The sequence below is a fragment of the Nematostella vectensis genome, chromosome 10 (assembly GCF_932526225.1).
Source record: "Nematostella vectensis chromosome 10, jaNemVect1.1, whole genome shotgun sequence".
Classification (NCBI taxonomy): Eukaryota; Metazoa; Cnidaria; class Anthozoa; order Actiniaria; family Edwardsiidae; genus Nematostella; species Nematostella vectensis.
Window position 1 is genome coordinate 8,837,720 of NC_064043.1, and position 254,289 is coordinate 9,092,008.

General features: G+C 41.1%; 26 protein-coding genes, 3 long non-coding RNA genes and 1 other non-coding gene across 53 annotated transcripts; 14 read left to right on the forward strand and 16 right to left on the reverse strand.

Annotated features, from left to right (window-relative positions):
• Positions 1-5,092: 5,092 nt before the first annotated feature.
• Positions 5,093-6,967, forward strand: LOC125573014. Its single transcript, XM_048733297.1, has 2 exons — positions 5,093-5,376; positions 6,342-6,967. The coding sequence occupies exons 1-2, from the start codon at positions 5,371-5,373 to the stop codon at positions 6,837-6,839; spliced, it is 504 nt and encodes a 167-aa protein (XP_048589254.1). The 5' UTR covers positions 5,093-5,370; the 3' UTR covers positions 6,840-6,967.
• Positions 6,968-8,808: 1,841 nt separating this feature from the next.
• Positions 8,809-19,192, reverse strand: LOC116618908 (protein Spindly). Its single transcript, XM_032383107.2, has 9 exons — positions 18,845-19,192; positions 18,171-18,686; positions 17,301-17,405; positions 16,961-17,071; positions 16,271-16,411; positions 15,389-15,495; positions 14,281-14,465; positions 12,053-12,624; positions 8,809-9,906 (listed from the first exon to the last, which is right to left on the reverse strand). Exons 1-9 carry the CDS (start codon positions 19,043-19,045, stop codon positions 9,805-9,807), a joined length of 2,040 nt encoding a protein of 679 aa, XP_032238998.1. The 5' UTR covers positions 19,046-19,192; the 3' UTR covers positions 8,809-9,804.
• A 298-nt stretch (positions 19,193-19,490) lies between these two features.
• LOC5513538 (neuronal acetylcholine receptor subunit alpha-7) lies at positions 19,491-33,379 on the reverse strand. The gene is made up of 10 exons (XM_048733301.1): positions 33,189-33,379; positions 31,594-31,652; positions 26,479-26,565; positions 25,351-25,395; positions 25,088-25,197; positions 24,390-24,614; positions 21,933-22,206; positions 21,503-21,658; positions 20,384-20,477; positions 19,491-20,256 (listed from the first exon to the last, which is right to left on the reverse strand). Exons 1-10 carry the CDS (start codon positions 33,253-33,255, stop codon positions 20,066-20,068), a joined length of 1,308 nt encoding a protein of 435 aa, XP_048589258.1. The 5' UTR covers positions 33,256-33,379; the 3' UTR covers positions 19,491-20,065.
• LOC125573017 lies at positions 20,468-24,961 on the forward strand. Its single transcript, XR_007313917.1, has 3 exons — positions 20,468-20,615; positions 22,001-22,160; positions 24,398-24,961. It is a non-coding gene; the product is annotated as an uncharacterized LOC125573017 (long non-coding RNA).
• On the forward strand, positions 26,572-31,420 carry LOC125573016. 3 transcript variants are annotated; one of them, XM_048733298.1, is made up of 13 exons: positions 26,574-27,689; positions 27,768-27,908; positions 28,028-28,244; positions 28,348-28,459; positions 28,542-28,657; positions 28,786-28,952; positions 29,035-29,098; positions 29,190-29,261; positions 29,373-29,581; positions 29,674-29,865; positions 29,989-30,010; positions 30,088-30,239; positions 31,078-31,270. In XM_048733298.1, the coding sequence occupies exons 1-13, from the start codon at positions 27,609-27,611 to the stop codon at positions 31,222-31,224; spliced, it is 1,692 nt and encodes a 563-aa protein (XP_048589255.1). In that variant the 5' UTR covers positions 26,574-27,608; the 3' UTR covers positions 31,225-31,270. The 3 variants fall into 3 exon arrangements, with proteins under 3 accessions (XP_048589257.1, XP_048589255.1, XP_048589256.1); XM_048733299.1 differs by lacking the exon at positions 31,078-31,270 and adding an exon at positions 30,315-30,532 and having other exon boundaries at positions 26,578-27,689; XM_048733300.1 differs by lacking the exon at positions 27,768-27,908 and having other exon boundaries at positions 26,572-27,689; positions 31,078-31,420.
• Positions 33,380-34,284: 905 nt separating the features above from the next.
• On the forward strand, positions 34,285-67,686 carry LOC5513578 (potassium voltage-gated channel subfamily H member 6). Of its 12 annotated transcripts, none has more exons than XM_032383045.2 (10): positions 34,285-34,418; positions 36,763-36,898; positions 59,490-59,703; positions 61,986-62,248; positions 62,903-63,296; positions 64,065-64,264; positions 64,499-64,751; positions 65,118-65,320; positions 65,999-66,043; positions 66,479-67,686. In XM_032383045.2, exons 2-10 carry the CDS (start codon positions 36,848-36,850, stop codon positions 67,085-67,087), a joined length of 2,232 nt encoding a protein of 743 aa, XP_032238936.1. In that variant the 5' UTR covers positions 34,285-34,418; positions 36,763-36,847; the 3' UTR covers positions 67,088-67,686. The 12 variants fall into 12 exon arrangements, with proteins under 12 accessions (XP_032238936.1, XP_032238934.1, XP_048589451.1 ...); XM_048733494.1 differs by lacking the exon at positions 34,285-34,418 and adding an exon at positions 43,759-44,181 and having other exon boundaries at positions 36,676-36,898; XM_048733492.1 differs by lacking the exons at positions 34,285-34,418; positions 36,763-36,898 and adding exons at positions 48,649-48,793; positions 48,857-48,929.
• Positions 41,387-43,764, reverse strand: LOC125573141. Its single transcript, XR_007313973.1, has 2 exons — positions 42,477-43,764; positions 41,387-41,903 (listed from the first exon to the last, which is right to left on the reverse strand). It is a non-coding gene; the product is annotated as an uncharacterized LOC125573141 (long non-coding RNA).
• Positions 50,764-51,278, reverse strand: LOC125573142. The gene is made up of 2 exons (XR_007313974.1): positions 51,174-51,278; positions 50,764-51,035 (listed from the first exon to the last, which is right to left on the reverse strand). It is a non-coding gene; the product is annotated as an uncharacterized LOC125573142 (long non-coding RNA).
• Positions 67,687-68,317: 631 nt separating the features above from the next.
• Positions 68,318-75,853, reverse strand: LOC5513539 (histidine--tRNA ligase, cytoplasmic). 2 transcript variants are annotated; one of them, XM_032383050.2, is made up of 15 exons: positions 75,697-75,832; positions 75,272-75,387; positions 75,077-75,166; positions 74,742-74,861; positions 73,977-74,072; positions 73,561-73,686; positions 72,274-72,381; positions 72,037-72,135; positions 71,706-71,927; positions 71,150-71,255; positions 70,286-70,368; positions 69,335-69,400; positions 69,138-69,254; positions 68,689-68,835; positions 68,318-68,557 (listed from the first exon to the last, which is right to left on the reverse strand). In XM_032383050.2, the coding sequence occupies exons 2-15, from the start codon at positions 75,383-75,385 to the stop codon at positions 68,498-68,500; spliced, it is 1,554 nt and encodes a 517-aa protein (XP_032238941.2). In that variant the 5' UTR covers positions 75,386-75,387; positions 75,697-75,832; the 3' UTR covers positions 68,318-68,497. The 2 variants fall into 2 exon arrangements, with proteins under 2 accessions (XP_032238941.2, XP_001633827.2); XM_001633777.3 differs by lacking the exon at positions 75,272-75,387 and having other exon boundaries at positions 75,697-75,853.
• A 125-nt stretch (positions 75,854-75,978) lies between these two features.
• Positions 75,979-86,294, forward strand: LOC5513579 (anoctamin-7). The gene is made up of 18 exons (XM_032383038.2): positions 75,979-77,459; positions 77,607-77,679; positions 77,770-77,870; positions 78,010-78,079; positions 78,204-78,449; positions 78,525-78,597; positions 80,270-80,391; positions 80,539-80,660; positions 81,150-81,239; positions 81,645-81,797; positions 81,870-81,906; positions 82,265-82,526; positions 82,998-83,155; positions 84,001-84,023; positions 84,115-84,244; positions 84,694-84,905; positions 85,211-85,291; positions 85,703-86,294. The coding sequence occupies exons 1-18, from the start codon at positions 76,722-76,724 to the stop codon at positions 85,985-85,987; spliced, it is 2,976 nt and encodes a 991-aa protein (XP_032238929.2). The 5' UTR covers positions 75,979-76,721; the 3' UTR covers positions 85,988-86,294.
• Positions 86,295-86,833: 539 nt separating this feature from the next.
• LOC5513580 (protease Do-like 10, mitochondrial) lies at positions 86,834-94,016 on the reverse strand. The gene is made up of 9 exons (XM_001633778.3): positions 93,823-94,016; positions 92,575-92,733; positions 92,155-92,235; positions 90,559-90,753; positions 89,799-89,915; positions 89,046-89,291; positions 88,362-88,534; positions 87,668-87,830; positions 86,834-87,490 (listed from the first exon to the last, which is right to left on the reverse strand). The coding sequence occupies exons 1-9, from the start codon at positions 93,886-93,888 to the stop codon at positions 86,861-86,863; spliced, it is 1,830 nt and encodes a 609-aa protein (XP_001633828.3). The 5' UTR covers positions 93,889-94,016; the 3' UTR covers positions 86,834-86,860.
• An 816-nt stretch (positions 94,017-94,832) lies between these two features.
• Positions 94,833-97,375, reverse strand: LOC5513581 (tubulin alpha-1A chain). Its single transcript, XM_001633779.3, has 5 exons — positions 97,290-97,375; positions 96,840-97,062; positions 96,489-96,604; positions 95,440-96,153; positions 94,833-95,205 (listed from the first exon to the last, which is right to left on the reverse strand). The coding sequence occupies exons 1-5, from the start codon at positions 97,290-97,292 to the stop codon at positions 94,903-94,905; spliced, it is 1,359 nt and encodes a 452-aa protein (XP_001633829.1). The 5' UTR covers positions 97,293-97,375; the 3' UTR covers positions 94,833-94,902.
• Positions 97,376-98,538: 1,163 nt separating this feature from the next.
• Positions 98,539-130,347, reverse strand: LOC5513582 (fat-like cadherin-related tumor suppressor homolog). 4 transcript variants are annotated; one of them, XM_048733490.1, is made up of 17 exons: positions 130,209-130,347; positions 129,815-129,972; positions 116,500-121,057; positions 115,669-116,195; positions 115,253-115,456; positions 111,753-112,082; positions 110,836-111,677; positions 109,688-110,034; positions 108,126-109,174; positions 106,497-107,934; positions 104,404-106,262; positions 103,891-104,143; positions 103,228-103,377; positions 102,867-103,027; positions 102,230-102,497; positions 101,523-101,835; positions 98,539-101,263 (listed from the first exon to the last, which is right to left on the reverse strand). In XM_048733490.1, exons 3-17 carry the CDS (start codon positions 121,037-121,039, stop codon positions 99,646-99,648), a joined length of 13,899 nt encoding a protein of 4,632 aa, XP_048589447.1. In that variant the 5' UTR covers positions 121,040-121,057; positions 129,815-129,972; positions 130,209-130,347; the 3' UTR covers positions 98,539-99,645. The 4 variants fall into 4 exon arrangements, with proteins under 4 accessions (XP_048589447.1, XP_032238927.2, XP_048589448.1 ...); XM_032383036.2 differs by lacking the exon at positions 130,209-130,347 and having other exon boundaries at positions 129,815-130,124; XM_048733491.1 differs by lacking the exons at positions 129,815-129,972; positions 130,209-130,347 and adding an exon at positions 126,970-127,266.
• A 5,651-nt stretch (positions 130,348-135,998) lies between these two features.
• On the forward strand, positions 135,999-138,452 carry LOC5513583. Its single transcript, XM_001633733.3, has 4 exons — positions 135,999-136,181; positions 136,707-136,776; positions 137,582-137,627; positions 137,701-138,452. The coding sequence occupies exons 1-4, from the start codon at positions 136,034-136,036 to the stop codon at positions 137,971-137,973; spliced, it is 537 nt and encodes a 178-aa protein (XP_001633783.2). The 5' UTR covers positions 135,999-136,033; the 3' UTR covers positions 137,974-138,452.
• Positions 138,306-147,677, reverse strand: LOC5513540. 2 transcript variants are annotated; one of them, XM_032383086.2, is made up of 9 exons: positions 147,466-147,677; positions 146,828-146,975; positions 146,583-146,742; positions 146,325-146,475; positions 145,818-145,956; positions 143,622-143,801; positions 142,986-143,074; positions 142,598-142,670; positions 138,306-138,572 (listed from the first exon to the last, which is right to left on the reverse strand). In XM_032383086.2, the coding sequence occupies exons 1-9, from the start codon at positions 147,535-147,537 to the stop codon at positions 138,472-138,474; spliced, it is 1,113 nt and encodes a 370-aa protein (XP_032238977.2). In that variant the 5' UTR covers positions 147,538-147,677; the 3' UTR covers positions 138,306-138,471. The 2 variants fall into 2 exon arrangements, with proteins under 2 accessions (XP_032238977.2, XP_032238976.2); XM_032383085.2 differs by lacking the exon at positions 147,466-147,677 and adding an exon at positions 147,064-147,206.
• On the reverse strand, positions 146,075-146,156 carry Trnas-uga. The gene has a single exon. It is a non-coding gene; the product is annotated as a tRNA-Ser (tRNA).
• A 131-nt stretch (positions 147,678-147,808) lies between the features above and the next one.
• Positions 147,809-152,342, reverse strand: LOC116618902. Its single transcript, XM_032383084.2, has one exon. It carries the CDS (start codon positions 152,274-152,276, stop codon positions 148,530-148,532), a length of 3,747 nt encoding a protein of 1,248 aa, XP_032238975.2. The 5' UTR covers positions 152,277-152,342; the 3' UTR covers positions 147,809-148,529.
• Positions 152,343-157,359: 5,017 nt separating this feature from the next.
• On the reverse strand, positions 157,360-163,306 carry LOC5513541 (beta-sarcoglycan). Of its 2 annotated transcripts, XM_032383110.2 has the most exons (8): positions 163,169-163,306; positions 162,396-162,445; positions 161,734-161,949; positions 160,855-161,037; positions 159,629-159,668; positions 159,259-159,428; positions 158,967-159,104; positions 157,360-158,722 (listed from the first exon to the last, which is right to left on the reverse strand). In XM_032383110.2, exons 2-8 carry the CDS (start codon positions 162,420-162,422, stop codon positions 158,546-158,548), a joined length of 951 nt encoding a protein of 316 aa, XP_032239001.2. In that variant the 5' UTR covers positions 162,423-162,445; positions 163,169-163,306; the 3' UTR covers positions 157,360-158,545. The 2 variants fall into 2 exon arrangements, with proteins under 2 accessions (XP_032239001.2, XP_001633832.3); XM_001633782.3 differs by lacking the exon at positions 162,396-162,445.
• Positions 163,307-163,694: 388 nt separating this feature from the next.
• On the forward strand, positions 163,695-173,885 carry LOC5513542 (cyclin-dependent kinase-like 5). Of its 2 annotated transcripts, none has more exons than XM_032383096.2 (22): positions 163,695-164,077; positions 164,252-164,286; positions 165,003-165,048; positions 165,814-165,895; positions 166,243-166,297; positions 166,633-166,688; positions 166,759-166,823; positions 167,122-167,181; positions 167,876-167,966; positions 168,149-168,218; positions 168,303-168,353; positions 168,580-168,648; positions 168,716-168,796; positions 168,967-169,671; positions 169,923-170,060; positions 170,136-170,226; positions 170,536-170,728; positions 171,248-171,341; positions 171,675-171,736; positions 171,829-171,874; positions 172,257-172,328; positions 173,076-173,885. In XM_032383096.2, the coding sequence occupies exons 1-22, from the start codon at positions 164,041-164,043 to the stop codon at positions 173,478-173,480; spliced, it is 2,604 nt and encodes an 867-aa protein (XP_032238987.2). In that variant the 5' UTR covers positions 163,695-164,040; the 3' UTR covers positions 173,481-173,885. The 2 variants fall into 2 exon arrangements, with proteins under 2 accessions (XP_032238987.2, XP_032238988.2); XM_032383097.2 differs by having other exon boundaries at positions 170,139-170,226.
• Positions 173,886-174,751: 866 nt separating this feature from the next.
• Positions 174,752-179,269, forward strand: LOC5513584 (carboxypeptidase D). Its single transcript, XM_001633735.3, has 4 exons — positions 174,752-175,669; positions 176,151-176,354; positions 176,949-177,095; positions 177,603-179,269. The coding sequence occupies exons 1-4, from the start codon at positions 174,881-174,883 to the stop codon at positions 178,365-178,367; spliced, it is 1,905 nt and encodes a 634-aa protein (XP_001633785.2). The 5' UTR covers positions 174,752-174,880; the 3' UTR covers positions 178,368-179,269.
• Positions 179,270-184,791: 5,522 nt separating this feature from the next.
• Positions 184,792-191,835, forward strand: LOC5513585 (G-protein coupled receptor 157). The gene is made up of 5 exons (XM_048733635.1): positions 184,792-185,323; positions 188,821-189,008; positions 189,592-189,777; positions 191,274-191,536; positions 191,659-191,835. Exons 1-4 carry the CDS (start codon positions 184,891-184,893, stop codon positions 191,529-191,531), a joined length of 1,065 nt encoding a protein of 354 aa, XP_048589592.1. The 5' UTR covers positions 184,792-184,890; the 3' UTR covers positions 191,532-191,536; positions 191,659-191,835.
• LOC5513544 lies at positions 191,537-197,181 on the forward strand. 3 transcript variants are annotated; one of them, XM_032383100.2, is made up of 5 exons: positions 191,537-191,732; positions 191,867-191,898; positions 192,020-195,431; positions 196,508-196,900; positions 197,071-197,181. In XM_032383100.2, exons 3-4 carry the CDS (start codon positions 192,133-192,135, stop codon positions 196,893-196,895), a joined length of 3,687 nt encoding a protein of 1,228 aa, XP_032238991.2. In that variant the 5' UTR covers positions 191,537-191,732; positions 191,867-191,898; positions 192,020-192,132; the 3' UTR covers positions 196,896-196,900; positions 197,071-197,181. The 3 variants fall into 3 exon arrangements, with proteins under 3 accessions (XP_032238991.2, XP_032238990.2, XP_001633787.2); XM_032383099.2 differs by having other exon boundaries at positions 192,055-195,431; XM_001633737.3 differs by having other exon boundaries at positions 192,060-195,431.
• On the reverse strand, positions 197,014-201,334 carry LOC5513545 (short-chain dehydrogenase/reductase family 9C member 7). Its single transcript, XM_001633783.3, has 5 exons — positions 201,210-201,334; positions 198,899-199,256; positions 197,952-198,134; positions 197,644-197,883; positions 197,014-197,574 (listed from the first exon to the last, which is right to left on the reverse strand). Exons 1-5 carry the CDS (start codon positions 201,267-201,269, stop codon positions 197,321-197,323), a joined length of 1,095 nt encoding a protein of 364 aa, XP_001633833.2. The 5' UTR covers positions 201,270-201,334; the 3' UTR covers positions 197,014-197,320.
• Positions 201,335-202,680: 1,346 nt separating this feature from the next.
• On the forward strand, positions 202,681-208,068 carry LOC5513546 (inner nuclear membrane protein Man1). 2 transcript variants are annotated; one of them, XM_048733702.1, is made up of 15 exons: positions 202,681-203,455; positions 203,777-203,814; positions 203,948-204,026; positions 204,101-204,189; positions 204,299-204,369; positions 204,562-204,701; positions 204,848-204,949; positions 205,156-205,258; positions 205,439-205,601; positions 206,246-206,279; positions 206,552-206,639; positions 207,048-207,156; positions 207,314-207,392; positions 207,520-207,695; positions 207,814-208,068. In XM_048733702.1, the coding sequence occupies exons 1-14, from the start codon at positions 202,726-202,728 to the stop codon at positions 207,693-207,695; spliced, it is 2,001 nt and encodes a 666-aa protein (XP_048589659.1). In that variant the 5' UTR covers positions 202,681-202,725; the 3' UTR covers positions 207,814-208,068. The 2 variants fall into 2 exon arrangements, with proteins under 2 accessions (XP_048589659.1, XP_048589660.1); XM_048733703.1 differs by having other exon boundaries at positions 203,777-203,802.
• Positions 208,069-213,441: 5,373 nt separating this feature from the next.
• LOC5513547 lies at positions 213,442-215,208 on the reverse strand. The gene is made up of 2 exons (XM_001633784.3): positions 214,951-215,208; positions 213,442-213,813 (listed from the first exon to the last, which is right to left on the reverse strand). Exons 1-2 carry the CDS (start codon positions 215,126-215,128, stop codon positions 213,710-213,712), a joined length of 282 nt encoding a protein of 93 aa, XP_001633834.3. The 5' UTR covers positions 215,129-215,208; the 3' UTR covers positions 213,442-213,709.
• Positions 215,209-215,241: 33 nt separating this feature from the next.
• Positions 215,242-219,011, forward strand: LOC116610903 (zinc finger MYM-type protein 1-like). The gene is made up of 4 exons (XM_048733745.1): positions 215,242-215,589; positions 215,811-215,876; positions 216,227-216,366; positions 216,562-219,011. Exons 1-4 carry the CDS (start codon positions 215,580-215,582, stop codon positions 218,809-218,811), a joined length of 2,466 nt encoding a protein of 821 aa, XP_048589702.1. The 5' UTR covers positions 215,242-215,579; the 3' UTR covers positions 218,812-219,011.
• A 3,880-nt stretch (positions 219,012-222,891) lies between these two features.
• Positions 222,892-224,447, reverse strand: LOC125573172. Its single transcript, XM_048733538.1, has 3 exons — positions 224,272-224,447; positions 223,904-224,112; positions 222,892-223,737 (listed from the first exon to the last, which is right to left on the reverse strand). The coding sequence occupies exons 1-3, from the start codon at positions 224,381-224,383 to the stop codon at positions 222,892-222,894; spliced, it is 1,167 nt and encodes a 388-aa protein (XP_048589495.1). The 5' UTR covers positions 224,384-224,447.
• Positions 224,448-226,296: 1,849 nt separating this feature from the next.
• Positions 226,297-227,797, forward strand: LOC116612529 (homeobox protein ceh-62-like). Its single transcript, XM_048733551.1, has 3 exons — positions 226,297-226,503; positions 226,754-226,953; positions 227,173-227,797. The coding sequence occupies exons 1-3, from the start codon at positions 226,413-226,415 to the stop codon at positions 227,683-227,685; spliced, it is 804 nt and encodes a 267-aa protein (XP_048589508.1). The 5' UTR covers positions 226,297-226,412; the 3' UTR covers positions 227,686-227,797.
• Positions 227,798-233,399: 5,602 nt separating this feature from the next.
• Positions 233,400-234,324, forward strand: LOC5513587 (resistin). Its single transcript, XM_048733405.1, has 2 exons — positions 233,400-233,652; positions 233,920-234,324. Exons 1-2 carry the CDS (start codon positions 233,484-233,486, stop codon positions 234,117-234,119), a joined length of 369 nt encoding a protein of 122 aa, XP_048589362.1. The 5' UTR covers positions 233,400-233,483; the 3' UTR covers positions 234,120-234,324.
• A 7,303-nt stretch (positions 234,325-241,627) lies between these two features.
• Positions 241,628-246,618, reverse strand: LOC5513549 (phytanoyl-CoA dioxygenase, peroxisomal). The gene is made up of 5 exons (XM_001633785.3): positions 245,946-246,618; positions 243,465-243,579; positions 242,937-243,086; positions 242,117-242,251; positions 241,628-242,019 (listed from the first exon to the last, which is right to left on the reverse strand). The coding sequence occupies exons 1-5, from the start codon at positions 246,500-246,502 to the stop codon at positions 241,966-241,968; spliced, it is 1,011 nt and encodes a 336-aa protein (XP_001633835.2). The 5' UTR covers positions 246,503-246,618; the 3' UTR covers positions 241,628-241,965.
• Positions 246,619-254,289: the final 7,671 nt, after the last annotated feature.

Consider the following 254,289-nt stretch of genomic DNA (forward strand, 5'->3'; position numbering starts at 1 on the left):
TGTATGAACATTCTCACAAAAATTAGGCTTGGTCCTAAATCTGGTGACATCCGCCTAATGCGTGAGTTGACAGCCTTGTAGGTTGATTGTTTGGTTTTGTGTTTGCTCGCTTTACGACAAAACCCAAATACAGGCTGTATTTCTCTATGTAAGTATTACCATTTCTATAAAAAATAAATAAATAACAACTCAAACGTACAAAAAAACACTTGAGTATATAAATATGAAAAAAACAATGTGTATTGTGGTAATATCAACCAAACAAAAGACAAAAGACCGCTTGATACAATGCATCGATCGAAAGAGGAATTAATGCAACAGCTACATACAGCGATAAAATTGTTGACTGGGGATTATAGGGAAATTCATTATGAGAATCACCAATCAAAATTATTGAGTAACTTAACTTAGTAAGAATTAAGTTTTACAGCTTACGTCGGTTTAGCACTTATACCATCGTTTTGATAGAGACAAAAGATTTTCTCCTTCCTTAGTTCCAATTTCGTCATTAGACATTGTCTTGCCAAGATTCTGGTCTCTTTTTTTGGGAGTTTGTGACAGCAATTTGTTAAGTAAAGGTTTCAATGCATACCTGTCAACCTCCGAAAATCTCAAGGCTTGAAAATGTTTGGGGAGGGGTGGGGGTATATTCATTTTTTTGGGGGGAGGGGTCAAAAAGTCAAATTATTTTAGGTTTTACTGTATTTGTCAGGGTTTTATTAACAAATTCAACATTCACAGATAGTGCAAAAGTGTATTGTGTTTTTATTCTACCAAGGAGACATAAATATTGTAAAATTATCGCAAAGTGTGCGGGCAGGCGGGGGCGACCACACATGGTACCCGCGCGATGACCAAAAAAACTAAGTCGCATAGTTAATTCCATTTCTCTATACCTATGGAGCTCCTGTCTCCGCTATAACTACCAGAATTACCACTATAACTACCAGCATTACCACTATAACTACCAGCATTACCATTATAACTACCAGCATTACCACTATAACTACCAGCATAACCACTATAACTACCAGCATTACCACTATAACTACCAGCATTACCACTATAACTACAAGCATTACCACTATAACTACCAGCATTACCACTATAACTACCAGCATTACCACTATAACTACCAGCATTACCACTATAACTACCAGCATTACCACTATAACTACCAGCATTACCACTATAACTACCAGCATAACCACTATAACTACCATTATTACCACTATAACTACCAGCATTACCACTATAACTACCAGCAAACCCACTATAACTACCAGCATTACCACCATAACTACCAGCATTACCACTATAACTACCATCATTACCACTATAACTACCAGCATTACCACTATAACTACCATCATTACCATTATAACTACCAGCATTACCACTATAACTACCAGCATTACCACTATAACTACCAGCATTACCACTATAACTACAAGCATTACCACTATAACTACCAGCATTACCACTATAACTACCAGAATTACCACTATAACTACCAGCATTACCACTATAACTACCAGCATTACCACTATAACTACCATCATTACCACTATAACTACCAGCATTACCACTATAACTACCAGCATTACCACTATAACTACCAGCATTATCACTATAACTACCAGCATTACCACTATAACTACCAGCATTACCACTATAACTACCATCATTACCACTATAACTACCAGCATTACCACTATAACTACCATCATTACCACCATAACTACCAGCACTACCACTATAACTACCAGCATTTAGGCTCTTACCGAAAGTGCTAGCACTTTTTTGGCATTATTTGGCTTCGCGAGCACTTTTTTTTACATTTTTTCCCAAAAAAGCACTGCTAGCATTTTTTCTTATTATCGACTGATTATTTATATAATTTCGCGTTAATCAGCACACTCTGACTTCACATATGTCGTCCAAAGCCGCAATTTGCATTCATTTTCGTCAAAGGAGACGAGGAGGCTGGGGAATATGTTTGATAGGTCAGCGGTTGCCTTCTAGAACCCGGTCCTTCTCGTCAGTCCTACTCGTGGCTCGTTCCAAGATGGCGTCATTCACTAGCAATACTGGAAGTCAGCCAAGCAAGGCAGAGATAGCTCGAGAGCGTACTCTGCCATCAATCAGTGGAAAAAACAAAACTAGGGGGAACTGTGATGTAAAGAACATAAGCATACATGATCGGATTCAGCATTATCCAGGAGAGGAACTAACAATCAAAGACGGGAAGTTGTTTTGTCTGGCATGCCGCGAAATAGTGTCTTCAAAGAAGAGTATTCTAACTACACACTTGGCTTCAAAGAAACATGGAAATGGTAAAGAGAAACTGAAGAAGTCTAAGTTGAAGGATCAGACTATTATGGAGGCTTTTAGAGCGGCGGACATGACGCAGAAAGACAGCACTCTACCAATATCTGAACGGGCCTACCGACTCGAAGTGGTCGAAGAGTTTCTGAAGGCTGGCATCCCACTTGGGAAAATCGATAAGCTACGCTCCCTCTTAGAAAAGAATGGCCAACGTCTCACAGCAAGTGCTCATCTTGGTCAGTACATTTCAATTGTTCTCAAGCAGGAAGTCGAAAGGATAAAAAATGAACTGACTTTGCCTGGCCAGACTGGCATGACAAGAGATGTTTCGGTGATCTTTGACGGAAGTACACGACAAGGAGAAGCAATTGCTGTCATCCTGCGTTTCCTTGACGAGAATTGGTCGATTATTCAACGTCTCGTCAAAATTGATATATGTTCCAAGTCAGTGAATGCGGATGATCTTGCACAAGTTCTTAATCAGTGCCTATCAGTTGATAATGGTGTCAAGGTCAATTCGTTACTCGCAGCCATGAGAGATGGGGCAAGTGTGAACCAGGCAGCGTTGGATAGGATTGCATTTATCTTTCCTAAGCTGCTCAACGTTGTGTGTTTCTCACACACGCTTGACAATGTTGGGAATCATCTTGTCATTCCAACTCTTCTAGAGTTCGGTAGCGTGTGGCTTCGCCTGTTCCGCCATAGTTACAAGGCAAAGCTGTTGTGGAAAGATCTGACTGGGCAAAGACCGAGATCATACAGTGAGACCAGATGGTGGTCAAAGTGGGAAGTCTACAAACAAATGTTACTGCAGTTTGGAGATATTGAGGGATTCATGATAGAAGCAGAAGCCGCTAATATTGGTCCACAGTTACTCCCTCAACTCCAGGCAATACTTTCCGATCCTGAGCGAGTGATCAACCTGAAGCTCGAGCTCGCCATCACCATCGATGTTGGGGAGCACTTTGTAAAAGCGACCTATTTCTTGGAAGGTTATGGCCCTCACGTGTTCTCGTGTTATGAGAAACTCCATGCTGTTGCCCAAGCCTGCCAAGCCCCTTACTTTCCAAACGTGCGTGCAGTCGCAGCAGCAATCGCTGAAGAAAATCCTGCCCAAAACGTAGCAGCCCTCGAACAGCAGGCAAAGGCATGTGCTCAACCAGCCATAGATTGGTTTCTTAGAAAGTTCAATGTCCAACTATACAACACAGTGTTAGCGTTCAAGGCTGCGAGGTATATGTGTCCGGTCAGCGTCCAGTGACTGAAGCCAACTCAGCACTCAGTAGAGGCCTTGCGAATCTTCCCTTTTCTCAATGATGATTGCATTATCAACGGCCTAAAAGCTGAACTACCTGCTTACTTAGCTGCCACTGCAGATGTGGTAATCAACACAGAAGAGCGAAAGGTAAAATGGTGGCACGACCACAAGGAACAGCTCCCTCACTGGGCTTCTGCAGTGAAGAAAGTGCTGTTGGTGCAGCCATCCTCGGCTGCAGCAGAAAGGGTATTCTCTGTTCTCAATTCCGCATTCAACGACCAACAGGAGCATGCCTTAGTTGACTATCTGCAAGCAAGTGTGATGACCCAGTACAACAAGCGATGACTAACTTCTAAAATGGGTAATGATGACCCAATGACAAGCGTGTGTTGGACTTAAATGGAAAAAAAAATTGATCGTTAAATTTTGATGTTAAAACATGTGAGCGAAAATCTGAAATTGTAATGTTCTATATGATTAAAAAAAGTCTGAAAAAATGAGCATTTTTTTTAATCCACAAGCATTTAAAAAAAAAAGCATTATTTTAGCACTTTTTTGGCAAAAAAACAAGCACTGCTTTTAGCATTTAATGCTTTTTTAACGAGCACTTTTGGTAAGAGCCTACCAGCATTACCATTATAATTACAAGAACTACCACTATAAGTACCAGCATCACCACTACAACTAATACTAGCAATACCACTATAACTACCAGCGTTACCACATCCATCGCCATAATCACCACCAGAATTATTACTACCTCCACCATCACTGCTACCACCATCATCATCACTAACAACATCACCTGAAACAATGCTTTATCCCTAACGCGCTTCAAGACGTTTGTCCATTAGCCTTTTTTTAGCTTTATAATCATATTATTTCCTTACGGGCTCGAGGCGTAAGACCTTTAAGCATGTTTTTCGATTCTGCGACACAGTGCATAGTTCAACTCAGGTATTGGTCCGTGCATTCTTAGTTAGACTTTCAGACGCAACAGTCTATTTTTAGAAAAAGAATGAGAAAGCCTTTCATATCTTAAAAAATGTTTATAAATTAGGGTGGTTCTGAAAGGAAATACAGCCTCTGGCATTTCCCGTTTTGAAAGACCATGTGAAGGTCGGATAACTAATGGTTGCAAAATTATTATGTATAGATATCTGTGAAGAACATAATAAAGTAATTGGTTTGCCAACGTTTTTATTACAATTATGAAAAAAATGGATATATTCAGCCTACTCGGTCCTCTGGCCTCAATTGACACAAACCTAGATCGATGTCTCGATGGTTTAGTGTGATGACGTCTATAAATGATGTCAAGCGTGAATGTGGGCAATAATAATAGGCCTATCTTTAAGGGGGCTAAAACCGGATATGATACGCGCGAATAATACACCGGTTACACCTCATCCTGCTGGTAAAACTAGCAAAACTTGAAAAATATCGCAGTTTGATTCACGTTTATCTTGATTTGTTATCTGGGATCAACTTCATTCACACGTACACAACATTTTTTATTTGTCTGTAGTTGTTATGGCGATAGCCAATACAAGTCATATTGATATGTTGGATTTTCAAATCAAATTTAATCAGAGGGAATCCCCGAAAACACCTTACAAGCAAGTGCTAACAGCACGCCTGAAATAGAACTTTCAGATAACAGAATTTGAGTGTATAAAAGAGGGTATGCGAGATGGTCCAGTCAAACCCAGCTTGTTCAACAGCGGAAAAACAAGTCCAGCTGCACACAAGACACGAGTCAATCGATTCATCATTCTCCAGCCATGAAGGTAAGGCCTGACACCCTTTCCGTCGCTATGGAAACGCTGACAAGTAGGCCATGTATAGGATAGGATAGAGGCCTTTACGTCGCTATGGAAACGCTGACAAAGTAGGCCATGTATAGGAAAGGATAGAGACCTTTCCGTCCCTATGGACACGCTGCCAAAGTAGGTCATGTATAGGATAGGATAGAGACCTTTCCGTCCCTATGGACACGCTGACAAGTAGTTCATGTATATGATAGAGGCCTTTCCGTCGCTATGGACACGCTGACAAAGTAGGCCATGTATAGGATGTAATAGAGGCCGTTCCGTCCCTATGGACACGCTGACAAAGTAGGTCGTGTATAGCTTAGGATAGAGGCCTTTCCGTCGGTCGCTATGGACACGCTGACAAAGTAGGTCATGTATAGGATAGGATAGAGGCCTTTCCGTCCCTATGGATACGCTGACAAAGTAGGCCATGTATAGGATAGGATAGAAGCCTTTACGTCCAAGAGATTGCAACATATCTACCTTCAAATGTGACATGGGTTGGGCCGAATCTGGGATCTGTGGTATGCTATAGCCCCGTTAGGGTTCACCATTCAACTCTCATTTTATCCACCCTATTATTTTTTTTACCTTTCTTTATTTCTCTTCTCACAAAGAAAGGTGTTCTTAGAATGTACATCGTAAAACCTCATTTAAAAAAATGTCTTAAATTATTATAATCATAAAACAATAATTCATTAACCCATAACTCCCTTTAACTTAAATGGAAATACATACTCAAAAGGAACCCAACGTATCAAGAGGATGTACGGGATAGATCTATTGTCTGGCGTAAGGGTGCCAATTAAGGGTTCTCACGGGATTCGTATGCCAGGAACACAAACTCTAAAATAGGGTGATCCCTCCTTAAGCTCAAGCGCTATCTTCCCCCTTTGAATAAATGTTTTGGCTTGAACATATCCATGTTTTCCACCTTTTAGCAGATCTCTTTGTCGTTGAGCGTCCTGTTGCTGTTCCTAGTGGTTCTGTGGAGCCCGCAAACAGAGTCCTGTGGTCTGAGGCCCCTCACATGCAAAGTACTGCGTCATCTATCAGACGATTACGTGCCAATTTTACTACGCAAGAAACCTAACCTTGCAAATGACCTCGGGACCTTCTCAAACACAAGAATAAACATTGGCGCATCACAAAGCCCAAAAGATGTCCCTAATGCGCCTGGGCGCACTAGCAGAGCCGCTGACCATGTCCATAGGAGAGTGGGCACGACGTGCCCATGGAGTTGGGAGACTGACGAGGATAGCGATAGGTTCCCCAAGTTCATCATGAGGGCAGTTTGCACTGACCGCGCTCGATGTGGCGTGTGCAGGAAAGTGTTTTACGAGCACACGGTGCTAAGAAGGCGATGTGATGCGTCCCTAGGGCTGGTGTGGGAGAGGGGTACCCATACTGTGCCTATTGCTTTCGTCCGCGACGTGTGACACGAGAAGACTTGGGAAAAGAATGGAAATGACATATGGGAAATGACACAGAGATCAGAGAGACAATTTTTTAACTAGTTAAGCTAAAAGACAAAAATATGCACAAATAAATTTATTTGTATTGCTTATTTGAGTATTGATTTGAAATTCATTTTTACAGTTTATTGACTAGTATGTTTTACACGGCTCTGATTGACATTGTCAGCAGGTATCCCCTTCCCAAGTATCCGAGAAGAGAGAGTAGGTAGAGAGTCTAACGATTATCTTCAATCGCTTTTAATGAACTCGTGTCTACATCTAGTTGCCATTAACCGCTTTTAAAGGTAGTGATCAATTGCATTGTTGGTTATTATTAGCTAAATATAGGACGAAGCTAAACCTAGGACGGAGCTAAATATATGACGGAGATAAATATAGGACGGAGGTAAACATACGACGGAGATAAATATAGGACGAAGCTAAACCTAGGACGGAGGTAAACATAGGACGGAGATAAATATAGGACGAAGCTAAACATAGGACGAAGGTAAATATAGGACGGAGCTAAACATAGGACGGAGGAAAATATAGGACGGAGGTAAATATAGGACGGAGCTAAGATTGGACGGAGGAAAATATAGGACGGAGGTAAATATAGAACGGAGCTAAACAAAGGACGGAGGTAAATATAGGAAACGTAGTTATTGGTGACGCTTACTCTTTGTTGTTTCGCATCAATGTCGCGAGTGTCCTTCTCCAGTTGAACTACATTTCGAAACACCGTTAGGACACGCAAATGTGTTTTCACTGACGAGATATCCTTCCATAGCGGCTTAAAATTAACTGATGTTTGGAGCCTCCTTTCTACGCCAGCATGGCTGACAGAGCAAAAAAAATGGCATGAAATTTTCAAATTCTCAATATATATGCGCAAGATTCCGCATACCAGTAGTTCCTCTGACCAAAAGCTTAATTCCAAATTTCAAAGAAATTAAGAAGATATGAAATTTAGATATTAGCGAGCAAAGTTGGCTTAATTTCTGATCAGAGCCCGACTAAAAACGAGGAGAATTCATACTTTGAACATTTGAAGTGCACTTCAAGCCTCATATCTCGAAGACGGATCCATTAGAAAAAAAAAAACACTTTCTGAAATGTCGGTTTACATAATATAACGAACCTCTATGCAAAAATTCAAGCTTACCGAAGTTAAGACCTTATTTTGGGAAAAACTTGCCATTTTTGAGTCTAGGTGCTTTGAGCATCCTAGACTCTGTCAGCGTAAGCGTTCTGCCAGCCTCTGCCTGTGTGAGCTTTTTGTGGTCTTTCTGTGCTTTTCGCAACACAGTGACATTGAATAATCTTTAAACTTCCGGTGTGGTAACTTCCGGTTAAAGCTTTAGGAAGTATAAACCGCTTTATGTCGTCCTGTGACCTCTATGCTTAATGTAATGCCGAGAAATATTTATAAGCAGGTTTCTGCAAGAAAGTCTTCAATGTGGGTTGTGCGTGCGCATCGTCTGAGTGTCTGTTACCTGTCAACATACTCTTTGTAAGACAAAGAAAACCGCGTTAATTATTTGTGCTTGTTTTGAAAAGAGATGTCTGATTTTGAAGCAGTTTGTGCATTTTTAAGAGATCGCGACTGCGTTTGAACATTCTCTTGGTTTGAAGCAATTGGTGCTTGTTCTAGAGAGCCCTATACTAACTTTGAAGCAATTTGTATTTTTTTAAGAAATGCTAGACTGAATTTGTGCAGTTTTGAAGTATTGCATGACTGCGTTTGAATCAATTGGTGCATGTTTTGAAGATAGAGAAGGTAGCGACTGAGTCCGCGGAGCAGCGCGTGTATTTTTGAAGAGAGCGCGACTGCGTTTGTAGTAACTAGTGCTTGTTTTGAAGAGCGTGTGACCGAGTTTGAAGCAGTTTGTGTCCTCTGCGGTTCAATTAAGTTGTTAGTTTGTCAACAAAAAATTACAATGCTAGGAGAGCTTTTTTAGTCCTTTACTTCCCGATTCAAATCTCGACGTTCTATAGTTTGTATTTGAGATGAGAAGGTCCAAACACATTGCCCCCACCAATTGATCGAATTACGTTTTTGCACTTTTCTAAATTATTTACATTCACAACACACATCTATAACGGTAGTACAATTGATTGTGCTGGGTATTTTAGTTTTGTGTACGAAAAGAAAAGGTGGAAATTGAAATGTTCAAAGTTTCGAACGATAATACGACACAAGTAGTATATAAGTAGTATGACTCTAATTATAGTCCCTTCACCTTTAAGCAAAGCTACGACAGTCTAGTGGTCCGATCGTCTGTCTATCAATGCGAAATCTTTGCGAAGCGCAGGTTCAAGGCTTCCCTGCTAGCAGAGGCCCCTTTTCTCTGTATTTCGCTGTGCTTGCGTTCGCGAGGACTCCTGGAGTTCCTCGCGAACTCCAGCCCAGCGAAATACAGAGAAAAGAGGCCTCTGCTAGCAGGGAAGTTTAAGACCAACCTTGATTACATTTTTTTTCCACGTCATTTTTTCTTTCCCTTTTCACTTTAAAATTACTAAACGTATTTTCTTATGATAAAATTCATAAGAGACACAGTCAGAACAATGCTTCTTATGAACGATTCTCGGACAGACTTGAAACTCGACATAATCACCAGCTATGCAGGCTGGTTGGCACCTAGACTCATGTACCCTTTGGGTCCCTATTTTTTTGCTCTGTCAGTATGGCTATAGTTCGTTAGCTGAGCTTGTAGTCTTGTCCAGCGGTTTCATGTCTGGTAGTTGTTCACGGTCCGGGCGCCATGACAGCCCCGCGTGCATTCTGGTGAACTCAAACCGGCTCCAATGCTCTTCTTCTTGTTATGGCGCTAGTATTTAATAATCGGATGTCCTCAAAGCGTCCCGTTGTGTCCACATTGTTTATTGACACGAGTCAAAACCCCGCTAAAGAAATATCATTTTTATCATTTGGCATGCACACAATTCACTGCTGGTGACACTCATTCTTGGGGGTCTTGGAACTGACATGGACTACAACAGGGTCGTTAGGGGAATTATGTGACCTTTTTAGGGTCTTCTCCTGAACCTATACAATAAAAAAAAATATATATACAAAGCTTTTAGAATCATCATCATCATCATCGTCATCGTCGTCGTTGTCATCATCATCACTATGCTAGTTGATAAATCGACCATGAGAATTGAGAGCATGTAGGTCTGGGAACAGGACGGCACATAACACATCTATTACATCCATCCATCCATCCATCCATCCATCCATCCATCCATCCATCCATCCATCCATCCATCCATCCATCCATCCATCCATCCATCCATCCATCCATCCATCCATCCATCCATCCATCCATCCATCCATACATTAAAATTATCTTTATCTTAAAATTATCACCCTCTTGTAAGCCCGGGCGAGGCCGGAGGGGTTGTCCCGCACCACATTAGTTACACATCAATGACGTTAAACCCTACACACTTTTCACAATTCATGGAGCCCCGTGTTCCTTTCTGTTGGTTGTTTTTAATTATTTTACAGAACAAGAGTAATAGAAATATTAGTAATAAGAAATTAACATATATAACCAAAAATAGTTTTCTATTGCGGAAAAGGCTCAAAAGAAACCATGGGACTTCTGCTTACACCTAACAGGAAAGGTAAATCTATACACACGGCCTAAACTCCGGGTTCCACCGAAGTTGTAGCCCTCTGTTTAACCCTAACTCCCCTTGGCTACGTTTTCAGGTCATTCATTGTAGAGCCCCTGCAACTTTGAGTAGGTTTGTGTAGTTTCTAACTCAATGAAGCGGAGAAAATTACGTATGGTTCTATACTAAAGACTAGATTTACTTTGCAAAGAAAAGTAGATAGTAGATGTGTTACCCGCTTTCGTTTCCAACTGAGACGCGTGAACAAGCACATTAGGTTTCAAGCTCTATGCATTCCCACTAACTATAAAAGTAAAAATAGGCTGTTTAACATTCTATTCAACCAACACACACACATATATATTTGATTTGTATATCATTATATATAATGTATCTTTCTCGAGTTGCAACATGTTATGATTGCTAAATTTGTCGGAAAGGTGCCGTGCAGCGATAGAAGAATTCCCTATGATGGTCTTTCGTAGGCCGAAGAACCTGCTTAAAGACTTTTAGCTGCGTGCTTATTCCAGACGACGAATTGACATTTGCGCGGACGGTGGCAGCTTTATAGTAAACACAGTTTTGTTGTTGCTTTTAGAATGTATCCGTGCTGGGAGCTCAAAAGATCGTAGAAAAAATGCCGGGAAAGATCCTTCCTTCATATAGATGTATTTATTGTGTACTGAGGCGTTGGAATTACGCCTTCTCTGATTTGGGTGTATAGTCTGAAAATAATGTTTTGATAAACATTGCAGCTCTTTTAAATCTTTAGTTCCTGCTGTTCTGTGCCCCGCGATATGGAAATTATTTTCTAAAATTTAATAAGAAATTATCGTCAACGAATTGCCGGAAGATCTTTATTTAAACTTTTAATGCCCTACATGCTGTAATTAGATCGAAAGAAATCGGTTTTTCAGCTACAACCTATGACATGATCGACCTCCCCTGCTTTAGCGAATGAAACGAGGTGTTGGCGGGTAGCGCTGGGTAATAGACGTAATTTGACTTTTCATTAAAATTATATTTTTTGTACAAAAAAGCAGCTTTCAGAGATCAAGAATGTCTGGGTTTTTTTTCAAGTTTGTATTGGTTAATACACTTTGTGTAACCAATAATCATTCATCGAATGTTTATCATTGGTCTAAAGTCTTGTGGTCAGCATATAAATGCTTATTGTATTGATTTCTTATTTCAGGAAGATTTAGTATCGGTTCCACGTGAAGTTCTCACTACTCGATAATCAGGTCGAATTATCAACAATTCAGTTATCAACAGTCGAAGTCGAATTATCAACTGTTCAAGTCGAATTATCAACGGCCTAGTCGAATTATAAACAGTTAAGTCGAATTATCAACAAGTCGATTTATCAACATCGAAGTCGAATTATCAACATCGAGGTCGAATGATCAACATTAGCATAGTCATCATCATCATCATCATCATCATCATCATCATCATCATCATCATCATCATCATCATCATCATCATCATCATCATCATCATCATCATCATCATCATCATCATCATCATCATCATCATCACCATCACCGCTATTTATAGCTTGCATTTACCTGAGGATCACAGTTTTCCTTGATAACTGTTACATTGCATTCCTTGTCCTCGTGACCTTTACTTCCGTCTTTTGTGTCATCTGAAAAGCGCACTCTGGAAGCGCCATCATCAGAAGCGAATTCTTTAGGCTCGTTGAATCTCGTGGAGGAAGGTGTCTCGCTCGGTGGAGATAACTCTACAGCAATCTCTGCTAAGTCAACACCCACTGTTGAAGAGCAAGTCCTACTAGACGACAATTCCATAGAATCCTGATCTTGCATGAACTCCTGAATGGCCTTAGACAACCTGTCAGGCATGACAACGGAGGCTGCACGTTTGATGCCGGGCTTGGAAACAGATTTCTGAGCAGGTTTTTTTGATGAGGTTTCTTCCTGAGCCGCGTTAGGGGGCGTCTCCTCCTTGTCGGGTGTGGCGGACGAATGAGACTGGGATGGTTGTTTGTGGTGGGAAGACGTGTCTAGTATACCCCGTTGTTTCTGTGACCTGAGGCAGATGGCTGACCTCGTCTTGCTCATGCGCACAGATTGAGATAAAGACACATCCTTGTCAGGGTTCTTGTTATTTTTCAGTGCTGTGGGAAAAAGGCCAGATAACAGGTGTTCTAAAAGTCAATCTTCATTGATGGCACAGCTTTAAATGCTAATATTGACGATATGATTAGTAACAAACTATTTATGATAAGCTCAGCAGAGTGCTTCGGCTAGTTTCCGTGTAAAGCCAACAGCGCCGGTTATGCTAATCAAACTCCCATCACTACTGTCACAGCACAGCTGGCGCTGTTGGCAAACCATCTCGAAAAGCGATGTGAAGTAGTTTACCTATATTGTTTTTTTTCAACCATTCCTATTTTAGTCCAATCAGTTTTACGGTTTAAGATCGGACTAATTGCAAGACAAGGTTTTTCGACGTTTTTGTATTAATTAAGTATCCCTCTATAACATACTAAAAGTCTAAAAAAATCGGAGCACGCAAACACCCCGAAAAATCGCATCGAATTTCTCCATACAAGGCTTGTATGAAAAACCACAGGAATCCCAAATCATGAAAATCACGGAAAATACACATACTATAAAAAAATCAAGTAAAAACCACTATAAATGATAAGAAATATATATTTCTACACGATCTGGATAAAAATCAACGTTATCTGATATAGCTAATCTATTTTGGACAAAACCGACAGGTTTCTATCTTTACGGGTCTTTAGAAGGAGAATCAAGCACATCATGTAATTATTATCATTAGTTTGACTTTGTTTGATTTAATGGCGTTGATCTCAAGTTTATTGTTATCTCTCCGCAACCCTGCTTTCAGTTATAATTATTAAGTGTGATTTTAAATGCAGGACCCCAGTGATATCAGACACAGCCTGAAGGGGCTTATCATGTCAATACATTGGTAAAAAAATATAAATTTTGTCACCATCACGATACTTGTAGACATTCAACCCCTTTAGACAGTTCTGAAAGTTCTTGCGGAAAGATCGCCCTTTTTTGCAAGACCCTGCACTGAAAAACACCTGCACGGGTGTTCAAGCCGACAGCGCAGTTATTGTTGATACCGCTAAAGCGACCGGAGAAGAGATCTTGTTAGCAGTTAGCACAACCTCGCAATCGGCAGTTAATGACGTCGTACATGCTACAGCTGTACTCCAGGACTACAGCACGTTTAGTGCTTCTGCCGCATGAACAATCTAGCGTGTTCGCCTTACGGCCTTACTTTCTTGTTATATACTAAATCAATGACATTATTGTAAGAGCCACTAAGCACTATTTGTATGAGAACCTGTTTCCAGCACGTATAGTCATTTATGGTAACGAAATGTCTACAAGATCAAAGTGGTGGTGACAAGGATAGCTAAAAAATCTGTGCATTTTACCCAAAATAACTGAACTACTTCAAATAACGTTAATTTTTTATCCTAATTGTGTAGAAATGTATATCTCTAGTAATCTATAGCGGTATAAATTCCTTTTTATCTAAAGTATGTATTTTTTTTTCGTTATTTTCATGATTTGGGATTCCTGTGGTTTTTCATATAAGCCTTGTATCGGGAAATTCGATCCTGTTTTTCGGGGTGTCTGCGTGCTCCGATTTTTTTAACTTTTAGTATGTTATAGAGGGATACTTTCTGTGCAAGAAACCGTTAAAAAACCTTGTGTTGCAATTAGTTCGATGTTGGCCCCTTTTTTGACGTAGATTGACTGGACTATTTCTTGCTGATTACCGTTTTGTAATTTGCTCTTGAGATCCTCCACCCTGAGTTTAAGTTTCATGTTCTCGGACTTTGCCCGTTCCAGGTCGCTCTCGGCATTGTGCAGCTGGCCCTCTGTCCTGCGAAGTCTATCACTTTCAGCCAACTGATTGAATACTTTTGTCTGCAGCTCTTTATTCAGTTCAGTAATTTTCTTCCTAAAAAGGGAGAATATCACAAATAACCACAGCTCCACTATAACAACAGTGTAACAGAATTAGCGCGAAGCACTTGTACTTTAATACCAACATGGTTGCCTTACATGGGATGAGGGGTGTACTTTGTAGCCCTGAGGCATATGACAATCCTGTGACAATAAAGGGGGAGCATCCTGTGCAATAAAGGGGGGCATCCTGTGCAATAAGGGGGGGCGTCCTGTGCAATAAAGGGGGGGCATCCTGTGCAATAAAGGGGGGCATCCTGTGCAATAAAGGGGAGCATCCTGTGCAATAAAGGGGGAGCATCCTGTGCAATGAGGGGGGCAACCTGTGCAATAAGGGGGGGTCATCCTGTGCAATAAGGGGGGCATCCTGTGCAATAAGGGGGGCATCCTGTGCAATAAGGGGGGGCATCCTGTGCAATAAAGGGGAGCATCCTGTGCAATAAAGGGGGAGCATCCTGTGCAATGAGGGGGGGCATCCTGTGCAATAAAGGGGGTATCCTGTGCAATAAAGGGGAGCATCCTTTGCAATGAGGGGGGGGGGGGGGGGGGGGCAACCTGTGCAATAAAGGGGGGTACTACTAAAAATAATATACTCTTAGTATTGACACATAAATAATAAAACTCACTGCGATGTTTTTGTTGGGTTATTTTCGCCTTTCATGATGGGGGAAATATCATTCGGATTGAGCATGGGAGAAGAAAAGAAAGACACACCATCTCAGCTCCCGAAACAGAGAAGAACATCCAGAATCTTTTATTAGCATAATCAAACATGACCTAACACAGGGTACCCATGATGAGATCATACTCTAACAGTTTTAATACTGCAAGTGAAACTTTTTCTACCCCTAAGTTTTATCTTATATGAAATATGTTCAGTAAAGCTTGACGTAATCGCCTGTGAAAAAGGAGTCTTACTTGTTCTCATCAATAAGCTTCTCCAGGAAGTTGACATAGTCTTTTTTGTCGCTGAAGTCTGAAGAAAATGCTTCAAAATACTTCCTGACGTCGCGATCAGGACCATTCTGTTGACAATAAGAGCATGAAATACTTGTATGATCCTTGTAGTATACCTTAACACTTGTATGGAAAAATGGGCAACCCCTTTTGTGAATATTATGCCAACTACACAAAACTTTCTTGATGAAAAATGTGTGACTTTAAAAGGACAAAGATTGAGATCGAGACAGAGATAATATTCTTGATAAGAATGAGAATGTGTTTTTTCAGAAGAGAATCATACCACGGATAGCCCCTTCCAACGCGGCCAAAATTCCTGATTTTTGAAATAGATATTCATTAAAAAAAAAGAAGGCAGTAATTTAAATCCTTAGTGATTGGCTTTCTCTACCGACTGATTTCTAGATTTCATCATACCATGAGGTTATTAATCTTTTATTGAATCACACTTTTGCAAAAAAAAAAATCAATAATAAAGTAATGGGAGAACAGGGGAGATTAATAGGGGACTTGTGCTAACAGATCACGTGACCTTTCTGGGTGGCAAATTCAAAACAAAAAAAATCAGAAATGACTGCACACGTCACACTAGAGAGTAACAAAAAAAATCTTTAAATGAAACTAAACCCTTTCTGAAAAAAGAACTTGGCTTTTTTCATAAGCACTGAATAAGTTTTTTTTGTTGCTGTTATTTTGCCGCTAAAAGCCTGAGCACATGATAGTTTGCCACCAAAACAGTCAGGTGATCTCTTAGCACAAGTCCACTATTGAGCCTGTGGTACACCTTCATTTGTGAATGGCAGGAATAATCAGTGATTCGATGAATGCTGGTATCATCACCTGCTGTTTTTCAAGTTGAACAATCTTCTCTGTAAGCATTCTGACTTCTCCCTCCTTCTGTGCCAGAGCCTCAGTCAGACGATGCATTTGAGAAGTGTCAGCTTGGTTTCCCTTGACCTGTAGGAGGGCAGCTACCTGGTTCTATGAAAAGAAAAACACACCCTATGAGGCTCTAATACAGAGGAGGTCTTATTACAAATCTACTTCATCTTTAGATTAAAAAATGCAATGTGCAAGGACTCAAAATCCTCCCATAACCAAAGTAAAACAAGCTTACAATATTAAAATGTTATGGAAAGTATATACACAAGGGAGGTGCTTATTAGGCAGGCACGATACCAGCCATTTCTGATGGCAGTGCCCACTGTCACCCAGAATTAATGCAAAGAAAGATGCTCAACCTTTTCATTTTATAGCTAATTTTATAAGCCATCACTGCCAAAAAGAAGACACCTACAAATAGCTCTGTCTAGAAAGCATCCTCACCACCCATCAAAACTTTTAATCCCTATCATCATGCTTTATAAGAAGTTGCCTAAAGTTTTTCAGGGGGTTTACCATAGTACAGAAAAATCCCTGTTTAAGGTGGCTCCATTAAATGTTATTCAAATTCACAGTTTGCATTTTGGTTGTTATGTAGTTTTACTTCTACCCCACAGGAACATATCTAAAAAATAGGGCAATAGGTACCTTTAATTTGTGCAGGTGTTGCTTTGTAATATTGTGAGTCTTTACGAGACACTCATGCTGGGTTTTCATACTGGTGTATTTCATTTCCATCTCGAGTCGTCTGTCCTCAACCTGCCAGACAAACACGCCATTCATATTATAACCACCATGTTCCTCTACTACCTGCTTTCTTGTTGTAACAACCACAAAATATACACAACATCAAAACAACCTCATCCATAACTCCAAATCCAAAAAGCAAATTGGGATAAAAGTGTCTGTAAGTAGAATAAAACACTTAACAAATAGGAGAGATGATGTGGAAAATACTTAAAAATTTGTAAGAAGTAAAAAATTGTACCTCTCCAAAGAGGGAGTTTCCCTTCTCTCTTCTTACTCTCAGTTGCTCATCAGCTTTTAGGGTATCCAGCTCTGCCTTGTATTCTCCTGCCTCTCCCCGAGCTTCCTTGAGTCAGACATTGAGCACTTACATATCAGTAACAATTTCCATTATCAAGTGAAAAAGTTAATAGCAGTCATGTTATGCTTGCCATTTAATTATCCATTGTGTATCCATGGTAATGTATACAACTATTTCAAAAAACATTGTCAGTGCAAATGGTGATGGATTGAACATGGTAATTCTAAGACTGTCTGCTGCTTATGGTATGAATGATTTGTAAGGATAAAGATGATTATCAAATGAATGGCATAATTTATCAACATTTTCATGTATTCTGAATAAAATGGGGCCAAATGTATTCTTTTGTCACTAGAACTGGTATTTATTTGTAGTTGGTTATTAAAACCATATTGTTGCCTTTGGGGAGTTTGTTAATATAGCTATCATGAATTTATGCAAACAAAAATTTGAGGATTATCTTATGATCCTTGTTAAACCTATTTCATATTCATCCAAATTATAAAACTTCTTCCATACAATAAGAGCAAGAGGACAACATTCCTGCATCAGAACAATGCTTAAATCTAAAGATATAATAACCATCCTTGTATCATGGAGAATTTAGGTTCCCTTGTTGCTTTTATTGTGTGCATTGAAATAATAGTGGCATGTCCAGTCCTCTCTGTCGCAAGGATAGAACTTGATTCTATTCCAGATAATCATGTCACATCCATTGCTTATGACACATAAAATGTGTGAATGTTTCAATTTAATTATCAACAGGACAACAGAGTCGACAGGAAGAATTAAATGGAAACCAGACTTTACCTGTAAATGGTTATACCATGTCTGAGCCTGTCTAGACTTTTCCTGTAATTCTTCTTGTAGGCTCTCAAGTTGCTGGGCAAGTGTTTTGTTCTGATGCTCTTGTCTTTCAATGACATTTTTCATGTCATTAACCTCCATTATCAACTCGTCACGATCCATCTGGAGTTTAGTGCAAGCCCTCCTCTGCTCATCTACTTCATTTTCCAAAACTTCTGCAAGCTGCAACTTTTTTGTGTATTCCCTGGTTCTCTCAAGCATCCCTTCCTGTTGTTCGACTTTTTCCTTTAACTGACTTTCCACCATTATATATTTTTCAAGCTCAGTATTTAAGGATTTTATATCCTTATGAAGTTCTTTGATTGTTTTTTCGGAATCCAATTGTAAAACTTTCTTTTCACCATCGAATTTTTTCTGAAGTTGTCTTTTGGCGTTTTCCATTTCTTGTAATTGGAAGTCCTTAGTTCGTATATCAGCTTCCCGTCTCGAACGAAGACTATAGTTTTCTTGCTTTAATTCCTGGAGTGATCGATTCAAATAGTCATTAAACTTATCATAAATCAAACGATTATTAATAGCCGAATCCGTTCATGTTCAAATCAACATGGTCATTCTAATCGATCCACGCAGAATCACTCATTTATTAAGCATACATAACAAAAATCTTGACTTCTTACCTCTACCGATGTTTTTGCGATGACATATTCTTCGCTCATTTCTTGATATTTTTTCTCCCATTCTTTGTTTTGCTCGAGTAAAGTCTTTCCTAGCTCCCCTGCTAACTGACAATCGTTTTGCAACGCTTTATTCTCTCTCCGAAGCGAGGTAGCCTCTTCTTTCAACGCTAAGAGCTTCTTCATAACGTCCTCTTGCTCCATGTTTGTATCTTATTCTCGTCCCGCCTCAAAACACCAATTAAAATATGGAATATCTAAATATTTTGTTAGAATTAGAAGTGATCGTAATGTAGAACTTCGAGTTTGCCGCCGAGTTCAAGGGTAGCCCACTTCCGATTGGTGGAAATTGTTTGAATGAACCAATCACAATATTTACAAGTCTGTAGCGCCCGTAATAAATGCACAGCGGCTACATTGAATTGCACGCAATCTAAGCAGGCCCGTAGCCCAGGAAAGGGGGGGGGGGGGGGGGGGGGCAGGGGTTCGGAAGAACCATCCCACTCGACTGGAAGGTCCGCTCTGATAAAGAATTTTAGTTTCTAGAGTTCATATGTTTCTTAGCTCAAGCATCGAGTGTGCAAATTACACTTACTAGCCCCGGCCCTGCCAGGTTGAAAAAATTATATGGATGTGAGATGAGTCTACCTTTGAACCGACTATAACAAATTTATTCAATTTTTAAAAAGAATATCTAGTAGGTTGAACCGTCATCTACTTATCATCGGTTTAATTATAGAACCTAGGGTTACAAATCATTCTAACGGTATTTAAGCTTTTAAAGTGTATCGATCGTGATTTCATGTCTTCTTTTCTTTATTCTTTTTTATCTTACTTAGAGACTTTATGTCGTTCTGAATGTTTTCGCCTTTTAAGTTCACCTTCCTTTTCGCAATCCGTTTTCTATGTTCGTATTTGTGTATTATTTTTACAGTGTTTTATAATATTATAAGCTTTGGCTTTGTAGCATGTTTGTTTTGCAAAACTATGGATGAAGGAAATTGATTTTTTTTTTCAGTACGCGCGCGTTCCCACTTTCGCGCCATTTTATTTTCGACCAATCAGAGACGCGAGGGGCAAGGATAAACGGAAAACAATGAACCAACAACGCAACCACGGGAACTTTATCGTATAGCCTACCACATTTAACTATGGGGCTCCGCTAAAAATGTACTATGGTAGTGATAACATCTTTTACCGTGAATATCATGTTTATGGCGCGATTCAAAATAAGAATATCACTGTAATTGTAATGGTTATAGAAATGACGTAGAGCAGCGTAAACACCCTGTTGATAACGCTGGCCGCTAGTCTCCACTCTTCCCTCTTGGCCTCTGCGCTCTCAGTCTTCGTGATATGGTTCGTTAGAACTTTCATGTTATCACCAGCTGTATGGTGGCTCTCGCGCAGTTTCTCTGAAATATACATTCAATGATATTTTTTAGATGTCTCATTTGTGTATTGCATTGGTTCGAATACAGAGCATAAACGGGTAAATGCCGCTTCTAGAAGAACCTTCTCGAAGATACCAAAACCAGTTACCTTGGTGAAAACCTTGAATCACAAGCGCCTGCTGGACACGTTCAGCGGTCTTTTTCAAGCCAACAATGCGTGCGCAGTAGTTGAGAACACACTCCTGCAAACAGGAGTACACGCTCAGATAAAGTATATTTTGTTATCTGAATTGCTTTCTGAAAGAAGAAATTACACAAGAGGAACCCGCCAGGGACAGGCTCGTTCCCAGGATTGGCCGAGGGGAGGTTCGCAGTCATAGGTATCATATGGAAAAAGCATAGTATATGAAGATTTCTTATTAATAGGCCTTTTCAGATTGTGCTCGGCACTATTTTATCGCAATTTGGGTTTTGGAGCACTATTTTGATCAGAGAGCACTTTTGTTTTGTTGATTTGTTGTCTTATATAGACATTTCTAGTTCCCTTAACTACAAATAATATTATCTAACTAGGCTAACACTGTAAGACTGGTGATTTCGAAATTTTTATGGGTAGCCTGTGCTTTGATAACCACAAACATTGGGTAGCCTGTGGAGTTCATTACAATAATAGAATGCTTATCTAGAAGATCTGTTTCCCATGTTTTCCTGTTTTACATCTATTGTAATTATTTCTCGTTAGGATATTGTTATAAGGTCTGTTATCAGGTTTGACATTGTTTTTTAGTAGTATCCAAATAACAATGGTAAACAAACACAAAAGAGAACAAAGTCATTTATAATACAGTTAGTTGTTATACACTAAATTGTGATTTACCCGTTCATGGACAACAATATAAGATACTCTAATGCATGTATTTAATAAAAGCAATATTCTTTCTTTTATTCAAATTTTAATTAAAACACAACTTATCTCTAAATTGTTTTAAAAATATACGGTAATTTTCTTTTCGCCAATGAGCACTATTTGAGCACTATTTTGATTTTGGAGCACTTTTTAAGCACTTTTTGGGTGTTTTTGGGAGCACTTTTCTGGCTTTTTGGGAGCACTATCTGGAAACGCCTACTTATTAATAAGAAATGACCCTTTTTTGGCCGCAAGGAGGTGGGGGGGGGGGGGGGGGGGAACGCGCATCCTGCGTACCCCTGTGTTCGCACCTGAGGGGTGCGTTACCGTACACCATCAGAAGAGGATGTGGGTGTTTACCTTGACCCATCCGGGGAGGGGTGCGTTTGATTGCTCCGGATAGTAGAACCTTAGCATCAGACAGGCCATAAACATGCCGGCAGACACCTCCAGCATAATGCTCCAGTAAAACACCGCAATTCGGGGGGTCACCTTAGACGAGACGGGTAACTTCGCCTGATAAGTGCAAGTAAGATTGTTATCATTAGAACATGGGTTCTACTTTTTATAATCGGTAGCTTGAATTTGCATGAGGGTTTAGTAGAGGCATCGGAGAAGCGAATGGGGATATAAACAAAAGGGGTTTGTATAGGTTTTCGTATGAGCAAGAGCGTTTATATTTTGCCTATTTGACTGCGCAAGGGGTCTGAATCGGTATCAAAACGCACAAACATTTAGTGATCCCAAGATTTAGTGATCATCATAACAAACACCAGCTGCGCCTGCGCACCTGTAACATGAGGATGAGTATGGTGAACGACAGCAACACAGTGACCCCAAACGACATCCTCTCCCCAGACTCCGGCGGTAGCAGAAAGACGAGGAGAGCTAGAACGGCGATGAGTACGCAAGGCAGAATGAAGTTCATCGTGTAGAACAATGTGCGCCTGTGCAACTCAAGAACGTACGTCACTTCCGGAAACTCGCTCTCACAACAGCCGTATTTCTTCAACTTCCGGTATGATGTGGTGCTTTCCAGTATCCATTCACCATTTTCAACGAAACTAACAAGAATAGGTTAGCATTAACAAAGACCGGGGGGGGGGGGGGCTTTTGAGGCCCCAGCATCTTTGACCTGTAATAATTTTTGAACTAGTAGGGCAAGAACATTGAAATTTGATGACTTTTCCTAATTTTTTTTCCAGGATCAGTTTGGTGTAAACAAAATTTTGATATGTGTACCCTGGTAACCATAGCAACCAAGTTTTGAGACATAGGTTTAATGAAAATTAGGCAAAACGCTTTAAGTAGTTAAGATCAACTATTAATTCGACGTTCTCAACGTAAATCCATGTCATATAAACATTTTATACCAAGTTTCGAAAAACACAATAAAAATGTACATCTCTATTTCAGGGAGGGAAAGGGTTGTGTTTTTTTTGTTTGTCAATTTTTGACCTTCTATCGTGAAAAGTGCTTGTAGAAATATAAAAAAAAAACATTCATATCCAACTGAAATCATTAATAAAACTCGAAGATTGTCAAAAAGCTTCAGGTTTTTGCCACCCAGTTTTTATTGATTAAAATTAATAGCTTTCATTAAATCCAAGATGGCGGATTCAAGATGGCGGATCCAAGATGGCGGATGCTGATGTCACATAATTAGCTTCTGTTTTTTTTAACTAACATCTAAATTTGGCAAAATCCTTTTGATATTCCTCTAATTTAAATAAAAAATAGAAAAAAAATCATTTTTGGGAAAGATAATTAAATTATTACTTTAATTAAAAGTCCTGCAAGATAATTGGATTATTGAACAAAGACATACAGAATTTTTAAAAAAATCTCAAAAAACCCAGAAATATTGCCCGTTTCTGCTCACTTAAGTGACGCCATCGTGACGTCACAAAGACAATTTTTTTAAGAATATCGGTCGCTTTTTTGCATACGAATTGATTATGATAACTTATTTGGAATTTGGTTGTTCTATGCAAAGGTTTCGAAAGATAAACTATTTATAGCCATAATTTATGTCCTTAAATGACGTCATTCTATGGCAACACAATATATCATTTTATTCCTCTTTGTCAGATAATGATTCTTTGAAAATTTGGTCATAATAGCTCCAATGGTTCAAAAGTTACGGATGAGGGGCCGAAAGATCCCCTCCCCGTCAGAGGAAGCCCCAAAAAGCCCGGTCTGAATAGTGTTTACAAAGATAGTTAGCGTTAAGAAAGATAGTTAGCGTCAACAAAGATGGTAAGCGTCAACAATGATAGTTAACGTCAACAAAGATAGTTAGCGTAAGCAAAGATAGTTAGCGTTGACAAAGATAGTTAGCGTTGACAAAGATAGTTAGCCTCAACGATAGTTAGCGTAAACAAAGATAGTTAGCGTTGACAAAGATAGTTAGCGTTTACAAAGATATATAGCGTTTACAAGGATAGTTAGCGTTGACGAAGATAGTTAGCGTTTACAAAGATATATAGCGTTTACAAAGATAGTTAGCGATCTGGCGTGCATTGTAAGGTTGGACTTAAAAGTTCTATTCCCCCCCCCCCCCTTCAACACACACACCCATAGGCCACTGAAAAGCGTTATTTTTATAAACGCAGGGGCTATATATATATAATAAATATAATATTGAAGTTTCAACAAAATTTGCCATTTTATGGTGTATACAAGCAAGGAAAAGCATCCAATTCAGACAACAAAGCTCAATATTCAGAATCTTTTGCCCTTTCTAAACAAATATAGGATAACTTGAACTCACTAGGTCGACAATTTACCTTGATATTTTCGTAAATTGAGAACTACCGACATTTAGCAGCATGCTGTAAAAAAATGCCACTAAAATTACGTTTTTTTTGGTGTACTATAGACGACGGAAAACATTTAACAACAAAGCTCAATTCAGATTTGCTTGACCTTTCTTAACAAATGTTAGAATACTTTGAATTTACTAGGTCGACATTGTACTGGGTTAATTGAATAAATTGAAAACTGTCGGGCATTCAGTCCATTGAGGACCTTTTCCGACTGTCGGTCATATAGCGACTACGTTTTCTATAACCAATAACCAGATCTTACACCTTTTGATATTCTATATAAGCTGGCACTTCTCCAACAACCTCCCCGCAAAATTTGTATTAAATGAGAACAGTTGTGGAAGACACAGGTACCGACGGCGTTTTGCCCCCCCCCCCCCCCCCCCCTCTTCCCCCCTAGAGACACACTATGTACTTACTATTGCAGATTAGCAGTGTCTTCGAACGGGTGGACATCCATGTAGCGTAGGGAGGTGGACCAGGAGCCAAACCTTAACTCACATGCCTGGTTGTCGAATGGGAAGTGCGCAATGTCCATACCACAAGAAGTGTGGAGTATTAGGGGATTCATCCATAACACCTCGCCCGCGCTGTTGATGAAGAGTCGAATGTTTTTCTCTCTCAGATCCATATCCTTGTTTGCGCTGAAAAGCAGATTAACGGATTATTAAATGTACGCAATTTATTCAACATGCGAAGTGGTAGGCGAGGTTCTTTTATTAAGCCAATACATCTTCAAATCATAAGTTTCCTTTTGTTTTGTTCTGCTCCCATTTTTCTTCACTCTCCGCCTACATCCTCGCCTTATTTTTCCATTAACCCACGGTATAACCAAACTAAAAAACTTTGTCCATGTCCGAATCTTCTTGCGTGATTTTATTTTTGACGACTGGTGAATATTTCGTGCTAACTTGATTCCATTAGAACTGGTGACAGTACATAGAACAGCAAAAAAGGGGCTTTGAAAGCCTGAAAAGAAAAATTTTAAAAATGAAAAAGAAAAAAATAAAGCAACCAAGAAAGAAAGAAAAAGTCTGTTCTTTAAACTTTTTTCTCTACTGAATTGGGGTACCCCCTCTAACTTCGGCCTTCCCCGATATCCTTGTCCATGTCCCACCTGTTGAGCACACTGATATCTGGCGTCCATATTAACTTTGAGCGAAGTGTCATCTGCTTGATTCCTCCGTACTCAGTCTCGTTCCAGGCTAGGCGAGTATCATTCCACATCTGAATGTGAGGTTTTGTTAAATATTTGAAACACTGTCTGTCTTTTCACCTAGCTGTCCTTCCGTCTGTCTGTCTGTCTCTTCGCCTATCTGTCCGCTCGTTTGTCTGTCTGTTAACCCGTCTGTCCGTTTATATTTCTAACTGTTGGTATACCTGTTCCAGAATCAGAAATGTTTGGATGACTTCGTTCTTCTCGTCCTGTGTGTGAAAATCATACAACGTCAGGGGCTCATAAGTAGGGGCAATCATCTGCATTATATAAGTGTCACGGCGTTTCCTAGGATCAGGCTATTTTTAGACGCGCGCGCACAAACGGGCCAATCAGCTACGTTCACGTTAGTCGCGCGCGCGAGTGACGTGAGGCTGCACGCGCAAATTGCAGTTAGGAAGAATATTTCTTTATCCATCATCCGTCGGTTTGGTTTGTTCAACAAAAGAGTTGCAAGCCAGAATTTAAATTCGTAGATAAAGTTGGATTCATCATTGAAGAAGAGAGCAACAAAAGTCAAAATACCGAAGATAAAACATAGCTTTTTGTCTGAGACTGCGCGTGCAGTTGAGCTCAGCCAAAACGTAAGCACTAAGGTCGCATCTGATTGGCTAATCCGCGCGTCTAAAAATAGCCTGATTCTAGGGAAACGCCGTGACACCTATATAATATAAGAATGTGAGGAAGTTGATTGCCCCTACTTATGAGTCCCTGACAACGTGTTATTACAGTGGATACAGTTTCAACATTAATTCTTTGCTCATTTCGTTGAACAGGGGCCGCGCATATGGAGGGAGGGGGGGAGGTGGGGGGGGGGTTACCCCCCTTCTACTTGACAGATCCCACTTAATCCTGATACATTTTCACTTATAACACCCATCTTCAAAAATTCGCTGCGCGGCCCCTGTTGAAGAATCACTCGTCACCTCTTTTTCCGTGTCATATTATGAATATGTGACACACCTAGCGAGTAATCATTTCCCGGCAGGTTTTCCGTGAAAAGCTCAGTAGGTTGGCAAATTAAAAAAAAACTCTATTTGGGAGGGGGGGGGGGGGGGAAATTTTCCACCAGGTCAAAAAAAAATTGTATCAGGAAGCGAAAACCTGAAAACCCCTGGTACCGGGAGAGAAAAAAAATCTACCCGGTAGGGTAATACTCCCCACCAGGTCGAGCTTCACCAGGCCAGTGTAAGGGAGAAGAGGGGTTGGGGGAAGGGGGGTGTTTTGACTTTGATGACCTACATCAAGCCTCACATATTTGTTATCGATACTAGTACCCAGTCTTCCCTCACCACGTCCATAATCTGCTGCAGCCTAATGGTAAGTTTCAATCCCACCGTATGGTTGTCATTGGTAACGGGTCGAGCCCTGGGATTATACATATCAAACTTTTGGTGTTATTCAAACTCGCTCGGCCGCTTTTTTAGAGACTGAGACTAGGAGCTGTGTAACCTGGCAAATTACAAATGGGTTTTCTCTGAGCTATCCAAGATGGCGGACGAAGAGCGATTATTTTTGGAAAACAGGGCTATTTAACCTGAGATTTCTGCTTATAGAAGCGAAAAATACCTATTTTTCTCATCAAATACCCCTGTAGGGGCTAGATCTTTCTTCTGCCAGCCTAACTTGTGGAAAAAAGCCCTCGTAGGTATTTTAATCGACTACGTCCTTGTGTGATCCTGATGCTGAAGAGTACAGAAACACCCGAAGGACGAGAAGCTAAGTATTCCTTTCTAATATTTCCGTTTTTTGTTTGTATAATTTTGGCGCAATTCTTATCTAGATAATCTTCACGGGTTGTTTTTTGGGGATCATCTTGCAGAATCTCGGTAAACTTAGGCGGGAAGAGGTTCAAAAGTTTAGTCGTCTCGTTTGCTTGTTCATGATAGATATCTACTAAAATGATGGTGCAAGGGTATTTGACAAATTTTTCACAAGGTCCTCCATTGAAAAAACAAAGATTGGCTTACATGCTACCTCAAGTCCGTGAAATCGGGCTGTGTGATTCTCGGGACTCGAGAATCGGAGAGCTCGAGAATCAGCTGTCAGAGCTAAAACATCGACTCGCTGATGTTGTCAAAGAGAGAGATGGCATGAGAAAGGAGCTAGGCAAGGAAAAAAAGCCCTTTCTTCAGCCGAGAAAGCCTTTTTGTGACCTTGAGCCAAAAGCTCAATTTCACAAAAAGTCAGAGATTAAAAAATGGCTTGAGAAGCAATTTGAGAAGCTTCCAACAGATTGGAAAGTTGTTGAGGTTTGTTTAGAATTTTTGTACACATGGAAACAACCTAAATTTACCAATTCTGTTATAATGGCATTTGTTTATCATAAAATGTTTCCTTATCTCTAGGTTCAACTTGAAGTTGGTCAGTTTTGCCCTACATTTCAATGTTTCCTTATCTCTAGGTTCAACTTGAAGTTGGTATGGTCAGTTTTGCCCTACATTTCAATGAGAGGGTTGAGCCTGAGGAGATTGACCATAAAAAGATCCAAAGAGCTCTCAAGGTAGGTATTATAGAAGTACATGTACAGTACTGTAGGTTTCTTATTTTTTCTATATTTAGATTATTTTTATAATCTCAGGCCAAAGATGATGGTGATGTTTCTGACTCAGCATACCATGAGCTAAAGATGGTAGCTGGGTCCAGCTTGCCATCACTGTATGGGATACAGAAAGAGAGAAAAGCTCAAAATGCAATCATTCCTATTACAGAATTTGAAGGGGTTAGTCTGTTGATAGTCTTAATTCTGATTTGCTTTGTGCACAGCACATTTTGCATCCTTTAAAACAAGCAAATACTGTACAAACCCAATAATTCATTAAACAAAGTTTCTCCTTTCAGAATGCAAAAGGATGTTCAAGATCCATCAAGGACATTCTAAGTTATAGTTCAGATGTCATTGGAAATGCAGGGGGCAATGTTATAACCCTTCGGTTTTCTGGTGATGGTAGAAAAACCACCAAAAAACTCGGGAGTGTTATGACAACCTTCTGCTTTCCAGCAGAAAACTCTGTTAAAAGAAGCCCAGAAAGGGAATACTGTATATCTATATATGATGGTGAGTTGGTTGCAGCTAATTTATTGCAGCTGTAAGCGAGAACAAATCTTCCTAATGATATAGTCAACTAAAGCCATATATCTGTGAACACTTTTTATTATAGGCAAGGAGTCATATGACATCCTAAAGGCGACCTTGAGAGGGGTTTTTGATGAGATGAAGGCCCTAGGGAGAACTGGCATTCTTGTTAATGGCCTTGAATACACTATTGATTGGTAGGTTTCATTTTTTTTGCAACCAATAATCTTATGATCTGGCATTAAACAGGACATATGTAACTTTTATCCCTTTTTTAAGGGTGATGTGTGCTGACTGGAAGTTCATGGCGTGTATTCTCGGAATTAATAGTCCCTGTGCCTTGTACTTCTGCATTTGGTGCGAATGCAGCAAAAGGATGATCAGAGACTTTTCTAGTAAGTTTTTTAATTTTGTTACTTATATAATGAATGTTATGTAATGAATTAAATGATTTTTGTTTTTATGAATTATTCCATTGTCAGCTATATTATAAATAACTAGATAAATTTGATAAAAATTTCAGTCCCACAATGGCCCATAACCAGAACCTTAAACCAGTGCCGTGCACGTGTTGGGTGTCCAAATGCCAAGGGAGTTCAATGTTTACCTCTCGTGGACATTGAATTTACCAAGGTCATACCCGACACCCTGCACCTCAAATTGAGGATCATGGGAAAACTTCTCAACCAGGTAAAATTATGCTTATTTAACAAATTCAAATCTCCATTGAGCCATTTTTTAAAAAAGTTCCTGGTATATATTAAACTTCTAGGTTGCTTGCTGGGCTATAGAGCAGAATGTTAAAAAAGCCATGGAAGAAGCAATAGAAGCTTTGGGTAAATAAAAATTTCATGTATAGGGTAAATGGGTATAGGGGATGTCTTATGGTGATTATCATTTTGTTTTCTTGCCATATTGTATTTGCAGGTGTGAGGTTTTGTTTCTATGATGTCCAGGATGACAGTGGCAAAACCACAACCAAGTGGAGCTCTTTGGATTGTAAGTAAATAACTGACTAATAGAAAAGACTGTTATAATAACTGAAACTAATATGAAATTACTATAAAGTTTCGTTATTTATTTTCTTTGAATCCTCTTTTCCTTATAAAGGTGATGATTTGGAAACTATCATTAGGGGGCTTGATATCCATGCCTTCCTAGGAGACATGGAGAACAAGTCCATCACCAGCCTTGACTGTCTGACCAAAGCCCAGCTAGTGGAGGAATGTAGGAAGTTCCATCTGAGGTCGACAGGCACCAAGGACTTCCTACGTGCCACACTCAAGGATCATCTTGACCGCAACAACATAGTGTTTGAGGTATGATTTTTATTTTCATTATAAAAAAGACCAGCACACCCAGGATACTACTGTGTATAAAGCTAATTTAACAATTGCTTTGTGTTTTGTAGCCATCGTCCACTCCCACTTGTGAGAAAACAGTTCTTAGCATATCAGAGCTGACACAAGTGTGGAAAAGTTTGATGGTCCTCACTGATGCTCTTGGGGCAAATCCTGGAGATGAAGCATATCTTCGAGCAGATGCTTTTCAAGAAAAGGCCCGCCAATGGGGAACCAAATTTAGAAAAGCCACGTTTGATGAGGTAATTCTACATCCCTGTGGTTAGTTGAACTGGCAGGACACAAGCCTCATTTGATCATATGTCACTGAAAAAATAACAAGTAGATATATTATTTTAATTGTGCTTTCTTTTATCTCTCCACAGGATGTAATTCCATATATACATGGTAAGATTAAAATGAGATTCCTTAATTGACTTGGGATCTCCGAGACCAAGTAATTTTATGCATTTTTTTCTCTACAGTTCTTGTTTATCATGTCCCCCAATTTTTGGAGATTCATGGCACGATCCACCAGTTCAATTGCCAGACAGTGGAAAAGAAAAACCACATGCAGAACAAGACATTCCACAGGGGTAGCCAGAAAGGGGGGAAAAATAGCAACTACACTGTACAGGTAATTCCAAGTGAAAAAAACGTCATGTTATCTAGACTAATCGCTTGCTACAACTGTGTATTTTTATCTCTATAGATCATGGAGAGGGAAAACAGAAAACTGTTCAGTAGGGAAAATAATTTGGAAAGGGTCAAGAGAAAATATCAAAAGCAGTGAAGACAAAGAAAAAATGTATTTATTTATTTATTATATTTTTGGTGCTATTTATTACTGTTGTAAATATCACTATTTATAACTTGTATAACTATTTGTACCCACATTATTATATAAAGGCATTAAAACCATCAAAACAATCTGTATCATTCCCTGGATCTAAATTCCCCCTCTTTATTTTCGACTGGAAATACAGTGAAATCGGTTGAAACAGATGTCAACAATTAGTTTATATAGAGAGATTTTAACTTACCGAGCCATAGTTGTGAAGCATATTCCGTCTACGCCGTACGAAGCTGATCTCCAAAAAGCTCAGCGGGGGATACTTGCGCTCTAGCGGTCGACACATACTAGGCCTTTCTTCCTCTGACCCATATTCAGAGATGTAAGTACAACGGGGGCACGAACTATGATCATAATTAATCCTTAGCTCGTATCCTCATGATATCCACATCTTCGAAGATGAGTCAACTTCACATATTGTACTCGAATCTGGCAGTTGCCGAGCCATAAACTCCGTACCAATAACGGTGCCAAACTCGACAGCAGTGCACGGGAACCGAATATTACGGGTCCCTGAAAAATCCAGCTTTCGTGAGGTAGCAAAAGAAAATGTCCCTTTACCAAACAAAGCGGAAAAACCCCCCTTTGAAAGTGGGACTTTCACTTGTACTCTCCGAATGAGTCCCGTGTCATTCTCGGGTGTACGAAATTGGAGCTCATCGAACAGTGCATGTCGAATCAGCCACAATTCCTTATCCTCGGAGCAAAGAATGGGAAGCTTTTCTCTTGCTACCTCACTACTGTCGGGGTTCCCAGCATTCACGGCTAAATAGCATGACAACTGCGGATTCAATGAAAGAGAAACCGTAGAATTATATCTATCGCTGTAGCCTTTCCATTTCACAAAGGCATAGTCTCCCTCAACGTTTAAAACTCTCTCTATCTCCCAGACTTTTTCTTCTTCCTCTTTCTCTTCTTTCACGTACGTATCAACTGAGGAATGGTCTAAATATTTGACCAAGCGATCCGGTTTCTTTATAATTCTTCCACTACGAGTCTTTAGGGAATCAGTGTTTGCCGCCATGTTTGTTGGAGAAGCGCGAAAGGGGAAACTCCAGTACTTCTAAATATGGGCATATATGACCATATAAGGCACAGCGAACGAAGGACACTATCCGTGGGGAATATGTTTGATATGCGTATCCAAAAGGTCATGGATAAGTCTCTTCTGCCGATTACCGCTGTCACAAGAGATCACTGGCGAATACAAAGCAAAATTACGACTAACAGGCAACTGAGCAACTGACCTACACCCCAGCACCCCTACTGCCACCCTACCCCACCCCACTCCTACTGCCACCCTACCCCACCCCACTCCTACTGCCACCCTACCCCCACCCCACCCCTACTGCAACCCTACCCCACCCCACCCCTACTGCCACCCTACCCCACCCCACCGCTACTGCCACCCTACCCCACCCCACCCCTACTGCCACCCTACCCCACCCCACTCCTACTGCCACCCTACCCCCACCCCACCCCTACTGCCACCCTACCCCACCCCACCCCTACTGCCACCCTACCCCACCCCACCGCTACTGCCACCCTACCCAACCCCACCCCTGCTGCCACCATACCCCACCCCTACTGCCACCCTACCCCTACTGCAACCCTACCCCCACCCCACCCCTACTGCCACCCTACCCCCACCCCATCCCTACTGCCACCCTACCCCAACCCACTCCTACTGCCACCCTACCCCAACCCACCCCTACTGCCACCCTACCCCACCCCACCCCTACTGCCACCCTACCCCACCCCTACTGCCACCCTACCCCAAACCACTCCTACTGCCACCCTACCCCAACCCACCCCTACTGCCACCCTACCCCACCCCACCCCTACTGCCACCCTACCCCACCCCACCCCTACTGCCACCCTACCCCACCCCTACTGCCACCCTACCCCACCCCACTCCTACTGCCACCCTACCCCCACCCCACCACTACTGCCACCCTACCCCACCCCACTCCTACTGCCACCCTACCCCCACCCCACCCCTACTGCCACCATACCCCACCCCACTCCTACTGCCACCCTACCCCCACCCCACCCCTACTGCCACCCTACCACCACCCCACCCCTACTGCCACCCCACCCCTACTGCCACCCTACCCCCACCCTACCCCAACCCACCCCTACTGCCACCCTACCCCACCCCACCCCTACTGCCACCCTACTCCCACCCTACCCCTACTGCCACCATACCGCCACCCCTACTGCCACCCTACCTTCACCCCTACTGCCACCCTACCCCCACCCCTACTGCCACCCCACCCCCTCATCCCCACCACCACCCATATGCCAACTCATCATACCTGTACCATGCATAGCTAAAAATTGTCTGAGCGTGATTGGAAGGGGGGAACTGAGTCATTTCAAGCGCTTGTGGGGAACACTATTTTCTCTTTTTGAAATTCCTAACCAACCTCCCCCCCCCCCCCCCCTGGACACGTCACTCATGTCTAGTTCATTCTTACTTCAAGCCAAAGAATGTTTAGACAACCAAAGAAATTGATATCGTTCGTATTTCTTTGCGTCAAGATTATAGCTGCTTTCGTATTTTAAACTCTGTGAATAATTTTTTGCATTGAAAATGAATTTTAATCAACGCTTTGCTAGTGCCTTGAGGTAATTTATTGGAAAGGGAAAATATGAAACAAAAACAATATCATACTGCAGCGGCTCATAAAGACACTCGGAATTATGTATCCACTAATTCCATACACCCACCTTTAAGCTGTCCCAAAATAGACACACCGTAAAGTCCAAATACAAATAGACTTATGCTTTTTCCCATAATTTTCTCACATAATTTCTCCCCTATCTGCTATCACCTAGAAATTTTCTAACCCTTTTTATTGATTGATAAAGTCGTTGAGAGTTTACAATGCTAGTAGACAGGTGCAAGAATTAGCCAATCAGCTATCAGAATTGGGTTTGCTTCTATCCAATCAGCTACTTTAATGTGAGGATTTTTCTTAGATCTCAATTCACTCACCTGCACTGGATGACTTTATTTGCTACAGAAACGGCGGGAAATTAACTTCGGTATTCGCTTAATTAAAATACGTGTTAATATTCATACTGAAGGCAATGCTGAAATAAATTGACATCAAAAAGATTTTGACGGTTTCTAATATTTACCCCCCTTGTAAGTCTGAGATTTGATTTGACTATCCAAAGACCGCTACACTAAAAAAAAAACAACAACAAATAAAGCATCGAGGAAGTTAACACATAAAAATGAAAAACCAACAGATTTTTCTAGACCTTAATTATGCAAAACTCGTTACATGAATAAATTAATATGCATTCATATTAGAATATATTCTTCGTTTACTATAATTTATAGAAAAAGCCGCTCAGCTGTTAAACGTCGTCTATGGTGCTTTATATTTTTAGCAAAGCAATGCGGCTTTCTATTTCCGGTTTTTCGGATCTAATTTTGCACCCCATTTGCACCCATTAAAAATGAAACCGTGCAAAAAGAGTGAAAAAAGTAGGCGGAAAAATTACTCCATGCAAAAGTATGAATTGTAAGTGCTAATTGTTCTAATGAGATCACTTACAAAATCCACGTCATAGGTGTTTTGACTTTTGATAAGCCTCATCCCCTCCCTCCCCCCCCCCCCACAGCACGTTTTATGTCTCAATCGAATAACAAGGACCGAAATTGTCACATTCATAATATAATAGCCTTTGAGTTCTTTTAAAAATAGTGTCGTACGCGACCATCTCTCCTCCCCTCAGGCCCTTACACGGCAACTATTCGTCATACCACCTGTTAACATATTAATCTTGAGATATTAACAAGATCGCAACATGCAACTCCTCAAAACACTTCATAATTGCTTGAATTGGGAAGCGCTTTCGCTAATAAGTTGCTGTTTAATTCTGGTCAAAGCGTGACGGCACGCGAAGAGAGGAACGGTTTTCACATACTACGCCATCCATTTCAAGGTACTTTGAGGTCTTTATATGAATGTTGGTCGGCTAAAGATAATCTCAGTATGTTTGCGTCACTGTCAATACTCAGTCAATTCTCACAATAACTTAACATAGATATTTATTGGCGAAAAAGCAGTTTGGAATTCTTCGAGATAACATTCTAAAACATACATCATGACCATGACTGAGGTCAACACGAGAGCTCCCATTTGTGAATTTTGAGACATTTATCGCAGCTTTCAAATTGTTATTTTCATTTACGTGTCTTTTGTTATTTTCTTATTTTATAAAGTCAATAATGTTAAAGAGTGCGTTTTTTGTTTTCGCGCCCACAAAATAATAACTCTGAGTGCCTTCGTACAAGGCCTAAAAAGACAGTGATAGACCACTATGACTTTGTCCTAAGCTTTATTAGCAGCATAAGGTTTTTTATGTCTTTCCCTTTTCGGCTCCTTTATTTTTTTGCAAACCTACTATGATATCTCATGCCTTGCGATCAGCTAGGTATTTAAACAAGTAAGGAATTTGCCCCTTTAGTATTACAAAAAGGCTTTTAAAACATCCTTTAAAAAGTTGCAACTGTGAAGACAGTTTTGATAAGGATTTTACCAGTATTAAAGAACTCGTTTAAAACAATAACTCAAGTGTGCATTCTTTTAGAGTTGATTCTGAGCTGGCCGCCAGAATTCCAGTAAAACCTAAAAAGTTCATTGTATAAATTAACATACCCGCAATATTTTCTCGGTACTAGTCCTCCATAAGATTTTGGCGGGAAAATTGCATCATGTGCCGCGAGAGCATGATTTTAGAAGTGACAAATATCTCTCTAGCAGACGTTTTCATAGGATCGTGCAGGATTTTTTTGTACACGGCCCATACTACCTTATACACAAAATTCCAAAGTGCGGTATTTACTTTAGAATTTCCAAATCACACACTTTTTATTTCATAAAGATATCTGCGCCTGGTGGATTTGTGGAAGAAAATAACAATTGCAACGACAGGTGGATTGTTACTTTGTATTGGACAAGTGGGATTGTTGAGCATCTGGCAAAGACATATATATTTTATAGCCAAATTCGTCGTTGCGCGGCCTCACAGAATCGAAATTTCGTTTCTTTGTTTGGGAATAGCGCGTAGTCAATCAAACCAAACAATCAAAACCAGACAAACCGCCCCCAAAGCTTGTGTCTGACTACGTGCTGTTCCCAAACTAGCCTGCGTAACGGCTCAGGGAAAGGGGGACTTTTGGATTCGCCGAGGTCGCGCAACAACGAATTTGGCTGTAACAACAAAGAGAAAGTTGAAATCACTTTTGAGGGTACTAAACTGACCAAAGTCAATGATAAATGATGGTGATTTGTGACTCCACGCGCCTAGACATTCCGATACATCTCGGATTTTGCGGTTTTCATCCTTTGGAAAGTTTAAATGTTTTTTCTTCTTCTATTTTTGCGACAATATATACCTCGAGGATGACCGCTAGTAGCGCGCTTCATGCGAGCGAGGCTGTGGCCTCTTTAGAATATTATTTCGTCTGTTGGAAGGAGAAACAATAGTCCAGTTTCGAGTTCCACTGTGCCTGCTGGTCATAGGCACTGAGGACGCATAAATACAGTGCAAGCCTCGGTTTCAATTGAATCGATTGCAAATACCAGCGAGATCATGTAGTATTCAAAGGTTTTTGTATTGCAAGTTCCAGAGGATTCTCGCTGGTATGCGCATGAAATTTGCCTCAAGTCGAGGCTTACACTGTATTTATGCGTCCTTAGTCTGTAAGTCCAGCGGTCATAGTAGAACTAGAAATTGGGCTATTTTACTTATTTTGTAAGCCGTCTTTTCTCTGTCCTTTGGTAGAGGGAGGTCAGCTAAATCCCAACTTGAAGAAATCAATATAGTTCGGAGCTAGTTCGAGTCATTCGCAATATCTCGTTGAATTATATCGAATAGTAAAAAGTTAAAAAAGTGCGAGTTTTTCATAATATTTCTGCTATGGCAACAGTTCCGGCATTTTGGGGGAAGGGGAGGGGGTGAAGGTCTTGCGGGTTTAAAACGAAAGAAAAATGAAAGTGAGGCTCGAGACATTCTCATTATAAAATATTTTAAATGATTAGATCGAAAATATTTGTCAAAAGTATAATACAAGATGTCTTTACTGATGCATATAAGGACCACTTGACATCGCTTATCAACAGGATTTCTTACCTGTACATGTCTCTCTTTTATCCCCAACGTGTTGATAACAGCTCTCCCCCTCCCCCACAGGGGAATCACAAACCTGAACTAAACACAACTGAGAATTCCAACGGTACTCACTGAATCCATAAACGGGTTTTTAAAAGTCATCTTTTTTCAGATAGGTTCTCGCTTCTAGTGGCTGTTTATTGAGATTTTGTGGATGAAGACCGGTTAAAAGGACTTGTGTACCAGAGGAATTAGACATGACAAGTTTGAAGGATAAAGTCTTGACGTTTCTCTTGGAGGAAAATATGGTAAGTTTCTTTTATATCCCGTATAATACACAAGAATACGTACATTATTTATGAACAGGTTTATATTTGCAAATTACTCCAGGAAATTGATTTATAAGTAATAGCTGAAACGAATGCTTTAGGGCTGTCTAGATACTGCCTTTGTTTATCGAAGTTAATCAATGACATTCCTTTACGTATAATATTCTTGCAGCTCTTTACCAAATAACCGAATTGATCGGTAAACATCTCATACTAATAATAGGCAAGTAAAGCCTATATATGTCTTCAATCGCACGGATTCGTTAAACTTTGAACTGTAAACTCTAGATTGATTTTAGATGAAGCCGGGAAATTAATTGTTGGTTTCTCATGCGTGACCAGTAGTTGTAAGCGAGTAAAGAATTTAGTTGTAATTGCTTTCCTCTCCAAATCAAGCCCGTACTTGAATATTTCATTATTGCTACTAATCATTAATGGCCAAATGAACTGTTGAGACCGGTGTTGAGCGGTGGTGTAAGTTACATCAGATAAACCTTAGCAGGAGTTGAATGTTTCATTTTCTACTGCTGAAACTGCTCAATTCATGGTTGTTGTTTCGATGGAAATTTTTATGAATATATTTATTACTCGTCATTTATTATTTTGCCATTTTACCGCCAAGGTATATAATAAGGGTAGAAGAAGCCAGGGGAGGCGCGCGACAAAAAAAAAAATCGAAATTACCTATTTTCTGCATAGAATTGGAAAGTACGGCTGGAAATATGTAAGCGGATTAAGGCTAAATTTATATTTCAGTTATCACTAGCGTGAAAAATTCAAAAGGCGATCCTACACATGCACATAGTATAATACAACCGAGTTCTGGGTTGAACACTGGGTAATATCTTAAGTAAATGGGGTTTCTGTGTCGAGAATCACCACAGCAAACCCATCTATCAACCCTCGCCTTTTGAAACACCCACTATACTTTACCAGCTCAGAATATTTCCTTTTTTGGAAACACTTTTTTGTTTTGACATCGAGGCATCAAAACATTGAAACAACCAATCACAGATCAAATTGTATAATGACGTCATAACACTCGCTGGACCTAAGTAAAAAAAATACATGGCGGCCATAGAGAGACGAGAATAAGAGCATAAAACACAGGGTTCGTACAAGTCCTTGAAAACCTTGAAAGTGCATAAATTTTAAAATTTGAAATTCAAGGTTTGGAAAGTGCTTGAATTCTTATTATCAGTCCTTGAAAGTCCTTGAGAAATATCTGATTTTAAAGAAACAAAAGTAAAGCTTATGGAATGTGGATTAATCGCAAATTGTAGCCAAATATATCGTTTGCGAGCTATTGCTTTATATAATTTTGGCCGCAGTTCTGTAATTTAGGCTACCTGTATTTTTTTACGGGAGAACCAATGGTAGCAGGTGTTTGGCCTTGTTAATGATGTCAAGTCTTGGTGAGAGCAGAAATATACTGAGGTGAAATGTAGACTTTGCATAAAGACATTCAATATCCAGAGCATGGGCATTTCGGCATAGAAGATACAGATGTACAAGATAAAGTATGTATAATCCATGCCCAAAAACAAGATCAGCATAGATCATTAGCAGATTGTACAGTGAAAGGAAGTATGCTTCGCCAAGTTCAAGCTCTTTGCTGATGGTAATGGTGGGCTTACAAGAAAGATGAGAGATTGTGATCTCCTGGTGTTCCCGTACACAGAATTTGTGGAGATAGCTGAGCAAGCCCAGAAGACGATCTTCTTGGATTTTAACTACAAGAGAGGTGGCGAATAATGGTCCCTAGATATATTGATTTTCTCTCCAAATTTCAAGGCATCTCGATTTCTCGGATTTTAGAGATTTGACTTCTCGTTCTGGTTCTCGAGAAATGCAAGATCTCGTTTTCTCTGATTTAAAAAAAAAAAGCCTACTTGTCATCTCGGAACTATTTCTCAGATTGACCATTCGCCACAAGCTAAACAGGCTGGGTGCGTCCTTCTTACAGCATCTAGCCTGGAAGAGTTGTGCTCTGGAAGTTTAAGATGCTGTTGAAACTTTTTTATGGCCAGGCAAGAGTCGAAAGAGACTTCTCTGTAAATTTCAGTTGAAAACGTGCGCTTGCTAACTGCTAGGTGCGGCAAGTCAAGGGAGGAAACATTACACCCAATGTCATGAAGACTAGGGGAGGGCCAAGGAGGAGATTGTTTGAAGCCGTAAGCGAAAATGACAAGAAGAGCTAGAGTACAAGTGGAGGTGAAACTGTATTCCAAAATTAACGTCACCACTAGGGACGATAATTTCAGTTAATGGAGCCGGAGCCAGGCTCAAACGTCACTCATAAATCATATCGTACGGGTACGCGTATCATGCTACAATAGCAAAGGTATGACTCAATATGTTTCACGTTAGATACCTCACTATAAACGCTCCTAATTCTTATTGGTCGCTATCTACCTATATAAAGTGCCACACCTAAAGTAAAGTCATTCGCTCTTTCGCTTAATTAGCTAGGAGTACTGTAAAAAACATTTGAAAATCGGTTAAATATGCCTAAACGTTTGCGTTTGTCTGGAGGAGACGAGTTCTCTCTACCGATGTGCTTGGTCTTCGACTACAAGCCCTCAACCTCCCATCCGGTGGAATGCGGCAGCAACAAATAGATCGCCTCAGGCAAGCCACTCAAGGCGGTGAGGAGGCTTCACCCTCAGCCCTGAGGTGTGCTTGTGCGTTGGTGGACCAGCCAATACTCTTGTCCGATCCTTCACGCGGAGTGTAGGGTAGATGAGTGAGGCCTTAAGGTCATATGCTTACACTACAGTTGCTAAGGAGAAGCAAAAGGCTTTGAAAGAAGAAAGTTTTGAACGTTTGAGAATCTCACAAAAAGTTGAAATCTGTAGGCGAACGTTTGCTTGAAATCACCGTTTAATAACATGATTAATGATGCTTGTGTATGTTTCAAAGAGTCCAATCGTAGTCTATTTTTGCATTGAAAATAGACCATGTACAATTGATAAAAGCTCTGGTAAAACTTGGAAAAGTACTTTGCCCTATATTGAATTTTCTTTGAATTTCGACAAAAAGTCCTTGAAAAAGTCCTTGAATTTGATTGGTGGAAAATTGTACGAACCCTGAAACAGAACCTTTCTGCTTTTTGGTAGGGTTTTAGACGTATAACAACTTGAACGATTTGTAGAAAAGCCTTTGGGCGCAAAGATGTGGTAAAAATTTATATTTCGAATGGCTATGTTCGGTGGGAAAGTCCGATTCGCTATAGTCAATAGATGACGGCGAGGATGATGGTCATCACGATTGAATTACAGCTTGGAAGCGTAATTATACTGGAATTCGAAGGAACACTTAACGGTGGACAAGCAGGCATGGATTCTTGACCCTGGAGTTGACTACTCAGTACTGCAAATGGTATTCGTTTTGTCCTCCGAAGCTCATAATGCATGCATAAATAATACATGCCTTACGGTGTGTTGTGTTTAGTTTCGATAAGTTATTACTTATATGCAGCCCGTCCGAGTTTGTCGGTCGATCATGAACATTCAGTATTCAAATTGCCTTGTGCAGGCGCTGTTAAAAATTGAATGGGGGGTCTAGAATTTTTCAAAGGTGGTTCAATTTATTACAATAGCTTTGTGCTTAAAAAGGATTGAACCATTGGACCACAGAACCACACCTGGATCAGCCACTGCAGAAAATGACTTGACAAAACAGTATTTCATATTTGTTTTAATGACTTAATAGTGGTATAAGCTTATATTATCTCATCTCCTACACACAAAAAGCATGTGGTACGCAGAATATCAGATAAAACAAATAGAAGACAGCTTTTTTTTTTTGCTTGGCTTGTACCAACCAGCCCATCTTTTGTATAACTCTTAAATTTAAATATTTGACAATGTCCCTAGAGCATGAATGGGCTATGACTTAATAGCCGAAAGGCTGAATGGGCTTAGGATTTATATGCCTTGAAGGTTAGAGGGATAATTGCCCAGGGGTGGGTTGGAACGGGGGGGGGCAGTATTCAGTTTTAAACGTGATGGAATGGTCCAACAGAGCTCAAAATTTCATACACCCAAAAAGGATGGAAACTTGCAACCCCCAAAATACACAAGCCTGTTGGTAAAATGTTCAATCCCAAAGAAATGCAGTGGACACATGTTATGTTGTTAATGTTTTTACAGCATATGTATAATGCAATATGTCTTTAAAAAATCATTTTCATGAGCTTATCATTCTTCTTCTAAACAATTTTACTCCAACAGAATTCTAATGATTTGAATTCTTTCTGGTAGAAAATTTTCAGTCAGAGTAAATGGGAGAAAAGTGGAAACAATTTGTCCAATCATACAATTTTTACAATCAAGCACCATGCATAAAAGTGATGTGAAATAATCATAGATCCCCTTCTCATTTCAAAAGCCCATTGCACCGTTTGAATGCACAATATGCTGTGTCTTATATTATGTTTTAGTGCGAAAACCCAGAAGTATAATACTGTGTTAGCTCTGGGGATTTAATACATAGAAACTTTTTAACCAACCTTCATCCATGCTCTTGGTTTATACTCGGATCAAACAAAAAGTAGAAAAATCCTTCCCTCGCTAGAAAACATGTTATTACTAGAAAACCTATTTTCAACAAGGGGTCCATGGAGCAGGGGCAGGGCCGTAACAGAGGCTGGGATGCAAATCTCCATTAACGTTGAAAGTCATATAATCTCATACCATTTTTACACCAAGCAGCGTTCTTTAAGCATTGTCTTTGTAAATACGAAGGGGGTCCCCCCTATTTTCTTGACAGTGCTACAGAACTGGGGGGTCAGTTTGTAACCATACTTTCAAAAAGTGTAATAGTCAATAACACATAGCTTGAACAAATAAAACAAATATTCCAAAAAAGAATAGTATAAGTTTTTATCACTAAGAGTGGAATACAAAGGAGAAAATTCAATGATCTCTCTGTCCATCCTTATATATTTACTTATCTTCATCTTCTTTGCCATGGTCAATATCTGAAATATATTGTAACAATTATATTAAAAAAAGAGGAGGTGTTTCTTTTCAATTTATTTTCAATTTATAGAGTACAATAGCATATTATTTATGATGGCCTTATAGCAGAGGAGCTAACTGAAACTACAGCCTCACACACTAATTTTATTTTATTTTTACTCAATTTAGCTATTTAATATTAAACTTTGGCAGCGCTGTATAAGATTTCTGGTTTTAAAATCAGCCAGAAAAATAAAAAAAAATGATAGCAATAAATACGGCTAGGCTAGCTATCAAACGAAGCAGTCCACTTGACAGTGTAAGGAGGGCTCTTGTTTCCTATATTTATGTCGGTGATGTGCAGAGCTCAACACGATATTGTTTAAAGAAACCAAACGTCACAGCAACTGGCGTCGCGTCCCATATAGAGACATACCGATTTCGAAAGCTACATAACCCCTTATTCTCAGAATAATTATTTCTAAGCCCAGAAAAATTATTGTAGAGAGATCTTGGCAAATTTCTACATTTGTTTGGGTTCGAAGTCAGTCAAACATGGCGCTGCAGAGCTCCAATTCCCTTCGAATACTCACCATCTTCCATATTTTTACTCCATCGCTTCGAAGCCTTGCAGGAGATATCTTGGAAAGATGACCTAACACACTGGATGCTCTAAAATTGCAAAAAATAGAAGGGAAAAAGCTTTTAAGGCGAAAAATATATCTTCCCGGCGGTAAAAGGCGAGGGGCTTGAATGATGACGTCATAATCCATATAGGCCGCCATATTTGTGTTTCCAGAAAAGGAAATATTCTGAAGTGTTTACTGATATATCGTTATTATGGACTGAAAGAAGGGCAAAAAAATAATTTGTTGGACTAAAGTCTGACAATAAAACCACGACGTCCCTCCTCAATTGACCAAAATGTGCCTTGTATGGGACGCCCCTACGTGTTCACTTAGGAAATCCGGTCAAGTAACATCCTCGGGGACCCAGGGCGTACTGAGCGGAAACGAGCGCTCGTTACGTTCAGCGCTCGTTTTTAAACCTTTTAAAAAAGGTTTTCTCGTCTTAAAGGTTTCTTCTGCTGTTATAAGACTTTAAGTCCCAGCCTTGCTTGTGTTGTGTACTGCCTAATGCAGCAGACCCAACCAATGAGAGAGCGCCAGAAAGCTCCAGGCGCCGAAAAAGTAGACAAGAGATACAAACGCGCGCACGCACTAAAAATAATCAACAACGCAAAGCTAAAAAAACAACCGTAGAGGTGGGCTCTCTGTGCTACTGTTGTGTGCCACGTGACCCTTTTGGCAGAGCCGTGCTGGAGTTTGACGGTGTTGTGTACAAGGATTCAGGCTGCCTGTGTTGTGTGCTGTTTTTGCTGATGTTGAATGTTAACCACGTGATATTGTTGTCTAGAGTCCCTTTAAGGTGATGTTACACACGTAGTTTGCAACCTCGTTTTTTCGCGCAACAAAATGACGCCACCATTTTCGGCGTACATATCACACGGCCTTGCCCCGATCGTTTTTGCAACAAAATTCTAGAGTCCAGGCTCCGCGCGCCCACATTTTGTTGACACGACTTCGTTTGCATGGCTAAAACAAGATTTGTTTGTGTTTGGATTGTGGGATTCATTTTTTGTTGAATGATTTTAATCCTGCTTCAAAATCCTGCAACCTGTTGCAAAACAAAATGTTGCGTAAAAAAGAGGCGGAATACCAAACGACGAGTGTAACATCACCTTTATCTAACGTTATCTTTGCGTGATAAACTAGCCTTGCTATGTTTCGTTCGCTCGTGTCCTCCAATGCCCGCCATTCCGTCTGTTGCTTGTCGCAATGCTTGATGTAAACACGAGTGTTTGGTTTTGTGTAGTATGCTGAACCTCGACTCCCAGGCGTCACCAATCAGCCGCTAACTACCCAGAGCATTGAATAACTTAAAGCAAGCAAGAATCCTTCTAAACTTAATTTGTTAGCCCTATATCTGACGGAATCTGTGACAAGTGTGGATTACAGGGAGAGAAAAGCAAATTTCCAATTGGCTGTATCTAGTTCTATTCGCGATTTGTTAATATCACCTTGAATGCTCAAAAGCCTATCAGAGGCGGATGTTTTATTGAATTTTACTTTACGCTCCTCTCGGCGATTAGCGGGATTACATTCACTGTGTTATTTAGTAAGTGAGATCTAACCCTGGCTGCATATAGATCTAAATACTAAGAAAGGCTAATCCTTTTTGAGGAATAACTGTGAAAATCGCCCGAAGGTCATGTCAATTCTGCGACGCGTAATGGGGGTATGTATCATTTGCTTCCATTTTCCCTCCCTTCTCTTGTTATTTTTGCAAATAATTCGGATAATTAGTTGACATTGTTGTCAAATTTATTTCTGATATTTTTTATAATTTTGTTTATATTTCCCAGATAATCTTTTTAGAGTATGGATAACATACAGCTGTAAAGTATTTTTTTAAGTCTACATGTTCCCGTATCACTTCGTAGATAATATTTAAACAAGTAGGAAGGCAGTACTTCAAAATCAAGCTTGACATCAGCATGATATGGCATTACTTTTCCACATAATCACATAACAGTTTGTTCTTATCACGAGCATTCAATCCTCTTGGAAGCAAGCTAATTCCTAAAAGCGGTTTATCTCTTTAAGGCGATAGCGTTTTTAATTATGCATCGCCCTGACATGAAAATGTTTGATATTCGTGTTAAAAGTGGAACACCTTACCTCGCCTCACACCTCATACCGAGCAAACATATTGCTTAGTGTGACCAAAGAAACAACGCATCTCCTCTCACACCTCATACCAATCGAGCATAATGCTCAACGTTACAACGCAGGGCCGCAGCAGGGGGTGGGGCACTGGGGGCATGTGCCCCCCCATATTTTCTTAATGTTTCTGTATTGTGCCCCCCCCCCCCCCCCCTCAATCTTACGTGGCCTGCTCCGGCCCTGCAAAGAAACACCGCACCTCCTCTCACACCTACCGAGCAAACATAGTTTAACTGATTTAGCTGATTTAAGTTTGATGTTTATTCATCACATGCAGAATATGGGTCGTTTTTCAGGGCCAAACCGGATAAATCCTTATCTAGCGGGTTTTGTGCAACCGGCCCCAGGTGTGCAATTAGAGCACGTAAGCGAGGATATCAGATCTAGCTGATATGAGTGTCCTACTCATAGTGTGCTCGTATAATGTACACTCATTTCTGACTTCCGCCCTTTCTATACTCCTTGTTTGTAGTCAGTACACCACACATTCTTTGCATCTAGTTGCAAGGGACGATGCAATCTTGTTTGAGGGGTCGCTAGGGACGGCTTATTACGTGGCTAATGATAGGTAATACGTGTCTGGTGACAGGTATCATGTGATCCATGGCAGTTGTCACGTGGCCGATGACAGGTATCACGTGATTCATGACAGCTTTAACGTAGCCGATGACAGGTATCACGTGATCCTTGAGATATTTCGCGTGGCCGATGACATGTATCACGTGATCCATGACAGCTAACAATGTGTGTTATATGTGTCAATGTTTTATAGAAGCACCTGTTATCAGGGGTTGATCTAATTTCTTGAAGGACGAGGCATCATCCCTAAGGCGAGGTCAGAACTTTTAAAACATATGGAGGAATAAAAATCTTCCTAATTTAACTCCAATTTTTTTCAAAAATTTCTTCCATAATGTCCGAAAAGGGGTTGGGTAGGCGCCCTGGACCCCCCTGCATTTGCCATTTTAATTGAGATTGTCGCCGTAAAAAACGCGACACTTTGCAGAGTGATGTGACCGCTGACTCACGCCTGGAGTGGATAATCAACTCCAGATGACTTATTAACAAAGAACTCTCTGGCTCGCTTTAAACAGAGCCCTTTTAAATCAGTGTCTAAGTGTATTGTCTAGCGTGTTGGTGCTAAACGCATTTCACAAAAGCAAATCCTAGAGCTTTTGCCTTGGGGCATTTTTTTTTTGCAATATGCGTCAATTTAGCAAGTACCTGCTATCGGGAACAGCTGCTCGTTCTCTTCCAATGTGTTTCTTTTTAACTGCTGAGAGGAAATGCTAGTGATTTCCACGAGATTTTGCGATATTTAGCTTAAGCCAGGTGTTATTAGGGAGCTCTGTTCAGTAAGCTAAAGGTGCTGAATAAGAATCACACGTATTCAGCGTTAGTCGAGCATCACGCAGATTCTCCTTAGCATGGAGATGTTTCATGCACCACCGCCTGAGCACCAAGTACAGGTGAGAGTTCCCACGGGTACCACACCACAAGAGGTGCCTATCAAATATCATCACCAGATCCTACCCACTTTACTACTACTACCTGGCGCAATATTGTCCCTGAAAATCCCTTAAAATACACAAACGTACAATGAGAAGTCTGCTATGGTTTTCCTTTTTTCATATTTATGTATTTTTAATGCTCGGAAGTTTTCGTTGCCGACTTCAATTGACATTTTTTTTTGGCCAGTTCGTTTTTGGGGAATCAGTAGATTCGAATGACGGGCCCAAGGGAGTTGGGTTTTAAGCTGTCCATTTTGCTATTCATCTCCTTTATCTCCATTTGCACATCCCATTTCTGACACTTGTACCTGGTTGAATACAGGGATTTCTCTGGGCAAACAGCGTGCTGACTTTTTAGTTTGTCGAGTCAAGCCGTCGACTTGAGAACTCTATGATCGTATGAATACCGCGTAAAATTAAGCTTTCCTGTGTAATATGTTAAACGTGTTTACTAATATCAGCTAAGTAGTTGATGTCGGCTTGTACCTGAAAATGTTCCATCTATACAAACATTGTCCTTTGGCTGACTCTCCCGTAATACCATAAACTTACTTCTCGCCCCAAGATCCCACTTAAATTAGCTCTTTTCATAACGGATAATATGGCTTTAGCTTATGCGCTAGAAGTATATATTAAAAGTTGTGTTCGACTTTTTAAAAACGCGTGTGATAAGGATGTACTTAAATGAAAAGACCACCCAAAAGTTATGTAAACAAATGATTCTCCAGTATTTTCGCGTTTGAAACGCGCGCGTGAACCGGAAAATAGCTATGGGACAGAAACAAAGAGCATGGAAGTTGAATTAAATAATAAGACTTCAGGACAGTAAGCTTATTATATTTTCTTCCGTATCCCGTGTCCTCTACATTGACCACTAGATTATGAGCTGTGTTTCGTGCACTGCAAAATTTGAGGTAAGATTAAAGCGATAACTTCCTTCCACGTGTGTTGTTTGCTTAGCGTTTTGCGAGGGCTTGGTTCAGCGCATGCTCAAAATGACCCCCACCCTTTTAATAACAATCTTTAAAGAATGTCAATCACCCACTCCTTTGTTATTGTTTATCATTAAAATTACAGCGGTTTATTCGCAAGAAAGCTTCATAACTTACGAATATAGCCTGACATGTTATTGACGATATTTGATTGAAAATATCTTTTATTAGCCGATGAAAATGGATGCTTTGTGTGTCTCGCCATTGAACATAAAATGGCGGCACGTGATAGGCCTTCTTTAAGTTATTTTGGGGGAGAAATCGGTGCACCTCTGGAAAACTTCAGTTACGTTCGTGCTTCGACTATGTTTATCCTGTTTATTGGGGATGGGAGCAACTGCAGAATACCCGTCCACAAAGAGTTAACAATGAGACTTCACACCTCGATTTCTATAGAACGAGGCAGTAAATACAAGGAACATGCAAATAAGTGGACGGGTATTCTGCAGTTTAGCCTGGGGATGAAATGCGAATTATTAATTTTAAGTTTGTTATTGCCAAATGACTGCCTTCCTTCTTGCTTAACTATGTCTCTCGATGCGATTAGTCTCTTTTGAAAAGCGTTGCATTATGCAGGTCTCACTCTGGAGACAACAATACATCCCTTTAGATCTAATGTGGTCCTTTAAAATAACCCCTAATAGATATGGTTCCTTAAAAAACGCGAAAGTGTTTCGCAGAGTAGTTCGTATTTTGTTTTCAACGTTTTTATTGTCTGCTTTGTTTTGTTAGTACATGAATACCTAAGTTGCCGGAAGACCTCTTGCTAAATATGATTGACTCGTCAAATATGCGTTCTCTAACGATAAAAAAGGTTTGCGGAAGATTTGAAGCAAAGCTGTGACCAGCATTCTCTACACTAAAAGCATCACAGTTTTTCTTAATACGCCCTGCCCTAAAAAGTGGAAGCCAATCAGAATGCTGAATTCGTTACTTTGTTATCCAGGGAAAATATTTTGTATTCAAAAGGTTCAAGTCTGTATTCTTTTGCGAATAAAAATCGAGGGCAGTGATATTGTTGCAAAATATTATATCATTATTTTTTCTTGCGAATTAGGGTTGATTTAGGAATGATTCAAATTGTGTTTACGATGATGAGTGAAGCCGATTAGAGCCGGCTAGTTGTGTCTATAGCGAAACTTCCTGCTGCTATTGAATCTCCTAGGATATGAGCTAACTGTTTATAGCATCACCGAGTTTGGGTATAAATATTTATAAATATTGCGCTTGCTAACAGAGCTTGCTCTTGACTCTGCGTGCGATCTTATTTGTGTTTTTGATATCTTCTCAATCTTGTGTAGTCCTCCCAGTTGGAATACCGCATCGTGCTTCATATTCAAGCCCAAGCATAGCTCAGCAAACATAAGTTATATACAGCTAAGGAAAAGCAAACATGGTTTCATTTGTGGTATTGTAATTTATGATATTTTATTGATGAGGTGAGTGCTTTGAAACAAACACATATAAACCCAAAGGTGATACGAGTGAAAGTTTTTAATGATTTAAAAAGCTTGAAGATTTTCTTAAGAAATGATTAAGAGTCAATTACAACAGGTGACAGGGTGCCTGTAGTTGTTCAGTGTACAAGACTTCAATCGAGTGAAGAGATCGCCTAAGCCATGTAAGCTATGCGAAACGAACTTTAAATTCTGTTAGACAAACAATTAATCCACGCCGTTTACAGCAGTATCCTAGAAGCAAGAATGGGTCTGGTGTCACTGACCCAAAGACTGGGACTACACGAGAGAAATACCGCGGTAGCTACCACTTCCTTATATTGAATGTTTACAACGCGTTTTCATTGCTTATTGATTTGAAGATATACTAGCATAAGAGCGCTCCATAAACTATATGGCAATATATCATAACTATTGGGGTAGAAGTTGGTTAGCGGGTGGACTCCTATTCTGAATCAAAAGGAGGCATTTAAGGAATGAATTGGACTCGAAAAGGACTGTATTCTTGTTTAAGTACATTGAAAATAATCTTTTGGAGAACCCACAGAATCATAATAATAGTCAAATCAGGCCTTTTTACAAATTCTATCATTGATTGCGACTGAAAGTGTGATTTCCCATCTAAATGTTTTTATTTTTGCAATTCGCTATCTAGATGGTTTTCCCTGCATGCGGGCTTTACACCCGACCAATGACCCCACCATCGCATCGAAAATCGCATCTAAAGATGTTATCAAATACACCTATTTGCGTGCCTTAGCGATTAAGCCTGAACAGATTTTTTCTACCCTTTTTTTCTTGTCGGCTGCACAATGATTTTTTAAAGGTTAGTTGTTCAGATCGACTAGTTCTTTTTATAAAAGATAAGCTCTTCCTAGAAGAGATTTCCATTAGCCTCATTACATGGCTGCCCGTTATCCTAACCTGACCATGATTGACCATCTAACTCGTTTAATACCTGGGTAATACTACCGACAGGTGACAACAAGAGAAATCGCTTCGCGTCGCTATTTAAGCTACATAGACTTTCCTAATAAAAAAGTTAAAATGAAGACGTTCTTTGAAAGTTAGTAATGTCCTTATTGTACTATCTCCCGTTTTATTTATTTTTAGAGGTCGCAAATGAAAAAAAAAAAAACAACAACAGAATTTGACGCACGAGTTTCTAACTACACTAGATTAAAACATCAAAGTTACCGTCGTGTTCTAAGGACCTGACTTAATAAAAAAAAAGCTTATAAAGCGATTTGGACATTTGTGTATCTCTATTAAAATATCATGTCTATGTTTGATAACAAAAATACATAGAATCATACCAAGAAAATCAATACAAATAATAAGATAGAATCAATACCGAATAGGAAAAAAGATCGCTCACGTTTTTGAACATAAGGGCCGATGTTTCAGCTGCGAATGCTTATAAGCCCACAGTGACCGGAAAACTTTGATATAAGAGCAATAACTTGAAACAGATACTCATAAAAAAGCCTTTAAAATGTTGCTAAAAAGGCATAACCAGAAGGGGTCGTCTTTTTATGCAAACATTCAACGCGCATTTACCAAAACGTTTAATAACATCAGTGCAGAATTCCGTGTTGGATTACGTCCAACGACTGAAGAAGGTGATATTTAGGACAATTCATCATCGGAAATTTAATGTCTTATGAGCTTCCTGTCACGTACGCACATAGGCTTTATTTGTTTGTCGAAAGTGTAGGAACAAAAGGACGGGAAGCCTGTGGGAAGGGATCACGACCTCAGGCGTCTTTTTTATGACGTCATTAACCGACAATCCGCTCAGCCAATAGAAGGCAGGGGACGAGGCTAGGACAACGGGGTTAATCAACCATGTAAAAAAAAACTTACATAATGTAAATACGTATTGTTTGAATATAGTTTATATGGTTTACCACAAAAGGGTGATCAGAGAAACCTCTTTTGGAAGATAAGCAGGCGGCGTCCATATTACTTTGAATCATTATCTTATTTTGCTACAATTCCATCTTAAAAGCTGAAAAAAAGGCTAATCGACTAATGATTGCTTGATTCGCATTATTTTTCATATTCTATTTCATTAGTTTTGATATGGAAATTTTCTTAGTGACGAATGGTATTCAAAAGCTCTTTGCACAAATGAGAAAAGGATAATTCATTTCTTTATAGTGAACACCAGGTACATACGAATACCGCGTATTTTCGTATATTCTGAGAAAAAAAAAAGGAAAATTATTTGAACTAGAGCGAAAAGTGTAAAAGGAAAACAAACATCAAGTTTTAATTCCACCTTGCGCGATTGGAAGTCTGGGAGTTAGCGTAACGTGTGTTCCGAGCACTCGGTCATTGAAGCGTGACGATACGATGGCCTCCAATCGAAGTTCCCTGCTCCGCTTTCTGGAACTCCAGGGTCTATTAGAAGGGGATAACAGTCAACAAGACCCTTTTGTAGTAAGTGTCTATGATCTGTGTGCTAATAGGGTCAAATACCATGGCAGATTTGGGGAAAGTATTGTTACGGTTTATGGCTAAGGCCTTCGTGTAACATACCATGTTTGCTGTATTGAAAACTCTGTTTCACGCTGTGAAATCTCAAGTCAAATTCCCGTTTTATCGTTACCCGTGCTGGATCCAGTTTTAGCTCGCAAACGTAGGGTTCTCTCCAATATTTTGTTAGCTTTATAATTTTAAGTTTAAAAACAACGCAGTTATAATTCATGTAATCTGGCTGGCTTTTTCATGGAACGTCGGCGTCAAATCTTCCGTGTTTCGTCCCCATATATAATGTGGGTAAGTACAAATCTCATATGTACATTCTATTCCTTGCAGGAGTATTATTTTACCTAGCTGACACGCGAATGCAATATTAATCCATTTTTTGTTGATAGTCGCAAAACGGGAAAACGCGACTTCCTAATCACTTTACAATGATGCTATCACATGTCACCGATATTTTTTTCAGCACCCATATTAATGCTGGGACAAATGCACTTTGACACTCAGAAAATGTACTATAAGTTTGCGCATTGAATTTATACTCTATTCTGTGTGAAATTCTGTGCTTCTCTTTATTGCCTTCAATCACATTAATTAATTTCCTTACCAAAAAGAGGCATGTTTCGTTCTTACGTTCGTGACTACGAGGTACAAGTACTATAAGTCCCCCAATCTAATAGTTATCGTAAACAATTCACTTGACAAATATTTGCTGTTATCTTGTAGTCAAAGGAAAGCCCTCCCTGCGAGATGGTATCTCTTCATTTCCATACTCCCACAACATTATCGTACAAATTTACATAATCAACTTAAGGAAAATTGTCAGACGATCGGAGTAATTTTATACGCTTTGTAAATAGCATGTCAGAGTTTACGTAAGGCTGCTTTAAGAAAACCTATCGCTTTTAATTGATTGGGTAGAAAATATTTTTACTTACTTTAATTCCTCTTGACAAAAATGTTGAATTCTAGTGCCAAGCCGTTGACGCGATGTTTTTTTATTTTATTTTTTTCTTACTTAAACAACATTTTACATAATTCCAGTAGACTGCATTTTCCTCGCCGTGCATCTGTGCTTGGAAAAAAATAAAAATGCTGCCATTACGTAGTTTTCATTGATAGCCAGCAGCTGCACCCTTCAGTGTGTTTTGCCGGTTTATGTGGAAACTGGACTCAGCTTGACTTCTTTGGAGCTTCCTCAGCGGTCGATACTTAATGGAAAAACAGGAAGACTTTAAAAAGACGTAAAATAGCGGTGTTAGTGTTGATTGGCCATTTTGCTAACAGCGTTTCCAGCGTCCATCATTCGGTGCACAGTCAGAAACTGCGAAGCGGAAATGCAAGTTTAATTCACCGTAAAATGATGTAGATTCGACTTGGTCCTTGAGCGTTATCTTTCTTTTCAAATTAATGAATTGATAAATGACAGCATCCTGCCAATCGTTTTAAATCATTTTAGAGTCGTTTCACATTTTAATGACACAAGGACTACTGGAAAAGTGTCTTTCAAATTCGTCGTAAAAAGGGCGTGCTATGTCTAATCGGGCATTTTGCTCTTTTTTGTGATTCAATTCAGTCAGCGGCGTAGCCAGGATTTTTAACAGAAGGGGGCCCCTGTGTTTTAGATAATCTCTCATAGATTTACTGTATTTTTGGCTGCTAGAAGGATGGGGGGGGGGGGGGGGGGGGGAGCCTTGGTCACTCCCTGGCTACGCCCCTGTCAGTAATTTGAATCTCGTTTCCCCCTCGAATTTTTAATGTATATTTTGTTTTTCGCCGATGGCACTCCCAAATACTGCATGATTCATTCGGCAATATTCTTTGCTTGGTTTCTCATTTTTCCATTTACCACCAAACAGGTTTTTCGTTCTTCTATTTGGTGTCTGTTTTTTAGCAATGCCGAATAACAATTTCCCTCTCAAGGTCAAGCTAGGAAATGTGTTATTTTTCAAATGTTGTTTTCAACTCGCTTTTTCTATAGTTTTTTTTTTTGCCCACTGTACGTGAGATTTGATTGTTGATTTGCATAATCGCTTCTCTGAAGAATGATCTCTTGATCTTGATGTAAATCCCATTTCCCATGCACTTATGCAAGGCACTTATAGGGTTATTTCATTATTGTTTAGCGATTAGCGGTCGTCATGTACTAGCTTGTTTGAAAAGTTTTCTAAAAAGTTTTTATAAATTTTCTTATATGTGCAATCGTTATTACCTTTACTTGGAAAATAAGTATTAATTACACTTTTCGAAACGTCTACACAGGGGGATGATAATCTTTCAAATGGTTTAGAAAAACCAACTATAAACTGGTCTACAAGATTTGCTTATTATTCAGGGCTTCCAAAAACTATTATACAAATGTTAACGTTGCTACACACAAAGTTGACAATATCTGTCAGTCTGTTAAAATATACTTTTTCGCCAACTTGTACTATATAAGATGTTTTTTTTACTGAGATAAGTGTATGCAATCTTATGCTCTCAGCGCCTCTTCGTGATTGTTTTCCATGCTTGTTTACAATTTTGCTAAAAGCATCGATTGGAGCGCGCGAGAGATTGTTTGAAGTGGAGATTTGGGAGACAAACATGTTTTACTGTTGGCTGGCTGTTTTACTATTGGCTATTTCAATCTGTTTTACTATTAGCTATTTCCAGTACTATGTTTTATGTTAATTTCCGATGTGTGCATCACAGCAAAAGTCATAGACGGTAGAAGCGCTGGGTTGCACTTAGTCTAGGGGGCGGATGGGGGGGGGGGGGGGGTACCCCATCTGTATATAGGCAAACCGGTCGAGTATGTCTGTTTTCTTTTTAAACCAGTAAAACAACTGCTCCGCCGTCCATGGAAGCGTCTAACTTCGTCTAACTTTGTGTCTGCGAAAACTTAATTATTTTGAATTTAACAATTGCCCTGTTCCTAAAGATGAGATATGTTTTTGAGGTAAGACAAGACCGTATTTTAGCGCTTTTCCAAAAAGCGTAAAACACATCTGATGTCTTATGTATATCTACTCCGATAACGGTAGATATTGATAATGCCGGTATCGATAAAGTCGGACCAATTCTTTGGTTTGACCGACTTTAAGAACAATTCGTCATTCTCAAGTTTTGAAATGAATCATAGACTGATGGCGTATAGATAGGCGAACATTTTGAAAAATATGTTTTTATGCGCCACAAAAGATACGAATGATAATAATATACGCACACACCCTTACAAGACTTGGGTGCCAGAGTTTGAATGACAGCTTATCCATCCGAAATCTAATTTTTTACAATCTCATAGCGAACATATTGCTCCAATAATGTAGAACGGCTAACACGTCGCGCCACCTAAGTGTTCTAAATTCGGACGACTAAAACTTTGCTATTTCAACATTCTTCCATTCAAGGACTGAACTAGTCATGAAAACATGTCATTAAATTCAACATGATGAATCAAGAGTTCGTTCAATGTTTACACCCAAAAATAATTACAAAAATGCAGACTCAATTCATTTCGCGTAATTGTTGTCACTTAATTTCGCATATAATATATAATAACCAACAAAGACAAATGAGGAAGTTTCTTTTACCAATAAATGAATAATGATTTACAAGAATTTCCAAGTTATGGTGATTTGCATTTGTATACAAACACATTGGTTTGAGCGTTGTATTCCTTTTGTTATGTACTTCTTATATTCATCAGTGTATGTATTTGGATCTAAGTAGGTTTCCAAAACAAATATGAAATCTGTAAAACCACAAAAATATTACAGCATTAGCTCAAGTATCTTAAACAAAAAAAATTGCTTTCTCTGGTAACAAAAAAAAAATCATCAGTTGAAATTAGGGAAAAGGATGAGTATCTTTTCCTCTAGTTTTACCGGGGAAGAGGGGAAATTTCGCTCTTAGATCTCGAGCTTGATATGTGCACAATAGTGGCGGATCCAGGACTCCCCCCCTTTCTGACAGAAATTTAAGAAGGATTTCATGGGCTCTAAAATCCAGAAGGTTATTTACTGTGGTATGCCTTCCCCAACCTTCGAGAAATCCTCGTTCTGTTTCGTTCTAACAAGAAATGCTATATAAGCCCAAACAGATGGTAACGAGTTTGTGAGGGCTATTTTCTGGCACAGCGGCCAAGTTTCCAATAAGTTTCATTATCACAGGGGATATCTGTCTCTACGGCTTGCCACAGTAAACAAAGAGCTTTTCGCTATTTGTGTTGTTCAAATGAGATTTGTCCTAACCGCTAATGCTTAAATGGGCAGAGCAACTTCGCCTCCTTGTACAGCAAACCAATTAGCAATGTCTTTGTGTCTCACAGAATCCGTAGATTACCGAGTTATCAGTGATCCTAATTGAACAAATTGGCGACAAATGTATACCACTTTAAAACATAAATTAATATATTTAGACCCATGAATAAGGCTAGTGCGCGAGCCCTCTTTAAGTTTCTATGGAGGAAGATTTCCCGCCATTAGTCATGCGTGTAAAAAATAACGCCTGGTGTTGAATGGTAGAGAAAAAGCAAAACATACTATAGAATAATGGAAGTTAATGCTTCATCCTACTAATTAAACCGCTAAAGCGTCTAGCGTGTTGGTGGTAGTTTTATGTGTGGGGGGCGAATAAAGTTTACACAGACGCATCCAGTCGCTGTTATGGTGCAGAAGGATATTCCGATGCACAGCTTAGAATTAGATATGGAAACAAAGTAAAATAGCTGAAGAAGCTAACGACTATGTGCAGAGAAACAGGAACTGATGTAGGTGCAAGTGCTAAAGACACAGTTGAATCGGAGTTGTCGCTAAAATCAAAGGTTAGCCCGACTTCGCACAGGTTCTCTACCCCCCCCCCCCCCCTAGCTTATATATATGCCGATAGAAGGTGCTTGAAAATCATAGAAATAACTTAAGATAGCGGGCTTTTATGTGGTAAACTGATAAGGATGACCATAGCGTGCTGGTTCGTGATGATAGCGGGAGAATAAAGCCTTTGTAGAGAGCTCCTAAAGTGCTGTTCTATTGGTAGAGACCATAGTGTTTATATGCAACCACATAAGGTGAACTGTTCCAAATAACCAGTGAGCTTCATCCTCCTACACGGAATGACGAAGAAGTATTTTTCCATTGCTTACGGGCATTTCCACACGGTTGCCTTGAATCCGGTAAGAGAAAAAAATAATTCGAAAAGGTTAAAGACATGAAAGAGGTATTCGACCGGGTACTTATGGCTGAAATGGATTTCTGGCTCCATATTAGGCATTAGAAATTTAAGTCCAGAACTATTTAAAAGCACGCAAATTCCAATTATGATATTTTGACTTTAACGCGGACGGAGAGAATCCATTCGTCTCTTGCATAAGGACCATAAGAACTCGAATCAGATGGTTATTCATGAAGTATTACGTCACTTGTAGGTCTCTGATGAGGGGTCGATGCTTTGATAACATATTCCGTTTAACATGTTCCATATGCTGTAAAACGTCTTTCAGAAAGTTTATAGAAAAAAAACTTTCGTGCTTGACTGTTTTCACGTAGTAATTGTACAACTTGGACGAATCTTTGATCAGTTAAATCACCGGGTTGTATTGAAATTTCCAGTTTCAGCTGAAGGATTACCTAAAAAACACTCAAACTACTTCACTACTCTAATGCATTTATTTTGAATTATTGTACCGATAAGGGGGCTTTTATAAACAAAACTGGCAGCGTTATTTTATTGGTCATACTGCGCAAGTTTAAGTCTCTTTAACTGATAGTCAAGCCCATAAGAAGTTCCGTATGAAAAGAGTCACTATACACCTGTTTCAAAAGATGTATCTCATCCCGCAGTGCCTTATGGTTATCATAACCAAATACAGTCGTAGCCCTCGTAACAGACCACCCTTGAGAAACTGAAAATTATGGTCGCTCACGAAGCTTCGACAGTAAGCTTCATTTATAAAACAATCCAGGCTTCAAAAACTGTAGAATTCTTGTTTATGTAGCTCCACACATTTATGTGGCGTGGCTTTAAAATAGCAGGTTTCAGCCATTTATACGTTGCCCTAGCCTACGTGTAGCCGCTGACTCGCGAGATCCTCTCGTATAGAGGATTTCGCGAGTCAGCGGCTACACGTAGGCTAACGTTGCCGTGTCCAGCGTAGGTCACGTGGTCACGTTTAATGCATCCAGTGCATCCTTATTTGAAATAGTTGTGACAGGTGACTGAGAAGTCTGATGACATAAGTTAACGTTAGTGCTAGGGCTTCTAGATAAAAAGCGAGAATCTAGTATAAAAGCAATATTTTTTTATCACAAGTAGAGAGCTTTTATTTAAGAGGAGAGCTCCATTCCACACTTGGTGGTATCCTCGCACATTCTTTGAGGAAGCAATGGAGTATGTTTTATGCCCAGGGCCGTAGCAGGGGGTGGGGCACTGAGGGCACGTGCCCCTTCCCCCCCCCCCCAATATTGTAAAAAAATACAGAAATGACCCGATGGGGCGTGGCTGTCCCCCCCAATATTTTCTTAATGTTTCTGTATTGTGCTCCCCCCCAATAAGTCGACATTAAGGTCGTCCCCAGTTTCTGAGGTCAAAGCATTATTCTTTTTCACTAAAGCATGGGTTATTCAACTAACGGAGGCTTTGTTATGGAAGAAATGATGTTCTTCATGTGAGAAAGTGTTTTGTAGGAAAAAAGGCGTCCGACTAGTGAGAGTCAGTGCATTGATAGATTGGCGATTGAGTATTTCCCGTTAGATAATTATTACTTTAAAACTTGTAGGTGCTACATTAAATGCAAGGGTTACACAATTCTGTGCGAAATTAAGTTACTTAATTACTACCAAGAGCAATAATTCCTCTTGCAAGTGGTGTAAGAGAGACCGAGACGATTCAAATACTTGTTCCATTCCACTGTAGAAAACACGTTATCATGTTTGATTTAATTTTGAATCACTCGGTCCTGGTTACACGCACTGTGTTTTTGAAAAAGCAAAGGTTTTGTTTATCAACAAGGGGTTTAAAAGAATCTGATGCCTGCACAAACCGTTGGACCATTTGCATAAGGGGTTTAAGTGAACCTGGTGCTTGGTTACGCTCGCCGTCCGTTTGCATAACCAAAAATCTTTATTCGACAAGGTGGTTTATGTATCTGGGATACTTCTTGTTATCATAGCTATTTCGTTAACAAATCACACACCAAGTAAACAAAACTTTTATCGGGAGGAAATCTAACTATTCTGTTGCCCAAGTATTTAAAAAACCGCGTGAATGAATTGTTCGCCAAGTGACCACTATCTACAATAACACACACCAGTCTTCATAGGAAAAGATGGAAAGTTCTTAATGGGTTCTCTCTACGCTGACAAACAACCTTTACCGGCTTGTGATCTACCTGTAACTGCAATTGTGGGATTCCTTGTTTGTATGTATGTACGTTAATATGGCTATTTTCTTGCTATTTGCGATTATTAAGGTTAGCGAGGTTTCCCAAATTGCTAATCACCCTCTTCTTCAAGAATATCAAGAAAGTTATTTATTTTTTCATTAGGAAACATGCACGATGTGGTAGATTGATGACATGTCTGCTCCTGTCAAATAGGCAAATATTTTTTTTTTTGTTCTGGAGGACTCTAATGCGGGAGATCTAAAAAATACTGGTAACCAGACCAGAAGTAATACTCCTATTGACTCGCCTCAGATGAGTCGTGTTAAAGTCATCAAAGCACTTTCAATTTGGCAGATAAGATTAATGTTGCGTGGCCGAGACATTTGATTGGTGCTTTTACTTATAGATCTGTAATTACACTGTGCTTATGAATATCTTACTACATTTATCGGTAGTTTCCCATCTTTCTTCTTTTTACACCAATTTGTTTATTAAAATTGGTTGTCAGACTGATCAAAGGATCACTGGCTTTTTCCTGAAATTGTGACTCATTTCGTTTAAAAGTAATCCTCTGACCGCAGACATTCGCCTACATTTGGCTATTTCTAAGCTGGCATAATTAATTGAATTCGTTTGGCGTTATTAATACGGTTCCGGGGGAGCGTACAAAAGGACTTCGATCGCTGAGCGTCGGTCAACAGTCAAACTGGTGAAACTACAGGAACAGCCAAATAATATCTCGCAAGTTCAAGATCTTCCCGAATGTCTGAGTTTAACCTTCTTGTAAGAATATTGCTTCTCTTCCATACAGATGGCGTGGCATTTTCTTTTCAAAGCGAGTTTTCTTTAACGCAAAAGGCGTCATGCAAGCGCTGACTGGTCAAGCTATTTATTTTCCGTGCTCGCTCTGCGCAAATAGCTATTAGTTGGCGATAACCCATCGGGTTCGTGGCAAGCAAAAGTCAGCAAACATTCACCAACGGTGAATTTTGTCGTTATTTTTCCAGGTGATGGCGGCCTTCAAGAGATGGCGGGCACGATACAAGAGATATAAGCTGCAAATCCCCCCTCAAATGCGGAATCGCATAATTCTCCACTACGGATTATTCAAGATAACATGGGACTGGTTGATAATGGTTTTAGTGCTTTACACAGCCGTCGAAGTACCCTTTGTGTCAGCCTTTATCATGTCTCAGGCTGACTTAAATAAAAGACTGAAACGTAAGTATGACTGCTCTATTATCGTGCTGTCTACGTTAATCTATCCCTACATCTGGCGTAAGCCTTACATAGATCTTTAGAATTTGTAAAAGTGGGTAAACAAACACGACCGCAGTCTTCTTCGATTGACTCACAGGCGAAAGAAGAAACTTTCGAAAGACAAAATCATGCTGCCTATCTAAGAGTTTTGATCTATTAGAAATTCAAAGATTCATCGCAAATTGCTCTTGTTACATTATAAACTTGATATTATGTCTAACGACGCAGAGGAAATTTTTTTTTCTCTGAATGTCTTTTTAAATCTATAAAAGTCTCTTGTTTTTCTGCTGTTGTAATCTCCGCCTTCGTTCGTTTTCATGAAATGCTAACCCGCCTATGCTAGCATATCCATTAACTCGATAACACCGTGTGCTTTTGCAGAGTATTTTCCATTTATCGCCATAAGCGTGCTTGTGCTTATTATGTAAACGCACCCATAAGCGATATGCAAATCCCCATTTTAATCCGTCATTTAACAGGGTAATTTTTTTATTCGGCTGCAAATTAGTTTTGGGTAAACATGCGAGAGTTTTGTTTGGCGACCATAAAAGGTTTTTTATTCGCAAGTCATTTTTTTGCTTTTCATGTAGAAAGCGAAAAACACTTTAAAAACCTGGAGGTCATTTGCTATTTTATCTTTTCTCCATCGACGTCCCTCATGTGGTATCTATTAATTGGTTTTCTTGATCAGTAGTAATACAGGCAATAGAATTCATTGAAAAGCTCCGCGACTATAGATTTAATTAAAATTTACTTAGACAGAATGTCAGTTTCGTGAGAGAATCATCATGCTTTGGGCATCGGCTTTTGTAAAAATTGAGAAGATACCATTAATATATAATGAGTTTAATTATAATGATGCTTTTTAGTATGACTCCTACATACAGACATTCGTCTCTGCAAAATGCCAAGTTATTTTCTCGGGATTTCAAATATAGGCTGCAGGAACCCTGTCGTCTTTATTAAAGAGATCCATTGAATACATTGAATAACTTTCTGCGAATATCTTGATGAAAAGGAAATAAAAATTAAGCAAATACTGAATTAGTAGAAAATTGCAAAGAAGAAATATTTATGTTTCAGATAATTTTGCATTCTTGAAGTCTGTCCTAAGTTTTATCGGCGTTTCACTGAGTTACATTTTTTCCTAAGCTGTTTTTCTTGTTATGGTGCTTCAGTGTCTTTCTCAAGTCCTTTTAGATAGCTATATTTAATTTAAGCTAGACTGAGAGAATCATGTCTTTATCGAGAGGGACAGTTTTTTTTTAGTTTGGTACTCTATATGTTAATGAGCGAAAGGAACATCAAAGCCCTAGCCTTCTTAACGGGTTCCCTGTCCTTGGATATAATCCGGGGGTCTGGGACAAGCAAGGCTTTGAAATGGCGGCGTATGCGCCAAATTCCTTTTATTTTAATCCAGAAAACAAACTTCAACAAAGTTCTTGACGACTCGAGCCAAGGCAGGTGCAACTTGGGAATACCTTTCGCGGAAGCGCGGCTTCTGTAGATTACACTGCACATGGCCTTATTTGGAAAAAAAATGAGCAGAATTCCCGTAAACAATGATCAAAACTTTTATAGGCAATTACAGTACAAAAAGCTAAGAACGCAATGCACGACTACAGATCCTAAAGGTGCCTGACAGCGGTAGACCGGGTTGACTAGTTTGACATATTCTGATAAGATCTGTGACCATTTCTTGTTTCGTCAGCTATCTTAAAGCCGCATTGTCACCAGTTTACTTCCGATAGATTTTTAACGAAAACGCGGAAATATCAAACTTGTAAAAGCAGTGTATCTATTGGAATCTTATTCGAGGATGTGACTGACAATTTAGAGCGGATGGCCTGTTTTGTTGCGCGGATTCTAATAGATTCTTTTTTTGTTTAGGTTTCCGTCGGACCTTACGAAGTAAACTGGTGACAATGCGGCTTTAATAAGACCTGTGATTAATTTCTTGTTTCGTCAGATCCAATGTGATCTGTGACCGGTCCCCTGTCTCATCAGACCCTATTTGATCTGTGACTTACTTTAAGAATTGTATTGGTGGCCACAGGAGCGCGCGGCGCACCCTATAACTTTATTGGTGGCCACGGTAGCGCGCGTCGCATGGTTAACTTTGTATTGGTGGCCACGGTAGCGCGCGTTGCCTTACAACATACTGTTGACTTGGCTTTGTTTCACCGGTTTCTTATTTGACCAACTCAGAGTGGTCAACAGTTTGATCCTATTCTTTTTGACAGATCCTAATGTGACCGGGAACACATTCGAGCGAATGAAGAAGTTGTACCCGGACGCCTACCCCCTACTGCTGGTTGACACGTGTATAGACGTGATCTTCATGCTCGATATCGTGCTGAACTTTCGCACGACGTACGTAAAGGAGGGCGAGGTGTTGATTACCAACCCTTGCAAGATAGGCATCCATTATCTGCGGTCGTACTTTATCGTCGACTTCGTGGCGGCAATACCATGGGAACTGTTGCTGGACCTCAATGCGGACGAGGTAAATATCACTAGATAATTTATGGCAGGGGGGTGATGCCATTGAACTATTAGACAGTGAATATCCCTACTTAGTATATAAAACTCGGAAAACTTGCAAGAACAAGCGATTTGATTGGTTGAGAAACTCTGGATAAAATTCAATATACACCTCCTAGGAAGTGGATATTTTTCTGCGCCCCGAAATCAAGCAAAATGGCGGGTGTAACAGCCGATTTGCAAGTGCTTCCGAAAAGAAAATTGCTCTAAAGCTCGTTATATATACTAAAAAAGTTATACCATTTCCATTTCGGGGATAGAGGCTTTAAAAATGTCTACCTCAATGGAAATGGTATAATTGTTAAATAATTTATGGTATTCAAAGTTTAAAAGGTAATACCATTGAAAATTCAATTTTAAATTGAACATCACTAGATAATCCATGGAAGTTTTAAGGGAGGTGATACCATATAATGGGACTATTATGGGGTGGGTGTCACTACGTTAATCTATGGTAGTATAAAGGAGAAGGGTACTATAATCTTTGGCAATAATACTCTACAACTATTCCTTTAATGACAAATCAGCTGTTTTATCAGCTTTATCCAGGTATGAGTCAGTTAACGGGACTGAGCTGCTGCTACGTAAAAAACACTCTTTTTTGATTATTCAACAGAATACTACTCTTTTCAGTCTTCTCAAGACGGCAAGGTTACTACGGCTGTTTCGGGCAGCGCGAAAACTGGATCGAAACTACGAATACATGACGTCATTACTATTTTTGATGTTGATGTTTTTCATGCTGGTCGCTCATTGGATGGCTTGTATCTGGTACATGATTGGTTTCTCAGAGCAGAAGCATAAACAGACGTCCTGGCTCAGTATCCTAGCGACCGAGAGCAATAAACACTTCCACCCAACTGACCCCTGGAGCGGCCCCTACCTACCGTCACGATACCTAACGTCATTATATTACGTTATGACCTTATGCACTACTGTCGGGTTCGGAAATGTTTCGGCAAATACCGACGGCGAGAGGATATTCACGATATGTGGCATGCTACTCGGAGGTAAGTCGGCAAGTGATCGTCACAGACGGCGATAGGGTACCTACCGGATAGCGTGACAGTAGGCTCTATGAGAATTGATGTCGAACAAGACACAAAACAGCCACAAGACAGACCATAACCGTGGTGATGCGTGACCGTGACACGGCCATGTGCGTGACACGACCTTGACCGTGATCGTTACAAGACTTAAAACCTGAGACGCGACCGAGTAACATTACCATGACGCTAGGTCTTGATCGTGACACAGCCATATATGTGACACGGCTTTGACCGTGACACGACCGTGAAACTATCGCGACTGTGACACGACATTAGGACCTTAAGCAACGACGACGGCAACGTGGACGACGTAGGCAATAGCAGCACGTGAAAATACGTTTTGTCTGATATATTTCTGCCGTTTTCCACCAAACCACGACGTGAAAAGTCCCAATTTCACGGTCAGTTAAGGACGCGGACGTTTGCACTGTAAACTCCACTAACTACGTTCGCTACTGTAGAAATAATGTCTTTAGTTTATTTTTATCTGTTTCTGACTATAATGGTTTTTTTTATACCATTGCAAATAAATCATTATTTATGATCGCCACACGCGAAAACATCTTTTTCGATCGCGTTGTCCTAGCCGTCGTCGTCGTCCTTGCTTAAGGTCCCTGCAATGTAACCTAGTGTGTGACTGACCTTATATGATATGGGGCCCGATATGGGACGTTTTTCACGCCCTTCCACCGTGTGCCAGAACTCACCCTCCCCTCTCCCCCCGTGTAGCGGTGATGTACGCCGGCATCTTTGGTAACGTGACTGCCATCATTCACGGCCAGTACTCTAGCAACTTCCGGTACCGCAAGGAATCCATGGCCATCAACGAGTTCGTTCGCTTCTACAAGATCCGCAACCCTCTGGCCAGGCGGCTCAGAGAGTACTCTCGGCACACGTGGTCACAAACCAAGGGCACTGATATGAACAGGGTATGTTCCTCACTGTATCACGTGCCTCACTGACTCGAGTCACGTGCCTTACTATGTCACATGATCAAGTGCACGGATATGATCAAGTGACCTAGCCCACAGTTCATGACATTCCTTGCTATCTCACATGGCGTGTCCCATTATCTGCTAACTTTGCCTCTTTTCTCTCTTTTCTCTAGGTGCTTAAGAAGATCCATTGTCACATAATAATTACTCCTGCTTCTCGTTCTGTAGGTGTTGAAGAAGTTTCCCGAAGGCCTTCAGTACGAGATCCGTCTCCACATGCACCTGACGGTGCTCTCCAACTCCTTTCTCTTCATGGACTCCGAGAGCAGCTGTTTGCGCGGCATATCCATGCGCATGCGCAGACAGTACCACTTGCCGGGCCACTTCATCATGTACGAGGGGGACGAGGTCGACACTCTGCATCTCATTAAGAGGGGCAAGATTGAAATAATCGTGAACGGCGTGTGCAGGGGGAGACTAGGTAAGAGTTACGGTCACCCTGTGGTGCGGGCGTTGCGTTGTGAAAAACAACTAGCACACGCTCTTGGCTTTGAGAAAGAAGTAATTTAGGTTAAATTTATTTCAAAAGATTTCGTAAAGCACGTGACGTGGTAATGTAGAATTAGAAAAGGGGAGGAGGGAAGTCAGTGTCCCCCACCCCACCCCCTCCCTGCACAATGGTTACACGGGGATCTGCCCCCTTTCCCTCTTCCTGCGCTCACCAAATCGCCGTACTTCCGGAAAGGGTCCGATTTGGCGAGCGATTTGTCTGCAAACGTTTTGGGGCTACAACTGCATTTCCATGTCTTTATGCTTAAAGCTATGCTCAACATGTTTATCCTTGCAGTTGATGGGGACGCGTACGGCACGAGCCTGAGGCAGGCCGGGAGAAGACCAAAGTCGGTAGCGAGTCTGCGCGCTGCCACGTGTGTCGATTGCCACGTGATCAAGATCGAGGAGTTGGATGACGTCATGCAGTCGTACCCAAGTTCCCGTGCGCGCTTGCTGACGGCCATGGATGATGCGGATACATATGCGTTCTGTGAAGAGGTAATATTGGCTTCTTATATTGCTTATCCCACATCTAAGTGCAGTAGAAATATTCAAGTCTTTTTGCGCAATTTAAGCATTTAAATATCATGACATTTAAGGAGATAAGCCATAAGATACTCTAAAACTTGCTATTTGGATAACATTGATTTAACTTAGCTAATCACCTAAATGCGCGTCCACTTTGGTAATTAGTCAGAGTGCCGCATTCGTTAATACGCGTTTAAGGCATAAACTAAAAGCTTTAAAAATAGACCTCTCATGTGGAGTGTATTGTGACTAAGTAGTTAAGAAAAAAACAAACACTCTTTTCCCTCAGGTAACTTAAGAAATGTGATTTGCCCTACAAAGATATTCTAAAAATGCATTCCTACCTTATAAACTGCCTCTTCTTTATATGCCCGCCTTTATTTCCAACTCCTTGCAGTCTTTTAAAAAACGCCTTAAAATATTTGTCCAGGCGTGTCTTATGCACAAAAAGGCAGTTATTTTTTCCTCGATCGAGGAGAGGCGTCTCGATCAAGTTTACGCAAAATATCACTGATAAATGTCCATGAAAATGGCCGCTCTTTCCAGAGTAATTGCGTACCGTCATAGTAATGGTATAACCATGGGAATCTTTACGGTAATCTAAGCTGAACCGAAGCCTTGTCTAACGCTAATACGTTCGTGTTATAGGAGGACTTATTACAGGGCGGTCAACTTAGTCCAGCAGGCACACTTGTAAGTTTAAACGGATAGTCGTTAAGCGTAAACATGTAAACGTGTAAATCATAAACTATTATAACATCGAAAAAAAGTACTGTCTGAATCTAACGTGTGGATCTACTTTGGATCCAACCATATTTCTAAATGTAACAGATTCAACGCCGTAAACAGCAAAATGAATTAGCAGATTATTAAAGAAGGCCAATTACGCCGCCATTTTATGCTCCCGCTCAATGACGAGCACAAAAAAACATCCATTTCCATAGGCTAATTTAAGCGAGTAACCAATATATTTTCAATTAAATATCGTGAATAACGTATCAGACTTCATTCGCAAATTGTTATTTTGAAGTTTCCTTGCTAAATAACCGTTGTATTTTCAATTAAAAACAATAACAAAGGAGTGCTTGATCGACATTCTTTAATAACAATATTATTATTTTTTTGCAGAAAGGTAACCATAATGGCGAAGTCCATCACATGATTTTAGAAGAGAACAGCAAAGAAAAGAACCATTTCAGCAAAACGAATCGACGAAAGCTCTTGGCTCGGGTGCTTAATTTCCGCCCAGTACTCGGATGCCGAAGGAGTGACGCGACGACGAGCGAAAACACCCGATTGTCTACCGAGCACGAACTTGCGCTAAATCCGCAACCTCGGAACATCAGTATGAACCAAGACAACGAAAGTCATGGTAGATTTGTCAACATCACCGACCTCAGCGCTATACGGACGGATACCGAAATAACTCCGGAGATTATCGACGAGTTTCCGGAAAACCAAGCCGAGTCCGACCTCGAGGAGGAGACCTTTGAGGAGGCCCCCGAGCCTTTGCTGTCCGATATCAATGAGAATTTCGTAGAGTGTTCCCAAGAGGCACACGAGAGAACTGTAGAGATGGGCGAGAAGTACAGGGAGATGTCACGTGACATCAAGCGACTCGAGAATAAAGTCGATACATTGATCGCTCTGCTGAGCCAGCAGCAAAAGGCTGCTTCTACGCATGCGTCAATAAGTGAGCCGGACTCACCCAATCAAATGCACGTGACTTCAGTTTAACAATTATATTAATAGATGATCTTTTCATTCTGATCACGTGGGAAAATTTATCGACGGCTAACTTGACAGTGCCGTGATGATTGACAGATTCTTTCATAAGGCCACACCCTCAATGGGAGTGATAATAACTGCCGTTCATTGCCAGATTCCACTCCTTATTTCACCTGTCGGCCATATTAGATTCGGTTTATCATGTAGTGTCGGTCTACCTGTGGAGATGGGCCAGCCTCTGCCAGGGTCTTCGTTAGCTGATGGTCGACATTCTTGATCGTGAAGGAATTTATACTCAAAACATGTAAATAGGAAGAATTCATATATAAATGTTGATGACGACTGACAAGTTTCCTAGGCATTTTCAAGAGATGCTTTATTATATTTATACATGCATCACCTTCCGTTCGCTTTGTAATATAAAATTGTTTGCTTGTGTAACACATTTTCCAAATATTGCATATTTAATGACTTCATTTCAACTGCTTCTTGAAATGTGAACTGTATATTTATATTTTTCTTTATAGGATTCCCTATCAGAAAATGCATCATAGCTTTGTCACATTGGAATTATTTGTAACTGTTGTCAAAGAAATTTCTATCACCGCGTTGTGTCCCTTTTTTTCTGGCTCCTTTACTTGGGACAAAGGGCTTGAAAGTTTCCATGACGGGTATCATGGACGAGTCACGTGCGCTTGCCGTGTTGGATACACCCGAAGCCTGGTGTTTTATGTTAAAGATTGAATTCGCAGTGTCAAAAAGTAACAAGGCCTAGAAGATGTTAGCCAGCCACCCTCCCTTATTGAGGGAACCATCAGACCAATCTGGGGTTACTAGTTCTGGTGCGTAAGAAAGACTACTTTTTCTGAAAAAGTGCATTAATGGAAGCAGTTCTAGGAACTGACACGCTATTTGAAACTGACCGACCCAATCATTCACCAGCTCCGATTGCTGCATCAATGAATCCCCTTTTACGGCAGGCGGTTTTCTCTGTAGGCCAGGGTTTTTTTGTGTGTGAACCAAAAAATTGACTTCAAATATCAAGAAATATGGCTCGAACTTGACAAGGTAGAATGAACAAATTCCAGAGTAGTAATGCACTGACCATGGATCAATTCGGCAATTAGGTTAAATCGGCACATCTAGCATATATCCAGGAACGTTTTCATCCAAATACACACATAAAAATGACCCTTTTTATAACTACCATCCCGTTTCCTACATAATTTGGTACACAGGTACATAAATCGTTTTCTTAAAAGATGCACAAGCCCATGACATATTTCATAAGGAAGATTCCGTTTTACGCCACATGAATGACACGAAACCCACGATTAAGTGGTAAAGGCGTAAAATGCACTTTTACTGAGCTTTTACAACTAAATATATATGAATTAGTATTCTTTTGTCGGGGGTTCCTTACGCAGACTGTAATCTCTTCTTGATGATGTCACAAACATCTGCTCTTTTGACGCTGACCTGCAAACACACACAAGCATACAATCAAATCACACAATCATTCAACCGTATTGTAACGGCCCTCTCGTAATTCAGAATTCCATTTATCCCTGGTAGAGGCCAGTTGAGGGGTGAATCGGTTAAACACCAACCTCCTCTCTGCTTTCCATGTCCCTCAGAGTAACGATCCCCTCCTCTAACTCCTTCTCGCCGATCACCAAGCACAGTGGGACTCCACCCTCTTCGCAAAACTGGAACTGGTTCAACATCTTGGGGTTCTTTTTGTACAGAACTTCAGCCTAGGGTAGGAAACAGCTAATCAAATAAACACAGGTTTCAAGTGGTATATTGTAGATCTCTGAGTATCTGCGCTAGCGCTTCGAAACCACGCCTTTGTCGGTGCAAAAGAAAGGCTTTACATTTATCTCAAGGAGAAAAGGGTTGACGCTAATTTGTCCTTGTTATTCTTTGGTAACTGTTACAATATGTTGGTTACCTGTGGTTAATATAATAAAGCCAGGGTGTACCATCCACCATTTCGGTATACGGTTACGTTGTGCTGTCTTCGGCTTGCCAGACCCTCTCATCTTGCAACACTCACCTTAACACCCGCCTCCCATAGCTCACTGGCAAGTTTCAGTCTGTGCTGCAACATGTTCTTCTGTCCTGATGCTACGAGCACTTGCGTCTTGTTTGTTCTCATCTTCTTGTCTGATGCCTGCAGGAAGAAAGACACCAGGATTGCTCATGGAGCGCAATCAAGTGGACACTCGGCAAACGTGTTGCGTTATCGCTTACCTCTGACTTCGCCTCAAGGATAGAGAATATGCGCTCTATTCCTATACTGACGCCAACACATGGAACCTAAAATTGCAATTTTCTTTAATAAATTCTTATATCCAATATATAAATATTTATATTACGTGTATATTGTATATAATGTCTAATTGCAACAGTTTTTTAAATGCACTATATACTGTTTATAATTTTTACGTGGCGATTTTCATTAGAGGCATCGAGTTGTTGCCGCATTCGGTTTTGTACTGGTTAAACAAGAGCTGTGGAGGACGCGAGGGTTGAAATGAAACACCCAATCGTCTCTCTTCTAGTTCAAGTGTCAAAATGAATCAAGTGGAGTTTCTTACACTAAAATCAACGAGTTAACGCCTGTGAGCAGTCCGTGTGTTGTGTCCTGAGTAAGAAAACGCCTGAGAGCAGTCAATGTTTTATGTCCTGAGTAAGAAAACGCCTGAGAGCATGTGTTATATCCTGAGTAAGAAAACGCCTGAAAAAAACGCCTGAGAGCAGTCTCTGTGTTATGTCCTGAGTAAGAAAACGCCTGAAAAAACGCCTGAGAGCAGTCAATGTGTTATGTCCTGAGTAAGAAAACGCCTGAGAGCAGTCAATGTGTTATGTCCTGAGTAAGAAAACGCCTGAGAGCAGTCTCTGTGTTATGTCCTGAGTAAGAAAACGCCTGAGAGCAGTCTATGTTTTCTGAGTAAGAAAACGCCTGAGAGCAGTCTCTGTGTTATGTCCTGAGTAAGAAAACGCCTGAGAGCAGTCTATGTTTTCTGAGTAAGAAAACGCCTGAGAGCAGTCTATGTTTTCTGAGTAAGAAAACGCCTGAGAGCAGTTCATGTGTTATGTCCAGAGTAAGATAACGCCTGAGTAAACGCCTAAGAGTAGTCTATGGGTTATGTCATGAGTAATACTGTCCTGAGTAAAATTCCAGACAGCACAAGGATCTACCTTCCTTCCTTTTGGGTCAAACATCCCAACAAGGTTATCATATCGGCCACCACCTGCTACTGAGCCGACACCCACTGGTTCACCTGGAAAGCCAATGGAAGTGTTAACTAGGGTGCATACGGGAAGCATGGGGACAGAGCATAACTCTGTAATACCTGTGCTTCTCAACACTGGATTCTGGGTTAGATACCCGGTTTCATTCAAAGTTAACTAAGTTTGTTGGTTCTTACCTTTGTTCTGAGGGTTTTTCAAGGACATTCGGTTTTCATCCCTCTACGAAAACTATTGAAATTCTAGATATCTGACACAAGTCCATGTCAGCCTGCTGGGATGCCCTCTATGCCATCCAATTCACCATGTTCAGGCGTGTACCCAGGGGGTGCACACCCCACTTGGTGGCCAAAAAGTGGTTCATATTTTATTAAGGAATCTTTACAGCGCAGCCAGTAAAACCGTGAACACCTTAAATATGTGTGGAATGTTTATTGTCTTCTGACGAATCAGACGCGAGAATTCAGACACTGAGACATGTTTCTAGTTGACTGTTTGAATATCTAGCGAGTGATTGGTCGGAATAAACATTCCATACATATTTCCGGTGTTCACGGTTATCTTGGTCACGCAGTAAATACTGTGTTTTTTCCATATGGAACCCATGACTGCGCACCCCCCTCAGCCAATCCTGGGTATGCACCTGATGTTGTATCTGTGCTCTCATCATTAAGCATTGCAGTTGCAGGAGGGTGGATTAACCTCCAAAATTCACTCTTTCATCAGCTTGACCTGATTCCTGATTAGTCATATTGGCAAGTTCTATATATGGTCAGTTCCGTAAGGCCCAAATATGATCAGGAGCATACCTACCCTTTTCTGCCTTTCCAAGGTCAGGTAGCTTTCCTGTCAGAATGGCTTCATAGATGACTCCTGTGTAATAGTCGAGCCCTCTAGCTAGACTAAGGTCAAACAATACCTGAAGGGGAAAATACCAAACATAAATAAATTCCTTATACAAAACCAAAGAAAAAAAAGTTCCGTTAGGATTTGGTTAGGGAGGATGTTTGAATAATGAATGCCACTTTCACTCAATAGTCATACACTCATACAGACAGAAGATGATAAAAAAATGCAAAAGGTCCTATTTTTGGTTTATTTTACAGTTCATATACAGATCTTCTTGAAAAGGTTGGTTGAAATGTCATGTGACTTGTTGTATTCACTTTACGCAGATGTAGAATATGACGTGTTTGACAGAGTGAATGTGAATACTTGTGATGCATGTTGAATTCAAATATGCAGCAATTTTTTCCAAGAAAATAAAAACAAATATTATCACGTAGAGTCATGTAACGTCTCTAACAATGGAGATGGTGGACCGCCCTTACAAGATCAGGCAAAGGCTGGCTTTTAACACGGTTATTACCTTGTCTGTAACATTAAAAAGTTCACAGTACTGCAGTAGAAGCTTCATGTCCTCAAGAGCCTCTTTGGCGTTCTTATTCTTCATGAGTTCACCATCTTGTGCAAGTCTCTCGACCAGATCCATACCACCTGAAAGCTTCACATACTCTCCAATACGATCAGCAGCAGAGCCTTCCAAACCCTTCTCATCAACCATCTCTTTCCTAACTTCTTCCCAAGTCGCCTGGAAGATTGAATACCATTACCAGGTACTAGATCCTGTAGATACTACACTTTTCAGTCAAAGTGTTGTTATGAAAAGATGAGTAAAATAAGATAAATATGATACATACTTTATCCAGCTTATCAACAGCAGAACATATGGTCCTGAACTTGCCCTCTGGAACGCCACACACAGCAAACATCCCATCCAGCAGCCTTCTATGGTTAACCTGTCATACGCAATGAAAAGAATGTTAAACTAGTGATACATTTTTTTATACTATAGACCTATTTTACAGTGCTCCAGCTGAAAAAGTTCTGCAAAAGATTTCTAAAATAACTCAAGTTTTATATTGGGCATCACTCACTTTTATTTTAAAATCTCCTAACTCTAAATCTGCCAAAATCTCTGCAACAATTTTTACACACTCAGCATCTGGGATCATGGCATCATATTGACCAGCAATATCAATATCCTGAAAGACATCAAGTCAATTCTGTATAAGCACATAATATTCACATCATTGTCAGATCATAAGATTATATTTATACCATAATTCCTTGGCTTCACCACCACTTGAATGTTTCTTAAATTTTAATCTTTCAATTTTTTTATATACAGTAAAACCCTGCTTCCTGAAACTCAGCAGTGTTCAAAGCAGGGGTTGTCAGAAGTTGAGTTTGCAGGCTTCTATTGTATATACATTATTTATTGTTCTTTATAGATGTACCTATGTATGTTCCCCATCTGGTACATAGGCTGTCGGTATAAGCCATGTGCACGGTGTTTTAGAGAACACATGATCATTCTCAGCCTGCTGCCATCCTCAAGACGAGACATGACAACAGTGAGTGCCGATCACTGGCTGTACCACAAGTGTAACACAGTGTTGGTGAAGTGAAACACCAGCACGCTGACTTACTCGTGGAGCAAAAAATCATCACCATGACATCATCAACACAATAATTACAATATCACTACCACCACTAGTAATGGCTACAATAACTATTAATATGTTAACATCACTACCATCATCATTTAATCATTATCACCACTACTAAAGTACATCAAGATTATTACCAACACCCCATTAGCATACCTGTCAACCCCAGAAAATCTCAAGGCTTGAGATTTTTTGGGTGGAGTATGTTTATTTTTTGTGGAGGGGTGGGTATACCCTCGCAGGCGTTTGCTGTATAGAAAGCTCTCACGCTCAAATCCAGATCTCACAAGGGTATTAGATTAATTGCGCTATGCAAGGGGATTATTGTTTTAGTTTTTTAAAAGGAAAATAGGCAAAATGTCGATTTTCTACAAAAAATTATTGAAAAAGTAAAGGTCGCTAAAAAGCGAGAGATCTGGTGCTCAACGCGAGAGAAGGGGTAAAAAATCTTGAGACCGTCTAATGCGGGAGAGTTGACGTTAGAGTTGCATTAGCTAACTAGCAACATCAACACCACTACCACGGTTATCACCAATGCTATACAATCATCACCACCATAACTATCATCCGCATTGTCACCATCACTAATTTTATCATTACCATTATCATCATCATCACATCATATCAAAATAACCATCATAATCATTGCGATAGCCATGATCATATTTTTAATGCTTCTATGGAAGGTGTTCAAAAGGACAAGAGACTTACACATTGGTAGAATTCCCTGTATCTCCCACGGGTCATGGCCGGATTGTCTCTCCGGTAAACTTTAGCAATATGGTATCTCTTTATTTTATCAATTTTATTCATTGCTACATATCTAGCAAAAGGTACCTGAAGACGCAGTGTCAAGGAAATACTAACAAGGGATTTCGATTTAGCAATTAATGACCATAAAATAACAGAATAAACCAATTCTGCAGGTCCATTCAGCTGTGAACAATAAGATATTTTGAAAATTTTGTACATTTGATAATAAGACAAAGGTAAAATGTACTGGTATTGCACAAATACTGTAGCACAAGAATGCAAACAGTATCAGCTATGTATACAACTAAAGGAGTTGTAATTAATCAGTTCAGTAACCTTGTTTCTACTTGTGCTGGCACAAAACATCAGGATACAGTTAAGTCATATCTGAGGGAGAGCATTTCCCCTCCCTGGTCAGCTAGGTCATAGATCAGCTTGGAATCTTCTCCATACTTCCCTGTGAGTGTTTCCTACAATTGATATAGACATTAAAATCAACCCACAAAAGATCCTAAAAACGATTCTCCATAGAATGCTTGCAAAATCAAAGCTGTCTTGGATAAGGAGAATATCAATGAATGATAAAGTAGTAATGTAGAAGACCTGAAACCTAGCCAGCAAAATGCTCTCTAGCTAGGTGAAGGGGGCTCCGCCTGACGGGGTCAGGTTGATCTTGGGTCCAGCATTCAGAGGATAGCCACATATGGGGTGTTGAGGAACAACAGTCCACTGTACGCAATGGGGCACAGTGTCTCACTTCGAGTGTGAGGAGCCCATGACCACCCATAAGTTAAATGCCAGACCCGTGACATATATAAATCCTAGCTTCACTGTATTCTACTTCCATAAACTGTATCCAACTCTCAATATAATAATGTTACTATTCTTTGGTCGATTCTTCAGCTTACAGAGTATTCCTGCCTAATTTCCTTACTTTAAATCTATTGCCTGTCTTTTTCTGCACGTCTGTCTGCTTGCCTGTCTATCATCTATCTTTCTATCAGTCTGTCTGCCTTCTTACCCTTGTGTGTATCTGTCATCTATTCTTCTCTATGCATGCCTGTCTGCTGGACTGCATCTTTGACTGGCAGTCATATACATTAATAAAGCATTGTTGGATAGATATCTTTCAAACTAACCTTTAACTCAAAGACTGGGGTATCAATTTGAACAGCACCATGTCTCTCAAAAGCCCCTACAATCACTTCAAACGCTCTTTGCCGCACAGCCATCTGCTTTGGCATGTAGTCCCTAGTCCCCTGATAAACAAACAGAAATATTCACATTAAAAAAATCAAAAGCAGTGTTGTCCTGCACACTCATAGCCATCATGTGTTACTCAAATTTCAGGTATCCTCACTCTCATAGAATGATAATTATAATGAAACCATGAATTGAGAAACGAAAAATACTGTAAATGATGGGTACAGTATGTAATGCTTTTATGTTATGTTTTATGTTTATGAAGGCCCACCTTAGGTGTTTTAAGAACAAACTTTTGAGTTTTCCCTCCATCTCCAAGCTCCTTTTTTAGTTCCACCAGCTTAGATGTCTCTTCTTTTATCTGTGAAATAACCACACACAAAAAGTTGATAATAATCTGATAAAAAAAATTGATTTTATGAGCAGAGGGATCAAATAATCAATGAGACACGTGTTGATGACTGACCTTGCTATCTATACAGAATCTACAAGTAAGAATAGCGACTTGGGAGTCACGATGGAACAAAGGGGTAACCCTGAAGCCTTTAACGACTTGGCTAACGACTCTTAATGACTTCATGTCTGAAAGACGAAATTTTTATTTTGCATGAGAATTTGTTTTCCAATTTGGTTATTCATATTCCATATTCACAGTATCTATGATCAAATCTCACTTGTGCTTCTATCATAATGAAAGCTCACTATTCCTTTTAAAGTCAATTTGTGTGTCGTCTACTGAAGTTAATCATTTTACATTCAATTACATTCAATCAAGCTACCACGTGCGTTTTAGAAAAAAGGCTTGTCGAAATCTTACGGATTGCATCAGAAATCAACTCACGTGAAAATCCATAACCCTGGGAGAACCTAAACCCCGGTTTTCATACAAACCTTGTTTTTAACTTCATCTGTCTGTTCTTGTAGTTTTAATTGGCGTATACGCTCTCCAGTATTTTTTATTTCTTCTTGAATTAGGGCTCTCTGTTCTCCTTTCGCCGGTTTGGAGGCCATGTTGGATTGACCGAGTCTGCAATATTATCTGGTCATCGGACTTTCGATAAAGCAGCGCTCGGCACTTCCGAATACTCTCCGAATATCATTACCGATGATCCTACGAATAGATTTGTTCACTCGATAATAACTCGCTTCAACCCTTCAAAATGCAAATAGCGAGAATGTTAGAATTTCTCTTTGTAAATACTTTGATTCTAAAAACTATCAGTCTATATAATGACCGAAAGTGATAACCTCAGTGCATTTGTTTACATATGACAAGCTGGAATATTCTTATCAAACCATGATCTGATAATTATTCCCTGCTCTGGCTTTTGTTATGCAAATGTCCCTGTGTTTACGTGGTTGTCGAGGCAGCGACTCCTAGGAGGGAAAGCAAATTTAAGCAGACTGAATCCTCCGTACTCGATCTACAAACCAATTCAAATATTGATGTGATTAGAGTAGTAAAACTGCAGTGGAATGCAGTGAAATTTCAGATGAGATTGGAATCCTCACGAGGGAAGGCTTCATTCATTCTCCGAACGAAGAACGAACATAGAAACAACTAGCACGCTACTTGAGACCGCAAGCCGTGGATTACTAAAAAAAGATTTATTGTCGCTTCATTCTACGCTTTCTTGCAGTACTAGATATATTGGATATCATCACTGCTAGGGGAACTGGGATCAAAAGTACCTATGAACTCGAGTTCGTTTCATCCACAAAGTGTGTGTGAACTGCAGATGTATTTGTCTCATCAATTCTTCAACTAATAGCCACTTCATTCTCGTCATCTCTTTGTTTTGATCGCCCACTCGCATGTTACATTGTACAGATAATCAAAGACCTGGTTTTATATTTTTATCTTAGTGGTTGGCAAATTATTTAGTTATTTACAGCGACAAAGGATGAAATAGATAATGGAACTTGAGGAAAGAGAAACAAAGGAAAGGGCCATTACTATTGAGGATGAAGAAAGTGAAAGGCCAAGCTCAGTACACGTCGATCATCTAAACCAAAGCTCCCAAAGCTATACGTTTAGAGGAAGTCAAGAACATCACCTGCCAAGCATACGCAATATTGGCACAAATAAAGAAGTTCTTCCTATTATCGACCACGCAATTCCCACTAGAGAACTAAGTTCTCTACCAAAAACTACAGAGGAACAACCTGACAAAGTGAAAAAGAAAAAGAAGAAAAGAAAACATGTTAGAATGAAGGAAGACGAAGGTGAAGAGGAGAATTTCGGGTACAATTATGAAAATCTTAAAGAACTTAATGATGAGGTAATTTCATCTGGTAGAAGTAGTGGACAAAAGTTGATAAGAATTGATGAGGACATTCATGAACGAGAACCAAGCCCTGAGGAAGGTAAAAAAGATATCAGGAGGGAAGCCATAGAGCTGGCACTGAAGGGAAAAGATAATGGCGTTAGAGAGAAAGCATGGCATTATGATTATGTTCTTGTGCACAAAACAGGTGATAATAATAATTCACATGAACGGCTGAGAGCCATCTTTGAAAAGAAGCTATCAAAAGAAGCGTTCAAGATTGAAAAGAAGTACACCATAGAGTACACGTTTACTGTGTTCCACTGTCCATTTGAGAGGTTGTGCGTTGAGGCAGAGAATGTTGTTCTGGAGATGCCACTTGCTGGGGTAAGCCATTAGTACATCTCCATGGCAACACTTATATTACTTATTATATCAGCTCTGTATGTCATTTATAATTGAAGTCAGATTATATATACATAATGGTCTTAACACGCCCCTTACTGATCCCATATAAAAACATTGTTTTTACAGTATGAAGTCCCTGAAGCACCAAGCCGTGGCTTTCTACGTCGCCTGTTAGACAAATTTAAGACTGATACTGAAGGTATATAAATTATGTGGTTTACTTAACAGAACTGTGAAATATGGAGTGCACAATTACATTTGTATAATACGTCTTAAACTCTCATTTCAGTTGACTTTGTCAGTGCACCTTTTTGTGTGTCTAAAAAGAGTATCTATGAAGGCATTGATAATCCTGATACTTTCTTCAGACCTGCATTACGATCCTTGCTTGTAAGTAAATTTAAAACTTTTTTGTGGTGTAATTATGTAGTAGTTCTTTAAAGATTAAGATGATTGACAGGAAAACATATTTTAGTCATGTCATGATTATTATCTACCTGATCTTAGCTGTGCTCTTCTTTGATAATAGGTGGATCACATTCTAAAAAGTATTGATATCAGAGATAAAGAGACCAGGGTTCTTGGACAAAATCGCCAGGGTATGTACAAATAGAGTAAGCCCAATTTATGTAATGAGACAAGCTAAGTCTTTAATATATGTATGACTGTGAGTTCATTCTTTGATCAGAACTGAAATATTCCTTCTTGGTTCTTTGTTACCAGGTCTTCGATATCTGCTTCTTGAAGGAGCATATAAGGATGCCTTCATTCTTCATGAGAAATCTAGTCTGGATCCAAAGTTTCCACTTCCTGATTTGGGGGATGATGGAACATATTTGTGGGGACAAGATATTTCAGACCCAAGAAAATTTCTTGACAATACATGGCTGAAGGTTTTCAAGTTCCAGCCTTTGTGGAAGGTTAAGAACTACTTTGGGGAGCAGATTGCATTGTATTTCGCCTGGTTAGGTAAATGCATCAACTCAATGTGTAGACGATGTTTGCCAGTGACTCAGACTGAATCTGATTTTGTTCTTAATCCAGGTTCGCTGACATTTTCCCTGATCATTCCGATGCTTCTTGGACTTGCAATCTTTTTGTGGGGGCTTATTGTAGCGTGAGTATTTTACAAGCTCAAATCAACATGTTAAACAGCATGAAATCAAATGCAAGGTCCACAGTTTTGCATGCCTTATGTATACATACCATAATCTATTAAATTCTTAAAAGTTCTGTCTTCTTTGCTTTTTCCTTCTTTTGTCACCTCTTCGAAATTAAGTTGTAACCTACATGTGCAGCTTTGTACCTTTCTTTCACAAAGTAATATTCTCACTCTTTAGCACTTTCCATCTTCTGTCACCCTTTGGCATCAGAAGACACCACACATCTTGGTTGGCACTTTTGAGTCCTGCAATATGCCCTTTCCAAACACATGCAGATTGTCTCACTATCTTTCTGTTTTCCAATTTTATCTTTGGAAGGTTTTAGTCTTGTTATAACTTGCTGTATTGGAGATTATTTAGAAATTGTGCATGTGTGCCTTCCCACTGTATGGTATTTGAGGCAGATGTTTCCCATTGCTCTTGTTTTCAAAGTGAACCTCTTAAAGGCTTTAGTCTTTTTGTCACTTCCTGCATTACAGATCCATTGAGAAAATGAGCATGCATGTCTTCTAATCGCATGGAATTCTAAATTACATGATCTTCTCCTGGCCCTTTGCCCATCAACATTTCAATCCAGCACAGGTTTTTCTCGTGTGTGTGTGTTTTTTGTCTACCATCTTGAAAATACCTTCTTTGCACTCTTGCATGAGCAGCATTTGTATCTCCTCTAGACCAGATTGCATGCTCTCTTTGTCTCTGACCTGTATTCTTCATAACCTTCCACATTCCCTCACATTCTTCAGTACCCTTCAATGGTTTGGTGGTCCATTGGCTGGAAGGTGAGTCATTCCTGGACACATTTCATTTCATTCACTTTATAATCTGTTAACATTTACCTTTCTACACCCTTCTACCAAATCACTCCTTTCATCATTACTTTACCACATTGCTATACAAAATCTGCTTTACTTGGGCTCTATTGTTATTCACATCTCCTAACCTTTGTGAAAATACCATTCATGAAAGTAGATTCAGCTAATTACATTGTGGTCTGGCTCTAAGATTTGAAAAATGGACAAGGCTAATTTTGTAATTCCCACATCTTCATTTACTCAACATTAGTAAGGCTAATGCCATACTTAAATCTTTTTCTTTCTTCCGCCAAGTTCCTGCAAGGACTGACGTGTCCATGGGACATTCTTATAATAAAAGCTCTTTTCTAATTTATATTATTTGAAAAGTTGTTGGTAAGCAAGACCTTGTGGTGGTGGTGGGGGGGGGGGGGGGGGTGGAGGGGGTGGGGTTCTCCATAAAAATTGACATGGTTGATTGCTCTATCTTTTAGGTTAAAAATTCTACCAGCAATTGCGGCCCCCTTGGGGATGTTCAACAATTCTACCGACTCTGCTATCCTTTAATGGTCTTTATGCTAATGGTACCCCAAAATGCCCAAAATATTTTTACTGTAAACCACAAGACAACAGAGCACCTGATACTTCCAGCTTTTTTTGTCAGCAATTGACAGTTGTGCTATCTCTTAGTGTTAAATAAAGAATTGACCATGCCAAGTCTGCTATCTCTTAGAGGAATGGAAGTCCCCCTGGCAGGCAAGGCCATTAAGCGAACTGTATTAACCATCTAGTACAGTAACCACAAACTAAAAGTCATTCATCATTTTCCTTTTAGTGTGAATGAGAGCCCTCTAAGAACCCCTAATGCAACTGCCAGCACCATCATCAACAAGTGGGCGAAGAAGGCATTTGATAACAATGCCACACCCTACTTTGCACTCATCATATGTTTGTGGGGTGAGAGAATTTGTCAAGTCTTTCTTTGCGTAGCAAGTTGTGTTATGCGAATATGACTTTGTCACTGAATGTAAAAAGCGTATGTCAGCCAGGCTATAGGGTGCCTAAGTCTCTTAACCGGCCTCACTTTTGTCTCCCGTTGTGTAGGGACGATATTTCTAGAGTTGTGGAAGCGTACAACAGCTCGGCTAGCATACCAGTGGGATGTGGACATGTATGAAGAGCAGGAACCAAATAGACCTCAGTTCTATGGCACCAAAATCAAACCGGTAAAACAACAGACCTCGGTTTTATGACACTAAAATGACACCGGTATTACAACAGACCTCATTTCTATGGCCGCCGTTTTGTCATCTTAGCGAAAACTCAGTGCAAAGAAAGCATCTATTTACATCGGCCGATTTGAGACGCCATAAATTGAATGTTTGATTTTTTTTTAAATGAAATATTTGACGCATTTCTTCATAAGCTATTCGTGTCTGGTGCTGGTGAATCAATATTTTTCAGAATATATTTCCGTTTCTTGGTCTTGTGTGTATTTTTGTATCAGTTGTGAGCTTACTCTGCATTTCATTGCTCCTGGTCTTATGAGTATTTTTCTATATACTTTGTGAGCTTACTCTGCACTTCATTGCTCCTGGTCTTATGAGTATTTTTCTATATACTTTGTGAGATAACTCTGCACTTCATTGCTCCTGGTCTTATGAGTATTTTTCTATATACTTTGTGAGATAACTCTGCACTTTATTGCTTTTCAGGACCCTGTTACTGGAGAGGAAGAGCCTTTTTACCCATTTGCTCGCAGAGTGTGGAAAATGAGTGGTTCATTTGGCATTTTACTTCTGATGGTGAGTTTTTTCTAAATTGCTGCTCCTTTAGACAGTGAATACTTTTCACGCCCTTTTAGCTTATTTGCGGTGCCCTGTCAGACATGCCAAGTCTTCCACGTATTCCTCTTTGGGTTTGTATGTGGGCATACCCTAGTCCCAGACGTTCGTACCCGGGTATCTGACCGGGTTTCCTGTGGTTGGTATAAAAGTGTTGTGACTGTGAGCTTATCCTAGTCCCCACACCACCTCACGATTCATCTCCGAGCACAGGCAACCCACTAAGAACACCTTCCACTAGACTTTGGGTCTGGGTATAGATATTAAGGTTTTATGTCATGTAAATAATGGGTATTCGCGTCCTTGTGGGCCCTTTGCAGAGCGGCTGTCTTAGTGCAATCAAGTTATCAATAATCTTTTTTTTAGGTATGTCTGGTACTTGCTAGTCTGGTCGGAGTTATCATTTACCGGATCATCGCTAGGGTAGACTTTTTCGCCAAGGAAGGGCTTCTGGGGCCAACATTAGCAAGTTTGACGTCTACATTTCTAAACACGTGCTCAATCATGTTCATGGGCAAGGTAGTGTAATGTTTTAATATTATTTTCTGTCTTACTTGTTTTTCTTACGTATGTTTCACGACTGTTTCACAGGTTTATCAAGTTCTTGCCAACAAACTTACGGATTGGGGTAAGTCTGGTTTTGGGTTTCCATTTTAGCAAGAGAACCGTGTTATCCACCAATTTTAGATTTTTGCGTTATCACTGTGAAATATTTGTGTGCGCAAATTAGTCTTTATCCGTCCTCTTATAGAAAAAATTACGGTATTTTTTCATGAAGTTTAATTCTGCTCGTTTTGTGATGCTCTTAATAAAACTATGCGAGGCCTGAATTCTTTAGTCTTTACAGCGCTTGATAAAACAAGAGCAAACCGCAAACCGCAATCAATCGATCAAGTAATCAACCAATCAGTTTGCCGCTCCAGCGTTGTAGCACACTACGCGCAGATATGTAGCACACTAATCATTTCTTTTTATGTCCTCTTTAGAAAACCACCGGACTCAAACATCCTATGATGACGCTCTGATAATCAAGTTATTCGGCTTCCAATTCGTCAACTCGTACACGTCGCTCTTCTATATCGCCTTTTTCAGGCAGCAGACTGCGAAGGACGGCATTCTTGATTTGGGCGCCGAGTATAATGACTCGTGTGGGCCTAGTAATGATTGCATGACACTCCTCTCCTTGCAAGTAGCCATGCTCATGATCATGAAGCCCCTGCCCAAGACCATCACGGACATTATACTGCCGTAAGTAATCCTTGATTGACGGACATACTGCCGTTAGTAATCTTTGATTGACGGACATCTTAAGTAATCCTTGATTGACGGACATCATACTGCCGTAAGTAATCTTTGATTGACGGACATCTTAAGTAATCTTTGATTAACGGACCTCCTTCGTCCTTACGTCTTCTTTGATTGACTAGCGTAATGGTAAAGTTGGACTTGAACACATAGGTTGTGTTATTCCGGATTACAGTGTTGCTTAGCCTACTGAGTGAGTTTTGGTAGCCTAAAGCTATGGTCCAGCAATGCAGTTTGTACACGTTGTTAATTGAGGTTGCCAAGATATGCTGCCGATATATTTTATTGTCTTGTGGTCGACTGGATCAGCGTTTCCGATTTCTTAAATTCACCTAATTATTTTTAACAAGGCGATCATACCAAGAAATTTGACATTTTTTGTTGGTTGAAAACTTGGCATCGGTTTATTCGCAGTTGGTTAAAGCGCATGTGGCGTCAGGGATGCTGTTGCTGCAGGAGTAATAAGGTGGAAGAAGCAGGCGAAGTCAACAGTGAGATCGAAGACTTCCTGACTTACGAGATGCAGAAGGAACCGCTTGGTGACTTTACCCTCTCCGAGTACACGGAAAAAGGTATGACTATCTTTCATTATAAGGGTACACGGAAAAAGGTATGACTATCTTTTATTATAAGGGTACACGGAAAAGGTATGACTATCTTTTATTATAAGGGTTAACGGAAAAGGTATGACTATCTTTCATTATAAGGGTACACGGAAAAGGTATGACTATCTTTCATTATAAGGGTATACGGAAAAGGTATGACTATCTTTTATTATAAGGGTACACGGAAAAGGTATGACTATCTTTTATTATAAGGGTACACGGAAAAGGTATGACTATCTTTTATTATAAGGGTACACGGAAAAGGTATGACTATCTTTCATTATAAGGGTAAACGGAAAAGGTATGACTATCTTTTATTATAAGGGTACACGGAAAAAGGTATGACTATCTTTTATTATAAGGGTACACGGAAAAAGGTATGACTATCTTTCATTATAAGGGTACACGGAAAAGGGTACAAGTGTCTACCTACCACTATGAGGGTATACTTAAAAGGGATTTCAAGTATATATAAATGGCCACGAAGCGATTCATAGACGCTCCTATGCTACTGCCTCTTTTTCAGTGTCTATAGACCATAATACACTTAAAAGAGTATATTTTTGAGACTCCACGGAAAAAGATAAGAGTAACACCTGCGACCTAAGGTTAAGGAATCAATGTCGTTCTGCTTAACTACTCATTAATTCTGTTGTTAATCTACAGTACTTCACCATTTTCATCAGGCCGTCGAATAAATTAAATTCTCGGTTATAGCAAATACTCATGCTTATACTTTTATATTTACAAGTCTGCTGTTGAATTATGTAAGACAACATTAACTAAATACTAGTTTTTTTTTTCTTTTTCAGTTTTGCAGTATGGGTTTCTAATGGTGAGTTTCAATACTGAGTTATTTCTTTGTGGGTCTTTCTTTGTAAGCAAAAGTGTAAGCAAAAGACTTAACCCTTGTCTATGATTGACAGCTGTTCGCCGCCGCGTTCCCGCTGGCCCCGCTGATAGCACTCTTGTCCAATTTGATTGACATGAAGATCGACGCTCGAAGGTTACTCTGGGTAAATCGTAGACCCATCGCCTACCGTGCCGAGGATATAGGTAAGTGACCCTCGGTGACTTCGACGAACTCAAGCGTAAATCTTGCATTACAGTTTTACCTTCGAAATGGCTCACCGAATTCTCTTTCGAAAATCTTTTATTGTAAAGAAACGGTCAAAAGTTCATATCTTTAATGTCCCGGTTGAAAGGAAACAATGAACCCTAGATAAGCACTTGGTGAATTTTAGGTAAACGGCCACGTAAAATAACGTCAATTTATCTGGGCTTTATTCTTAAACAAATGGCATTTGTGGAGGTGATTATTGTTTGTTTGTTTTTTGTAAACGAAAGTGTAGTTGTACTTCTGTTAAGCTACCGCATCCATTAAGCGGCAACCTTTTTCACTGCGGTTACTATATATATTTGAATTTAGATACCTTGAGCGGCCGTAACCGCTTAGATATACTTCTATAATGTTGCTTCTTACAAAATGCTTTGATGGTGTCCAGGTATGTGGTTCGGTATCTTGGAATTCCTGAATATTGTGGGTGTGGTCACAAACGGCTTCCTGGTCACCTTCACCTCAGATTACGGCAAAAACTGGGAGGAATACAGTAACGTGTCTACCTCCAATACCACCCTCGACCCCACCACCAACACTACCATTATAATGACAAAGGAAATAACCCTCAGTCGCTTATGGCTGCTAATTGGATTTGAGGTGAGATTCATATCATTCAACACTTCTCTACGAGTTGTCAACCACGCCCCTAAGGTTTTTGTCAATCGATCTACTCAAACTGGCGGTCAATCCCAAGATTCAACCGAGAAGTCCCCATGTTCAACCGAGAAGTCCCTAGATGTCTAGGAATGATTCAGAGATGTCAGGCACAGGTTTCTGTAAGCAAGGGGTTTACTTACTGGTAGAAAGGAAGGCTAGTTATGCCAAATAGATAGCTACAAGGTGCATATAACACTTCAATTTGTCTTATCGGTCTTACTCTCTCGTTGTTTCTCACCGTTCAGCATATCGTGTTCACCATCAAATACCTGATCCAGTGGTTAATCCCTGATGTTCCCGCAGACGTGAGACTTGCGCAGAGGAGGGTACGTATGGTAAACTAATTCCTTACACTTGCGTGACAAATGATTGAATGAGTCACGCAATACTATACTCATATTGAGTATAATATATAATATAATATGTAATAATTTATTTAAACTTTTAACTCCAGATCTACAGATGCTGTAAATAGTTCGTTTTTAGTATGTTTTTAGTGTGTCTTTCGTTTTTAGTATGTTTAATTAATGTTCAAAATATCCTAGCAGGCTACACAATAGCACAGTTCCGAGAGTTTACAGTCACAATTATATTTTTGGTGTCCACTATAATTCTAAGAATGGTTTATAGGATAAACGTCTTCCGAACACTCACATAAATAGTTATTAGTAATAAAAAGTTATTAGTAATTATCATTTGATGTCTGTTACAATTCTAAGAATTTTCTTGATTTCTAGGAAAAGCATCATGTTGCAAACATCCTCTCGCGCGCAGGCGTACGCAAAGGCCCGGGCAAGAAACTCACACAGTCAACCGGCACATACCGCAGGCTCACGTCTAGAGAGGATAACACTAAGGATGAGCCCGTAGTACAGAATTCAGCGGGTGTACCAGTCTCTCCCGGGGCCCCGGAGACAAATCCGCGGCGAGACAGGCAGCCCGGTGTAGGAGTTTTACTAGACCCTTTGCCTACAAGCTACACATCAAAAGTGAAAAACGACATGGTGCATAAACTTGTCTAGGATAGCTTTTTTATACATTTTAAGTAGGAATACTATTTCGGATTTTACAGTTCAAATAATGTAGCAAATATATTTATGGTAAAAACCATTTAGATATAACATGTCACGAAAAACCCGAGGGAATTAATGGGATGGTTTTGTAAAAGCACAAATAAATATAATAGTATAACAAACATCTATAAACTGTACATAAACTATATCTTACATGTGCGCATAAAACATTCACCTAGATGTATACTATCATAAAATGGCATGCACGATGTATTTTTTATACAAAAATAGAGATAATAAAAGTTTTGAAATATAATACATATCTGTCAATGTTAAATAAATTGTAAATATTTTAGATTCAAAACATAAATATAACAAAAAAATATATATCAGCAAAAGAACTGACAAACAAACAAACAGGGAAACATGTGGCCTCTACCATTCGCAACACCACTTTTTTTTTGCAAACCCAGGACTAACACAGCTACACCCTTTTTTTATAAGAATGTCTAATTTTCAGTTGAGGCTGGGCCGTTCTTATTTTTGGGACATTTTAAGGTTGAATACGTTCTTAACGATGTTCTTAAATTTTAGCGTACCCAAAGTATTATTAGGAAGAGAACTACACTAATGATCCATAGTAATAATAAGGTTGTTACCATGAGCACAATTTGATCCTGCATTTTAGAACGCATTAGGACTAAAAAAGACATTTTTCCTGCTATCTGAGCCTCGGTTCTTAGCATGTTCTTAAAATTTGGTGAAATGTCAGGCTGGAAGTTCTTATAAAAAGTTTCTTATAAAAAAAAGTTTACTCTTCCTCCCCCCCCCCCCCCCCCCCCCCCCATCCCCCACGCCTAAATCCTAGGTGACTAGTGCAGACTACAGCAGGTCGTCAGAGCATGGCTGGCCTATCGCGTACTGTCGCAGTATCTCCGGTGAATGCTTAGCCGCGCTCGGAATGTGTAGCACTATTATCTTGTCCTTATCAAGCTCAAAATGTACATAATCTTCACGAGAGATCAGGGTGGGGTCTTCGTCAAGCCCGGAGAATGTGCTATTCAATGACGTCTTGCTATTGGAGCCGAATGATGAGGGCGCGGACCGTTCAATATCCCTCTGGTGGTCTGCGCGAGAAGTCGCTCTATTCTCGGTGCCTTCCCTCTCAAAGGACATAGTGCGTGACTCGCACATCACGCTAGCCTCACTTTTAGTAACGTCACGCACTTCGTCCTCAATCGACGCAAAGCTTGTGTAATTTTGTCTGTTACTCACTACCCCCTCACTACCACTAGCTATGTCAGTCCTTGTTGCTTGTCTTGTTTCCACACTACTAGGATTTCGGCCCGCGTGTGTTATAACGGTCGGGTCGCCTGTGGTTTCAAAGGGATGGGTGATCTCGACAAGCACTTTCGCAAGATGCTTTAGATTTAACACAGGGGTCCCATTCACCTTAAAGAGCTGAAGATTAGCGATGTTCTCGTAACCTGTGGTGAGCTCGGATGCGAGGACCTGGAGAGAGAGCAAGGATTAGATTATTATTTTATTATGAATGGTCCCAGAGCCTCGGTTGTAGCTAGTTAACGAGGAACTTGGCGCAGTTCCCTTAGCGTTATTATCGCGGCGCTTTGCTTGGCTTAATGTTTTTCCTAAAAAAAAAGGACAAAAAAAGAAAAAGAGTTCTCATACCTGGCTTAATAGAATCACTTCCTGGTCTGGGTTCTCTAGAATACCGTACAGAGCGCGGTCGCAAAGCCTGATAGGAGCTTTTCGTGCCCAGTCCTTCCCGTACTGATGCTGCATGTAGGGCTGGGACAGAGCCACAAACACTAGCCCGGCGTACACGAGATAGCTAAAAGGGCCACGTGGAGAAGCGATAGATTAGGTTTTATAACCTTTGTAGCCTCGAGAGGTGACGATTAGTATGATTGACACTTGACGCATGGACACAGCCGAAGAAAACTTTGCTTTCTTCCTAACCTCCTTCCCCTTCTTATTTTATCTATTTATTTACAATTTTTGTTTGCGACCAAACCATTTTCCATGGGCCGAGACTGGTCAAACCATTCGCTGTTACCAAAGGGAAAAACGTGCTATACAGATTACAAACTCCGGTCAGTCATCCTATGATTGCACTGCTCAAATTTCGATTGCAAATTAAACGATTTAGGACGAAAGAAAACCTCAAGAAAAATGAGCAGGAAAATAATTGTTTTGAGGTTTGTTGAAGCAGCAAAGGAGAAATATGTTGAATAAGTTACACAAAGACATTTTTAACTGGATTTTTTTAGACTGAGAGATTCTTTTCAGCTACATGTTCATCCCACTCATTTCTAACGTGGATTGAAGGGATGAGGGAGAGGGGGAGGGAAGGGAGGGGTACCTGGGTCTCTTGTCGTATAGCTGTGTCGGTACCAGATGTTTGACTTTGTCCAGGCAGACATCTACCTCCATTTCCAGGCCTTGCCTCATGATCCTCAATTTGCACACGTCGTTCACATACTTATGGGATAAAGCGTAGTCAAACAAGATACGCTCGTTCCCGCGAAAATGCACCTGGGAGAATAAAAGAACAGTCTAGAGATCTACCACGATGCGAACACAATCTTTGGTTGTGTGATTGTACCAAATTACCTAGTGATGGAGTGTTAACCTACGGGGCGAATTCTTGAGGTAAATCCATGTCCGTGTCATATCATAAAGTGAAAACATGGAACCTGCACTATACCACTGCTGATCACAAAAGCGCAGATACATCGTGGTAGGAACACAAATTAGTTCTTAATTGTTCTTTTTGTGGAGAATGGAAAGCTGACTAACATCGAGAAAACCCCTCGGAGAAAGGGCAACTCAACAATCGAAACCGGAGCCTAGTAATAAGAAGCACAGGCACTACCTCGACTCTTGTTCGACTCACCCACCCAGGTTCCTCCTGTTATTATTACACCCTAGCAGAGGGGAGGATTAAAAAGAGATGGTATACACTTTGAGTAAACATACAGCTCCACATCATTGCATAGCAGTAGAGAGGATTAAAAAGAAATGGTATACATATAAGTGAACATACCGTTCCATTATCAGCTATCTGTTCGCCATCAATGGCTATAAGGACATCTCCTCTCTTGAGCTTGCCGCTACAGCTGAACAAGGACAACACTTTGGTAATGAGAACGCCGGTCTGTTCAGCGGTCAGCTTGAAGTACGAGCGCATGTGATCGCTCTCAATCGGCTGCCATTTGATGCCAAGCCTGCAGAACCCGTAGTATGTCTGATTCCTCTTGATGTCCTCAAGGAAGTGTTGAATGATCGTCACCTGATGGACAGAGGGGGGGGGGGGGGGGGTCATGAATGAGACCATGTCTATAAGGAGAATAAGTCAACACAAGGCCACTTGTGTTAATTTATTTCGCTGATTCCACCACGCCTACCCCGGTCACCACCTTATTCTACAGTCTATAAGAAACTGGTATGGAACTCTGAGCATTAGGTTGTGTTGAGTCACGAAAGGTAGCAAGGAGACTAAGTTCAACAGGATCGGAGACTGGCCAACTTTCCAGGACAATTTCCTGTCAAAGTTTTCTTATTTTTCCAAGGGACATCTTTCTTTGCATAATCCCCTAGACCTCCTATTCTTGCGCTTTGTGTTAAGAACGCCAAACTGCTTTGCGCTTTTTCAGTATTCAACAGTATCCTACAATATTTTATATTTAAAAACCCTAATCAAGGATATAGCATACATCGTGATCATCCAGGTTTTGTCTGCATAGTATGATAGCAAAGGCAAGAGTTATGTCATCATAATAGTGACGGCGATACTCACAGGTATAATGTAGCCTATGTTCTCAGCATTATCTAATGTCTCAAATGCGATGCCAATGACTTTGTCATCCTGCAAGGCGGGGCCTCCACTGTTGCCACTATTAATAGCTGCATCAATCTACAAATGATAATATGTGACACATAAATGCCTACAATTGTTAGATGATTTTCTGCAAAGATATCCGAGGTTGTCTCAACATCTTTTTACTAGGTATGTCGTGACATGGAAGCCATTTCACAGACGAGAAGCCGTTGGACCGCTAACCAATAAGAGAGCGCCAGAAAGAACCGAGCGCCGAAAAAGCAGACAAGAGATACAAACGCACACACGCACTAAATCAACAACAACGCAAAGCTGAAAAAAAATCTAACTTTATTTAAACCGTAGAGGTGAGCTCCCTGTGGTCAAAGTCAGAGCTCTACCAATGATTTGAAGATCTCCTATAAAACACACAGGGCCTGGGGCGTTTAACAAGGCAGACATTGGCTGAAATTAAGGGCAAAGTACTTGGCACAGGCATCTATCTTATAACAAAATTAGTAACTTTCTGATGTTACAATTTCTCAATAGAAAAATATATTCTAAGTAACATGAAGGGTGTAGTACGGGGTGGAGGTACTGGCCCTTTCAGAGAAATTGGAGAGGTATTTTCTCACATAAGCCCTCTGCGTTTGCAAATAAAAAGGGAACTGTTGGTGATTGCATGACCAAAAATCCTACTGTGACTTTGAATGGCCAATAATTTACATCACAGATTTACCTGTATGGCTAATAGTTGTACTGAGGAGTGAGCGTATCTCTGTATCTCCACCCGTGAGACCACACCCCTAGTGACGCTAATGTTATCTCCACCTGTGGGGAAGCCAACACACACAACATCTTCTTCCAACTCTGGGACAACACCAAATGAAAGTGGGTAAAGATCCTCCCAGAACTTTTCATCTTCAACACCAAGCTTAAAAAAAATAAGCATATTAGGTTATACTGTAAACACTAAAAAACAAAAGGACACATTCATATGTCAAAACACAATGCCAATAAAGAGAGATGCACTAGGGATGTACTAGGGATGTACTAGGGGTGTGCTAGGGATGCACTAGGGATGCACTAGGGGTGAGCTAGGGATGTACTAGGGGTGCACTAGGGGTGAGCTAGGGATGTACTAGGGGTGTGCTAGGGATGCACTAGGGGTGAGCTAGGGATGCACTAGGGGTGTGCTAGGGATGCACTAGGGGTGTGCTAGGGATGCACTAGGGATGTGCTAGGGATGCACTAGTGGTGAGCTAGGTCTGTACTAGAAAATCATTAGGGTAGCACAAGGGATGACCTAGGGATGCACTAGGGATGTCTAGAGATGCACTAGGGTAGCACAAGGGATGACCTAGGGATGCATTAGGGATGCACAAGGGGTGCGCTAGGGATGCACAAGGGATGCACTAGAGATGCACAAGGGGTGCGCTAGGGATGCGCTAGGGATGTGCTAGGGATGCACTAGGGATGCGCTAGGGATGCACTAGGAATGTACTAGGGATGTACTAGGGATGTACTAGGGATGTACTAGGGATGCACAAGGGATGCACAAGGGATGCGCTAGGGATGCGCTAGGGATGCACTAGGGATGCGCTAGGGATGCGCTAGGGGTGCAATAGGGATGCACTAGGGATGCGCTAGGGATGCACAAGGGATGCACAAAGGGATGCGCTAGGGATGCACAAGGGATGCACTAGGGATGTACTAGGGATGCACTAGGGATGCACTAGGGGTGCACTAGGGATGCACTAGGGGTGCACTAGGGGTGCACTAGGGATGCGCGAGGGATGCACAAGGGATGTACTAGGGATGTACTAGGGATGCACTAGAGATGCACCAGAGGTAAGCTAGGGATGTACTAGGGGTGCGCAAGGGATGTACTAGGGATGTACTAGGGGTGCGCAAGGGATGTACTAGGGATGTACTATGGGGGTGCTAGGGATGCTCTAAGGTTGCACTAGGGATGCCCCAGGGAAGTGCTAGGGTGGGAGCAGGGGCTTTTTTTCTAAGAATTGCCAAATCTAAGACATTTCTCAAATTATATTTATGTCTCAGCACCCCCTTTGCCAAACCCTTTTAAGTGCCGTAACATTCCTATAGTATAAAATCACCTAGTAGCTTATCAAAAACAGCACACTCTAATCGGACTACACTCTATGAAATGAAAATCTTATATTATTGAAATAAAAGAATTATTTTTTTATCAAAATTGAAAGGTTGACAACCAAAAGCACTATTTATCAACAATAAGATGTCTCAGGATTGTAACTATTTGTAATTACTAAATGGTCAGACACGGTAACAGTGCAAGTAGGAGCAGACTTACCATTGCAATATCACACTCATGTCCAACATGAATCACATGAGCATTATACTTTTTAGCATCACCATGCTTGCGTACTCGCACCTATGCAGTAGCGCATGGGAAGGGTAAGAATGGTATGAGGGATAGCTATATATATGTTGCTGTTAACATTATATACTATAGCTTATCTAAATGGAACACAGATGCAAAAATGGAGAGAATTTGAGTGAATAATATTTTTTTCAGGTCTTTTGTGATAATCAAAATACCTCATAATGAATCATGGTCACCCTGCTAAATATATCTATCTGCTAATGAAATGTCAATTAAGAAGGCCCCTCAATGAGCCATTATAGCTCTTGGGATAATGTGAAATATTGTTATAAAAAATTAAATTGTATGTTCCTTTACTTTTCAACTTGAATCTGCTTTCTAACATACCGACTTTTGATATGCTACAACATGTCCGTTTGTAAGTATGCGCCGCCCTTCAATCACAAACCCAGATCCAAACACTTGCTGCTGTCGCTTCATTTGCCACGGCATGCTGTAATTTGGAGTTGAGAGCTGTACAAACAGCTTAACTACAGACCGCAGAACCTGGAACAAATGGGACTGATTATAGTGCTTCTTTCATCTTTGTCAGTTACTGGGGCTCAAGCAAAGCCTAGCATGATGCCTACAGGGGTGTAGCCAGGGGGGTGGCCCAGGGGGCCCTCCCCCCCTTCTAGCAGCCAAAAATACAGTAAATGTATGAGACATTATCTAAAGTACAGGGAAAAATGGTTTGAAAGTGCCTTTTTGGCCCCCCCTGTTAATAATCCTGGCTACGTCGCTGGCCTAGAACAGCTGCGCGAGAGACTAGAATAGTGTTAGACATAGAATAATAAAATAAGGGTTGCATTTTATCCAGAATGCAAAAAAGCACACATGTTAGCAAAAACATCAACAACACCACACCACCTTAATTATAAAAGCAAACATATGTGACTATATTTAAAAGAAAAGAATGAACCATTTTATGTAATTTCCAACCAGCCCACTCTAGTACCCAGGCAATGGCACTAACACACAGGCTACCCAAATTAAAAACTATATCAAAAACGCAATGCAGTATCTTTATTTAAAAGGATATCCATCAGTTTTTTTTTTTTTTTTTTTTTAACAGAAGGACAGGATGTACCAAATGAAAAACTTCTCTATCAATATAGCCAATCCGAGTTCAGGACAAGTTCAATAGTCCACTAGGACGCCAACCAATAATCATCCCGCAGATGCCGGCAGGCAGTAAGCTTTAACAATTTTTACGACGCGATAACAAAAAGAATTTCCCTAAACAATTAGAACCAAAAACTAAAAGTGAATATACATGTTCTTAATATGATAACATGATAAACTAAATAGAAACGCATTTAATAAACATCATGAAAAGATTAAAACAAGGCCGGTCAGTAAAGTAGACGTGACATTTGTCAACGAGCAAATCATTTTTAAAGCGCAGGCATTTTCTGAAGCAATTTTTTGAATATACAAAAAAATAAGAGTAATTAAATGATTGTGCATTCAGATAGCGGTTTATTCTCACGCTGGTTTTATACAAAAAATTTATAAGTATTAAGTGCACACAGGAACAGCCAAATCGATTAGTCAAAGTTGGATGGGAAGGCGAACGGCAGTAATAGTAAATACCTTCTCGCTGGTCCGTGAATGGGCGCTCGGAGAAGCTGGATTGGAGATAGGTAAAGCTATCTCCATAGTCTAGCTAAATTGAACTGGTTATTGGTGGGAAGGTACTATCTTTATCTGATTAGTTCTCCAGACTGATTAATTTACTTTTGTGTTTATATGGATTTTTTAGCAAGGCATTATGGGTAGATCCCAGTCCTCTCTCTTATCTTCGGTGCGCGGATGAGAGGGTCTCCAAGGTCCTCCAAGCTCCCAATACATTTTGGGCCCCGAAGAGTTGCCCGAAAAGAACGCAAATGACGAATTTGTGTTTCTCGAAATTCCCGAGTTTTCGAACCGGAGAAAATTTGTCATTTCTCGACAATATATTCTCGGGAGGTCTGATGTTTTCGGGTCTGTAACGCACTAAATGTGCTGTGTTGTCCTCGCAACTATACTGAGGAAAAAGAGTCAAAATACGTAAAAAAGAACCAAAGTTTGTAGATAAAAGAAAATTGACAACAGTTCGCGTGCAAACTGAAATTATGCTACGCCCCTGATAGGGGAGAAGGTTATGCTAAACATGAATGTTATACAGGTGCACACAGGTGCATATTTCTTATGCCAGCTAGCCACAGTAGGGTGTGCACGCGCTCAAAAATTACCGAAGAAATCTTCTTCCATATGATACCGTCAGCAAATACTGGGTACACAGCCGCATTGTCACAATTTACTTCCGGTCGATTACGTAAGAATATCCGATGATTTTTAACGGAAAACACGAAAAATATTTCAATATAGGAAGCAGCGTGTCTATTGGAAGTTTCTTTGAGGATGTGACTGCTAATTTAGAGCGGATGGCCTGTTAAATATTTCGGATTCGAATAGATTCTTTTGTCTTTTAACGGTTGAGGTTTCCGTCGGACCTCCGGAAGTAAACTGGTGACAATGCGGCTTTAAGTCCTTTGGGTGTAATTATCCCTGCCCGAGCTTTGCATTGACAACGTTTAAAAGAGGTAAAAAAGAAACAAACATTTAAGTTAATCTTTTTTATTCCAACAAACGTTTGAGTAACTGACGTCATGGAAACAATCATTTCATTGTCTAGTAATCCTCGCCATAGTCTTCTTCCTCACCCTCCCCGACACTGTCAACACCGACCTCCTCGTAGTCCTTCTCAAGAGCTGCCAGATCCTCACGAGCCTCGGAGAACTCTCCTTCTTCCATACCCTCACCCACATACCAGTGGACAAAGGCACGCTTGGCGTACATCAGATCAAACTTGTGATCCAGACGAGCCCAGGCCTCGGCGATGGCTGTGGTGTTGCTCAACATGCACACGGCACGCTGCACCTTGGCCAGGTCACCGCCAGGGACAACAGTGGGTGGCTGGTAGTTGATGCCGACCTGTTCATTTAAAAAGTTGACAAGGTAATCTAAGAGTTGGTTGGGGAGGGGGGGGTTAGATTTTTCTTTCACCGTAGAAAAAAATGTCCTCAAAAGCATACCAGGCGCACTAAAATATGGCATTTTTTCATTGTAAAATCGAAAAATACCGAAAATAAGCTATTAAATGTTTTATCAGCTATATGCTGGATACTGTTGTGAATATAACATACATCCTAACACAAGCGTTCATACCTTGAATCCGGTCGGGCACCAGTCTACAAATTGGATTGTTCTCTTGGTTTTGATGGTTGCTATAGCAGCGTTGACATCTTTAGGTACCACGTCCCCTCGGAATAGCAGACAGCAAGCCATGTACTTGCCGTGACGCGGATCACATTTGACAAGCTGGTTCGCGGGCTCAAAACATGCGTTGGTGATTTCCGCTACAGTCAGCTGCTCGTGGTAGGCTTTCTCAGCAGAGATGACGGGCGCGTAAGTTGCGAGCGGAAAATGGATGCGTGGGTAAGGCACCAGATTAGTTTGGAACTCATTCAGGTCGACGTTCAAGGATCCATCGAATCGCAACGAGGCTGTGACGGAAGACACGATCTGACCAATCAGACGGTTCAGGTTGGTGTAGCTCGGTCTCTCGATGTCCAGGTTGCGGCGGCAGATGTCATAGATGGCCTCGTTGTCCACCATAAAGGCGCAGTCAGAGTGCTCCAGTGTTGTGTGGGTGGTCAGGATGGAGTTGTAGGGCTCGACAACAGCCGAAGCGATATGAGGGGCTGGGTAAACGGCAAATTCTAGTTTGGACTTTTTACCGTAGTCCACGGACAACCGTTCCATGAGCAGAGAGGAGAATCCTGACCCTGTTCCTCCACCAAACGAGTGAAAGATGAAGAACCCTTGCAGTCCACTGCACTGGTCAGCTAGCTTACGGAGTCGATCAAGCACCTGGTCAACCTAAATAAACAGAACAATAACCAGAATTATTGAATTGTTTTCAAGTGCGTGATGATACATTTGCCAGTATTGTCTCTTTGTAAAATCTACCACTCAAAGAACATTTTACGTCATTGCCGTAGCTAGCCTCGAAAGATTGGTGGGGGCACAATAGAGAAACATTAAGAAACAATGGGGCCAGGCCCCTAGTGGTCATTTTCCTTATTCATTATCACGTGCCCCCAGTACCCCACCCCCTGCAACGGCCCTGTACATCCACCAATTAACTTACCGTTGAATCCAAAAGGCGTCTCCTCTGCTTCCCAAACTTATTTAATTTGAAACGATATCCTCACCTGTTGTTTCCCGATCGTGTAATGTCCCCTGGCGTAGTTGTTGGCCGCATCCTCTTTGCCCGTTATCAGTTGCTCAGGGTGAAAGAGCTGACGGTAGGAACCGGTACGAACCTCATCTGAAGGGAAAAGAATCAAATTATTAGTTTTCTCTAGATTCAGTTTTTCCTTGCTTATTTCCGTATATATAAACACACAAACTGCTCTCAAGGGAATGCAATGTGTCTGAAAAGGGCTAAATTGCAGAATAACCCCACATAATGTTCTCGAAAATGCCCACGAGTATTTGTCCAAGCAAATTAAACCAGTGCAAAGTAAAAAAAAAGTGAAAATTACACAAATACAACCACTCACCGACTACAGTTGGCTCTAAGTCGACAAAGACCGCTCTGGGGACGTGTTTTCCAGCGCCTGTCTCGCTGAAGAAAGTATTGAACGAGTCGTCGCCGCCTCCTTGTGTCTTGTCGCTCGGCATCTGGCCATCGGGTTGGATTCCGTGTTCCAGGCAGTACAGCTCCCAGCACGCATTACCAATTTGAACACCGGCTTGTCCAACGTGGATAGAGATACACTCACGCTGAAATTAAAAACAACGATTGACTTAGTATCGCTAAACGTTGGCTTTGCTTTAAAAGAAGGTTACTGAAAATTGGTAGTCTGGCTAAATCACTCGGCTAAATGAAATAGAGTAATGTGTGTGCAATGTGCGGCGATCAAAATCACTTCACTTAGAAATAAAACATTGCTTGTTGCTTGAGAGTGATCCCTCGTGTTTTCACAAGAGAGAACCGAAGCAGGACTTACCATTTTGGATTTGGTTCTGGTTTCCGTTTCTCTGTATCTGTTTCTGTATGTTAACGGTCTCTGTGAATATCATTGGGCAATGCTTATATGCTTAAAGTTTTGCATATGTTGTTTTAGCCTGAGCCAATGACAGAAGTCGGCTGGTTCCTAAAGCTCGCTTTTGAAAGGTATGAATATCGCGCGAGCTTTTGCACGAAGGTATTGCGGCGAGGAACAAAAGCATACACAAAATAATTGACTATTTCGTAAGACGGATCCATCAACCAGTACGCTAAGTAAAAGTCTCACTGTTCTGCGGCAAAAATATTTTATCACATAATATTTATAGAGGGAGTACATGTAAATACTTTGTTCAGAAAACTGCACATACCTTATGCATAGGATTTGCTGAGGGGAGGTGGGGTGGGTGCGCAGTCATAGGTAGATGGAAAAAGCATACTATTTGAATATTCATGAATAAGAACTGACCCTTACTTTTTGAAGATTCATGAATAAGAAATGACCCTTTTTGGGCCGCTAAAGAGAGGGGGTAGTATGCGCGCACCATGTGTGTACGCGTCTGATGCACATAAGAAAAATAACAAAGGAAAACATTTGCAGACTTCATTCGAACATTGATATTTCGTTAATTTCTTGTAAATAAACAATTGTATTTTTAATGATAAACAATGATAAAGGATTGGTTGATCGACATTCTTCAAACGGCGTGCCAGGGTCGAGCTTTTCATTAGTTAAATTTCATGCGTAATAAACGGCACGCTAGTCGTCTGATTAGTCTATCCGTCAAACTTTTCTAGAGCGGCACGAAAATGCATGCCGTTTGATTTCGGCTCATTAGCGATTAGAGGTGGCGTGTAAAGCCCCGTGCAAACTGCGCCAGCATTGCTGGCAAATTCTTGCTCGACTGACCACAAGACAAAGGAAATGTTAGAAAGTCCATTTTCCATTTTGACATTTCCTTTGTCCTATAGTCAGTCAAGCGAAAATTTGCCACCAATGCTGGCAGGGCTGGCGCAGTTTGCACGGGGCTTAAAGCCGCATTGTCACCAGTTTACTGCTGTAAATTATCAATCACATCCTCAAAGAAACTTCCAATAAACACACTGCTTCCAATATTTTGAAATATTTTTCGCGTTTTTCGATCGGAGACTGTTACGCAATCGACCGGAAGTAAACTGGTGATAATGCGGCTTTAAGGACGGAATGAGCTGTTGCGGAGCGAAACGGTGAATATAAGCCATGCACGCACTACGTACGATTGGTTTTTATTTCTCACAAGAAAGCACTACACATACATGCAGCAGCCACAGCATTGTCGAAATTCTTTATAAAAGATACGTAAGGACTTCCAAAAAGCCCAAAGGTCTTAGAGATTCTTAACAAATTCTTTTATTTGACAACGGTACAAAAATAAATTATACGTAAAATATACAACCTTATAAAACAGGGCATGTGACTCGTGTATAAATAACTTATCTTTACTACTACTTTTCGAGCAAAGACGCATCAGAAAGAATTATCAAATCGTAATTAAAAAAATAATTCGCGAATCTTCTGTTAAATAATCAATGACATAACTTAGTTATGATTTGTTAGAAACACGAGATATTTGGAAAAACAGAAAGCTTTAAATGCAAACATTTTAAAAGCGTCACTAACGACTATTAGAGAACATATCCCAATTAATTGACATTTTAGAGGATTTTTATAAAACCGATTTGATGTAAAAATAATTGTTTGTGAACACTGTAAAAACTATACAACTATTAATTTTAATCTAAATGTACAAAATACTTCCTATGTTTCTCTTTTACATCGGATTCGAATACAAATTAAAGGCATAGAAAACAATCTGATACGAAATGAGTAGAAAAATAGTAGAAATAGAATAAAAATTTTTGCTTAAACTTTGTAAAAAACTTTTTGGTATCTTTTTTTCAACGCTAGTTCCTAAAACGCTTCATCTAAAAGACAAGGATGTACTATAAATTGTTTATAAAATGGACAAAAAAGATCTAAATATTCTTGGTGGTTTTAGCTATCACTATTACTCGGACTTCTAACTGGTTCATCATTTCTCGGACAAGAAAGATCTAAACATTCCTGGTAATTCTAGCTATCACTATTACTCGGACTTCTAACTGGTTCATCATTTCTCGGACAAGAAAGATCTAAACATTCCTGGTAATTCTAGCTATCACTATAACTCGGACTTCTAACTGGTTCATCATTTCTCGGACAAGAAAGATCTAAACATTCCTGATAATTCTAGCTATCACTATAACTCGGACTTCTAACTGGTCCATCATTTCTCGGACAAGAAAGATCTAAACGTTCCTAGTGGTTTTAGCTATCACTATAACTCGGATTCGTGTTTGAGTTCTTCTAACTGATCCATCATTTCACGGATCTCCGCCTGGAGCGTTTGATGGAACCCAGTGTCGTCCACGGGAGCACAGTCTCCAATATCAGTGTCATCATCCTCCGAAGCGCACTCGGAATGAAGGTACGTATTCTCCGGCGAGTCGTCGCACGCCTCCATTCGGCTATTTCCAAGAAAAACCCGATCTAGATCGTCCTCCGAGTATGCGCAGTCGGTGATACTGCCGAGTTCGGAGTCTCGTAGTGTCGTCGGCGCGTACGAGCCCACCGGAAGAGTATCGATGCTTTCAGGATACGGTTCCCGAGGAGGACCTGGGAAACGACCTTTAAAAAGGTCAGGGTAGTTTCTCGCAAGCTCCGCATCCGTCATGTCAGAGAATTCAGAGAATCGCGAGTCCATTGAGTATCTAGAAGCGCCTCCTTTAGGGGCGTAATCCGAGGGCTTCTTCGGGATGTTAGGGACTTCCAAGTACCCATCTTCGGACTCCGAAGGCCTGTAATTCCTCGGTCGCTGCGGTACCTCAGGAATATCGTCCTCCTCATCCGATGAAGACATCAGACTCGAGGACCTTTTCGGCACTTGAGGGCCATCATACATAGAGCTGTCAGGTACGCCCATGAAGCTAGCTGAGCGCTCCCGGCATAACGCCCCAGTGCCGGTCCGTTTTTGGACAAGTGTCTCAGGTATATCCGTGTAATCCCAATGGTATTTGATGTTAGTGTCCGAGCTGTTCAAAGATTTCATCGTGCCATACTGTTGAGGCGTTGTTCTCCCCCGCCGTCTCCACGAATCCTCTGAGTCATAACCAGGGGGGTCGCCAATGTAGGTCTCCATTTGACGCGGGGGAGGGGTAGGTGGTGTCGGTGAGTTGACCTCCGAACCAATTTCAGGCGGCGACACCTTCAGTAGGGATTGACGGTTTGGCGCATGTCCCTTGTCTAATTCCCGCTTTCTATGTGCTCGCCGGCGCAGGATGAGAACCACAATTAGGACGACAAGTAGCAAGATAGCTAGCACTGTTCCTATGGCGATGATCTCGTCGCGTCCCAGAGGCCATCCGTCCTTGTCGGGGGAGATATTCGCTAGTACGGTGTTGCACAACTCTCCGCCATGCGTGCTTCCTGAGCAGTTACACCGGAAAGACCCACGAGTGTTGACACAAGCGCCGTCATTTAGACACGGGTTGCTCTGGCACTCGTCCACGTCAACACTACAATCCAGCCCCGTGAAACCGCGCGGGCACAGGCATACCGCGGCACCATCACGTGTCTCACACGAGCCTCCATTCATACATGGCAAGCGGTTGCAGTGGAAGCCATGCTCGCAGCGTTTTCCCGACAAATCGTTAGGGCACTTGCATTCGAAGTCGCTGCCCTTGTTCGTGCAGTTGCCATTAAAGAAGCACGGATTGGACGCGCATGGCCTGCTGTCTACTTCACAGGTTTTGCCGCTGACCCCTTTAGGGCAGTCGCAGATGAAGTCGTCGTGTTGGCCCGCGAGGCACGAGCCGCCGTTACGACAAGGAGAGCTTGCGCATGCGCCAACGTAGTCCTGACACTGGTATCCGGTGTAGCCTTTCGGGCACACACACCTAAAAAGATCAATAAGGCTTGAAACTTTGGACAAGTAGTGTCTACCGAATATGAGATACTGAATGAGTATTTAAGTTTAGAGTAGAATTAGACTCTATGGCTTGTTTTAAAATCGCAATGCGCGTTACATTCTTCACTTTAATTATTCAAGTATTAGGATTTTAAATCAAAGAGCTTAGAAACTGTGTAATACGCGGTTTACAAATGCTTATATCTACTTCATCTTTACTTTATAAACACAAAGCAAGAGCATCTTACCTGTAGCCATCAGATTTATCCACGCACACGCCGCGGTTCTGACAGGGTTCGCCCGAACACTTGATGTACGCTTTGCAGTCGGGTCCAGAATGTCCCGGTAGACACTCACAGCGACGGTCTGTGAACGTCTCGATGCAGCGGCTCGCAAGGGGACACGCCTGAGGGCGTTGGCAGGCGCCGGAGGTGCGGCACCCACGCTCTGCGTTGGACGGGTATCCGGATGCGTATGTGTTGGAGCCAGTCATTGGAAGGTCTTTGCCGTTCACGTTCAGGTTTTGCATGCAGCCTTTGAAGCCATTCTCCACTATAACACCTGGTGAAAGATATGTTATGGTAAATAAACCATGTAGCCGCGATCATAATTATAAATACTGCCAACAATTCTAATACACACATTGTGATGAAAAGACTCAGGCAGAAGTTATCGTTATCGCAAATAACTGTAGAGTAACCACAACATCGCTTTCCCTTCTGTAACACCTTGAAGTCAGTTAATCCGAATGAGTGGCTGCGACATCAATGCGAATCAGATGTTGATTTCAGTAGCAAAAAGAATCCGAAAGAATCACTTTAAAAAAAGAATCACTTTAAAACAAACTTCATACTACGATATGAATGGCTAATTTAATTTCAAAGTATCAAATAATGCAAGCCAAGTTGTATGATGAAAAAAAAAACAATGAATAAAAAAAATATGTTACCCTCACCTTGTCCTTCCGATCGTTTAATCCTCGAATTCAGCACCTTGGCGCCAAAGTAAATCGAGTTCCCGTCGAGGTTTAGGATACGCATGCGTCCAGGAGATTTACCGCTTGCCTGATGCTTGCCGTAATCCAAGGTGACGGTGGCGTGGTTACCTTGCCTCTCCACAGCCACGTGATGCCATTTCCCATCATTCACTGGGGACCAGTCTATGCTCACCACGCCTGGTCCTGAGCCGAAGTCGAACCGCAACTGGATAAAGCCTTTACTGATCTGTGGATGAAGATAGAACAGTTCAGCGGCTTGTATGTGAGCGCAACACGATTACGAGGCTCTTAACTTGAGAACGAGGCTCAAGGAGTAAAAACGAGGTTCATAACACATACAGCCCCAGGGGAATAAACCAACACAGGGTGAAGATTCTCTGTTAAAAGCCTCTATGAGTGATTTCATAGATGTTTTGAGCGTTATCCCTTCGCCGATTATATCACTTGACATAAACACTAGGCTCGCTAGGTATTATAAAAAAAATCGACATAAAAGCATTAAATACTCAAATAAGGAAACAGTGAAACAATTGAACAATGATAAGCATTTCGTTTAGAAAGAGGGAGCGACTGAAAGGGGAATCGCAAGACTCACTTCTAGAATGCTGTAATCGTACTGGCCAGCCGCGAATACTAAGGTTCCCTCGCTCTTAACGGTCTTGAGTGCGAGGCCGATGGAGCGGGAAGGCTGGTCGAACGTCTCCTTCAGACGGTACCGGATGTAGCTGTCTCCGTTGAATGTGCGAGCGTTATTGCCTAGAATATGAAACAAAGGCTCAATAAAAGAAACATCATTGCATTGGCACACTAATAATTAAACTAGGAAACCTTCAACCTGATACTAGATACGATGTATGTCTTTTTCTTCATCGAAAACATTTGCTTCAAAACAGTTTAAGGCTCATTAACCCAGTTACGTTTATATTTAACACCCATCACAACACGCGTTGCGTTACCTTTGATGCAGCTGGTGTCGTCACATCCGGTAGTGTCCATGTGACACTTAGTGGCATCCACGCACTTACACTGGTACCCCTCGGGGAAGTCTTTACACTTGTACCCAGGCGCACAAGGGCTGGTCGCGCACTTCTGGATAGCACCACACCCTGCAAGCCAAATACTAGTGGTTTAGATTTCTCTCGAAATCAATAAGAATACACTAAACATGACAATCACAATAGACATTTTATCTCACCTTAGCCCCCCCCCCCCCCGTCTTATTTTGTCAGGTCCTTTTGGTTCAACCATTTCACGCAAATCTCTCACCTCCTGAGCGTTTTTTAATTCTTCCTCTTACACCTCTCGGCCCTATACTAGCGCCTCCATCTCAACAAACTTAATTCACACCCATATTCTTACCCTTAACCCTGCACACCATCTCTCTCAACAAACATCTCCCTCTTCTCTCAATGCATTTAAACTTTTTTTACATCTATTTTTAACGCATAATGTACACACCATACCCCTTCTTTTACTCTCTCCCAGCAAACCTCCTCTACTTTGATGGCATCCCACTTCTCACTTCTGCTCTTATCCTGGAATATACACGACATATACCCCCCTCCTCCTCCTCAGACGCTCTCCCCTCCCCCTTATGGATGGAATCCCACCTCTCTTACCTCTGTTCTTATCTTGGCATGTACACGAGTGGCTCCGCGAGTGCTCGTATGAGATGTAACTCACATGGTCGGACATGACTCTGATCTGCTTCAGCTCTGGTTTGTAGACATCGCTACACACGAGGTACGTGGGGCAGTCCTGGGCGCGGCACTGACTCAAGCCAACTGTCACGATCCGAACTCCTACGTTCTTCTCAAAGGCGAGGTGAGATCCGTTCAACTGGCGAGTCAGGTATAAGGGCTTGAACATGCCCTACAGAAAAAGAAAGGTTGAATGAGACATGTGGGCCTGAATATACCCTACAAAAAAGAGAAAGGTTGCATGAATTGAACATGTGGGCCTAAATAAAAGAGTCAGGTCACCCTCTACCCACAAATTAGAAATATTTTAGGCCCCCTTTCGGATCCATCAAGTTTCAGGCTTCCCTGTAGGTAATAATTGACCATTTTCAATTTTGAACCCTGATCACATTCCGTAAATGTAGTTTGATAAAAGGACGAATGGTAGTTTACCTTTCGTCGCTTGCGTACCGCTATGACCACATCTAGATCGTTATCAGACGGCTGCATACTCCACACATGAATATTGACGGCGGGTACATCCAGAAGCTTGCCAATAAACAGCAAACACTTCTCTAAACTTTTCTCCACAAAGGTGCCCGCGCTCAGATCCCCTAGGCGTAGAGTAACCGAGTGTTCTTGGGTCTCAGGAGTGATGTTCAATACAATGACTGTCACGCCACTGTAGACAGTGTAACGCTTGTCTGTCACGCTGACGTTCAGGTTGTATGTACCAGGGGAGATGTTCGCTCTCGCACGCACAGTCCCTTCATCCGATATCATGAGGAGCGAACTCTGTTCGGATGATACAAGCGAGTAGTGCAACGAGTCCCCGTCTTTATCAGTGGCCTTAACCCTACCGATGACTCCCCCGTTCAGATTAGACCCGTACAGGTTGACGTATACGGTCAGCGGGTGTACGTTTGGAGGATGCGTCTTACTCTCGGCGATCTTGACAGTGATTGACACTTCAGTGGATTGAGGCGGATGTCCGTTATCTGCCACAAGAACTCTGAGCCTGTACTGCCCGTCACTGTGAGACACGTCGCCGATCTTAGTAATCAGACCGTTAGAGTGCAGCTTAAACCTGCTGGCATCTCCCGAGATGAGCGTGAACTGGTAAGGTGCGCCATTCCCCAACGCGTCCCGATCATGAGGTCGTAGATGGATTACCGCGGCATTAGGGAGACTACTCTCAGATAACACAGTCGTCAAGTTGGTGCTACTGAACTCCGGACTGTTATCATTAACGTCCGTCACTTCAATATCGACCACAGTGTCGGCCACCTGCGGTGGAAGGCCTTGGTCTTGCGCGCGCACCTTCAGCCTGTAAGAAGCGACCTCCTCCCTGTCGATATCCCCGGATACCTTGATAACACCCGTCTCCTCTACGATCTTGAATTTCTTAGCGTCATTCCCCTCTGCTATGGAATACTTGATCTGCGCGTTAGTTCCGCTGTCGCGATCCGTGGCAAAGACTTGAAGCACGAAGGTCCCAAGGGCAGAGTTCTCATCCACTTTAGCGGAGTACCTTTTCTCGCTGAACTCGGGTCCATTATCGTTTGAATCCGTCACGCTAATTCGCACGTATGACGTACTGCGGAGCACAGGAGGGCCCGCGTCACTCGCCTCCACGGTCAGCGTGTAGAGCTTGGTTGTCTCGTAATCGAGCTTCCGGTTCACGTGGATCGTCCCGTTCTTCCGGTCAATGGAGAACAACCCAGAGTCCGCGCCACGCAGAATAGCATAGGTGATGACGTCATTACTAGATTCACGGCTCACGGCGCGCACACGCACAACCTCGTTTCCTATTGGCGCATCCTCGCTGACGTTGCCGTGGTAGATGCTATGAGAGAACTCTGGCGGTACGTCATTAATATTCAGCACCTTGATCTGGACTGTGGCAATGGAGGATAGAGGAGGGGTACCCCCATCCATGACCTCGACATTCAAGGTGTAATTCTCCTTCAATTCTCTGTTCAGGGGCTTCTCCAGTGATATGATTCCTGTTCCAGTCTCGATAGTAAAAGTGCCGCCCGCGTCCGTGACTAGCGAGTAGGTGAGCTTACGGTTTACACCGACGTCAGCATCATCTGCTTTGACTTGGAGCAGGACTTTCTTGAGAGGCGCGTCCTCGTACACTGCCGTGAAATAGCTTGACTGGGAAAACAATGGCCTATTGTCATTTACGTCATCAAGGTGGATGGATACGTTACTGTAGCACGCCTGTCCACCGATGTCAGCCGCTGACACCATGAAGTTGTAGAACGGGCGCGTTTCTCGGTCGAGTTCCACAAGATTCGTCATTTTACCTGAAACGAGTGAAGAGAACGAATAAGGCGCAACGTCAGTCAACTCTCTGGTAACATCTACTCTCCGGGCAGACACCCTACAAGGCACACCTCTGACCCCCTACCCCTCAAGCACTGCAAAACAGTAAGTCATTTTCTAAATTCGAGGGAAAACTTTTCTTAGCCCCTTAGCCCAACCTTTCCGTTAGTAAGCATTGTTTGACATAAAATAGGGTTTGTCAATGAAAAACTTACCATTCTTATCAACAGCAAACGTGCCAAAACCCTGCCCGAATACGGAATACGTGAGTTCCGCATTGACGCCAACATCAGCATCCGTCGCGCCCACGGTCAACACAGTGCTGCCCAGCGGCGTGTTCTCCTTAATGTGTTCCACGTAGATAGATTGGGTGCAGATGGGCGGGTTATCATTCGCGTCCTCAATGTCGATCTTCATCTGCGCAAAGCTGGTGAAGAGACCGTCACTGGCGCTGATATTCAAGTCGTAGCTCCCTACTGATTCGCGGTCTAGCGATCCGTGCACGAATATCACACCTGTCTTGCGCTCGATCCCGAACCTCGCTTGAGGGTCGCCGGACAGGATGAAATAATAGAGCTCTGTGTTCAGGTCCTCGTCCGTCGCGGTTATCGTCGTCACGCTTTGACCAATCAGAGCGTCCTCCTTCACCGATGCCGTGAATTCGGATTGGCTGAATTTTGGCGGGGTGTCGTTGACGTCAAGTACGATGGCGCGTACGGTTGTAAGGCTTGTAAGGCGCGTTGTGCCGTTATCCGTAGCACGAACCTGAAACTCGAAACTCGGCTGCTTCTCACGGTCTAACGCCCCTCGAGTGGTGATCCAGCCTGTATGCTGATCGATATCGAACTTCTCCTTAACCAGCTTGTCTTTGGTAGCGAGTGCATAGGTGACCATGCCGTTACTTCCGCTATCCAAATCTTCGGCAAAAACTCGGAGCACCTTCGATCCTATGTCGATGTTTTCCGGAATACTAGCGAGGTACGGATCTGATACGAACTTAGGCGTGACGTCATTGATGTCAAGTACTTGCACTACGACCACTGTGCGGGCGATCTGGTTGATCGCAGAAACATTAGCTTCGACGATCATGACGTAACGGTTTCTAATCTCATAGTCAAGACGACCAATAACTCTGACACGCCCTGTGGAATCAACGCCGAACTTTCGGTCGTTGTTGTCGTTGTTCCCTTTAATAATCCTGTAGTCGACATCCACAGGGTTCCCGCCTGGCACGACAAGGTTGAGTCCAGTGACTATCTGTCCCATCTCCGCGTTTTCACCCACCGTGACGTCATACTTGGACTTGCCGAAGTGTAGGATCCTCGCATCTCGCTCCAGCACCGTTATCTTAACCGACGCGATGCTCCGCAATAAAGGATTCCCGCCATCCTTGACCAGCACAAAGAAGTTGTAACTCTTCACTTCCGGTTCACGGGATACCTGTATGACGCCGGTGGCCGCATTGATAGTGAAAACTGGAGGGGTCTGGTGACCGACTATCACGTACGTCAAGGCGGCATTGCTGGACGCGTCGGGGTCACTTGCTGACGTCATCAGCACGGGCGTTCCCATGGTGACGGATCGTGAGATGGTGGTGTCGTAATTCTTGAGCTCGAAGATTGGCTGATTGTCATTTTCATCGATTAGATGCACCTTTAAAAATAACAAAAAAGTCACAAAATGGATTTTTTTTACTATATTGAATTTTTTTCTAATATAATATGTAACTTTGGACGTAGTTCTCATATGGTAGCACCACAATAGCTGAGCACTTCTTCCCTACAATACACATACAGTATTTCGCCGGCGCGCACAAATGCGTTGTTCTAGAGATGTATTCTCACCTCTACCACGCAGAATCCAAACCGTCCCCCGCCGTCCGTCGCTCGAATCGGCACACTCATGATAGCCTGAGACGAGTTCTCACGGTCGAACATGAGCCTGCTGTACAACATGCCGGAGTCAGCGTCGATCCTGAATTTTCGCATGGCATCTACGCTGTCGATAGAATACGTCAAATGCGCGTAATTCCCAGAATCCAAATCAGTTGCGGAAACCATGGTAACGAAGGTGCCTTCAGGGTAGTTTTCATTGAAGGAGACTTTGTAGACGTCTTCGCTAAAGATCGGGCTATGGTCGTTCGTGTCTCCGATGATGACCCGAACCTTAGACGTGCTGACGTGTACGCTGTCGGAAACCTCCACATCGAGGCCGTATACTTTGCCTTGTTTGATTCCGACCACTCGCGATAAAGTGATAACACCGCTCTGGCTGTCGATCTGGAAATGCTGCCGACCTTGGCCACCAGTGATGGAGTATCTCAACTTTTTGGCATCACCCTCGTCCGGATCCGTTGCTAGGATACGTGTCACGAACTGTCCGGGGCTGGCGCTACCCAGGATGGAGGCCGCGTACATGGACTTGTCAAACCGCGGTGCATTGTCGTTGGCATCCATCAGGACGACTCTTACGCGCGTTTCGCCAGTCAACGACGGCTTCCCTTCGTCGGCTGCGACAATTATCATTTCGTGAACGACTCGCGACTCGTAATCCAGGCTCTTCGCCACGAACACCACGCCCGACTTTTTATCGATTTTAAAGAAAGCGCCGACTCGACTAACGTTCTGGATGAAGTAGTTGATTTCTTTGTTGATTCCAGAGTCTCCGTCGATTGCCTTGACTGTAACGACTGCTGTGTCGACAGGCGTGCTTTCACTGATGGTTGCTAGGTAAAGCGATCGATTGAAGGCCGGAGCCACATCGTTGACGTCGGTAACTGTGACGTCAACGGCCACGTCAGAGTGCGAAGAGGTCCTTGCGTCTGTTGCCCTGACAACAAGCTTGTACTTCGTCCTTGTTTCGTAATCCAATGATGATACTAAGGTCACTACTCCTGAAACAATAATAATTTCATAATGGAATGAAATCTCTTTTCCACAGGTATATGAATTTAGCCAAAAGAACAATCGACAAATTATATGAAATGAAATCAAGTAACAAAATAGCGTATCAACTGGTGCTTAATACAAGAAGTGCACATTTAATTTATAGTTTAAAATAAGCTTGCACTCGGACAATGTCACTTTCAGGTTTAATTATAAATGGCGGTCAATTTCAAAACAGCAGCGGTTTAAAACAAAAAGACATTGTTGATGTCGAGTCACTTAACCATCAATAGAGTTGAGGTTGTCATTTTGGAAACCTAGAAGTCGTAGCCTGCGTTGATATACGGATAACTTAGAAAAGTGACATAGCGGTTAAGACAAATGGATTCTTAGTGTAACCATACTAGCAATAGGCAAGGCGGCCAAAAAGTGGGTCATTTCTTATCAAGGAATCTTCAAATAATGTGCTTTTTCCATGAGATACCTAAGAGTATGAATAGGCGTTTTCTGAATGCTCTTACCGGTCTTAAAGTCGATGGAGAATTGATTGACAGGATCACCGCCCGTTATACTGTACAGTATGCCCGCTCCGTTAGGACTGCGTGCCGTGACAGAGGTAACTTCTGACCCAATGGGCGTATCCTCCGCGAGAACCTTACTGAACGATAACTGATCAAACACCGGAGTCTCCTTATCTACCACCTTGATCTTGACGACGGCCTCGGTTCTGAAGAGTCCGTCTGTGGCTTCTACCATCAGCGTGAACAGTCGGGGCACCTTGACGTCATCCAGTGTACGGCGAACCACCACCTCTCCGGTCTTGCGAGAGATGGAGAAGTAGCCAGGGTCGCCACCTATCAGATCGTACCTGAAGACGCAACAACTGGTAGGTTAAAGGGGCAGCGTCATGGTACTGCGCATGTCTGGAATCAGTGTTTAATGTAGGCTTTCAATTGTCTACAAACAGTTGAACTTTAAGCTGTCAATGCCTTGTTAAAATAATATGCAATATTTTATTGAAAACTTGGTTTATTGACAGTTTGTGGTCATTTCCTTTGAATTTAAGTCTCCCACGTGTACCAAAGGCTCATACGTCAATATTAGAATTTGACTGATATTTATTGTGTCTGGGCCGGAGAGCTATTGCAAAGCTCTTTCCATGATTCTGCCCCTTTAATAAGATGGCTTTAAAGAATGTCGATCAACCAATACATAGGTTTATTTGCACGAAAACGTTAAATAAGCACCCACGATTGAAGTTTAATGCCTTATTAACGATATTTTTTGAAAGCATATCAGTCACTTGCTTGAATTAGCCGATGGAAATGGATTTTTTAAGTGAGTCGGTATTTTGCGGGAGCTTAAAATGGCAGCTTTGTCTTTTTAATGGGTATGCTATGGAGCGAATATTCCACACATAAATAAATCATCCACCTTTAATATCACCTTAAAGCCTATATAGAAAGCTTTTCTCATCCACAAAGGATGGTTAATTGAAGTCCCGACACGGCGGGTCACAAGACAAAGAAATTGGTGGTGAACTACTTCGCAGCACACCTGTTAAAATGGTGTGCAACCGTACCAGCATTGCATTGCTAGCCATCTGGCGCTATTTGCCCGAGGTGTATATCATACTTGGTTAGTTCAAAAGTATCGAGGTTCCACTGACCTGAGGTTAGCATTTGAGCCTATATCAGCATCCGTTGCTTGGGCTTGTCCGATAATCGTACCCTGCGCTACGCCAAGCTGCAGTACAATGAAGTACGGCGAGTTTACGAACACAGGTTGATTATCATTTCTGTCAATCACTTGAACATGTACAGCAGCTTGTGCGACATTAGGCGGCACGCTATCGTCACGTGCTTGTACTATCACTTGGTACGCGTCGATACTTTCTCGGTCCAGATCGAAGCCCGCTCGTATGCTCATTACGCCAGTGCTCGGAACAATGTGAAAGAGCTCAGACGGGTTGATGATGGTGTAGGTGATCGTGCTTCCGATAGGGTACCCGAGGGCACGAACTGTCACGAGCTCGCTATCGACACTCACACCTTCCCGAACCGACGCCGAGTAGTTCTTCCGACTGAATTGTAGATCAGAAGATGGCAGATTCTCGCATCGTATTCTGACTCGAGCATGCGCAGTGTGGTTACCATCGCTGACCGTTAACTTGATCGTGTAGGTGTCGCGCCGTAAGAGAGCTGCATTACTGACTGTCACTACCCCTGTCAGGGGATTCACAGCGAAGAGCTCCGTGTCCTGGCGGGCCAATGAGAACGTGAGATTGGCCGCGCTGTCGCCATCAGTCGCCGTAACCATGGTAACCCGTGTACCCGCGTAGGAAGGCAGGTAGACCGTAGCGTGATAGGTAGACGCCGAGAACACAGGAGCTATGTCGTTGATGTCTGTTACGTGAATTGTAACGTCAGCAAATGCACTGAGACGCGGGTTACCGCTGTCCGTGACCTTGATCTTGAAGGCGTACTGAGGAGTTGCTTCATAGTCTAGAACCTGTGAAAAGGAGAAAATAAAATCAGGTAAGCCATTAATTCACTCATCACAACACGGGTATCCCGATAATCTCACCTTTGCTGTAGTGATAGCACCAGTTGCAGGGTGAATGCTAAACACATCTCGCGCACTCGTCTCTACAATCTCATACGTCAATTTGTCACCACTTATATCCTGATCTGTGGCGACGGCAACGAGTTGACTGCCTTTATGGTCAAGAACTGCAGTGCCCTGGGGCGAGCCCTCGGTCACGTGACCTGTTATGCGCGCATGCTCGAAGATCGGCTGGTTGTCGTTTTTATCTTGGATGGTGACGATGACAAGAGTGGAAGAGTGCTGACCATCTGTACTGTTGGCGCGTATCTCCAGTTTGCAGTGTGTCACCTCTTCAGCATCAAACGACTTCTATAAACATAAATACACATGGAATACAAGTGTCACACAACGTGTCACGTAAGATTTTTTCATACCTCTAGTAAGTCTAGGGCAATGAGTAGAGCAAACGATTGAATATTGTCACACATCAAATTAAACGACATGAGGCAACAACCAAGACTGTGTATAAGCAAAACGTATACTCTTCTATAAAACAATGATATGAGCCAACAGCTATGCTCTCTGGATCCTGTGGATACATGTGGTTTATCGTTTAGTCGCCCTTAAAAGGACTGCTATAAAAGTCTGAGTGTAATAGCTTTAGTGCAATAGCTTTAGCTCTAGCAATAATCAAAATCGAAATCATGGAGTGTTACAACGCGTCACACTCGAGTTAAGAGGTAAGGGAGAGACTAGGAGAAAAAAGATTGGGGGTGTTCGAAAAAAAAAACGGAAAAAAATAAGACACAAAAAAGTGCAGGCCGGTCTTTTCCCATAAATGTTTGGGTAGCACGAAATATATCGTGCAAACCTGTGGCTTCCGAAAAAAAAAAAATCAGCAGACAAAAATCGCAAAACCCATCACTTTTCTACTGATCCGTCCCTAAATATCTGTGACTCTGGGACGCTTGCTAATATCATATGTCCATTTGTCATTAGTCCCCGCACCATGTCACTCGACGCGGTAACATGCACCACAGGAAACATATACTCGTGGGAAATAAGTGGGATCTCATCGGAACACCATTCACGTTGGTTTTGGTTACGTTGATGATAATAATACCTGAAACCATTGTCAAGCATTTAATGCTCTATATTTTAAAATAACATCTCTTTTTTTGCCTTTTTTAACGTTAGTTGCTAAACAAATGTTCATAAGGAAAGCCTAGAGGTCCCCTAGAATTATTACTCTGAAAGTATGTATACACACCCCTTCTGTATTGCGCCAAAAGACAAAAATAGAAGCAAACCTCGCATACCAACACTTGGTGGTACCAATGAATGAAAAATGCACTTATATATGTCATCGCTTACTAACATAGAATTTCGGGAACATTCTTCAAAGAAACCCAAAACGCGAGTAATATCTGTGAATGATTTTCAGCATATTTTAGGAAAATAATAAGTCCAGTTATGAAGGGAATATACAGAAAACTTCGTTCTTGAGTAAAAAAGTAGAGTTAAACTTCAAAGGGAGGGAATGGATTTGTGTACGTAACAGTTCTAAATTTCCGCCATGCCTGGTAGATGAAGGGGGCGCTGAGGTCACGAAAACCTCGTGGTTATGGACGTAGTAACCAAATAAAGAAAAGGTCGCAAAAATCTTCAGTGTCAAATTGTTGTGAAATGGTGACGGCAAAAGATGCTTTTCTCAGCGGGGTAAAAACGATGCAAGTAAAATATACATATTCATTACTCTTTTGGGGTAAACCGGGCGTACTGTTTCGTTGGAGACCACTGGAGACAAACAAAGAGGAAATAGGTTTTCAACAAGCCATTACTCAAAGACAAACGGTAAAAAGCTCAAATACACAAGAATTTGCGTAGGAGGTGACAAGCCTATGATATATCAAAACCAGATTGCATGAAATTCAACCCTGCACGAAACAAGAAACTTTTATATTGGTAATAACAATGAAAATATAATTTATTTTGGCGCGAGAGCAGGAAAACAAAAGCATTAACGGTTGAAAGGCGCAAAAACAAAACGTCTAAAACAACCGCTGTGATGAACAACATAAATTTTATCAATGTGTAAAATGTTTTGACAATTGTTTACTTTAATTATACTAATTTATCGAAACAATATTGACCAAAAACAAGAAGATAACAAGATAATACAATTAGCATGAAGTAAGTTTGTGCAAAAAGGCTACGGATACGAGAACATTTTTTTTTCAGCAAAAAAAACTAGACTCTAAGAATGAGCACTTGACTTAATATCAAGAATAAGAGCCACTTTAAACTCGCATTGGGACAATGGTATTAGCACGCAAATTAGTGTTGTTCTTATGAAATCTTTATTTGAGTTTAATACAAATAAAGATATAAGAAAAATTTTACTTATTCATTCCAATCATTGGTAGATCTAGCTTAAAAAAGAGCCCCGACAGAGGCGCGTTTCTCAAAGGCCTCCAAACATTTAAGAAATTCTAGAACTAATCCCTACTAATCCTTTATAGGGATATATATAAGTATAGGGAATTAGAAAATACTGCTTCAGATCTTTTAATTCTTAATTCACACACTCCGATAGTTCATATACTCTTTGAAAGTAAAGGAAGATGTAAAAAGATATTTGTTTCTGACGGTGTTTAGCGAGAGCATGTTTGCCGCCAAAACAATTATCGCCTAAGGCTACCAAATTCAATAAAAATAACACTCAATTAATTTCGGTGACAGCTCCAGATCCAGCCTTTAATCCAGCCTTTTCAGAGCCTATATGCTAGAAAAGTAATGCTATTTAACTAAATGACATATTTCTACACCCAAAACTAAAGTATACGAAGAGAGACTACTGTAATTACAGCAGGAAAAATTGCGAAAAAAAATTAACTCCAAATTAAAAACATCCTCTGTCATAGCATTATTGTTTAACACCAGAGGCATAATTTTTTTTCTTTAGCTTCGCATTTGCACGTAATCAGAATTAGTCCAATTGCGACTTGTACACGCAAATCTTTTTTCTTTAAATATGGCCTTCGAAACGACAGATCTGGCCCGTCACATTACTAAATGTAACAGAGGAAATAAACCATCATCAAAGAGTGTTTTAGTAAATGATATATGGGTTTCATGTTTTGCGGTTAAGTTTTCGGAACGAATGACAGACTTTGTAGTTCTTTGAACTGAGATACATAACACTCATTTGGCTTCAAGGGGGCACTTTTGAACTGTACAGATAAGAACAGGAAAGGGATCCCATTAAATTGGCTATTGTAGAATAACAAAATAACGAATAAAACGAAAACATCAATAGACCTTTCTAGTTATTCTGTATTGGTCATTTTCCGAAAAACAAGGGTTTGAAGGAGCATCGAAAGGGGTTCCTATATTGTTTCGTATTGGCTATTTTTGAATGAATAGAAAGAGAGAGTGTTTCTGAGCTTGTTCCTTATTGGTCATTTCCAAATAACAAGCGTCGGTTGGACATCTAAAGGGGTTCTTCTCGTTTCTCATTGGTCACAAAAAGCTCCTACCTTGCTGATGATGACACCGGATTGGCGTTGCACGGTAAAGTCCCTCCAGCACGGGCTGCGGCCTGGGACAATCTCATAAACTGGGAGGATACCATTGTAGACGACGGTTGCAATAGCTTGGTCCGGGGGACTATTTTCGGGTAGGGACACTTCGTATTTCGGCTTCTCAAAAGCGAAGTTTTTGACGATTCCACGGACTTTTATCTATGAGTAGGGGAGAAATAAAAGGGAGAGATGAAACTCTTATAAAAAAAAACTCGCAGCTAATCCCTTGTTTGGTTTCTACTGAATCAGAAAAAAAAAACACCGAAAATATTTTAAACCACGCCTTTATCCCCCGACCATATCTGTATTTAAGAAATTCCCCCCCTCCCCCCCTACCGTATTCTCATATTGTTGAAAAGATATATGGGTACCTTGACGTCGACTTGGGTCTTTAATGGCGGTTCCCCTCCGTCAGTAGACTGAACCTTCAGGGCGTACTGATGCACTAGTGTGCTAAGCCTGCCGGCGACTTTGACCACACCAGAGTTCTGGTCCACACTGAGTGACTTATTAGTATTTCCACTCACGATGGAATACTTTAACTTCGAGTTTGTGCCATCATCTTTATCAGTCGCGATGACTCTGAGAATTGCCGTCCCTGCTTTGGCACTAACATCTACTTCACTTTCAAACAGGGGGCTTAGAAACTCCGGTTTGTGGTCGTTCACATCGTCTACCGAAACGACCACGGAGAACAGGGTCTCTCGCTTGGGGATTCCTCGGTCGGACGCTTTGATAGTCAACACATGTTCCTGCATTGTCTCGTAATCGAGTGGTTTAACTGTGAGGATCCTTCCAGAGTGGCTCTCTATCTTGAAAAGCGAAGCAGATTCGGCTTTTGCCGTTTGCACGATGGAATACTCGACTTCACCATTTACACCGGCATCGGGGTCTGTGGCTGTTAACAAATAAAATAAACAAAAATAGACTTTATTGAAGTCTCTTTAATTTATAGCCCAGCACAAGCGCTTACTCATGCCGGGAAGACTCGTTGTTACAAAAATTGATTTAAAAAAAATACCATACTAACTGAATAATCCCACCCCCCCCCCTAAAAACGGGGTGTGTGACTACTATAAGCAACAATTTCGTTGTTTTCCCGTAAATGTTCACTATAATTGTTTAAACAGATTATGACATGCAACTCCCTGAGATGGAAGGGGCTGCAAATAGGGAAAAATGGATGTTATCTTGATACTGACCTTTCACAGTGGTGACTAGTGTTCCCACATCAGAATTCTCAGCTACATGAGCACGGTACTCCCTCCTTGCGGGCTGCGGCGAGTTATCATTCACATCCAAAATGTTAATAGTAACAGGGACAGATGCTGTGTTATACCCATCCGTGGCCTCGACACGGAGTGAATAAAAGCTTTTCTCCTCTCGGTCCAAGCTATGAGCAACAGTGATGAAACCACCGTACCTGTCAATTGTAAACTTGTTGCCATGGTTACCAGATGCTATGTTATATGTGATTTGGTCAAAGTCTGGATCTTCTGCACCTATTATCAGGACAAAGCTATTGATCCGCTTGTCCTCCTGGATATCAGCAGAGTATTGCTTGTTCCAGAATACAGGTGCATTTTTACTGGGCTTGTTTCCTTGGATGACATCTATAAGAACATTGGTGCTAGTGGATAATTTTGGAAGTCCGTTGTCTTCAGCAACGATAGTAAGATCATAAGATTCTCCATCCACAAGTGACACATTAGTAAAAATCTCCCCACTTCTACTATCAATAATAAATTTGTTATCCCTATTTCCTTTGGTGATGGAATATCGCAGGTCAGCGTTTGATCCAATGTCCTCATCTGTGGCAACAACTTGGTAGAGACCAAAAGATTTACTTGTAGCCTGCCTCGCAAACACACCAACAACATACTGTTTTTCTTTAAACTCTGGCTGGTTATCATTCTCATCAGTGATCTTAACAGTAAAGGTGACATCAGTACTGACAGGTGGGGTGCCTCCATCATTTGCTGACACGGTCAGCTTATACTCGCTCTTAAACTCTCTGTCCAAGGGTCTGAGTGTAGTAATAAGACCACTCTGAGGGTCAATCACAAAATTATTCTGCTCATTTCCCTTAGTGATGGTATACCGCAAAAGGGACCCACCAGAGTCTGGATCTTTTGCAGTTACCTGGACAACACTAGAGCCTGATGGCAGATTCTCAGCTAGTACTGGGTAGTAAGTAGAAGGTGCAAAGTATGGTGCCTCATCGTTAAGGTCAACAATGTTTATGAGAACAGGGATGTTGGTATACAAAGGATATGATTCACCATCTTTTGCCTGGACGGTTAACCAGTAATGGTCAGCAACTTCATGATCTAACTCTCCGGCAGTCCTGATGGCACCAGTGTCCGGGTCAATGATGAACTTGTCCACACCAGTACCATCAATAATTGCATACTTGAGATACCAGGAATCTTGGTCAGTCGCTTTAGGTGAGATGACAACTGTTCCAACAGGACTGTTCTCATTGATGGATGTTTCTAAAATGCGGCCACCACTGAATACAGGAGCAAGGCTATTCTCGTTTACATCAAGGACATTGACAACAACTTCCACATCAGTGAACAAAGCAGGAGAACCCTTATCTGTAACACGAACAGTCAAGTTATATGTTGATTTTTGCTCAAAATCTAGATGCCGTCGCAAACGTATGACTCCACTTTTTGAATCAATATTGAACTTTCTAGTACTCTCCGGCAAAGAGAATTCTATTTCTCCACCAGGTCCAGAGTCTGGGTCTGACGCATGAATGCTAGTGACAACAGCATTAACAAGCAAGTCCTCTTGGACAGTGACATTAAACTTTTTAGGTTTAACAATAGGGGAATTGTCATTTATATCCAGTAATGTAACAATGACATGTGTACTCCCTACTTTTTGATTGTCAACTGAGCTGTCCATGGCTTGAATTTCAATTTTGTACATTTCCTGCTCTTCATAATCCAGATAATCCCCCACAGAAACAACTCCAGAAATTCGGTTGACCCTAAATTTTCCACCAAAGTCATTGACAATTTGATAGGTTATGAACCCATTTGTACCCTGGTCTTTGTCGCTCGCATGGACATGTGTCACTGTCTGTCCAACTGTGATGTTCTCAGGAAGGGTCACTTCATAAACTGTCTTATCAAAAACAGGACTACAATCATTGACATCAGTAATCTTGACATTGAGGATAGTGTAAGCAGACTTGCGATGTTTACCACAATCAACAGCACTGATGTTAAGAGTGTAACTTGATATAGTTTCCCTATCCAAAGGCATGGCAACTGTCAGCTCTCCTGTAAACATATTGATGTTAAATACACTGTCAACATCTCCTTCCACAATGGAATATAATACTAGTCCATTATATCCTTTATCTTCATCAGTCGCCATAAACTGTGAGACAACTGTCGCAATAGGAGTGCTCTCTGAAATGTGTATATTCTGGTCATGTGACCTGAACACTGGGTGGTGTCGGTTATGAAGCTTTGCAGTTGCAAATATCAGAGGCTGTAAACTGGAGTATGACTTTTGCTCTTGTTTTATCTTTAGAGCTTTAGCATAGAGGGGTGAGTCCACACATTTGGTACTGACATGATTCTGCAGCTTTCTCGCTTGCCGACCACCCACAATACTAATCTTAAGTATAACAGGGTGTGTATCAGGGCTTTCCTGGATACCATCAGTGGCTTTGATGATAAGTGTGAATTCGCGCTGAAGTCCACGCAAACTTCTAGCAGTTCTCAGCTCTCCTGTCTTGGGATCAAGGGAGAATGCTTTGCCTGTGTTTCCGAATGTTGACTTGTACATAAGGCTCTGATCTTTATCACTGATGTCGATGTCTATTGCTGTCACTGTTGTGATGAGAACACCTACTGGTGCATTGCGATCAACAAGGATGTTACACTTAAACTGTTTCAATACTGGTGCATTATCATTCATTTCCTTGACTCTCATTTTGACCAGTGTTTCAGTCTCCCTTCTCAGAGGGGTACCAAAGTCTGAAGCCCGTACTTGCAAGTTGATAAACTCTGGCAGTCCTGTGTCCCTGTCAAGGTTAGTGGTCGTTCGGATGATACCTGTGTCTGGTTCAATTTCAAATGGTACAGGTCTTAGGTTAGCCAGACTGTAATGCACTTTACCATTTCCCCCAGAATCCAGGTCTTCTGCAGATACTGTAAACACTGATGTTCCAGGGGTCAAATCCTCGTACAAATCCTTTCTATATTCGGGGGCCTTGAACTCTGGATCGTGGTCGTTAGCGTCCAGGATATTAACAACAACAGGAACAGTGGAAATTTTCCTGGACTGTAGAGGAACACCATCAAGAGCTGCCACCGTAAGATCAAATCTCTGCCTGGATTCATAATCCAAGTCACCTTTGGTGTAAATTTGACCAGTTTTAGAATTGATCTCAAACTTCCCCAGTTCATTTCCTCTTGTGATGACATACATAATATTCCCATTGGAGCCTGCATCCGTATCTGTAGCGAGGACACGTAAAACAGGTGTATGGATTGGAGCTAGTTCAGATAGATTAGTGATGTAGCGACTCTGGTTGAATTCCGGGTTGTTGTCGTTCTCGTCAAGGACGTTCACCCTCAAGACATAAGAGCCATTTCTTACCGGTGTCCCCTTGTCGTATGCTGTCAGAGTAAGGTTGTATCCAAACGGAGCCAATTCCCGATCTAATGGTTTGATAACCTGAACAGCGTAATCATTCGGCGAGGATTTGATGCTAAATGCCCCATCCAAATTGCCAGATGTTATCTCAACGCGATCAATATCTCCATTACTGCCCTTGTCTTTGTCAATAATCCCTAGCGTTGCGTAAACAATACCGCTCGTTCCCTCGCTCACACTTTGCAACTGTGTTTTCACAGAGAATTCTGGCGAAAACTGATTTACAGCTTGTACATTGACTATTAGCTGGCAGTTACGTGAACTTTTCGGTTTGGAGGGAGGGAGAGCTCGATCACGTGCAACCACGGTCAATCTGTGAATTCGCGCGGAGTTCGATAACTTTTGCGCTACTGAAACAACTCCAGAAATAGGATTAATTGCGAATGATGTTGTTTTTTCTTTGAAGGAATAATAAATAAGGCCATTTGGCCCTACATCAGCATCCACTGCTTCTATTCTTGCAATAGAAGTATGCATTGGAATGTCTTCTGGAATCGTTTTCAAATATTTTTTCTTCAGAAATATAGGGCGATTGTCATTTGAGTCATCCACTGTGATGTTTACTTTAGTTCTATCAAGAGTTCTTTTAGTCCTTTTGTCCTGTACTACAACATTTAATTCATAACTAGCAACGCTTTCCCTATTAAGCCGCTTGCTAGTTTTAATATCCATAAAATTGAAGTCAGATACTTGCCGCGAATCAACGGAAAACATGCCTTGCTCATTTCCACTGATGATAATGAAATCGACATGATTTTTGGAGTAAACCCCCATTTTCAAGTCACACTTTACGGGTGTTCCAATAGGAGTTATCTCCGGAATAAAAGCTGAATAAATTCCTCCACTTGTGAACTTAATCTCCTCTGGATTTGATGAGCGATATTCAAAGGAATATGTAGGAACGACATCCGTTATTACAGTTATCGGGCGCCTCGCATCCGACTGTCCTTGTTTGCTCGGGCTGTCTTTCTTTTTGCCCTCAGAAGTCCCATAAGACATTCTCAGCAATAAAAACACCACTAACAATATACGCGTGGAATCCATCTTGTTGGACAACATAGCACACTTTAACTGGAGCTGAAATTATAGAAAAAACAACGCAAGTCATTAACGAAATCACAACAACTTTGCAAGCAATTAGATCGGAATTCGCTTGAGTTCCGTTTGTACCTTTCAGCTGGGTCTCCAAGATAACTCAATTGACGCCAGAAATAGATACAGTACAGAACCCATAGTTGAAAGATTGTATTCCCAAACGAGAGCAAAAAAATGAAAAGGATCCCCGGTCGTTTGTGAGGAGAGATATCAAATCTAGTAAAGCCCCTTCTAGATTCAACAGTTGACAAGTTCTAAAGTCCCGAGTAGTGAACAAATGACCCTCAAAACTCCCTTGGGACACTACATTCCACAGGGACGTGACAGACAACCTAATTGACGTTTCTCCATAGTAACAGGCCATTCAAATGCTAATACCGGAAGTAGTCGGAATATCTTTGGTGCTTGTCATGAGATGGCGGCTAAAAAGGTTGGCTTCTGAGGAGAGTGCCAATAAAAGTTATACATTGCCTACACTTCCGAGAACCTAAAAGGACTCGAACTTCAACGGTTCGATTTATTTAATTTTCGCGTGATATACAACACTTGTTCGACCCACATTCAATGTCATCTAACAAGCTTTGCCAAGAAAGCTGTTATTATAGTTTTATGAAAAGTCAATATGCCAAAATACTTCAGTAGCGTGACAGACTATAGAATCAACTACAAGGCAAAAAAAAATAATAATAACAGGGAAGTGCGCGCACTAAATTGACGCTTCAAAGCCAGAAAAAAAATGTAATAGACGCTTACTCAAAGGATTAGTTAGATCATTAGAGAATTCATTGTTGTAATGTATTGCGTGTTATATTTGCTTTATTACAGCTGGGGCTCGGATGACTTCTAAAGACAAGTTTGGGCTTGTTTTTAGATTTGCTACGTGTTCACGCGAGCATGAAATCGCCGAACAAAACAACATTGTCTGTCGGCAACTTAAACCAGAATCCACGGCAAAACTATTGTTAAAATCACTAGTGTTTGTGTTCTTACTGGTCTTTCTTACTATATTTTGGCAAACAACATCGACAAACTTGTCAAGTTATTCGTTTGTTGCTCAAAATGAACAAAAGGTCTTTTATCGAATCACTTACTTTGCCGACAGATGGACACAATGCGTAGAAGACTAACAAACTACCAATAATGTAAATTTCACTTAGCACAGTAGAAATATCCAAAGAAAACAGCAAAACTCGACAGAGTTTTAGGAACGTCAAATAACTTTTTCAGACGGTGACATATCTATCTAAAAACGCATTTGCTAGTCATCCAACACTGGCAGTTACATTTAACAAGATGGGTATATAATGACAATGACGGAAAAGTATAATTTCAAATCAACTGCTAAAGCTGTTGGCTTTTAATTTGTTTTTCCCGGTAGAAAAGAAGATAATACGGCTTGTAGGTGGACGATAAAGTAGATAGGAAAATCACCGAAAACAGGTCCATCTTTTGAAAACGCGAGTAATGCTAGTTAATTTATCACCACTGTATTCGCCTTTTTCGAGAGAAAATTCGCGGATAGTTCCTAACCACACCATAGCCGCTATATGGATACGCCTGCATTTGTGTATTTTTTTCCGCTGTGTCTACTTGTACGGCTTCCGGTAAAGGAGGAAAAAAAAACTAGCTGCACGGCTGTCTCCAGTTTTCTCGATTTTTAGCCTAAATAACAAGTTTCTGGCTTTAAAACACTTCCACGATTATTTAGAACAGCCAAGCGACGATTTCTAGCCTGAAAAGCTATGCAACAAGCGGCCCCAAAATGCTCGGCAAAGTATGAACGAAGCGTGGACACAGCGATATTTTTCTTCACGCCAATTTCGATAAAAGTTTCTGAAAAGGGGGTAATATGGATTCAATCAAGCATATTTTTATGCCATTTTATTTAGTTATTCTACTCTCATTTCCGAAACCTTACTAAACTCGAATATTGGCCTTCTTAGACTCTAAGGTCAAGGTTGTGAATAATTTTAGTCTCACTCTGATGATACAGAAAGTATCACGAATGTAGCAATATTATCACGTGGAATTTTTTTTTTGCCTACCTCAGAACTGACACCGAATGTGATAAATAAAGAGATATGATACAATATTTTAGCATATTTTTGCTTTTCTTTTTACCCGTCAGCTTAATTAGGCTCTGTGAAATAATTCTAATAAATCACTAAAAAGCACTTAATTAAGAAGTATGTGACTATTGCAGTTAAACTAGCGCAGTGGAAAACGAACCAAATCACCTATGACATATAACTAGCAATATCATATTTTATTAGCTAGCTTGGTGAACGAGCGGCCTACTAGCTTTGCAGTTTTAATTTGTAGCTATATTTCAAAGCAGTCCCACATATAGATTAACAGAATGAAGCACGGGTGCGACATTTGTTACAATCTTAAACCAAGAAAAAATACATAAAGCCAGATAATAATGTTTGTGAGCTCTCAAGGCTTATTTTCATTTGAGCTCCTTATTTCAATAACATCCGGCTCTGACACGCAATTTCTTCGATGATTTGTACAACAAAGTCTGTTCCGAATTTGCTAGATCCGAATTTGCTGGACAAACAATTGCGTAACCGAAGAGCTCTTTCGTCAAATTTTCTTACCTGAAAGATCTGCTCAACGCTCGTTATAAAAGTATTGTCGTTTTTCTCATGTAACTTTGGAATGATTCTATATCCTCTGGTAGGCCTGTTGTCCGCGACGGCCTCTGTTTTTATTCCCAAGCATACAAAATGAAGGATATAAAGGCTCGAACTGAAAAACGCTGAGTATGTTTCACAGCAGAAAGGGCAAGCGAATGTCACACTTTGACAGTCCACCACCTCCAATCAAATGATGATAAAAACAGCACTAGCTACCCACTTGATTTATAGAAAGCAATTTGGAGACGTTGCTTGGTAGCAGGAGTTAGAAAAAAAACATAGCCGACTTAATTCATAGAAAACAAAAAAATATAACGTGTTTTTTAAAAAAATGAAAAATTCCTGCAAGGCTCGATAGAGGTTTCAGAGCCAAGGCCATTAAAGTTTATCTTCCGTGATGTTAATCAAATTGCAGAACTCAATCAACAGGCGCGTGTTGTTCACTTGGATAACACAGTTGTTTTTGTGCTGCTGTTGTATTGATTTAGGCGCTTGTTTGTAGGAGAAAAACCCGGCGGTCTGTCTATTATTCCGCCCGTACCTCATGCTGTCTAAATGTTCAACCGATGTGTTGGGGTGTCTCTGATTTGAAGCCTAGTCGCACGCAATCGTGGGGATCGATATCCTATCGGTTTGACCGATCTAACACTTCGCTAGCTTAGCCTGTACAGGACCCGAAATGATCCCAGGACCCGAAACGATCCCAGGACCCGAAATGATCCCCAAAAGTACCCCAAATGATCCTGGGACCCGCGAAACGATACCGAGGAGTCCCCGAAATTAACCCCAAGGAATTGCGGTAATGGACAAAGGGAAAGCAGAAGAAATACTTGCAATTCTTGAAGCATAATTAAGGATTAACAGCGACTCAATTTCTAAACAACGTGACTTAAAAATATTAAATTCCAATACAATACTTCTATTTATTACATTGCCCGGCGTTAAACACATAAACAGAGTCCAAAACAAATACACAACTTTCAATTGCTACTGAAAGGAATACAGCATAAACATAGCACAGCTTTGCTCAGATCAACCAAACTCTCGACCTTCCATCACACTCTAAACATTTTGCGGTTCCGACACATGACTCTCATTTCCGGTAAACATCACCCCTAAAAATTAATATTCATTTGACAACCAAACATGTATTTCACCACGAAATTCTTGTTTACACGAGCGAATATTTACCGACACATTATATTTAGGCAGCCGGTTTGGCCGAGAAGATGGAACGACAAAAGCACACTGAGTAATACACTCAAACAACCAACCCATCTACTACCGATGCAAAATATTAAGAGGATGTGGCATTTGTTGAAAGCAATATTATGTGAGTTTTAAATTTCCTCATGTAGTCGTGCGTACACCCCGGCATGATCTCATGATAGGATAGGTCTTTCATTCGCCGAATAAAAACATGCAAAAAAATAACCTTAACCCATTTCGCTTCCTATGAAAAGCAGCATGTCTTATCCTTTCTTTTTGGCTTTTTATGTAAAAATGATTTATCTACACCGTGTTCTTCAAATTACTATCACAGGAATTGTTAGTTGACCCCAATTTCTGACTCAACCACTGTATTTCCCCCGCAGTCGTATATTAATATCTTAATACTATAGTTTTAGTTAATGTAAATTTCCTTTTAATAACATAAATAAAGCTAAATGTTTCAAATGTTTTTAAAACTGAAAGCCAATCCTTACACATTCCTTTTGTTGTCCATTACTGCAATTCCTTGGGGTTCATTTCGGGGACTCTTGGGGATCGTTTCGGGTCCCGGGATCAGTTGGGGAACTTTTGGGGATCGTTTCGGGTCCTGGGATCGTTTCAGGTCCTGGGATCATTTCGGGTCCTGTACAAGCCCTCTCAAAAAGAGATCATCTTAAAAATTATCAAAAAGTATTTCCACCCTAAACAGCTAACAATAACTTTGATAAAAAAGAAACGTTGGACTAGGGATTTTAATATTTGAAACGCATTATTTTTTTTCTGGTAATACAAATGTTTCGTTCCCTTACAGCCCACAGCCTCAGTGATAAATGTCACCCGGGTACGTAACAAGGGAAATATTGAAAGGAATAACAATCAGTTTTGCTAACTTGAATGCTCTTAAAGAGCGAGTGAGTAATGGTTTGAAAATGAGGTTCTCATCTCGCATAATATCATTCAAACCAAATGTCATTTTTTAATCAATTTCCTGTTAGAGGGAGGGGTCTTAAAAAAAACTCTTTATCGTGGAATAAGTCTAAACCTATTCTTACGAAACCTTTAGCCTTTTTCAAAGGTTCAGAACCTATCATTAAGAAAAATGCCGGAAAGATAAGATACTCTAGAGACAGAGAGAGAAAGAAAGTCACCGAGAACTTCCGCAAAAACCAATATATAGAGTGACGTAATTCTCTGTTCAGCCAGAAAAAAAAACTTCATGAAATGCCGGTCATTTCTGCAAATTAATTCACTTATTTCCTCGTTAAGGTCCTCGCAACGAAAGATAAAATTGTAAACTATTAGGGCAGGGAATCTTTAGGTTGTCGATTATTCGACGCTATATTTGCAATACCTTACATTATTAATAGTTTGTTTTACAGTCAAATTTACATTCCAAAAGTTGTATATTAGATTATACTCACCCAGGGCGAAATCTTATCAACCAAATATTCTAGTACTGTTCTAAGCAGTTTTGGAATGAAATATCATTTTCATAATGTGAAGTTTTTCAATCTGCGTTGTGGGGGAGCTAAATGATCAAGCAATTCACAAAGTAAAATGTGCTTAGCGGACAAGTGGCCAATCTTTAGATGCCATAAATACTTTGTATAACTTTCAGAAAATTCTTCTATGATTTTAATACAAATCCATTACTTTCATCAGTTTAACAAATCACTCTTTCACAGTTTTATTGCATATCTGATCTCTAGACAAATACGAAGAGTTCAAATTTTTAATTAAGTACAATCCTTGTAACATGCTTTCGCTTTGCAAGCACGCGATGAAAAATTACGATATACTTATCATGGACAATCACACAAAACAATAGTAAAACTTAGCATTTAGTAATAATGCTTTTCCTTTCTTATATTATTAGTTATCAACAAGGATAAGTAGTTATCTGGTTATCAACGAGCAATCCAAGAGGCTCGGGCCAGACTCTTTCGTAACGTTTTGACAAAACTCTTACAAAACATGCCTAAATAGAATTTAGCAAGTGTTTTGATTTTTTTGTATGATTAAATAAAACGCACAACCTACCTCAAAGGTTATTCCAACGACTTTTCCATATCAAGACCGAATGATTTTCTACACAGAACTTCCAACATGTGACTTTAGCTCATTTGGTAGTGGTAGCTTTACAGTGAAACGTGACCGCTCTTCTGAAAGCCGTGTCACTGATGAGAACTTTACCGTACACAAAAAGCCCACGAATGCTCCAAAAATTCACTAATAAATGAGATTTGAAGGAAGCACCCGGAGCAAGTTATCCTAAAACGCTTAAATTCCAACTAACATCTTTGCGGTTTCCAGTGGACTGACGCTAGCAAAAAGAATGTTGCTTGCTTCACAAGCCAGTGCGCTCATGAATAAACTTTCAGCCTGAGGGCTTTGTATCACCGAAGGATATTTACTGAGGCTTTGTATCAATCATGCTCTGATATATATTGCATTTATTAGCATACACCGACTGTTGACCAGCAAGGAGTATTAAAACTTGACCCCAGCCTCTAAAGACTGATATAATTCAATTAGAAATCAGGACAAGGGAAGACGACCAATTTTCAAACCAATCCATTTTTGTGATTCAAATGGCATCAAGAATATTTCGTGGTTTAAAGCGTTTGTGTTAGAATTAGGACCAATTTAGAGAAATTATCAGATGTGGTTTTTGTTTTCGGAATTTAAATAAGTATCCCACCCTCCTTGTTTTTCCAAGGAAGTATAAATGATGGGTAGTAAGACAAAGGGCAGGAAACGGGGGCTTGTGATGTTGCGTTCAACAAGCACGTTCCTAAACTCACAGGTAATCTAGGAATAGGAATGAGTTTTGGCAATGATAACACACTTAGAGGTTATTTTGTTTTCGAAAAACCTTGACTTTTCCAAGATCTTAGAACTATAAACACCTTGTTTTAATTGTCGACAGGGTTTCTGGCGTTTTGCGCCGCAAATTTTCACCATAAAGCTTTTCCCAGTAACGTTGCTTTGTCGGCTTTTAAACAAACCACTGCTGAATGCGCAGGTTGCGTAAAGAAAACGCTGTCTCTATGTACACAAGATTAACAAAATCAAAGTGCTATGTGTACATAATAAATTTGTTTAAAGGACAATAAAAGCGCCTAATAAAAACCTGTGATTGACAGATCTTACTACTTCAATTGGGATGCAAAATTCTCGGTAGAGGAAGAACAATAGTTGCTAAAACAGACGGAAACGTTATTGTTCTCCTGGTACACTTTAGATTCTGTTTAAGTTTTACCATTCTTACTTACGAATTTTCTTGAGATCATTATAATAGCTATGTTAAATGTGTTTAACATCTCGATGCAAACGACTATCAAATAGATGGGAAAAGTTTCTCTCATCTCTCACTCTCATCTCGCGATGGGAGGGGAGGGGATGAAAACAGAGCATCTGTAACTCTACCCTCGGTCTGCTAGACTTCTATTAGGTTTAACTATTTTTTGCACATATAATGGTTAAACCATCTATGTTATCCTTTCAGATATTATTGCACATATCCTGAAGTTTCGGTTGTTGATATTACCAAAGTTATGTCCGTGACAGGCAACTGAAGTATTTTGATATCCAAAAGAAACGTGAGCTAATTAGATACACAATAACTCGTATTGTAGTTACATTAAGAACAGCATTCTTTACACATCGGCTGGCTCTAAGCACTTAACACAATGTCTGGTATAGTTTGCGAGGCCGGAAACACCATTTCCTGGCTACACTACCTGGCAAACAGTCTTAGCATAACCATCTGTCCAGCAGGCATCTGTCTAGGAATGATCGGTCAGCTAAGAAGGTAGATGTAGGAACTGGAAATCATTTGGGAATTAGTCTCCCACCTGGAATGGGATCTAGGTGGTGTCTAGTTTATTACCAGTTGACACTTTCTATATTACTATTTCCATCACCATTTCCATCCATTAGCACAATAAAAACAAACAAACACGCAAACACGCGCAAATTCCGCCGGACTTTGAGTTAAAAAAGTAGGTGTTATTTTTCGCAACTTCAATCAATTTGCCGACTTTCATCTCTTCGCTCCACTAAAACATTCCAAACAAATAATATTTTATGTATATCAATTTTTCCAAATATTTCAACCAAGCCGACTCGCGTTATCAATGAATAAAGAATATACAATCCACTTGTCTGTCTTTGTTGATTTTACCGAGGTTTTACGGATTTTGCAAGAAACACTCGAGAATGTACTGGAATTTTAGCACCGCTCTTAGGAAATAAATAGCTTCTCTTAAAGTATAAGGGACCCCATGAGCGATAAGCGATTGCTTTCTTTTTCAGATAATACAATCAATAAAGAGGTCCTCTTCTGTTGCAATCCATTTCGCAGTAATTCGGAAAGCCAAACAACTGTTTTTTGGTGCATCGCTTTAATCTTGCTGAAAACTAAAACTGTAAAAACTGTCGGAAGCTGATCATTGTTACAATTCATTTCATTTGAAAAGTGTGTTTGAAAAATCATTTAATTTGGCGGGAGATAGTGATCAGATGCTTATGATAATTGGCTGTCTTTGCGCGAGAGCAGACGGAAGAATTCGATAAATGCTTCTAACGATCTGCCGAGCAACAAGCGGTAAAATAGTCCCGAAGCAATCGAACGCGCTACGGCGTGTACCAGTATCGGAAAGCCCAGCCGAAAAAGCCAGACATACATAAGTGGCATAGCTGATGCCAATATGTTTGGGTAATCAAAAATAACTGTCGCGAAATTACTAATACTTTGGGCTCCCCTAGCCAAACGCACAAGAAACAAAAGACAGCGGCTTATAAGACTAATAAAGTGCGTTTGATAAATACAAATAGCTTATCGCGATCCAAGGCAGCAATTGAATAAGGCTATTCCACTCACCGATACAGTTCTTCAGAATGCGTATTTTTGATCATAGTAGAGGAGTTCTGGCGCCGTTTGATAATGTAGTTCACTTCAGAAATGTGCTTCCCTCAGCAGAACTCAACGTCCCATCGACGTTCGATTCGCATGAGCGAGTTACTCTGTCGTATAACCATCTAAAGGGCAAACAATATGTCCATGAGAATACTCGATCACTTTGGAAATGCGCATGAAAGTCAGCCGTGTTTGTGATAGGCGACGCGAGTCCTGGAACGCGACTAAATTGAACTGAACAGCAACAACAGCGCGAGCGCGGGGTTACAATTTGGATTTGCGGAATTAGAGATCAAACCGCCTATGATCGCACGTTACACACAGGGGGGGGGGGGGGGGGGGGGGGGGGCTAAAATACCATCTGCAGCCCCGTCAGGCAACAGCCATCACACATGTCAGCGCGCCGTCAAAACCTCCGGCGATTCAAGAGCACGGGTGCGTTGAGCGTGGTATAGAAGCGTTTACTTGTGTTATGTAGTGGGACAGAGGACCCGCGCTAGAGATCGTATTTCCGGTTCATGTCAATAAAGCCGCCGCTCTACTTCCGGCCGTCTAACCGCAGCAGAAATGTACAATTATGTTGCTACTCTCGTTATCCCGTCATAAACGGCGCACGTAAACTCGCATTTCACGAATAATTTCACGAGTAATATCCCAAATTGCAAAGATTATATTTTCGGATATAGATTCAGATGATCTTAGAATTTGCTTTTCTCTAAACAAATTTTTAAAGATTATAGGGCCCTATTTTCAAAGTAATCATTGTTTTGCATTCTTTGCGAAGTTTATCTATTCTTCAGCAATGGTTTGATGGTCCTTTTTTGGGTACAGATTCTGAGGTGTTTCAATCAACGCACTAAGTCTTGTCGTCTTGTTTGAGCTGAAGGGGGGACGTCTCACTCTGACCTTTGCCTGGTCGCACGAGTTTGGATAGACATTGTCAGACGTTATCTCTTTAAATAACTATTTCTGATTCAATAAAAAAAAAATGGCGAGTTTCGTGCAGCATATCAGAGATAGAGGGTAAAGGTATTACAGGCCCGTGCCCAGGATTTTTCTTGGGGAGGGGGGGGGGGGTCGAAATCCTAAAAAGTGGACCTAATTTATAGTTTTGTCTACAAATAGCACGTCTATTGAGAAACAAAAGTGGACTTTCGGCGGTTGTTGGGGGGTGCGTTCGCATCCCCTGCACCCCCCCCCCCCCCCCCCCCCTGGGTCTTAGGCATAAGTCTTGAAACGAGTATATTATAGGCGTTCAATAAATCAATAGCTTGCTTTATGCGGCGTATTAAAATAGGCATTTTGATGGTGGAGGATGGATAGATGGCGACGGGGAGGGAAGCATATTACTCGCAGACCAGAAATAAGTATGTTTTAATGGCAGTGGCGACGGAAGATGGATAAAAGCGAGGGGAAGGGCCATTGTGCCATATTTTAACGCATATTTGCTATGGGTACATGCACCTCCCTTCCTGAACACCGTGAGTGGCCACAGGGGTTAAAGGGGAGGTGTCATTTTCGAGGATCAAGTAGGTTCGTAGGATTTTTCTCTCGCATTCTTTTTTTAAGCTGCCTTACCTGTGGGTCCCGGTCTACCACTACTGCGTATAGAATTAAAAGCAGTTGCGTCATTAGCCCTAAAGAGGCAATCCTAAACCTAAAGGCAACAGACATTTAGATGCGATTTGCGGGAAAGAAGTCTTTACATAACAAGGATCAATTCTCTTGACCCCAGACAAAACTAAAACTCCTTCAGCTTCAAAACACTTGACCCAACAATTGACAATCGTATTGTTTCAAGGCATCTTTATAAACAATACCTTACAGGTTCCATCGTTAAACGTTTTTAAATGTTAAAACGACATCACACGACTGGTTCTCCACTAAGCAATTTTGTTCATTACACGTAAATGCCATAAACAACAAAAATCAACCTAAAAGAAAAGTAAATACGGGGTTGATTGAATGTTCTAGAGACCGCACAGAGTGTGGCCATCTAGCAAGTGTCTTCCGCTTAACCTTTTGCGCAGAGAGATAAATCCAAGTAGATTACAAAGATCTTAAACATTTGGTAAACTCCTCTGAAACAACGGTAGTTATCAGTTATTTATGCAAGTGTTTTATCTAAAATAAATATTGTTTCGCCTGAGATGTTATTCGAATTGACCACCCATACCTAGGCCATATCTAGCCCCAGAGCCTCATCGCACGGGCTCGCTAGACTTATTCTCCAAGAAGACTCTTAGACACTCTTGGCGAGCAAAGCTAACCGGATTTTTGGGGATCGTCGCTGAGTGCCAAAACTTTGCAAAGGTCTACTCTCGACACTACGTTTGAGGCCTGGTAACCAGTTCACAAGGGCAATTTAATTAGTATTCCACTGTTTCACTTAGTATAACTTGCGGAACTCAACTCAACTGTCTGACCATCTGCTATCTTTTTTCACCCTTGGGGCCTCCACTCCAAGCGAAATACTACTGGGATCGGGACTAGAGATAATATCTGCATTTTAATATCTGCATTTTAATTAAAATTCTACAGAGCCTTACAGACACAGGCAGAAAATACGTCGTTACTATCAATTTATAGGTGTATCAAAATTACTTTTGGGTCCTAATGTTGAAAAAAGGGGAGGGGGTAGTGAGTGCTATGCGAGTTTGCGCACCACAGCAAGCCCACGCTCACAAAAAGAACACCAAAATAAACCTGAGCACCACACCAGTCCCGAGCTGCTGTGATTGGCCGAAAGAGTATTCAAAACAAAGCATTAGTCAGTCACATAACCCTTCCAACTAAAGAAGAAGAAGAAAAAAATGCGCACCAAAGCAACCCCACTAATCACAAAGCCTTGCCCACCACAGCAACCCCGCATACAAACGCAGCCGGCTTAAGCACCACAGCAGCCCCGTTCACCACGCACAGCTTTGCGTGCCACAGCGGCTGTGCGAACAAAAGCACCCCGCACATCAAATAAACACGCGCACCAAAGCAGCCTTACGCACCACAGCAACCCCGCCCACTAAAGCAGCGTTATTTCGCACAAGTAAAAATGCGCCGCTGCGACACCACACCGTGCTTCACTAAAACCCCGCGCGCAAACTCGGCCAAACATGCACACTTGTTATTTGACTACTTAAACTACACACCTGACGATATTACAGGGAGAATACATTATCGTGGCACATCTCCTTGGGGCAAGAAGTTTTACTGTGAAACAGAGGAGCAGACCCTGGTTACGAGAATTGGCATCGAAGCGAGATTCGAGTGAGAAGATCTTTAAAGTAACAAAAAAGGAATATCTTTATGATCGTCAATATCCTTATCAACAGCAACAACAGTGATAAAAACAATAAACAAAAGAAGCGACTTCACAAGAATCATTTCCTTTTTGTAGCTCCTATTGTTGTATATCAATATATTGTTACTCTACACCTGCACCAGTGAAGATAGGATCGTGTTATGACATTCCACGAGAAATAATTTCCACTAAAAGTACATTAAAATGCGTGCTGATAATGAATTAAAAAAGTACCTTGAGAACACGCTGTTTTGTTCTGCAGAAAGTGCTGAAGGCTTTGTTGTATACAAATGTATTTGCTCAGTCTTCCCACGCCACTCAAAACCTGACATCCCTAGTCTCTTAGTATCTTTAAAAATGTCGCCACTAGCGATAAGAGATACCCACCAATTCGTATTGCATTCTTTCTCAGCTGGGGTCCCTCTCTCACTCTCAGCCTAATTATACTTAACTTGTCAATTAAATGGAGGAGATATGGTTTTATTCCGATCTAAATTAGCTTATAATGTTTGCGATAGCAGAGCGCCAGAAGGCAGGGGTTGACAGCTCATCACTATGGATAACAAGTCCTCTCTGTACCTCTTCACACGGACGGGAGCTTTAGCAGATTTCGAAAAGATAATACAAATTGTTTTCATTTATAGTGCTGGAAAATACATTATGAAACGCCCCTACTATTGTATGCGAGGGGAAATTGATATTTTCATTTCCTCTTCGTAATGATGTTAAAAAGAAGAAAAGAAGAAGAACATATTGAATTCAAGGACTTAGGCTACTAAGCCACAAAACTTTTTGTCGTCGACACTGTATTTCATTAATTTTGATTAACCATTGTTCCAATTCGAATTTTATTTCTTTCAATTTCTTTCAAGTTTTCGCACGGTATAATTCGCACGGCGAATTTTCGCTTGACTCAACTATAAGACAAAGGAAATATCAAAATGGGAAATGGACTTTCTGACATTTCCTTTGTCTTGTCTGGTCAGTCGAGCAAGAATTCGCCAGTAATGCCGGTGCTGGCGCAGTTTGCACGGGGCTTAACCGCAGTGATGATTGAACTGTAAAGTTTCTCATTAAGCTTGAGCATGCGCAGTACGTGACAAGATAGCCTGCTAACAGGCTTTCCCGGGGTTGGTTATTCGAAAATGTTTTGTTTCGAATATTGGGAGTTCTGTGGATCGCGAGAAAGGCCGAGATGCGCTGATGCAAATGTGCGAAGCTCATCTCAATTTTCGAAAACAAAACATTTGAGAGACGGCTAGCAGACTTGTGATAGACAATGTACGGGGACTGGAACGTCTTTTGGTTTGATCTTAAGTGCGTCACTGCGAGCTGTGCATAGCGTAGCTTTATCACAATCAAAGGCTAGAAATCCAAGGAAACTTACTTATGGTATGTCCATATATGCGGTTGCCTCGGCGCTTAAACAGATGAACTGCATTTATTGATCTTGTTGTATTGGTTCTGCGAGCTGTATTGCTTTTATGTATGCCTTCTTGCGAAAAGCTCTTCTATCGATCATCCGTCTCCCACCCCCCCCCCCCCCCCCCTCTTGTACTTACTAATATATCGTATGCAAGTGAAACATCATAATCTTATACCGCTTCAACACTTTCGTAAATTTAAACTCTAAACACCAGAACAGTAAGTGTAACACTTTGTTCTTTCAATTTTTGTTCGTCATTTTCTTAGTCGGTACTCATTCTGTGAGTCTTTATTATTTGTATCGACTAATTTACAGGCGTCAATCTGTAACTCTCGTGTGACAATTTTTTTTTTCTTTAACCATGCGGCGTATTTCGCGTAATACGCATTTAAACATTTTTTTTAGAAAACAAAAACAACACTTCTTTACCGGTTGCCTACCTTGTTTTATCCAATACGCGCTTGTGGTTTGTGCCCTCTTCCTCCGACTGTATTGCTTGCAGTGGATTAGTATGTTTGCTAGGTATGTATCACACGCTATAAGATATCCGAACGATAATTCTTTGATAAAAGTTTATCTGGCAAGAAATATTGATTTTAATCATCAGCATATATCTGATTTGTATTTGAAGAGCAAGTTTCTGTTGCAAATTTTTTCATCAGAATTTTGAATCTTGCCTATTGTTCTATCAAACAACACGGAAAGCGAAATTTTATCTGCTGGCTGTACTCCAAAGACCCGAGCAATATAGTTAACTTAATTACTGTTAACATAATTTATTTTTGCCGACTTTAGACAATTAACGCTCAATCAATTAGGGGCAACTTTCTAATTGCTTGTAGCGTTCCAAGTTCCGTTTAATAAATTACACCCCCATCAGCGATACACGAAAGAGAATTTAACCCGTTCAAACATATTCAACATATTACATGTTCTATTGTCATGGACCATAACTAAGGTCTAGCTTATAAACCCATATTGTGAACAACAGATCTCACATTATCTGGATGATCTGTCTTTAATTTTTTCGTGGAAAAATACTGTCTTTTGTACAATGATATCAACTCGTCGGGTACCTAAGAGCGTGATCGTGATCGACATAAGGCTAGGGCTGTAGGAGTGGGGCAGGGGGGGGGGGGCACTGGACATGAACACCTGTGCCAACCCCCCTTTAAATAACCGCTGAAATCCGCGTTTTAATCTCCATTCGGCCAAGCTGGTAGTTTTTAACAGTTCTTTTCTTAAAATTGGGATGTTGGATAAGCAAGAATGGTCCTGCCTTATCAACACTTTTAGTTGTCTTAGAAATTTGCTGAAAGAGCGGTTAAGATTAGGTTTTGTAGACATCCTTCATCTATTTCCATGTGTCATTTTATGTGCTCCTGTCGTGCGCGCGGCGTTTTCAACACAGGAGTCCCGTGAAATTAGGTTCTCGCGTCAATCACGTTGTTAGTTCAAGATGGCGGCCGGAACGCACTACAAGTTGCCCGGATTTGTGGCTTTCTGGCTGTCTTTATCTACTGTGATTGTCGTGATTGATGGTCTAGTGGTTATCTTAAGACCTCGCACTTTACCAGGAGGAGACCTCAACTATCTGGTCAAGCCCTGTAAGGAGTTTTTGTATCTTTCTGTAATCGTGTAGCTTTCTACATTTTCGAGCAGGGAGAAAGTATGGAGATTCCGTGTTCGCTAGTCTTTTAGCGTATTTTGTTTCACGAATTCTTCGATGGGGATCATAATCCTATGCTTATACTCTACCCATAGGTGTATATTCAGATTAGCATTATCTGCTAGCTTGACAAATTTATTTCTATTTCATATATTTATTACAAGTTACTGGAGAAAGATGACAACCACCCCCCCCCCCAACAAACAACAAACGAAAAAAAGAAAAAAGCAACCACAACATAACAAAGAAGCAACATCAACTCCCTTCCATTGCGACTGCTTTCAAGTTACACTTATTACCAGTCCCACAGTATTAATAGTCCCATTCACCCCTTTTCCCAAACTCAGACTCTTTTGACCACCCAAAAACTCTTTCACATTTCAAAGATCTGACCATAAAATAGCAAAAACCCAATGAAGCCTATGCAGGGTGATTCATGTGGATGTACTCATTTGATTTCTAGATAACCTGTATTTTCCTGTGGACAAGCGCTATGCAGATATGGAAGATACATTTGGGGTTGGACAATCATGGTATAGTGCTACACTTAATGGGTGTAGATCTAGGATCTGCAATTCAGAGTTGCATTTTCCTTTTGAAATTTCTATTGCATTTCAGTGTATTGTAGCGTTTCACCAAAAATAGAAAAGTGAGACAATGAAGGAAGCTCCTTGCTGTGTTCATTTGAGTATCTGGTCAGAGAACCAAGAACCAAGTGACTTATGAGCTGTTTCTTACTTTTAAGGCCTGGCTAAACTAGGCGACATGTTTAGCCGAACATGTAGTATGCAAAAAAATTTGCAGAGTGTGACATAAAAATGTTTCATAACTATCCGAGAAACATTTCTTTCTTGTTGCTGAAAGATTTGGCGTGCTACAATAATTTTCAAGGTGGTTAAACTAGGACATGTCGGCACTCTAAATGTTGCATACTAAATGTCTCCTAGATGAGCCAGGCCTTTATATAGTTTCTTAAGTGCAAAAAAAGGAACTATTATGCATAATTCTAAGGTAAAATATTATACACAATTCCTATGCAAAAGCAAATCGGGACATCCTTTCTATTAAAGGGTCTGGTCCTTTGATTTTGATAAAAAAAAACTTGTGATTGCATGATACATCCATCACATCATAAGAGCTATTTATAAGAGCTATATACATCTAAGTGAAGTGGGTTTCTAATTTCAGTCAATATATATCATATTTCAGTTTTGTTATTTTATTAACCAATAGATTCAAGAATATGGGGGACTGTGACATCCATGGCATTCCTGGATCCACTCACCCGTAATATGACTTTTCTACAGCAATAAATGTTTTATAATTTTGTCATTTCAGGATGAATCTAGTTGAAGCATTCCTAAATATCATAGCTCTATCACTGGTAAGCCAGCTTTCCATCCCACTTCTGTCTTAAAAAGACAAATTTATTTTCTTTTTTCTGTTTGTGTTAACAGCATCTTCGGTCAAGCACCTTTAGCGCCATCATGGCACTGATTGTCTGTACCATGACATGGGCCAAGACAATACTTTACTTCCTGGTATCCACTGAGCTCTGTGGTGGGGCTCATTACATTGCTCACAACCCTTGGAAGGATCTCATTCTGTTCTATTACTTGCCAAATGGAATCTGGATTGTTGTCCCTTTAATCTGCATGCTGATTCTAGCACAAGAAATAAATGCAGTCATGTGTGTTTATTACCAAGCCAATGGAAAGAAAAAAATATGATAGAGTCTAATTGATGGTCATCAGTTTATACAATAAGTCCATAAGAGCCATTATAGGGGCTATTGGCAGGTATGAAATATATTTTTTTAGCTTTTTTTTATTTTCTATACTATTACCCAGCAATTCAGTAGACAATTAGAATGTTTTTAAATTCAACTCGTATTCATATTTTTGTAAAAAGGAAAATACAAAAAAACACTAAACCAATACAACAAGGTATGTGATGATGGAATCTTTATTATGTACTTTTTGTGCAATGAAGTTGTCTTTTGTGTAGCCATCACTAGTGTGTAATGCAGCCATTAATGGTCATCTGGAAATCAATAACACAATTTGCATGCTTCAACTTTATTGTTATTTCTCTAAAATCATTATATTAGAAAAACTTTGCACTCTCCATGATTTTGTACATCTCTTCAATTGTCATAAAGTAAATGTCCCATTTGTCATAATAAATAATGAGTTATAGTGTGTGAAAATTGCATTCCATTTTATTATTTAGCTTGGTCCTGACCACTGAGACAGCCAGTCAGGATCTCTAGTGTGCTTGTTGCCTTGACTTGCAATTTTTTGCAGGCTTTTAATGAGGTTCTCTTTCTCTATAAAAAAAAGAAATGTATTTAAAATATTCTGCTTATAATATTATATAAAATTAATATTTGATCAATCAACACTGGCCTTGCTATCACTGCCCCAGTTGATATTATTCACTTTCTAATAATTTTCCTCCTCACATCTCTTACCTTACCTCTAAACTTATCTTTCTCACTGTCATTCTTCTATATTCTATATTCTATGTCCTTCTCTCGTTCTTATCTTTGTTTGGGGGTCTCCTACCACCCCTGCCATAGTATCGCCTTCCTGTCTCTCATTCTACATGCTAGTAGCATCTCCCCTTTTTCTCCCCTCCCCTCCCCCTTCCCTCCCCGCTCAGAGTGCTGAAAAGTGGCTACTTATTCAATTACTAGAATGCCATAGGCAGGACTAGCTTTTGGAACCTAGGATATGCCCTCCCCTTACCAGGCATCCCTTGTTGATGTGGCACCCAACCCTAACAAGTCTACTCGATGTGGCACCCAACCCTAACAAGTCTACTCGATGTGGCACCCAACCCTAACAAGTCTACTCGATGTGGCACCCAACCCTAACAAGTCTACTTGATGTGGCACCCAACCCTAACAAGTCTACTTGATGTGGCACCCAACCCTAACAACTCTACTCGATGTGGCACCCAACCCTAACAAGTCTACTCGATGTGGCATCCAACCCTAACAGGTCTACTCGATGTGGCACACAACCCTAACAAGTCTACTTCATGTGGCACCCAACCCTTACAAGTCTACTCCATGTGGCACCAAACCCTAACAAGTCTACTTGTTGTGGCACCCAACCCTAACAAGTCTACTCAGTGTGGCACCCAACCCTAAACAGTCTACTTGATGTGGCACCCAACCCTAACAAGTCTACTCGATGTGGCACCCAACCCTAACAAGTCTACGCAATGTGGCACCCAACCCTAACAAGTCTACTTGATGTGGCACCCAACCCTTACAAGTCTACTCCATGTGGCACCCAACCCTAACAACTCTACTCGATGTGGCACCCAACCCTAACAAGTCTACTCTTGATGTGGCACCCAACCCTAACAAGTCTACTTGATGTGGCACCCAACCCTAACAAGTCTACTCGTTCTGGCACACCAACCCTAACAAGTCTAATTGATGTGGCACCCAACCCTAACAAGTCTACGCAATGTGGCACCCAACCCTAACAGGTCTACTCAATGTGGCACCCAACCCTAACAAGTCTACTTGATGTGGCACCCAACCCTAACAAGTCTACTTGATGTGGCACCCAACCCTAACAAGTCTACTCGATGTGGCACCCAACCCTAACAAGTCTGCTTGATGTGGCACCAAAACCTAACAAGTCTACTTGATGTGGCACCCAACCCTAACAAGTCTACTTGATGTGGCACCTAACCTTAACAAGTCTACTTGATGTGGCACCCAACCCTAACAAGTCTACTTGATGTGGCACCTAACCTTAACAAGTCTACTCGATGTGGCACCCAACCCTAACAACTCTACTTGATGTGGCACCCAACCCAACAAGTCTACTCGTTGTGGCACACCAACCCTAACAAGTCTACTTGATGTGGCACCCAACCCTAACAAGTCTACGCAATGTGGCACCCAGCCCTAACAAGTCTACTCAATGTGGCACCCAACCCTAACAACTCTACTTGATGTGGCACCCAACCCTAACAAGTCTACTCGATGTGGCACCCAACCCTAACAAGTCTACTTGATGTGGCACCCAACCCTAACAAGTCTACTTGATGTGGCACCCAAACCTAAAAAGTCTACTTGTTGTGGCACCCAACCCAAACAAGTCTACTTGTTGTGGCACCCAACCCTAACAACTCTACTCGATGTGGCACCCAACCCTAACAAGTCTACTCAATGTGGCACCCAACCCTAACAAGTCTACTCGATGTGGCACCCAACCCTAACAAGTCTACTCGATGTGGCACCCAACCCTAACATGTCTACTTGATGTGGCACCCAGCCCTAACAAGTCTACTCGATGTGGCACCCAACCCTAACAAGTCTACTCAGTGTGGCACCCAACCCTAACAAGTCTACTCAGTGTGGCACCCAACCCTAACAAGTCTACTTGATGTGGCACCCAACCCTAACAAGTCTACTTGATGTGGCACCCAACCCTAACAAGCCTACTTGATGTGGCACCCAACCCTAACAAGTCTACTCGTTGTGGCACCCAAACCTAACAAGTCTACTTGATGTGGCACCCAACCCTAACAAGTCTACTTGATGTGGCACCCAACCCTAACAACTCTACTTGATGTGGCACCCAACCCTAACAAGTCTACTTGTGGTGGCACCCAACCCTAACAAGTCTACTTGTGGTGGCACCCAACCCTAACAAGTCTACTTGATGTGGCACCCAACCCTAACAACTCTACTTGATGTGGCACCCAACCCTTACAAGTCTACTCCATGTGGCACCCAACCCTAACAAGTCTACTAGATGTGGCACACAACCCTAACAAGTCTACTCGATGTGGCACCCAACCCTAACAAGTCTACTTGATGTGGCACCCAACCCTAACAAGTCTACTTGATGTGGCACCCAACCCTAACAACTCTACTCGATGTGGCACCCAACCCTAACAAGTCTACTCGATGTGGCATCCAACCCTAACAGGTCTACTCGATGTGGCACACAACCCTAACAAGTCTACTTCATGTGGCACCCAACCCTTACAAGTCTACTCCATGTGGCACCAAACCCTAACAAGTCTACTTGTTGTGGCACCCAACCCTAACAAGTCTACTCAGTGTGGCACCCAACCCTAACAGTCTACTTGATGTGGCACCCAACCCTAACAAGTCTACTCGATGTGGCACCCAACCCTAACAAGTCTACGCAATGTGGCACCCAACCCTAACAAGTCTACTTGATGTGGCACCCAACCCTTACAAGTCTACTCCATGTGGCACCCAACCCTAACAAGTCTACTTGATGTGGCACACAACCCTAACAAGTCTACTCGATGTGGCACCCAACCCTAACAAGTCTACTCTTGATGTGGCACCCAACCCTAACAAGTCTACTTGATGTGGCACCCAACCCTAACAAGTCTACTCGTTCTGGCACACCAACCCTAACAAGTCTAATTGATGTGGCACCCAACCCTAACAAGTCTACGCAATGTGGCACCCAACCCTAACAGGTCTACTCAATGTGGCACCCAACCCTAACAAGTCTACTTGATGTGGCACCCAACCCTAACAAGTCTACTTGATGTGGCACCCAACCCTAACAAGTCTACTTCATGTGGCACCCAACCCTTACAAGTCTACTCCATGTGGCACCCAACCCTAACAAGTCTACTTGTTGTGGCACCCAACCCTAACAAGTCTACTCAGTGTGGCACCCAACCCTAACAAGTCTACTTGATGTGGCACCCAACCCTTACAAGTCTACTCCATGTGGCACCCAACCCTAACAAGTCTACTTGATGTGGCACCCAACCCTAAAAAGTCTACTCTTGATGTGGCACCCAACCCTAACAAGTCTACGCAATGTGGCACCCAACCCTAACAGGTCTACTCAATGTGGCACCCAACCCTAACAAGTCTACTTGATGTGGCACCCAACCCTAACAAGTCTACTTGATGTGGCACCCAACCCTAACAAGTCTACTCGATGTGGCACCCAACCCTAACAAGTCTACTTGATGTGGTACCCAACCCTAACAAGTCTACTTGATGTGGCACCAAACCCTAACAACTCTACTTGTTGTGGCACCCAACCCTAACAAGTCTACTCGATGTGGCACCCAACCCTAACAAGTCTACTTGATGTGGCACCCAACCCTAACAAGTCTACTTGTTGTGGCACCCAACCCTAACAAGTCTACTTGATGTGGCACCCAACCCTAACAAGTCTACTTGATGTGGCACCCAACCCTAACAAGTCTACTCCATGTGGCACCCAACCCTAACAAGTCTACTCCATGTGGCACCCAACCCTAAACAGTCTACTTGTTGTGGTAGCACATTCCTACACCTCTCCTTCATGTGGCAGAACGTACCTTGAGGTTTTGCATGGTTCAAGAACTCCTCCAGTGCTGGTATAGGCCCAGATTTGTAATGCTTCTGATTTTCCTGAAATCCAGTCAGTGTTTGAACATATCAGAACATGTTTGACATGAACTCCTAGTCTAAAGTTAGCCAATCATTTTTTCTAGAAGAAGAAGGGGGTAGATATGCAGTCAAAAGGGTCTACATCTACAAAAAGGGTCTACATTGTCTACATGTGCCTGTGTAACTAGAAGAAGTATCTAGGTGGGGCAAGATGTCCCTTGTATTTTCTAGGAGGCAGATACTGCTTTCTTTCCTATTGTTAAAGGGGGAGGGAAGGTGGTCAGCCTAGCCGACTCTTTCAACCACGAGATACTGCTCTGATAATCCCATACTCACCCTTGTCAGTTCTTTCCTGTAAAATTCATGGGAATAGTGGGTCCTGCCATACAGGTGCATTTGAGGGGATTTTGCTGATACTGTTGGCACTAGAATTCACAACAACAGAAATAAAATATGGTAAAAAAGTACCTTTTTACACTTAATTTTCGTGTCACTTTAATTTCGCGATTTTAAAAGACACCTTGTCTATTTAGTCTTCTAAGGTTCATATAGTACGGAAAGGGGTTGAGTTGGACTTGTATAGATTTTTATGAAACTAAATTTAGCCCACGCATCTTTTTGTTACAAATTGTTTCAGTTTTGATGATTACAGCACATTTAAATTTCACTTGTTTTGCTGGATCTATTATCCCAAAATAGCGAAATCGCAAAAATAAAGTGATCTGGTTTTTACGAAAATAGGAAAATTGCGAAAATTAAGTGTCATGAAATATCGCCATCTCAAAATCGCGAAATTTTGATGCCGCGAAAATAAAGTGTAATAAGGTAAATTAAAAATTATTTATCTACTCATAGTAATGATGTGTCTTATTTATTGGCTAAATATGGTATAAAAACACACATCTTTCATAGTTCTAATAAATCTTTTTTAATGTGAATGAATCTTTTTAATGGATTATTTGAATCACCTACCAGCACCCACAGTTGGCTTATACTTGTTTTTGTTAGCCCCATATCGTGAAAAGTTACATTTCAACTCGTCTCGTATCAGAGGCTTTTGGTAGCTGTGCCTAGCAGTTGAGTCTAGTGTGCGCGGTGGCTTCTTCAATGAATATTTCATGTCACCCTCAAACACTGTTTGGACCTGGACACCTGACAAACAATGGCCAGGGTAAGGGTCATGTCATAAGATTAAAGGGTGCATACCTGCCAACCCCTAGACTTAAAAAAAATGGGAGGTTTCTTTAGGGGGAGGGAACTGTACAATCTCAGTTGATATCTATTTGATAAAACATGATAAATGGGTACCCTGTGGTATTTCGGTAGTCCTGTGTTCTATAAGAAATGCCTACAGAAGGCTCATTGATTTTTTAGATCGTAAAAACTGAAAACGTCATAACTTGGATACAAACTACAGTATAAGAATTGCCAAACTTTGTGGCTAAAATCCAACTTTTACTTCAAAAACAACTCGACTGATTATTATTTTTTTCATAAACCGGGAGATTTAAGGTAAAACCAGGAGACCGGGAAATTTGATAAAAAAAACGGGAGTCTCCCGGAAAAAAACCGGGAGAGTTGAGAGGATTCAACTAAAACATGAACAGGCAGAGATATATTTATAGTCAGTTGGGATTTGTAGTAACACACCCACCCAGAATCAAAAACCCTAGTCTTATTTGAGAATAAAACATTGTTAATCAAATTTATGGGGGTGTTTGGTTGTTTTCTTCAATTGACTGCACACCATAACCAAACAAGTTTAGGTGGGTGAAAAATGAATAAAAGTTATTGCTTTATTTCTTTTATAATTTTGGCAATGATTTTTCCTTAAAAAATGGCGTGTCAATTAACACATTGACCCCTCAACCGGCCTGTACCGGCTTTGGGAAGTACCCAAAACCCCAAAAATTCATAAATTCAAAATAAACACAACAAGATGAAGATACTCAGGCATCAGTCTAAGGGATAAATGGTCTTGCAGATATGCATCCAACCAAGGTGTTGGCATCTACTCTTAAGCCAAATAATAGCACAGGTTCTTTGACAAATCTCAAATCGAACAAGGACAGAAAAGCAGAATCACCCCTCTCAATAAAACGCTTAAAATACCACACAAGGGAGAGAGATCAGCAAATACAGCTCAAGACACAAATAGATACCTTTATTCTGATCCTCCAGGTACATTTCCTTCGCCTCAAAACACAATGTCCATTCCTTGAAGGATTGTACAACCACGAAAATATCTTTACTTATTGCAAAGCATTCTGGGAGATACAGGGGAAAATTCACGAGGGGAGGGCCAGTCAACACTCCTCTCCCCAAAGTCAGATGGTTTTTTAGAAGTCTTTTCACCCCGGAGCCAAACAAATCAATTCCAGGTCATACAGACCCAGAATAGCAGTGTAAACAATTTTGGAATCAATTTGGTTTCAGAAAAGACAGCATTTAGGAGAGCTGCGGTGATTCATTAGAAAATTATTTTCTCATCCAGGCAAAGCCAAACAAGAAAAAATCATCATGAATCCACCTTTGCTTGCAAATATCCATAAGCAAAGCACTCAATTATGCCCCAAAAGACTTCATGATGTCCTGAGACACTCTCCTAATATGCTCATAGCTGTATTTTTGATGAAAAATACAAGCAACCATCAACTTGTGCTGGCTTCAGCACAACGACAAGGGATTAAAAGTGGGGACCGCAAAGCAATGTTGGAAAGCTTGGATACCGCTGACTAGGTGCAGCTGTGTTTGACTTTGACGGGCTGTATAAAACTCAGAATAGGGGGGGGGAGGTATCTGTTTTCAGTCTGTTTTTTGTAAATTCAGCTTCAAAAAAGCCAGGAGTCAATGGGTTAACCTCTGAAAATCTCAAGGCTTGAGAATTTTTGGGGGGAGGGGTGGGGTATATTATTTTGGGGGGAGGGGTGGGTATACCTTCCCAGGCGTTTGCTGAATAGAAAGTTCTCGCGCACAAATCCAGTTATAGATCTCACAAGGGTGTTAGATAAACTGCACTGTGTAAGGAAATTATTATTTAATTATTTTAATAGGAAATAATTTTTCAGAAGGGACAAAAATCGCTTAAAAGCGGGAGATTTGGTGCTCCACGCCGGAGAGCAGAAGATGAGTTGACAGGTATGTAATCATATAATATCTTTTTTTTACCTTGTGGTATTCCTGTATAGTCACTTTGGTAGGTTGACTTCAGGTGATCAAAGCAAACTTCTTCCATGTTCTCAGTATTATATTCACAAGGATCAAGGGCAGGCGGTCCCCTTCCAGGGAACTTCCATACCATAAACGCCTGATAAAAAAACGTGCATTTTACATTTTTTTTAAGACTTTTGACTGTTAATCAATGTAGATTAAATATAAAGTAAAGCGACAAAAGAATAGATAAGGGAAAAAAAAAAGAAAAATAACGCTGCGAGCAGGGTTCGAACCTGCGCGGGAAGATCCCATTGGATTTCAAGTCCAACGCCTTAACCACTCGGCCATCGCAGCTTGATGAAAAATTGTGGGTGTTATTTTTATATATAAACTTTGATCTACATATTTGTAACCCATTACAGCCTCTCTAAGCAACAGTCTTGAGTTTATACCCATAGAAGGATATCTAAATAAATAAGGCAACCTGAATATATCATAAGTGAGAAAATAATTAATTTTTACCTCAGAAGGATGAGGATTGTTTCGCCGATTTCCCGATGACGTTCCGACTCGAGTCATTTCATTGGGCTTGACAGATTTTTCACAATACTCTGTTTGGTAAGTCGTTTCTCCAGCATCATCCCTGCTAGGGAAAATCTTGGCTGTGCTAGGCCTAGAAAATAGAAAAATACCTCAGTTTCTTGCTGAGCTAATTAATATTCAATCCAGTTGCTAGGCAAACTTTGCACCATCTTATCACCGGATATAGGACTCTGTTACCTCGCGTTTGCGGCCGGCGCACCGTTATCTCCTCCGAATTCTCTCTGATGAGTGGTCATATAGAATAAATCGGGGTTTTTCGTGAAGCTTTCCATGTTTCTTCTCCGCGAAGATGGGCGCGAGCTTGGTGGTCTAGGCGATGGGGTTTTTGAGCGGCGAGCTGGCAAGAAAAGACCAACACTTGCAATGGTTACATGGCTAATTACTAGAATCGTCGATAATTAGAGCTTCTAATTGGTACATACCAGGTGAGTACCAATTACCAGGATCCGAAGACAGCCCGAGACTTTTCATAAGTTCCTTACAACGATCCTTATCCGATAAAAGTTCGGTTGCCGGGTAGTACTTGGCGACATTATAGGCTAGCCCCGGGCAAACAGCGAAATTGTTTAGCTGAAAAAAAGTGGAAGTAACTTTTGAATCGTACAAATAAATATATCAATTACTGTAGGAAGGGTTTAGTTGATTCTTCATAACATACTTCGGTAGTCTTATCGTCTGTCCAAGCTCTTTTAGGGCTCAAAAAATGACCCAAAACTTGACGTGGATTCATTGTTGAAGTCATAATTGGTGTCTTCGAGAATTCAACCGAGAAGCCAACACAGTGCTCTGTGCGCGTGCACAATGCAAGGGTCTAATTGGTCAGAGTCACGCAATAGTGAATATTAAATAAACTAAACAAAAAACCATCGCCGGCCTCAATCTCGTAGATATTAAAACAATTCAAAATTACTGTATTTACTATAATATGTAAAGAAAATTAAATAAGGTAATAAAGTATTTTAAAAAACATTTTCTTACATAGTATCCAAATTAAATCGGGATTAAATGAACTATTACAGCTATAACCTCAACAAAATCACACAATCCACTTTTTTGTCACCTTCGCTTTTCTTTGCTTGGAATTGGAGGAAAATCTGATCTGCGTTTTCACTGGTGGTATAGACAGCGCCATTTGAAAGCTTTTTTAGGAGATATTACAGCTCCGATTTTGCTTGGTTAGAATGTGCGGACGACTTTCTTCGTGTCTTGATATTGTTTCCAACGTTGTGGGTGAGGTTTCTATTGGTTACGCTGAAGCATTTATCTGCACTAACTCACAACAGGATGGAGAAAACACCTTGATGGATTGGCTTATAAATTCTGCACACGGTCTAGAATAGATGATGTGAATGACGTTTGCATAATATCATCTCAGTTTGACTCCAAAAAAAGAAAAAAACATATAAGTTACAAAAATAGAATCTTTATTATTTACAAAACAGTATATATCTTGCCTTTATTTTTTAGGAGTGATAGAATAGATAATCAAAAATGTGAAAAAAATTACTGATACAATTGTATTTATTTAGGAAATAATGAAAATGATGAGATCTGAAGCCAAAATACCCCCTAAGAGATAGTTGGTAAGAATTTAGCCTAAAAGATAGGTAGAGTACCTCTGTCTACTTTTCTGGAGTCCCCCCCCCCCCCCCCGGTTTTTCACATTAATAAAAATAGCAAATAATAATATGCACACTGTATAAGTACAAGCTGTTACAATCCTATGAGTTCTAGTCTTTTTTACATCTCATCTGCGGATCTACAATGAATTTACTTCTATCTTACCAAAAACTTAATAACCAAATAGCATTCTTGCCCTACAATAAATGGTTACAGTAAAAAATTAGTTTAGATTAGCATTATACTTCTAAACTGTTAAAATTTAACCATCTTATCTGCAGATCTACAAAAATATTCAAGTACACAAACCCTACATGCTGGCCCCAAGAGCTTGAAAACAACTGAAAACTGAGAAATTGTGATTCAAATACAAATACTGTATTATAATAAGTGATAAATACAACCAAATAAAGGAACGTTTTTATTGTTGTGTGTGGATCAGTGTCTAGGTTGAAAGAAATTAACTAGAAGGGTAAGACTGTTTGTAGACAGTGTGTGGAGTGTTTAGGAGTATTGAGGATGGGTGCTAGATTTTGTTAGACTGCTTCTTTCTCCTGATGATTGTGGTGGAGTGGTAGATGCCTGTGGCATTTCCTGATACTCCCAAACTCTAAAATATTGAGCAATATTGCAGTTATAGATGCCATAACATAGCAAACCAAGTAGATAGACCATGGGGACCCATGAAAGAATTATTACCAGCCATCTAAAGCCATTTTTGGTGAGAGCAGAAGCATCCATTGTTTGAGCTGAGCAGAGGATAGTAATGAAACAGAGAATCGTTAAAAAAAGAGAATCAACAGTGTTGAGCCATTCATAGTTTGTTGGACTACTGACTGTTTGTGATCTGTAAGGCTTGAAGTAAACAAACACCAGTAGAAAAACAAGAGTGAAAAACTCTAAAAGAGATCTTTTAAAAGGTCCTTCATCAGCAAAGACATCAACCAATATCAGAGCTATACGGCAGACAAAGAAGTAAGCAGCAAAGAACACCAAATTTTGATGATAACAATCTTGGAATATGTCAACAAATGGATCAAGAAAAGAAAGGAACTTACTACGGAACACTAGAACCACAGGGAACACAAAGACAAAAGTTAGGATTAACAAAATGGCTAATGTAAAAAGAACTATTATGTATGCAGGACAGTTCTTGGTGAGCTCAATCTTTCCATCCATGTAGAACACCCACCCTGAGGGGATTTGCTTGACATAGATGATATGAAAAGATATTGTGGTGATACTGGTATAGCAAAGAACAATTAACGTGCAAAATGCTCGGAACACGTTTCTGTTTACATAACAGTTCCTGCAAAGTCTATGCTTAGAAACAGCCATAATAATTAGAAGAATAAAAAGAACATAGCCAGGGATAAGATAGTTAAGGCCAAGCTTCTTCATATTATTGAAACACTTGAAAAGGCATGTTCCTATTCCTGGAATTTGAAGATTAGCAAGTTTTATAATTACTGTTATGACAGGACCTAGTTTTCCTCCCTTGTTAAGCAAAATATCAAGAACTTGGTAGAAAAATAGCCATGAATTTAGATAAGAGGTGAATAAATTGATGTTGACTTTTAAAACAATGAGAACAAGGGTAGGTATAACAATGATGAAGAGAAGAATTTGCCACCACAGAAGATTACAGTCTGACTCTGGGGCACATTTTTCATCTCCTATTATTATGCTATAATTCTTCTTGCATTCCCCACAAAGGAGGATACCAGGATCTCGATTGTCTCCACACATGGTACTTCTGTCATAAGTATAATAATCACTTGAAATGCTATACTGATTGTGGTTATTGCAGTAGCCTGGAGGGCATGGAAGTGTAATAAAGGTATCATTAACATCACCACCCCAATATCCAGTCTTTAAATAAAGTGTCTTCCCATCTCCATTGCATAAATAGATTCCTTCTGTCCACTTGCTAGGACCATCACTGTTAGCACAAACACATGTACTACTATTTTTAGCCTTTTGTTTAAAACCAGGGTTACATTTTTTAAGCTGAGTCTTGACACTTTGAATGATATCTCCTGCTAGACTGCTGATGTGGATTTGGAATTCTGACAGTTCAATGCCTTTCAACTTTAGATTACGTAGTTTACTTTCTTGAGTGTTAACATCCACATCCACTACGAAGAGCTTGGAGGGTAGATCAAGAGAAACTTGTGAATCTGTAGAGATATCAATCTGTATGGTTCCATAAACCTTGTTCCCCTTTTCATCCAGTAAGATGACAGTTGCATCAAACACTTCACTTGGTGCAACACTCCACTCTTGCCGATTAATATCTATGTAAACCGGGTCAGTTGAGATTTCTTCTGCAGTCTGTCCTGTGAAGGACACGACGCCTTTCCATTCAAAGGCAGTATTACTCATGCGAGACTCATTTGCTCTGAAGCATGCCTGAAGAGAGGTTGCATAGATGGCATCCCCCCCTAAGTACAATTGGGCATTATTGTTTAAAAACTCTAGCCTTGTCTTCCATTCTTCAACATGGTTAATAGAAACTTCTTGCTTTGCATCATTCTCATAGCCAAGAAAACAGTTATGCCGTCTCAGTTGACGAGTTTTAAATGCTACAATACCTGGTCCTGGAGCTTGTACATATAAGGCCCCACCCTTTTTTTTAGCAGTATTGTTTTCAAACTGGAGATAAGATTCGTGAGTGGTGATGATCCTAGATTGTCCATACAATGCAATAGCACCACCATTAATACCTCTGTTATTTGAAAAATTAGTTCTGCCATATACTTTTAGTGCAGCATTGTCAAGGAGGATAGCTGTGTTTGAATTGTCAGTGAAAGAATTATCTCCCTTTAAAATGACTGGAGTGTTAGTTGTATATAGTGCTCCTTGCCCAATGACGACTTTGTCCTCAGTCTTAATAATAGAATTGTCTGTAAACACTGTGTCCTCAATTTGAAGTAAGTAGGGTACTTGAGGACCAATACCAAACTCATTGTAGTTGTTTAGTGATACACCCAACGCTGAACCAAGTGTAGCCTTGTTGCCACGGAAACTACATTCCTTCAAACGAATCACTCGATGGTCATCTTCACTAATTGGTGTGTATGCAGGTCCATAATGGGAAAATGCACCACCAAATACTGCACTGTTATTAACAAATTCCAAATTTTTGTAACTGATGTTATTGCTCTGGAGAACTTTTCTTTGATCAATCTCACTTCCACTGCGCACACCCCCACCACCCAGTGCAGCCTCATTGCTCTCCATCTTACTATTTGCCAAATATACTTGATTTCCCTCAGAAGAATCAAGGAATAACAAAAACAGTCCAGCACCCCATAACGCTGAATTACGAATAAAATCACAATTGTCAATCATAATCATGTTATTAGATGCTATGCCATGAAATAAAATTGACATGCCCCCACCACGCTGAAAGGGCACTGCGAGATCACAATAACTGTCACTATAGTTCGCTCGATGATTGTTTTTAAAAGTGCAATTTGTGATATGGTACGTACTCTTGGTGGTGTAGTTCAGTTGTTGTTCTTTTGTGGCATTGAATGGAGGCAATGCTCCGTACTGGGTAAAAAGAACACTCAATCCACCACCTGCACTAAGCTGCTCTTTAGTGTTGGAAGGATACAAAGGGGTGTTGTTTTCAAAGGTTGATGCTGATATATTGACATTTCCGCCTACGTCATAAAGCACGAGACCTTTCCCGGGGCTTCCAAACACGGTGCAATTTTCCATAAAAAAATCCTTGCAATTAGCGAGAAACACACCAGCATAGAATTCCACAGACCTGTTAAAGTTATCAGCCGGAGCAGAATGCTGTATACGACCACAGCTAGAGAACTCTAGCATCTTCATGGAAATGCCTTCACAAAAGTGAAAGGACAAGCCCACTTCGCTTCCGCATTCAATCTTAATCGGAGATGTATCGGTTTTTCCAATCAACTCGATTTGAATAAGATTTACTATCGTGTGGTTGTTCTTGAGTAGGTACGAGCTATTCTTGTCGGGTTGTTCTATCAGGATTCGGGTAGAATTCTTGTGTAGATTGTCGAGGGCGAAGTCTATCGTTTTGCACGGCCATGAGCTATTGTCTTTGAGACAAGAAGAGTTGTCGTGGCCGTGTTTGTTATTCACGGTGATCTCGTGTAGCCATTGAGCGTTTGAGAGTGAAGCCGAGCTCCAAAATAACGCGATGATCAGCCAAGCTAACCCAAAAGAAACTTTAAAATCTCCCATTTGCAGAAACTGTACAATCATGCCAGTACAACTTAGCTTGCATAGCGATGAAAAGCGAGGCCGCGTAGCTTTGGCTGCGTATAGGATGCTAAGCAGCTTAGCAGCCACTCTCTCTTGTGTCACGCACGCCTTCCCCCAAAGCCAGACGGTAAAAAAATTGATAATCAAAAGGGAATTGATAAAATTGATAACGATAAACATTTAATAAATTATTATTAGCCATTATCAGCAAATGATAGCTACTGATATTCAAACAACTCTTTCAATTGATTCGGAGTGCAAGACCAGCATCCTCCTGTGTGATTGACAACATTTCTTTCATAGGTAGAATGACACGCACGTGATTAGCCAATCAGAAAAAAGTAACGTAATAGTAGCCATGTACTTCCAAAATAGCCTCACATTTTTTTTTGTCTGTAATCAATAGGAAAAGATTCTCCCTCTTTTAAATGAAATAACAATGCTGTGTGAGTTTTTGTCGGACATGACGTATGATTGGCGATTGGCTTCTGTGGAATGCTGATGACAGATCAGTGATATAAATTAACACGAGCATGCAGTAAAAGTAGTAGCTTTATTTCAGAATGGTTTTGAAAAACCCGTGGAAATATTATTTAGTTTCAGAGCCGTAGCACCCGTAAGATTGGGGGGGGACAATAAAAACATTTACAAAATATTAGGGGGGGGGGGGGGCACAGCCGCTCCTACTGGTCATTCCCTTATAATTTTTGAAAACCAAAATGGGAGAGGGGGGGGGGCATGCCCCAACCCCACACCCTGCTAGGTCCCTGAGTTTATTTAGTACTAATAGTCCATGCGCCGAGAAGGGTTATCGGTATCATTGATGGCAGGAGAAAATAAGTACTCATACTCATGTTCTCCTGTTTGTGGTGAATAAGGCTCATACTCATTTTTGGAAAGCTTATGTCATATTGTCTTAGAAAACGCCTGATAGCAGTTAGTTGGTGGCCTGGTGGCAGCTTTGTATAGTAAGGGAGTATATGTAAACGGCCGCCATTTTGAACCGGAAGTACCCTTTTATCTCCACGCACAGGCTGAACAGACTGCCAAACTTTACTTTTATAAGTGAAAAGCTGTTTGATATGATATGTACTGCCGTCATGAGTTGATTTCTAGATAGTTGGGTAGTGTCTGGTAGTAATTCTGTTCCAACATTATGGTATATAAGGAGAGCCACCATAACAGGCCGGAAGTAAGATGTTATACTTACTTCAAACGTTGCATATTGAATATTTGTTTTGCCTGCTCTTCATGATATACACTATGCTTCTATTAGTTTATTAAAAAGCATTTCCAAACCACGCTTAACACTTCACTACCCTGGGTACCAGAGCCTCAAGACTTCTCTCGTCCAGTGACGCTCCGTGACGAGCGAATATTTTGGCTGAGCGTCACTGGGCGAGAGAAGTTTGGAGGCCCAAACTTCATCTGAGTAACAAAACATGCATTGGGCCTTTGTTCTTACAGGGAAATATTGAACTCACTAAGTATCAGCCGGAATTTAATTAAAATCTTAAATAAGTAGCTTTAAATTTCAATCGGGAATAGATAGAATAGAACATTGAAACACTTTGCAATCTAGTCTGTTTTATTTTATAAATATGCAGACCATGAAATATTTTTTGTTAATCTATAACTAGCTGAAACATCGCGCTGTGCTGTGTTTATCCTGAGTATCAAGGCCCTCAAGGGGGGGGGGGGGTAGTTATACGGACTTATTGGCGTCCCAATCATCTGCATCTTCGTCAGACCAGTCGTCTTCGTCACAAGATGCCTGATTGTCACAGTCGATAAGCTTACACATGTCGCTGCACTTTATGCCATTCGACAAGCAGTGACAACTGGGCAGGACACTTCCTGGAACAGTTGCATGCGAGAAGTTCCAGGATCGCTTCTGGCGCAGGCCTGCCAACCATCCAGTCGACTGCAAGCTTCTATTGCCATCTTGGTGCAGCGTTTCCAGATGGCGGCCTGGTAGTTTGCTCGCTCGATGTGTGCTTGCAAAGGGAATATTTACATGGTGGAAGCTGATGGCTCTCTATCTCGCCTCGTCTCTCACAGAACATCTGATACCGGGAGAGCATTGATGTCTCTTTTTGTGGTCTTTGAAGAAAAGAGGGAGCAAGTGAAAGCCTCAAGCCTACTTACTAACCCTTCTGCTACTTTCCATCGTTCCCCCAGCTCACAAAATACGTCTTGGAACCTTGGGTCCTTGTATCTTACCTCTCCCCGTAAATGCGATCACGGTGTCGCTACCTGTTATTGCGTGTAGCCCTATGAGGGCTTGGCACAGCGACGTAGCTAGGATTTTTTAACTGTATTTTTCGCTGCCAAAAGGGGGGGCGGGGGGCGGGCCACAAGGCCACCCGCTGGCTACGTGCCTGTGACACCGTGTCCAGCAGATGCAACCACCTTGTTGACATCTACCACTTTGGTGCGATTGCGTGTCCCCATCTTTATCAACAATCGTCTGTTAACATGTTGCGTAACAGCTAGTGCCATTACCAGGTGAACAGATAAGTACAGATGGGTAGCCCTCTTGGGTAGGATGGGATGCATGCAGCAAAAGACGTCCATCTGCCTCCTCCTACTCCACACTTCAGTGATGGGACTTGCTCAAAAACTCTGTAATACACTGTAATGTCTTTGTTCTCTTTTGTTTTGGCTTGACTATTACACTTTAACAATTACACTTTGTTGCACGGGATTTTGAAAACCACTCTTAGAGGGTAACACTTAAAAGTGTTATACACTTACACACTTGTGGCCCTCCGTAAAAAAAACAACAATCAAATTACAATTATTATAATAATCAATAACAAAACAGATAATATTTATAGGAAGGTTGTTCTATAGTTTTGTCGCTGCCCCCCCCCCCTCCCCCACCTCAAGCTCACACGAATATTTTAGCAAAATGAAATTGACCTCACCAAACCTAGTATTTACATTGTGTACAGAATTGTTAAAAGGAAAATCTCTGATAAGGTATTCCGGAACTGCATTCTGAGTTCTCTTGAAAAGAAGGGAGTATTTCATTAGCCCCCCCCCCATTAGAATGTTCTAATAGAAAGGCAACAGTTTAGTTTGTTGAATAAACAGCGGCGGATCTAGGATTGAGAAAGGGTGGTGACTTTCTTGACAGGCTGTCTCGATTTTCTTTTCAGATTTTAAGGAATATATATTTCATGTTAAAAAATCTTCTACAAAATTTCGAGAACACATTTATTTTTCCTGTTTGTGAAAATCACGTTACTCATAAAGACTAAAGTTTTGAATTAGTAGAGAACCAAAAGCATATAACAGCTCCTCTTATTACGGACTTTACTGGAGAAAAGAAGATAACGCCATCCGCCATGGTTGCGCTGCAATAAAACGCCTTCAGACCTCCATCCTGTCGATCCAAACTATTACATATCCTATCGTGCAACCCAGCAAATTTTGCAAAAATCTTCCAGTTTGCGCTTTCTATTTTTCGGGTGCAAGTGCATCAATCACAACACAATTTTAAAGGAATCCCGCCGGCGAGTTGCCAAAAAAAACTCATGGTAAGAACCCAACATATTGCGTGTTATATTATTGCAGGCGGTGGCAAACGACTATATTCAGTGAAGGTAGCATCCTTGATAATCGGCGTCTGGTGCTGACTTAGCTATTCCCACATACCCTCCTTCGAGCTCATTTATAAACTCATATGCCTATGCCCGCGCGGCAGTTGGTTAAAATCTTATTTTTTGCCAGGGATACTTGTATCGCTGTTGCTAAAGCTTTGTCAGTGGGGCATGTTGATAAGTTCCTCGCAGCTTCAGTTTGCTTATCCACTCTACTATGTGCTAGCATAACTTTCCGGTTGCGCTCCGTCTAGCAATTTGTAGGGGGGAGGGCTCTACATATAAGTAGATGATTGGGTGATCGCCCTATTTTTACTCTTTTTTATCGCCCTTTTCTTACGCTTTTGCTATCCATAATGGGGTCTCACCGGTCTCACAATGATTTTAAAGCTTAGGATTTGAAATTGCTTCGACCATACCCAATGTGCTATCTTTTAGGGTTAAAAAATGTTGTTGAAAAAAGCTTTTCGCCTAGTGCAGTGGCCTGGCTTTCTGTCACGAACATTGTCTGGCTTTCGTCCAGTGAATAGCATCGCGATGCATCCAATTCTGCTATAACAATTTACAACGATTTATCTTTTTATGTTTAAACGCTTTTTTTTTTCGCCCAAAAGGGGGGTGACATGTCCGCCACTGATAAAGGGAGAGAAGTCGCAAGAGGACATGCATTTGCTATAAGACGCACTGCCCGTTTCTGTAACTTGAGGAGCCTTTCCAAGGCATCATTGGAACACGCAGCCTACCAGGCACACACAGCATAGCAAAGAATCGACTTTACCAAAGCATTGTAATAGAGCAATCGTTGTTTAAGTGGTAAGCAGGAGCGGATCTTTCTCTGGGACACTTCTTACAAATTCTGTTGATGTGGTCTTGGAATGAGAACTCGAGAGAGCTAACAGTCTATATCGATCGTGCAGAGATCCACTTGATCCAGCATCGTTCCCGATGACGTCAGAACAGTGAGTTTCTTTGAAGGATTTTTTTCCTGGCAAGGCGTTTTCCCGTAACTAGTATTGTTTTGCTCTTTTTTTCGTTGAATGGCAACCTGTTTGAGCTCGCATTTCTGTACTTCCCATCTATGTGCTAAACAGCATTCTTTAGTAAACGAGCGCCTAACTTACCCACACCCATGGCCTTGTTTGTCTTCATTTTCCGCAGACAATCCACCACGTATCCACTTGTTGTTTCTGTGAAGGAGAACATTACACCAAGGTGCTTCCTTAAACGAATGACGTTTACCAGTCTAGGTGTATCAAAGGGAGCATTGGGTGGGAGGCTTTGGAGACGATCATGACGTATGCAAAATGGTGATTAAAATCATCTGCGGAGGTTGATTTTGTTGGAAGTGACAAACCCAGGGGGGTCCTGAGGAGAAGTGGCAAGCATAGATTGCGCCCCCCCCCCCCCCCGGATTATTTCAATTTCTCAGACAATATTATTCAGAATTTGGGTTTACGATACATTAGAGAGCAAACTGAAATTACATAATTTATTATCTTATATAATTTTACATCCTAGTACATAGAACAACTGGCTTAAAAATCATTTTGTACAACTTTAAAATGCTTAAAAAAACTCATATTTTTTTAAAATATAGCTTGTTATTGCTTTCTCTACAAATGTAAAAATGGCTGTATTTTATTTTATGTATTGGGGTTTATCTCAACTATTCTATCATTTACTTGTTTTATACTGTGCACTACACTAAAGGAAATATATGTGAAGAAACTACAGTATAACCAAGGTATCGAAAATAAATCTCCAAAACACTTACAGAAATTCTCTTATCACCCCACTCATTGGCAATCATGACTTCAATTTAATTGATATGAATCGAATTTAAAGCTGGAATGTATTAAAAAAATTGATAATAATTGATATCAACTGAATTGAATATAGGAAAAATTGAGTATCGATTGTTATCAATTACTGATCATACCTGATAACCAAGGAAATTGATATCACTCAGTTATCAATTGCCCGTTGATTATCAATTTTTATCAATTTATAGTTATGTCAGGACAAATTAGCTTATTCTATATACCCCCCTATATTTAAAACCCCAAAACATTTTCACCTGCCTAAACAATGGAAGGCATAGATATACTTCAGGGTACATAAGTTTGTAGAACAGATTAAGAATCAGATTTTGTTACAGCTACATTCACTAGAAGATTGATATTGGAGAATAATATTCCAATATTATTCCAAGAAAGACAGTAAATGTCTGAGACATTATCTAAAATACAGGAGAAAATGTCTTGAAAGGGCCTTTTGGGCCCCTCCTGTCAAAAATCATGGCTATGCTGCTTAGATTGGTTTACACACTTAAAGCTTATTTAGCACTAATACACTCTATGTCTTAGATCTCATAGCTGTCAACTCAACTTGGACAGAGATCTTGTGAAATCGGGTGAAATACAGTAAATCTGTGAAAAAACTAAGAGAGCCAATGTGAGTGAATACAGAGAATGTATGAACATTCTCACAGAAATAAGGCTGGGGATGAGGTCCAAAATCTTGTGATGCCCACCTAATGCTGTTGAGCTGACAACTATGAGATATCTTTTGTGCTGGCCGGACTACACCTTGACCATTACACTTTGTTTCAATGGTCTATGAAAACCACTCTACACGGTGTCTATCTAAATATTGTGTGGATCAGCAAATTTTTTCAATTGTCTTGCATGTGACACTGGCATTCTGTGGTGAATCAACTGCATACAGCTTCGATGAAGTGCGGCAAACACAAAGTTTATAATTCTTGGTGTTTGATGGGATACTGTTTGACGCAGGTTTCAATGCCACTTTCTGAGCACTGAGTTCCATGCGATTTGACTAGAAAAAATAAAAATGAGTCATAAAAAGTCTACTGACAATCATATCATAAATAATGCAGGTGGCAGTCATGCTATGAAAAAAGGTAAATTTAACCTAGATATTTTTTCGGAAAGTTAATGACACTGTTTTCCATTAACTTTTAACCATTTTTAAAAGTTTGGAAATGTCAAAATTTACCCCTTATATTTGAACCCTAGCTCTTTAATCCCAAAATCAAATTTAAATAAAATACAAGTCTTACCACTGAGGAGATAATATTCACATCAGTGTTTGCTTCAAATTTCAATGTCTTTCCATCCATATTGACACCCTCATGGCCACTGATATCCATGGATGTACTGGCTGACAGTGTTAGATTATTATTATCATCACTTACAATCTGAACAAGAGAAAGTAAGGAATGGAAGAATGGAATAATGCCTTTTCATTCATATTGACACCCTCATGGCCATGATATCCATGATATCCCACTTACTGACTGACAGTGCAAGATAATCATTATCATCACTTAAAATCTAAACTTAAACCCTTACCCTATGGGAGATAATTCTATTCATGCCAATCTCTTCACCCTTGATGTACTCTGGCAGGAACAACACTTTGTTGCCATCAAAGGTAATGACCTCTTTCTCAGCATATGGATCCTCAAACCGAAAGCCCTTTTTGGCCTTGAAGACACCACTCCCATCAGAATTAACATGGACTGAAAAAAAAAGTTTTAGTTGGTGCTGCTTTAAATTAGTATTAAAAACACCTAACTTGACCATAATGAAGAAGTATCATATGCTTTAGTTTGAACCCACCCTCTCCTCACAAACTTCTGGCTATCTCATAAAGATTATATCAGCTTCTTTTTTACACTCCCCACCCTTCTTGTTTGGCCTGTAAAACTTGTCCTCTCACCTTGAGGGCTGTTTGTGGTTGGTCCTCCATGCAATATAATCTACAAGAACAAATGTATTTTATGATACTACTACATACTACTGCCAGAAAACCAAAGATGCCTTTTCAAATTAATCTACAGTATGCTAATAAGTTTGCCAGTCTGTATTTTTGTTGTTAAAGGGCCCTTGCCAGCCCTTCCCTTTGTTGCTTTCAATTAATATTGAAAGTCAAATAATGCATAGATATCTTGAACTACAGCCATCTAAAATGGAAAGCTCTATACTAAATTTTACCAAATCCAACTAAGAGTACAATGACAACTTTACCAAATCAGCCAATGCAAATGGATGCTTCTCACACTAGATATTTTGCAAGGATGACAAAATGGTGGCTGCCAGAGGCTTTCTGAAGGGAGATGCTTCTGCAGACAGGCATTACTAAAATGCGGCGTCTCAGGCGAAGGGGGCCATAGGGATAGCAACGTTATACAAGGATTGCAACTTATTTTCGAAAAAAACTTTTTTTATTCAATAATGAAAAAAGTCAATGCAAAAGTGAATGACCACTACGCGAATTGTTTAAACTCGAAAAAGTCCTGTTCTTTACGATTTATCCTCACCGTTCATGCGGCGTCTAAGCGAGCAAATACAATAACAGTTACAGTTCCAAACACACAACTGCACCAGCGTCGAAGCCTTGTGGCCGTCTGGACTCGTCACACTCATGTTAACCCCATCAAATGCCACATAGCGTGAAGAGTCCAGGACGACCGCAAATTTACACACATGTAGGAATTGTTAAATAGGGTAATACGTTTGTAGTATGATATGACAAATAGACAAAGTGTTAAAATACTTTGTTATTTTTTTGTCTGCACAGGTACAAGAGGAGGGCGTATATGGCAAAAAAACACACGCCTTTTGCACACTTGAACTGCAAGTGCTTGTTTCACAGGGTGGTTTTTGCTACTTATCTGGAACTTTAAACAACTGATTTTTTTACAAATTGCATATGACAGAGCGTCAAATGTGCATGAAATAACGTAGCACATTTGCACTTAGTGATGTTGTTTCAGCAATCGTAATCCTGTATACACCCCTACCTCTATACCCCTCTACACCCCTGCATTCAAAATATGCTGGTTCTGCTGGTTCCGCCGGTTCCAAATCTTGGCCCTAGGGCTGCTTTGTATATAGCTCATAGTAATCTGGCAATATTCCTATGTGCCTATGTAACAACCTTACCTTTTTCCCCTGAGACTCGATATCCAAGCTCTGATCCCTAAATCCGCCAATCTCATGCTTGTAAGCGGTAACAATTTCTAGATCACTTTTTTTGGTCCATCTGAGCATGCCATTCTCAAAAAACGAGAGTGACTTCATACCATCTGTCTTGATTTGCAACACTGAATACATGATAGATAGAATCTGGAAATCATATATGTCAAGCATCAATAATAGTACTTGCAGCTTGCAATTAAGTGAGGAACATAAAATATGATAGAGAGGTATATATTTTGAACAGTACTTTAGGATGTAATAAGAGAATTATATTTTTAATGAAAAGAAAAAACAATAATAAATAAGAGTGACTCAAACATGAACTGAATTACAACCCAAGAAAACCAAAGAGATAATTTCTAAATTATGACTAAATTGTCACTATGGCTTCAGGCTAAATCTTAAAAAAAAAATCTAAAGTTCAAAAGGGAAGTGGAGGCGAAGCATGCTGCATTGATCCACGACTGGATCATTTATGATTCGGCTTCACATATCCACTATCAGTCGTGGATCAATGCAGCATGCTTCCCTTCCTTATAAGGGTATATCTAAACACAGGTAGCAGATATTGTGAGATTAAAGCAAAGAATTCATCCCCCCACCCAAATAAAAAAGACACATTTTTTAAAAACTTGAAAAAAAAAACAAGGCAATAAAAAATTTATGTTTAGAAATTTCAATATTTTTTCTCCTTCACCTATAGGATCAAACATGGATATGAAATAAAAACTAAATAGTAATGTAAATTAATACTCTCAAATAGAATATGCATTGCGACTCGACACTCGTGATTTGAGGTTATGATACTCGTTACCGGTACTGTAACAATATTTCACTACTTACAATTAGGTTTATTATACACATCAATGCAAGCAAGTATAACACAGCTAAAAAACACCAGATTTTTCTTCCTCTGATCCCAGTTCTGTGAAGATGTCTTTCCTGTACATTCACACGACCAGCATTGAAGTTACTCTCATGTTCTTGGTTGGCCTTTTTCTTTTCCACAAGTTTTTCTCTCATTGATGCACGAGAGCTGCTATGATCTCCTCGTCTTTTCTGTGAAAAAAAAATATCATAAACAATCATTTGAGCTTTTTCCCACAAAAAGCCAATGTTCTTAATACTATGCTAAAGGAGCATTCCCAGGGTTGGAGAGGTTTTGCATTCTGAAAAGCTAAAGAAAATCATGCGGAATTATAAATATATCACAGGGTATCTTGGATCATGCAATTAGCAATTTTTGTCTCAATGAAAATTCTAGTGATTCAGGAAACTAAAATCATGAAAAGGAGGTGTCATGCACATAATGACGTACATACTTCTAAATCTCAGCAAAAAAACTCCCTTATACTATCACAAGATTTTCTTTGGTCCCCCCTTCTTCCCCTCACTCTACACTTAATTTTGTGCAATTATGCACTTTGTTATAATGTGTTATAACAAAGTGCATAATTGTTATAATGTACAAAATATATATTTTTTGTGTCATGAACAAACGTCACCTGCATCGGCTGCATATGTGACAACATCGCATTATTGCTGTGTATCTACGCTATTCCGAGCAAAAAAAAAGGATATACATTGTGAGAGGCGATGACCAAAGGGTTTGTGGTACGGTTCACTAACTCTGGGTGTTGACACTGATAGGTATGCTAAAAGAATGATTAATTACAGAGCAAACTAGAACCGACAAAACCCTAATACCTAAATGAAGTATGAAATAGATTAAATAGACTACAAACTCTGATAAGATAAACTCAGTGGGAAAAGTCATCAAAAAAATTGATAATGGAACTGGAAGTAATGTAAGTATAACTTATACACCAAGTATAAGTAAATCTTATTATAATAAGCTTGAGGAAAGAAATTATAATTCTGAGGAGCTACACATAGTACACTCATTTGATGCTATCCTGCATGAATTGTGCTTGTAAAGGGAGACAGGGCACAGAATTTGACTTGAGAAAAGATGGCCAGACAAGATAACTCCAGCGTCTAGCGAACTCGTTGGATGTGATTTTTACGTTTAACATAAGTACTCGTAAAACAAAAGTGGTAAGAGCACCGAACACTAATGCCAAAGCAGTATAGAGTGATATTTGATATTCAACCGGATATACTTGTGACATTTTCAACAAGAGGAATGCTTCAAAACAGTTGGATTAGCCACCTACTTCAGGGTACTTTACCACAGCACAACTCTAACGAACGCCTTCATTGCTACCTCCAAACACTATGTTATGAATTACAAACATACAAATTCCAAAAAACTCACGTGTAAGTTATCCGAAGACATCTTCTTGAGGTCTTTCGAGCCTTGGAATCGTAGGATTTTAGGTGTAAATTGAAGATTATTTTTCAAATGTGCGAGCCGTACGCCATTCTGCAACAAAACAAGCCTCCAAGCGTGACAAACCATTTTTAATAAGGGAGGGGAGACTAGGATAGCGAAATGATCGTGTAGGGGAGGGGGGCGGGGTAAATATTTTTGTCTCTCATTTTCGTGTTCCTTTTCTTTCGTTTTTACGGGTAAAGGATTTTTATTTCAAATCAAAACCCCTACAACTATTAAGGTAGAGTTTGTCTTCAATCTGTTCACATTGCTAGTTTTAAAAAGTCGTCAGCCAACGAGTTCTTCGATAATGCCAATTATTTGTTGTGTATGAGTTAAAAAGATACCTATTGCGAAGCGATGTACAGCCAAGATTAAGCGGTGAAAAAGACGAAAATAAATTCCGTGATGTACATTTTGCGGGATGACCCGTCGTAAAAAATCGTCATCATTTCGGCATGCGAAGCGCGCGAAGGATGCTGGGCCAAAACAACGCAAAGCGGCTGGAGGTTGAGAATCACGATGGAAACCTCAACCATCCAACGTGAAAACGCTCAAAAATCGCCTACAAGATCATCAAAACACCTTCTAAGATGTAACCATGTATAATCTTTGGCCAATGTTTAGTAGAAAGCTGCAGGATTTAGTGGGATAATCGTTCCAGAAGAGGGAAAACAAAGCTACAATGTTAGAGTTTACTTGTTGTTGGGACCTCACAACACGCGCCATGGAGAGAGTTGTAAAAAAATAACTGTCATTTGTAAAACTTTCATGAAGACAATCTTGGAACAATGCGCAAGGGAGATTAAAGTCCTATGAATAAATACGAAGTGTTGGGAATTGTAGGCGAAGGTAAGAATCTTGAAAGACTTCGTGTTCAAATGCTGACCCGCCAGAAAGTTTGAAATTTGATTGTCACGAGTAAACTTCTCAAACAAAATAATCACCGATTACCGATATTTGCTTGTGTCGTAAATATTTTTACATTGTCTTAAACTGTTATACTACTTGTAATATCTCTTCTAGGTGCCTATGGTGTTGTTATGAAATGTCGGCACAAGGTAAGCTTTTGTGTGATATTTATCGACTGCAACTGGAATCCTGGCTATTTTTTGTTTGGTTTGGTGACATATTTCTGTGTACAGTTCTACATGTTGTTCCGATCGCAAGACAAATGTCGGATTGTTTTAATTCGTTTTAAAACTAGTAGGGTGCAATCTAAAGGTGCAAAAGAACCATGCCGTTAATTGTCTGTTGTGTTATTAATCTTGTGCGATTTGTTAGTTGTTTTGACAACGAATTTCCACCGTTCCAATCTCGCCCTAACACAAAAAGTAAACACGCCATGTCTTGAACATTTTTATTTGATTTTATTATAAGCCCAAACAAGACGATGTGCTCGAACAAAGCCCAAGACTTTGTTAATGGACTGAACACCTTCCTTTATTTAGTTTTAGTAGTTTTTTTATATTTTATTAACTAAATGGCTACAGAAACTAGCAAATACTTACTAAATTATTAAAAACTTGGATTTTTTAATTAGATTTTAGCCAATTGCTAGACATCTAATTTGTTAGATAATTATTTTACCTCTGTTTTCACAATAAACCATCTTTAGATAAAAATAATGATACTAAACTATTTTCAAAAAAAATATTGAAAATTGCATTTTGAATTGAAGATGAATGCAGCATTTTTGTGTTTCCATTAGTTTTCATCCATTTAAGAATGCAATTTTTTTGTATCAATGTAATTTTATATTTTTAATCTTTTCTAGGAAAATAACGAAGTTGTTGCCATTAAAAAATTCAAGGATAGCGAAGGTATACAAATGCTTGCCCCTTGTCTCTGACTGCTCTGTTCCCTATCGGGCCTATAATACACTATGCTATCGTTCAAATTTGTGTCTTGTGCTCCAAGTCATTCAGCTCTAAAAATGAAAGGGGAGAGGGGTCTAAGATAGCCTCAAATTCCCCAACCCCCAACCAAGGGTAAATATCCCCCAGCCCCTCTCCCAAAAAAGAGCTTTAATCACAACAAAAGGAAGAAAGAAAGAGAATATATTTGGGGATAGCTGACAGACTCATGGTCCTAATATGCCCATCCCACTTTTAGGGGGAAAAACATGAAGTTTGAGCTCTTTTAAGCCGCATTGTCACCAGTTTACTTCCAGAGGTCCAACTGAAACCTTAACCGTTAAAAGACAAAAGAATCTATCAGAATCCAAGATATTTAACAGGCCATCCGCTCTAAATTATCAATCACATCCTCAAAGAAACTTCCAATAGACACACTGCTTTCAATATTTTGAAATATTTTTCGCATTTGCCATTAAAAAATTATTGGAGATTTTTAGGTAATTAACCGGAAGTAAACTGGTGACAATGCGGCTTTAAGGTCGATAGCTAGGAGTTGCTGAGGATGGATATAAAGTCATAGATATAGTATAGAATAAGTTTGATATTTGACTAGTCTCTAATAAGAAATGGCCAATTTTCTGTCAGTCAAGAAGAAGTGTGTTCACCCTGCGCACAGTTCTTGAGCTTTTTGCCATTTCAATACTGAGGTCTCTCTTTTATTTGGGGCAGACAATGAGGATGTCAAAAGAACCACTTTACGTGAACTGAAGGTGCTTCGCATGCTGAAGCAAGAAAATATTGTTGAGCTAAGGTGAGAATCTCACTACTTGACAACAATTTTCCCTTTTGGTACTCACATTCAACTTTTGTTAATAGTTTTGGCTTTGGTAAACAAAATGATTTTCATTTTTAGCTGGTTGTTGGTATAGCTTGTTTGCAACCAAATTTTAAACAAATATATATATACAGTAGTTGCAAATGTCACTGTTTAGTCCCTAGAAGTTTGTCACAGAAGATGAATAACAGATATGTCACCTTTTTATAAGATGTGTTTAAGATAATATTTCAAATAACACTTTTTTTTCTTTTACTCATAAAAAGTGCCAGCATATTTTTTATTGCATTTTATTAATCACATTACTCTCTTCATTACCTCAGGGAAGCTTTCCGTAGGAGAGGAAAACTGTATTTGGTGTTTGAGTATGTTGAAAAGGTATGTAATCACATATGTTAAAAAGGTATGTAATCACATTACTTAAAGAGGCAATCACACAAGTTTACTTATGGCTGGCGGAAGGAGACCTCAACCGACAAAAGACAAAATAATCCATTAGAAGCTGCACTACTTAAAAGACCATCCACTCTAAATTATCAGTCACATCCTTGAGGAAGTAGGCACACTGCTTATACAAATTTGAAATATTTCTCACGTTTGCCATCATTGGAGATTGTTATATAATTGACTGGAAGTACAGTAAACTGGACAATTTCAGAATAATTTTCCTTAGGTAAGCCCATACTAATGGCTGCAATGTTTTCTTTCTCCAGAATATGCTTGAGTTGCTTGAAGAGATGCCTAATGGAGTCCCTGCTCATAGAGTCAGGTATACAGCTGTACAGTATTATGCTTTCTCTGTTGCGGATGTTAACACAATCATTCTATGCCCTTTTTAGGAATTACATTTTCCAGTTGATTAAGGCCATTAAGTGGTGCCATCAGAATGATGTAATACATAGAGGTAAGTAGACCTCTATTACCTTGTTTCAAAGTCCTTCTTGTACCAATTTGTGCTCAAGTGGTTTATTCATAGCGATGAGGTTTAATGCATTTTACAGTGGAACCTTGATGTAACAATATGACAAGAGACCAAAAAATTGCATTTTTGTTCAAGAAAATGATAAAATCGAGATGATTCTCATGTTTTATGGTTGTCAAGACCAGAGATCAATATTGTTTATTGTGAATATCATAATCTTGGGTATCATTATACTGAGATGCTATGTACCATACCTTATAAACAGTGTTTCCCTTTTCAGATATAAAACCTGAAAATCTCCTCATCAGTAAGACGGACATCCTCAAACTCTGTGACTTTGGTAGGTGGTCCTTTACACAGGTGCAGGGTTTTCCAGGGAGGGATACAGAGGAGGTGGGTTGGGTGGATATCCACCCCCCTTTTTGGGCAAAAAAAAAAAAAAATGGCAACCCACTTTGTTTGAAGAAACTATGGAGAAGGTACTGTCCATGTGCCATCTCCTGCTTGAATTTGCTGACGCGACAAATTCAGTTCAGCTTGAAGTATTGTTAGATCTATGTGACCTACCAAGAACCACTGGATCAGTTACAGGCCGCCTATCCGGCCATTATCCACCTATTTTATTATCCACCTATTTTGAAATCCTGGATCTGCTCCTGTTTTCCCTTTAGCATCTATCATCGATTACAGTTAACATCTGTCACCTTATACCAGAGAGATGATGCCTTGATGCTATAAATAATGCCTTAAAGAATGATTGACACTTTCAAGAATGTTTAATTTGTGTTTTTTTTATGTTGAAAGCTTTAGTCCAACAAAGGGCTGATAGGTTGGTCATCAGCTAAACAATACTCACAACATGTACTGCATAAAACTTTAACTTTTTGTTGTTATTTCCCTGCCACTACAGTGCAATTTAAAAGTGAGCATTTGATTTCCAATTTCCCAAAATTACCTACTAATCTTTTCCCAGTTGTGCATAGCTCATAGAAAGCTGTGGGGTATCATCTATTGACAGATTCTTGTTACTGCAGGCTTTGCAAGAGCAATGACAGTCAACAGCAGTGCTCAACTAACAGACTATGTAGCAACAAGATGGTACAGGTCAACAGAGTTATTACTTGGGTAAGGAGTACATTATTGTTACTTTTAGAACATCATCATTAGTTAATCTTTGCCCTACTTTTATCCCCTAAGTAAAAAGCAGACACCCCAAAGCCCCACGATTGTCCACTTTTACTGTATGCAATACATAATAACGACCATTTAACTGGTGCCTATGTTTTGCTTTCTCAATCCTCTTGCAGTGCCCCATATGGAAAACCAGTGGACATCTGGGCCATTGGTTGTATTCTAGGGGAACTTAGCGATGGACAGGTTAGTAGATAGAAACGTTCAGTTTTTAATTTTTTCTGTCTATTATTCACCTCTGTGCTTATTAACATTCATATCTATTTTCAGCCAGTATTCCCTGGAGAGAGTGAAATAGACCAACTGTTTACCATTCAAAAGGCAAGACAGTTGATTTCAGTTTGTTTTACTTTATCATGCTTACCTATCAAAATTTATTTTTATTATTTCTATTATAAAATGATGGTAAAAATAATTTTTTTAAGGTTGAATTTACACTACCTGAAATCTTTGTGGAATTATAATTAATTGGAGTGTGGAATTATAACAGGCACAAATGATAAACCGTATTATTTTGTATATGATTTATTTTGATATGAATGCCCAGGTCCTTGGCCCGTTGCCCCCAGAGCAGATGAACATGTTTCATTCAAACCCAAGATTTTCAGGCCTCAAGGTAACTTGACAATTCTGTGTCTAAGTTTCAACTTCAACTGAACTAACTTGGAAATATTTTATTACAGTTTCCTGCAGTTTCCTACCCCCAGACCTTATCACGAAAATATATGGGCATCATTAATGGACAGATGCTCAACTTCATGCAGGTCGGTATGCATTATCTTGCCTACTTGTTTTTCATTGATTTTTCTAAATACATCATTCTATAAGGTCTGGAACCTCCAATATAAGTGAGATCAGTGCTTTTCTTTTATGATCAGGTTGTGGTATTCTTTACTGTTTGATTACTGACAAGATGGTATCATCTTATTCGCAGAAAACTTTGCAACTAGATCCCAAGTTAAGGTGTACTATCGAAGACTGTTACCACCACCCTGCGTTCCAAACTGAACGTGACTCCCATGAGGCCAAGCTGAAAGAAAACCCGCATTTAGCCACACCAGTAAGAAGCGAATCTCATAGTAAGTCAAAGGCAACCATAAAGGCTTCCAAGCACAGGGAGAGTTTGCAAGGAGAGCCTAGCTACCTCTACTCCAAGCCCTCACATGAGGTGAAACCTAGAGAGTCCACTGATCACAATGATGCTACAAATGCTAGTGTTAGTGACCAAGACATGAGAACGCAAATCCTTCGACAGGACCTAGGGAATGTTCAGAGAACCTCAGAGACTAACATAAGAAATAGTGAGAATGACCACAATGCTTCTAATATTGATTCACCCGTAGAGGGAAGGGACACCCCTGAGAGGTCCCATAATAAAGAAGACAATAGCAAAGGAATTAAGATATCAATGCTATCAGATAGTACAGGGTATAGGTCAAAAGGGGTAGAGACACAGAATGAGAAAGTCATGGACTCTAGAGGTGACAGGCAAGATGTTGACGACGATGGGTGTCACAGGAACAAGGCAGGGCCCCTTGCCCATAGCCATGTGACAGCTGCAAACTACAGCTTCTTCCCAGTTGCTGGACAACCAGGAGGACAACAAGGGGGAGAAACAGTGAGCTGGAGCACACCCAAGGTAAATACACTAAAACCCTAAGGGATAATATAATGATGATGATGATGATAATGATGATGATGATGATGATGATGATGATGACGACAACATTAATGACGCCCATATATTTTCGTGATAAGGCCTGGGGGTAGAAAACTGCAGGAAACTATAATGACGACGACGACGATAATGATGTTGCTAGTGCATACCTTTAGCACTGAGCCCTCCAGCTTTGGTTGGACTGCTTGTCTCATGGATGTTATTTGCCTTAGGGCTCATCGAGCACTTCATCAGCAGTGGCGGAGGAGATCCGTAAAGCCAAGTCAGTCATCATGAACAAGAAGAAGGACAGGGATGGCTCCGCCTCCTTCAAGCTCAGGACACAGCAACAGCTACTTGTTAGAAACGAGGTAATAGCACAACACAGTGGTGTCAACTACTGCTTTACATGGTGAACGTTGTCGACTGATGTTTTCTCTTTTCAGCAGGGTCTTGATCAGCCACCCGTCAAACACAAAGAATCCAAGGGGGGCTTCATATCTTTTGACAGACGAAGCAAGCCTAATAATTATCTCGGTATGTTGAACAGTGTGGGTACGGCCGGACTTTCGCCTCGGACTTTCGCATACAATAACATTGCCAAATATAACTTTATTATTGTGTGTCAGTAAAAGTTAAGGAATTACCTATATTCGAATTTCCATTTATTTTTTGCTTTGACATTTTAACTCAGTGAAAAATCGCGTGCTATGATGGGCGGCGCTAAAGGCGAAAAAGTGATCTGCAAACTGGTCGTATTTCGAGAAACTGTAGTTATACCCTGAATAAGGACGCCTTTATTCCGACCTTCCATTCCATTGTTTTAAATCCAAGTGTTTCCCGCAGACACAAATGCTGGTAGCAGCGCCGCGCAGCCCAACTTCTCGATGCACTTTAACATGGCGGCCTTGGACAGGCGTGGCTCATCCACAGACGTGACGTCATCAACCCCAGCAGACTCGGCCCAGGCTCCAGGGCTCACCACCTACCCTCCCCCTACAGGGCATCACGTAAAGGCCAGGTCGCTTGACACGCAGTGGTTAGTACGATAAATTGAGTTACCCCAAGAGACCATGATGTGGGAAGTCGCTTGGTTACCCTCTTTGTATTTAGATTGCAATACTAACGGGCGACGCAATTCTTTTATATAGTAATTCTTTTTTTTGGGGGGCAATAAGTTAAAACTCTCAGAGAATGACCGGGATTTTATTTTGTGAATGTGGAAATTTTTGGGCTATATTATTTTCGTGTTTCGCGCGCTTTTTGCTCTGAATTTGAACTGAGCGAAAACACAAAATCTTTAAATAACTTAATTGCCTCTAGCGAGCTAATCCGGCAATGGGAATACAAAACAATGACAATCCAAGAAAAAAAAACTTGCTTCATAAGGAAACATAAATTATTGAATATCCACATTTACTTCGTGGAAAAATCGATCAAAAATTCTGGCACTGTTTCTGCCTGCAAATACCGTTGCAGCACGTTCACGAGTCGGATGAATGCTTTTGGAAAATCATGTTTTTACACTCGTCGCCATTTATTTCATGTGATCTTAAAGGAAACAAGAAGCGGCCGCCAGCGAAGAGATCCAGCCACGAGGAGCGCACGAGAGAAAAGAGAAGAAGAAGAAGAAAAAGAAACTTCAACAGCAGGTAGTTTGTACTTTATGATACTAGGTCTATGAATCCTCCTATCTAGGTCACTCCGTTTTATGCACCCATTTTCAATAAGATTGCACTCGGGGAATCCATGTTTCATAGCCTGCCGTGATTCATGGGTATCGAATATAAGCGTAAATTAAAGTCATCCAGGTTTTGGAGGCAGTGGCATTCTTGTTTATATGTTGCAAACATTCACAAGGCTTTCATAGACCAGGATTGAGCTATTCGTATGGTACCCATAAATCAATGCGGGTTACAACTGATGGGTTCTCAAGTGCAACATTTGGGAATAAGTTTTTGATTGCGGTTTGTATTCATTTCTAGGCCTACAACGTATCACTAGGCGGTCAGTGGAAGACGGCTCAACACAGAACCGACTCTACGAGGTACATAGTATGCGTCATACCAAGGGAATCTCCTTTTTAAGAGATTATATTTTTTATTTGCAATTTTCTGATTGGATTTCCGTTTGCTCTAGCGACCACAACAAAATGGACCGAGTGAGGGCATCCGTGGACATCCAGGTCAGTCAGATATACTCGGACTATACTTATAGTCTGCTTTTAGCAGCCGCTTTTAGTGTCACGTGCGCCTTCCCCACGAATCACTACTGAAAATCGAGCCACATTCCTTTCTCTCTGGATGGTGATGCTCAGATGCTCTGTCAGATATACTCGTGCAGTGTGTGAGCTTATGCCTAGTATCTGCGTGCATAAAACCTTGTAAAGTCACTGCTTGTGTAGTTTGTGGCTTTACACACGAGCCTAACTGTTCGTTTGTGGTCTAACACATGAGCCTAAATGTTCGTTTGTGGTTTTACACATGAGCCTAACTTTTCGTTTGTGAGCCTCACTATTCGTTTGTGGTCTTACACATGAGCCTAACTGTTCGCTTGTGGTCCTATAGCAACCTCTTGACTACCGACCACCCAAACAAATCGGGCGCCTCGGCGTGACTGGCGATAAGAACCAGGAAAAGGTATATATTGTAACATCCTAGCTCGCCATGGGCGTCCCCTTGTAACCACGTCCCCCTACCCTGGGAGTTTTACGGTACTGCATATGCAACCTTTGGGGCAGACAGTTATTACTTAAAATGCCTAGCTTCAGTTTCTCCGATTTTTTCCACTACAAGAACATTACAACTGGATATTCTTATAATTGTAGGCGTGAGCAGTTTCGCGCTACATTAATTCTCGCGCTGATTTCGCGTGGCTCAAGGAAAACACCTAGGAACTCTCTCTTACGTTAACATTTCACGTTCTTCAATTTAAAGCAACGGTACGCAATTTGCCCCGTGCCACACTGTCAGGTTCGCAAGAAAATGGAATCTCGTTCCTTACCCCTGTGCCATGATCATGTCTATCCATGTCCAAGCCCGTACCCAGGATTTTTCTTTGGGGGAGGGGGGTGCGAAATCAGAAAAGCTGGACCTACCTTTTCCGGGGGGGAGGGATGGAATAAGTTCTCTGATAAAAATCTGACCATCCCCGAAAGAACAAAAAGGGTTTTTTTATGCGTTGCCGTATCTCCACGGGACGTTTATTGTCGGATTTGGGCTACATACCAGAGTGATCTGAGTTTGTCTACAAATAGCACGTCCATTGGGATCCAAAAGTGGACCTTCGGCCGTTCGCACCTCCTGCACCCCCCTGGGTGCGGGCCTGCTGTCCCACCCCAGGTGCTAAAAGATTGTAATAACGCCATTTAAAAAAAATTACCTTAGGGTGGATCGTCTCAAACTGGCCAGACCCATAAGTCTCTTGGCGAAGTTCGTTTGCAGCCGCTACAACACAAGGGCTTCTACCCTAGTATTCCACAGCCCAGGTCCCGCTCGCCTGACCTCTACCACAGTAATCCCCAGCGATTGGGGAATCCCTTTCAGGGACATGCGCACAAGCACTCCGGCTCTGAGCCAGTCAATCCGAGCGCTTACTTCCCTGAGCGCGCGTTGAGCCCTGGGAATGAGTATTTAGCGCCTCTTCCTAAGAAGTCCTCCCGACCACCTTCCGAAGAAATTCCGAACGAAGATCGGGAATTCCGAAGTCACGGTCATTTAAGGCCGTTAGGAAAAGAACATTCTGGTAAAGGGCCTCCTAACCTCAATGATCTGAAGGAGACTCCTTTATAATACGAATAATTGTGTTAGATATAGTTATCTTTTATGCTGCACTTTCAGCATTTATTTCAGAATTTTTAACTGAAATTTTTAAAATTTACACATGTATATAGCTCTTCTTGTATATTATTTCTAATATCTTATACAATGTATTCTTACGCCTTTGTGAAATTATTGACATATTTGTTATATATATAAGAACGAGACCACACGCAGTATCTATCGCGGTACTCTATCGCATTATTCGCATAAGGCATTTTAGTACTCGTTGCGCTAGGGTCGCCTTTTCACTGCCCAAAGCGCGAGAGGAAAGCCATCAGTGTCGTGGTTGTAAACAATGTAACAACTCTGCAAATCTCTTCGTTACAAAATGTCAAATTATAAAAGAGGACCGACCGAATAAAAAATGAAAACAGCCTTTTGTGTTTGTTTGATTCCATGTGTTATTCTCGGATGTTACTTCTGCTGAATGTGGTCCGGTGGAAAGTGTGTTATGGCGCGTGGTTATGAACCATACCACCTGTTGCTTAGAAGATAAACTCTAGAATATAATAAACGGCATTAAACTATTTCCAACCTATTTTTACAACCCGTTTTGTTTACACAGAAGTTTGGTTGCTATATTTTACGTCATGTTTGCCGTATTTTACCCATTGTATGAAGCTTAACATTTTATTTACCAAGTGCAAAGGTTTCACTGGAAACGCTGATTCTTTTGTCACGCTGTTTTGTCGTGCAAAGCGCACTACTTTAATTAATTCCTTTCTTTGTATAAAAAAAATTATTGTTAGGATGATGTGGTTTACAAAATATACAGAAAATCCATAAAGAATGACACGACTTCAGATATAAACATTGAGTTTAAATAATATTGTTTGTTTTTTTGTATAAACTCTCGATTTAGATTCCAAAATTGATATCTTGTTCAAGTATCTGCTAGGAGGATATCCACTACCGTTATTTTCCGAGGCTTAAAATAACAGTGACTCGAATGGTTGAAGTGCAATTATGATGAGCAAACCTATTCCCATGCCCCAATCACTGCATCGAGTTGAAAATGCTCGACCGAAGGGTTTCCACGCCTGGGATCACAGACTAGTTTATTTATGAACCGTGTGAGACATTATTGGCTCATTGTCCTAAACAAGCAAAATAATTGACACGCGTTATTGTAAACAAGGCACCTGCTGAAATAAGCCAATCAGAACGCTCGGTTGATCGGGTCACTCTCCTGTTTGGGATAGTTTGCGATCTGGGCGCGGGCTTTAGAGAATCTAACCCTTGAATGATCTGATCCTCGCACGGGTGGAATCCCAAGTGGTATTACTGCACAAGAAAAAAGCGCTCAGTTTCCCCCACGCTCGCGGAGAATTCAAGGCATCCCTGTCGTTGCACGGACCGATATTTCCACCATGCGGTGTTTACTAACATTGTGCCTGTTGATAGGCGTACAGATTATAATAGTAAACTCGCGCTCTGTGCGCACTAAAAGCTCTAAGCGGACGCTAAGCGATGAATTCAAGCACCATAATTACGACGAAACATTGTCTTTCCTTAAAGAGCTCCACGGACAATTCCCTAACATCACTCGACTCTACAGCATCGGGAAATCAGTAGAGGGGCGTGACCTTTGGGTAATTGCCCTATCCAGCACACCCAACAAACACGAGCCTGGCAAACCCGAGTTCAAGTACATTGCTAACATGCATGGAAACGAAGTGGTCGGCAAAGAAGTGCTGCTCACGTTTGCTAAATACCTGTGCGACAATTACAAGAAGGACGACGAAGTCACGAAGGCTCTTGACACGACGCGCGTTCACTTGTTGCCTTCTATGAACCCGGACGGCTACGAGCTTGCGTTCAAGGGCGATAACCGCAAAAACTGGATCATCGGACGCAGCAACTCCAAAAACGTGGACCTAAACCGTAATTTTCCTGATCAGTTCTTCAAGAGCTCTACAGGCGAGCCGCAGCCCGAGACGAAAGCCGTCATGAAATGGATCAAGGAAGTTCCTTTTGTACTAAGCGCCAACTTGCACGGAGGAAGCCTGGTAGCGAACTACCCATTCGACGATAGCCCTAGCGGAAAGAGCGAGTATAGTAAGTCCCCGGATGATGACGTATTCCAGTCTCTGGCCAAGGCGTACTCGGAAAATCATCCCACAATGCACCTGGATAATCCCCCATGGGAGTGCCCTGAGGTGAGCGTGAACAGGGATATGCCCATCTCGTTCCCAGTGTCCCCCCCCCCCTACCCGCAGGGGCAAGGAGGATACGAGGGGAAGACCCTGGGAACGAGGATGGGATATGCCCTGCTGTTTTCTGTTGTTATTTACCCTCTCCTTCAAGTAATTCTGTGTCTGCTCACGCAAGGGCGTTTCGTACAGTTTTCAAACGTATAAGGTTGTCAAGGGCGTGGACTAAAGATCCTTTAAGCTAGCTTTTCTTGTGTTACTAATGTTCCTTGCGGAATAACCTTTTTTTCTTGACTAACATTACTTGCGTGACTAATGTTCCTTGCAGACTTGCGTGACTAATGCTCCTTGCGGACTTGCGTGACTAATGTTCCTTGCGGACTTAATTGCAGACTTGCGTGACTAATGTTCCTTGCGGACTTGCGTGACTAATTTTCCTTGCGTGACCAGCGTTTTTTTACCTTCCAACGCATCGTTTCATTGACAGGTCCCCCCGGATCACTTCAATGACGGTATAACAAACGGCGCAAAATGGTACAGCGTGTCAGGGGGGATGCAGGACTACAACTATGTGCACTCCAACTGCTTCGAGATCACAGTAGAGCAAGGATGCAAGAAATTCCCGGCCGCAGAGGAACTGCCAAGATACTGGAAGGAAAACAAGAAATCCCTCCTCTCTTTCCTTGACATGGTGAGGGTTGACTGATGATTAACATACACTAGCTACACATAGTTATTCCATGTTGGCGTGTTTATAATAGCCTGGGCGAGAGCACCCTATTGCTATTGTTGTTCTTGTGGTGGAATGATCATGATGATGGTGAGAGTACTGCACGGCGGTTGCTGGTGGGGACTATGATATAGTTGTGATGAAGATGATTAAATTGAACCTATGATGATATCACATTATGATATATTATATAATGACCATGCCGATGATGCCGATGATGGTGATGTTCGTGCTTTGTGTGACTTCATTCGTACATCTTACGCTCTGTGTTGTGTGACAAGCTTCTGCTGTGCGTGACCTAATCTCTTCATCTTGCGCCTTGTATTTCATGTCAGGGTTCATGCTTTGTGTGACCTCATCTCTTCGTTTTGCGTTCTGTGTTGCGTGACAAGTGATTATTGGCGTGCAGCAACTTTTCATCTTGCGCACTGTGCTATGTGACAGGGATTATACTTTGCGTGACCTCATCTCTTTGTTTTGCATTCGGTGTTGCGTGGAAGGGTTCATGCTTTGCGTGACCTCATCTCTCCGTTTGCGTTCTGTGTTGCGTGACAGGTGCATATTGGCGTCAAGGGGTTCGTCAAGGACACTCAAGGGGTACCCATCCCCGGTGCTCGCATCAGCGTGGAAGGCCACAAGAAAGACATATTCACGGCGTCAGATGGCGACTTCTGGAGGCTTCTAAATCCCGGAGATTACAAGGTACATGTATCAGTCTTAGTCCTACAAGGTACTACATCAGTCTCAGTCCTACAGGGTACATGAATCAGTCTACTCGCTCGTGTGACTTGGTAGTGCCATACACCTTCGATTTAGAAAACCGGAGAGAGTCAGTATTGTTCTGGTCCCCCCGTTACCACCACGCCTTTGGGTTTATGATATTGCTGTGCCTTGGATGTCTGGCTTTACAATTAGTAGTAGGCTGGATTTAGGAATAGGTGGGCTGGAGATTGAAATCATGTGCCTTCGAGTTTGGCAGATGAGAGATATATGGTTAGGGAAGTAAGCGGCTGAGAGCGTCATACGTGTAGATTCTCGAGGTAACAAAGGCTTGAGTATTGGGTATATCAGTTGAAATTTATATTATTTTTGCGCGACTCCAGCACAATATTTATATTTCCAGCTGTTGAAATTCAGAAGTTATTTTACTGTTTTATAGAAAGTTCATTGTTTTATAGTAAGTTTATGCATTTTCATCACAAATATCAGGTCACCGCATTTGCTGACGGCTTTGAAGATCAGACGAAAACAGTGACCGTCAATAAAGGTCCCGCCACTGAGGTGGAGTTCGATCTAAAGAAAGGGAAACCGAGCAAGGAGAGCGACGAAGAGGGGAGTAGCAAGGGGAAGGAAGAGGACGACGGAAGCTTTGAGGTGTCACCCGAAGACGCACAAAAACTGATGGAACAGGGAGGGATGGGGATGCCGCAGATGGGAGGGGGAGGCGCTGCCATGGGTGGCGGGGGGCAGCAGCCAATGATGATGGGCGGTGGTCAAGGCATGATGATGGGTAACGCCATGGGCGGAGGCATGGGTGGAGGCATGGGTATGCAGGGTGGAGGAATGGGTATGCAGGGTGGAGGAATGGGTATGCAAGACGGTGGTATGGGCATGGGCGATGGCATGATGCAGGGCATGCAAGGGATGCAGGGTATGTCTATGGATGGGATGAATCCTCAGCCAATGAAAATGCACGGCTCGGAACACAAGCCTCACAAGAACCTAGCTCACGCTATTGGAAGCCTTGATGACAGTGCTGACCTAGGGGGGTCCCCTGGGGAGTCATTTACTGTAGGTGGATCCCTAATGGACTCGGAAATTGACCGCGTCGCCATGATGTCGCCGTACGAGGCGCAATCTAAAGATAGCGAGAATGCGTCAATCACTGTCACTACCGACCACGCCCCAATGGGTTTCACCGGTGACCCCGACACGCCCATGAAGCGATCAAAGCTTGGCAGACCAAGGAAATAGAAACGTGAACTAACTTATGCTTCCTTTGTACCGCAACACCCACTGCCGTGACTACCAAGACAGAGCACATCAATCATTTTTTGAAAACGGTCTTTTTTTCTAGCCCGCCCGGCCAATCCCTTATTAGGACATTACATGCCATATTTTGAAGTCCGCTTCAGTCATTTTATTTTTTCGCTTTTTTGTCGCCTTAGAACTGTGTACATCGAGAATTTCCACGTTAACTTGCAGGAATTCGTGTTAACTATGATTTTTTAATTTTTTTTTTTTAAATAATTTTTCAATATGACGTTTTTAAAAAATAACCCGCGCGCTAGTTCCATGCCAATCAGGTTACGAGAGTCATAATTTTGATGAACACACATTTCATAGCCAGGAAGATTCTGTCGTGTTCTGATACGCATTGTAAGCATTTTTTTGTTTCGCTGTTTAACATGTTAAGATTACTTATCAAATAGTCATGCTTTCGCATCCTTATTGGCTTACTTCGCAAATGTAGCGCGCGTCGCATTGTTAGGTCTACAAAAGGTTGCTAAGATCGTTTCACTTGACGCGAAAGTTTGTTCGGTTTATATTAATTTATTTTTAAGTTACTTTAAGTGACTTTATTCCGTATAATATCGCTGACTGAGAACAGTGTTCGTATTGGGGACTTTTACCCATTATTTTGTAGAGAAAATCAGAAAATTTTTGTGTACTGTCTAACTGCGGCTCTAAAACCACAAGACTATTGTAGCATGATAAGTCGTACCGAGTCGCTTTGCGCATTTGGTATCCATGTAAGAGGGAAAAATCACTATGATATTTGGCATTCAATGTATCTTCTTATTATACACTTTTGTGTGATGTTGATGAATTATGCAGTTATTGTAAAAATAAAGTTTTGTGGACATTTGTATCAATATTTGTAGACGATTATAGTCCCTAATGGTTGTTTTTCCATATGATTATGACTGCACACAACCAAAAGTAAATCCTGGGTATGCGCTGCGACTGCATCAATCCAATCTTGGATTTTTTTGTCAGCATATATCGAGTCGGTCTCTTGCAAAACCACTAACATGGAGAGAGCATGGTGTTTTTTCACAGGTTATTTCAGAAGAAAACGTGTTCTCGTGCTCTCTCATTTGTAATTCGGTTATAGACCAATCGCACGTGCTATCTGTGTTCGCTATAGACCAATGTGTGTGTTACTATATACCAATATAGACCAATGTGTGTGTTTTACTATATACCAATATAGACCAATGTGTGTGTTACTATATACCAATATAGACCAATGTGTGTGTTACTATATACCAATATAGACCAATGTACACTAGTTCGTGATCACTTATTGTCACAGTAAACCTAGATTCTCGTGGCTATCTCAATCAGCTTGTATCCCCATTTGGTCTTGAGACTGTCTAAGCTCTTTCCTCACTTGTTTCTCTATTGCCTTGTGCCTCACACGGTATTGAAAATGTCTGGGTGCTTTCCTGATTTGTATCTCTGTTACCTTGTACTCCACACAGTCTTGAATCTGTCTGGGTGCTTTCCTCATAAGATGGTAATCCAATGTCCATCTCACGTGTCGTACAAGCCACGTCTTCATAGCCTGGCAGTGCAGGGAATCTTAAAATATCATAACCTGCTCTCTCAGCTGCACAAATCTCATACGGAGGCGGTTGATCTAGAAAGATCTCCATCCGCATCGACTCATTTCTTGGCGTTTCCTCATCTGCCGTCGATAAACGAGTTCCACGGTAACTGTGCCAGTAAAAACAGCAAGTCTGCATTACGACCAAGAAGATAAATACGCCAGTTCCCGTAAGATATCGCATCTCACACAAGACTCCTATAGTGATGAGACAGAAGCAAAGGGCGAACGAAAATCCGTAAACCACGATAGCTATCCATTGACAAAATTTGATCTTTTTGGACGTCTGTTCTTCCATATGTGATCCTTCGCTACGCAGCGCGTCAGGAAAAACTGGCGTTTGCGAAAACACTGATTGATAGAACGCCATAGAACTAACTACACGCCAGTCAACTATTTGCAGTCACAATTGCCGTAAATACACTCGCACTTTCTTTTCCTTCAAGAAATCTTCTCGTTGTTGATCCTTGTATGGAAGGCAATATTTGTTATGTAACCACAGAGATATTACAGTGTTGAGACAACTTTTGCGAAGTTAGTTTTTTGTTGTTTTTTTCGCGCATGATTACACCGCTGTGGATGGCACGCAAGCTAGGGAGGTCATGCGAAATCTTCGCAACACGCAGTCGTATTATATGCAATCATTTGCAAACATTTATGGCTCCGTGCTTGCACAGTACAGCAATAATCGGTATAACTTTCGTAAACGCGTTATTTCCGCAAGAAAACGGCTTATTAGAGTTAGGGTATAAGCCAGAAGTACACCATTCTTCCTTACACAATATAAGAAGTGGTGAGAACAATATCCTTCAAGACCCTTGATGTTAATTGACTGAATAAACACCACATTCATAACATCGCTACCTAGGCACGGTCCACTGAATGTATTATGCATTAATAATGTTCAGTCACGAAAAAGCAAAAAATACTTTTCGGGGCAACAAGTTTTGTCACACAATGCAGACAAAAACACAGGTTGCCCAACCTCTCAATTTGACTCTATTGATAGCACAATAAACCTCTCAATAAACAGTGTGTACGAAAAAAGCGTAAAAATCAAAACAGAAAATAAAAGTTAAAAAAAGGACAATTACTACCTTGTTATCATATCTAAATTTCTCGTGTTGTTTCCCGCGTGTTGATTGTTTACACACGCTGTTCTCTCTGTTTTAATGTACAAGATTGGTGACGTGCGCGTGTTGATTGTTTACGCTCACTGTTCTCTCTCGTCTAATGTACTAGATTGTTGACGTGCGCGTGTTCATTGTTTACACGCCTTGTTATCAATGTTCAAATGTACTACATTGTTGACGTGTGCGCGATTGTTTGTTTACGCGCACTGTTTTTTCTGTTGTTCTAGTGTAATAGATTGCTGACGTGCCCGTGTTGATTGTTTACGCACACTGTTCTCTCTGTTCTAATGTACTAGATTGTTGACGTGCGCGTCTTGATTGTTTACGCACACTGTTCTCTCTGTTCTAATGTACTAGATTGTTGACGTGCGCGTGTTGATTGTTTACACGCACTGTTCTCTCTATTCTAATGTACAAGATTGGTGACGTGCTCGTTTTGATTGTGTACGCACACTGTTCTCTCTGTTCTAATGTACTAGATTATTGACGTGCGCGTGTTGACTGTTTACGCGCACTGTTTTCTCCGTTCTAATGTACTAGATTGTTAAAAAGCGGGTGTTGATTGTTTACACATACTGTTCTCTGTGTTCTAATGTAATAGATTGTTGACGTGCGCGTGTTGATTGTTATCGCACACTGTTCTCTCTGTTCTAATGTACTAGATTGTTGACATGCGCGTGTTGATTGTTTACGCGCACTGTTCTCTCCGTTCTAATGTACTTGATTGTCAAAAAGCGCGTGTTGATTGTTATCGCACACTGTTCTCTCTATTCTAATGTACTAGATTGTTGACGTTCCTGTTTTGATTGCTTACGAAGACTGTTCTCCCTGTTCTAATGTAATAGATTGTTGACGTGCGCCTGTTGATTGTTTACACGCACTGTTCTCTCTGTTCTAATGTAATAGATCGCTGACGTGCACGTGTTAATTGTTTACGCACACTGTTCTCTCTGTTCTAATGTACTAGATCGCTGACGTGCACGTGTTGATTGTTTACGCTCCCAGTTCTATTTGTTCTAATGTACTAGATTGTTGACGTGTGCGTGTGGATTGCTTACGAAGACTTTTCTCTCTGTTCTAATGTACTAGATCGCTGACGTGCGCCTGTTGGTTGTTTACGCGCACTGTTCTCTCTATTCTAACAGACTAGATTGTTGACGTGCGCGTCTTTATTGTTTACGTACACTGTTCTCTCTGTTCTAATGTATTAGATTGTTGACGTGCGCGTGTTGATTGTTTACACATACTGTTCTCTGTGTTCTAATGTACTAGATTGTTGACGTGCGCGTGTTGATTGTTTACACATACTGTTCTCTGTGTTCTAATGTACTAGATTGTTGACGTGCGCGTGTTGATTGTTTACGCTCACTGTTCTCTGTATTCTAATGTGCTAGATTGTTGACATGCGGGTGTTGATTGTTTACACATACTGTTCTCTGTGTTCTAATGTGCTAGATTGTTGACATGCGGGTGTTGATTGTTTACACATACTGTTCTCTGTATTCTAATGTGTTAGATTGTTGACATATGCGGGTGTTGATTGTTTACACATACTGTTCTCTGTGTTCTAATGTGATAGATTGTTGACATGCGGGTGTTGATTGTTTACACATACTGTTCTCTGTATTCTAATGTGCTAGATTGTTGACATGCGGGTGTTGATTGTTTACACATACTGTTCTCTGTATTCTAATGTGTTAGATTGATGACATGCGGGTGTTGATTGTTGACACGCACAGTTCTCTGTATTCTAATGTCCTAGATTGTTGACATGCGCGTGTTGATTGTTAACGCACACTGTTCTCTCTGCTCTAATAGACTAGATTGGTGACGTGCGCGTGTTGATTGTTTACGCTCACTGTTCTCTCTATTCTAATGTACTAGATTGTTGACGTACGCGTGTTGATTGTTTACGCTTACTGTTCTCTCTGTTATAATGTACCTGATTGTTGACGTGCGCATTTTGATTGTTTACGTGCACCGTTCTCTCTGATCTTATTTCCTAGATTGTTGACGTGCGCGTTTTGATTGTTTACGCGCACTGTTCTCTCTGATCTTATTTCCTAGATTGTTGACATGCGGGTGTTGATTGTTTACGCGCACTGTTATTTCTATTCTAATGTACTAGATTGTTGAAGTGCGCGTTTTGATTGTTTACGCATACTGTTTTCTCTGTTTTAATGTACAAGATTGGGGACGTGCGCGTGTTGATTGTTTACGCTCACTGTTGTCTGTGTTCTAATGTACTAGTTTGTTGAGGTACCCCCTCCCCTTCGAAAGCAACATTTCTACAGATTCCTCCCCCCCCCCCCCCCCCCCACTTTTTGGATAACTCTGCCCGCCGCCCCTTACAGAATCTTACTTCGTACGCATCTGCTCCACCTGGATTGCTCTCCCTGTTGAAATAAAATCCTCTGAAAGAACTTCGCTCTTCAAAGAGCGACTGAAAGCTTTCTTTGCCATTTGACCCAGACAATATTCGCACCTGGCGCATGTCCCATATGCAGAAGGGTTCATCTTTTGTCAAGATGTTAATTCCAGCTTCTAACAATTTATCAATTTGTTTCTATTTTTACATCTTTGTTTCGTATGAACTGTCATCGCCGGGGACTAAAGCTTGTAAGAGAGCGCTTGGCCTATCATGTTATCTCCGTTCGGCCACCATCGCCATAAATAAACAAACGAACGAACGAATGAATGATATTCAATACAGAAAAAAGAAATGAATACATTTAATTTTAGGAACAGACTCAGGATAGCGAATGGTCCCAAGCATGATTTTCAGATTCATTTTTAGATTCAAAAAGAGCGGCTCTTTAGTACGCCCAAAACTCACTATATATAGCCATTTGGATTTTTTTCCAACTTTTATGAGAACGTATAATTTTAAGTTGAGGCTGAGCCGTTCATATTTTTGGAGCATTTTTTAAGGCAGAATATGTTTTTAACGATGTTCTTAAAATTTAGTGTATATAAGAATATAATACCCAATGAATTATTAGGAAGAGAATTAACTAATGATCAATTAGTTAGTTAAATACAGTAATAAGGTTGTTAAAGAAAAGAAAAGAAAAAAAAGAAAAGAAAAGAGAGAGAGAGCCTGCAAACATATACAAGAGAGAACATGTCCGTTCTAGGACTGGTACCACTTTGTCATTTATAGCCAAAAATAATACGCAATTAAGTGAAAAATTCATTGGAGTGATGAGTAAATCTTGGAGAATAGATGCAGAAAAGAAATCGGACAAGCAAATATTTTCCCTAATATTTATTCCACCGAAACGAATAGCCAAAGAGGCGGCATAGTTTTTGTTTCTGCGTGTTTTCAACTAAGAAATGAAAAATAAGGAACAGAGGAACTGATGCTGGGAGTACTTATATTCACTTCTTGTGTATGTGTAATAGCTACACAAACCAATGTACGCTAAAATGTATACGGTGTGAATAAAGTATGGTATGGTATAGGGAGACTTGTCAATATCGGTGTATGACAAGGAACAGAGTCAATACCGAAGTTTTCGTTCCGCTTGAGAACGGAAGTCATAACCCCCCACCACGGAACCTGTCACGTCTTCCTGCGTGACCAAGGAATGTTATTATGACCCTAAGCGTACACCACGAAGCGACATGATTGGTTAATCAGCGTTTCGTTTTCCCTTGCTATTAGAGGGCTATAGAGGGCACGAGAAATAGAATCACAAGTGGACTAGCTTTTCGAGAGAGGATACCCACACCGGCCGGCTCAATTGCCATGGCCGTTAACAACTCTACAACACTCCAACAGGCGAGCCACATCGAGGTCTCCTTTCCAGTATTTGCCGTGACTATTACTTCTTGTGGGTTGTCCACACTCGGCTCCCTAGTTCAAATTATCACATATTATTTATGGAGGGACTTGCAAATTCCATCGCGCAAACTACTGGTCTTTATTGCGGTTTCTGATTTGTGCACTGCTCTGTCTCTTGGACTAGGAGCTGTTATGGATTTCCACGAGACGTCCTCACTATGTCTAGTACAAGCGTTCGTATCCACGTATTTCAGCGCTAGCTCGTTGTTTTGGATGAGCTCGCTGATGGTGTATGTACTTGTCACGGTTGTAACCGTAGACCCAGAGAAAGCAGGCAAATTAATCAAGTATTTCCACGTACTATGTTGGAGTATTCCTGCGTTAATGTGCATATCAGGTATGTATGGGGCTGTTATAGATATTGCCATAAAAACATTTTTAAACTTTTGTATTTTCTGCAATTGGGAATCCCCGCTAATTGAGGTCACTTCAACCTGAAACTAAAGCTCATATGAGAACTCGGATCTTTCGAATTTTATATCCTGATTTGGATAAGCAAGATGAATTAAGAAAATTCTTCGAGGAGTTAACACATCTTATGGCTATTATTGACGGGTTATATTTTCGCGTGCGTGATGTTAGAGTTTTGTTGATATTTCACCTGATTAGAAGCCCTGTACATCGGGCCCAGTGTGTAACAATAAAGCGACAGGTCGAAGACAGTGATGCCAACCGAATCGGATGGTTCATTGCTATTTATTTACATGTTCAGACTAACTTATTAAGAATATTTTCAGAACAATAGACAACGCTTTACTTTTGTGCATAACCTGGTATTTCAAATTCCAGAGGGTTTCAGTATTTTGTGAGAAAACAGATTACGTGACTGCACTTGTGTTTTCGCTTTGCCTGTGGATATCTTCAACATATCTAGCTGTGAGGTACCACAAAAAGAAACATAGGACCAGACTCAAGCGTGGAATTTTACACGTTACTACCTCAGCATTTACCTCTCAAATTAGAACTTAGTTTTACATTGCCGCGCAGATAGTATAGTTAATGGCGTGAAAACCGTTTTGTTATATTTAACTCTAAGGAATTAGTCCCAAATGACGTCTGTTTTTTTTTGTAAGAACAAAAGAACAAACCTAGTAAACACGAACCTGATTTTTAAAAACACTATTTGTATTTGCCGATGCTTCGTCTGATTCCAAAAGGACTATTGCATCATTAAAAAGAGCCGTTTTTTTCACCTCTTACTAGACCTAACTAAATTAGGAGAGAACAGTGAGAAGATCAGAATTAGGCATGCGAATTTATACAAAGTAGTTCTCAGGTCTTATTGCACATTCCTCTGGTTTCACGGTTTCCTTTATCTGTGGATAAATTTAGTTGATTTTGTTATTAGACATTGGCCTGGAATTTTAATCGCTAACTAATTTCCATAACTTTTGTGCACAAGAGATCAATCTTTAAAATCAACTAATTGAGGCATTAGCTATCCCCGCACTGATGGTACTGTTCTCTCTGGAAAATATCAAATGCGTACCGGAATGCTAGATCGGTTCTATCGATTGAACACCCCGGGATGTCGACAAAATGACAAAGTACTAAATAACGAGATGGCAAAGTACAAGATTATCCCATATGGATATGCTTTTAGAAAGTGCAGTGGGCTTTGTCAGGTTTATATTATCTCGTGCTATGGTTAATCTTGGCTGGATTAACCTGTATACACAAAAAAAAAAACAAGCGGCATAACTTGAAAACAAACACGTATTAAAACAGAGCAATTCATCTGAAAAAAACTCAATTAATCTCACGATAATAAATCATTTCGCTTCATCTAACACTATATTTTGCGTAATTTTCGCCCGTGAATAGGCAAAAGCTAGGAAAAACTATTAATCGGCAATTACTAATAATTTCTCAGCAATTAGAATTCCAGATCCCACAAAGACTTATGATCTGATTAGCATGTTGGCCAAATCCTTGGGAAACACGGATTAACCACTTGGTATTGGCAGCTTGGGGCAGCGCTCTTGTATCTTCTCATATTTCGTGCACGTTAAAATTCTAAAGGTCAAGTTAGAACGTGGCGTGCGGTCGAATTGATAGGCATTTTTCATTCGCGCAAAGTAGTTTACTGGCGTTTGCCAAAAACACATTCGGTGCCCTCTGTATATGGCGGTTTCAGAAAATTCCGTTTCTGTATGGTGACGAAATATGTTATAAAGATGTTTAAAATGAAATGTTACCTCTTCGAGTTCGATGTAATGAACGTTACCCCCCCACCCCCCCCACCCCGGGGGGGACTCTCCAGAAAAGTAGACGGGGGGTGCTCGACCTATCTTTTAGGGTATAAAACTCTTACCAACTGCTATCTCTTAGGGTGTGTTTTAGAATTTTTCCGATTCTGCTATCTTTTAGAAGGGCTTCTGGAATTACGCGCTTGTGCGGAAGCGCGTAATTTGGCTTTTTCCGCGTAATCCACAAATTTTCGCGTAATCCCGCGTAATTTGGCTAAATTTTGAAAGACAAAACATTTAATTGCACAGCTGATGTGTTCTTTTAGGGTTTTTACCTCTATTTTTTGTAAAAACAAGAGAGATATTCTTCGTAAGAGTGCGATATTTCGAACTAATTCCGAAAACAAATAAAATGACTAGGCGTTCTTTGCTAAACCGCAAAGGCCTAGGACTAATAATAAAATACCGTTTTTAATTGGCCGGTGGCTAGGAGCCAATGAAAACTTGCCTAAGATATTTTCACGCAAAAAAAAAAAATAACCTTTTCAAGTTATTTCGTGCTTTCCTTCGGTACAAAATGTAGTTTGGGCGTAACAGCGTAATTTAGCAAAGAATCCCGCGTAATTTTGAGATTTTTCCCGCGTAATCCCAGAAGCCCTGTTTTAGGGGTTTTCACGCCGGGACAGGAGGATTTCGCCCATTCTGCTATCTTTTAGGGTTAGGCATTTCCAGATAGGGCTCCCAAAAAGCCAGAAAAGTGCTCACAAAAAGTGCTTAAAAAGTGCTCCAAAATCAAAATAGTGCTCAAATAGTGCTCATTGGCAAAAAGAAAATTACCGTATATTTTTAAAACAATTTAGAGATAAGTTGTGTTTTAATTAAAATTTGAATAAAAGAAGTAATATTGCTTTTATTAAATACATGCATTAGAGTATCTTATATTGTTGTCCATGAACGGGTAAATCACACTTTAGTGTATAACAACTAACTGTATAATAAAGGGCTTTGTTCTCTTTTGTGTTTGTTTACCATTGTTATTTGGATACTACTAAAAAACAATGTTCATTTACAAACATCACCAATGTCAATAGTGTCAAACCTTAATTATAACAATATCCTAACGAGAAATAATTACAATAGATGTAAAACAGGAAAACATGGCAAACAGATCTTCTAGATAAGGCATTCAATTATTGTAATGTACTCCACAAGCTACCCAATATTTGTGGTGACCAAAACACAGGCTACCCATTGAAATGTCGAAATCACCAGTCTTACAGTCTTAGTCTAGTTATTTGTAGTTAAAGAAACTTGAAATGTCTATATAAGACAACAAAATCTAGTAACTTGGGTTAAAAAAGCTAGAAGTTGACTTGTTTACCCAAAAAGTGCTCTCTGATCAAAATAGTGCACCCAAGCCCAAATTGCGCTGAAATAGTGCCGAGCCCAATCTGGAAAGACCCCCCCCCCCCCCCCCCCCGGGTTATCCCATTCTAGTACAGGAGGACCTTTCTGATTTAATATACATGTTACCACCCTCCCCCTCAGGAATTGATATACCCATGTCCCCCTCCACTGCCCCTCCTAATGCTGCTGCATTTGGGTGCCAGTATGATTTACTTGATATGCATATTCCTTTCTCTAGCGCTGCTATACAGCGGCTTCGGAGAGACGGATAACACCTTGTCTACAGGCTGGTGTTGGGTCAAGTATCGTCCTTCCGATACATGGATGTTATTTTGGATATTGGTGACGCAGAAGCTATGGGAGATGTCTGCATATATTGGCCTAGTTGCCCTCTGCATCGCCATTAAAATTAACATACAAATCAAGGTAATATTACTTAGGGAGTGGTCATTAATTACGGGGGGGGGGGGGGGGGCAATTTTGCAAAACCATGGGCTAAAAAATTTTGCCCCCCCTCAATTCCAAGCCCCAAAAATCGTGCCCCCCCCCTAGACCAGACGCCCAAAAATTTGCAACCCCTCCCCCCCAGTGGGGCTCAGATTATGAAGTGGATTATGTTTGTCCTTGCGGTCTTTGTTTGTATAATGCCTGAATGCTTTCCAAGGGGAGGGAGTTACAGGAGGTTCGTGATGCACTTTGTGCATCCTTCGCAGTACTATGTCCCGACACTAAGCATATCCAATATCTTCGGGCCGATGATACGAACAAAGACTGTGTTGACAAACATAATCCACTTCATAATCTGAGCCCCACACCCCCAACAGCGCAACTGATATCTCCCCTTACAAAACATTCACACATGACGCGTTGCATAACAAAGTGGTTTATTTTCGTAACAATCTCAATCGCGCTGTTAATGAAACGCATTCTGCCGTGCTCCCTTGCCTGAATCCGACAATAAAATAAGGAACAAATGGAATGAATCTAACGTGTGCTTCTTAACTTTCAGTGCGCTGCTCGGAGCAGGCGAGAAATCATCCCAAAGGGTACAGCAGTGGCCATGCAGAAATTCAACAAAAAAGTGTTTTTCGTCCCGTTCTTGTTTATACTACTGAGGGTATGGGGCACCGTGAGAGCAATACTAGCATTACAACAGTCACGCTATCAGCACAGTCAGCTCCTGATGGCGTTACAGGTAATCTCAGCGTCATATATGGGGTGGGGTGGCGGTAATATTGTCTTGTGATAGTGTATTGCTCGTGCCATGCCTTGTGAGATGAGTGAGTGGGGCTTTAGGTGGGTTGTGGGAAGAGATGCCTAAGGCAAAAGTTTCTTGAAAGAATGTGTTAAAAGGCACATGTCCACTTGAATGTTGCACTCCTTGGGACAGTTTGGACGAAAGTGGCTCCCGTCCTTGTGGGATTAGTGAGTTGTGAGTGCAGTGACTTATGGGGGATGGATGAGTTAGGTGTGCAGTGCCTTGTGGGATGGATGAGTTAGGTGTGCAGTGCCTTGTGGGGCGGATTTATTAGGTGTGCAGTGCCTTGTGGGATGGATGGGTTAGGTGTGCAGTACCTTGTGGGATGGATGAGTTATGTGTGCAGTGCCTTGTGGGATGGATGAGTTAGGTGTGCAGTGCCTTGTGGGATGGATGAGTTAGGTGTGCAGTGCCTTGTGGGATGGATGAGTTAGGTGTGCCTTGTGGGATGGATGAGTTAGGTGTGCCTTGTGGGATGGATGAGTTAGGTGTGCCTTGTGGGGCGGATGTATTAGGTGTGCAGTGCCTTGTGGGGCGGATGAGTTAGGTGTGCAGTGCCTTGTGGGATGGATGAGTTAGGTGTGCAGTGCCTTGTGGGGCGGATGAGTTAGGTGTGCAGTGCCTTGTGGGATGGATGAGTTAGGTGTGCAGTGCCTTGTGGGATGGATGAGTTAGGTGTGCAGTGCCTTGTGGGGCGGATGAGTTAGGTGTGCAGTGCCTTGTGGGGTGGATGAGTTAGGTGTGCAGTGCCTTGTGGGATGGATGAGTTAGGTGTGCAGTGCCTTGTGGGATGGATGAGTTAGTTGTGCATTGTCTTGTGGGATGGATGAGTTTAGGTGTGCACTTCCTTGTGGGATGGATGAGTTAGGTGTGCAGTACCTTGTGGGATGGATGAGTTAGGTGTGCAGTGCCTTGTGGGATGGATGAGATATGTGTGCACTTCCTTGTGGGATGGATGAGTTAGGTGTGCAGTGCCTTGTGGGATGGATGAGTTAGGTGTGCACTTCCTTGTGGGATGGATGAGTTAGGTGTGCAGTGCCTTGTGGGATGGATGAGTTTAGGTGTGCAGTGCCTTGTGGGATGGATGAGTTAGGTGTGCAGTGCCTTGTGGGATAATTTGTGTTGGGCGTGCAGTGCCTTGTGGGATAATTTGTGTTGGGCGTGCAGTGGCTTGCGGGATAATTGTGTTGGGCGTGCAGTGCCTTGTGGGATAATTGTGTTGGGCGTGCAGTGCCTTGTGGGATAATTTGTGTTTGGCGTGCAGTGCCTTGTGGGATAATTGGTGCGCGGAGCTTGTGCTGCTCGCTGACGAACGAGTATGGTTTTTGCCTGCAATTGTAAGAATCAACCAAATGCACCAAACACGGATCGGTGTATATCAATTTGATAAAATATTGATCATCAAAATGCATTTTTTTTTGTTCTTCGTACAGGGTGCTGGCGACACTGGACAAGGTTTCGTGAACTTCATATTATTTTGCGTGTGTACGGCAAGAACTAGACATATTATCTCCTCTGAGCTTACCGATTCTTTTAACCGGTCATACACATGGTTAACGTCTTGGAGAATAAAGGCACAGAACAGCGAAAGGAAACCTCTGCTGAGGAATAACTCAAATAGAAGGATGCATGGCGGTTTATACGAACGCGTGTCTTACAGCGCGACGTCATGGGAGAGAGAGGAAGTTTAATGAAGGTGTAAACGCGAGGGATAGCATTTTCGCTTGGAGCGTTTTTCCTTCTCTTTAGGCATTGTTATAATTTTAATTCGAATTAGTAAATTAATATATTGCTGTCGTGTTTTTTTGTGATTTTTAGGAGAGGTATAGCTTTTCTTGATTACTTAACAAGGGGCTACGTTAAAGATTACACCAGTCGTCGATATCTTTAAGGTAGAAAAAATAACATTAATTCAACAACGATAATCAGTCTTTGAAGTTTTTAGTAAACACAGTAACACAATGACTTAATAAAATAAGAAATAATTATATTTGATCATGGTTGTTTTATTCTTTCTGATTTATAGTAATACCTTTATACTCGAGACCAATTCATCTTGTAAGTATTGCACTTATTATTCAAATAGCGCGTGGAAACACAAATTATTATTTTGTGATAGTTCATTGCTGATTGTAAACAATTGCATTTGTTTTTCATTAATAAGTATGCTTTATTTAAGTTCATCGCTGTTGTTAAAGGTTGAATACCTTTCAGCACAGCAATACACGCACAAGTCACAAGAGAGGTGATAAACAAGGGTGATGTGAACCAAGAGAGTTCCTCTCGCTGAACATGCATCGACTACAAGTTTTCATTCTTCTCTTGGCTGTGCTAGTTACGTCGCTAGCAGCGCACTATGAAAACACTATTCTCGTATCGCCACATGGAATCGACAACGAAACCTGTTGGGAATCCAGTAAGAATACCAGCCGACCTTGTAGGACGGTGAATTACGCATTGGAACATTCACGAAACGCAACACGAATTCTCATTAGCACTGGAGAATACGTCTTGAGGAATAGCCTGACTGTACAAAACACGTATATATTGGCAATTGAGGCCGAAGATGCGGTCACAATAAGATGCTTAGGGGACGTCGGGGTGTCTTTTATCCGTAGCGGTAATATCAGTCTTATTGGCTTGACGCTTAAAAATTGTGGCGCACTTCATCCAAGTACGATAGGAAAAGCATTCGCAAAGAAGGCTCACAGCCCGTTCTTTGTTGCACTGTACTTCACGTATTGTAGAAATATAGAGATGGTCGACTGTACGATAAGTGAAAGCCCTGGTATCGGGTTAATCTTGTACGACAATGGAGGGTTTATTCGTGTAAAAGGGACGCGATTTACCCATAATGCACCTATCAAAAGGAATTGTTCGGGTAATGATTATTACGTCAAGGCAGGGGGAGGAGTATATTTTGAGTACACCTTTGACGGCTCTCTGTCACCATACAACACAAAAGAACAACTCCGCTACCAGCATGATAATCAAATCTTGTTTGAGAACTGTACCTTTGAGATGAATGAAGCCCCAGAGTTATGTTTTAATAGCATGATAGAGTATCCATCAGGGTCTCACCACATGCCTTTCGGCCGGGGTGGCGGAATGTCGATATTCATGCGAGGACTGTCCAGGAATAACCACTTATTGGTCAAAGACTGTCTTTTCGTCTCGAATCACGCCATATGGGGTGCTGGGCTTTTCGTGGAATTCCACGATGCTTCCCAGAATAACACTGTTCGAATTCAGGGAACTGTGTTCAAAAATAACTCAGCGACTACCGCGGGTGGCGCAGTGCGATCGGCTTTGGTCAATACCGGCAAGTTAACCATAGCGAATAAGATCGTACACGAGGAATGTTTTTACGACGGCAACACTGCGCTCATGTCAGGTGGTGTATCGCACTTTGGGAACTTCTACAAGCCTATACAGAGTGATGACTACCGCAGGGTGAGCTTCGAGAACTGCACTTGGATCAACAACAAAGGGACGCTTGGTTCTTCCATTGGGCTTTCAACACCAGCCACGGAAATCACACTCGGGAACTTAAACCCTGCGATTGAGGGACCTCTGGTGCCGTATGTGGTTACTCTACATAACTGTTATGTTTTAAACAATGTGGTAGTCCCAGGAGAAGATAACCAAGTCATCGGCCAGGGTTCCGTCTACTCTTACGCCGTACCTATGGTTTTCTCGGGGAATATTACATTTGTCAATAACACTAACACTGCACTTGTACTTGACGCCGCGGTACTTAAGATCTATGGGAAGACCGTGTTCCGTGATAATCAAGGCATTGAGGGAGGAGCCATCGCTCTATATGGACCGTCCGTTATTAATCTAATGCCCGACTCTAAGCTGTACTTTAGACGCAATATAGCTTGGGAAAGGGGTGGAGCACTGTTCGTGCGAAGTGGTAGCCCGCCTGTTGTCGCGTTTAACACCACGGATCTCGTCACTCACGGGTGCTTTCTGGTTTACAATGAGACCACATCTCTGACTCACGTCTCGAACTGGCAAACGGAGCTATTGTTCGAGGATAACACATCCCCTCCTGGTGGCGGGAAATCAGTGTACGCCACGACCCTCCGGGGGTGCCGGCGGGTGGGCGAGGGCAGAATAAATTATGCTTCCTTACAGTGGAAGTTTGTACAGTACTTTAGAAATGGGGAAAAAGCGGAGGAAATCAAGGATGAGATCTCTACTGATCCAATCATGATGGAGGTTATGAGGAGTGATTGGGCTGTCGCACCGAGCGAGAAATTCAACGCAAGCGTCAAACTCTTTGACGAAAAAAACAGCTTGGTGTCTGCAGTGGTTAATATTTCTATCCTGCAAGACGATGTATCTTTGGATATACCATCTCCCGTTTTACTCGTCAAGCAAGACAGCAAGTGCCACGGCCTTGCGATCAAAGGGAAAATCAACAGTGACTTTGATATCAATCTCAGGACGGTAGGAAGCCAGTTTATTGGGGTCACAGAGAGGGGATTGAGACTACAGGAGTGTCTACCGGGGTTTATACAAGATTCGGGGACGGACACTTGCAAGTGCGTGCCGAGAAAGATCTACGACGGTCTGTCACGATGCGAGGGGAACAACGTCTACCTGAAGACCGGCCACTGGGGAGGGAGGGTTGGCGGTCAATTTGTCACCTACCCCTGTCCCCAGGGGTACTGTAGCGATGATGTTACGGGGGGAGGGAGGGAATACAGGCTGGATTTGAAGGATCGTTGTGCTGAGAATAGAAACCAGAGCTCGACCCTATGCGGGAGCTGTCGATACGGTTACAGTGTGTTCATGGGGAATGAAAAGTGTGGGGATTGCTCTAATAACCACTTGTGGCTCCTCGTGATCTTCTTTATCGGTACTCTCATGCTCGTGCTACTTATCCTAAAGATCAACGTTGATATCTTCACAGTTTACCTCAACTCGTGGCTCTACTCGTATCAAATCATCGGCTTCCTGCTGCAAAAAGGTGAAGGTCTTGATTCTTTCCTCACCTTTGTGGTAGGAATCGCTAATTGGGAACTTCCAGGGTACGGATCATGCTTTTGCTCCGGGCTCACAAATCTTTACAAACTGGGAATCAACTACGGCTTACCGATTTACGTTTTGGTTCTGCTGCTAGTGTTATCTAAGATTGCTAAGCTCAGACCGGGCTGTTACATCAATAAGAACGTGTCTCGCGCCTTCTGTACCCTCCTTGTTCTGTGCTACACCAAGATAACTATGATCTCGTTCAGCATCTTGCACTATGTTAATGTCGGTAACCGATGGGTGCTCTTCTACGACGGGGAAATTGATTTCCATCGCGACTGGAAAGAACATCTTCCCTTTACCGTGGTTGCTATTCTTATGTTGCTGTTCTTTGTCTTATCGTTACCCATCATGCTCCTGTTCACGCCTTGGCTTATGATGAAGTTTCCTTGTTTGATGAGGTTTCGACTCTTCTTTGACCTATTCCAAAGCTGTTTTGAAGACCAGGAAAAGCGGAGAAACCATCGCTGGTTTGCGGCGTTTTATCTGCTCTGTCGTATCTTTATAATCTGCATTGCGCTTTACCCGCCTTTCGGCCCGTTGAAGAGGTACGTTAATTTGGGGCGCGCCAAATGGATGGTTCCTAGACCCTATATCTAAACTAAGGGCGGAAAGTTTTGGCCTTTTCGTGTTCAGGACGGCAGTTCCCCCTTTACCAGGTCCTTTTCAGTACGCCGTAAAAAAAAAAAAAAAAAAAAAAACGCGAGCGAAATCGAACGTGCGTACGCAAACATTCAAGGCGAGAGAGAATTTTGAGGGTCCCCCTTTCTTATCTAGTCCCCCTTTTTCTTCTTGGAATCGCTTCTTGATACATGCTGAACTAGTTCTAGGGCTTAGTTGTTGTTGGGTGTCATCATTTCTTGAGAATATGTCCAGGGAGGCATGCTAACCTTAATTGTTGTTGAGGCTTAGTTGTTGACGTGACGTTGGTTCTTCATATCACTCCTAAACGCTTGCATAACTTTAAAACTAGGACTAAGTTGATGTTGAGTCTTAGATTATCCCGAGGTGGTGTTGTTGGGAATTAGCTGTTGTTGTGTTGTTATTTCTATTTAGATCTCTCTTAGAGGTGTGCAATCTAACTTTATAACTTATTCTTATTTGATTTGGGTTCGATCATTTATCCAGATCGTTCCGGGAGGCTAAACCGACTATAGAACTTAGTTGATGTTCGGTGTTACCACTTCAGATCGTCCCAAGAGGCTAACCTAACAATAGAGCTTAGTCGATGTCGGGTGTTACCACTTCAGATCGTCCCGAGAGGCTAACCTTACAATAGAGCTTAGTTGATGTTGGGTGTTACCACTTCAGATCGTCCCAAGAGGCTAACCTAACAATAGAGCTTAGTCGATGTCGGGTGTTACCACTTCAGATCGCCCCGAGAGGCTAACCTTACAATAGAGCTTAGTTGATGTTGGGTGTTACCACTTCAGATCGTCCCGAGAGGCTAACCTAACAATAGAGCTAAGTTGTTGTTGGGTGTAATTCTTTACTTTAGGTCGCTCCGAGAGGCTCACCTTAAAATAGAACTTAGTTGTCATTGGGTGTTATGATTTTTTAAGAATTCTCCGAGGGAGCCATGTTAAACTTCATAGAACTTAGTTGATATTGGGTGTTTCTTCAGATCGCTCCTGGAGGCTTGCTGTGTGCTGATATGTGGCACGTGTCTGTACATCCAGCCCTATAACACCCGCTACACCTGGCTGAACACGGTGGACGCCCTTCTCCTAGTCAACCTCGCGCTCATCACCATCTTTAGCTCAGGTCGGACAGTAGAGGCGGGCGACTGGACGAATATCGCACTCTGGTACATCGTAGACGTCATGGCGTATTTCCCACTACTGTACCTAACAGTTCTAATCGCGGTCAAGCTCGTTGCTCTAGTCAGAGATGAGGCGCATTGGGAAAACCTGAGAAACCGGTTTCAAGATAGCGATGGGACCTCCACGCAGGCGCAAACTACGGTCACTGAGTTTCAAGTCACTGCAAGACATGTGACAGAAGACACGTGACGTAGGTGCGTGACAAATAATAATGGTGCAAAATAATAATGGCGCAATCAGAAAGAAGATGGCTACGAAATGTCGAAGCTAGTATTCGTAGATGTAAAGGGTTTACCGCCCCTTAGACTAAGCCATGAAAAACGTTTATTCTATTCCCCATTAACCAACAATTTCTAACCAACAGATGACATCATGGATCCGTTAACCTGATGCCTACAACACTGTAATGTTCAACAGTTTCAATGGTTACAAGTTAATAAAGTCTCCTCTAATAAAGCATGAAAATATTCTTTTGCACCTCGTTGTATTATGATAAAACTCAGCTACGATTGTTGCCGAAACAGCGCGATTCTTATAGATAAGGCTACCCCCCCCCCCCCCCCCCACACACACACACACTAGATGCACCACTAGTCCGAGCCTGCGGAGATTAATTATTGCAGCAGCGGTAACCGATCTCCGGCCACGCATTGAGGATCAGCTTTCTTCTCGAGCATGCGCAGGAGAGTATCGCCCGCTGAGGTGGGCAGCAACGATAGCAAATACCACAGGTAGTTCGCGTCTTGGCCGATGACATAGCGAGGCTTTGGAGTGCGTGACGTCAGCGCATGCGCAATCGCCTTGCAAACGTGATGTGTGTTTGGGGAGGCCATCATGTCGGCAATCCCATCAACCATGTTCTTAACGCCTGCGCAGAAAGAAGGGTTCAGTTTAGAGAAGAGGGAGACTGGGGAGAGGATTTGTAAGCGCTACTCACGAGTATTGTAGTAGTGTTCTCCATACTCATCTCGCTTATCGTCATCCAAGTTCTCCCAGAGTGTCTCCCACTGTTGTGTTAGGTTCTCTCGGGTGGGCATCTTCGTGCGGAAGAATCCCGGCTCGACTATGCTCACAGAGATCCCGAACGGGGCGAGCTCTCGCCGAATGGCGTCCGAAAACGCTTCGGCCCCATACTTTGAGACCGAGTACGGGGAAGCAAAGGGGAGCGTAAAACGACCTGGATAATAAAACAATGCTGGGGGAGTTCAGTAAAATTAAAGGGAAGAAAGAAAAAAAGGGACAAACCTGCAATACTTGTAACATTGACGATGCGCCCACGAGCACGCTTGACCAGCGGCAAAAAGGTCTTTGTGACGTCAACCAGTCCCCATAGGTTGATATCGGCCACGTGCTTGAACCTCTCCACAGGGATCCAGTCAACGGGACCGACCCCTGCTATACCGGCATTGTTAACCACGCCCCATAAACCTAGAAGATATGACCACGTGATAGCAATCTTTATTATGATCACCATCATCACTGCCGAGACTTATACCACGATAAAAAAACAGACTGTTATACGGGCGTCTTATAAAGTAGTTTTTTGATTTTTTAACGCAATATTGATGTCGAGTCTTCAAAGCCAAGAGCGGTGACTGAAAGAAAAAAATATATAAACGTTGTATCTACGAAATGTCCCTCTAAAGTTCGAGTGTTTGTTGTCTCTGGGCGCAAAAGATGTCACATGATCGTGCGTGTCTCTAAAAAGAAGAACAAAGGCTAAAGTCGCTCACGTAAGACCTTAGTGCACGGCGTGCCTTAGTAACACACTCTTTCCCATGAGACGCTAACGTGAAAACACCCCAAGATGAGGTTCGATCCTCGTCCAATTCCTTTTTTCTCCTTCACTTTTATCGATAATTGTTTTGGGGGCTTTTAGTTCTCAGTCGTGGCTGGATCTTTCGGCCGATCAAGTTAGTTAGAATTTGAAAATATCCTAGGGCAATTGTAGTTACCTATTTTGAAATTTGTTATATATTTTCCAATTAGACGCGAAATAGGGTAAAAGATATAGTCTATAATAACGTCTTCAATATTTGTTTACCATTCAGGAAACCTTCAAATTCTGACACGGAGGCCCTCACTATACACAAAGTCGACAATACCTTGACCTTTTGGTGGTCGAGGGCAGAGGGAATCCCTCGTCCCTGACGCCCTCCCCACCCCCCCACCCCCCCCCCCCCCCCACTTACCTGTGCCGTGTGGTAGCTCCTCTTGCAAAGCCCTATAAACCTCTTGCACCTCCTTCGACTTTGTGACATCCAGACGAAACGTCCTCACCCTCCCACAGCACTCCTTCTGCAATTCCTGCTCCCCCCTGGCCGTTAGACACGTGGCGATCACGTGGACTCCAAGACTATCCAGGAGAATCGCCGTCTCTTGCCCGAAGCCTGAGTCGCAGCCGGTTATTAGCACATACTTGCTCTCCAGATCTTTGATTGGGCAGTCAGATTTAACGAGTTTTCTGAATATCCACAGGGTGAACACAAGGAGGACTATTATCACAAAAATATGCTCCCAAGCGAGGCTGAGTGACTGCAGCGTAATCATCTGGAAACACAAGGCATTCGGCGTTTCTATTCGGTATAAACGAGATTGAAGAACACCACCTCACAGCCTCCTACTGAAATATTATTCTAAAAAGGCAAATCTGCGTTTTCGACTTTTTCTTTTTTTAATTTCTTTATTGTATAAACTAAGAAAGGGCGTTTATAATTACAGACAAGCTGAAGAATATTCGTGAAGGTTGACAAAGATGATCGTCCTATCTTTTAGGGTTTAAAATCTTACCAACAGCAATCCCTTAGGGAGTCTCGCGCAATAATGTTCCGGCACGTCCGAAACTTAATCTACGGTAAACCACAAGTCATCCGAGTGCTTAATACTCCAGCATTTTTGCCGGTAACTATCGTTAGTACTATCTCTAAGGGTTGAAAATTGCCTCGACCATGCCAAATGTGCTGTCTCTTAGGGGAAAGAATTGCCGTTGACCACACCTAAAGTGCTTCTCGTTTAGGGTTTTTTCCGTCTGTTTATATATAGCCCCCCCCCACCCCGGGTCGGTGCAATGAAAACAATAATGATGTCTAGTTTCTATATAGCGCTTATACAGTATTCAACAATGATCTAAGCGCTTCGTATTAGAATTGTGTCCATCCTTGAGCTGGGTTAGACAAGCTTCTAGTAAGGTCACATAAGGTCACCGAGAATCAAAACTGTGTCAGCAGAGGGGGCCCCATACGCTGACGCGCTAACAGGCTAACACAGTGGGCCACCTGTAGTGATAGGCCCTATACGCGGACGCGCTAACAGGCTAACACAGTGACCCACATATGTGGAGAGAAGCCCCATACGCTGACGTGCTAACAGGCTAACACAGTGGGCTACCTGTGGTGAGGGGCCCCATACGCTGACGCGCTAACAGGCTAAACACAGTAGTGGGCCACCTGTGGTGAGGGGCCCCATACGCTGACGCGCTAACAGGCTAAGCACAGTAGTGGGCCACCTGTGGTGAGAGGCCCCATACGCTGACGCGCTAACAGGCTAAACACAGTAGTGGGCCACCTGTGGTGAGGGGCCCCATACGCTGACGCGCTAACAGGCTAAACACAGTAGTGGGCCACCTGTGGTGAGGGGCCCCATACGCTGACGCGCTAACAGGCTAAACACAGTAGTGGGCCACCTGTGGTGATAGGCCCCATGCGCTGACGCGCTAACAGGCTAACACAGTGGGCCACCTGTGGTGAGAGGCCCCATACGCTGACGCGCTAACAGGCTAACACAGTGGGCCACCTGTGGTGAGAGGCCCCATACGCTGACGCGGAAGCACATACACTCTCAGTAAGTGTCGTTCTGCCTCCCTTTGCTCTTCAATAATACGCTTCAATCTTTCGCGAAATGGATAGGTGCTAAACTAGATAGTATGACGCAAAACAAGGCCGAGGTTCCGGCTATCATTTGCATTTCTGTCACCCCTCAAGGTGTTGAGTTAAGGCCGCCACGCGCCGTGATGTAACGTATTCTACTCACAGGAATTCCATCGAATTTAAATATCCTATCTCCTTACACTGTATGCTAGGATTTTAATCAAACGGTAAACAAGGTTTAACTCCCAGTGAATGTCTATGACGACATTTTTGCTTATTCTGGGTTTTATTTACATTCATTACACTTAGGTTATTGTGTTATTATGAGTCCGAAAGCTTCATGCCAAATTTTCCTTTCCTACAATACTGGATTTAATAAATTTAACAGTTTCATTACTATTTAAAATACTCGAATTGAAACTTCTCTAAAATGTAGAAATAACGCGAAGTAACAGTATCAATTAAGTGGAGGATCTATTCACAACTCGCCGTTGTGTATCAGTACAATATCGCATTCCATCTACTAACACGACTTGAATAAACAAATTGACATTGAAACACACGCAATACAGCCATTATCACATAAACCAGCTTATGCAAACAAATAATAATAAGACAGATTATAACTTATTTTTACCTTAATGCACGTCCAAACGCCGTCTTGTGTCTGTTGCCTGAATATGATGTTTATGAGCATATCACACGTGCAGCTCAAGGAAACATGACCCGGTTCAAGTTCAAGCCGGTGGCTGTTGTAGATGGTGGTGGTTTAGAGGGGAGGGGGGATTCAGGAAAAGGGGACACACCCCTAGCTCACGCTGCTAGGGGACTTACGAATGGAGGAAGAAAGGTATGGGAAATCCACTGATATATACCCCTGTCATATGTTTTATATATTGATGCAGCGGCGTAGCCAGGATTTTTTAACAGGAGGGGGCCCAAAAAGGTCCTTTCATTTTACTGTATTTTTGGCTGCTAGAAGGGGGGGCGGGCCCCCTGGGCCACCCCCCTGGCTACGCCCCTGTTGATGCTTTCAATTTGTGCTCAATGTGAGGTCGCTTATACCATCTGGCGCACTCAAACGCAGTTAGTCATGCGCGCTCCCAGGATTGGCCCAGGGGGGGGGGGGGGGGGGTGCGCAGTCATAGGTATCATATAGAAAAAGCAGAGTATTTGAAAAATGACCCACTATTTGACGCGCGCGAACCATGCGCACCCCCCTGTTTACGCGCCTATTGTTACTAGACCCTCGATGTTACCGTCAGTTTTGCGCGCAATGTTATAACCTCTTGCTCACAATAGTTTACTCGAACTTGCTTTACTTGTGAAGAAAAATCAAGATCTCTACGCGAAAAACACCGACGAGTTGACGCCTGCAAGGTTAGCGGTGATTTGTTGTTTTCGATTCTGTTTCTTTCTTCTATTGCCTACAAGCCGAATCTGGGTCGAGGAAAATGGAACCAACAAACTTTACCCTTATTTTATGGACGAGGTTAAAAGCAGCCCAAATGTCAGGGCAATTTATCGTTCCCTATAAGTATATACCGTATTCTTCCTCTCCGATTTATGAAAAATCGCCTGATTGTCGGGCTAGTTAAAAAGATGTCTAAAGATACACACGATGAGTCGCATTCATCATTTCCAGGTGTTTTCAATGTTTTTATGTATTGAAGTAAATATCGATCTCATAGAGTCGTAGCCTGAGGCGAGTAAGGGACTTGTCTCGAACGTGACTCAGAAAACATATGGTTACTTTCTAGTGTAGAACTTTCTACTCCCTGTTAACCCGACCATAGTCAGTAATCACAGCCCACATATACAATTTATTTTGTGTGTGTGCGTGTGTGCGTGTGTGTGTGTGTGTGCGATGTTTTCTCAGATTGTGTACTGCATGGGAGAGCATTAACAATTTTTTTCGTTTTTTGCTTACAAAAGGGATTTGCGCTGTTTCTAATGCATTTTGTTTATTTTCCACAATTAGCGTGGATTTCCAGACTCAAGCCTTGATCAAACGGAGGTGACAGAATGTACGCGGCTCTCCACACATTGCGTGACTACCGTCCCGGCCCCACCCTCCTAAAGCAGGCGCGATCTGCCCAGCGGCGATACACGGAAGAGTAACCGCGCCAGTTGTTGCTGTTCGCTGATCCAAAATGGCGGCCAGTCGGCTAACGGACGCTGAATTGAGACAGAAATTAAAGGATTTGGGAGAGAATGTAGCGCCTGTTACTCCGACTACACGGCCCTTACTCCTAAAGAAACTCAAAAAGCTACAGCAAAGCCCTCGTGCGAGCCCCAAGGCGACAAGAAAATCTACTCCAAAGCCAAGGACACCGTCAAAGGGACGAAGTCCGTCTCGAAAATTGATCGGGTTTTCTAGCGATGAAGAGGACGGCGATTCAGTGTCCACAAGAGATCGGCGGAGCTCGATTAGGAGAACAAATGATAGTGATAACTCTAGGGATGATAGCTCATTGATCGCGTCCGTAAGCGAAAGTTCTAGGACGACGAAAGGTAGTGTTACACGTACACATAGAACAGTAGAGAATTCAGACGAAAGCCATGGCGGAGAATTCTCAGACACTGATAGTAACTCCTACACCGGGCCTTTTCAGAGAGGCTCCTTTCGCTTTCGATCATTCAGAAGGAAAAAGGATAGTCCTGAAAGTGAGAAATCTCGTCAAGGATCGATCCTGTCCTATCCTAAACCTCAAGAAGAGAGGCCCTCTTCCTCTACAGTGTTTGATGACCCCGATGGGTTTTATAGGAGAACCTCTGCCATTCTTAATATGATTACCGTCTTCCTTATCGTGGGCTGTGTGTCTTTGCTTCTTATGTATGTGTACCAGAGTCTGCCTGACACTGGGATCATGCAAGGCAAAGGTGAATATACTACAGCACATTATTACAATTACGTACTTCTAGATGTTGTTTGAATAATTGCTAATTATTATGATTGTCTGCTTGAGTGTGGATTGTGTTGATTTGAAACAAATAAGTATAATGACTTCAACCATTTCTTACAATCTAATTTCTTCCAACAATTATGAAAATATTAGACATTCTTTTAAATTATTTTCAATCTGATTCAAGGCATACTGTATACTAATCTAGGCTTATATTAGATGAGAAATTCTCATTTTCTTGATGAGTGAACAGGCTTGTTTGAATGATCATAAATTATTTTTCTTTCCCTTGTTTTAGCATTGCCGCTTTGTAATGGAAATGAAGTAAGTCTGAAGGTAAATTATATATCTTACTAAAATGTGCCATTTACATTCAGGTTTTGCATGCATGGCATTAACACATTCTTGGTCCAGGGTCTATATCATGAGAGTATTTCTATGACTGATCCAAATTTTGTGTGTGTGCTAGAACCTCAGTTGTCTCCCGCTAGACAGAGCAGCAGAGCAGTTTGCAAGCCGGTTATATGACAACCTCTCCTTAGCAGCTGGTATGAGATCAATACACAGTTCTCCTTCAAACCAAAGGACTCTTATAATAAGCATCTTGTTTTGTTTTATTCAGGACTGATTGAATGCAACATGAATGAATCAGAAACTAGTAAAAAAGTGTCAAAGTTTGAATTGAAGAAGAAAATTACTGATTACTATAAGGTGAGGTACTGCCTTCTTGCTAATGATAGCAAGAGACTTTAAATTTCATGGTATAAATATTGATGTGCTTAATTCTATGGTCATGTTTATGTGTTTTTGTTATGTTTAGTCTAAAGAGGATGCTCAGAAAATATCTCATCGCATGCTAGAGCTGATTAACTCAAAACAGTGGGGCATGAAGTATGTAATATTATTCCTTATTTTCTCATGTTTTCCTCTTTTCTATAAGTTCTTGATAGTGGCCATTATCAAGAGTTCAAGAATTAGGTATTCAATTCTCAGTTTATCATGAAAAGGGTTGGACTCACCTGTGATCATGGATGTTGTGTTACTGTGGTATACAAATTTGCTGAATTCTGCACTTTTTTACAGATTGTACGACAAGGATAACAAGTCGGCAAGTCCTTCTGAAGCCTACTGGATAGAGGGCACCCATGCTTACAAGCCGATACTTTGTCGCTTACGGCAATCAGCTTCCAAGATCATTGGCATTTTTATTCTTGTAACATGTGGTTAGTTATCTTATTACTAGCATAAGATTTTTGTATAATTTTTATAGAACTCCTCTCAGCTATAATGCTATTATAGAATGTCAGAGATTTCTTTATCACTAGATATGCAATGTTGATAGATACATGTTTTTTAATAATGCCACCAGTTCTAGGTATCCTATGTGGAATATACTTCCTTGTCCGTCATCGCTGGAGAAAGGAAGAAGAGGACATGAGACTCATGTACACGTTTGTTGAGAACATCATAGGTGAGCTTTTATTCTTCTAAAGACTTTTTTGTCTTTAGAATAACATAAATAACAAAGAAGATGCTGCAGTCCCTCTTATAATATGTGGAAATTCTGTTTCTGTTATGATCTGCCCCTATAAATACCACCACTAAACTTAGTGTCCCAATTTCTTAGGTTTGACTGATATAATGTTGTATGTCTCCTATTTTTCCCTTTTCCAACAGATATATTGCGTAAGCATCATAATGCTTGCCAGAATGACAAGGATCTTCCTCCTTACCTTCCCATACCTCATGTACGGGACATGCTTATTAAGCCTGCTAACAGGTGAGTAATATTTCTTATACTCCCCCTCCCCCCTTCACTGCTATTATTCAAGTCAATTCTGATTCTTATAACATGTTCAACTAGTTTTCTTCCCTACATTTTTTGGTGGCCATGGAAGTATGCATAACACTCTTGACATAAATAACAAAAAAATGGATTGTGGTATAATATTAATCTCAGGAAAAAGCTTGCCAAGACATGGCAACGTGCTGTTAGGTTTTTGAGCGCCAACGAGTCACGCATCCGTGTTGAAAGTCAGCGGATAGCAGGAGAAGACTTTGAGGTCTGGAGATGGATCCATATCGCTTCTCCTCGACAACAGTCACAAAAGATGGGTGCTATGGTAAGGAGGAATTCTAAAAGGAATCCATAAAGTCCATTTGGGCATAATTGAGTACTGTACTTATGGATATTTGCAAGAATTTTGTTGTTTGGCTTTGCCTGGATGAGAAAATAGTTTTCTAATGAATCACAGCAAATTTTTCTAATTGATTCCAAAATTGTTTACACTGCTATTCTGGGTCTGTATGACCTGAATTTGATTTGTTTGTCTTTGGGTTGAAAAGTCAGCAAGTGGTTTCACAAGCTTTCAAGGAGTGGACATTATGTTTTGAGGGCATGGAAACGAACCTGAAGGATCAGAATAAATTTATCTATTTGTGTCTTGAGTTGTATTTGTTGATCTCTTTCCCTTGTATGGTATTTTGACCTTGTTGTCAAGAGGGTCGATTCTGCCATTTTTCCTTGTCCGCTTTTGTCAAAGAACCTGCGCTATTATTTGGCTGAAGAGTAGTTGCTATCACCTTGGTTGGATGCATATCTTCAAGACCATTTATTCTTTTGACTGATGCCTGAGTATCTTCATCTTGTTGTGTTTATTTTGAATTTATGAATTTTTTGGGTTGTGGGTACTTCTCAAAGCCGGTACAGGCTGGTTGAGGGGTCAATGTGTCAAAAACATTGTTTACTTTTTACATTTGTTTGCAGGGAAGTCCAAAGGGGAAATTCTGGCAGGGACAAGGTATGTGAGTGAGATAATTGTGGGAAATTTGACTCTACATAGCTAATTAAAATCAGGCATGACATAATCATCCTGTTTTTTTGGTGGAAAGTTTTGATGTTAAATTATAGTGTATCCATCTATACATAATGTGCATAAACTGTAATTTTGGATATGGCTTGCAAAAGTGTTTGACTGATTAATTGATTGAGAAACTGCTAAAAGTTTCTGCTTCGAAAGCAGCAGTGTCATGTTAAGTGTAAGAATCATTTAATATTCAATTTTTGTCTTAGCATTTGAGAACTTCCAGTGGGCCGTCAACCCGCCCATCATCAGCCCAACCCCCTGCCTGAAGATCAGGAACATGTTTGACCATGAAGTGTGAGTACACGGATCAAGGGGAATGGTGTAGGCTGGGAAGAGAGAGAGGGAACATGTTTGACCATGAAGTGTTAGTACAACGAGCAAGGGGGATGGTGTAGGCTGGGAGGGGAGAGGAAGGGAACATGTTTGACCATGAAGTGTGAGTACAATGAGCAAGGGGAATGGTGTAGGCTGGAAGGGGGGAGAGAAGGGAAGGATGAGTAGAAATGCAATTGTGTCACTTTCAAATTGCAAGCTTGGAGTGTTTGTATGTCTGATGTGAATCACTGTTGAATACCATGTCATTTGTTCCTGAATCAGATGTTACTGTCTGTCTTATGACTGTTCTGTGTGTTTGATGCGTGGCTACTACCTCGAGCTGATTGTTGTGTGGTTTTGTTTGAGTGTTGCCTTTGCCCAATGCAGGGAGATGGAGGAAGGATGGCATGTTCTTATCCAAGATGCCATACTGGAGAAGTGCTCAGATGCTGGTGCTAACATCGTGCATATTGCTGTGGACAAAAGCTCCAATGAGGTACATAAAAAAATTGTACTGTATTGTCTAAGAATCAATTAGAAAATCGCTCTTTGGGTCACAAATGGCTTATGGAACAGAAAAAATCTGAAGACCAATTGAGTTTGACTGATCTTTTGCCGTTCATCACATGAATGAGCTTACATCTTTCTCCTAGGGTTGTGTTTATGTCAAGTGTGACTCACATGACTCTGCAGGAATCGCATTCAAGAGTTTGCATGGTTGTTGGTTCGATGGTGAGTAGCATACTTTAACACAATATGCTGAAAAACCTTCCTGATTTTAGTTTCTTGTTTAGAATTCAAATCCAGAGCATGATTCATCATGCCGACCCTGATGTCTCATGAAGTCTTTCCCTAACAGGTCGTCTTGTTGCGGTCAAGTACCTCACTCTGAAGCGCTATCATCAGAGGTTCCCTGTAGCTCTGTACGCCACCGAGGCATTGCGGCCCTCTGGACGCAGCCCTTCTTCACTAGTCACATTTAACCCAGAAGACCAAGATGATCAAGATAACAATGACTCAGACCTTGAAGTTTAAATCCTCCCACCCCTCCCCAGGGTGATCTAGATAACAATGACTCAGACCTTGAAGTTTAAACCCTCCCACCCCTCCCCAGGGTGATCATGATAACAATGACTCAGACCTTGAAGTTTAAATCCTCCCACCCCTCCCCAGGGTGATCTAGATAACAATGACTCAGACCTTGAAGTTTAAACCCTCCCACCCCTCCCCAGGGTGATCATGATAACGTTGACTTCAATATTGAAGTGAAACCCCTTTGATCCTTTCCTAGGGCAATCAGCAGAACAATAACATAGCCGTTAAGGTCTAACCCCTCCCACCCCTCTCTAGGGCGATGAGAATAACAATGACTTGGATAGGGAAGTCTAACCCCCCCACCCACCCCTCCCTAGGGCGATGAGAATAACAATGACTTGGATAGGGAAGTCTAACCCCCCCACCCACCCCTCCCTAGGGCGATGAGAATAACAATAACTTGGATAGGGAAGTCTAACCCCCCCCCCCCCCCCCCCACCCACCCCTCCCTATGGCAATGAGGATAACAATTACTTGGATATTAAGGTCTAACCCGTCCCACCCCTCCCTAGGGCGATTAGGATAACAATGACTCAGACATTGAAGTCTACCCCACCCCACCTCTCCCTAGAGTGTCTGTCGGAGCCTAACCTCTCCCTATGATGTTCAGGATACCGGAAATTCAACCCCTCCCCTCCCTAGAGTGATCAGGATAACGACGACGTTAACTAAACCAAAAATAGAGGCCAAGTATCTAATGAAATTTGATGTAGTCTCTAGCTTTGCGTGAGGAATATTACGAGTCGGGTGCACACTAGCGGCGTATTATCGCACACTCGACTTGAATAACAATGAATTACACAGCGACAAGAAAAATATCAAGTTTTTTATTTGATGCCATTATGTTATATCGATATTTCCAGCAAACTTATCGATTATATAACCTTTGGAGGCATGGCGTCAAAAACTAAATTATACTTCTACCGGAACCTTTTTTGAATCACACATATATGTACTCTAGTATAACTAAATCTGTATCATTTCAGGAATAAAAAGTATTTTATTTAACGGAAGTTTGATTGCAACTCGGAACCGCAAGCGAAACTGTGATGCGCAACTCACAACCGGTAATCCCGTTCTCGGCTTCCGTACCTAAGTATTTGACCGATTCTCACTTGTGCTGCGCTTCCGTTTTCGCTTACGCTTGCGTCCTAGTGAGAACTAACCTTTATGCCCCCGTCCTCGATGATAGACTAGGGTGATTTAGACCCACGACGCCGGGAAGAGGACGCCGCCTCGCGTACGTTCGATTGCGCGCGCACGCTAATTTTTGCCGGCGTCCCGTCCTCTTGAAGAGGACGTGAAAAAGCATAAAATGCTGTCCTGGAAAGGAAGCGACGCCGGCAAGAAAAGCGTGCGCGCGCAATCGAACGTGCGCGAGGCGGCGTCTTCTTGCCGGCGTCGTGGATCTAAATCACCCTACTGTGATTGAAGCGTGTTGGTTTTCACGTCTCACCTTAATTAGTAACTACTGAAATGTATCACAGATATTGCATTTCTGTTACCCTGGGTACCAGAGGCTCTTAGCTTCGCGGCGACGGAGCCTCTTGTACCCAGAGTACATTTTGAGTTCTCAAGTTCCGCTGTCGCTGCACAGATATTCGTATTCGGAAGTATACGATGGTTATATACGCTTTTTGGTATTGTCCATCTGTCTACTTGGATGTCACCTTCGCAGGTAAGAAAAACATTTTTTTCGTTCACAGAATTAAGAGTACTGATTTCTTAATTGAAATTTTTATTAATATTTTTACTATTATTTTTTATTGACATTTTAGTCGAGCATATAATATTTTGTATATTTTCCAAAGTAATTTTTATAACATATACACCACACGGCCGAAAATAAAGCAGAAGGCTTCGTGTCGTACTCTTATTGTTGTTGGGTACCCTGTGGTTAGTATGAAAGCGAAAATAACGAGTACAATCTCAGTACATTCTCGTTCCCAGAGCTCCTCGGTTATGCTTCCCGCTGGAGATAACAGCGGAGGAGCTCTGGGAAGGAGAATGAATCTCAGTAGTACCCTGAGGTAAAAAGGCAAAAAAAAAAAAGATTCCTTCAGCTCCAGCCCGAAAACAAAGAAAAATCAAGGACACCGTTGTCGAAACTAGCCTTGAAATCCATTTGTACTTGTATGTAAGCAGGGGATTTGAACGCCAAAGTAGGAACAGACAATACCAACTACGAGAGAGCTATGGGCGTGTATGGCTGTGGCACAATGAACAACAACGGCGGACGACTTGCAGATTTTTGTCTCAACAATGACCTTGTAATTGGAGGTACTATATTCCCCCACAAGAACATCCACAAACTCACTTGGATGTCACCAGATGAAAGAACACTCAACCAGATTGACCATATCATCATTAATGGAAAATGGCGACGATCCCTTTTAAATGTTAGAGTGTATCGAGGGGACGATGCATCGAGTGACCACAACCTAGTTGTAACATCAGTGAAACTGAAACTTCGCAAGGTAAAAAAGCAAGTCCAGCAGAGGAAACAACTTGATGCGTCAAGCTTAAGTGTCCCAAGATTCAAAAGCAGTTTGTTCTAGAGGTAAAGAACCGCTTTCAGGCACTTGCCGACAATGCTGAAGACACCCCGGTTGAAACCAGATGGAACAAGATCGAATCTGTGTACAACGAGACTGCAGTCAACACAATAGGCTACAAGAAGAAGAACAGCAAGCAATGGTTATCACCTGAGACATGGAAGAAGATAGACGAACGCAAATAACTCAAGCTTAGGATGCTCAACATCAAATCAGCCAGGCTACAAGAACAGGCCCAACGCACACATGCATCCAAAGATAGAGAAGTGAAAAGGAGTGTAAGAAAAGACAAGAGAACATTCATCGAGGAGATGGCCTCCAAGGCCGAAGATACTGCTATGAAAGGAGAGCTGAGTACCGTTTATAAAATCACGAAACAGCTTTGCGGTAGCTACACTAACCAATTACCACCAATTAAAGCTGACGGCTCTACATTGACCACCGAGCGTGAACAAGCAGCCAGATGGGTTCATAGCACTTCCAAGAAGTTGTTAACTAACCTGAACCAGAGGAGCCAGCGAATCCCTTACCACCGCAAGACATTCTTAACATCGATACAGGCCCGCCTACTGCTTTAGAGGTTAGAAAAGCCATCAGAACCACGAAGAATGGCAAAGCACCCGGAATAGATTCAATCCATGCCGAGATGCTCCAAGCTGACCTTGACACCAGCACAACTGCGCTAATTGACCTCTTTAGCAAGATTTGGGACTCAAAAGTCGTCCCACGAGAATGGGCGAGAGGTCTCATTATTAAACTCCCAAAGAAAGGCAACCTGCAAAACTGTGACAACTGGCGTGGCATAACTCTTCTCTCCATCCCAAGCAAGATATTTTGTAAGATTCTTCTCCAGCGTATTGACTCAGCCATTGACAGCAGGCTGAGACAAGAACAGGCTGGATTCCGCAAGGGACGAGGATGTATAGATCAAATCTTCACACTGAGAAACATCATCGAGCAGTGTCTGGGATGGAATGCCCCACTATACATCAACTTTATAGACTTTAGGAAGGCATTTGACAGTGTACACCGGGAGACTCTTTGGAAGATCTTGGAGTCGTATGGGATCCCCAACAAGATCATCACACTTATCAACCTGTTCTACAGCAACTTTGAGTGCAGTGTTATCACCAACAACACTAACACCTCAGAACCATTTCCAGTGAATTCTGGCGTTCGACAAGGATGCATCCTCTCACCCATATTATTCTTAGTGGCCATCGGCTGGATAATGCGACAAACAACATCAGACAAGACCAGAGGGATACAATGGACTCTTTTCTCCCACCTCGAAGACTTAGATTTTGCCGACGATCTGGCAGTCCTTTATTCAAGGAGTGACCACCTGCAGGAGAAAACCGATAGATTAGAACAATTTTCCAGCCAAACTGGGCTCCATATCAATACCACCAAGACCAAAGTCATGCCGATTAATCTGAAGATTTCTTTGCCTATAACCATCCAGGGTAAAGTGCTTGAGTCCGTGGAGGAATTTACCTACTTAGGCAGCCTCATTAGCAAGGATAATGGAGCCAAAAAGAAATTCTATCAAGGCTAGGTAAGGCACGTGGAACCTTTGCACGACTTAACTCCATCTGGAAGTCCAAGCAGTATAGCTTAAAGACCAAGCTACGATTGTACAACAGCAACGTGAAATCAGTTCTTCTTTATGGATCTGAGTGCTGGCGCGTTGTAAAGGCAGACATGGAAAAGATCAATGCCTTCCTTAATGGGTGTCTGCGGAAGGTATGCCGTATCTTTTGGCCTCAGAAAATATCCAACGAAGATCTTTAGTGTAAAACGGGATCATATGACATCACCCAAGAGATAAAACACCGCCGGCTAAAGTGGCTGGGTCATGTCCTCAGGATGGGGCAGGAACGTATCCCAAAGACATCAGCCTTATGGACTCCTATCGGGAAACGTAAGCCTGGACGGCCTAAAACAACTTGGCGAAGAACAATCCAGGCTGAGCTGCTAGAGATGGGATTGACTTGGGGCGAGGCACTAAAAGTTGCAAAGGACCGCCGAAGAGTGGCGTCACCGTGTCGCGGCCCTATTTCCCACTAGGGAAGATGGGGGTAGGTAAAAGTAAGTAAACCAACTACACCTGATCGAACAGCTGAAAGGGAACTTTCAACCTTTGCAAAACGGCAACCAGTTTTTTCAAGCTAATCCTCTGTCTGGAGGCTCTGGTACCCAGGAATGTTTTTCTTTTATGCACATAAGAAAATAACTACGAAAATACATTTGCATTCAAGAGTTGGCTCACAGAGCCTTTGATTTGTTTTGAAATGGCGGCTTTTTTCAGGAGAACTGTCAATTCTGGCGAATGCTAAGAAAACTAGCGCAATGCTAAGTCTGTAATTTTCGTTATGACTTCCTCATTACCAAACAAATCTGTCATATTATGTACAAAATGGTTTTTATGCTGTACAATTAGTCAAAACAGCCACTGAAGTCAGCTTTATCACAGGTAGCCCAAGCATAATGTTAGTTGACTGCAATGTACTATAGTTAGGAAAAAAAAGTCTTTTTTTACATGGAAAGGTGGATTGAAGGAAGATTCTTCAAACTTCACATTAGCATTAAGGACATCACGGACTAACGACACGGTGAGTCTTCGTGGAATTTTATCTAGAATTTCTTATAAATTTTGAGGTATAAAAACCCCTATATTATAATCCCTAACTATAGTACATTGCAGTCAACTAACATTATGCTTGGGCTACCTGTGCCTTTACTCGACCAATTCATTTAACACTACGATTGTGTTTGTTTTCGCCAGAGCACGCGCATGCGCATACGTTATTCTGTACATTCGGTCACACAGCGCTGAGCACATGACGTCATCACTACTTAAAGTTAGTAGCAACACAAAGATCCCAAAGGACGCAATCCTGAAAAAATCCTCAACAAAAACGCTGCACTCTATTTCTTAGCTAACAGTGTGTGGCGTTATCGTGCAGGGCAGGGCTAGGGACCTGGTTATTGCCTCAGGTGTCTTTGTGTTGTACGGGTCGCCAAGTAGTAATATTAAGGCCAAAATCTCAAGGGAAGCTTCGCAATAAACTAAATAGAACACATCAACAACTTTTATTTCAGTGCCTCAAACTTTATTTATTTATTTATTTTTATTGCTAACATTGAACGATCAATTGCACATTTCTAAAATTTCTTTAATTAACAAAGAATGCAAAGGACTTGTACATCCCGGTATGATGCATGTGCTGTGTCAGCCTTTTTCCGTGAAAACTCTCATGTGACCGATTCTTTCCTGTGGTCGTGGTAGGCGGGTTACTTGACCTTGCAGCACATTGCTAGGGTCCAGTCGAGGGACTGGCCATTAGGCATGCATCCCTTATGGCAAAAGCAGCGAGTTCCATTAGCCTCGGGGTTCTACGAGCCGCAGGCATAGCCACAGGCGCAACCTGTCACAAGGTAGCCGGCTGGGCAGGCTGCTCTGTTTCCTTTCGAGCTTACGGAAAGGCAGTGGAGTCTGCCTATATTGTAAGAACAGAGGATGAATGAACTTGGCAATAAATGGCCAAGAATGGCTCGCTCCCACAAACGCCAAAACAAAAAAGAATAGATATAACATAGTAACATAAATACAATAACGAAATATTCTGCTAAATTTCTGCTAAATGTTTCAACTCCTTTTTGTTTTTGATGAAATGCAACAAAGAGTAGGTTTCCAGGAATAATGAAATAAAGCGTTGAAATAAAACACACGCATAATTAGTTTTGTTGCTTTGTCGGAATATTGAAAACTTGATGGCTTATTGCCCGACGTAATCAATCAAACAAATCCAAACAAAATGCCAATCGAACTCAATCGAATTTCAATCGTTCGATTGTTCGCGATTGGTTCGGCAATCGAACAAAATCGAACACGTTTTCGGTGAGTTCGATTTCCGAACAGAGACGAACTCTCAGCCAATCAAACGATTCGATTAGTTCGATTTTGTTCGGTTAATTGTTACATATGCAAAATAACTGGAGGCGAGGGGAAAACATGAGTAAAGCCAGCATTTCGATTAGCTACTTTAATTTCAAAGTCTAAAAATAGTATTCGAACAGTAAAGTGGTAATAATTACAAACCGTCAAAGAGGCAACAAAAAACGCCAGCAGCAGGAAAGCAACTAGCGAGGCTAGCGTTCTTACAACCTCATAATAACTTTCAAGAAAAACTAGATATGGTCTTAGTAATAGCTGCTGCACTACGTCATGAACAGGCTAAACACAAGATATGATAGCAATCTAGCAAATATAAAATAAAGAGCAATAAAACGAGAAAGAGAATTTTCCTTCGCTGGTCAAAATCAGTATAATATAGGAATGGCTGTTGGTTGGAAAGTCTTGCATACGTTGTGGTCTTCTGTTGTTCGGCTGAGCGAATTGACAGCATGAAAACTGAGATCGGAACTTGCAATTGATAAAAAAAAGTTCGATTTTCTTCGATTACAAAAAAGTTCGATTACCGAACGTTCGATTGTGTTCGATTGGAAAATATTTTGGGTGAGTTCGATTTTGTTCGATTGCCGAACCAATCGCGAATCAATCAAACAATTGAAATTTGATTGAGTTCGATTACCGAACGTTCGATTGATTAGGCCGGGTTATTGTCTCACACTACCTTTTCTCCATAGATGCCATTTACGACTAACGATGGCTTCTGGATCTGACACAGGCTCTTCGTCTTCTACCGCCGTTCCTTCAAGTGCTGTCTCGTCTTCGCCTTCCTCCGCCATGGGGGCGCAATGAGCGAGGGCAACTGCGCCCAGAAGTAAAAGCAACAAAAGCTTGTACGACATCTTGAGCGCGCCTTGACTGGGAGTGTTAGGAGGTTTTCGGTAGCAGACCGTGTTGTGTGGAGCTTCGCCTACGAAGTGTGCAGAGGGAAGGCGAGCCATTCCCTTCAGGGACCGCGGAACCGGTATTGCCGGTATTGCCCGAGCAATACCAGAAATCGGCGAGAGGAAAGACATACATGAATGAGAAATCACTCCGCCGTAAATAAGCATCGCAATACTAGTTCAATGAAAAATGCCCATGAATGCTCTTCCCAAAGCCAGATGTCCAACACCATCTCTCTAATCACCCGGAAAACGGTGTAGCTCAGCCCGGACGCAGTATCGGGGCTGGATACTAGTTCAAAACGAAAGCGAAAGGGGGTGGATATTTGTCTGTTTATACGAAGATTCATTGATAAATTCTGCGTGCAAAAGTTTTCAAAGAAGAAAAAGACTAGTGAAAGTGGACAAAATGAGTACTGGTGAGTTGAGTTTCACTGTAGTGTACCCGTTCAGTAATGACATCGTATTTTTCTATAAAATTCTATCAAATTTCGGTGCAATTTGGACTTGACGGTGGAAATAAATTGTAGTGGATTTGATCGGAAAAATCCATTCCCGGAATGGATTCCGGAATCCGGAATTCGACCCATTCGAGGTTTGATTGGAGATGCAGGGGGCCTGACCGAATGTTTTATTTCAGCGGATCAGCCGCGGAGGTCCATTGAAGATGACCAGGAGCCAGGCAATGTTGCTGATGATGATACAGGTATGTACATATGACATAGTTACGTAGATACATAGTTGACATGATATTCTTTAGTGAGAAAACTATAAAATTATTTAATAATAATTCACCGATGAAGATGATGAAATTCAAGATATGCGCTGCCGCGGCGAAATTACCGAAATCAATTCTACAGCAGAAACTCAGTCAGCCTATCAAAAGTTCAATGGATTTTTGCGTTTTATAATAGGCATCTGTTGCATATATTGTCTGAGTTCCGATAAATCGATTACGAACAAAACGGGATCCGAACGAGTCCCGTTCTATGCGATTCATATGAGATTGATCAAACGATGCTGAATGATTTGCTCATGCTGACTACCATTTCACAGGTGACAAAATTGACCTAGCGGGTCCGTCTTCATCCGCCTCAAGCGCTAGCAGTTCTGGACGACAAGGGATGAAACGTATGCGTCCTAAGGTCACACTTCACGATTTTTTCAAAAGATCTAAGACTGAGAATATCGAAAAGGTAAAAAAATGGAAATTTCGGATTCAATTCAGTTTGATCAGTCCAAAAGTATAGAAAATCTTCACACCACGTAACCATTTCATCAGTATACCTATGTCTCGAATTTTAGCGGGTGTCTCGTCGATTGGCCAAACTAGTTAAATCTTACTGATTGCCGTATGGTGTACTATTCATTATCAAAACACTGTTTTTCAGGACACTGATGATGTCGAAGATGCATCGGCGGTCGACACAAGCGTCCCGCCTACTGATGTCACAGAAGCCGTTGACGAGAGACCGCCACGTGAAATCATTCTGTCCGTCGAGCCATTCCACCCGAAACAAATAAAACGTTCAGAAACGGACAAGGAAGGAAAAGCGAAAAAGAGAAATTGTCAACTCCAGTATTTTCACGACTTTCCGTGGCTACATTACATACCAGACAAGGACGTCGTCGTATGCCATGTGTGCACTAAAGCAGTAAAACTGAACTTATTGGACGGTGTGAGACAGGAACCTGCCTTCACGACGAAAGGTTTCAATACATGGCGGAACGCCACCAAAATGTTTCGCCTTCATCAGAACTCGAAATGCCACAAACAAGCCGTCGAGTGTGTGCGAGAGATCCCGGCAAAGTGTCGCGACGTAAGCGAGCTGTTAGTTGAACAGACTGTGAAAGAGCGGGAAAACAACCGGCGATATCTGAGCAAGATTATCCAGAATCTGCAGTTTTTAGCTCGTCAGGGGATCGCAATCCAAGGAGCGAAAGAGACGGATTCGAATTTCCATCAATGTTTGTTGCTCAGAGCGAAGGATGATCCTTCAATCCTACAATGGATGAGTAAGAAAACCGACAAGTACACGTCACATGACGTGCAAAATGAATTGCTGGATATCATGTCACAACAAGTAATAAGGGATGTCGCTAATCGCATCAAAACGGAATGCTATTCTTTACTAGCCGACGAATGCACGGACGTAGCGAATAAGGAACAGCTGACGGTGTGCCTGCGTTGGATCGACGAGAATTTGAATCCGAATGAGGATTTTATCGGCTTCTATCATATCCCAGACATTTCGTCGGATACGATCGTTTCGGCTCTCAAAGACGCCCTCACCCGATCGGATATACCATTGAAATCATGTCGCGGGCAATGTTACGACGGAGCGGGTAATATGTCCGGTGTGAAGAACGGCGCGGCGACGAAAATCCAAGCTGAGGTCCCGCAGGCGCATCTAACGCACTGCCACGGACACGCCCTCTCTCTCGCTGTACATGACATGTGTAAGCGGTCAGCTTCGAAATTGCTGAGCGAGACGTTGGACACGACACGTGAGATATGCAAGCTGATAAAATTCTCACCGAAGCGACAAGGAGCACTTGAAAAGATCAAGGGAGAATTGGACTTGGATGCCCCGGGAATCAAGGTCTTATGCCCGACCAGATGGACGGTCCGCGGGGACAGTTTTCTGCGAATCATACAAAACTATGTTGCGCTCGCAAACCTTTGGACTGATTGCCTTTCTGCGAGGCTTGACAGCGAAACGAGGGCGAGAATCATAGGTGTCCAATGTCAGATGAAGGAGTTCGATTATTTTTTCGGACTCAATTTGGGGAATATGCTCTTCTCCATTACCGACAACCTGTCAAAAACGCTCCAGAAGACGAAGATGTCCGCCGTTCAAGGCCAGCGGTTGGCAGAATTGACCATCACTACGCTGTCAAACATGCGATCCGAGCAAAACTTCAGTGACTTCTACGCTCTGGTGCTACAACGACGAAATTCACTGGAATGCGAAATCTCCGAACCGAAATTGCCTCGTAAAAGAGCGCCACCGAAGAAATTAGATGACGGAAGTGAGCCGTACCATCCACCCGCCGCTGAGGACCGATATCGTACCATGTACTTCAGCGCTTTGGACGACATCGTGATGGCCATAACCGAACGATTCGACCAAAAAGGATTCAAGGTTTACCGGATCGTGGAGGAATTTCTTCTGAAAGCTGTTCGCGGAGTTGACTTCACATCCGAAATGGCCACCATAGAAAGCGAGTACGGTACCACAGACGTAAATGTTCGAAACCTCACTTCCCAAATACCGATCTTCCGACAACTTATGGAGCATAAGGATGTCACGCATTTCGACGACATCTACAAGGAGGTACAGTCTCTCGATAAACCCACTCGTTCGCTCATCGGCGAGATCGTGAAATTGTGTGTGCTGCTGCTGGTGAATCCGGCGACCGACGCTATAGGCGAGCGGTCTTTTTCGACGATGCGGCGACTGAAGACATGGCTCCGGTCCACGATGGGCCAGAAACGGTTCAACAGCCTCGCCGTACTCAGCGTTCATCGAGAACGCACTGACAAAATAAATCTGGCAGCCGTGGCGAATGAGTTCGTACGCCTCAATGATAATAGGAGAAGGCTTTTCGGCGAATTCAGCGTTGCCGACTTCTGCTAATAGCAAGAATGCAGACGGAATAGCGTCGATGGAATAATGATTGAACACGACCGTTATAGACAGTCTCAATTATATCATTATATCACTCATTACATTACTCATTATTCTTATGTTTGCATTATATCACTGATTAAATTTCATTGTATATGTTCTTGCAGGTATTCGTTGCGGAGAAGAAAATATCAGAAATTCGCTCGAAATCTTTGATTTTTTTAGTCAAATAAGCATCATTTCAGATGTCGCTAGAACCCTCAGAAAGTGCTCGAGTTAAGCGGAAATCAGTGCCATTTTTCGAAATTTTCTCGGGGGGAGAACCCCCCCGAACCCCCCTACTGGGGCTCGGGCCGTAGGCCCTTCGCGGCGACGGCCTCCGGCCGCCGCGGCTCCGCGGTCAGTTATGGCCAAAGAGTTGGCAATACCAAGATCACGCCCGCTCCGCGGGCCCTGCCCTTATATACCTAACCCTACAACCTAATCCTTCTCCTGGTTGGTTCATTTAAAATAGCATCGAAACTATTTAAATCACATACTTTTGAACAAAATCGTCAAACGTCAAGCGTCAAAATAGATCAATCATAGCATTGAACCGAAACCGATTTGTCTGATCGTTTCCAGAACTGACCAGCTTACTAATGACAAAAAAAGTCAATTTGTTGTTAGAACGTTTTAAGCATTCTCTGTCCTCGAGATGTAGAGACTAGAGTAAAAAAGGTTTGTTCGAAATTTGAGAATACAGGGATTTAAAATATCGAGGATCTATTTGTAGATTACCCGCAGTTCTTTATGCTTATCAAATAAATTAGTATACCCCCTTAACCACCCACGTAGATTACTACTTATTTAGTATCTATTTAGGCACTATAACTCAACCAGAAAAGTTATAGAAAAGGCAAATACAAAGAAAAGGACGCCACTTGAGGACAAAACGACGCTACTTGTGGGTGTGGACGACAGGCTTGTTGACGAAACGCATATATCCTCCGAGCTCGCGGGATGTTAGATGTTCCCATTGTAAAAGATATTTTGGGTTTTGTCTTTACACAAATAATCAAAACTGCACAACAAAACGAAAGAAATGCTCAGGTTTAAAGAACACTTGAAAAACTGCATACCTGCACGTTTAGCTAATTTATTGACGGAATATTGCTTAGGAATCAAGACCGGTTATCCGATAACTGGATAATAAACAATCATTTTTAGTGAGGTTTTTTTAGTAATAATGGAAGTTTGATTGAAACTTTGTTTAGAAAACAGACCGCAGCTGGAGAAGAGTACTTACACTTGTCCATGAAATAAAACCTAAACACTTACTACTTATTTAGTATCTATTTAGGCACTATTACTCAAGCAGAACAGTTATAGAAAAGGCAAATACAAAGAAAAGGACTGCACAACAGACTCGTACCCAGCCGTTATCTGCTGTTGCGTGGACATCCACAGGAATCCTGAAGCGAGGACGGAAAAATTCCGACCCCGAAATCGCATCCTGACCGTCATGCATCGCGCGGCGTCTGGGTACGAGACTGACTGCACAACAAAACGAAAGAAATGCTCAGGTTTAAAGAGCACTTGAAAAGCTGCATACCTGCACGTTTAGAAATCACCAATTAACATAAATGTATATAATATTGCTTAGGAAACAAGACCGGTAATCCGAAACTGGATAATAAACAATAATTTTTAGTGAGGTTTTTAGTAAAAATGGAATTTTGATTAAAACTTTGTTCAGAAAACGGACCACAGGCACTATTACTCAAGCAGAACAGTTATAGAAAGGCAAATTCAAAGAAAACAATGCCACTCGAGGACGAAACGACCCTACAGTTCGATAACCAGTTCCGTTTCACTTCATATTAAACTGTTAAAATTGCTCTTTTTTTGCGGAGGGCCCAATGCTGATGATTTTTTATACTACAAAGTTACTTATGCATATAATATACATAGAAAAGACTACATATTTTCAAATTTTATTGATTTTTATATGTTTTTTTTTCTCTTTGCACATAGTGGTAGTAGTTACGTAGCCCTGGTTATAGTTCCGTATCAATCAAATTCTGTAGTCTGGTACTAGTTTTTTTTTTTTTTCGTTTGAGAATCAATAAAAACATATTTACTGAATAAAATATCACATTCCTTCCTTTATGCTAACAATTAATGTATAAAAACGGTTGCAGCAGGTTACCGCCAGAAAAAAACCCATACACAATAACAGACATTCTTTCTTCTAAGCATTCGTATAAAAATTAGGACATTTTCGTTAAAGGAGGTATATTGTTTTCATCTGACTTTCGTGACGCGGATCAGTCCACTGTGCATTAAACGCCGTTCATTTTAGCAACAATTATGAAAATCGCGTTCTTCGAAATAACGAAACTTTTAGAACAAACCATTGGATGAAATAAGCTGGATTTACATCTCAGGAAAGGTTAATAGTTTTGTATCATTAAGGTAGTTTTGGATTGTTTAAATGTGCAATATTCGAGGCAAAAAGATAAAAACAAATGCTGACTGCTACGGAACTACATAATTACCATACTGTACTTGTGGACGAACTGGGTGTGGACGAACAGGCTTGTTGACGAAACGCATGATATCCTCCGAGCTCGCGGGATGTTCGATGTTCCCATTGTAAAATATATTTTGGGTTTTGTCTTTACACATATAATCAAACTGCACAACAAAACGAGAGACAACGCAGGTTTAAAGAGCACTTGAAAGGCTGCATAGCTGCACGTTAAGCTAATTAATCCCTAATTGAACTCGAAACTGCATGATTACCTATACTAATAATTCATTCCGTATTATTCATTCTTATATACACTAAAATGTTATAATATCGTTTTGAACATATCCGGCCTAAAAAGGTCCCAAAAATAAGAACGGCCCAGCCTCAACTGAAAATCAGACGTTCTTATAAAAATAAGAGCGTCTGGATTTAAATGTTTTTAGCGACACGACGCGAGCGAAAGCCCATTGACGATTGTTGGTTTGTTAACCTGCTGCATTGCGAAGTTAAAACCATTTTTATACATTAAGCATAAAGGAAGGGTTGTGATATGTTATTCAGTAAATATGTTTTTATTGATTCTAAGATGAAAAAAAAACTCGTACCAGACGACAGAAGTTTTAATTGATACGGAACTATAACCGCTGCTACATAACTACTACCACTATGTGCAAAGAGAAAATAAAAACATATAAATCAATAAAATTTGAAAGCATGTAGTCTTTTCTATGTATATTATATGCATAAGTAACTTTGTAGTCGTCTTAGAAAATATCATCAGCATTGGGCCCTCCGCAAAAAAGATCAATCAGAGCAATTTTAACATGAACTGAAACGGAACTGGTTATCGGATAGCGTCGTTTTGCCCTCGAGTAACGTCGTTTTCTTTGAATTTGCCTTTCTATAACTGTTCTGGTTGAGTAATAGTGCCTGTGGTCCGTTTTCTATCAAAATCAAAATTCCATTATTACTAAAAACCTCCTCACTAAAAATGATTATTTATTATCCAGTTATCGGATCACCGATCTTGATTCCTAAATGTGAACTTTAGAAGCACACTAGCATACACACATTGGCACCAGTCGGGCCAAGACGGGACGCTAGCACAGTCTATTACCCGTGCAGTTCGGCAACCATGGACAGCTGTTTCGTCCTTATTAGGACTCGTCAGCATGGCATAGCCGGTTTGCCTCAGTTAAACTTCATCGGCCGATGAAGTCGATGGAGTCCTAATAAGGACGAAACAGCTGTCCATGGTTGCCGAACTGCACGGGTAATAGACTGTGCTAGCGTCCCGTCTTGGCCCGACTGGTGCCAATGTGTGTATGCTAGTGTGCTTTTAAAGTCCACATTGATTCCTAAGCAATATTTCGTCAATAAATTAGCTAAACGTGCAGGTATGCAGCTTTTCAAGTGTTCTTTAAACTGAGCATTTCTTTCGTTTTGTTGTGCAGTTTGATTTTATGTGTATCAAATAAATTAGTATACCCCCTTAACCACCAATATAGATTTCAGAACCGGGATTGTTGTCATTTATCATTTATCATACGACGCCACTTGAGGACAAAACGACGCTACTTGTGGATGAACTGGGTGTGGACGAACAGGCTTGTTGACGAAACGCATGATATCCTCCGAGCTCGCGGGATGTTCGATGTTTCCATTGTAAAAGATATTTTGGGTTTTGTCTTTGTAATCGAACTTAATTCTCTCTTGTACAATCCTGCATCCGATAGAAAATTTCTAATAAAATCGTAATAATCTCCCGACTGAGAGAGTTCGTTTGCGTTGTTGGTATAACTTTGCTTTATTTGCTTCTCGGGCGCGCCAATGGAGGGTAGTGTCTCATTGTTCACCTCTGCACCATGTGATAGATGATCTCTCCTACTAATGTAATCAGCCTTTGCATTTTGTTGTGGAGTCGTCGAGAGTGTATCGGGCTGTCGTGTCTCCTCGCCCTTGGCCTGTAATAGTTCATTTGTACTAACGTACCTCAATTCTGGGTGTGTTCGCAGAAAAGAGAGAGAAGCAACAGAGGGCGGCGTGTTTTCCTCTCTCGCCTCGACACCTGGCGCTGGATCCCAAACCACAAACTCTCGCGCTTCTGGCTCTGAGAAATGCCTCAAAGGCACAGTGTTAGAGTAGTTAAACCTTGACGAGTCCTCCTCTAAGCCCTGGCCAGACGGTGATGAGTCGTAGAGAGGGCTAAAGTGGCTCAGGGGTTTAGTTGTAGAATAATCAAGTGAAGGGTCGTAGTCCACTTGCGCGCTATCATTTCTTTGCGATGGAATTCTCTTGTAGCAGTAATTCCAAGATTCCGCTTGTGTAACTCGTTTACGCTTCTGTTGAACGCTACCTGATAATTCGTCCCAGTTCTCCTCCATCTTTTTAAACCTGTTTCGGCGGTTTATGAACCATTGCTGAGAGGAGAACAAACAGAAAAATAAAACAACACGGAAAAAAGTTTACGCTATTCGATTTGTTTCTGCCTTATCAATGACAATAGTATGACTACAACATGGCTACAGACATTGTGTACAAATTAAAGGACTGTCCTGTTTTATGTTTAGTTCTGTTATCTCCTACCGTGATTCGCTTCTCGGTGGTTTGTAGTTCTGATGCCAGCATTCGCACGCGAGCCTTGCTTGGCCTACACGTTTCTTCGTACACTTGGAGCAAGCGAGTGAGTTTCTCTCCGTTAAACTGCAATCGCGCTGGGGCCAACCCTTGCGCTCGTCTTACGGCCTCGCCGAGCAAAGACACGTCGTATGAAGTGTTGCAAACTGGCCTGTACCCTGGTCGTGGAAAGGGTTTATAAAGATACTGCAAAGATAAGTCTTTTGAAGGGGAAGGGTTGCAAAACGACCTGTGTTCTGAGGTCGAGAAAAGGGCTTATACTCAATAATTTGAAAGCGGGAATTGAAAGCTAACGCATGAAAAAAAAATCATCTTACCAATAAACCAATCGGAGCCATCGTGGTACGGTAGTTTGTTGTAAGAAGCATGATCTAACTGCGAGTTTGAAGTGCTTCTATCGATATAAGGTCTCTCTTGCAGTATCTCCATCGCTAAGCACGACAAATGTAACGCAGAGATCGCGGCCGGATTTATCAAGGACTCTAAATAAACATCTTTTGGATTGGGAATGGCGGCATACTTCGCATTCCTCAGGGGAAAGTATCGTGCGCGCGCATGGAATACGGACGCTCATTCTAAAGTCTCACGTGCTTTATTCATATTTGTGTTATTACATGGTTGAATGTGGATGCGCTTCTGCCTTAAAGGAATCACTCCAACAGCAGCTACAAAGAACAACAAATTTGCCGTTAGCACCCAGAGAAACACTACAAAACTGCTCGGTGCACACGGTTATATCAAGCAGTTTTATCGACAGGCCTCTAAGCATCGTCATATTTCTATTCCATCCTTACGCCGCTCCCTTCAAGCACAAATCATTAATCAAAGTTCCCCTTACGGAGACAAAGTTTTGCTCGAGTTGGTCAAGTGGAGGCTTCTCTATCACTTCTGTGGCTACGTCATCACCGGAGTCACCATCAACGTCATCACTGACGTCATGAGCGTACACGGGCTTTTGCCGGAGTTGTTTGACATAAATTGAAGCGCGTTCTGCTGGTCTGCGGTATCGCCATGCTGTCGCTGAGCACTTTTTGGTGACTATCAATCATGGAAATGCCTAAAAACAATGATAAATCATCTTAGATCGTATTTCATAATACCATTTTTAAGGCATATATACACGTGTAAAAGAAGCAGCATCAACCTAAATTTATTGTGAGATAGCGTTTTCCAAAGCCTTGGCACTTAATGGGAAACCACAAACACTGTTATACCGCGTGAGGTGGTACATACCGTAGTATTCGTTGATGGCAGAGATTGAGCTTTTACCAAAGTCGAGTCGTCTTCTTGACGTGTGTCTAGCTTGCGCTGAGCTCATGATGGACGAATGTCTTGTTTTCTGATGATATGTTCTTAAAGTGGAGGCGGTGATTGATAACATAGAGTATTTTTAGAATCTGGTATTCATAAGATTGTAAAAGAAGCCAAGCGCTAAACAATAGAACACACGAAAGTGATGGGAGTTGAATAGAACAAAACTCTTCACGGCGGCTGCTCACGAAAAAGTGCGAAAAATATTTTTCCTATTGTTCCATTGAAATTCACGCGGCTTTTGTTTGACTATTAGTGTTGTGCGATCTTGTGCTTCCAGACGTGACTCGGTGCTGGGTGTATGAAGTTTTATCCCTTTTTCACGAAAAAATATAAATTATTGTAAGATAATGTTTCCAATTTGCGTTTGGTAAATATAAAATGTTTTCTAACATAATATTATTTGTAACAAAAGATTCTGTACCATAAAATCATTAAACCCTACAGAAATTACAACTGTTGCACATGATACACAAAATGTTTATTAAGTACAAGGAAGAAAGTAGGAGAAGTTTTAGACATTTATTGGCTCAGAGCAGGATTAAGCTAGAGTGATTTCTTAAACATGCGTAGCTGATATGCAAACGGAGTGAGACAAAAACTGCGTATTTTATCGTTGCGTACTCGCGTATGCGTGTGAGAAAAAACGCCTACAGATCCGATAAGGAATAGGAGTGATACATATTTCTTTATATTACTTTCAATATTAATGCTTTCTATGTCAGATCGGAATCAGCGAGTATAGTAACTTGTAATAAAACCCGTTGATTTGCTACTCTCTGCTGCTACAAGACAGACACGCGAAAGATAGGCTTGTTTACTGCATTTTGCCATATCAAATCAACTACTAAAACATCTATCCTTGGTTCAATGTTTCTATGAAATTCCTGGGTAGAAAAGCTATTCAACTCGGTTTATGTGCTATTGTTGTCATTTGTGTTGACGCGAGAACAATAGTCGTGGATTTAGCTCCTCCCACTAAGAGCGCATAAATACCCGGGCATGTGATCAACACTAAATCATAATCCAATCAGTGCAATACCAACTAGATACATCAGAAACACCGTGTTATTAATCAACTTTGAGACAGAAGCAGTTCAGCCTTTATCAACTTCTGCCAACTTGGAGACCCCCTGTTACGCTGAGAATGGGTTCCTACACATGCCGCTGGTCACGTGTCAAGCGTCGCCTGTGTTTCGTGGACGCCCCTAGTGCATCTCGGGCCAGCAAGCGATATGGTGAGTAGTGCACGTGTTCTTTGTCACGACGGATATAATGGAGGATATATTTTGTGTTAAAACCCATCTTAACAAAGATTGGCTGCCCCTTCCCTTCTTTTTATACTTTTTTTCAAACGTATTTGACTATTCTAAATCGAAGAAACAACTTGAGCCAAATATGAATGTTAACGCTTAGCACCCATGGTTACACTTAAAAGGAGAAAGACCATGCTATCATATAAACTGATGATATTTCATTTGTGTCCAGACTTCGTTCCGCTGGTTGAGCTAGAGCAACCCTTCACCTCTCCCCCACACACCACTCCTACATCAGTGCGCGTTAGAAAGTTCTTCTCGGCTGCCGACAAGAGCCGCCTGCTACAGGAATACGAGAGTAACATTCACCCGAAGAAAGAGCAGCGTACACGACTCGCGCAAGAGCTACGGACGAAAGAGAAGCGAATCCGGGTAAGGTTCATATTAATCTGCCAGAAGTCAGAGCTTATGCGAAACATGTGGAGCAGTACATTCTTTTAGAAGTGTAGTTTTTTTTAAATTTGATAGGAAACCGCCTCTCGGGATTACTGAACTCTTGAATGTTATGCGTAAATTTTTGACTGTTCAGGGATTGTTTGTCGCAGTGATGACTAGCTATAGCTAATTTCGCGTTTACTGTTGCTATTCTAGACTTGGTTTGCTAACAAGAGAGCCAGGGATCGTCGAAACAGGAACAAACTCTTCATTACGATGCTGCGCGATATTCGAAAAGCCGACGAGCGACAGCGGTGGGCTCACAAACGTGCTCTCAGGGAATCTCTCGATCAATCAGTAACTGCCACGTCACTGTACCAGCCATTCGGGAAATCTATGAACCAATCCTTAGCTGCCACGTCATTCGAGGCATCTCTCAGCCAATCAGTAACAACGAAACCCCTCTACCAGCCCTTGACTCAGTCCCTCCCGTCCAACAATCTGCACCAGTCTCATCACGAAGACAGCTTTCTTGATCAGCAATTTGCTGATCAGTCACCATGGCAACCGACCCCTGAAAGCTGTATCGAGTATACGCAGCCTCTTCCTGATGAAAGCTTCAAGACGACTGGTTCCCATGACAACAACATGTCTGTAGATTATAGCTGGTTGATCTCTATGGTAACACCGGGATGTTACGATATCTCTCCAAGTGCTGGATGTCACTAAAAGTGCACGAAAATATGATTATAATTATATAGTTATTCACATCATGTATATATAGCCCCTATTCAAGGTATCATCATTTCAATTGTATTAGTAGATTTCAAAATAAAATAAAACATGCAATGTCAAAAGGTCTCTTTACGCTCAACTCGCCCCCTTTCCCCTCTAACCCCCCATTCCCATTATGCCAACAACCGCTTACAAGAGTGGATTGCGTTGAACTCTGGGTAAAATCTCTTATCATAAACTGAATATTATTATATAATACTATATTACTAATATACACCTCATTCATAAAGAGCTAGGATAAACAAACACAACAATAGACTTGCTAGACAATAGCATTGGAGGTGTGAATTTTTCATTCCTAGAAGTGCGAATTTTTCGCTCTTTTGTTTCGCTCGATGCTTTTGTTTCTTTGTTCGGTTCATTAGCGAAGTTTTCCGCTATTGTTCTCATCTGCGTCACTTGTAAACTTGGTTTACTCAAATCAAATGAGAAACAAAGCTAAGAAAATGTGATGGATGTTTATCTGGTTCCTAGCCATATTGCACTTCTAAAATAGTTTCTTGAAAGGTTCGGTTTTTTCCATATCAAAACCAGTTTTCAACGACTTCTACCAGAGCATTACTTTTGTTGTACGACTATTCTACAACATCTCGATGTAAATATTCTAGAAATCCTAGTTCGCTCACCGGATCTCAATATTGACCTTCTATCACCTTTTCACCTTCCATTCTGAATACTAAGTATGCACCTGCTAGTCAGAGGCTAGTCATACAGGTCATGCGCAGTGTTACTTACTCCAAAACCAGTTTAGCGTTAACTCAAGATAAACATCTAATTTCCAGATATGTCCAACAAGCCAAACATATTCCTCAGCCTCTTTATTCTATAGTATTTCATATGATTATTGTTTTTAGTCAATTAACGCGCTTTAGTAATCATCATTTCTAAAATTGTACCTTTTCCTTAGATCAACATCAGTTTGCAATTATTGCATCACCTTCGTTAGAGCAGTCAAACCAGTTTTTGCCAAATTGTTAATTAGTCAGTATAAATAGGAGTTCACTGTAAAACATATTGCACTTGTAATAACGACAGCTTACTGTGGAGGCTATCGAGTAAGTTCTGTTGGCTTTGGAAGACAATCCCTAGTCGAGGAAGAGGTCTAGTAAGGATTCCCTTCTATCAGCCTCGCCTTCTGAGAATCGTCTGATCGTTACCTCCTAGAACGAGCTTGAATACCTCCCTGCTTGCTAAAATGAGCTTGTCCTTACAATAAACGCTACTGTGAACCAGCAACCAGCCGTCGTATTGTGACCTCCCGCATGCACTTTGACCTAGTTAACCCCCTGACAACACTTTATTTTGTTAAAACCCAAAACCTTGATCTCACAAAATTGTAAACATTGTAACTCAAATAGGATAGTTATCCATCAATAGAAATTGTAATCGAACTTAATTCTCTCTTGTACAATCCTGCATCCGATAGAAAATTTCTAATAAAATCGTAATAATCTCCCGACTGAGAGAGTTCGTTTGTGTTGTTGGTATGACCGTGCTCCCTGTGAGAGAGTTCCGACTGTTTCAATCAAATTGCAAATATCTGAATCTAGGGTTATGGGTCAGTGTTAGACTTTTACTTGAACACAATCAATATCAATCATTAATAGATTGGGAAAAAAGATCAACCCTTTTAGTTTTCTATGGACAGAATCATGTTGGCAACACACACTGCCAATATCTGAACTAGTTTTTATATGATTTTGTATAGTGTACCCCTTGCCGGTAGCCTGGAGTGTGTCAATGAGGGGGAGGTGGTTGTTGGATTGGGGCTGCAATTCCCTTGGAAATGCACTAATGCTCAGCAGAAATCTTATATTCATTTTTTTGTTGAACCAATAAATGGCGGAAATAGAGAGTTGTCTTGTCTTATTTTATAAGAACATTTATTAGCTTATTGTTTAGTGCTACCTTCTATGTGATTACAGTAAAAGCTCTGCTAACTAGGGGCTAAAATCACCAAAAGTGCCAAAAGCTAGAGACAGAGATTTTGAAATAAAACCCCTATTTCTATCATTCTAAACGCCCTCTTTCTATTTTCTTTTAAGACCCCTCTTCTAGCCGAAGAACAAAATGTCCCAGGGGCTGACTAGTGAGGCTTACTATGGGAGTTTTGATGCTGTTATGGTGATTCCAAATTTGTTATAGTTGTTCATATTTTACCAAGATGGTGAACATCATACCATGCACGGTCTCTACTGCATGATTACTTGAAATGCACTGAAAAAAAAGGGGTTGCTTTTTACAATAATTTTACCGTAATTATAAGCAAATTATAACCGCGCGAAAACACCTACAAAAAGCGTATTTTTTGTTTTTACATGTCAATACGAGTCCTGGTTGTATTTAGCTTGCAGTTCCCCTTTAAGAAAATTATAGTTTTTATCTTCATCATATATATGTATAAAACGTATATAAAAGAATAAATAAACATTTGATTTCCCCCCCTCGTTATGCAAATAAGATCGCCAAATTTTTTTTGCAGTCCAGTGACTGCAGGCCTATAGGCTGCGTACGCCCCTGGAAGTTCGATTGAGACTTGGTTAAAAAGAAAACGGGCGTAGTTTAACCTTCCGTGTGGGGAAAATGGATTTACACCTATTTTAAAATGTATGCGGAATCACGAGGTTTTCATTTCTGTCTAAGGTTAAGCTAAACAGCCGAATGTCGCCATCCCTTTTTTGCGCAGAAAAACTTGGCATGAATTTTCCACTTTGCTGACCTTGAGCGCTCTGTCACGACGCTTGAACCGACCAGCCGTGCACCCAATTGACATTTCGGTTGGCATGGTAACCGCTCCTCAAAGCAAATGTATATCCCCACCCTACCCCGGACCTATCCCCCTCATATTTTTTACCCCCCCCCCCCCCCCCCTTCCGCCCCTCTGGAAAACCGGAGAAAGAAGGAGCAAAGGAATGAACGTAAACGCCATTGTCAAAGGAACACAAAGAAGAGATTAGCTGCAAGCTGGTCAGAGAGTGTAGGGGAAAGAATTCACTGAAAGATGCGACTAAATCCAGGTTGTCAACCTGATAAAAGTATACTTTATATAATGCAGTAGAAGCAAAAAGCTTCTCACTCTTCTCCTTGCGAGAAAAGCGAAGCACGAGAAAAAGAAGAAAGAGAGGAAGACAGCAAATCAGTTATGAGCGAGGATGTTGATGACGAAGGAATGAGCACTTATAGCACTAGAAAGCTTTTTTAAATAATTAAAAATATCGAACAGCACTTTATAAATATCATATCGGAACCCATGAAAAAAAATGTATATAGGGTGTATTCAGGTTTGCATTGCATAGATAAAACTTGGCTTAAAATGTATCCTGGACGCACATGCATGCCAAATAACTGCCCCCAAACCGAGACTTGTTGAACCAAGAAGTTTGATTTGACACTTGGTCAATTTATATAGAAAGGACTCAAAGAAATCAGTGACCCCTCTTTCTAAAATCCATACACTTTGGACGCCCCCTTTTAGACCATGGAAATTTCTCGAGCCCCCCCTCCCCCCACAGTATCCTCACGACCCCCCCCCCCCCCCCTCGGGATGTACTTTCCACAGCTAAGCAATCGCCGTCTGTGTCTCCGTGCACGGCTCATGATGTCCCCATGTTCCCCAACAAAGAGTGATCTACAGTAGATTGTGTCTTCAATATATGAGTCTTGTAAATGTTGATGGAAGGTTACTCTCCAACGCATATCCCTGCTGAGAGCTTTTATGGTTTAGGCGGCTGGATCATGTCGATACAGGAGTATATACTTCATGTAGTGAGATTTTAGGAATTCTAATGGGAGATCGTCTTTAATACGAGAATGCTTATATGACATCCACGAAGTACTTACGTTCTCGAATGACAGAACATTGGAAACCAGGGATTCCGCATAGATTTGAAAATAGGTGTAAAAAGGTGAAACAGAAACCACTACGAGCTCGCGGGATGTTCGATTTTCCCATATATTTGGGATTTTGTCTTAACACATAAAATCAAACTGCGCAACGAAACGATCGAATACTCAGATTTAAAGAGCACTCGAAGAGCTGCATTGTTGCACGTTTAGCTAATTATGGATGGTTGAAATATTGCTTAAGAAATAGTAACACAATATTTAGTGTTTTTATGTGGATTCCTAGGATGCGGAATTAGAATTAAATTTCATTGTTTGAATAAAAGTTGCCGTAAATAGTAACGATTGGTCATGTCTTGGTTATTGCTTTACGAGAGCAGCGGCCTCTAGTCAGCTGCAGACCCAGGGGGGTCTAGCCGTTAGGAATAACATCTAATAAAACTGTTTGTTTACAAGATGCAATTTAAACCGGTAAAATATAGCCTTCAAGCCCAAAGAGTCGGTAGAAAAAAGAAGAAGACGAGTCGTGCGCGCTAGCAGAGGGAAATATGAGAGGGGCCTGCTTCCTTATTCTCTGCATTCTTTTTTCTAGGCGCACGGGGTCTATCCCGCATCTTTCCCCGCCCTTTGCGCTTGCTACGCAGGCGAAAGTAAAATATGTCTATGAAAATAATTGTTTCGTCTTGCAATTTGTAGCTTTATAAGGGAGCGTGCTGAAGAAAATGGTCGGTACGAAGCTGCTTCAATTTGATTAGACAAAAGAACAATAAACACCTTGCAAGACAAGATAGCAAAAGCAAAAGCAACTATGGAATTTACCGAAGAAAAGACTTACTAGAAGCCGAACAGACCACCCCAACCATATCTTACGTGGCCTGCTACGGCTCTGCTATACATACCGCCTTTTGCTTTGTAATATGGTTAAAATTGATCTAGTTAAAATACTATGCTATGATATCATCGTAATGTTTCTGCATCGTACCACCCCAATCATATCTTACGTGGCCTGCTACGGCTCTGCTATATACCAGTATACCGCCTTTTGCTTTGTAATATGGTTAAAATTGATCTAGTTAAAATACTATGCTATGATATCATCGTAATGTTTCTGCATCGTACCACCCCAATCATATCTTACGTGGCCTGCTACGGCGCTGCTATATACCAGTATACCGCCTTTTGCTTTGTAATATGGTTGAGATTAATCTAATTTCAATACTAGGCTATGATATCTCCGACTTTAAAGTTTTGTAGTAGCTTTGCAGTTTTCTTTTAGGGAATAGGCGACAGGGTGCGATGGCTTCTGGTGACTGATTAAGCCCTTTTGCACATGGTTTCTGCTGTAAGGAAAAAATATATATATACAGAAATATATATAGCATTGATATACCGCTTATACAACGTTCTAAGCGCTTCACATTTAGAAATTCCGCTTCACATAAAAAAGATTTAAAAAAAATGACGTATGTATTTAGAATGTTTCATCTTGGAACTGAGGACTCTTTTATTCTAGTCTCTACATCTCGAGAACAGAGAAGTCTTACAACGGTCTAGTCACTTCTGGGAACGATCAGACAAAATCGGTTTCGGTTCAATGCTAATGATTAATTTAGTTTGACGCTAATTTAAAGTACGTCATATCAATGTTATTTTGTTGCTATTTAAGAGTATGTGATTTAAATGTAGTTTTGATAGCTATGATTGAGTGTCTATTTAAGATATTGTTTTGATGCTATTTTGAATGAACCAACCAGGAGAAGGATTAGGTTGTAGGGTTAGGTATATAAAGGCTTGCACGCCTACCCTCTGCATACTTCGTAGGCGAAGCCCCACACAACACGACCTGCTACTGAAAACATTCCAACACACCCAGTCAAGGCGCGCTCAAGATGTCGTACAAGCTTTTGTTGCTGTTACTTCTGGGCGTAGTCACCCTCGCTCATTGCGCCCCCATGGCGGAGGAAGGCGGAGACGAGACAGCACCTGAAGAAAAGGCGGTAGAAGACGAAGAGCCTGTGTCAGATCCAAAAGCCATCGTTGGTCGTAAATGGAGAAAATGTAGTGTGAAATTTCTAGAGACAATAAGTATCAATAGTTTCTAATGAACCAACTCAATTATTCCGACAAAGCAATTATCTTTTATATCAACGCATTACCTCATTATTCCTGGAAACCTCTTCTTTTTACATTTTATTAAAAACAAAAAGGAGTTGAAATATTTAGCAGATAATTTACCATTTTCGCTCGACGAATCAAATGGTACTTCGCTGAGTTCTTTCTGCATTATATACTCGTTACTCATTGGCGTTTTTTTGCTGTCCACAGGCCGCCTTCACTGCGTCCAGCGTCTTCGCTTATTTGCTTATTATGTAAATTGTCCAAGGACCTACCTAGCAGTAAGCTGCTCGTGCGCGAATGGCTGCGGATCTTGGCACATCTTTAATGGAACTCGCTGCGTCTGCCACAGATGCAAGAAGAATGTGCTGATAAACTGGACCCGGGCCGTGTGCTGCAAGGTCGTATAACTCGTATGAGGAAGGCTACTGCAAAGAAGATAACGCCTGCCCAAACAACGAAATAACCGGACTAGCTTCGACAATTTATTCCTATTTAAAAGTTAACTGTTGTTCCGCAAAGTGCAAAACTAAGCAATACAGTGGCTAGACCAAAAAAACTAAATTGTAAAAACAAATGTTGGATCAAATAAAGAATAACTCATGAGCATTGCAACGTTGTACATAATTCATCCTCTTCGCTCCTATTTCAAAGGATTTTCAAGTAAACATTTCAAATCTATATGACAACGAGGGGTCGGGGAGAGGGGGACAACAATATATAAAAAAAATTAAGTTGTTAGGATGTGAATTTGTGGCAGTGCAATTGGGGGGTGGGAATGGGCCCTCTGCATCTACCCAGTTTATTTACCACAATCTACCTAATTCTGATATATATTACTTAATAACTAGCACTCCAAGAAAGTCACAGCAACCAATTATAAATCATAACATAAAAAAATATAAAGTCCACGGCCAGATATCAGACCTAAGCGTGTGGCAGGTTAAGCATGACTTTTCATGCATTTAATCCACAATGGAAGCTCCTCGGCTGATCTTAACAGCCAAAACCGAGCTAAAACACGCCACTTAGCGCAATTGCACCTCAAAATATATTTTATTCAGAAACTAGTGTACCTTTGCACATATCCCGTCATTTCTGTCAATTCATCTCCTTTTATTTCATGGTTTGTCAACAAGTCGCTACTACAAGATCCCTTGATGATGATGAGTTCAGAGAACAATGACATGTAGCATGAGTTTCCAGAACCTTCGCCGAAAGCTAATATCGAGATTAATTGGTATTTTATAATATTGTAAGATTGGAAACGATCCAATGCATTAGAACATGTCGTTACTGTCGTAAAAGAATAATATACAGCATCTTAAATAATGTTTTGGAATAGACCCCGCTTTAGCGTTCAAGGCCGTAACAGGTCTCCAAATATTAGGGGGGGGGGGGGGGGTGGGGGGGAGGCACAATACAGAAACATAACGAAAATATTGGGGGAGGGGGCACAGCCTTGCCTCTACTGGTAATTTCCTTATAATTTTTCAAAATATTGGGGGGGGGGGCACATGCCCCCAGTGCCCAACCCCCTGCTACGGCCCTGGCCTTATACCGGAATGGTTTTCTCCGCAGGCATCTCAAAGAGCCAGAAAAAGAAAAGAAAAAAGAATTGGGTTTCCTGTGGCAGTAAAAACTGAAGTGACAAACCGGAAGCGCTGCTATTCCCTCTCTACTTCTCCTTAGTCTCTCTCCTCCGCAATTTCGCCACAGGTAACCCATTCTTTCCGTCCTTTTCATTATGGGTTGCCTGCAGAGGAGGCTAATACCGGAACTCATTTCACGGGCTGGAGCTTTAAGATTATTGCGTATAAGTATGGCCGATAATGGCACTGTGCGTAGTGCCTTTGCTTGAAATAATGTGAACTCTTGTCCTTTATCCCAACATTCTCATCAAGTTCATGTAGTTTTGATATATTATTCCATACCGTTGCACAAGGTCTTTTACATTTATTGTTTGGAACTTCTTTTTGGAATTTGTGCTTAGTCACCCCGGTCTGATATTGCGAAATGCATTTTTTTCATTTAATGAGTTTCTATTTTAGATGTTATTTTGATGCTTTTTAATTACGATTTAAATGTTGTTTTGATAGCTATGATGAGTGTCTGTTTAAGATGTTGTTTAATGCTATTTTAAATGAATCAACCAGCAAAAGGATTAGGTTGTAGGGTTAGGAATATAAAGGCTTGCTCGCCTACCCTCTGCATACTTCTTACGCGAAGCCCCACACAACACGACCTGCTACTGAAAACATTCACACCCAGTCAAGGCGCGCTCAAGATGTCGTACAAGCTATTTTTGCTGTTACTTCTGGGCGTAGTCGCCCACGCTCATTGCGCCCCCATGGCGGAGGAAAACGAAGACGAGACAGCACTTGAAGAAACAGCGGTAGAAGACGAAGAGCCTGTGTCAGATCCTGGTACTTCAAATATCTATTTAATTGTATTGTTATACCAGGAGAGAGCTGCTCGAGATTTGCGAAGAAAATTTTATCTTGAAACGCCTATTGACCTTATGTTAGTCTACTCTCTTGACAGATGGAAATTAGGAGGTAGTTTAGTTTCATCTCTCGCCTCACCAGTCCAATGGGAAATTTTCAAGGACCCTATTAGGCTTGGTAACCTAGTAATCAAGGGCTGTTATAAACACTCTAAAAACGTTCTTTGTTATTTTACTGCTGCAGTTTTGACTGATGATGATGACCTCCCAGTTCATCTTGTAAGTACCTATGTAGTAGGTATATTTCTGCTCCTTTAAAGTGACCTTTTCAGTCGCACCTTTGTAATTATTTTTATTTAATAAAGGAATGGTCCACTCTGGCAGCTAGAGTAGCACTCGACTGCGCCTCGTGCGACTCTTACGCTACCATCGTGCTTTCTAAACTATGCGCGTGCCTCCAGAACTGGATATACGCACGCTAGGTATGGACCATTGCTTTGGGTATTCCTTGGTGTTACATAGCAAAGAGCGAAAATTTAATTTCCGAAAAAGTGATTACATAATCATCGTGCGTGCGCAGACACACGTGCTCAACACACTGGAAAAATCATATGACAATCCAAAAGCACGGGAAACCTACTACTACTGAGTAGAAAATGGAAAGAACAGTCTTTAAAAAGTTTCTACAGCAATTTTTCCAAACCAAGATTGCTACAGCTTTTACGGGGTTACACTTGCAGTTCGATTTCAGTGATCACTTTTTGTTGTCAGCAATGATTTTTTTCTTTTATGGTATATCTCTATGGTATATATCCATATATATATCCATTTCTTGTTCATAGAAAATTAGCCAATCAGAGAGCGTGTTAGAATGTAGCTATGTTATAATATTGGAAGGCATATAATGCGTTAAAACCTCGGAAAAAACATCTAAATACAAAGATTAATACCTTATTTAGCAAATTCAATAAAAAATAACGCCTTGGCTTCTCCTAACCAGCCGATGGAAATGGATGCTTCTTCGCGGTTGGTACTCTGCTAGGGTGACAAGATGGCGGCTGGCAGAGGCTGTTGAAGTCTTTCATTACTATTACGCCCTGAGACGCCTGTAAATTATAGGCGCAACTCCAAAACGTCGGAAATGCAAACTAAACATCACCAGACCCGGATACTCATGGATTCATCCAAGGCATAGACGACCTTCAAAAGCGCATCTAAGCAATGTAATAGAATTGACGCTTTTGTCAAAATATCAACCTTAATTTCTGACCAATTCGTAAACAAATGCTTAAACTTAGAAACATTTCTTACAAAAAAAGACACAAAATTCCGAACTACAAATAGAGACAAGCAAACACAGATCAAGTCACAAATAGATACCTTTATTGCGCTCTGTCAGGTCCCATTTTACAGCAATTAGTCACCATAATCAATGCTAGAACCTCCATTAGAAGCGAGTCACCATGTTTAGCCAATTTTGCATGCCACGCATGCCACTGCATCATGGGAGTTTTGGAAACACCTTGACAGATAGGCGGGCAATCTCCTCCCCCAGAATCATAAAAGTTTTTTTTATAAGTCTCTTTGCCCCAAAGCCAAACATTTCCAGGTCCAAGGAACCCAGAATAAGCCAGAAAACAATTTTTGAGTAAGGTTGGGTAGCAAAGATGGCCCACATTGGAGAGTATGAGGCCATTCACCAGAAAATTCCTTTCTCACTTGGTGAAGCCCAGACAAGGAATTATCCCGCTGAATCAACCTCAGCGTGCAAACATCCATAAGCACAGCATTAATTATGCCCAAATAGACTTTATGATGTCCTGAGGCACTCTCCAGATGTGAAAAAGCTGTAATTTTTAAGCAAATTACAAGCGAAACTGTTGTAAGCAACAGGCTGTAGCAGTGCCGTCGCTAAAAAGAAAAGGCACCGCAGTGCATTGTTGGAAACTTCAAGGCACACCGTCTTGGGTCAGCGGTAGCTTAGCTTAACTCGTAGTGTTGGACTTGAAAGAGGGGGGATGTACAGGACCCGAAATGATCCCAGGACCCGAAACGATCCCAGGACCCGAAACGATCCCCAAAAGTTCCCCAACTGATCCGGACCTGAAACGATCCCCAAGAGTCCCCGAAATGAACCCCAAGGAATCACAGTAATGGACAACTAAAGGAATGTGTAAGGATTGGCTTTCAGTTTTTAAAGCATATGAAACATTTAGCTTTGTTTGTGTTATTAAAAGGAAATTTACCTTAAAACTATAGTATTAAGATTTTAATATACGACTGCGGGGGGAAAACAGTGGTCGAGTCAGAAATTGGGGTCAACTAACAATTCTTTGTGATAGTAATTTGAAGAACCCGGCGTGGATAAATCATTTTTACACAACAAGCATAGAAGAAAGTCTTTACAGATAGGACACGCTGCTTTTCATAGGAATCAAAATGTTTTAAAGTTATTTTTTGGCATGTTTGTTTTCGGTGAATGAAAGACCTATAATATCATGAGATCATGCCGAGGTGTACGCACGACTACATGAGGAAATTCAAAACTCACATAATATTGCTTCCAACAAAAGCCACATCCTCTCAATATTTTGCATCGGTAGTAGAAGGGTTGTTCGAGTGTATAACTCAGTGTGCTTTTGTCATTCCATCTTCTCGACCAAACCGGCTGCCTAAATGTGTCCGTAAATACTCGCTCGTGTGAACAAGGATTTCGTGGTGAAATACATGTTTGGTTTACGAATGAATATTAATTTTTAGGGGTGATGTTTACCGGAAATAAGATTTAGAGTGTCAGAGTCATGTGTCGGAACCGCAAAATGTTTAGAGTGTGATGGAAGGTCAAAAATTTGGTTGATCTGAGCAAAGCTGTGCTATGTTTATATATGCTGTATTTCCGTAGCAATTAAAAGTTGTGTATTTGTTTTAGACTCTGTTTATGGGTTTAACGCCTGGCAATGTAATAAATAGAAGTATTGTGTTGGAATATAATATTTTTAAGTCACGTTGTTTAGAAATCGAGTCGCTGTTAACCCTTAATTATGCTTCAAGAATTGCAATTATTTATTCTGCTTTCCCTTTGTCCATTACCGCAATTCCTTGGGGTTGATTTCGGGGACTCCTCGGTATCGTCTCGTGTCCGAGGATCAGTTGGAGTACTTTTGGGGATCATTTCGGGCCCTGGGATCTCTTCGGGTCCTGGGATCATTTCGGGTCCTGTACAGGGAGGTTTCTGTTTTCAGTCTGTTTTCTGTCAATTTTGCTCAAAAGTACTCAGGAGTGAAAGAGTTAACTACCTTATTTACACTTAATTTTCGCGACGTCAAAATTTCGCGATTTTGAGATGGCTATATTTCCGCGATTTTACTATTTTCGTAAAAACCAGATCACTTTATTTTCGGGATAATAAAATCAAGCAAAACAAATGGAATTAAAAAGTGCTGTAATCATCAAAACTAAAACAATTTGTAACAAAAGATGCGTGGGTTATATTTAGTTTCATAAAAATTTATAATATAAGTCCAAGTCAACCCCTTACCGTACTATATGAAGGGTTACTATTACTTATAGACAAGGTGTTTCCATAAAGCTTATTAAACGGCCAATATTACCCCAAAGAATTCTTGTGTACTTACTTAATTTCCGCGACACTAAATTGTCACGAAATTAAAGTGACGCGAAAATTAAGTGTAAAAAGGTATGTTACGCCGACTTATCATTTTGCCATTGTCTTTCCCAGCCGCTGCATCCTTTTTGGTGGACGATTAGAGGTAAAGCCGACCTACTCAGCAGCATTCACGCATATGAAGGGGACTCTGCTACAAAACACAATTTTAATGGGGTCTAAGTTAAGCAAGAAAACATAAGAAAAGGCAGTTCGAAACGAAAAGGACGTGCTTCAAAGTTAGCTGTCAAGTAAACCCTTTAAGGCACTCTTTCTCGCATTTTAATCGTAAAAGACCCATGATAAGATATGATTTCTGATGGTATATTTTGAATATTGGAAAATATACTAATCACAAATCATGCATTATTTGCATGTATGCAAGCAAGGCTGATTTAGATGACTTGAATTCCACAGTGAATCCAGTGCTTTTAGTTTATTATTGGAATCTGGGACCTGTTACTACCCTGTAGTAACCTTCAAATTTTACCTTTACTTTTCTCACTTTGTTTACAGGTCGCCTCTATTGTATCCAGCGCGTTCGCAAAGGAGTCATAGCGAGATGCCCAGCAGGTTTCCTTGCAGTTAGCTGCTCCTGTTCGAATGGCTGTGGATCATGGTACATCTTTGGGGGAGGAAACTGCCTCTGCTACAATTATTGCGGGGCAAAGTGGGCACGGGCAGTGTGCTGTAAGGTTGTATGATCCCGAAAGGCTACTATGGAGAAGACTTCTGCGAACAACATGATGACCCGACACAGAACGATAACGTTTCCTGGTGATTGTTAAAATATGGTCTAAAGTTAAAGAGAACTTCAGTGTCTTGTAAAAGTACATGGTTAAAACTGTGTTATTTATCGGATTTGAAATAATAAACAGCGAACATTATAAAAGTTGTCATCCTTGTGTTACGTTACTTGTGAATTTCGTCATACACTTTTTAGGGGGAGGGGCGTTTCTAAGCTGGGCTTTGCCACAAACCGACCTTTTTCAGGTTTTCCTGTGTTGGCCTGAAGGCGGAATATAAGCGGTCTCCCATCTAGTGTAAAGTGAGAAGCCTTGAGCTATGCTGGTTCTGGTTTGATCTAAGATATATTGCCTACGGTTGCATCCCCCCCCCCCCCCTCGATGACTTCTCGAGCCTGCAGGAGAGGCAAACATTTGAAATGCTCGAAAAATCGAAGGAATACATGGAAAGATGATTTATGACAAAAGTATAGCACTAATGTAATGAAATCAGTCTAAACAAAGTTTTTACTTGTTGGCTGTACCCGCTAGATTCTTGACGAGTTTGTGCATATTGTCGCACAAACTTTTAGAAAGCCCGTACCCAGGTGGGGTGCAGGGGGTGCCAAAGTACCCCTCACAACGGCCGAAGGTCCACTTTCGGTTCCCAATTGTCGTGCTATTTGTAGACAAAACTATAAAGCATAAGCTAGATTACTCTGGTATGTAGCCAAATCCGACAATAAACGTCCCGTAAAGATACTGCTGCAAAAAATCCCTTTTTGTTCTTTCGGGGGTGGTCAGATTATTATCAGAGAACTCATCTCCTCCCCCCCCCGGAAAAATTAGGTCCACTTTCTCAGATTTCGCACCTGGGTACGGGCCTGATTAGTTAGACCTCAAACTGTTTATTGAATTGGCCATATACTAAGTTGTATGTGTTCTTTTGATCATAGGCAAAGGAATCAGCAAGCATTGACAAATAACACTGAATTCAGCTTCTCGAAGAAAATTGAACGCCTCTGCCTTATTCTACATGCCTTCCTGTGAAGCAAAAAGAGAGATGGAGACAAGACGCGTGCATATTTTAAAGCTTCATTTTATTTCCAACGCTAAGTCATAAAATATTAATAGAATATTAACAGCAAAAATAAAATCATCTCATGCATGAGCCCGATGTTTCCCAATTAAGAAATAAGGAATCGCAGCTTGACACAGAAAGCATAAATATTTATGATATCTTAATATGAAACACTTTATTGAACGCTCATAGATCTAGACTTTACATATTCACCCTGCTACCAAATACTTCTATTTTTTCTACATGGAATTATAAATTATAAGATTGGATTGTAAATCAACAGCAAGAGGTACCAGTCCTTGACAGATTATGCTATTGTCAGAGTGTGTTGTTATTCCATTTATAAAGTTCCTTCTTCACCTTGAACCAGCCGGCGCCGAAATTTCCAAATATCCTACAAAAACAACAACAACAATAGTATATTAAAAATCATTATGATTAAATCTGCTCAACTTTAGGTGGGAATTTACAATTTGGTGACATTACAGTACCTGGAATGTTAAGCTGACATCTGGGCCGAGCTTTTTTTTGGCCACACCCACCACCTCCTCAGCAATCTCTTCTTGGACAGTCCCCTTCACGTCGATGTAGTAACAGTTACTGCTGGCATAGTGGCATGAGATGGCCTGCATACAAAGAAACCATTGTTAACTGCATTGCCCTGCATTGGCCACCAATGCACACTTCATGGATACAGTGAGCTTGCCCCTCTACACCGTCAAACAGTCCGGTGGCGCAGCCTGGGTGGCGCAGCCTGGGTGGGGCAGTTGAGAGAGAGTCACTCTATGGTGCCTGTGCCTTACGCAGTTGGCTTCTGTGTTCGAATCCGGGTTTGAACGTGAGTTGAGTTAGTTGGTTCTCACCAGGGCTCTCCAGATTTCTTCCCTCAACATAAACTAACACTTTCAATCTAAGCTGTGTTCCATGGTCAGACAGAAGTCATATGGAGGCTGCCTGAGGCTCAACCATGGTGCATCTGTGCGCTCGGCATTCCAGGTAAGTAACTTTCCAAATTTATTCATCTTCGATCTACTATACTTTCTAGAGCCAACTAAAGCTTCACAAAAGAACACGTTCTTACATACATTAGCAGGGTGTTTTTCAACTGGTCTATTAAAAAATATAGGTCTGTCAAAGATGAAATGTGGATAAAACTCTACCCACCAACTCCCCTGTCTGCCCTAGCATCAACATTTTGGGAATTCTATTGCATGAGAAATTAAAACTCCAAAAGGGAGAACCACTTCTTTTTTCCCCTCATTGTACCCAACACTCCTGACACATGGTTTGACTCTACAGCAGAAAAATTACCTTTCGGAAGCCACTGGTCCTGTTTGCTCCTGATCCATGGATCAGTAAAGGGTGGAAGAAGACTGTGTCGCCAGCCTCCATTTCCAGGTGGACCATCGGTGCATTCTGGTCAAAGTCCCTGATGCCATGAAACATCTTGTTAACTCCTTTCTACAAACAGAACAATATAGTGAATATGTATTTTTTTTGGAAACTCAGTAAGTATTCAAGTAGATAGGAAAAGGAATAAAAAGATATTGGAAACAAATTTGTGAATTTCCAGTCTACAATGCAGGTCAGATCAGTTATAAGTAGCTGATGAAAAAAACTGTACAGGCTCCCGTTTACACAATTTGTAATATTCGAAAATACATGTTAACAATTTTCAATTATTGAGTAAGTCTTAATATCAAAATCTAAAAATAGAATGTTATCAAGTGGTAAACTATGGCATTAAAATGTTGTTATGATATGATCATTAGCATGTAAAAACATGCATGCAATTTGTGCATAACTTGTCTAAGTATAACATTCATCTGACGGCTTTACCTCCCAATCCGGGTATCTGTGCTTTAATAGCTCTGTCTTGTGTGTACCCGGAAGGACGACCAGGCAACCATTTTGGCGAGTAACCTTTTCCATGGCAGTCCAGGCACACACCATCCTATGATTTTGGGGAAGGAAAAAACAAGAGGTGGTCATACTTTTTTGCCATACATATAAAAACATTTGGTGACTACTGATTAGAGGTACTACTGAATATTAATGAGGCAATATCACAAGTTCCAGAGGATTGGCTAACAATTTAGTGGGCCAATGGAAACATAACAGCTGCAACAGCAAAGGGAGAGGCAAAGAATCTATTAGAATCTGCACATTTGCTCTTACAAAACTTCCACTAGATGCATTGCTTCCAAACATTTGAGATATTTTTCACATTTTCTGTTAAAAAAATGTCAATGAGACCGGTTGCAATGAATAGAAGCAATGTGTATCATCCTTAACAAGAATTGTCCTGGGTCTTAATAAATCGGCATTTGCAATCCACTTTTGGATCTGAAGAGCTTTCATGTTTAATGCAATAAACAAAGTGACGGTTGAGTCTAGTATTTCATTGAGTCTTGTTATACTAAATATATTGTTCGGTATATCATGAATCATAAATTTAGTCTAAAATGCCAAAAAAAAAAAACGATAGACTTTTTAGTATGTTTGTGGAGTTTCCTTTTGGCCTTCTGTTCATTCTCAGCTTGCTAGTCGCAATTCAAGGGTAAAAAAAGTTTACAACAATGAGATAAACATGTGTGACAGTTATAGTGAGCACACGCACAGTGTCTTGTGTTGAAATGCTAATTATTTAACGGTTGACCAAACTGCCCATGCAGAACTGCTGCAATTGTCCCTTTAAGGTACGCAGTTCATAGAGTTTATACAATTCTCAGGTAATGCACCATCCTCGGGGAACCAGGGCGTGGCAAGGAGGGAGTGGCGGGAAAGAAAGAGGAGGAAAAGATGCCCTGGGAATCTGGACCTCACACGTAGTAACATTTCACAACACATAAATAACAAAGCCTACTCGGTTTAGTAAACATCTCACGATCAGATTTTGCCTGGAGTCTGCGAAGGGTTGCGCAAGCAGGAAGAAACTTGGGCACAATATCCAATCATGTCTCTGCCGCTCAGCTCCATTATGAAATAGCAGGTAATATACCTTCTCCGTACAGCAGAGAATGCTCTGACATTGATAGGATCATCAAAGAGTAGACCACCGACTTCTGAATTATTTTTGTGAGCCCTGAGGTTCTTGTTAGAAATGAACGGTTTCGTGCATCATTGCAACACATATATACAGATATAGCAGAAACGTTGTAGCACTTCTAGTAATGAGGCTCATACTGTGATACATGTGATTTCTCGATTGGAATTATTTTGTACATCAAAGGTTCATTAAATAAACAGTTCAAGTAAAATTCTCAAACTTGATTCAAACCTTATATTATCTAGAACCATTAAAAAAGCCTTTCAATAGAATTTTCCTATTATTGATATGTTTATAAGCATAGTTTTACTTGTCCTTCTTGATATGTAAATTTTGAGATTGTCTTTACAGTTTCTGTAATTCAGTGGGTACTAATTGGAAAAAGGCGTTCGGTCTAGTCAGGTAACTAATTGGGTTATAAACCCTTTTTGGAAAAAAGGCTTACAGAGAGTTGCCCAGGGCGTCTATTTCCCCCTTTCTTTTCTTTTCGCACATATGTTCGCTTCCGATACCCTTCGCCCTGGGTCTACGAGGATGGTAATGCACCAACGTGCTCAGACTAATACCACAGAAGCACATACACATAAGCTGATTGGCTTAAAAAAAATTGTGATTAGAAATCAGTTGAACTAATGTAGTTATCAGCAACAGCAAATGTTTGCCTTTCCGCTTATAGAGAAGCAGCAAATAACTAAACTTTGTCTTGTTGCCAGAAATGCTGGCTAATGTTGGTGCTGATTGTACAGGGCTTTTGAGGATGAAGTAGGCAATAAAACCCTTGGGACAAAACTGCAGTCAAATGCCCTTACCCCTTGGGATGCAAACTATAGGCAACTACCCCATAACAAGTCATCTTAAATATGTAAGCCTTCATCTTTTAAAGCCAGTACATTTCAGTGAGTACATTTGTACCAATAACTATTAAGATAACAGTAAATTTAAAAAATGGAAATAATAATCATCTTCATCTGGCGTTATTTATCATTCATATTTGTTTTTGCACATTTCGTCATGCAGCTTGCCACGCGCTGACACGTGGAATTGCTTGCTACAGAAAAGATTAAGTCTCAAACCAGAAACTGACATGACCTTTGCAAAGTACATTTGTGATGTTATTCATTTGTCCCCAAGTCCCCATGGTGGGGCCAAAAACTGTCAATTCCCCCACACCCTCAGGACAGATTCTTGTTCAAAAGTGCTCTAAGCCCCCATGTAACCCCACACTTCCCCGGGACCATGGGGGTGGGAGGTTCAAATGACTAGTGCATTACCTGTTAGCTGGACGAAAGGGGAAGTAGTGTAGATCCTGGTGCAATGGGTGTCTGGAAGTCTTCGTTCCAGGATCCGGGGGTTTATTGATCAGCATAGTATGCACTGCCATTACATTCGGGCCAACAAAACACTCGACATATTTCAAAATCTCAGGCAGACTACAGTACTCAAACAAGACTTCGTCATTCTGATAATCTTGGATTTTGTTGATCGAACGTTCTCCCGGTAGGAACTCTGAATTTCGCATCGAGACATCCTTCATTACAGTCAAGCCTAGGACTTTAACTTTCCCGACGCAGATCTGACGGAACCTTTCATGATACTTGGCTAGTCGCTCCTTGTCTACTAATTTCCTCACCACGAAGAAACCATTGTGGTTGTAAAATTCCACGTCTTTTTCGGTGAGAACGTCGTTCTGTAGGACGTAGCCATTCGTGTCGTATGGGTGATAGCTGTAACTTACTTTTTGGGAGCTCGTAGGGCTCATACAAGGGTCTGTACTTGAGTAAAGATGATTAGAAACTCGCACAAGACGAGACCCTGCGCGGTCCGACATCTTCTGAGACGTCACGTGACGTGATCAACAACAACACTTGCACTTTATACACATATTTCAAATAAAGTTGCAGTCGAAGAATCTGTGTATCGTTACCCGCAGTGCTTCATGGGTTTGCTTTAAATAAGCAAATAAGAAGACAAACCGAGGTTTCAAAAGATGTAGAGTTATTTTTTGCATTCTTATGGACCTAATGCACTAAGAGCATGAAAACGAGGCTTAATTTGAAAATGTGCTTTGAATGGCGGCAATGTGACCTTCGTTCCGCGAAGTTGTTTACAGCTTTTTTCTCGGGGTTCACGCCTTTTTCGCAAGTGTATTGTCCAAATTTCTTTACAACTCAATATAACTATTTACAGTTAACAGATGTAGGTAGTAGTTTTCAAATTATTTATAGGAATGGAAAGACTTTATCGTCGTTTTATGCCAAACGTCGAGGAACGCTTCACTGCAATTGGTACTAGTGGACGACACGTTTTCCCGTTAAGGACATGGGTAAAAAAGACTGAAGCGCTTAGCTGCATATATTAGCCACTGCATAACTTCAGACTTAGACGGTGTAGCGGTGGCTAAAATATGCAGCTAGGCACTTCAGTGGTTTTCACCCATGCTTACATGCGGGCTTGTCGCGTAGTCGCAAAAGCGGGTTGATGGCAACCTTTTGTCAAACGACTGTATACACTCAGACCCACGTTGGTGTGATAACTCAGGTCCAGTCTACTTGGCGCTCGAGTACAGGTGTGCTGTAGAGCTTGTTATCGTTTTATTATCGTTTCTGATTTTCGTGGGGACGGGTCGTCAAAATGAAAACGCTTCGTATGGATGCGGATCTTTGTGAAAACGGAACAAAAAGGTTGCGTCGTTTTCAAACGAAAACGGATACAAGCGGAAAGGGTCTTAGTCAGTTTTGCTCGAAGACCCAGAGGTCTTTGCGGGCGACGTCGTCTAATCTATGATCTACGCACGGGCGATAGGTATCTTATCTGTTATTTACAAGCTTGTCCGTTATCTGGTCCACTTTTATAGTGGTGAAGGAAGTACGCGGAGTTGTCTCAATTCTCACGGAAATCTATGACGGAACTGCACAATATCGTTTTTCACTTTATAAACAGCCACTGGTACCTCCCTATTTGACGAGGATATACCCAAAACGCGTCTGAACGCTTTTCTAAAAGCTGAGCTTTGTAGAGTATAAACCAGTGGATTAAACAGAGAATTTTGAATAATTAAAAGCTGAAGGATTGGTCTGACGGAGTTGTTGCTGAAAAACCGACAAATCACTATGCTTAGGGAACTTATGATGAAGATAACAGTGACGATAAGAAACAGATAGCTCGTGTTGCTTCGTTGCATAGCTTTCCGTGGCATGCCCGAAGCACGATGTTGCTTGAGTATAGCTCGTCGGTGCCTTTGGGTGATCATTAACACTGTACCTAGGCAGTATACGCACACACAGACGCAGGCCACCCAGATGGTATTATAAATGGCTGATAACACTGGAAATGAGTCAGTTGCCGCGACAATGATAGCCCAAGCCCAAGCAAAAGCATTCACTTTGAACACTCTTTGAGTAGTGACTATCCTTGGATATTCGAAAGTGTGTTTCATAGCTAGATATCTATCAATGTTTAAAAGAACCAGCTGATACGCAGAAGAGCCAACCACTACTGTACATGATAAGGCTGCTAGCTTATTCCCACATTTCGGGGGGCTCAGACTGTCGCAATCATTATAGGGTTGACGAGAAGCCCTGTTATTAAATCTGTCAATGCGAGGCCTCCAATCATCAGATTTGACTTGCTCCGTAATGACGAAACTCTGTAAAGCGCTACAAGGACCAACAAGTTCAGTGCGACTGTAAATGGGGAGGATAAACCGTAGATAGCAGCCAGAACGTGAGATAGTTTTCGCTCTGTCCCTGGGCTCATGTGGTCTCGCCACATGTCAAATGATGAGCGCACGCACGCCACGGGGCTACCGCTCAATGATGCGTCCTCCATTGATATTTCTAACTGTAACAGGTTTAAAATAACAATCGAGTAAATCACATTATTAAGAGGGAGGGCTTGCATGATATTTTTTTTTCCAGGGTTATCCCTGCAATCTGTAATGCCGCTAACTATCTCTTTCTGCGTTTGTTTAATAAAGAACCCAGACAATGGGGGATCGAGGACCCAGGAAGCGCCTAAAACATTGAAATCAGCCTAATGAGTGCGCATTTTATCTTTTAAGATAGGAATTTGTGTCTATGGGAGTCAGATAGCCAAATATCATTAAGTCAAACTACCTCCCCCTTCGGCGAAAAGCTAGATCCGCCCCTGACACCCGACATACTCAAACCCTCGGTTCTCGATTGAACTTCCTACTAAATTCGGGCCCTACCACTCGAAACCAAATCGTTTGCGCTTGGATTTGCTTCAAACAGCAAGTTTTATTCATATTTTTTGGCATGTTCGAGTTATACCATCGGTCAATTGTATATCAAAGCTGTTGAGTTATTGTACCAATAGCGTAAAAATGGACCCGATCACCACCGTAACACTATTTCGTGAAAACTAAATAGGCATGATAGAACGAGCAAGAACAAAATGACAATCAATGAAAAAACGAAGTTGAAAAAAAAAAAAACCTTGACAGAATCTCAAAAAGAGAACAGAAAATAGGACCACATCTTGAAAAAAAATAAGCCCCGTGGAAACAGCACTAGCATTGACTGGTGAGACGCTAACCATATAGATGACGCTTTTTGCACATCTTGGTAGGTTCTACGAAACAGTTTGCCAGCATTTCCTTTGTCTCATGGACAGCCGAGTGAGACAGTGCTTAACTCACTTATAGGTCTAAAAATTTATAAGATTCTTACCTCTATTGCTTTAACAACGCCACTCAGCGTGCTGCTGCCTCCCAGACCTGTTCAGAATTTTCCGCTTTAGTTGCGAAAATAAATTTCCGCTCTACAAAAATAAAAAATCAATTGCAAAAACAATGCATTAAACATTTTGTGGATATCAAAAGAAGTCCGGATCAGCTTGCTAGTGGCACTGAATTCAACAAAAGCTGTTGAGAACAGGCGCGTTCCCAGGATTGGCCGAGAGGGGGGGGGGGGGGGGGTGCACAGTCATAGGCATCATATGTAAAAAGCATAGTATTTGAAGAAATAAGAAATGACCCACTTTTTGACCGCCAAAGGGGGGGGGGGGGTGCACAGTCATCGTATGTAAAAAGCATAGTATTTGAAGAAATAAGAAATGACCCACTTTTTGACCGCCAAGGGGGGGGGGGGGGGTGCACAGTCATAGGCATCGTATGTAAAAAGCATAGTATTTGAAGAAATAAGAAATGACCCACTTTTTGACCGCCAAGGGGGGGGGGGGGGGTTGCGCGTGCACCCTGCACCTTGAATTTGTGTGGTATCACGAGCCAGGGTGTTATTCTTTTACTTCCCGATAAATAGAGAACGATGTGGGAAACGGAACGCTATTGTCCGAGGATAGGTGACAATAGGTGACTTCGATAGTCACTTCTAACCGGTTAGATATCTCTTCGACGAACTTTTTTGCTTCCAAATAAAAAAAATAACATGAGGATAAGACAAGGACAACACTTATTCTTTTACTTTTATCACTATTTTCAGGAAAATTTTCATGCAATTTAGCGAGTTTATCGGAAACTATCTTATTAAGCCATATAAACACTGTAATCCATCTCTTTCATCTCCTTCAAATACAGTAAAAGAATTACTCATAATGAACTTTGGCTGCCTTTGGTATAAATACTGAAAATCTTATATATGGCGAATGAATTAAAGTAGCCACATGCAGGCAATGCGGGCCTATTTTTTTTGTTGCGTTGCAAGAAAGTTAGAATTAATTTTTTAATTGCCCTGTGCATCATGTTAACGCGACCTGCATTTTTTATTCGTTGTCGTTGGATTGCAAGTTGCATTTGAAATTGCCTCGTGTGGCATTGCCTTGCTTGCTCAAGGTAGATGCTTTCTTGCTTGCGCGATGTGCCCGCGATTTTTACCCCCTTGACCAGCGAAACTTACTTACTTCTCGAAATAAAGAGATACTTCAGATCCGATCTCCTTTCACGCTCCACTCTTATTTTTCAAAAAGCTTTAATTAACCCTAATGAAAACGGCTTCATTTAATTAAAAAAAGCACAAAGAAATGCAATTAACAAACAAGATTTTTTTTAAAACGACAAAGTATTCTTCTTTTTCTATATAGCAGATTTTGCTCTCTTCAAGTTAATGGGTGATATATTTTCATGAAGAGACTGTTTTTCCGTTTGGCTATTCTGTAGGCTACAGACTTTGCCCTGTGGGATAAAAACACATTTATTTTGCTCTATAGAAATCAGGGAATTGATACGATTTAAATGCGGTGGTAGTGACGGAAGAAAAAAAAAACTACGAACCGCAAAAGAAGCTAAAATTAGAAGCCACTTTCATCTCCTTGAAAACAGCGGTAGCACCTGTTATGACTGAGACTTTTAAGTGCCCGTATCATCAAACTTTTAATTTCCGGGTTTATACTAATATATCAGTAGTCATAATATATCAGGACAAACCATAAAAAGTTTTATTGTCTTACGACGGGTTTTCGTGAGGTTTTCCCGGCTTTTAAATGCAATTATTACATGATTGACACCTTTTCCAATGTTCTTGCAAGTCCTTTATTTCACTAAAATACCTATGAATAATTGCTGTCGTAGCGAGGTCGCCTGAAGGGCCCTGAAGCGACCGAGCGGAGACAGCAACTCTAATCAATGAAACGCGGGCTTCGAATGACAAACTAGGCGCCCGAGCGTTTCTGGTCACACTTTGAAGTGTGACCAGCCTGCTTTGCGCGGTTGAAATCGGAAGTGCGCATGCGCCAGCTCGCATGAGAAACAAGATCAAGATGGCGGTCATTCTTAGTTGTCAATCATCGGAATGACATATCTTATATATTTAAATTAATAGGGTAGTAAAATTTTTCTTTGTGTTTCCATCCTGAACTGCCAATTTGGTTACTACTAGTTTCCATAGTATAAAATGAAATCAAACAGTTATTTAGAGTCGATGTTTTAGTTCCCAGAGCATATTAGTAAAGATAGGTATCCTTAACCCTTTCACTCCTGGTACTTTTGAGCAACATTGTAAGAAAAACAGACTGAAAACAGAAACCTCCCCCCCTATTTCAAGTCCAACACTACGAGTTAAGCTAAGCTACCGCTGACCCAAGACGGTATGCCTTGAAGTTTCCAACAATGCACTGCGGTGCCTTTTCTTTCTAGCGACGGCACTGCTACAGCCTGTTGCTTACAACAGTTTTGCTTGTAATTTGCTTAAAAATTACAGCTTTTTCACATCTGGAGAGTGCCTTAGGACATCATGAAGTCTTTTTGGGAATAATTATTGCTGTGCTTATCGATGTTTGCACGCTGAGGTTGATTCAATGGGATAATTCCTTGTCTGGGCTCCACCAAGTGAGAAAGGAATTTTCTGGTGAATGGCCTCATACTCTCCAATGTGGGCCATCTTTGCAACCTTACCTTATTCAAAAATTGTTTTCAGGCTTATTCTGGGTTCCTTGGACCTGGAAATGTTTTATTTGGCTTCTGGGCAAAGAGACTTATGAAAAAACTGTTATGATTGTGGGGGGAGGAGATTGCCCGCCTGTCTGTCAAGGTGTTTCCAAGACTACCATGATGCAGTGCAGGCATGCAAAATAGGCTAAACATGGTGACTCGCTTCTAATGGAGGTTCTAGCACTGATTATTGTGACTGATTGCTTTAAAATGGGACCTGACGGAGAGCAATAAAGGTATCTATTGGTGACTTGATCTGTGTTTGCTTGTCTCTATTTGTAGTTCGGAATTTTGTGTCTTTTTTGTAAGAAATGTTTCAAAGTTTAAGCATTTGTTTACGAATTGGTCAGAAATTAAGGTTGATATTTTGACAAAGGAAGTCAATTCTATTACATTGCTTGGATGCGCTTTTGAAGGCCGTCTATGCCTTGGAGGAATCTATGAGTATCCGGGTCTGGTGATGTTTAGTTTGCATTTTTGACGTTTTGGAGTTGGGCCTATATTTTACAGGTGTCTCAGGGCGTTATGGCAATGAAAGACTTAAAATTTGTCTTTTTGTGCATTTTTGTTCCAATGTTCCCTCTTTTCTTTCAGGCATTAAAGATGTGACACCCTTAATGGGAAGTTTTCAATTATTATAGTCTTTAAAGAACAAGAGGAGCTATTAAAGAAATGAACCGCTTATGGAAATGTTGGGAACAGAGAATACATATAAAAAAGGCAGGCCAGGGATCGGACTGGATGACCCCAGCTGTTTATAATGCATTTGAAGCATATCGAACCACTATTACACAACATGGTCATCATAAAGTGAAATTCTGTTTTGGGCCAAACTGAACACGAACAACTGAACATTGTTGTTTATGATAAATTTGATTCCCTCCAACATTGTGCATACAAAAACACAAATTCCAAATCAAATGGAGATGGTTAATTGAGCATGCAGTATTCAAAATTAATCTGATGATGTTGCCCAGCATTGCATAGAAAAAGCCACAAATACCACATGGATAGCTAACAGTACCAGATATGTAATAGCACTGTTTTATTTTGATGCTGCAAAACTTTGAAAGAGAACCTTTCTTTCAGTACAGTTAATTAGATTATATCAACTGCAACTGCATTCAACAAAATTGAAGAAAAGCAAAGCCCTTTCCACAAAATCTTAAATAAAGAGTAATTGAATAGTAAAAAGATAAAATAAAATAAAATTGCTATGATAAAACTACAGTATCATTACTCTTCATTCAATAAAGTTCACGTATCTCACACTATGCAGTGCAGCTGCCTATTTTTTGTTGTTATTGTTTATTTTTTCCGGTGCTTCATGTAGTGAAAATCATTCTCCTGATGACGCTCGATTCTTGAGTGACATTTTAATAAAACTTCGAAGAGAAGGGAACCTTGATGAAAATATATTTGATACACACATGCACATTTGATGGAACAATAACTGACAAGCATTTTTTTCCAACGAAGAGAGACTGTTTCAAAATAATCCCTCTAAGTAGCTATTGCTCGATATCAAACCGTTTCCGTTTTTAACTTTTATGGGTTAACAAGAAAACTATTGAATAGAATTACAAGACACAAGGACAATACATAGAATTGAAAATAGACAAGTGACCATAAAAGTTCAGCTAGTTATCAGGTCTACTCATCACTGACCTGTAGTGACAATAATACAACGACAGCACTTGTACCGGATCGGTAAGCTAGTTTACAATCTTAAAGACCGGGGAGGGCTTGATGTATCAGCAGGGAAAAGGTGGGGTTTAACATGAACTCATTAAATATGAATGAGGTTTAATAACTAGAAAACTAATGAGAAGTAGGTTTAAAACTTGATATTAACCGTTAATACTAATGAAGGACCATCATTTTAAACCTTCAGGAGAAATGAGCAAAAAACACCACATTTTGGCCACAGATTTACCATAAGGACGATTGAATATTTTAACAATGCATCGATTTAATTGTCATGAAAGCAAAATTTGTATTTGTTACCCTCGAAATTCAACAATAAGTTTAGCCAAAATTTTATGTGCAATTTTGGAAATTATTTACACCAGCAAAGTTAGGCTGTGGTGTGGCTATTTGAGGCGTCTACTCGTTCCGCTTGTTCATTGTCGTCGACATTACAGTTCTTGAAAAAAGATATTTGGCGCAATAAAAATAAGCCGCTCTTCTTCGCTGTGAGTGAGCTCCAT

Coding starts and splice junctions, on each gene's coding strand:
- LOC116618902 (XM_032383084.2), bottom strand. CDS start 152,276: ATGATTGTACAGTTTCTGCAAATGGGAGATTTTAAAGTTTCTTTTGGG.
- LOC5513539 (XM_001633777.3), bottom strand. CDS start 75,816: ATGGCCTCCAAACCGGCGAAAGGAGAACAGAGAGCCCTAATTCAAGAA. Junction 74,862..75,076: donor TTGTTCTTAAAACACCTAAG/GTGGGCCTTCAT, acceptor TTTGTTTATCAG/GGGACTAGGGACTACATGCC. Junction 70,369..71,149: donor CCTTGGAAAGGCAGAAAAGG/GTAGGTATGCTC, acceptor TTGGCTTTCCAG/GTGAACCAGTGGGTGTCGGC.
- LOC5513542 (XM_032383096.2), top strand. CDS start 164,041: ATGAATAAATACGAAGTGTTGGGAATTGTAGGCGAAG. Junction 170,227..170,535: donor CAAGCCTAATAATTATCTCG/GTATGTTGAACA, acceptor TGTTTCCCGCAG/ACACAAATGCTGGTAGCAGC. Junction 170,729..171,247: donor AGGTCGCTTGACACGCAGTG/GTTAGTACGATA, acceptor GTGATCTTAAAG/GAAACAAGAAGCGGCCGCCA.
- LOC5513583 (XM_001633733.3), top strand. CDS start 136,034: ATGGCGGCCGGAACGCACTACAAGTTGCCCGGATTTGTGGCTTTCTGG. Junction 136,182..136,706: donor CAACTATCTGGTCAAGCCCT/GTAAGGAGTTTT, acceptor TTTGATTTCTAG/ATAACCTGTATTTTCCTGTG. Junction 136,777..137,581: donor TTTGGGGTTGGACAATCATG/GTATAGTGCTAC, acceptor TTGTCATTTCAG/GATGAATCTAGTTGAAGCAT.
- LOC125573172 (XM_048733538.1), bottom strand. CDS start 224,383: ATGGAGATACTGCAAGAGAGACCTTATATCGATAGAAGCACTTCAAAC. Junction 224,113..224,271: donor TGGCTCCGATTGGTTTATTG/GTAAGATGATTT, acceptor TTCCACGACCAG/GGTACAGGCCAGTTTGCAAC. Junction 223,738..223,903: donor CCACCGAGAAGCGAATCACG/GTAGGAGATAAC, acceptor TTCTCCTCTCAG/CAATGGTTCATAAACCGCCG.
- LOC125573016 (XM_048733298.1), top strand. CDS start 27,609: ATGGTCAGTTTTGCCCTACATTTCAATGAGAGGGTTGAGCCTGAGGAG. Junction 28,658..28,785: donor GATGATCAGAGACTTTTCTA/GTAAGTTTTTTA, acceptor TAAAAATTTCAG/TCCCACAATGGCCCATAACC. Junction 28,953..29,034: donor TGGGAAAACTTCTCAACCAG/GTAAAATTATGC, acceptor TTAAACTTCTAG/GTTGCTTGCTGGGCTATAGA.
- LOC5513547 (XM_001633784.3), bottom strand. CDS start 215,128: ATGTCGTACAAGCTTTTGTTGCTTTTACTTCTGGGCGCAGTTGCCCTC. Junction 213,814..214,950: donor ATGGCATCTATGGAGAAAAG/GTAGTGTGAGAC, acceptor CTTACAATATAG/GCAGACTCCACTGCCTTTCC.
- LOC5513581 (XM_001633779.3), bottom strand. Junction 96,154..96,488: donor ACACGATCGGGAAACAACAG/GTGAGGATATCG, acceptor CTGTTTATTTAG/GTTGACCAGGTGCTTGATCG. Junction 95,206..95,439: donor GGTGCCCGACCGGATTCAAG/GTATGAACGCTT, acceptor TTAAATGAACAG/GTCGGCATCAACTACCAGCC.
- LOC5513580 (XM_001633778.3), bottom strand. CDS start 93,888: ATGGAGATAGCTTTACCTATCTCCAATCCAGCTTCTCCGAGCGCCCAT. Junction 92,236..92,574: donor TTGTAGCATATCAAAAGTCG/GTATGTTAGAAA, acceptor GCTACTGCATAG/GTGCGAGTACGCAAGCATGG. Junction 87,491..87,667: donor AAGTGATTCTATTAAGCCAG/GTATGAGAACTC, acceptor CTCTCTCTCCAG/GTCCTCGCATCCGAGCTCAC.
- LOC116618908 (XM_032383107.2), bottom strand. CDS start 19,045: ATGGAGCAAGAGGACGTTATGAAGAAGCTCTTAGCGTTGAAAGAAGAG. Junction 14,466..15,388: donor AAGCTTATTGATGAGAACAA/GTAAGACTCCTT, acceptor CTCCCTTTTTAG/GAAGAAAATTACTGAACTGA. Junction 12,625..14,280: donor CAAGAGCAAATTACAAAACG/GTAATCAGCAAG, acceptor TTTTTCCCACAG/CACTGAAAAATAACAAGAAC.
- LOC116610903 (XM_048733745.1), top strand. Junction 215,877..216,226: donor TGTTGCTGATGATGATACAG/GTATGTACATAT, acceptor ACCATTTCACAG/GTGACAAAATTGACCTAGCG. Junction 216,367..216,561: donor AGACTGAGAATATCGAAAAG/GTAAAAAAATGG, acceptor ACTGTTTTTCAG/GACACTGATGATGTCGAAGA.
- LOC5513587 (XM_048733405.1), top strand. CDS start 233,484: ATGTCGTACAAGCTTTTGTTGCTGTTACTTCTGGGCGTAGTCACCCTC. Junction 233,653..233,919: donor TGGTCGTAAATGGAGAAAAT/GTAGTGTGAAAT, acceptor TGCTGTCCACAG/GCCGCCTTCACTGCGTCCAG.
- LOC5513546 (XM_048733702.1), top strand. CDS start 202,726: ATGGCGGCCAGTCGGCTAACGGACGCTGAATTGAGACAGAAATTAAAG. Junction 204,190..204,298: donor AAATTACTGATTACTATAAG/GTGAGGTACTGC, acceptor TGTTATGTTTAG/TCTAAAGAGGATGCTCAGAA. Junction 205,602..206,245: donor CACAAAAGATGGGTGCTATG/GTAAGGAGGAAT, acceptor ATTTGTTTGCAG/GGAAGTCCAAAGGGGAAATT.
- LOC5513578 (XM_032383039.2), top strand. CDS start 50,988: ATGGCCTCCAATCGAAGTTCCCTGCTCCGCTTTCTGGAACTCCAGGGT. Junction 59,704..61,985: donor CTTAAATAAAAGACTGAAAC/GTAAGTATGACT, acceptor TCTTTTTGACAG/ATCCTAATGTGACCGGGAAC. Junction 66,044..66,478: donor TTAGTCCAGCAGGCACACTT/GTAAGTTTAAAC, acceptor ATTTTTTTGCAG/AAAGGTAACCATAATGGCGA.
- LOC5513541 (XM_032383110.2), bottom strand. CDS start 162,422: ATGTTGTCACATATGCAGCCGATGCAG. Junction 161,038..161,733: donor TGTGTATAATAAACCTAATT/GTAAGTAGTGAA, acceptor TATGATTTCCAG/ATTCTATCTATCATGTATTC. Junction 159,669..160,854: donor TCGAGTCTCAGGGGAAAAAG/GTAAGGTTGTTA, acceptor TTGTTCTTGTAG/ATTATATTGCATGGAGGACC.
- LOC5513579 (XM_032383038.2), top strand. CDS start 76,722: ATGGAACTTGAGGAAAGAGAAACAAAGGAAAGGGCCATTACTATTGAG. Junction 78,598..80,269: donor TTGTGGGGGCTTATTGTAGC/GTGAGTATTTTA, acceptor TTTTCCTTTTAG/TGTGAATGAGAGCCCTCTAA. Junction 85,292..85,702: donor TGAGACTTGCGCAGAGGAGG/GTACGTATGGTA, acceptor CTTGATTTCTAG/GAAAAGCATCATGTTGCAAA.
- LOC5513585 (XM_048733635.1), top strand. CDS start 184,891: ATGGCCGTTAACAACTCTACAACACTCCAACAGGCGAGCCACATCGAG. Junction 185,324..188,820: donor TGCGTTAATGTGCATATCAG/GTATGTATGGGG, acceptor TCCTTTCTCTAG/CGCTGCTATACAGCGGCTTC. Junction 189,778..191,273: donor AGCTCCTGATGGCGTTACAG/GTAATCTCAGCG, acceptor TTCTTCGTACAG/GGTGCTGGCGACACTGGACA.
- LOC5513540 (XM_032383085.2), bottom strand. CDS start 147,147: ATGACTTCAACAATGAATCCACGTCAAGTTTTGGGTCATTTTTTGAGC. Junction 146,476..146,582: donor GCGCCGGCCGCAAACGCGAG/GTAACAGAGTCC, acceptor TCTATTTTCTAG/GCCTAGCACAGCCAAGATTT. Junction 142,671..142,985: donor ACAGGAAAGAACTGACAAGG/GTGAGTATGGGA, acceptor ACTGGATTTCAG/GAAAATCAGAAGCATTACAA.
- LOC116612529 (XM_048733551.1), top strand. CDS start 226,413: ATGGGTTCCTACACATGCCGCTGGTCACGTGTCAAGCGTCGCCTGTGT. Junction 226,504..226,753: donor TCGGGCCAGCAAGCGATATG/GTGAGTAGTGCA, acceptor ATTTGTGTCCAG/ACTTCGTTCCGCTGGTTGAG. Junction 226,954..227,172: donor CGAAAGAGAAGCGAATCCGG/GTAAGGTTCATA, acceptor TTGCTATTCTAG/ACTTGGTTTGCTAACAAGAG.
- LOC5513549 (XM_001633785.3), bottom strand. CDS start 246,502: ATGTCGGACCGCGCAGGGTCTCGTCTTGTGCGAGTTTCTAATCATCTT. Junction 243,580..245,945: donor CCCTTTCGTCCAGCTAACAG/GTAATGCACTAG, acceptor CCAAAATCATAG/GATGGTGTGTGCCTGGACTG. Junction 243,087..243,464: donor ACAGATACCCGGATTGGGAG/GTAAAGCCGTCA, acceptor TTCTGTTTGTAG/AAAGGAGTTAACAAGATGTT.
- LOC5513582 (XM_048733490.1), bottom strand. CDS start 121,039: ATGTTGTCCAACAAGATGGATTCCACGCGTATATTGTTAGTGGTGTTT. Junction 115,457..115,668: donor AGACCCAAGTCGACGTCAAG/GTACCCATATAT, acceptor CCCTACTCATAG/ATAAAAGTCCGTGGAATCGT. Junction 107,935..108,125: donor TTGGATTCTGCGTGGTAGAG/GTGAGAATACAT, acceptor TTATTTTTAAAG/GTGCATCTAATCGATGAAAA.
- LOC5513584 (XM_001633735.3), top strand. CDS start 174,881: ATGCGGTGTTTACTAACATTGTGCCTGTTGATAGGCGTACAGATTATA. Junction 175,670..176,150: donor CCCCATGGGAGTGCCCTGAG/GTGAGCGTGAAC, acceptor TTTCATTGACAG/GTCCCCCCGGATCACTTCAA. Junction 177,096..177,602: donor TAAATCCCGGAGATTACAAG/GTACATGTATCA, acceptor CACAAATATCAG/GTCACCGCATTTGCTGACGG.
- LOC5513545 (XM_001633783.3), bottom strand. CDS start 201,269: ATGCTCATAAACATCATATTCAGGCAACAGACACAAGACGGCGTTTGG. Junction 199,257..201,209: donor GCGTTTGGACGTGCATTAAG/GTAAAAATAAGT, acceptor TTGTGTTTCCAG/ATGATTACGCTGCAGTCACT. Junction 198,135..198,898: donor GGAGCTACCACACGGCACAG/GTAAGTGGGGGG, acceptor CATATCTTCTAG/GTTTATGGGGCGTGGTTAAC.
- LOC5513538 (XM_048733301.1), bottom strand. CDS start 33,255: ATGGGAAAAAGCATAAGTCTATTTGTATTTGGACTTTACGGTGTGTCT. Junction 31,653..33,188: donor TATTTTGGGACAGCTTAAAG/GTGGGTGTATGG, acceptor TGTATTCGCCAG/TGATCTCTTGTGACAGCGGT. Junction 26,566..31,593: donor TCCATGACCTTTTGGATACG/CATATCAAACAT, acceptor AAGTTTGATATG/TATAATCCCAGGGCTCGACC.
- LOC5513544 (XM_032383100.2), top strand. CDS start 192,133: ATGCATCGACTACAAGTTTTCATTCTTCTCTTGGCTGTGCTAGTTACG. Junction 195,432..196,507: donor CCTTTCGGCCCGTTGAAGAG/GTACGTTAATTT, acceptor GTGTTTCTTCAG/ATCGCTCCTGGAGGCTTGCT.